The sequence below is a fragment of the Talpa europaea genome, assembly GCF_964194135.1.
Source record: "Talpa europaea genome assembly, chromosome: 10".
Classification (NCBI taxonomy): domain Eukaryota; kingdom Metazoa; phylum Chordata; class Mammalia; order Eulipotyphla; family Talpidae; genus Talpa; species Talpa europaea.
In genome coordinates, this window is record NC_140077.1 from 79,149,753 (window position 1) to 79,402,091 (window position 252,339).

General features: G+C 34.7%; 1 protein-coding gene across 1 annotated transcript; it reads left to right on the forward strand.

The window, feature by feature from the left end:
* Positions 1–65,547: 65,547 nt before the first annotated feature.
* Positions 65,548–242,695, forward strand: DENND1B (DENN domain containing 1B; the record flags this gene model as incomplete). The annotated part of the gene is made up of 16 exons (XM_084246072.1): positions 65,548–65,564; positions 67,675–67,739; positions 115,160–115,203; positions 141,905–141,954; positions 143,942–144,061; positions 152,379–152,448; positions 159,448–159,528; positions 162,947–163,006; positions 164,226–164,279; positions 166,267–166,377; positions 188,912–189,012; positions 195,642–195,687; positions 200,594–200,695; positions 216,114–216,239; positions 226,209–226,310; positions 242,594–242,695. The coding sequence occupies 16 exons, from the start codon at positions 65,548–65,550 to the stop codon at positions 242,693–242,695; spliced, it is 1,251 nt and encodes a 416-aa protein (XP_084102198.1).
* Positions 242,696–252,339: the final 9,644 nt, after the last annotated feature.

Sequence of the window (252,339 nt, forward strand, 5' to 3'; positions counted from 1 at the left end):
TAAAAGGCAAGTCCGAAGTTGGTAGAAAATATCTGTGCTATGCATGACTGAAAAAAAAATGTTGCTCAGAAAATATAATGAAATTGTACAAATCAGTAAAAACAACAGAAAAGAGTAAAAAATGTCAGGAAAAGGAAACAAATGGCTGCTAAAAATATGAAAAATTGCCCAACTTAAATTCCATTGAACAATAACATAATTAGATATTTTATAATCAATACATTATTTTAAAAAATGAAAAGTCAGCTAAGTACAGATTATCGTATAGGAGCAAGAACAAAGGAGATGGTTATACTCTCAGGGCAGGACTGCAAGTTGGTACAACTGCTTTGGAATACAATTTGTCACTCGATAAAGTGGGAGATGTGTGCATTTATACAATCAATAATTCCATTTTTGGCAATGTCTCTGATATGTGTCTGCAGACTTGCAGAAGAGTATTTCTAACAGCATAGTTTGAAAAAGCAAAAACCTGGAACCAATACAAATATCTCTTGATAAAAGGAAAAAAGTAAGTGATATGATTCAGCAATGGGATACAGCAGAATAGTGAAAAAGATAAATTGCCACTATACAAATCAACAGAGAAGGATCTCACAAACACGATAATGATGAAAAAAGTTGAATATATACATGTTAAACCATTTAAATAAATTTCAAATGCATGCAGACATCAATAATATATTATATAGGTATAAACAACTATATTTCAAAAACTACAAAGAAAACCACTGACATTCATGGTATGAGAATGTTGAATTGAAAATCAGCATACCCCCCAATCACTTGTGTTTAAAGAACTGATGAAATTCAACACACACAGCATCATTCTACAATTGTCTTTTTAAGTATTTTAAAAGCCAGTTTCTCTAACTTTTTTTTAAAGATTTTATTTATTTATGCAAGAACTGGGGTACAGGTCAGAGGTGCAGCAGGGTGAGAGAATTCACCAGAGACAGAACGGGGAACAGAACAGGCAGACAGACTGAAGACACTGCTGAGGGGAGCAGCCGGCAAGGCAGGAGAGGTCTGCACGCCATGTGGGTTTCTCCCTGGCTGGCTGGGAATTGAACCCACACTGCGGAGGCTGCGGATAGCTCACAGAGCAGCGCTCAACCCACTGTGCCACTGGGGAGGCCCCAGTTTCTCTAACTTTTAAAAAGATTTTTTACTTAAAAATTCTGGTTTATTTTGACCAATTATTTCTGCTTGCTGATTTTATTTTGAAACGTAGGGACAGAACCCAAGTATGTTACAATAGAGAACAAAATGGAATCCAACAATTAGTAGATTATTTAAGCTATAGCAGATTTTTTAAACAGTATATATAATACGATCCCCTTTTTAAGTAAAATAACCACAGACATATATGCATACACACTGGTATACACACACACACACACACACACACACACATAGAAAAAGGACAAGACATTAACTGAGTTTCTTAGGGTGGATGGAATTATGTGAATGCGTTGTGGTACTTGCTTGATTATCTATAGTCTCTCATATTGTCTTTGTAATAATAAAAAGTCAAGGAAATCAGAAGTGAATCTTATAGCTGGATATTAGGTAGTTCCAACTAAGTATGTATGTTTTGCTGATTCAGCACTTACCTATTACCATTTATGGAATAGTTTTTCCTCAACCATCTCCTAGTTGGACATTTGAGTTTATTTTCCTTTCCAGTTAGAAATACTTTGGTGGAATAACTTGAAAAGCAATGATTTATGATGTGCCTTCAGATTGCCAAATATTAATGCACATAATGTTAAAACTCATTAGCTAAATTCACCTGTACTTGCATGTGTAAGAGACCTTAGCAGTTTATTTTCACTATTCTTTCATTTTAACAGATGAAGGCACTTTTTTTTAAAAAAGATTTATTTATTTATTTATTTATTTATTTATTTATTTATTTATTTGTACAAGCACTGGGTACAGTCAGAAGCGCGGGAGGGTGAGAGAATTCACCAGAGTCAGAAAGAGGAGCAGAACAGGAAGACTGACAAAGTACACTGCTGAGGGGAGCAGAGGGTGGCAGGAGAGGTTTGCACACCATGTGGGACCCTCTCCCTGTGACTGGGGATTGAACCGGTGGCGCTGCAGAGGGTGCGGGCAGCTTCGCAACCCAGAGCTCAAATGCTGCGCCACCGGGGAGGCCCAGATGAAGGCACTTTTAAGTAATCTCATTAGTTTCATACTTTTTAAATTTGAAGCTTCAATAATTTTGAATCTATTTCTCCCGAACATTTGGTCAGTAAATCCTTAGTCCCTTGATGTAAACTGACACTTAGAGGGGACTATCATGAGATGCAAGAATTATTAACAAGATGCAAGAATTATTAACAAGTGAATATTCCTGGGACTGGATTTTCATGGCCAGAAAGCAAAACTGGATAACTAAAACTTCTTTGACTTTAAGGATCTTCTTTGTTATTTGATACCCTGTGTAGGACCCTTATATGTAGGAAATTCATGTCTAGATTGGCTTCTAGAAGCCTGAAAACAAAAAAAAAAAAGTGAAGAACAACATTGAATGAAGTAGATAAGCCTGGGATGAGGGAGAGGAAGAGGTAAATATGGTTTGGGAAATGAATGTACTGCGTGAAGATAAATTTTGTGAGGCCAGAAAACGCAACAGAAGAATATGTTGAATGGCATGACCCGGAGGATACAATACTCACAAAGGCCATTAGGCATGAAAAGTGAGGAGGTTAAAAACATCACTGAGGCTCTCCATTATAATTCAGCAAGAAGGAGGCACAGTCACAGAACTGAGCTTGCTGAAATCCACAGAGATGAGGCAGCTTTGGCAAGGTGATGATGCACCAAGAGCCAGAAGGTCATACCATAATGTCTGGCTAGATTCGAGGGGCAGCCAAGAAAGAAGATTTTGAATCTCAGGAAACTGTAGAGAGTTAAGAGAGCATAGCATCCCAAGGAGCAGCAGCCAACAACACTGCCACTTAATGTGTACAAACAAACAACAATAAATGGCTGGAGTAACAGGATGATAACCTTAAAAAAGTGTGCAATTTCTTGCTGAGTTCCTGTACTTGAGCCAGTGTTTTAGATCTGAAACCTATTAACTGAAGTGGTTGTCAGTTTCCTGAGAAGCAGAACTGTGAACCCCCTGACAAATATACAAAGTCCTGATTCCCTCTGTCCTTCCCCAATAGGACCATTTCCTTATGTGAAAGTTCACTGAGAGAGGTGAATATCTAGACATCTTGAGTCTAGTGGATGCAGAGTCTGAGCTAACTAATGTTTAGGTCTGAAGCATAAGTATAGTTTCCATGACTGGAGAAACAACTTGGCTAACAGTCACAGATGCTGAGCTCTCAAATCCATCACTGCATTCATGCCAAGCTCATTCTTTCCCCAGGCCGTCCCTAGCCGATGACTAAGCATGGCAGGGATACAAAGAAAGGCCCAGTCATGGGAGGTGTGGGGCTCCCCTAACAAGCAAATTTTGGATTGCAGGTGCTCAACAGCCTTGCTGAGCATTCCATAGAGCTACAATCCGACACTTCTACCCAAACTGCCTGCCCTTTTTCCTTCACTTGGAATGAGAAGGCATTGTGGTGTGATGGCTCTTCCGGGCTCTCCTCGCTCCCTCTACATTTTCTCCTAAAAACTTTTCTTCATAAGTAAATGCTTGCATGTTTAATACTACCTTGGTTTTTTGCCTCCAAAAAATCTAGACCCACAGAATCATCAGATTCCTATGAGGGTGGGGAATTATAGGAGCTAGGTAATAAATTGTGTTCTAAGTCTGACTCACAGTGGATCTGAGCCACTCTGAAGACAATTGTTACAGATCCATCCATGACTGTGACTGTATCCCCTCTATTGATATACCAGGCAATGATTAACTCCAACATACAGTCCTAAACCACAGGATTAAAGTTATGGTGTAATAGGCCATAATAGCCTCAGAAACTACCTCCTCTGTACCAAAATAGTTATCCAAGAATATTATCCCACCCCAGGGGTCATGGTGGAGGGTAGTGCCTCCATTAAAGGCATGAAAGATGCAGGGGTAATTTTCCATTTCATATCATACCAATGTGAGATATGAACTCTTATTTGACTACTATCAAAACACAAGAACAACAAGAATCAGGGTTGGAGAAACCTTTATGTACTGTTGGTAGGAATGTCAAATGATACAGCCATATGGAAAACAGTACATTGGTTCCTCATAAAATTAAAAATAAAATCACCATGTAATTCAGCAATTTCACTTCTAATTAGCCAAAAGAATTGAAAACAAGGTCTTGAAGAGCTGTTACTATACCCATCTTTATAGCTGCACTATTTAAATAAGTAAAGTATAGAAGCAGCTCAAGAGTTCATGAATAGGCAGATGGATAAGAAAATTTGTTAAATACATGCAGTGGAATATAGTCAGCTTTAAAAAAGAAGGAAATATCACTGTTTACAATAGCTAAGCTTTGGAAACAACCCAAATGCCCAAAAATAGATGACTGGATCAAGAAGATGTGGTACATATACACCATGGAATATTACTCAGCATTCAAAAAAGATAAACACATGCAATTTGCAGCAACATGGATGGCGCTGGAAGGGATCATGCTCAGCAAAATAAGCCAGAAAGAAAAAGAAAAATACCGGATGGTCTCATTCATAGCAGGAATCTAGAAAACTTAAATAAGGGACCAGGAAAATGAATAACTATAAGAAAGTGAAAATCAAAATCAACAAAAAGCTATGAACCAGAGACACTCTATGGGGGGTGGAGTGCGGGGAGGGGAGGGATTGGGGTCAAAATAAGGGGGTTGCAATTGTATGGGGAACATAAAAATAAAATTTATTAATAAAAAATTAAAAAAAAAGAAGGAAATATGTTGCAACATGGGTGAACCTTGAGAGCATTATGCTAAATGAAATGTCAGGCAGAAAAATAATAATGTATGATTCCAAGTATATGAGATCCCTAGAGCAGTTACCTTCATGGTGACAAAGAGTAGAATGATGGTTGCCAGGAGCTGGAGGGGAGGGCAGTAGGGAGTGACTGTTTAATGGTTGCAGAGTTTCAGTTCTGCAAGATGAAAAGGATTCTGGAGATAGGTGGTGGTGAGGGTTGCACAACAAAGTACTTAAAACTGCTAAGTGTACACTTAAAAATGGTTAGGACGGTAAGCTTTACACTATATGTATTGACAACAATTAAAAATGATTTTTTCAAAATGTGTTTTTCTGAAACAATGTTTGTTTTTTTTTTTATCCAGAGAAAGTACCTATCAGTCCAAAATGAGGTCCATGTCAACCTTGTGTGACATTCCCTATGATCTATTGTTTTTAGTGGAAAAAACATACTAGAAATATTTACTAAAACGTGACACAGACACTAAGTGAACACATGCCATTAAAATATGACTCCAGTGGACTCGCTTGATGAAGGGTTACAAACCTTCAGTTTGTAATAAATGCATTATATTTGAAGTGCAGTGAAGCAAAGCCAAAAAAAGGAGGTATGCCTTGCCAATTTTCATTATAGTAAGGTATGCATTTTGAAATAGCCACATCCACCCAATTTAAATTTTGAACACTGATTATTATAAAGTCTCCAATGTGTTAGTAACTGAATAAATTGCTTTTTTTTAATAGAGGCATGTTTTATTTATTTATTTGTTTGTTTGTTTGTTTTGTTTATACATGCACTGAGTACAGTCAGAAGTGCGGGAGGGTGAGAGAATTCACCAGAGCCAGAGCAGGGAGCAGAGCAGGCAGAAGGACTGAAGCACACTGCTGAGGGGAGCAGGGGGGAGCAGCGGGCGGCAGGAGAGGTCTGCGCGCCATGTGGGACCCTCCTCCTGTGGCCGGGGAGCAGCCGGGGATAGAACCGGAGCCGCAGAGGCTGCGTGCAGCTTCGCAACCCAGCGCTCAACCGCTGCGCCACCGGAGAGGCCCTGAATAGCTGTTAATGTATTCAATTGATAATCTAGTTCAAAGCAAACTAATAACAGTGTTATCAAGAAAGATTTGATAATTTACTGTATAGTGAACTACTTTAAAAATGTAGAACCAAACTTTATATAGATGTTATATAAAATTGTTTATAATTTGCAGAAGAAATGGAATGAAGAAAAAAAAGTCCATAATCACCTAATGAAGTCATTTCTTAATATTGTTTATTTTAATTGTTTGGATGGAGTGTTGATTGTTGTTGCATTTTGCAGGACAGCAGCACATGGTTAGGTTGGTTTCTAGAGTTTATAGATCTGATGATGTAGGCATTGTGAGGAAAGGCAGGGGCATCATTAAGAATAAAGACATTGGGCTTTTGACCTCCTGTGTGAGCTAATGATTTGCAAAATAAAAGAGCAATAATGTTAATATGACTTGTATTTCAAGATAACTACTTTTTATCTTTCTGAAAATGCAAAAGACTGAGAAAAAGTCAGGAAAAAAATCCTCTGATGCAAAAGATTATAAGTAAAAAGTACAACCTAAAGTCAAGGTGTTCTATCCATTAAAGAAGTGTGGTTAGGAAAGAAAGACCTATTATTACTATGTCCTTGCTCACCCTTTTACTGATATACCAGGTAACAGTCACAAGCGTGTTTTACTTGCATTTTGCTGTTTGATTTTGTTTGTTTTCTCTTTGAATTTTCATTGAATCCATTCTCTTGTGATAAATGTGGATATGTTGGGTTATTTTAATGAATATTAATTTTATTATTGTACCTTCCATTATCTTTGAATTCCTATAACTGGTGCATTATTAAGGCTGTCTCTTGTGAGCACCATATGTTCATTTGTCTTTGTTTTTCTAAAAAGACCTAATCCTTGAGTATGTTCTTTCGGAGTCCTTTTAGAGAATATATTTTGCCAATAGATTTGACTAGGACTTTGAAAATAAAATGGTGGAGCTTCCCTGGTGGTGCAAGGGGTTAAGTCTCAGCACTATGAAGCTATGGAGCACAAGTTTGACATCCTCGGGGAGCTACCCACATGGTGCAGCAGACCTCTCCTCTCTCACCAGCTGCTCCCCTCAGCAGTGTATTTTAGTCAATCTGCCTGTTCTGCTCCCCACTCTGTCTCTGGTAATTCCTCTTATCCCCCTCCCTGCACCTCTGGCTTATACCTCAGCTCTTGTATGCATAAACAAATAAAATAGATCTTTTATAAAAAAAGAAAGACAATATAATGGTATTATATTAAATCTTTCCTGTTAAAGTTTTGTGTTTTAATGCTGTGTTTTGATACTTTGTCCTTCCTCTGGGGATTTTTAGTCCTAATTTCCTAGAAAGACTCAGAGTTGACTTGGGTTTGATAATAAATAAGAGATAGGGTCCCTTCTGCTTTCTTATTCTTGCAGTTGTGTGAGTTGTATAAGCTACTCTTTCTTAGGCTTCATTAAACACACTCTGATTTCTGGAAGTAAAGACTAATAGAGAACCTCCTTGCTACTTTCAAAAATTTGTTGTATTTTCATATGTACAAGATTTTAGGAGAATTCATGGAAATAAGAGGAGTAGAAATAATATCAGTGAAGCAAAGCTACAGGAAGAAATGTCTAGGTGTGTAACAAGGAGAAAAGATTGGCATTCACACTTTTATAAATCTGCCTCTGGGAGGCAGTAGGGTGCAAAGGTTGTGATTGGCTTTCCATTGACTACATATCAACTATAGCCATTTGCTGTGTGATTCATGCCTTGGTCTAGTCTGTGAAATAGGTATAATAGTAATGCATCCCCCAGAGGGTTTTTGTAAAGATTAAATGAGATGCTTCCTGCTGGGCATTTTCAATTGTCTGGTACAGAATTAATGTTCAATAAGAGTTAGCTTTATCATTATGGAGTAGGCTGTATGCTCTTATAGGTTTCCAATCATTAGTGGAATTTAACCAGAGCCACCTAAACTGATAAAGATTTTTATAGATAAGATTTAATAAGCATTGGATAGTCCTTTCTACCCCTGATATTTTCCCATCCTTTATCTTGAATATCAAGGTATCTTTCATATTTGACAATGGTAGTATTAACCTGTGTATCATGCTTTTCCCCCTGGTAATACAGTTCCGGTGACACAATCTGCTGTATGCAATCTGTGACTACAGAGTAATAGAAACCAAAGCTTAAGTCCAGTTTACATGCTGACCTTATGGAGCTGATCAGTTGTAGATGCCAGAGTCCTGAACAGAGGCTAAGAGTTAAATTCATGGAAAACAAAAGGAATGTTTCATATGATAATTTAGAATCTTTCTTATATGGTTACAAAAAATGTAAAGGCACATAGCATTCATTGTTGGTAAAATATATAGGGGGAAACAGATGCTGTAATATATTGTAAGTGGGAGTATAAATTGTAAATATTTTGAAAAGAAATATGGCAATGTTGAATACAATTTAAAATACATATTCTTTTTGACCTACAACTCCACTTTTGTACAGGGTTTCTGTAAACATATAAACATCTTTTTTTTCCTTTTATTGAAGTAATATTGGTTTACAACACTGTATGTCATTCATAAGCATAGGATCATATCTCTTCAGATGTATGTACCCACACCACACCCACCACCAAGACACCCATAGTCCTCCACTGTAGTCCACCTGCTTCTGGTCTATACCAACTACAGTTCCAGCTTTGGCCACCACTCCAGATGCTGGTACAAGGCCCTGGCCCTCCAAAAGTTCTTTGGATTCCTCAATTAAAGAAAAGCACGGATACTTGCCCAAGGGTATCTGTCTTTCAAGGCAAGTAAACAAGAAGATAAACCATGAAAAGGATTTGTCTTTCTACTCTCCCGCCCCCCCCATACTTTTAAAAGGGTCAACCCAGGGTGGGGCTGAAAGCTTCAGCTATCAATTTCTGTCCAATGCCAGCAAATTATATAATAATACCTATAAATAAGGCTTGAACTTTTTCCCTCCTGGTCAATTAATAAGAAAAAACTCCCCTTTGAGATAAAAATGGAGATTGAAGAAGGGACAGCTGAATAAATTGAGAATGACTATCAGTTGGTAGTGCAATTTACTTTCAGAGGCTGCTCTGTCTGGATCCATATATTTCATTTCCACTTGAATAATGGCATGCCAGTGGCTATGCCGAGTTCCACAAGTAGGGAGTCAGATAACCCCCTGGTTTGTGATAGCAATGAGGTCATGTTGTTACCTGTTGTTCCAAAATTAGACTTTCATTCTCTTTCAGGGACAGACCAAGGCAAGAGTTGTTTCTCTAATGAGGTGTGTTATTGCTAAAAATTTGTGGCCTTGCACTATGACCTTGGGAACCAACCTTAAATTTTTTTGCCCCTGTGTTTGAAAAAAGCGTCACAACTAATCATAGATATGAAACAATTAAAGATTCTGGACCATAGGATCCCTGACATTATGTTCTTGTTAAGTTTTTATTTGCTCTGGGATACATTAAAAACATTCAGCATTTGGGTAAATCTGATGAATGGATGAAAGTAGTTTTTTTTCTTTTTTTAAAAAAGATTTATTTATGCATACAAGAACTGGGGTACAGGCCAAAGGTGCAGGGGGGTTGGTGAGAGGATTCACCAGAGACAGAGGTGGGTACAGAACGGGCACTGAAATACACTGCTGAGGGGAGCAGCAGGCAAGACAGTACTGTGCGATGTGGTTTGCTCCCTGGCCATCTGGGGATCAATCTTATGCTGCAGAAACTTCAGATAGCTTCACAATGCTGTGTTTAACCCCTTGTGCCACCAGGGAGGCCTGGAAATAATATTTTTAAGCATGGTATGTGTTGCTTCCAAAATCAAAAGGTCTTCACCAAACATTATCTTTTCTTTAAGGTAGTTAGTGTTAGAGAAACAAAACACACACATTTATTCAAGGCTTTATTCAAAGAGGACTCCATTCTTCCTTGGGCCTGGGTTGCTCTTTTTTATTTTTTTTCTATTTTTAACAATTCTCTCCGTCTTGATCATGCCTTTAGTCTGTGTTTTGATCAAAATTTAAGCGTCAGCACCAGAAACTATGGCTTCTCAGTTTTCACCCATTTCCTGTGTGATGTTCACAGGTCATTTAGATAGTGACTTCAGGTTTACATTCTTTAAGCCAGTCCTCCTCACTCTGAGTTTCAGTCTCAGGGAAAAGTCTTCAGTCTTTGTGGTCAGTAACTGCTAACATGCATTTACAGCTTCTGAGAAATTCAGTGTACCAGGGGCACCTTTAAAACTGTAAACAGGATAATTCCCATGCTTGAAGTCTGCTTCAGAGTTAGGATCTCCAGGACCCAAAACCGGTCAAAGAAAGATCCTGCTAAAGGATCCCTTTTACCCAACTGGCTTACTCCATGATCTTATATACTGAGTTTCAACTTCCAGAATTGTTAATGCAGGTACAGCACACAGAGTAATTTATAAAACAGACACCTCCTTGCTCGACTAAAGGACAATCGACGTCTATAACAAGTTTGGCCAGAGAGTCTAAGGACTTTTGTTGGATAGCTATTGCCTTAACAGTAGATTCTGTAACACTCCAAGAGTTAGGGAGTGTAAAATTTACACTGGCGCCTGTAAAATTTAAGGGTCTGAGGCTTACACAGGTATTTACTCTGTTTTCCCCTGCCTTGTAGCCCTTTCTTTGTATAGCACTGAGATGGAAATTTCTCTGAGACAGGCAAATGGACCCTCAGGGTGTGGGCGTCTACTCAATAGAGATGGATTGAGTTTGTTCCAGAGAAACTGAAATATTGGGAATCAGAAAGTTGTGAAAGACAAAACTACAGAATTAGTTTCCTGGAAAATCCAACAGACTGAGAGTTTAGCAATGGTTTAAGGATACAGATGAGGGCTTTCTCTTGCCAGGCCAATGCATAAGGAAAGAAAGAGGAACGGGAAGAGTGAAATCTTTATCCAGTGTCTTAGGCAAAAGCTGTCTATATGAACAACTACTTTTTTTCCTCATCAGTTTGGTTTGCAGGTGTCAGTATCTGTACAGAATCATGCCTTTTTTTAGTCATGAGATATACCCAGACTTTGGAGTCTCTGAAGCTTGGCTGCTTTGTGGGTCAAGAGAAGGACCAGTCTTACTCCCTGTCAAGGAACTTCCAAGAGACACAGGATAGTAGTCATTTTATTCTCAGTGATTCAACTCAGGAGTGCTGGAGCATTGAAAGTGCTAGCTTGGAGAGTTGTAGGCAGATATTTGAGGAAAGTGGAAGAATTCAGGATTCAGTTCCATTTACAGGATTATATAACAAAACCACAGAATTAGAACCTAATATAATTTATCAAACTGCTGTCATGCTTAAGAGACAAGCTGTTCTTAAATCCAGTTCAGTTTTATGATCTTAGAAATATTCATTAGAAAACTCCTTGTCAAAGTGCTTTCTGTGAATCTCCTTGAGGGTGAAGTATCCTTGTAGGAATAGCTTTACAAAATAATAACTGTTTGCAAACAACAATGGGCTTAAAAATGGTGGAGGTTAAGGATCTCATGAAAGTTTCTGATAATGCAATTGACTAGAGAATTTGGTTGTTTCTATGACATACAACATTTCAAGATTAGAATTACTGCAATAGCATTATACCAGGATCTATCAGACTTCTAGGAAATTCATACAATTTCTGGAATACATGTGCATTTAAATATACCATATAAAGAAGACAATAATGTTTCTTATTTTATCAAATGTTTCCCGTGTAATTTAACATATCAAATAAGCCTAATTATTTTAACCATTACTTTTTTATAAGGAGAGAGAACTTACCTTCTGAGGAGTTTCAGAGTCTTTGGAAATTCTGTTAGTTTAACATCAAAAGGATTTCATTTAGAATTTGATTTTGGCAAGTTTCTCAAAAATATTAAAAGGTTTTAGATACTTGACCAAAAGATTCATAGATCATTATGAAACAATACTTACTGTTCTATTTAATCAATGTAACAATGAAAGCTTTTCAGAAACAAATAAATATAGAAGCTTACATGGTTGCAAACAAACTGAACTTTTTTTTTTTTTAAAGATTTCTTTATTTATACAAGCACTGGGTAGAGTCAGAAGCGCGGGAGGGTGAGAGAATTCACCAGAGACAGAGCAGGGAACAGAACAGGCAGACTGATGAAATACACTGCTGAGGGGAGCAGCAGGCACGGCAGGAGAGGTCGGTCGCGCCATGTGGGACCCTCTCCCAGGGCCGGGGATCGAACCGATGCTGCAGAAGCTGCGGGCAGCTCTGCAGCCCAGCGCTCAACTGCTGCGCCACCAGGGGAGACCCCAAACTGAACTTTTTAAATGACACAAAACACATGAAATTATTTTGATAACACACTACATTCTTTCTTTATAAACTGGGTACTTAACAGGTAAGAAAAAACTTAGCTTCCACAATTTCTTACCCAGCGCAGACAAGTTTGCCCATTTAATAGATGAAAAAAAATTGAGGGCTTTCATTTTATGTAAGTACAATAGTGGCATTAAAACTTATTTTTAGAAATCTTAAAACAAATTTATTAAGTCTTATCTGTCTTTGTCACACACAGTTTCTTTCCTGAGATTTTCTTCCACAAAGCTTCTCTAATTTCCCTTGTCACATTTGGATTTTCTCCTGGCCTTTAAATAACCAATATCACTTTAGAAGAAAATTTCTTTCTTTTCCCTTATTGTCTCTAGTAGCTTTAATTACATGTATTAATTAAAATTCTTACTTCTTAGAAACCTCAATCCCCAGTGAAAACTGAGAAGTAAGAAACAGTAAATTATCTGTTTCAACAGTATTCTTTAGATTGGCATAACACCCAAATATTTTTAGTTCCTCTGTAATAAGAAGCCAGAAGTAAATTAAACTATGTTTAGTAATCAAAGTTTTAATATTTTGTCTTATTTGGAAATGAACTGGATGCTCAGTGAATTTTCATCATTCAGCTTGACTTAGAAAAAACCCTAAGGGTATCAATTGCAAACAAAACAAAACAAAACAAAACAATCCCAACTATTTTTAAAAATTATTTTAAAGATTAAAAGCATAATTATTCTGGAGAATTTATCTAAAAAATCTTTGTCCCTTCTACACCTATTTAAATCTTAGTTGATTTTCTTGTGTACCGATTTTGTAATAGTAGGGATAAGATGAGCTCATTTGATTAATAAACCCAGGTAAAATAATGTTGCATCTCTGTCAATTCTGAAAATATGCCTACTTTATCAAACCAACACATTTTAAATTTCATTTGCTAGTAATTTTACTAACTTAGAAAAAACCTAAAATCATTTGACTTACTTTTGATAAAAATTTGTAGGCTTTAGGAAAATTTAATTTATGTTAGGTGCTTGCACCTTATGCCAATCAAGAATACATTTTCTAATATATCACTTGGAGACAAAAATTAAATATATATATATAAACATCAGGGTAATGCATACAACTCATAAATCAGTGAAAACAGATCTCTTTTTTTTCAATGGTGAAAAAATTAGAATTAGCCAGCTGGATTCAGATTAATGCCAATTTTGTTGGCAACATCCAAAGCATCACAGTCAGGAGACAGTCAAACATATGCCTTCTTTTTCCATCAGGTCTGAGGGTGTTGACCTTGACTGCATCAATGTCATAGCGCTTCTTCACAGCCTGTGTATCTGATGCTAGTTGGCTTGACCTCCACTATGAGCGCAAGTGTGTTGTCCTCTGTCTTCCTCATGGCTGACTCAGTGATCAGGAGGAACTTGATGATGGCAGAGTGGTCAAGCTTGTTTTTCCTGGGGGTGCTTTTCTGAGGACATGTGGGGTGACTTCAGAGTTTCCGTGCCTTAAACCCCTGGAAGGTGCAGATCTTCTTTTTCTCGTGGTTGTGAGCACCATGGGGTAAGTAGCAGGGAAAAGCTTCAGGCTTTTCCACCCTCCCACCACACATGCGCACTCGGCCAAACGACGTGGCGTGCCATGGCGCAGTGTGGCGCGGCGCCGAGGATGGAGGAGTGCAGTGGAGTGGACGGACGTGTGCGGTGCAGAGTGCGATGGAGTGCGGCTACAAACAGCTGAGAGCATGAAATCCCTAACGCGGCTGCTAGAATGGGTAATGGACCTACCCAGGATGAGTTGGTTGCGCTACTTTTGGCGTAGAGGGCAGGACGGTTCAAAGCAGGGTGGCTTGAGGCAGACGGGTATGGAACCCCGCGGCGGGATTGAGGGGTGGCCGGCCACCAGCAGATGGTACTCGGTGGCCAGCCTCCTCTGCCAGTGGGCACTTCCCCAGGAATGGCCAGCGGTGGATGGGTCCCTGGTGCAGGTGGAACAGGCCCTACACAATATAGAAGAGATCCTGGATAGATACAGTGCCCGCAAGATGGCAGGGGCTATGGGATGGGTGTTTCTCACTGCTCTGCAGGAGTCTGGGCAGAAAGAGCAAACCAGAATCCAGCAAGCACAGGATGAGATGTGGGATGGGATGTGGAAACTGCAGCAACGTTTGAGGATTCTGGAGGAAGAAGTTTGGAGAAACCAGCCCACCATTCCGAAGACACCACACTCCTTCTCAGGAGAGGTGGAGAGGGAGGCTGGCCCTTTGCCGGAGTCGCAGCCGGTGGTGGCAAACCAACTTACGACTCCGGAAATTCTGGACCCCTCTAGAGAGGAGGAGGAGGCTGGTCCCATGCTCGGGGCCCTCCCGGTGATGACTCAGAAAATGAAGCCACAGCGGCCCATGGCCCCAGGGGGTGAGGCTGCAGGGCCACCACAACTGACAGAATTTACTAGGTACCAACTTTACACCCAGGCGCAACTGGTGGACTTGGGCAAACAGTTCCGCCAGAAACCAGGGGAACCCTTGGCAGCCTGGCTGCTGCGTTTGTGGGACCTGGGGGTGGATGGGATTATTTGTACAGCACAAGAGATGGAGAGACTGGCCTCAGTGACTTTACACCCATCCTTGAGACAGAGGCTGCAGAACAGCCAGTGGTATGGCCAGGGAGATCACACCCTGCTGGAATGGATAATGGCTGCCATACAAACAGTGTGGGCTGATGCAGGAGACATGCCAGAGACAGTGAGCAGATGGCAGACATATGCCGAGCTGGTACAGGTACTTCGGGAATTGGGGATGAGGCAGATGATGTTCAATGTGAATGCTCGTGGTCCTGACAAGCATTTCACAGCAGGGGTGAGAGACTTGATATTAAAGAGTGCCCCCTCATTCTCATTTGGATCCTTCATGGCAGCTCTTGCACCCCATGTGGGACAGCAAATCCACGACATCACAGCAATGATAGCTAGCTTGGGTGAAGTTGAGAGCCGTTGCTCTCGAACTCAGAAAGGCATAAGGGTAATTGTTGAGCAATCAAAAGGAATGCTGAGGAGGGCAAAGAAGCCTCTTGGCATGACAGAACCTGTTAAAGTTACCCGTAACCAAATGTGGACAGATTTAGTGAGAGCAAGTGTAGATCGCACTGAAATACATGCAAATCCCAGTGCATACTTGTTAAACTTATGGAAGCAACTGCAAGAGGACCAGAGGTTCATGCACGTGAGAAGGGCTGCTGCTAAGGGGAAGCCTGGAATCTTCCAGCCTCAGGAATACGCTCTGAGCCTGGAAGACAACTTGCTGCCAACCATGTCCTGGAGCGATGGCATGATCACTTTCAAACAGGGTGAGGGCCAAGGAACCCGTCCACAGGGGACGGGCAGGGACCAGAGGCCACATGTGGAACTTGCCATCCACTGGCCCCTGACTAATGTGCAAAGAGTTTTGGCTTTGGTAGACATAGGAGCAGAATATACTCTGCTCAATGGAAATACAGAATAATTTCAAGGGTCTGCTTGTTACATTGATGGCTATGGAGGCCAGAGTGGCAAGGTGACAGCTGTGAGACTATCCCTGGGGACTGGGCTATTATCCCCGAAGGAGTATAAAGTATATGTATCACCCATTCCGGAGTACATCCTGGGGGTGCATGTACTACGTGGCTTATGGCTAGAGATCACAGCCAGAGAGTTTCACCTTAGAGTGTGTGTGGTGAAGGCCGTGGTGCGAAGACACGCTAAGCATCTGCCCTTACAACTGCCAGTCTCTAGGCGAGTGACTAATAGCAAGCAATATTGCTTGCCCAGAGGCCACAAGGAAATTATGGACTCAATATCAGAATTGGAGAAAGTGGGCATAGTGCGTACTGCCCACAGCCCCTACAATTTGCTGGTGTGGCCGGTGAAGAGGCCCGATGTCTCTGCGCATGACAGTAGATTATGGTGAATTAAATAAAGTAGTTCGCCCCTTCCATGCCGCAGTGACTTCAGACTTGATGGATCCTCTGAGCCATGAGCTAGGCATGTATCATTTTGTAGCCGATCTGGCAAAAGCTTTTTTTCAATAAGTGTAGCTCCAGAGAGTCAAGACCAGTTTGCCTTCACATGGGAAGGCCGACAATGGACATTTACTGTGCTCCTGCAGGGATACCTGCACAGCCCTGCTCTGTGCCACGGGCTGGTGGCAGCAGATCTGGCCCGGTGGGAGAGGCCATCTTCAGTGCATTTGTATCATTACATTGATGATATTTTATTGACTAGTAACTCTCTTGCAGATTTGGAAAAGGCAGTACCTCTCCTGTTGACACACCTGAAAACATGTGGCTGGGCAATCAATGAAAGCAAACTGTAGGGGTCTGGACTGTCAGTTAAGTTCTGGGGGGTTGTTTGGTTAGGTAAGACAAAGGTTATCCCTGATGCCATAAATAGATAAAGTACGAGCTTACCCCACCCCATCAACAATCAAGCAGCTGCCGGCCTTTCTGGGCCTGCTGGGTTACTGGAGTGCATTTATTCCTCACATGGCCCAGATCCTACGACCCTTGTATATATGTTGATATGTAAGGGGGCCAGGTGGGATTGGTCAGCTGAGGCAGACACAGCATTTGCCATGGCCAAACGAACTATAAAGACTGCTCAGGGCTTGCAGGCTTTTGACCCAGCCCGCCCCTGTGAGCTAGATGTGCATGTTATTCAGGAAGGGTTCGGGTGGGGACACTGGCAGAAATTAGCAAGGGTACGACAGCCTATTGGGTTCTGGCCCCAACTCTGGAAGGGGACTGAGGTTAGGTATTCCTGAATTGAGGAAACAGCTAGCTGCAGTATATGCAGCCTTACTAGCTACTGAAAGTATAATTGCAACAGCTCCTGTCTTAGTGAGATCCACTTACCCAATAACTGGATGGGTACGGGACTGGACGACAAAGCCCCATAGTGGTACTGCGCAAGCGCCCACCTTGGTGAAGTGGGGGGCATACCTAGAACAGTGCTGCACCCTGTCAACTAGCCCCTTAAGGGTGGAGTTGCAGGAGGTTCTTGGTCCGGGGGCGTACGTCAGTATGGAACCAACTTCAGAAGTCTGTGTAGAAGCCGAACCTGAAGCTAGTCCCTACAAGGAGGGACGAGAACTGATTCCAGCGGAGGCCTGGTATACGGACAGCCCCAGCCAGGGCCAACCAGCATCTTGGACAGCTGTGGCTATACACCCAGAAATGGACACCATTTGGTTTGAAACTGGGACAGGACAGAGCAGCCAATGGGCTGAACTGCGAGCAGTATGGATGGTGGTGGCCCATGAGCCTTCCCCTCTTGTCATTTGTACTGATCGTTGGGCTCTGGGCATGGGCCTGACACTGTGGATTTCCACGTGGAATCTAAATGACTTGACAGTCATGCATCTGCCAGTGTGGAGCCAGGCCCTATGGAAAGATCTATGGGATCTAGGTCATTAGAAGCAGGTGACTATTTATCATGTCACAGGACATGCCCCATTGGCCTCACCGGGCAACGATTAAGCAGATACCCTAGCCCAGGTTCGATGGCTTGAAACTGCCCCAGGGCAGGATGTTTCTCAGTGGCTGCACAGACGCTTGCTCCACACAGGGCAAAAGACAATGTGGGCCACTGTGCGTGCCTGGGTCTACCTGTAACTTTAGAGGAGGTTCAGACTGTTTGTGAACAATGTGTAGTGTGTTCCAGGACTTACCCCCGGAGACCTTTTGCCTCCACAGACCAGGTGTTGCGGGGGCAGGTACCCCTGACAAGCTGGCAGATTGACATCATTGGACCACTACCTCACTCTGATGGACAACAGTCTGCGGTCACCCGTGTGGACACGCTACCGGGTTATTGGCAGCTTACCTGCTCCACATGTGCCAAGAGTTTTGGCAGCACTGGCACACCTATGTGCTGCATATGGACGTCCACTGGTAGTGGAGAGCGACCAAGGGACCCATTTTACAGGAGCCGGGTGCAGCAGTGGGTCAAAGACATGGGCATTGAATGGAAATTTCACATTCCCTATAATCCCAAAGCTGCAAGGATCATAGAGTGGTATAAGGGCCTGCTAAAGCAAGGAGTGAGAGCTACTGCCCCCATTCTGATGCTGGCCGGCTGGAGCCAACAACTGTGGGACGTGCTGTGAACATTAAATGAAAGGAGCGGGAAGGGCAGCCTGGCTCCAGTGGAGACGTTGCTGCATCGTGCCAATGCTCCAATCCAACTGCAGATACAAACTTCAGATATTTTGTTAAAACCTGGATTTGGACAGCAGGGCAACATTTTATTGCCAGCCCTGACTGGAGTGGACCCAGGGCAGACTGTGGACTGCGAATGGCCCTGGACTGTGAAGGCTCCCCACATGCACTGGGTGGCTCTGATAGCCCCTTGGGGTCATGGCCTGGAGGCCAAATTACAAATAACACCATGGGTGACTGCACAGTGGCCGCCCACAGGTGCGTGTTACCCACCCTGGGTTAACAGCTTACAAGGCAATCCTAAAGGGGACATTTGTGATGACTTTGTGGCCTATTATGTGCTCGCCACTCTTGCTGTACGTACAGCCCTCTGATGCCTCTTCACTGTCAAAGTGAGTGTGGTACTCGCGACCTGGAAGGCCACTGATGCCAGCTACAATATTATCTTTGGACACAAAATTGGCATGTGTATTGCCAGATGGGAGGGATCTCCCAATGCTGGTACCAATAACTTCTTTATCTTTCCGGCCCTAGGAGAATTGAACTTAGTTATACTGTGATGTATACTGTTTGCTTTTGTGGGTCATGGCCGCAGTGTTTATGTTTGTTAAAGGAAACTTGTATATACTTGTAGATAGACTGTATGGTGGAAAACCCTGAGGGGATGGATTGTGGGAGAAGTAGGGGAAAAAGCTTCAGGCTTTTCCGCCCTCCCACCGCTCATGCACACTCAGCCAAACGGCGCGGCGTGGCGTGGCACAGGGTGGTGCAGTGCCTGGGACAGAGGAGTGCAGTGGAGTGGATGGAGGTGTGCAGCAGAGAGTGGCAGAGTGCGACGGAGTGCGGATACAAACCGCGGAGAGCATGTAGACACTAACACAGCTGCTAGAACCGGTAATGAACCTACCCAGTATGGGTTGATTGCGCTACAGCACCTTTCAGCACTGCTTTCTGGGTCTTTAACACTTTGCTTTGGCTTATACTTGGGATAGGCAGAGGTTCCCTTCTTTACTTTGGATACTATCTTCATGAAAATTGGGGAAAAAAAATCTCTAAAGACGAACCATTGGAGAGGACACTTAAGAATTTTCATTAGTTCAATTTTCAAATGATTTCCCTTTTAGCTGGAACAATGAGTGTGTCTAATGGTATTAAATGGCTCCTTGAACTCTAGAGGCATTTCCCAATAAGGGTATGAAAGATATCATTTACTGAAGATCTAAAATCTTGAAATCGCCCCAAGGTAGGACTTACGTGATTCTGGTCAGCTGGCAATGGAACCTAACTGCGAATGGAGACCTACTCACATTTCTGTCATGCCATATTTTGAAGCACCCAAACTGACAGTTACCAAACCAAACTCTCTGGACACAAAACAAGAAAAGCAGGCCTCTCTCTACTGAGTGTTAAAGGCAGAGATCTGAGAGGGCTGACTCTGGAAACGTCAAAGAGCTGCTTCTACCAGTTTTTCCAGGATCCCATTACAAGCTCAGAGTAAGATTTAAAGAGGAGAGGGTGGCTCTGTTGATACCCACTGGAATTTGGAAAGGTTATCTGTTAATTTTCAATTTAGTTTTCCCCTGGCTGTTAAAGGGAATTCCTTATAGCAGGTTACTAGAGAATCCTTGAGTTCTGGGTGGGGCCCATATGAGACTGTCTGTAAAGCTACTGACCTTACCGGCTTTGGTTTATGTCATGAAGTCTCCACAAAATGGAAAGACAATTCAGACAATTAAGAAAATGAGTAAAACCTGAGGGTACAGGGGAAAGAAAGGAACATAGAAAGACATCAGGAGTCACTTTAGTCATGTGGTCTTTTTTTTTTCCCCAAATACCTCTTATATTTTTAATTTCAAGGAATATTTCAATAATATGGGAAGTCTTTGTTTCAAGTGCACTTAATAGATAAACAACCTTGCCTCATTGGCATGTTCCCTGTAACAGCTAATGTCATTCTAAGTTATTTTCAACCAGGTATTGCCATTTTTCTTGATAGCTGAGCTTCCTGGGCTATGGTTCTTAAATTTAAGGTGTTCCACTCTTCAGCCATACAGGAGCCCATTTCTTTTAGTTGGTATTTTTATTTTTCTTGGAGCCACATTAATTCCTAAACTCTTTGCCTTTATCTCATGTGTGCATAACCAACAGTAGCCAAAGAATGGAACTCTGGACTCCAACAGTAACCAACTAGGGAACTGGAGAGGACTGAATGGTAGACCTCAAAGAATGGGATCTGCATAGTGATTGCAAGCAAACTGAGAATTTCAGCTTCCCTCACAGTTCCTGAAATGGAATCTGTGGAAGGATTCCAAACAATGGACATTGCAGCTCTCACCCATAGTTCTAACACAGAATCTAGGACAAAAACAAGCATCGGGATTCACCTTTTACTGCTAACAAAAACAGACCCAGTCTGACCCCAAATATTGGCTACCTTGGAATAGTACAGTCTACTTTAATCTCTGTCCAACCTGATCAGCTAAACCCTAGACCTCAGTCCAGTTTTAAAGATGGATCCAGTCCAATTCCAGCTGGAACCCCTAACAATTCCCCATTGTGGACTAAACCAGCAGATCCCAGTAAAAAGAGACCTCTATAGAAGAGAAATGAGGAAGGGAAGGATTCTCACAGTTTTCATACACAGTTCTTACTTAGGTTCTTACACAGAACCTGAGAAATGGAGGAGACCTACAATTTGGAATTGTGTGGAATTGTTGACTAAATTCAAGGGCTAAGAATCTACTCACTACAACCTAGTCTGAAAAGCAAATTATTGGGAATTTGAGGCAAAGAGATGAGATTGAACTGAGAGGAACTTACCCATGCCTTCAGAAATGACAAAAAAGACAAGAGAACTCAACAAGGTTCAGGGGTGTCATTCCTGCCTGTGTTTCTCCCTGTTCTCGATTGCCCCTGGAAGTTCATTTCAAATCTGGCTACTGCCACCAGACTGTTAAAAAAAAAAACAAAACACAAAATTCAAGATCTAATTGCCTTTTTTAAAATAAATCATGAATGAATCAGGCAGCATTCCATTATGTGAAGCAAGGACTAACATAAAATGGCAGGTATTTATAGATAGAAAAAGGAGAGACAAGTTATTAGCTAAAGAAAGGATTGCTTCAGGTAAAGTCAGTTTCCCTCAGAGGAACTCAGGGGTCTTATAGTGCAGACTACCTCACTGCTTCTGATAAGGAAACTTTAGATAGATTGTGTGTGTGTGTGTGGTTTTTCTGTTTTGAAATGATAACTACATGTGTGTAAACAATGTATTTCCTACAATATAAGTTAAATTCTCTTTCTTGCTTCTATTAACTTTCTGATTTATTTTTAATTTGTAATTAAAGAGTTAAAAGTGATATCAAACTTTCACAGAACTTTATCCATTTTAAAAATAACTATAGCTTTAGGACAGTAGTCATTAGTTCAAGTGTTCAATAATAAAATATCTGGTTGTTATTTATCTAGACTTTTAACAATGCAATTCCTTGAAATATACTGGTTTTCTCTCCTGTAAAAGATGAAGTAGTTTGCCTGTACTACTTTAATTCACTAATGTTTTATCATCTAATATTCTGGTTGCTTTTAAATATTCTTTCATTTAAACAATAAATAATCTTCATTTTCCATGTATGCAATTCCCTTGTTTTCAGTTACAACTCCTGGTCATAAAAATGCAAATTTAGTATGCAAATTATATTAATTTAAAAATATATTCACAGCAGCTTTAGGTGAAAACACCACTGTCTTTCAGCTAATGCCAAAATGTAAATCATGCCACTTCATAAAAGGAGTACACACATTTCTTTTTTTCGATAAAGCATATATGCACAATTTGATCTAGCTTGAGATTTTGACATTTATGAAAAGGGTATCGGCTGAGAATTTCAATGTCTCAAACACAAGTGGGTAGATACTCGTAGCTTTAGTGAATCTTTGGACAGACTCTATATTGAGCTTATAGTACTATTGGAAGGATATAAACAATGACTAGACAAACAGGATAAAATACCTAGTACATAAAACTTCTTTAATGTAAGTATGTAAGATCTGAAGAAATGTCTATAATATCAGTCATGGCTATACTAACAAACATGTTTGCTAGAAGCTGGGGATTCAAAGATGAGAAGTCATAAACTCTTCCTGGCTAGCTTTCTTATCTGCTTAACAAATACTTAGAGTTCAACCTAAGGTAATAGAGACATTAAAATGTTTATGGCTATTAGAGGGAGAGATTGATCGATCTATATGGCGAAGTGGATAAAGGCTCCATAGAGGATGTGGATTTTGAACACTAATATATAAAAACATGGTAAATACACTACATGTAGGCATTCAGAAAGTTGTTGACATAAGATATTAGAGGTGATTTAACATTATCTATTGCTATAAACAAGTCATTCAGGTCAGTGCCTTAAAACAACATCGTTTATTATTAGAGGTAATGTGCCCATAAAGACTGAATTTCCATAGAAAAGTAATTTTTCTCTATGTCAGTGTCACAACCTTATACAATACTTATTTCTTTTTTAGAAGATTTCAGCACTATAACCCACAGGAAAAATCTGGTATATTGCCTATTTTCCTTTTTATTTTCTACTTCTGTGAATAACGTTTTATTGGGACAGAGCCATGTCCATTTATTTGCTTATTGTCATGGCCATTTTTTTTAAAGATTTATTTATTTATTTATACAAGCACTGGGTACAGTCAGAAGTGCAGGAGGGTGAGAGAATTTCCCAGAGCCAGAGTGGGGAGCAGAGCAGGCAGAAGGACCGAAGTACACTGCTGATGGGAGCAGCGGGCAGCAGGAAAGGTCTGCGCGCCATGTGGGACCCTCCTCTTGTGGCCGGGGAGCAGCCGGGGATCAAACCAGTGCTTCAAAGGCTGCAGGCAGCTTCGCAACCCAGCGCTCAACCGCTGCACCACCATGTCATGGCCATTTTTTTTTTTTAATTTTTTTTTTAATAGAGGCATGTTTTATTTATTTATTTGTTTGTTTGTTTGTTTATTTATACATGCACTGGGTACATGTCATGGCCATTTTTAAGCTACTACTGTGGTTTTGAATATTGCAGCTGAAACTGCTGAGAAGCACTGCCAACTGCTACTCTGTACTGGTGCCATTTAATAGAACTTTTGGTGATGGTGGAAGTGTGACTTAAGAGCACCTGAAATGTGGTTGTTGTGATTGAACTACTGCATCTTAAATTTTACTTCTTTGTAATTAAGCGGATACACATGGCTAATTGTTACATCTCAGACCAGCCAGTTCTGGATAGTAAGTTCTCTGAGGCCAAGGACCAATTTTTGTCTGTCTTTTTTTTACCCAATTATATCCCTGATTTGCAATTTGCAGACTCAATCACTATCTTATATTTATTGAATTCATTTTGTCATGGTGGTTTTCCCTTATTTTAGTCAAACTTTATGAAAGTGTAAAGCTAAAATATTCTTTTTCAGAATCACTAATGGTGGGCTCAGCTCAAATGCTCAGTGATTTTTAAAAAATGTCTCCCAGTATCCTAGCCTATAGATATGTTTCTCTATAATAGGGTCATCTTTGAAGGTCTAGCCCACAGCATGGAGAATCCAAGCAAGGTTTTTTGTTTGCTTATTTTTCACTTAATTGATTGATTGCTTTCCTCACAAATTTTGTAGACTTTGAATCTCAGGAAGAAGAATTTGGTATACCGGTCATTTCTTCTATTGAGGTAACAGTGGTTTACACTGTTATGTGATTAAGGGGAGTAGGTGCTCATCTCCTCAGACATATTAACACACCACCCCCAACATCAAAGCACTCAGTCCTTTACCTTAGATCATTGGGGCCCTTACCCCTCCAGCAGCCCCAAGCAAGGCTTTGACCAACTGGCAGATGCCGGAGCAAGGCCCTGTCTCTCTAGAGTAGCCCTGAGAGGTAAAGTGATCCCTAAGAAAAGAACAGCTTGCCTGGGATCACAAGGCCTGGTTCTTAGTGACACACTATGTTTCTACCCAAAATTATCTCCCCCAGGACTAAAGTCAAGCCACAGCAATTCCAGAACCAGTTATCTTTCTTAAACTCAGATCCAGCTCAGTACTAGAGCTGTTTTAATCTGTGCTCCTTCTTTGCTCCCTCAGGTGAATTTATGTCAAGGACTTTACCACACTGTTCCACACTGGGTCTTGGGAGGAACCCAACTATTTTCCTCACAAATTTTGTAGACTTTGAATCTCAGGGAGAATGTGGTGTACAGATCATTTCTTCCTGGAAATGTTAAATGCAAATTGGTTTTCTATATAACAAAGGGATGGGCAGCCTTGCCTAGTAAAACAAAAGATCCAGTTATACCTTTCCTAAGGTAGGGGCTTCTTACCTCACATTTGCATAACTAAATGATATGTCTCCTCAAAGGAAATCAGTAGTGGGATCATTATCTATCTCCATATATAACAGATGCTTTAATGAGTGAAACTTAGCTATGCCTTCCATTCTAGAAAAACGATGGACTGATGGAAAGGAAAAATAAAAAATTAAATGCTTGCTCAACATGTTTTGTGTATTTTCCACCATTTTGTGGGTGTATCCAATTTGTTGGCTCAACCCCTTATTGAGGTCCCTTTTTCTCCTCCCCCATACTTTCACTACTATAGATAACTGCAATTTTGCATATATTGTATGTACTTGATAGGTTTTCTGATGGTTATGTTAGGGAGAAAAGGATTTATATTGAGGCTGCTCCATAACAGTTTGGCGCCCAACATGGTTTCCAAGCTACACCCGTGGTTGACCAGCCCAAAGTAACTTTCCTTGCGTTGGTCACCATAAAGCGCACTAGGTCTGCAGAACTCGCAGTGAAAATCTTTGTTTCACGTCTTGAAAAGTTTTTTGTTTTTTTTTTTGGCTTGGACTGATAACCTGTTTTTCCAGGAATGGAGGACTTTGCTTTCCATAATGCACAATACCTGGAGGGACTGGTTTTCTTTCACACTGGAACCTGGTAAAATTTTCATCTAAGACTGCATCCCAACATCCATATATTTGATCTTCATCACCATGGAAATGGTGGCAAAAAGTGAAAGGGGGGAATTGTTAGGGGGAAAAGGCTGTCCTAAAGCTAATTCCATACAGACTTTGTGGACTCCACCCCAACTCCAGACCAAAGCCATCAGGACATTGGGAAAGACAAATCCCACCACCACCAAAGGGAAGGTTGCTGGAACCTGAGGGTGGGGTTAAGCAGCCAGGTTTGGTATAAAACCAGACATGTGGGCTTTGGGGGATTCCCTTTTTTTGGCTCTCCACCAGCTCACAGCGTTCGGCCAGCTCTTGGAGTGACTTTGGGTTTCCAGGTCGGCAGATCGGGTAGGACACATTAAAGACTTTATTTCCCTATTTTCTCCCTGAGTTGTACATTTCCTCATTTCCCTTTCCCTTGTAAATAAACCTTTTATTAACCTTTTGTGTGTGCCTGTAGTGGAGTATTAACAAGTCCCTTTTAAGCATGCAGGTGAGGACCCACAGCCAGGCAACCCATTTTTATATTGGGGCTGCTCTGTAACAGTTACATTAAAAATATGCACATTTTGTAATTTGATAGATTGCCAAATTGCCTTCCTATTGCCTCATAAAAATTCTATATTTTTGTTTCTTTTTTGAAAATTCTAAGTTGGCCACTCTGGGTCTACATTCCTACCAGATAACAATGAAGTGCAGTTGTGTAAGAGAAGCAACCTTTAGACTATGCCTGCATGTTCTGTCACATGCCCATGTCCCCCTGTCTTCTTCTTTAATTTGCAATATTTACCCAGACTTCATGAGCCTCTGAGTTTGCAGCCCTTACCTCAGCAAATGAATTCAAATGAAGACTATTTTCAGAATAACTAGAAAAAGTAGGATATTGTATTCCTCTCCTAGCTGTAGTTTTTAAAGCTAGGAGAAAATAGGTACATCTATAGGAGATTTTGAAAATACAACTTGATTTTAAAAGCCAGACTGTTAATCAATAGTAGGCTATGGAAACCTTGATTCAGGCACCTTGAGATAATTTACCCTGCTATCAATTTACTACCATATAAAGGCTGATGTGAGCATTTCTTCTCTGATATGGTCTGAGGAATGGAGAGAGCAAAGTCTAACTGACTCACATAAGAAGTAAAACACTATTTATTTGTTCAGGTCAGTATTCAGCTTACAAAAATAGAAAGCTATCAATTCATTTGAAAATACAGAGTTATTTTGGTGCAGATACACATAAATATATGTGAAAAAAAAAAGAGATAATGCAGGAAACAAAAAGTTCTCTATCCAGGGTTGCAAGTGGGTGTGGTGGAAATGGGTGTAAATTGTTTGCTACTTGTAAGGAACATGATCTTTATCTTTACCTGAAGAGCCTTGTTAGACCATCTGGAAAAGGTCTTTTAAGCCATAAGTGGCTGACTGTAGTACTGCTTCTAATTCTTGAGGGCCTCTCTAGAGCTTCAGTCCTTCTCGCTGTGTGTAAACGAATGAGTGTGGGTGTGGGAGGCTCAGAGCACTGAAAGTGGGATCTCTTTAGCTGACATTAGCAATGGCAACATTTGTGGAGGGCTGTGGTGACAGAATATTTGGTGGGTCTGGAAAGGACATGCATGAAAAGGAGAGGCAAGAGACCAAGTGTAGTGGGGAGAAAAACCATAAAAATCTGATATGTGAAGGAGCCACGTGCTACCCGGGATTGGCCTTTGGAAAGAAAAGATGATTCAGCCAGAAGGAACACTGTTCTCTGCCAGCCTCAGGTTGCAGGGCCTTTAGGATACACCTCTGTGGTTGGGCCATGCTCTTCCTAGGCAGCCTCCAGCTAGTAGCTGAGCACCAACATGTTGCTTCTCTAACATGGCAATATTTTCTCCCAGCTCTCTGATGGCTTGGCCAAGACTTTGTCAGATCTGCCTCCTCTTTTGAGGTTCTCCATGTCTAATTTTCTTTCCTTTCATCTGTATCAGTTCTGAAGACTTTCAGCATCATGTTCTGAAGACTTTCCTGCCCAAATCCATAGTCTCCTCCTTTTCTTTTTCTTTTCTTTTCTTTAAAGATTTGTTTATTTATGCACACAAGAGCTGGCGTATAGGCCAGAGGTGCAGGGGTGTGAGAGTAGGGAGCAGAACAGGTGGATTGACTGAAATACACTGCTGAGGGGAGCAGTGGGCAAGACAGGAGAGGTCTGCTGTGCCATGTGGGTATCTCCCTTACCGGTCTTGGGATATTGAATCGAACTTGTGCTGCAGAGGCTGCGGATAGCTTCATAGTGCTGTGCTTAACCCCTTGCGCCACCAGGGAGGCACTCCTCCTTTTATTTTTCTGCACATAATTCCCTGAATCTGGTTCCTGGAGGACCCACCAGAATGTATCAGTAGTTTGTAAAATCAGTGTTGCTAAGAAAGGGTATAAATGTATATACCTAAACATTCACCAAGTAAATCTGATGCAAATGCTATGAAGTGTGAGGTTAAATTAATTGTGTGCCAATGTTATGAGAATTTTTCAAGCGTTTACTGTATATTTTTAGTCTGCTTAACATTGCTTAATTTCTTTTAGTAGGAGAAACCAAAAAAGCCCCTTGCTTTTTAAATTTTTCGTCATCATTGCAGAGGGATCATTTGCATGTTGTTTTCTTCATATCATTTTTTAAAAGCAGAATATGCTCAGTACGTTAAATACCTGATGTCTTAAATTGCACAGGGATTTATATGCCTCTGTTTTGACCTGAGATTGCAATATTTACTAAAAAGGAGGTTGTGAAGATATAAGATTTATAGTCTGCTGCTCTCTAGAATGCCTGAACCCAGTATCTCCATGCCCATAATTGGGTTCAAATCACTAAGACACTTGTTTTTTAAAGATTTATTTATTTATTTATTTATTTATTTATTTATTTATTTATTTATTTATTTATACAAGAACTGGGGTGCAGGCCAGAGGCATGGGAGGGTGAGAGAATTCACCAGAAAAAGAGCAGGGAGCAGAAAAGGCAGAGTGACTGAAATACACTGCTGAGGGGAGCAGCATGCGAGACAAGAGAGGTCTGCTTCACCATGTGGGTTGATCCCTGTCTGGCTGAGGGTCGAACTCGTGCTGCAGAAGCTGTGGATTGCTTCACAGTGCAGTGCTTAACCCCTTGTGCCACCAGGGAGGCCCTTTATTTATATTTTAAACTTTTTTAAAACAAGGGTATTTAAAGTCTATTTATTTTAGTTAGTTATTTTATGGAGGTAACATTGGATGACACTGTATATACTTTAGGGGCATAGATTCATGTCTCTTCAAATACATATACCACACCACACCCACCATCAGAGCGCCAGTCCTCCACCAGAGTCCATTGGGCTCTCTCCTTTCTGTTTCTTTGCTGTGCAGAAGCTTTTTAGTTGGCTAGAGTTCCATTTATTTATTTTTTGCTTTTGTTACCCTTGCTGTTGTAGTCAAGTTAAAGCCTCTGTTTCAAAAGTCACCTCCAAGTAATTGCGTCTTTTCTGTCAGCAGGTTTTGTTATTTATTTATCTATTTATTTTTTAAAAGATGTGGTTGGTGATTATCAGCATATTTTATTTATTTGATAAATGATGCATGTTTATTATTTTAAATGCCAAATCATTCATCTGTCATTTGTTAAGTCTTAGAGTACAATTTTTATGTATGTGTATGGCTCTATGTGCTTTAAACTATTTTGACCAACTTCAGTGAAAACACCTGAAAGTATTGTGTTAAAGAGGAGTATGCTCAGTACAGAAATGTTTCTATAAAGATAATGAGCATGTATTGATATTAATTAACCTATATATGTATATTACTTCTAAAACAAGACTCTAACAAATTGTCATAAACAGAAGAAAAATGTGCTATCATATGTAGTTCTGAAGGTTAGACATCCAGAGCATAGGTTTTGGCAGGGTTGGTTACTTCTGAAGGTTCTGAAGGAGCACATTCTGTGACTCCCAGTTCCTGGTGGTTCCCTGAAATCTTTGGTGTTCTTTGGTTGTGGCACATCCCTCCCCAATTTTTCTTTCTTTGTCATCATTTGGTGTTGTTCTGTGTCTCTCTTTATGTTTCCTTTTCTTATAAGGGCATTAATCATTTTGGGTTAAGTCCCACCCCAATTCAGCATGACCTCATCTACTTCCCAATGAGAACACATTCACAGGTATTGGATATTTGGGAAGACACAGTTCAACCCATAGCAATATGCAAAACAACATTTTTGTTATCCTTTTGAATTTCATTGGTTTTAACAACTATTTTCTCATTTGATTTCAAATATATTACTTCTTTCACTGTATATCTTCCTTCCTATGATATTTTGAAAGTAATTGTTATGATTCATAATTGTTTCATATTTAATCTTGGACCATTAATATTAATTAGAATGTGAAATGCCACTTATAAATTAATTAAGTCAATTAAATGCAAAGTAGTTTAAATATTCTGAAGGTTTATATCAAAATGTTAATAATCTGATGCTCCAACCTAACTCTCTTCTAAGTCTTTTTTAATTTCTGATTGGAATTTCTTAATATAGAAATTAGACAATTATATCATCTTCAATTCTCATATTCTAAAATATCCTAAAGTCTAAATCTAACATATAGGTGTTAGATTAAATTTCATGTCCTGTCATAAACATAGCTTTTTTTTAATTAATGTTTAGTATGTATTCACAAACACATGAAAGATGTAGACTTTAGATAGAACCTAAATTTAATTCCTTGTTCTGGTATTATTAAGCTTTCAATTTCAAAGAAGTTATTTAACCTCATCTGCACACTTTTGCTAGTTGTTTGGAGGATTAAATGACAACTAATGTGTATGCAACACTGAGTGTATAAGCTAGACATTGTTTTAGGTGCTTTACATATATTAACCTGTCATTTTTATGCAATATACCTATAAAACAACTACTATTTCTATTCTCATTTTAAAGGAGGGAAACTGAGATTCAAGAAGTTTTAGTAGTTTTCCGAAGTTCAGTTAGCTAATGATGATGCAGCCGGCATTTGAACATGAACATTTTGGTCTCGAAGTCCACACTCTTAATAACATCATATTGCCTTTCCAGTAAATGATTTATCCCAGAGCCTGACCCAGTGGTCTGTGTGCCTTTTGACCATCAGAGGAGATACATTCAGTTACCTCTATATATCTTTGGGTTAATATTTTACATTAAAAAAAAGCACAATGTTTTGGGGAACTATAAATACTGTTCTTTGCCTCTGACCAGTAATGTCTTATTTCAATTAGTTTAATCTTAACGATACCTAACTTCACCATGCCCTTTATGAGTGGTCACCAGGAGAGTATCTTAGAATTTTTAATTAATAAGTACCAATGAGTGGTGTGTATGTGTGTGCATGCATATATATGAGGACACAGGGGGAGACCCAGCAATTTGTATGGGGAATATTTAAAGCACTCTCAAATTTTGAAACTTCTCAATACTTAAGTGGCCTGATAACACATAAACACTATAAAACATGAAAAAAACCTTCTTCAAACACACCAGCAAGGCATGCTGTACTCTAGACACTGTCTTCAATACAGTGATTTTATAACTTCAACCTTAACCAGGGAGCAAAGTGTAAATAGTAGGAAAGGAAATTTAACTACAAGTGATTATCTAGTGACTTATGCCATGTGTAACACTATAACTAAGGCTTGTTTGTTTAAGTGGACATCAAGAGTTAAGTTCTGGTTCATGGCACTAGATAGTGGTGGTCCACTATCTGAGGAGGGACCCAGGGAATCTGGTAGGAGGGTAAATCAAGAGTGTCTGGCGTGTTTGAGCAGCAGGCTGTGGGAAGCCCCAGTCCTACTGCTGATAACTTATCTCTCTCTTTGCATTGAAGCTGGATCATGGTATTTAAAATACAGTCAGAGTATTTTTTTTTTTACTGATTGTGATACTAAAGAGACATTTATATAAATTTAAATCTTTAAAAAATTTAAATTGTCATGTTTCAAACTTGCCAAAATATACAGAAAACAAAATGACACCCAATTACATATAATAGATATTAAACCACTTAGTTGTCAGAATTTTTTCTTGTGTGCTTCCAGTTTTTTCTTCCTTCTCTAAGAAACCTTAAGTATTATTTCAAACACATGAAAAGCTTATATACTTTAATTACTTCTCCCATCTTCCCAGGTTATTTGGAGGCAAGTTCTAAGCCATTTTATCACTTCATCAATACATTTTTTAGCATCAATATTTGAAAGTTTAGGGCTATTTAAATATATTCCCAATGTAACTATCCTACTGAAATAATTGTAATTCCTCAATATCCTTGAGTAGCCATTCAATATTCTTTTCTGTTTCTTTCATAGGTTTTAATAGTTTATTGTTTGAATCAGAACCAAAGTAATGTCCATATGTTACATTTAATTGATAAGTCTCTTTTTTTAAAAATTTATTTATTTATTTCTGCAAGCACTGGGTACAGTCAGAAGCACTGGAGGGTGAGAGAATTCACCAGAGCCAGAGCGGGGAGCAGAGCAGGCAGAAGGACTGAAGTACACTGCTGAGGGGAGCAGCGGGAGGCAGGAGAGGTCTGCGAGCCACGTGGGACCCTCCTCTTGTGGCCTGGGAGCAGCTGGGGATCGAACCAGCACTGCGGGACCCTCCTCTTGTGGCCTGGGAGCAGCCGGGGATCGAACCAGCACTGCAGAGGCTGCAGGCAGCTTCGCAACCCAGCGCTCAACCGCTGCGCCACCAGGGAGGCCCTAATTGATAAGTCTCTTAACTCTCTATTGATCTGTGGATTCCTTAACTCTCTATGTTCTTCCTTACAGTTGATTTGTTGAAGAAATCCACAGTCCAGATTTAACTGATTGCATCCCAGCAACTCCATTTAATATTTTTCTCTTCTCCTGTGTTTCCATAAATTAAGAATTGAATCTAGAAGTCAAGCAGAGGTAATTTTTCTTAGTTACGGTTATCTTGAGTACTTCTGTCAGGGCCACATAACATAGGATTATTTCTCTTTAATAATTATATAGCTCAGAACATCATCATCTCTCCAAAGAAACAAAATATTGAGACAATTAAAGTCCTGTAACATTCTTCAGTCTTTCCCAGAGGGAACTCTAACCTGAATTTTGTGTTTCATTTTCATACATATTTTCACACTTTAATTACATATACATAATTTTATAAATGAGATTTAAAATGTGTTTGCATGTTTTATATTTTTACACAGTATTACACCGCATGAATTGTCTGTTTCCTTTGGGGATTGATCTATGTCGATATATAAGGAACTAATTCTTTTATTTTTAGCTATAATTTAATAGTGTATTATATGAATGACTTTCAGTTTGTTAATCAATTTTTCTACTTATTAACATAGACATTTTTATTCTCCAGAATTATAAACAGCACAGCAATGGATTTTATTGTACCTGAATCCTTGTGCGCATGGACTTACATTTCTCCAAGGTAGGTAATTTAAATTTCTGCTTTGTAGTGGTATGGAGCTGGCTTGTGCTGGTTCATGAGTCTACTGCCAAATTTTCAAAAGTTTTGTAAAGCAATTTTTAAATGCAGATACAAACATTAAATTGTATGAATTTGTAACTAAACAAATTTTATTAAGAACAAAGATAACAAATACCCAAGTTCATCACTTACTAATTGTTTTTTCCATAGTTTACTAATTTCCTATTGTACAATTATCTGTGCTCTTTGAGTTATTTATACTTATTTTATCTGCATGGAGGAAATGCCATATAATGATGTGATATTGCTTATCTCTTCCCAACTCTGTGCCAAGTGGCACCACATTAACTTGAGATCAGCCATGGTGGGAATATTTACATCACAGAAATTGGATACTATTGCAAATCAGCCCTTAATTTATTGTTTTATTGATGTGTTAACCTTAAGAAAATAAGGCAAAACTGTTAATAATGCAAATTAATTTAAAAAGTTCATCATAGCTACAGTTCTTAACATCGTGAGTAGCACCCAAAGGAGGAAATACTCTTCCAATATTCAAAAACTATTATACAATAGCATATCTAATGTCACATTAAATGGTAATATTAAAATTGTTTGTAATCAATGAACTATTTAGTGAATGATGGAACAATTGAGAAGCTTAAGTCACACCATACAAAAAATAAATAGCTCATGGATTAAAAAACTTTAAAAAAAATTATTTTTATTTATGTATGCATACAAAAAGTGAGGTATAGGTCAGAGGTGTGGGAGGTGAGAGGATTCACCAGAGACAATGTGGGGAGCAGAATAGGGGGATCTGCTGAAATACACTTCTGAGGGGAGTAACAGGCGGGCAAGATAGTAGGGGTCTGCTGCATCATGTAGGTTAGCTCCCTGGCTGAGGATCAAACTCATGCCACAGTGACTGACAATAGCTTGATAGTGCTGAGATTTTAACCCCTACGTACTAAGGGGCTCCTGGATTAAAGAACTTAATACACAAAACATTTTTCTGTCGAAAGAAAACATAACAGGTACCACCCAGATCCATTTTCAAGAAAACTACAAGCTGTATGGATAGTTTTCAAGGAAAACTACAAGCTCCAGCTCTTAGCTTTGTTCAGCTTTCAATCCAAGTTCACACTGTTCTTGGAAGAGTATCAACCAGTGACTAAGCAGCAGGGTGTAATTCAAAATTCTAACCACTTTCATCCAACATGACTCTGGATGCACAATCTTTGCTTTAGATCTCCAAGTGGACAAGTGGAGACTTGTCAAATCTTCACCATGGTCTGATACCCTAACCAATTTTGCTTCTTCTTTTTAAAAAATTTCTTGGTGTCAACTATCCCCATAAAACCTTTGTGTGTTTGGCTTCATCTCAGTGCCTGCTTCTTCAAGGAGAACCCACTGTAACACTTTTTATGAGTTAGAGTTAGAAAAGGATGTTTTCTCCTCTAGTTTAAAAGTTATACAATGTGAGTCTGTTGTATTTTTGTTGGAATTATTGATTATATTATGGCATAGCTTGTATAAACCCCACTAACTTTAGAAGCTTGTATAAACCCCACTAACTTTACAGACTAGGTTTTAAAAGTTGAAATATAAAAGTGATTATCTTCCCACCAGCAGTGAACAAGTCTTCTTTTTGTTTACATCCTGTCCAACATTTCTTGTTTTGCAATTCCACTCCGAGGTATCTACCTAAAAAATACAAAATAATTAATTTGAAGGGCGTATGTATTCCTATGTTCATTGTAGTCCTATTAATAGTAGTTAAAATGGAGACTGCCTAAGTGCCCAAGGACAGAGGAGTGTGGCAGAAAAATGTAGCAAACACACACACACACACACACACTCACAGTGGACTACTACTCAGCTATAAAAACAGGAACAACTCTTGCCATTTGTGACAATATGGATTAAACTAGACAGGATTATGCTAAATGAAGTAAGTGTGAAGGAAAAAGACAAACACTGGATGATTTCACTCCTCTGTGGACTATAGAGAATATAAGGAAATAGAAATACAACACAGGGGCAGTCAAAACCAAACAAATAATAAATTCTTAATATCTGACTGCAAAACTTATGCAACCAGAGAGAGTGGGAAGAGGGAGGGCACTCAGTGGGACATGATAGAGGGTTGTTGGAGCACTGGTGGAGACCTTGGTGAGAAAACACACATTTAAAGAGGTTTGAACCTATTACCTCCAAAGCAGATACAGCAATGTAAACCAGCTTTATTCAATAAACATAATTTGGGGGAAAAAAGATTCTTAACTGTCTAATAATTTTTAAAATGTGTCTTTGGGTGGTGGGATATTGGTTAAAAGTTTCTTATTTATTCTTTATATTCTTTAATTTTTTTTAATTTCTAAGAGTTAAGTAAAAAATTATATTTCTTTATTGTGGTGCTTGTAACAGTGACTGGGAGCTTGTTTATTAATTCTTCTCAATTCAATAAATATTTGAGAACCTACTGGTTTCCAAACATTGTTCTAAAATGGCAGGAGAATCAAATGCAACTAAGATTGTCCTTGCTCTATGGATCATACAAATGAGAACAAGGCAGGAGACACTTAGTAAGGGTGTTTGGTCAATTGATTGTATTCTAGTTTAATTTGTTTTGGTCAAATTAGCTTTGATAGAAAGAGGTAGAAATCACCCTCTACATTTACTTGAGGAAAGAATTCATCCTTTTTTTGGTGACATAGGTCTTCCTCACCTTATGTCTAAAAGGCACTAGGAACTAACTGCTGTGTGAGAAGGAGAACATTTCTTTCAGCACTTAGCTGGTTAGTTGGCATTCTCCTATGTACACCACCAGGTCCCTATTAGCTGAGGGCAACACACAGGCGATACAATTATAAAAAGACTGTGCAAATAGGAGTATACTTCTACCACATACGATTCTGTTCTGAGATCCTCCTCTTAATCTCTGATAGTAACCCTCCCCTCCCTAGAGTTGCAAGATGAGCACCATATGTTTTGAAATAGGAGTATGAATGAAAGTTACTTGACAATAAAATAAGATACAACTTTTTTTTAAAAGCTACTTCGATTAATATTGAATGAAGAATGTGTAGGAATGAAAAGGAAACAGTTGTGTTCTAAGACTTTGAAATAAGTTAGCCCCAAATCTCTTATGACAGAGAGAAATATGTGTCTGATGAGGCCAGGGGCATGAGGCTATACTCTATGATAGTGATGATTTAGAATCTTGCATTGCAAAGTTTTCGGTACTGTGTATAAATTGTAACACCCCCACATCCATTGGATATGAATGAGAAAAGATACTCTAACTCATCTTAGTCAACCTTCAAAGGAAAGCTAATCAGAAGAGAAGTTGAGGGAGAGGAGAGAGGACAAATTTTATGTGTAACCTGTCAGAGCAGTAGTCTCTGAATTTAGTCTTTCCAAACAGAAAAAGATTGCTTATTGTTTTCTTTGTAGATCTATCACAATCTGGCAATGTCCCCAAAACTAAATTTATTCCCTAGGGTCTTAGAGCCAGAAAAAGACAAAGGAGAGAATTTTCTCATGGACCATCCAGGAAATGGAGTGAATATTTGGTGCAGTTGAAGTTAAAAAGGAAAAACCTTGATGACTAGAAAACTTCTGTGCAATTTCTGTGTTTGGTTTATTTTTAATTTAAAATGAAGAAGCCTGAGAAACAACAATCATAAAAATATTTCATAGACAGTTTCCTTAAGTTTAATTGCACTTTGTTGAAACTCTTATGGCCAGATATTTAGGGAAGAAAGAGGAAACTTAGTTCCTAGTGACTTTCTGTAGCGGTTATGAAGATTAGGATGATGTACTCTACATGCCTAGACTAGAAATCCAGGAATTCAGGGACTGAAACTCCTGACAAGTCAAAAGGCTTCCCTTTAAGCCCCTCTTCACATGAAACACCTCCCAAACCATGAGACTCACAGGGGATCAGCTATGTTGTGATCCTTCACTAAACAAAACTAATGTTTTTCTTCTATTTATGGCACTTTTCCCCACATCTTTATTATCTGAGAATAAAATATAGCTTATGTTGATGGTCCATCATTATGTAATTGACTGCATTTCTTTCTTTCTTGATGATAGGTAAGATAATGGCCCATTTTATAATAGATTAAGTGATATATCACAATAATCATGAAAATAATCATAATAATTTCAGCTCCATTTTGGGGACCTTCTTTGTACTAGTCACTGTGCTGAGTGCTTTACAATAGTATTTAATCAGGGCCTCCCTGGTGGCACAAGGGGTTAAGAACCACACTATGAAGCTATCTGCAGCCTCTGCAGCACGAGTTCGATACCCGGCCGTCCAGGGAGCAATCCACATGGTGCAGCAGACCTCTCCTGACTCGCCCGCTGCTCCCCTCAGCAGTGTATTTCAGTCAGTCCACCTGTTCTGTTCCCCACTCTGTCTCTGGTGAATCCTCTCACCACCGCTCCCATCTCTGGCCTGTCCTCTAGCTCTTGTATGCATAAATAAATACATCTTTAAAAATTAGTATTTAATCAAATGCATTTCTCACAAAAAGGTAAGAGAATTTTCTTCATCTTATGGGTGACCTTACCTTGTAAGAAGTAAGGACTTCTAGAAGGCAGGTCTATCTGAATCTGAACTCTATTTTCTTTGTACTGTGTTACATTGCCTCTCAAGATAATAACTGTTTCTTGTTACCAAGACCTAGTGATAGTAACAACAATGATATAATGATAATATCAGCAATACTGACAAGGCATTTATATACTGTGTATGTAATCATTTAATAAACCATACCTATAACATAGGTATATTTACCATTATCCTTATTTCACAGAAGAGGAAACCGAAGCACAGAGAGTGTGCCGAGGACACACAGCTAGTCAGTGACTGAGCCACACTGAGCAAAGGGGCAGTGTGACTGTTCTGTCTTGTTTCCCCATGCAGGTTAACATTCAGCCTCAGGAAGCTCTTCTCCCAATAACAGCACTTAGCCCAGAGTCCACAGGCTTTGAGCACCTTTCATTCATTTGTTTTTCTGGAAACAGGTCAATGTAGCTTCTGTTTTTTAATTTTTCCCTCCTCCCTACATGTTTCAATAGAGAACAGCTTTTTTAAGGTTGCAAAAGAAATGTAAATAATGCTCCTCCCTTAGAGGATTTACCAGGAATTAACCACATAAAAAATTAAGTACAAATTTTTGTACTTAATGTGAGCTAAACAATTGCTTATGTTATACAAATAATCTTCATAACAACCTATTACTGTATTCTTTTTATAGATAAAGATGTCAACTGAAGGTGACAATAATGTGCACAAAGACACATCAATAATGACAGAACAGGTACTCTAAGCTCAGTCTGTCTTGTGTCAAAGTCAATACATAATTAGTGGCCCAAGCATAAGCTGTCAATAGAAGGAAGGACAGGAAGAGAGAGGGATCTGAAACTGAATCGAATATAGACCCCATTTGCAACATTTGAGTTCATCTAGAAGATAGAGAAAATGCTAGGAAGCTGTAGAAACAATATGAGGCAAAGTGTGAGAGACAGAATAACTTTTATGTTGGGAACAGTGGCACTGAAAGGAACACATTTTGCAGCAGTGGGGGTAAGCTAAGCTAACATTTAATATCATAATGCTGACCTTAAAGATCATGTGAAAAGTGTGAACCTCAATAGGAGCCCATGTGTGACCATTAAGTCCCAAAGTAGTGTCTGAAGGATGATATCATAACTAATTAAATAAAATGATCACTTAAACAAGAGAGGGCTTATCCACTGAACTACAACTGAGATTAATGGAAATTCTACAGTTGAAATCTAAATTCTGGCAAATGATGTAGAAAATCTGGCCAAGCTTTTACCACAAATCTGCTGCTTTTATAAGAAATAGCCAAAGATCTTCACAATAATGCCCAACTGAAAAAACCCAGCATGCGTGATTTACAATATGCCACTGAATTTGAAGAACATTGGAAGGAGGTTTACTTAAACCTCATGAAGACAATGATTTAGGGCATGGAATGGAGCCACCAGTGTGGGCAGAAGCTTGAAAAGTTATTGCAAAAACAGCCTGTCTTCTCTTACATGGAAAAAAACCAGAAGCAGGGAGGATTTGTAGTCAATCAGCATGTCTAAATGACGGTATCACCCTAAAAAATGTAGGTCAACATTGGACTTTTCAAAGTTAAGATGAATTTCACTTCCCATCGCCTCCCTCTCCACCCCTTGAAGATCCTGCACCATCATCCTTTGTGATCTACAGAATAGAATCAGCAAGGAGTTGGGGCTGAGATTTGGAACAGAGTACTGTGAAATCAATACACCAGCTGGAGCAGAAGGTGCAAGAAACATAAATTTCTTGGAAAATGACCCTGTATTTTGGCAATCATTACTGTGAATATGAATTACTCCAGAATCTCAACCCAGAATAAAGCAGCAGGAATTCCCCACCCCCTACACCCCCTACACCCAAACTCTTCTATGAGTGTGGTTAATTCTCATGCTTTCCCCTGACTCACAATTGCAGGAAAGTTTTAATAATGTTTATTCCCAAATGACTTTGAAGGATTCTGTGCTATATAAAACGGTATCAGACTTAATTCTATACTTTTATTGAAACTTTAAGCTCCTTTTCTCATTATGAAAACTTTTCCTTTGAAGAAAGGTTATTGTGCATGTATTTCTATGCAATGTTTTAAAGATGGAAAGCACAATAAACTTAAAATGTACTATTTGCAATTCAAATATTTTTATTTTCAACTGTAGAATCAGTATAGCAAGTCAACCTAACCTAGAACTTCCTGTAATTAAGACCATTCTGTAGAAAAGAGAGGAAAAGATAAATAAATACTTCTGCCATTTAGTCAACTTATTCTTTTGAGCAGTGCATAGTAGGGAACCTGAATGAGTCTTTCTTATTCTATAGTAAATAGACCATGCAAGTCAAAAAGTTTTCCTTCTGCAGGAACTGGTGTTTTTCATTCAATGTCTAGACCTGATTTGATTATGGCCTGAAGTTTGTATAATCAGGCTCACTTCACATTTTCATATGTAAGTATTTCACTTTTTAAACTCCATGTATTCTTGTGCTCTCTCAATATATCTCTGAAAAGAAAGTAGTTAATGTGTAAATGTGTAATGTGTAAATAACTTGAGAACAGAAACTCCTTTTGGAACTTAAAAGATTTGAGTTCTAGTCACAGCTCTGCCATGTAGCTGTCTGGTCTTGTACCACTTTAACCTCTGGGCCTCTGATTTGTTGGTGGTTATTGTCCACTTACTATCCAAGCTATATTAACTGTGTGTCTATTACTTACTAGGTCCTGGATTAGTCACTGGAGTTACAAAAATGAACAGGGTACACACAAACTCAGCCCCTTGAAGCTTATAGCCCATGGAGGGCAATAGACATTAAACATGTCATCGCATTAATAATTATTTTGTTACAGTTTTGATGAGTACAAGAAAGGAATAATAGAATGTAGATTGACACTTCATAATGAAGTTTCCTAATCTTGCTTTTGTGGGTCTTATTTTAAAAACAGATGCAGTAGGCTCAATATGATGTTATTTATGCTAAGACCCATATCGCCAAACTGGACTTAACACCTCACCTACTTACAATTCCAGCTTGTCCCAGGATTGGGATCTTTAACTTATCAATATGGAATTACATCATCAGCATTAGTGAGGTAATATGCCTGACAGGTCCCTGCCATCCTCCAAAGGAAGATGACCCTATCTGAAACAATCTACTCTGCTACAAACTTCCTTTCCCCATCCCCTTCTGTCTATAAAAACTTAACTTTATGCTTTCTAGTTGATGAATCTTTGAATAAAACCAGTATCTTTAAAATTTGCTTAGTTGAGTTTTGTTTTTTTTAAAAGATTATTTATGCATACAAGAGCTGGGTTACAGGCCAGAGGTACAGGGGGTGAGAGGACTCACCAGAGACAGAGTGGGGAACAGAACAGGCAGACCAACCAAAATTCACTGCTGAGGGGAGCAGCAGGCTAGACAGGAGAGGTCAGCTGCGCCATGTGGGTAGCTCCCTGGCCGGCCAGGGATCAAACTCATGCTGCAGAGGCTGTGGATTGCTTCATATTGTGGTGTGTAATGCCTCACACCACCAGGGAGGCCCTGAATTTTGTTTTTTAAACAGCCCTAAATGTTAAAATGCGACTGGCTCATGAAAGGCTTAGTAAATGGTAGCTGAATCTAAAAATCTGGCAAATACCAGGAATGAAGTTCTTTGATTTCTATTTCAGTCCTCTTGACCATCAAACAACTGGTAAATTTTATCAGAGGACTGACAAAGAGAAAAAGAAGAATTTCTTGCAGCATATGCTTTACCTTGAGGAGAAAGAAAAAAATATTTTAAGGACTCAAATTTAGCAGGAGTGTAAAACCTGAAAGAAATCATGCATTTCTTTTCTTTTTGTATACTACTTTGGGATCTTATTCAAAACTTAAAATTCTTTGACAAGTGATTTTTTTTTTTGAAAGAGGCTTAGAATATGAAGCAATGATTCAAGTGCCATTGGGGTAAGGGATTAGACTGAACTGAGTTTAATTCAATTTTGGGTTACTCACCACATTTTGATGCGGAATAACTAAAAGGCCTTCGGCCTGATAACTGAATGAAACCTTGTGTTAATTGCATTCATCATATTCAGTGACTATCCTGCTCCAAGTCAAACTAAAAATGAAATATCATAGAACCCAGAGGTATGCCAGGAAGCTTTATAATCGCTCACCTAGTGAACTCTAGGAGGAAAATCAGAGCTTTGTAGGCAGTGACTGTTTTGTATATCATCATTTGAGATACTTGTGTACATGTGGTCATCTTTAAGAGGAAGAAAACAAGCAAAATGAAGGGGGAAGTTACTTCCTAATGGAATGTTATTAGTCAGAGGTAAAGCCAGAAATACAGTTGTCTGACTCACGAATGTGGCTACAGGGAACAGTTGCCCCTTGAGGGGAAGCAGCAAATGAAGAGGGTGGAGGGGAAGAAAAAAGACACCCATGTAGAAGGAGGAGAGGGCAAAGGAGTTGAAAGAGAAAAAAATTTAAAGGAGTACTTCTTTCATATTAATTTACTGTGACTGACAAAACTTTTGTAGAAATTTCAGTGAAAATATAATCTTTGGGAAAGTCTTCCTTTGATTACTTTTGACTGAAAAATTCCAAAAAAAAAAAAAAAAAAAAGGCCTGGTAAAATCAAAGGAACAGAAGTTTAAAACCAGGGTTGGAGGTGGGAGGATAACTTTATAGGATAGAAAATAGGATAAAGATTTAACGAAATGCCAAGACTAACAAACTGGGTCAAAACAAAGAATATATCAAGATGATAAATTAAAATGCATATGTAAAGTTGATACATTAAGGTTGACTTTTAGATTCTCAAGATAATGACAGATCCTGCCTGATTTAGCTTCCTTCAAGACCATGATGAAGGCAGCTATAAGCTCTGTTTACTCTATGCTCCACATCCGGGAACTAATGAAAGCTGGTCTGTCAGTATATTAGTAAGTCCCTCCTTACTACCTGAATACCTGAAGTTCATACAGGTCAAGTATGCTGGAAGAGGTGCCATACTGTAATAACTAAGAGTATAGGTTTCATCTTTGAGTTGAGATGTTAAGAAAATTACCCACCCTATCTAAGTTTCAGTTCTCTCACAGAAAATGTGAATATTGATAAAACCTAATTTAGAGGGTTGTTGGAAAGACTCAATGAGGTAACATGTAGCTATATAGTAAAAACAAAACAAAACAAAACAAAAAAACCCAACAACAACAACAAAAAAAAACACTTTGGAGCCAAATTGCCTGAGTTCAAATTCTAGTTCTGACTCCTAATTGTTATTCATTTAATTTTAGGTAAGTTGTTTAACTTCTTTGTGTCTCAAATTCCTCATAGGCTGTATTGGGGTGATGTACAGTATCTACCTCATAGATTTTGAGATAAATGAAGATAAGAAAATACTTAGAACAGTGCCTGGATATAGAAAGCATCCAGTAAGTGATAGCTGTTATGACTATGTAATTGAAGAGTAAATGTTAGTATCATGTGTTTTCATCTTTAATATTTTTATTACCACAACACACATTACCTTAGTAAGCTTTATTGGGAGCAGTGAGCCAAAGCTTCTTTATCTAGTATCTATATGTTAAATTTCAATAACTCCCTGACTTATTTCTGATTTCAATTCAGATCTCTTCTGGTCCAGGATCCTAGCTCTGAACCGCAATTCCTACTCTCTCCATTTAGCCAGCACCTTCCTTACCCTCATCATGTTCTAGATGTTAATTTCAGGATCCTCCACTTAGAGATTGGCCCCTTTACCATCAAAGAACGATTTTCATGGGATGATGACTCTGAAACTCACTCAACAATAAAATTCTTTTCTTCCTTAGAAAGTCACTTGTCTTATTCTGTGCAGGGTGTTATAATTCCATAATCTGCTTGGCTTATCAGCAACATAAGTTTATTTCTTAGTATCCTAGGAATGTCTAAGGTATCTAAGGTGGAGGCACTGGTCAATGGAATAAGTGGTGATTGTGGGAATCTGGGAGGGCTGTCTTTTTGCTGTCACTTCACGTGGCAGAAGTGGCACTGGTCCCATTCATGAAGACAGAGCTCATGTCCTAATTACTGCCCAATGGCCTACCTCCTAAAACTGCCTAGGTCAGATTTCAAAATAGGAATTTCAAGGAGAAATAAACATTTAGATTCTTGTACCACCTATACTCCTTGATTTAGAATTCTAGACCTCCCTCAGGACCTGGCTGGAAAGGCATAGGGTAGCTACCTAAGGCGGAGTTCCTTCATCCCTCAGGAAAACCTGGAAATGAGGGTCACCAACCTCAACTTTTGACAGTCGTATCTAATATCCAGGTAATTTATACTGACCTACAGAAAGGTATGGGGGTAGAGCTAAGGGATCAATACATGAATTTTCAGTTTTAAAATATTAAACATCAGTTTGATTGACAGGAATGATTAAGACTATATCTAGTTCATTTTTATATAAAATTTGCATAACTATATGCAAGTCTTAAGTATCAGAGAAGTCATTTTATTGTGTATTTTTTCTTTTTGCTGAAACGTTTTTGTGTTTTCCTGCCTTAATATTGTCACTTTGGGGGCCTCTCTAGTGGCATAGGGGTTACTCTCAGTGTTATCACCACTGTGGTCTGAGTTTGAACCCCAGTCAGGGAGTTGACCCACATGGCAAGCAGACCTTTTCTATCTTGCCTGATGCCCCCCCTTAGCAGTGCATTTCAGCAAATCCACCTGCTTTGCTCCCCACTCTGTCTCTTGTGAATCTTCTCACCCCCCATACCTCTGGCCTACACACCAGTTCTTCTATAAATAGATAAATAAATCTTTCTTAAAAATTACACTTTGGGTGTTTCATAACCAACATATGCACACGCTGCTTCCATGTCTCCATATTCAATAGTAACTAGAAATCCACTGCCTGACCATACTTTTACGTACACCTATTTTGATACTAACCTTAAACATTTAAAATACTTATAAATTTATAAATGCTTATAAACCTGAAAAAGAAAAGTCTTCAAAAGCAGCTTTTTAAATAATTCAGGCAACTTTTAGTTTGGGCAGTAATAGATTGTTGGGCAAGATCAATGTCACAGAGTTAAGTAACCTAAAGTAGAATTGTTAAGGATGCAATATCTCAGGTTGCAGGTTTAAATTTGGTATAGGTTTTTTTTTTTTTTTTAAAACTGAGCCTCTCCTACTTAATTAAATTTGAAATAAAAAAAAAGAAGTTTGGTATAGGTGTTCAATGATAATACAAAGAGTTCCCATGTGATCTACACCTAATTTCCCCATTATTAACATTGTAAACTATTTTGAATATATACGTAAGAATAGAAAGGTTGGATCATAAAGCGTGTGTAATGCTATTACATAGTCTTTTAAAAACAATGTCAGGATTTTGCTGATTGTCTTAGAAAGCTAGAGTTGAATGTTTTATTATTCAGGGTGTTTAGTAAAATCATATTGTTCTGCTGTTTATTTAAGCATATGAACACACTTGTTCCTGTAATCACAGTTTCTCCCCTTTCCAAAGATTCCACATTCTAAAGCTGAAATATGTCAAACAGGGCTCTGCAGAAGTGATTAAAGGTTTTGAGGTAGGGAGATTGTCTTGGATTATCCAGATGTGTCCAGTATATTCACAAGGATCCTTCTAAGAGGACTTAGGAGGTCAGAATCAGAGAGATGTAATGACAAGGAAGAGGACAGAGAGCTGGAGGGGGCAGGTTCAAGATTCCATACTACTAACTTTGAGTCATGAGCCAAGAAGTGGGAAAAGAAAGCCATACGTTCTCCCCAGCAGAGTCTTCAGTCAAGGAACAGATTTTCCCTCTGGACACTCCAGAGGGAACACAAATTTATCAACAGTGATGTTAGTCTTGTACAACAAGTTCAGATGAATGACTAGAAGTGTAAGATAATAAAAGTATGTTGCCTTAAGCCACTTGAGTTTGTAATTTATTATAGTGGCAATAGGAAAGTAATACATTATCAAACACAGTTGTGTAAAAAATGAGCTGTTTTAAACTCTACTTAAAAGTTTGCTTTTTAATAAAACCTTTTATCTGGACCTCCCTGGTAGCACAAGGGGTTAAGTCACTGCACTATGAAGCTATCTGCAGCCACTGCAGTAGGATATCTGCCAGAGAGCTAACCCACATGGTGCAGCAGACCTCCCCTGTCTCACCCACTGCTTCGCTCCACAGTGTATTTCAGTCAATCCACCTGTTATGCACCCCCCACCCCGTCCCTGGTGAATCCTCTCACCCCCTGCACCTCTGGCCTGTACCCTAGTTCTTGTGTGCCTAAATAAATAAATCCAAAAAACTCTTTTATCTTAGTAGAGTTTCATTTTTATACTAAAGTTGACTCTAGTATGTTAAGTTCTGCTTCATAAGAATTAATAAACATGGGTTGATTTTAGCTAATAAGTACTTCTGAGGGCTACTTTTTAAATAACACATTGTTTTAGTGATACCAGATTTCATTTTTAGCTTGTCCTTCTTCCACAACTTTTTTTCCATTTTTGTTTTTTTTCTTTTTTGTCCATCATTTTTAAAGTTTTCTTTAGTTCTCTCCACTTTCTAAGGTTATGTTTTCTTTTTCTTTCTTGGAGATTGGCAAAAGTTTTGCCACTCAATATCAAGAGTGGCTTTTGTGCTGAAATTCAGGAAACTAGTAATCCCTGCGTCTTTTATATATGTATTTCCAAAATATGGTGTAGTAAATAAATTAGTGGCCATAGAACACATAGATAATTGTAGATGGTAAAATGGATATTTCCTCAAACTCCTTCATTTTCACTAAGCATGTTTGTTTCTGATCTAAATTTAGAAAGATTCATTTCCTCAACCAAGTAGATGTAGAAAAAAGTACAAGAATAAATAAATACAAGAGCTATGAATGTTCTTTGGAGTCCAACTTTGCCAGATTTCTCTAGTTATTTCCATTTATATTCTGTGACCTTTCTTTTTCACTAGCACACAAACCCTCTTTAACCCAACAAAGAAACATTTAAACACATGGATTAGGACCCAAAATAAAGAAAAGCATAGGAATTAACTGAAAGGCTAGGAAAATTTTGATTGGTAACAAATATCTCCTTAAATAAGAATATGGCCACAGCCGCTGTGGCTGAATCCCAAACCCCAGAGTAGCAGCGTGGGAGCATCTGGGTGGGGATTATTATTTGATCCTGGGGTTTGTGTTGAAAACTGCTTCAGGGAAACCAGATCCTCTTCAGGGATTCTGAGGCCATGTACAAACTGTAACAAAGACATGACCAGCAAGATTTGAAAAATTATAAATGTATGTTTTTTGTACAGGTTAGAGATGAAGAATTTAAATCCTGTCTTAAAGTGGAAGGTATGCTAGTACTTTGGCCCTTAAAGTATTGTCAGTATTAAGATATAACATATCAATTATAAAGATCAATCATGAAATTGGAAAACATTAAAAATTCATAAAGGAGATAAATAGGGGGTAATTATTTATGTGCTTATATGTCTTTAGAAATGTGTATGTATATATCTTTGTTTTGCAGAAAGATCTATAGAAAATAATTGATCCATTTAAAATGCACAACTGGTGAACAACATTTTAAAATCCCCTTTCCTGTTTCCCTCCCTCCTGGGTTTACAGTCTTCTCTCTCATTAAGGACTGCTTAGGGGTGACTGTGCAATCCAGTGTTGAACACATGAGCCTGAAGTTCCTAGCCCTGAGATCTCAGCCTGCTGCAGATTACTTTTATTGAATAGGTAGTCTTGGTCAGAGGGAGAAGTAACAGGGGAGTAGAGTGTATCAGGGTTAATTACTAGAAAGAGAATGTGTGAATTCAAAGGAATATAAATGGGTTATACCAAGTTAGGGGAGAAACAGACAAAATCAGCAGGAGAAATTCTAGCATGTTTATTTTCTCTGAACCACAGAGATAAGATGAGGCAGTGTCCAAGTAGGTTAAAGTTTTAGTAAAGGCTGAAAAAAAATCCTTTACTCCCAGTTGCCAGGGAGGCTTTGTCCCCAGGTGAATGACATTAAAATGACAAAAGATGCTATTACAGCTCTAGTCACAATTGCCAAGTTATGAAACCACCTAAGTGTCTGTTAACCAATGACTGGATGAGTGTCACACACACACACTGGATTATTATTTTGCCATTTTCAATACCATAGATGAATCTTGAGGATATTATGTTAAATGAGACACGTCAGACAGAGAAAGACAAATACTGTATGCTATTACTTATATATGAAATCTAAAAAAGCTGAACTCACAGAAACAGAATATAGCAGTTACCAGGGGCTGAAAGGTGGGGAAGATGGGGAGGTGTTGGTCAAAGTGCACAAAGTTAAAAGTATTTCCCATTTGAATTCTTGAATTTGCTTGATAGCTGGTGAATGATAAAGTTTTTTTTTTTATTTTTTTAAAGATTTATTTATTTATTGCATATAAGAGTTGGGGTACAGGCCAGAGGTGTGACGTGGGTGAGAGGATTCACCAGAGACAGAGTGGGGAGCAGAACAGGCAGACTGACTGAGGTACACTGCTGAGGGATGCAGTAGGTGAGTCAGAAGAGGTCTGCTGTGCCATCATGTGGGTTGCTCCCTGGCCGGTGAGGGCTGGAACTCAAACTTGTGCTGTAGAGGCTGAGAACATCTTCATAGGTTGTGTCTTAACCCCTTGCGCCACCAGGGAGGCCCCAAATGATAAAGTTTTAAGGCCCTGACTTCTTACTGAGAAAGGTCTATTTGATGAACATTCTGCTTGATATGATTAAAGCTCTCTTGGGGAATTAGAAATGCAGCCCAAAGCTTCGAAGTTCTTGGGCATCTATTTATGACATACTTTTGCATGACATCTGGTTTTGGTACCTCTGTTGTCAGCACTCCCTAGTTTAGGGCACTTGATTTTTACTTTGATTTTGATTTTTGCTCTCTTAGTTTTGGTTGTAGGATCCTCCAGGGCAAATGAACACTGGAAACCCTGAGGTAATAAAGAAGACCTTGAATATCCTTTGGTAACTTTTTTTTTTTAAAGATTTATTTATTTATTTTACACAAGAACCGGGGTACAGGCCAGATGCGCGGGAGGGTGAGAGAATTCACCAGAGACATTGCAAGGAACAGAACAGGCAGACTGACGAAATACACTGCTGAGGGGAGCAGCGGGCAAGACAGGAGAGGTCTGCCATGCCATGTGGGACCCTCGCTTGCTGGCTGGGATCAAACCAGCGCTGCAGGGGCTGCGGACAGCCTCACGGGAGCGCTGCGCTCAACTGCCTGCGTCACCAGGGGAGGCCCTCCTTTGGTAATTGCTCTCAATAAACTTTTTTTTTTTCTTTTTCCAAAGTCTAAGGTATGAAGGATGACATCTGGACGCTTGGGGCCTTACCCTCCAAGTTGTTTACATGACCAACCTGTCCACGTCCATATGAGTAGAACTGCCTTTCTAGCAGGCAGTGATAAAGGGTTTTTTTTTTTGCATGGAAGCAAAGACATACCTCTGTCTTTGTAAATGTGAGCAAAACTATAATTGTAGAAGATATTCCACATGGCTTAAATGAAAAATAAGGGAGGTTTGTGTCTATATGTTATATATCTATATGATTTTTCTTTTTATGTCTAATTATTTTGGCCTCTAAGAATAAAGATTTTATTATTTTACTGTCAACTAATAGGATTGAAAACAATATGGTATTGGCACAAAGACAGATACATGGACCAATGGAATGGAAAAGAACTAAAAGTCCAGAAATAAATCCACTCGTATTATCTATGATAAAACAGCCATGACCATAAAATATGGAAAAGACAGTCTCTTTAATCACAGGTGCTGGGGAAATTGGAAATCCACACATAAAAGAAAGAAGTTGGGTTATTTTCTAACACCATACACAAAAGTAAATTGCATGTGGATTAAAGATTTAGATATAAAACCTGCAACAATTAATACATAGATGTAAACTTTGGTGATACACATTATCAGCAATATATTTTTGGTGACCCCTATAACAAAGGAGTTAAAAATAAAAATAAACAATTGGGATTACCTCATTTAAAAGCTTCTAAACAGCAAAAGAAAATGCAAGACAATTCAGCTCTTGTGCCATCTGGCTTTTTATTGGATTCAACCCAAGGAAAGTTGCAACAGTAGATTTAAGGAAGGAAGGCTATTGAGCTTGGGTTATTTCTTCCCTTGACTCCCTCCTTGCAATATTTTTTTCACCTTTACCACCAAAGGTCACTGCTCTTCTCAAGGCTACCAACTGTACATGACTCTCCCTACTGCCTGCTCCCCTCTTCTGTTATCATATGAGCAAATGTAAGCTCATGTTGCTTTATAATTTTGACAAGGAATACAGCTATGACTACACATGAAATTTCAAACAGGATGCATAATGCTGAAGTTCTGCTTAATTTTAAATAACTGAAACTGTATACCTTTGGGACTGAAGCATTATGGGATGGGAAGGGGAGTGGTTTTGTTTCCCTGGGCTTTTTGTTGCTTTTGAGTACCTGACCAGTGGATCCAAGTTGCCCATATCCATTTTAGTGTCTTAATGACTCTTCTTACACACCCTTGTAATGAAAAACTAGACAGATATTCTTCCAGTTTGAGGGCACTGAGTGAGTACTTATTAATTTGCAGAGTGTTACACTGAGCGATGTCTCTACTGTATGTATAGAATTCCACTGAGGAAATCTTTGCACCGTCCTCTTAGATGTGTGCAGGGAGACTGAGTCCACATTTATCCTCATTAATTATGTTGCATAGCCTGAGATTTTTAACATGATGATAACAAAGCAAATACATCTGTGAGCTGGTCTTTAGGTAAAGGCTTGGTGGTAATGTGAAATAATAGCATAGCATTGTGGAAAGTTAAATTTCAAGGTAGTTAAATGAGATCAGTGGTAAAGTTTTTATGGCATCACATATTACTTAAAACTATTTCCCAAGTCAGACTGCCTTAAAATGATTTTGTATTCTATTTACAGGCTATTTATTTGTTCATTTTTAATTATGATGTTATTGTTAGTTTATAACACTATATAGTAGGGGGTCTAAGTTCACACCTCCAGTAATGTATGTTTCATAGCTGTTTTTTTAAGGTATTAATTTTGTAAAATATTTCCACACATTTGGTAATCATTAAATTATAGCAACAAACAAATCCTCTAAGAGGAAAAGTTATTATTAAAATTGGTAATTTTCAATCTGAAAATTTTGAGTTCAGTAACTGATAGAAATACTTGGGTTTTATTGGTATATAACTTGGATTGTTTGCCTATATATAATGGTATGCATTATTATAAACTAACCCCTCTCTAGATACTATATTATGTTCACTATTAAAAGTCTAATTCCATCCTTCCCTATACTATTGAGTAGAAGTGGTTTTTTTTCTTCTTCTAAGAAACACTGACAGGAATACACCAGGTGTCTGATATATTGCTTTTTATGGTTAACTTGCCTGGTGTTGAGACAAGAGACTGTATTTACTCTGTCAATGTGTGAATATAAAACTCTATGACCAGTTATATAGAAGCTGTCCAATGGATGAGGGCTTTGAATATAGATATCATGCACTGTAGGTAACAGGTGTGCTGGAAATGTGTTAATTGATGGACCTGCTAGTGTAAATGCATGGTGAGAGATGGTGATTACTGTGCCCTTCACATTGTACTGTGGAGGGAATAAAGGCTTAAATGTAACTGCAAAGGGAGGTGAAGGGCCTACTGAAATACTGAAGAGAGAAATACTGAAGAGAAAGTAGTTTTTGCGAGCACTGATTAGCAAGGAGAAGGGTAGGCTGTTTTGTGCCTTAAGAACAAAGCACTATGTATGTCAAGGAAAAACCTGCTCTTGGGCATATTGGTCAGTTCTGTTGAGGAATGTGTCAATTCACTGAAGTCTTAAACGTCAGAGCTTAGCTGTGCTATCCATAAATTCATGATTATCCTCAAGAAGCCATGAGGGAGTATCTGCTGCAAGTTCAGAAGACCATGTGACAGGAGACTCAATTTCATTAACAACACCCTGAGAGGAGCTAGCCAGCCAAAGGGAACAGCAGGGGGAATCCCCACCACTTAACACAGAAAATGCTCATAACAGCTCCACCTCTACATTTGCCACATCTGCTGCAAAATAATTCATCAGGCTGAAAGCCGTAGGTGTGAGTGAAGGGCAGTACCGAGCTGATACACAATTGTGAGAGGCTTACAACTCATTCATTGCCTCTCTGAAAATGCAAAAAGCACATTTTTGAGACTAAATTTAAGTGTTCTTTAAGAACAAATACCAAGCCTATGCAATTCAGTCATAATAGTCTTTAAAATACCCAGAAGCAGGGAATATAAGCACTCAGAAATATTTGTTGAACACATAAATGAGCGAAACAGTAAATCAGTGTGGAAAAATTTGGGGGAGAGAAGAGGTGTCTGGAAGGTAAAGAACCTTCTATAAGATAAGCTTAGTTAATGTGCTGTACTTCTGGGGGGATCTATTACTTGCTGGGGGAAGCTCCTCCCCATACTGCCCCTACCCGAAATTATTAGAGTAATAAAATTATTTATGAAGGATTCTTATTTTAATTATTGAACTTTCACAGAAAAATTCTTACTCAGCTAATGTTAATGTTAGAAATATTTTTCATTCTTCCAGGCACAATTTCATCTATTGAGCCAAATATCTTTTGTCTATCAAAATTTAATGGAAATAATAAGATTGTACGGATGAACCCATGCTGAAAATAGGAAAATCTAGAATTCTAAAGTAATGTCTCAAGACTTCTAAAATAACAATAGTTTATTATTCTCCCTTTTTTTTTAAACCTAGTGGTCATTCTGTCATTAATCGGTAAATATTGACTGCATTACAGAGGGGAGCATAGGGTAAGGTAAAAAGTATCAGACTTTTCTGCCCTCCCGCCATTAGGATAGATGAGGGAACCCTGTGGTCCTGAATGCATGCCTGATGGCGGGCACCTGGAGGGGGTACACCTGGGCTGAGAGACTGAGTTTATAAGGGCGGCGTCACGGGGACGCCAGCAGAAGCCAAAATGAACAGAAGCCAAGATAGAAGCAGAGAAGCAGAGAGAAGGCCGGAGAGTCCAGAAAGAGTGAAGACTTGCTGGGGGCTGGGAGGACTGCCATTCTCCCGGCCCCCCAGCACCCCTGCCTGCCATATGCCTGGTAAATCTAAATAAAAGACCTGCAGAAAGCCACTGAGGACTCTGACTCCTCCTTTACCTGGTCTGCTGGATCATAGAAAACCTGCACTGTGCCCTGTCCAGCCCCTACAGGAGATACACACATACACCCCAGAAATCATAGTTCCTGCCCTTAAGATATTTATACTTGGAAGTCTTAAATTATTACATGTAAAAAATAAAATAAAAACACAGATTAGTTAGCTAGCAACCACTGGAAATTGACTAAAAGCACCAAGGGAACATAAAGGAGAGACATTAATGTGCTCTAAAATCAGCAGAAGGAGTTATTGTGAAGAAGGCAGAACCTGAACTGGGCCTTGAAGCACAGACAGGATGGAATGAATAAGCAGGAAAACAGGCATAAAGGCAGAAGAAAAATGATGCTAATGCTTCTCGCACCCCGTGGTAGAGGCCAAAGAAGGTATGACTCGCGCAGTTATTACAGACCGTAAGGACCAGGCTAATATTACTTGAGAAGAAACACTGCCTCAAGATAGTGACAGGTGGTCCTATTGTTTGGGAATTAATTTGAGTCTTAATGTTGTGTGCCTGCAACAGGTGTGCTGAGGATACTTTAATTGAGTGATTAAAAAAGCTCATGGGGAGAAGCTGAGCTGCTGGGTGATCTGGTTAAAAAAATGACTAAGAAGTTTAAGGCGCTACTTAGGTTTTAGGAGTTTGGGGAATTCGTTTTGGAATGTTTTGCTACTATTTGACTTATTTATTTAGTCTGATTATGCTCCACCTTGTAAAATCCTGTGCTTTGAAGACTTAGACTTTAGAAAATGTTGGGTGTGGAGCCCGTTTGTGTCTCGTTGAATGTTTCTGAGTCCAATCTGTAAGAGAGGAAAAAAAGTTGCTCTCAGTGATTGTGAGGATGAAATGAAAAATATATTCAAAATATACAGTGGGCATCCCTGGTGGTGCACGGGGTTAAGTCTCAACACTATGAAGCTATCCACAACTACTATAGCATAAGTTCAATTCCCGGCCAGGGAGGTGACCCACATGGTGCAGCAGACCTCTCCTGACTTGCCTGCTGCAGTGTATTTCAGTCAATCTGCCTGTTCCCCTCAGCAGTGTATTTCAGTCAATCTGTCTGTTCTGCTGTTCTGTTCTCCTCTCTGTCTCTGGTGAATCCTGTCATCCCTCCCTCCCGGCGCCTCTGGCCTATACCCCAGTTCTTGTATGAATAAATAAATAAATCTTTTTTTAAAAAAGACAAGGGCCTCCCTGGTGGCACAAGGGGTTAAGCACTGCACTATGAAGCAATCCGCATCCTCTGCAGCATGAGTTCGATCCCTGGCTGGCCAGGGAGCAACTACATGGCTCAGCATACCTCTCCTGACTTGCCCACTGCTCCCCTCAGCAGTGTACTTTGGCCAATCTGCGTGTTCTGTTCCTCACTCTGTCTCTGGTAAATCCTCTCACCACCCCCCCACATCTTTGGCCTGTACCCCAGCTCTCGTATGCATAAATAAATAAATCTTTAAAAAAACTAAAAAAGACAACAAAATATACAGTAAGTCTCCAGGCATTTGTTGTCCTCTTCACTTCTCTCCCTATTGGCATATATATTCCTGATAGACAATATATATTGCCATATATATTTCAAGAAGACCAAATATCTTATCCTTCAATCTTGGAAACTTGTTTGGAGTAAAAAGGGATCATTTCTGAAAGTTACACTGGGCACAACTGTCAATTGAGACTGACTCATGTATTTCTTTATGAAAAGAGAAAATGGAAATGAGAATAAATTAATGATAATCTAAAGGAAATAAGCAGCTTGGATGACAAGAGGTGCTCTGTGAGTTTCTCTACATATATCTAGAAGTCAAGAAGTCACAATCTCATTACAGTTTGCCTGACAATTGTCACTAAAAGTTCAATGCACACCATATTAAATGGCACTTGTCACTCCTGTTCCCTCATATATTCATTCTTCTCAGTCTGCTTGGCTGATTCAGTCTGACTAATCATGGGAATTAGGGAACCAGTAATTGGGGCCTAAAAGGGCCAGGCTGGTGTTTATCTAGATTTCAGAGTGATCACATTTGGGGAATACTAATTTTTTTTAAAGATTTATTTTTTTATACAAGAATTGGGGTATAGGCCAGATGTGTGGGAGGGTGAGAGGAATCACCAAGACAGAGTGGGGAGCAGAACAAGCAGAAGACTAAATACACTGCTGATGGGAGCAATAGAGTAAACAGGAGAGGTCTGAGGAGCCATGTGGGATTCTTGCCGGCCGGCCAGAATCGAACCCACGCTGCAGTGGCTGCGACAGCTTCACAGTGGGGCACTCAATCGCCTGTGCCACCAGGGAGGCCCATTGGGGAACATTATTGAAGAAAGCTCATGTGATTGCCTTTGCTGAGAGAGGTTTTCCAGGGGCCACTGTAGCACAGTGTAGTATAGTGACCAGTAGCAGTTTGACATGTCACTAGAGACTTTTTGATAGTTCATCACTATTTTATTTTAATTTTGTTCTTTGAATTTCTTCACAGAGATATAGTGAAGTTGACATTGGAATGTTGCTGTTCTCTTTTATAGATGACCTGAGTCTCTCTCTGCATGCCTTAATATTTGGTAGCATCTAATACTGTGTTTATAAAGTTACCACATGAACTGATTCTATACTTGGCAAACTAAATGGAGATTCTCAGTCTAAGATACTTCAGTCCTGACACATTAATTAACACATGGCTGAGTCTGACTGGACAGCCTAGGGCTGTGAGTCAACAAAGGCTGAGATCTCCTCTAATCTTGTCTTCCTGTAGGAATTGTTTGTAACAGGGCTTCCCCTACAGTGGGTGGACTTCTATTTGTATGTTCCTAGGACTTAAGGTCTGATCTCAGTGATGCTGGGGATCTCTTTCACTTTGGTGATTCTATAGATCCTGTCATGGCTTCGTTAAGCTGACAGTCTCCTAAAGTGTTTCTGAATATTTATCACAGAATGTGACATAGTGGAGAGTATCTTAATATTTTCATGGTGAATGTAAGGCTATTGCTCTCTTCTCTTGATTGAATTTATGCATGTTTTTTCTGCTATGTGTTTTAGGTATTTTGGTATATATTACCAAAATAATAGGATTCTATTTTTCACTTTTGCATAGGGTCGCTCTGGAGCAGCACGTCATTTAAAAAGTCCAAGGAAGTTGTGGAAGCTGATCACCTAAGTCTGAGAGTTTACCAATCACTGATCTCCCAGAATGCCAGTCACCTGTATTTATAAGTGGGCTGAAAGCATGCCCCTAAAACATAGTTGGTCTGCCTACAATACCTGGATATTATGTTGGTGATATCTAAACTTCATGGGATCTGTTTGCAAATTGATACCCTTCACTTGGGTGTCTAACAGCTATCCTAACCTTTTAAAATTTAAAATAGAACTCACTCCATACCCACAACTTTGTCCTCCTTCTGTTCCTCACCAAATGGTCAAAACCCCAATAATTTTATGTATTTGAAATCTGGCAACATAAATTTTCACTGCAACTGTAGTTCAGAGCTTCATTTTTTTTCTGGATTATACCAATAGCCTTATGATCTTCCTTACCCTCCTACTTTGTATCTACACTTATTTTTCCATAGTAAGTAGGAATAAGCTATGTGGTCTTAATTATGGATTTCAAAAACCCTTTGCAATCTGGCCCCTATTGATCTCTCTGATTTTATCTCCTGCTACTCTTACCAACTACCCTGGCTTTCCTTACATGTGATAAACTTGGTCCAGTCTCAGGGACTTTGCATTATCTGTTCCTTGGCTAGGAAGCCTCAGGCTTCCAGACAGTTCAAATGTCTCTAGCTTAGACAGGCCTGCCTTTACTGTTCTTGCTAACCTCTGCCCATCATTATCTTTATTTTCTTCTTAATAGCCAATTAGTCAATAATCAATATGCTATTGATATAGTCATATGTTTACTGATGATCTCTATTAACACGATTATAAGCTCAATAGGGACAGGGCTATGCTGTCTCTAGTGCTAAAAATGATAGGCAATGAAGTTGAACACCAAAGTAGCCTTTAAAACCAGTTATAGAGTGAGTATCAGGTACTCTGACTGTTTTGGCTTGGAAGTCAAGACACAGAATCCTCTAGGAAAGGTGAAAGCATTCAGGAGATGAAATGATAGCTTAAAACAAAAGGAGAACCTTTTTGGAGGCTTCATTCATTTAAAGGAAGAGGCAAGATCTGTCAGGTTGGCAATTGCATCTCAGAAAATAACAGCCTGGAGTCAGAGGAGGCAACTTGGAGAAGGAAAAAGCACAATAATGTCAACAGAAGAAGAGATCTGAACATTGGTTCAAAGGGCAAGAGATTGAACCTATTATGAAATAATTGTCAATTTACATTTCCCCAGGCAACAAATTCTCAAATTTCTTGTAATATATACCATGACTGTGTAGGCAGCTTACCTTGGTTGACTTCTTTTATTTTCCTTTAGCCACCCACTTTGCATTAAAAAATTCCTGTCACATAATTTTTCCCCAACATGCAATTTTAATATAATATTGAGTGGAGACTCATACCACAAAAAAATAATGAAAACAATATAAAATAAAGAATCATAAGGTCTATTTTCAGTTTTTATGAATGTTCACAGAGAATTATGGTTTAGTTTTGCTTTCCCATCTCTTAGATCTAGGAAACCCAGCTTCCAGACTAAGCTTTTCCCTCCAGATGCTTGTCTATATGGATTAATTACATTAAGAAAGTTTCTTTCAACTTTAACTTTCATTACCTGTAAAGTGAGGGAGTAATAACAGAATACTTCTTTCAGTTTGTCATATGAATGTGTTTAATTACCTTATAACTTATACAGAGCACATTTAAAGAAAGGGATGACTACAAAAATATTTAATACTACTTGTAATTTCCAGTCGTTAAAGTTCACATTGATGGAGATACTGTGCGTGTTTGAATTGAAATACAGACTCACTTGAGTGTGGCGCACATTTGTTGAGTGACTGAGAGAGAGGGGGAGAGAGAGAGAGAGAGAGAGAGAGAGAGAGAGAGAGAGAGAGAGAGAGAGAGAGAGAGAAGAGAATATGCATTACAAAAATATGTGTGTTTTATGATGAAAAGAGCTTTTAAAAATGACTTAGTAGTATTCTGCAGGCTGACTTCCATTTCCTGGTGCCTCTGGCAAATAGGGGAAAGTGCATTCTTCTACTCAAACATTCTTGGAATAAAATGTCCCTAGAGATCTAGCTTCCTGCTTCATCATGTACAGAACCTGTTTTACCTACTAATCTCTACCTCACAGAACTGTTGAGAGACCTAGCTAATAAAAAATGATCATAAAGCACTTGGCAATATCACAACAACTATAAAAAGGATACATGTAAATGTGGCAAGTCTTGTCTTACTGGTATGCAGATGTAGTCTTTGTGCATGAAATGTATAGTGACTCAAATGTTAAGAATTCATCCCCCATCCCTTTCACAAACTAGAAGTAGTTTTGCCAACTGGCTTGCCACAGTAAGTTGTTTCTCACCCAATATTTGGGCACTTAATTTATAACCTTCCTTATAATTCAGTTATAGATCTCCTCTTGAATTCATGCATCTATTTCTTAGGAATAGGACCTGCTTATTTAAAGGGGAAGTACAAGATGTTTGTGTTGAAAAATCAAAGAAGAAAATAAATGGGTTGTGTGGTGATCAATGGCCTTATTTAGGTCATCACAGAATAGGAATGAGTAGCACCTATTTGATGCTTTCTTAAGTCTCCACAGTGAGAACACTGTAGAATTTCTGTACAACTATGTACAGAACTATGTTCTGCACATGCTAATGTCATATGTGATCAATTTCTTGATCATTCTAAGGATATTCTGCAAGGAATTACACCTTTTGACTTAGCATTTGAACGAGTTCTTTTTGCTGGCATGTAGAATTTTTATTTTTCTTCCTCAAGTCAATTAGATATAAGCAAGTAATCTTTGCCCAGCTATTTTCTTGTATTTTTTGGAAAATAGAACTTGGTACATAGCAATTTGTTTTAATCATTTCAGAGTTGCTTATAGGGGTTATTGATGTTACTACTTTAATAACATCACATTTAGATGCTCTTATGTGTTTCCTTATAGTAAATTTTAATGTCATTGCTCATTGGATATGATTACTCATTGTCCTGAGAGTATTTAATGGGTGTGAGCAGAGTTGTCAAACAATGAATATGTTTTTTACTTATGTGGAGTATCTGGTGGGTGGGGCTAAGAGATTCTTTCCCATGAAGTTCCACAGGGTTACACAAACACTGCTCTGTTTCTTGCAACCCAAGTAAGGTGTCTCAAAGAGTGTGAAGAGCGAATTTGTCTTTTCTGATTACTGTTTATTGGGGACACTGTGTTTCAAGTATTCTTTTTCCTCTTTCCAAAGATTGTTTTAAGTTTTTCAATGTCTGGCAGATTGAGAAACAAAGATAAAGGTGAGCTAGCAGAAGCTGTTCAGAGGTAAGAGAATTTGATTTTATGGTTTGGGGCAAATTATCTAAAATGGGGGGAAAGAGAATATATTTGATGTATTTTTTTGAGATTTTTACTATCTTTTTATTAAAAGTTTACAGCAAAACCCCCACAAATTTTATTCCCTGCTTGAGTTTCAAAAAAATGTAGATTCGTTAATAAAGATTTGATAATAAAGATGTTAAGAATGACCTGATTCCTTTGTCTCCAAAGTGAAAAACAGCAGGTTTTTTTTTTTTGTAGCTGATTTTCAGATTAACATAGAATACAATTTTATTGATTATGATATGTGTGAAAGCAATTCAAGGAAGCATACTTTAAGGAAAGACATGGCTCGTAAACCTTCTCTGTTTTCCTTAAATTAAAAGTGCTTCGTAGGATTTAAATAGCCTATGGTAAATAGGAGTTTTACCTTTAAATTCATGATATTGCTGTAAGTATAAAAATAATTATATACTTTGGAAATTTTCTTTTAAAATACACTTTTAATTGATATTAAAAGACATATTCTTTCTAAGGAGGCAGGATCCTGTGTCTCTGAATCACAGTATTGTAAATAAATGTTACCTCAATATAAATGAATGAATAGACTTGTCCTGCTAAAATATTTATGAAATGGTTTTCTAAGAATTTCAAGAAATTTGAAATATTAAATAATTTTTATGAAGAATTTTTCTTCTAAAAGAAACAAAGATAGTGATATTATCAATAAATTTTACCTATCAACAATAATAGGAGTTAATGCAGAATTAGATTCTAGGGAATGACTTAGATACTTGCAAACTATAATTTATAAGAGGGTTGAGTTTCAAAGCTCACTTCTAAGTTAATTGCATGGACTCAACAGCTGGTATAAATTGGTGAAACTCATAGTTATACTGAAGCATTATTAATGGCATTATTTCAAAAATACCACTCTAAAGTTTACATTGTTTCTCTTTCCACACTCCAAAGAGAGGGAGCTGACAGGATAGGTACTTGTGGATATCAGTAACTCCTTCCTTTTGTTAAGGAGTATTTCCACATGGATACATTGTACTAATGGATAAAGAGGATCAAGAGTAACTTTATGGTTATCACCATACATTGGGGAATAGGGCAGTAGTCTCACTGCAGGCCATGAACTTGGATTTCCCCACATCATAAATATGTAAAGCTATATAAAACGGACAATTTGGGTGTGGCTTGAAAAAAACAAAAATTATTAGTTTAATGAAAAGTTATTAGTCCATTTTAATTGGTAGTATAGTTAAAACAAGGCAATCGTGATGTCTAGTCAAAATTTCTAATGAGGGGCCTCCCGGTGGCGCAGCAGTTGAGCACAGCCTCTGCAGCCCTGGTTCGATTCCCGGACAGCCAGGGAGAACCCCACATGGCACAGCAGACCTCTCCTGCCTTACCCACTGCGCCCCTCAGCAGTGTATTCTGTCCATCTGCCTGTTCTGCTCCCTGCTCTGGCTCTGAAGTCTCTCACCCTCCCACACTTCTGACCTGTACCCCAGTTCTTGTATAAACAAACAAACAAATAAATAAATAAATCTTTTAAAAATTCTAATGAAATTAAAAATAAAATATTATAAAATCAATTAAATATTTAAAAAAACATTTAACACACTCAAGAGTAGTCAAGGAAGAAGATAATATGTGGTGGTAGCATTGGCAAACAAGTAAAAGTAGCTTCCAGAATCACCTATAATTTTAAGGATATTTGTTGATTTTGATGGACCTCAGCATCTTTTATCACCATCTTAGGGCTTGAGGCTCTTCCTAGTGTAGGAAGTTCAATAGGATACCACTGATAACTTTGAACTCCAAAGGGATTCAAGGAAAATTGATTGTCTCAAACACTGGTGCAGGATTAAGAGTGGGGGAGTCTTCCAAGAAGATTCATAATTACAAGTCAAATCTCACATGGGTAATGTAAAATTTTTCAAGCTGAGAATGCAGCATGAAAGGCCCTGAACTACTAGTGTATGGCCACTGCCCCCCCAAGCTTATCTTTGGTTCAGATCTCACTAAATTCCCATACATAAAGCTGCCAGGATCAGGAAACATAGGAAGAAATCACCAAACATAGACAAAAACAAGGAACCATGAGTAAGAGCCAGCAGGAAAAAGTCAGGTGGTCAAATCAGACCCATAAATGTTTCAGACATTATAATTATCAGAAATACAACTTTAAAAATGTATGTTGAATATTTTCAAGATATTAATAAGCTTAAAATATGAACTAAGAGAAAGCAGACTTAAAACAACCAAATAACTTTAGAATAAAAAATAATATAAAATAAAAATTAAATAAGCAACTTTAACAGATGTGATAAATTCAAAGAATGAGTTAATGAATATGAAGATATTTGCCAAATTATGCAGAATTTAGTCTAGGAAGATCAAGAAACAAAACTATGAAGGAGATTTAAAGAGACACAGAGTGTAAAATGAGATTATGTGTATAATCAGAGTCCCAGAAGAAAAGGGGAGAGGAAATAATGGAGTTTAGATTTTTCCAGAATTGATGAGTCACCAATACACAGTCAAGAAAACCACAGAAACCAAGGATGGATAAAAAAAAATATACCCACTATACCTAGAATACTTCATAGTGTAACCATGGAAACCAAAGACAAATGGAAAATCTTAAAAAGCTTTCAGAAAGGAAAGACAAATTACATTTTAAAAGTTTTTTTATATTAATTTTTAAAAAAAAATTTACATCATTGTTTATTTTTAAACAATATTTGCTTCTCCTCATCCCCTCAGGAAAAAGAAAAATATCCGATGGTTTCACTTGTAGCAGGAATATAGGGGAAGCAAATAAGACATCAGTGTAAAAAAATAATAACAGGACAAATTACATTTTAAGATTACTTTCAACATTTAAAGTGTAACTAGGGAAGCTATAAGACAGTGTTATTATATTTACAACATACAGAAATAATTATCAATTTACAATTCTTTACCGTGACAATATTTTTCAAGAATAAATACAACCCCACTCAGACAAAAAGTGAGAGAACATGTCAGTGCCTACAGCATGTTTTAGGCTAGGAAAGGAATCAGCGATGGGAGATCTAAGAGTAAAATAAGAAAGAGAACAAACTAAGTGGTGAACTTCTGGGTAAATCTAAACAAAGTGTAAAGAAAGCAATCTTCATAATATTTTGAAGGGAAGTTTGACAATGTCTGTGTCATTTGGGAAAAGGCTGAAAAAACTATGGATTTAATCAGTTAGAATTTGCCCATTATTATATCTAATATAAACACTAAATGAACAGAAATACAGCACATAACTTCCAAACTCTTATAGAATGGGGGATAAATGGAAGCATAAATATCATCAAATCAATCAAGCCTAAAGAAGGCAAAGGTGGAAAAAAAAAACCTTTGGACAAAAAATTAGAAGCACAGCATTAGCAGAAATAAATTAAAATGTATCAGCAATTATAAATATATGCAAATGGTCTAAATGCTTGCTCTAAAGCAAGAGATTATCAGACTAGACTAAAAATAAAAATTAATGTTTATTAGATAAATCAGAAATGAAATAATTGAGAAAGTTTTAACATAGAATGAAAGAAATGTACAAATATGAGGCAATACTAGTGAGAAGAAAGCTGTTTAGATGCTAAGGCAAAAGTGTTATTAGAGTTAAAAAAGTCACAACTTAACAACACATTTATCAGGCAGATATAACAAGTATAAACTGGTGTGCATGTCTTAATGCAGCCACATGTTATATAAAGAGAAATGAACAGAATTGTACATTGAGATAGAAAAATCTATCATCATATTAGATTCATTGATGTCTGTGGTCCTGAGAAATGTTTATGTCAATTGTCAAGTAAGAAGTATTAAGTATGATCTTGGGAACATCTAATACCAGTCTGAAGGCTTGTCCCTTGTAGACATTTTTCAATGATGTCAGAAGTTCTACTGAAATGATGGGTGTTTTTACAATTATACTACGGGTTTCATTAAACATATCAACAAGATAAGCATATACATAATTCCTTTTCCAGTAATTTTTCACAAATTATGCAAATTGTCTGTGTTTCTATCCCTTTTACCTCAGTAATATCAGAATAGATAACTCTATTATGGTCAGCTTAAAGTCTGGTTTAAAAAGTTTGCTCTGTGTTGTACATAAATAGTATTTCCCCTCCACTACTAAACATAAATTGGCAAAAAAAAAAAAATTACTCTTACACAGGGGTATGACTGTCACTTAAAAAAAAATTCCAACAAATAGATGGGGGAAACATTTCTATTGGTATTTCCTCACTAAAACTTAAAAACTTCTGAGTTCAGGTAGGGTTATTTTCTTGGGGGAAGAATTAATTATAACGAAAGGAGAAGTTTGAGAAATGGAATAACACTCAGAGCAGAAGTGGTTTTTGAGTTCACAGAATTTTTTTTTAGGACTTTGCTGTATGGTAACTTCTTAGGTAGAAAAAAAGTTTTATTTGGGAAAAAGTCATGTGGTGTTGTTTGCCTAATTGTGAAACTGAAATCCACAAAATAATTTCTCAAAAGATCACATACATATGTAGCACTTTTAAACTTGAATTTCACATTGTTCATGTGATAGACAAGTAACCATTCCCATTTTGCAAATGTAGGAAGCGAGAAACTGAGCTATCTCAGCCCAAGTCAAGCTATGACAACACTTTGTGCTAAAATATAATAATTTTTGTTTCTCCATTTTGTCCTGTTCTGATTTTTGACTATTAGTTCTGTGGCTATGTAATAATATCACTTGGTATGTCAACCAAGTAACACCCATGTTTGGCAAGAAAGTCTAAGATCCATGTAATTCAGTTTATTTTTAGGTTCTTTGATTCTAAATTCTTTGTTTAATTCCTAAAGACTCTTAGTTTAACTTTTATGTCTCATGCTTCACACTCTACCCATACCACATTTGGTTTCCGCTCATCATCTTACCTTTTGCATGAATAAAGTCTGAAGCAACCCCTATTTGATGAAAAACTCAGTGACCTTGGTGCAGGGGGGTACCATTGGTGGGGGAAGGCCTTCTCCAGAAGGGGAAGACAGTCGTTTGAATTGTCCTCATAAGACTTTTTGCACATCTCAGCTCAGTAGGTCCTAGAAATGAGGCAGCAGAACATGGAGAGAGGTAGAATAATCAATATCAGGCAGACCTGCTCTGAGTCCCAGCTTTGCCATTATGCATTGTGTTAGCCTGGCCTGTTTCTTTATTTGGAAATAATGACGAAAGTTTGTATTACATAGAGTGATGTACTGAGACAATATTTATAACCTGCTGAACTACTTGCGTGCTCTGTAAATTTTAGCAATTTATATTAGTCGTTCTTAACCCTCAAACTCAGTAATGCCCTCTGAGCTCCCTCAACTGGCTGCCTTTTTACGAGGCCACTATGTGAATGTGTCCAAAAGTTAGTCTTTGCTTACTACCCCGCCGTCCGTGCACAGGAATGTGCAGGCAGTGCAGCCCTATCATTTTGCGACTTGACGGGGCTATTTAGCAGGTGCTCATGTCTGAACATTCCTGAATCAGGAGGTGGCAGCTCTGGATTTCAGAGCAGTAATCAGGCCACAGTGGAGTAAGCCAGGAACCTCAACTTTAGTTCTAAATTTGCAATCTGAAATTAAACGAAACGCCCTAAAACGACACAAGCTCTAGCAAAAAATACCATTAATTATCGGTGCAATTCCGAGTGCCTGTGGTATAAAAAAAAACCCTGCAAGTGGAGGCACTTTTTTCCAGTACTTGGCTTTAGGTGCCTGGTGGGGGGAATGCTGCAGCCCTGGAGCCGGGACAGGACGCAGAACGCTGTCGGCGCGTCCCCTGGCCGGCGCACAGGGGCACCTGGCGGCTCCGGTGGGGGGGGGAGCAAAACGGTCCGTGGGCCAAACCGTCCGGCACTTTCGCTCCCCCCCCCCTCGACCCTGCGGCCACTCTGGGCCCGGGGACCCTCGCCCCGTCCGCCCTCAGGCGCTGCCCGCGGGCCGCGCGGCCCAGGTGAGGCCGCCGGGCGCGCCCCCGCGCGCCCCTTCCCCCTCCCGGCGACTTCCTGGTTTGCAGAAGGTGCCGGAGCCGCGGCGGGCGGCCGGTCGCAGGAACTGAGAGGCCCCAGCGCGGGCGGCGGCGGGGGCGGCGGCCGGCAGAGACGGGGGCGGCGGCCGGCTCGCGGAGGCTGCTGCTGCTGCTGTCACAAAAAGGCGCTGGGGGTGGGGTGGAGGCGGGGAAGCGCCGGGGGCGCCGCCGACATGGGCCCGCCGCCGCCGCCGCCGCTGTGAGCAGCTCCCGGCCGGCCCGGCGGCCAGCGTGGGCGGGGGCGGCGCGACCCTCCACCGCGGGGCGGGGGGCTTCGAGGCGGCGCGGGGCGGACGGACGGCCCCACCGCGACATGTAACCATGGACTGCCGCACCAAGTGAGTGGGGTCGGTCGGGGCGGCCGGCGGCGGGCGAACCGCGGCGGCTCCTCCGCGGCCCTCACCGCGGGCCGGCTCCGCGCTCCCGCGCCGGGCCGACGCCCCCGGGCGACCGACGTGGGCCCGGCGGGCTGAGGAGGGGGGCGGCCCGGCCCCCCTCGGCCCCAGCTCGTTCGGCTGGCGGCTCGGCGCTAGGCCGCAAAGCCTGCGGGCCCCGGCCCGGCGGGGCGGCCGGGGCGCCGCGTCGACACCCGCACCTCGAGGGTGGGAGGGGAGGAGGCCGCGCGGCCGCGACACCCCCCCGCTGTGGGTTTGTCCCTCTCTCCGGAGTGTGTCAGACGTGACTGGCGGCTGTCTGTGTCTCGGCGGGTCCGCGAGGGAGTCGGCGGGGTGGGCTAGCGGTGATTTAAAGTGTTCTCCAGGCATGGAGACGACCCTGTCATTCTTCAGTCTATTTATCCGGTGGTCTCAAATTGGCTACTCATTTTTCGGCTCGAATTCAATTCGGCCCCCCCGCCCCCCACCCCCAAGCGTGTTGGTGTTGATGGAGGCACCGGGTATTCACGGGGCTTGTAAAGTGGGCTTTAATCAGGTCGTATTGTAGGTCTCTGCTAAAGTCGACAGCAGTGAATATTTTTCTTTTGGAGATTTATCAGCTAGAGCCTCGGAATAAGTGTGGTGGTTTTGTTTCGACTGTCTTAAGAGGCACGAGCCTTATATTTTTTTCTCCTGAAACTAACTTTGGAAAGAATGCCTTACTTCTTCCCTGACCCCTTCTTCTCCCCTCCCCCCTCCCAGAGTTTAAAAGAATATGTGGATTTGAATACAGTGTGAAAGGCCTATTTAAATTTCACAGTATAACTGAATATTTTTATGCCAGAATCTAGAGAATAGTAAGACAATTATGTGATTTAGAATTATTTAGCATTTGACATCATGAAGAGGCCAGGTAAGTGATTTAAAAGAGATGCTTTTTGACAGTAATTGGATTATGAGAGAGGAGGTCACCTGGGTCCAGATTATTCCCCTTGAAACACTTCAGTAGTGGGAGGCCTGAAGAAATGTATATGAATAAATTATGTGGCTTGTCACTTCCTTTGTTTCTAGATTCTTGTCTTGTAGTACGTTTTTGTTTTTTAAATCACTATTTAGAAGCCAAAGTTTTCTTGAAGGGAGTTCATATTAAACACAGTGTACAGACACTGAGGTCTCCTCTTGGTAGGAATAACTGAAATATATTAACATTTTGGTCACGTGGACATTGTGGTATCAAACTTCCCTTAATCTTTCATCTTGTGGAGGAAAGAGGTGAAGACAACTGTTCTGAAAAAAAAAAAAAAAGTCTCAATAGATTTCAGTTTGCTTTTTGAAATTAAACCAATGAATAGGTTGAATGTAGAGAAGTTAGTAAAAAAAAGTTGAAAACTTCTGAATGATGCAAAACGACCTTATTGTTCCTGGAAAAGAAAATCTGTTATTGACGCACATGTCCAATTTCTCCAAAGATCACTGACATAAAATACAGCTTTTTTTTTCAGTTTGTTTCATTAATGAAGTCTGTGTATATATTTTGCTACTTTAAACAAATTAAGTGCAGTGATTACATCTTTTAAAAAGTATTCGCAAATTGTAACATTTAAAGAACACTGTAAATGTTTTTTGGTGACCTAGAACTTGGCAGGTGGAATCAGGTATTCAGCATTTACATTGCCTAGGAACATAGTGGTTTTCCAATTCTGATTTGATAAGATGCAGGCAGTGTTTCACATTTCTGTAACACTTTGTACTTTATAAAGCAATTCTACATAATATCATTTGATTTATAATCCTCACATTCTGTGAAATGAACAAAGCATTTTACAGGTGTACAGATAGACCTAAGGTTGAATGTTTTTCCCCAAATCTCAGAACTCCCAAGCCTTAGTTCTCTTAAGTTCTGGAACTGGGAAAAACATTTTGTTATTTCTGCTACATAGAGGTCATATAGTTACATAGACCTTGTTGAAAAAAGAATAAGATGTGTTTTTTAGAGGAAGAGAACACAAGTTTTATAGAGATGCTTGTTTACTTTTCTTAAGGAATAAATACAGCAAAGTTCTTTTTCTTTTAGGGAAAATCCAGAACGAACGTTTGACTTGGTAGTGAGAGTAAAATGTCATGCCTCTGAAAATGAAGGTATGTGTGTTTCTTTAATTGTAAAATATTTGATTGAGACTGTCAGAATAACTGGTAATATTGTGGACTACAGGGACCTTGATAGTATCAGGACACTAAATGTTCTGAATGTGTATTCTGCACCTACTTTCTCAAGTTGCTGGTAATAAAATAGATGTTTGGTTTTTGTCATGAGATTGTAGGAATCACAAATGTTATCTGGGCTCCTTAAATTTAGGGTATATATTAATGTCATATAATTACAACTCAGCTTTACCATTTATTGACAACGTTATTGTTAGTTTTGGTGGAAGGGCGTGCCTTTTCATTTTCTTGTCTTTAAAAGTTTAGCTCCTTTATTCAACATTTGTAAAAATTCTACCAGTGCAGGTGGAAGCTACACCAATTCCCTTCTAATGTTTCTGGAATGTAGGAAGCAGACTGAGTAGCCCCTTCTGTTGGATTTGCTTTAGTAGCATAACACTTTCAGAGGGAGATAAAATAGGGTGACACTAGTTGAAAGGCTTTCAGCTATCAGTTCTGTATACTTCCTGAAAACATGGAAATACTTTAGTACTGCAATTTTTATCAGTTCTCTCCACTTTTGTCAAGAGTGAGTTTGTGGGTGGGGGAGGAGTGTGGGAAAGAATGCAGGGTATCTTTTCTTGTGTGTATCCTTTTTAATATGTCCTTGTGTGATATGTTTTCGTGGACATCGCCAGTGTAGATTTCACTTGTTGTGTACTTAGACCCCAGATAGCATGATGATTAAGTGTGGCATTTGGTGGCATCTAGCTCGCTATTCTAAAACCTCAGTGGAAAGTCTGTTGACACTCTTAGCTCCAGAAACTGGTCAGCAATTATATGCTATTAAGCAATTTGGACCTGCACACCTTAAAATAGAGGAGCCCAACCCTGCTGTGGTGCAATGGGCATGGCTAATTTTAGGTAGGAAGTCACACATATTCCTGGCTTCTGTGGTCAAGTTTGTCCCGGGCAAGGGTGATTCCAAGCTCTAAGGAGATTTTCCTGATTTAAAAGGTTATCTTTTCTTATACTATGTGCATTAAAGTTTGTCCATTTACATTCTTTCCAGGCCCAACCGAGATTCAAATGGTTACATTATTTGTTTTCAACTTTCTGTAGCTTATGGTATGAATACCTACCATAACATTAGCTGAGGTACACAAAGTGTGCTCACCTGATGAATTTGTAAAACAAGCTAACTTCATTTGGAAAGCATGATTCTTTATAACTTTAAATTTCTGCTAAAATTATTTTGATAAAGAAATTCATCTTCCTGTATAAAACCCAATCTGTGAATGTGTCAGATTGTGATTCTCCTAGAGAGACTTTTGATTTACTTCTCCCGCCTTCTCTCTCTCCCTCCCTCCTTCCCCCTTCTCCATTTTTCAGGAACTAGTTATTTCAGTGTATATCTTTTTTGTCCTCCTTTTATTATCTTCTTACATTTTTGTTGCTGTTATTGCTTAAATCACTACTTATTAGAAACATCTTCATTTGATATTAACAACTTATCCAGTATGGCGAGGTTGTATATGTAATAAATAAAACATTTACGAAAGATATAGGTCAAAACAAAATCTTTGACCTCGCTATAGGTTGCAGATCATTCTACTCATACATTCCATTATGCATTCCATAATGAGTACCTGGCAGCAAATTCTAAAGATTTTTAAAATGCTAAACTTATACATATGAAAAGCACTAACAACTTTTCTCTTTTGATTGTGACTTAAATAATATGAGTATTACTAATATTGGGGTCTGACAAGTTGTTCTGTTTTATTTTCTAAAAAGTAATGCTACTAGATAGATAACTAAAGTTTTATGTCAAATTGAGAGTGATATATCTTAATATTTTGTTAATTTTCTATTTTACTGATTAATATATTAATAGCAGTCATGGGCATCAGCTTGTTTAAAATTGGATAAATTATTTATCTAACATTCAAATGAACATGGATACCTTTCATAGAATTAATACACGTGGAAAAAATGTAAACTAGTATGCTTTAGAGAATAAATAACAAAACTTTTAAAACAAAACTGGTTTAAGTTGGGGAAACTCGATAGTTCACTTAAGAGGAAGTCCAGGAGTAGGTCATCAAAAATCTTGATTCTTTCTGCATTTCATCTCTGCCCCCCCCCAGTAAAGGCATCATTGGAAGGCTCAGAGTCCTGTGGTCATAGGATAGTTGTCAGAGAAATTCAAACTTTGCTTTCTTTGTTTATGACTAAAGGCTGGCAGATACTGTTCTTTTTAGGACTCTTTAGAGCCAGAAAGTTTTTTTCACAGAATCCTCTAGAACACTGGGTCTTAAAGATTAAGTTTATCCTGGGCTTGAGCATTCCTGAAGTCATTGGTGGAGCAGAGGCAGAGGGATGAGTGGTTACATTATCATAATTGACTTTCTAAACAACTGGCAAGGAATGGATGTGGGAAATTAACTAAAATGCTTTTTGCATTTTTCAGAATATAAGCTAATTTTCTTGAGCAATTTGGTTATCTCTCATAATACTGGTTTTTGATAATGATGTTTAATCCACAGAAAATATAATGCTTAGGGTGAGCTTGATTGACAATATTACACCAAGCTATTTGGCATGTTCCTTTTGTTTATATTAGAGGAGTTTTAAATTATTTTATTTACCTGAATTACTTATCCCATAAATCTCTTCAGAGACAAATCATTAACTAAGTTTTATTGATTTGGATTGGCGTTAGTTGTTGAAATGTAACTTGATTTAGCTAGCTCTGATAAGGTGATGATCTTGATCTGATGTGTTGTTGTTCGTACTTTTTTCAAGGCATTACAATGCATTTTTAAAAAGAAAACATTTTAGAATAGCAGGGAATAGTTTCATACAGAGAGTCCTACAAATAGAAAAATTACCATGAGCAGGGTTTATAGAGTTTCCTATATTGTCTTTATTGTGTTAGTAAAATTGGTTCTGGTGGTGTCTGACTGGTTGATTGGGGCATCTTTTCATTGATGGGTATGGCAAATTCTCCAGTTACTTATGTTCTATCTAACTCTTTGAGTGAAGTGCTGAAATTTCGATCTTACTGCTCATCCTGGTCAACTGTTTCCCAGCAGTCAGGGAAGTACAGCCAGCAGTGATGGTCTCTCCTCAACTTCTAACAACAGAAGTTATTGTTTCCACTCTGTCTCCACCATCCTCAAAGTGATTCAGGACTTCAGGGAAATGTAAAGTAATCCTTCCTCAGTAAAAGATTGGCAATGCCTCCTCTTCGTTTTGCTTCCAGGCAATGGCCTTGTTTCTCTAGCTTTCTCTTTTATAATTTGTTGACCGCCAACCCCCAGCTGAAGTAGTAATAATAAGTCATAGTAGCACTAGCAGTAGTAGCAGCCTCAGCAACAGCTAATAATTATGCAACACTTTATCTGTGCCAGGCACACTTCTGGGCAGTTTACATGTACTGAATATTTAAGCCACACAAAAATCCTATGAAACAGGAAATGTTTCTCTCCATTTACGCATGAAGAAACAGAATCTCAGAGAAGTGAAATAACTTTCTCAAAGTAGTCGGTTCCAGAATCTGAATTTTAATTTATTACTTTTTAAAAAATTTAATCTGTTTTTTTTAAAAGCTGCTCTGTTGCCTTTCATTGTATACTAACCTTTCATTAGCTGCTTATTATCATATGAGGAAATATTATATTATAAGCTATGTTTGGTACAAGTATTTAAAATTTATTTTTAAATACTATTATAACAAATGCTAAACACTATGTGTTAGCAATCATGGTAAGTGCTAGTGAATTAAGCCAGATGAGGACCTGTCCTCATGGTACTTCTCTCTGGGACCTGTCCTCATGGTGCTTCTCTTTGGGATGAGAGAAGATCTAACTCCATAAATTATTATACTGGTTTTTGATAATGATGTTTAATCCACAGAAAACACAGAAAATGTTTAATCCACAGAAAATCCACAAATCTGATTATGTGCAATGATGGAAAATATACAAAACTACACAAATGTGAATAACTGGTTTGACTCAAATTTGAGACATCTTTAAAACTGCCAACGGAGATGTCAAGTAACTGTTGTTTCGATGTGTTCAAAATTCAGGGGAAACATGAATTTGACTGTCACCCAGCCATAAACGGCAGTGGAAACCTTATGTACTATGAGATGACTAAGTACAAATTTATGAGAGCACATGGCTTATGGTACCAACTCCCAAAACATCAGGAATGCTGCTATTTCGTGCCAGGTGTAGGAGGATTAGGCTAAAACTGATTCTGGAGATAGGGAGGACAGAGAGGCAGGAGTAAAACCCAAGGTTGTGATTTCATGATACCCTAGGAAGATAGGAGACTCACAGTGAGAAATCAAGTAAGGAGAAGAGTTAAATAATCCTCTGGATTCAGCACTGTGACCCTTAGTGAGCTTATTGAGAATTAAAAAGTAATGGGAGGCTTATGGAAGTTAGTTGCAGAGACACTGTCTGGTCAGCACAGACAACCACTTGAGAAGATGGTTGTGAAGAGGAGAAACAAGTGGTCACTTGTAGCTTTGGGTCAAAGAGAAAGTTAGCTTGTTTGTCTTGTCTCAAAGTATTTCTATGCCAGTTGGAAAGAGTAGCGTTTAGGGTGTTACTGAAGCCGGCCAGTTATTCCTATATTAAGCAGGAATACAGTGCCTTCCCCAAAATCTGTTTGTTAGTTCTAGTTTCATATAAAATAGTGTTTATTTTTCCTTGTGATCATTTATGCTACCTCAGGAGACCTCTTTCCTCACCACTGCTGCCTCTCTCTCTCCCTCGTTTTTATGATTATAGCTCTGTATTTAGTGAATCTTTGGTCTAATAGCTTTAGCTATTTATTAGTAGCTTCAAAACATCTTTAGCAAATCTTATTTTCTTTCTTTCTCTTTACCTAGGGTAATTTCTCTTTGGAACATTCTCTCTTTGCCATTGACTTTCCACTTTCTTCAGTTTTTTCCACATGGTATCAAAATATCCATCTACCTGATCTCTAGTTTATGTTAACAGTTTAATTGCCTCTTAGTCTCTTCTTATATCAGAACCTTAGGCCAAAGACTCCTAACATTGTCTCCCATACCCTGCACACTTTACATTTGATATCTTTTCATCTATAGTGCTACTAGTTACACTAGAATCCACAGCATTTTGCTTTTGCCTGTATTTCTGTACTTGATGTGTTCTTATTGATATGTCTAATAAGTAATATAGAGACATAGACATCACTAAATGCCTAGTCGACTTGCTTAAAGTAAGTTCTTCAAGAACGGACCATAACTTATTAATTTGTATTCTTAAGGAGAACTTAGCATCATATCTGACATGTTTAGTGAATATTTATAGAATGAATAAAATAAGTTGGACCTAGCATTAAGTGAGCTGTGAGTTTTTGCACTAGCTCTGTGTTCATTAAAGAACTGTTATTGAACCCCTTTTAATTCAAGATGTGCTCAGATAAATTAGAAAGCATTATCTCGGTTGAAGGAAACGAAATTTTTATTTTCTTATATTCACAAGACAGGACAAATTTAATGTGCTTCTTTAGAATCATATCTTTGACATGCGCCATTTTTGTTTCATGTAAGAAATAGTTAAGAATCCCTGTATTTTCATATTTGACCAGAGCATTACATCCTCCTCCACGTAGCTGCCTGAAAGTGTAAAAAACAAATCATATTTCACCCTTTAATATTTGTTGATTCTTCTATGGGAGTGCTGCAGAGCTTATATTTAGTAGTTTGCTTGTAACTTGAATCATTAGGTACTTGTATTTGTTCACATATTCTTTATTTTTATTACTTTAATCCCAGGTGAAGTCTTGATATTTTTAATGCTCGATTCCCACTCGTTACGCGTGGGAGGCAGTGCCTTGCTACTGTTTTCTTCATGGTGGTTTGTTCTTCAACTGTTGTTGATTGTTTTTTGGCCACTGCTGTGTTGCCACAGTACTGCAAGTTTGTTCAGATTTTTTTCTCAGAAATTTCTTGTTTTCTTGACTTTCAAGGAAATAAATTCGTGATATATTCTTGATAATATTTTCTCATGTGGAGGATTTCCTTATCCTCAAATTATAGCCTCTTGCTCTCCAAATTTTTATTTTTATTTGCAAGTTAGGGGACAGTAATGTACCTTTTAAAATACATATTTTAAAGTGTATATTCAAATATTTGCAATAGGCATTTCTGCAATACTTAAAGGCAGAAAGCCATGGTATTATTTTAGATAACAATGGAAACCAAAGAGATTAAGATTGAAATATGTTCTCTCAATCAGTTCCAAAAGAATCTTTCTTTCCTGGAAATGAATTTTAACATTTAGCATTCAGGAACTTTCCCTTCTAAAACTCTTAGTCTTGTGCCAAAGGAATATTATGGAAATTAGGACAGTTAAAAAAAAAAGTTTTTATTTGGGCTTGATAAAATTAAAGATAGCTTTGAGAAACTCTTGAAATAATTGTGGTGTTAATTGTTAGATTGAATTGTTTTCCCATTTGATTTATTTGGGGCATCGTTAGACTCACTTTATATAAATTGAATGTAAGTTGATTTATTTCAAAGAGCCATTTAATTTTATAGCAAAGAGTGTCTGGTTTCACATTTCTCTGGCAGGTCAATTATTGATCTTTATGTGGGAATTTGCTCAGAATTAAATTTTTAGTGACAATTAGGAGGTTAGTGTATGTGGGGTCTCTAGTTCACATTGCAGATAAGAACAGTAGAAAAACAGAACCTTAAGTTTTCTAGAAAAGCACCTGGTACAACACATTAGAGGGGAAACTGCTTTGATACCTCCTGTAGTTCCTGGAGCCCCTCTGCACAACCTGCCAGAACTGTCATCATCTTGCTGCCCAGTGCTGGTGAGAAGGCTCATGTGAGCTTCATGAGGCCTGCACGGCCACACACACTTGTTTCAGAGTCACCTCTCTTCTCTACTCCTCAAATAACAATTTAAGTAGGTGGTGTTAATGCATTTATCTGATTAAAGTAATTCATAGTGAGGTGTGAACCACTGACAGCCCTTAAGGGAACATTTTAATTTTAAAGAAAGCCTTGTAAACTTGAATTAATTAAAAAGAATACCGTTTGTATAGCCTAAAGATCTTTGAATTAAGGATCAAATGTATCTTTGTCAATTTCTAGTTGGGTTTTGTCATTTCCTCCATCTATGTTGATACTCTGTCATTTGTAGTTAACAGTCTTAAGCGTGTAAGTATACTTATAGTGTGTGTGTGTGTATATATATATATATATATCCATAGTTGTGATATTAAATTTGAACAGACATTAATAGAGATAGTCAAAAGAAGAACATAATATTATAGGAATTATTTTGCCCTCATTTATTCATTGTTTCTAGTGCCATTTGTGTGTCAGACACAAGTGATAAACAGTTAAGAAGATGACATGCCAAGAGAGGGAGTGTTGGTTTCAAACCACTGATTGGAATAGTGTAGTAAGGACTGTGAGAAAGGCTGCACAGTATTTAGCACTGGACTGTGAATAGGGCACCTAACTCAGCTTTTGGGGCTAGGGGGAGAAGACGGGGCTCTGTAGAGAGAAATGGAAAGTCCGAGTCCTGAGGTAGTGATCTTGTCATGTCCAGTCAGGTACCAGGTGGTTATCTTTCTAAAGTTAGTAGGGGTTTTATTTCATATTTCAAGCCTTGTGTGAATAATTAGAGTATATTGTTTTTGATATAAATACTTATATGTGATGAAGATGATCAAGAAACACTCTCTGTGATAGTGCATTTTGCCTTCAGAGGGGGTTGTAAGATTTAGTTTGGTTTACTCAGAGCCTAAAACCAGTGTCTGCCTCACAGTACGTACTCAGTGAATGTTTGTTAAATTGTTGAAAACTATTTTTATGGTATTCAGATGACTTTTTAAGAAGAGATATGGAAATTGCAAGTTCTTCTTTAAAAGTATAGTAATTGAAGAGGTGAAGTTTATGAAAGTGAAGCCACAGAAGTTAAAGATATAAAAGAGAGTAGCTGAATAATAGTCCTTTTGGTATCTGTCTTTTGATAGTTATAAGCTATCTTTAACTTGGTGTTTATTGCCTTAACTTTATCCATGGATTTTTGGTTTTTGAGTACAATCACTTCTTTGGATCTCTTTGTAGATTTTTGAAAGGTGTCTTCCTTATGAATGATGTCTAGTAATTATTTTAGGTTATATTGTTTTTAAAGTGAAATTAGTAAAAGATTGTCTTGTATTTCTATTACCTATTTTAGATTTCTTCAATCTTTTAAAATGCAATATAAAGGACAAGTTCTTTAATGTAGAGGTTGTAGATTTCTATCATCATAAGCAATAGGTGGTTTATTAATTTTTTTTTTTTAAAGTAGAACTGTTGATAAGCCACAAACTCTGTAACTTAGTAGGCAGGACTGGTAAAGATCAGATAGAGCCTTTTCCTCTTTCAGTTCCTTCTTGTTTATCATTTGAATCTGAAAATAAAGCACAGAACTATCATTTAGTACATCTGATGGTCTTCTGCAAATGTGTAAGCATCTAGAAATTAGTCATTTCAAAAATAACTTTATCTTGGTTTGGTAGTAGAAAATGCACTAGTATAATGACATATTTAGTACTCAAATTTATCATCAAGTAAAATTAAGCAGCTCTATAAAATTTTGTGACCTGGGTAGTTGTAAGATTTAGACTTACTAATTTTGATAACAGATGATTTGAAGTAACTTATGAACTAGTACAGAAGACATTAGTTGAAGTAAAACGCACAGAAGTTCAAATGTGTTTTCCAAAACTGGAACACCATATATCCTCATTGTCTATTTATTAAAAATATAATTATTCTTAAATAAATTTATGTGAAAATGGTTCATAAGGAATTTTTAAATGATTGTGTGTCGTTTTTGTTTTAAGTGATTGTGTGTGTTTTTTTTTTGAGATTCCAGTGTAACATGTTTATGTTTGAAGAAGAATTTGTGCAATATTTAGGAAATATTTTTTCAAATCTTTGTCATTGCTCTTATGCAAATTAAATATTATTTTTGATTTACTAATTATGAGCACCTAATGTGGTTAATATACTTGATTTTGAGACAATAATGTTTAGTCTCTTTTTATTTTGTTCTTATGACTACAAGAGGACATGAAATCTAAGTTTTGGAGTAGTTTTGCTCTGAAATGTGTGCCTTTGGCAATGATTATCTTTATAGTACCACTGACAATAAGGAGTAATACAATTTCATCAAAATTTATGTATCAGTTGTATTCACTGTGTACAGGTTAAGCCATGTCATGGAAGAAATAGTAAGCTGAGAATCGTATATAAAAATGCTAATTTCCAAGTTTTTAATGGTTATGATTGTGTTTGTTAGTGACATTTACTTTAAAATGTAGAACTATTAAATGGAATAGTAGTTGAAAGCTTGAATTTTTTAATTTTGAAATATTTATTTTCAGATCAATAGTTAGAGACATAAATGAATTTACAATATCATACTTGATGTCATTGTCTTAGATTTGGCCTGTGAGGCTGTTGTAGCTGTACGAAATTCTTTATAAAGCCATCGTGAAATCATTTATTTATAGTTCACTTGATTTGGTAATTTATAAAATCTTTTGATAATTATCTTGACTCATTTTCCTCAGGTAAAGATTGGCAATGACCATTTTGCTTATGAAAGGATGTGAGAGGAGAGAAGAGAAGGTCCTTTTACCAAATTTTCTGTCTTAAACCTGTGTCATTTACTGTTATTTTCTTGCTTGTGATGTGTTCCAAATGGTGGTCAAAGTATTAAAAATAAAGTCACTGAACTCTTTTGAATTGCCTTTTGAACCATAACAACAAGACTAAATTACATTTAGCTTAGCTTATAGTGTTAATTATATGGTGTTTTAATTCTTTGGAAATGTATGATTTGCATTTAATATATATGATAGATTAACATATATAAGTTGTCTTTACTTTGAAATGTAATTTTAAATATGACTGAAATTTCCCTTTTTAAAATATGGCTGAATTTCATTTGGGCATAACAAAAACTATTTGTGTACTGTTATTAAGGACTTTTAAATACTTGTTCTGAGTTAAAAGTCTTATTTAGATAACTCCTTAGGTTTGAGTAGAGGGTGGGAGTTTTTTCTTGATTTATGAGTTGGAGGAGATGACTAAGCTAGAGCTTACTTCTCCCCACGAGATGACTTCCTCCCACACTGGTATTTTTGACCTTGAAGGACAGAAATGTTGAATCTTCTGCGACTAAGGAAAAGACCAAAGACTCTGTTTTCTAGTTCTGGAATTTATAACCAGCAACTTTGAGGACTGCTAACTATTTGCACCACTTCATTCCCATTTCTATAGGGGTCTTATAGTTGGGAATTTGCATTTTTGCCTTGTTTCACTTTTACTTTTTGTCATTTGATGTTTCTTTCATTCACCAGATAGTCGATATTTTTATATTACTTTGAGCTATTTCAGCTTATTTTTAGCTTCTACTTTTAAATGTAAGTTTCTTTTTTTCTTTGTTTATGTTAATTTATTTGGCTTTAAAGTTTTTAATTTCATTTTGTGTGTAAAAGATCACTTAATGAAATACCTTTTGTTTGAAAATGTACTTTCTTGATTTGATACAACATGCCCTTAGAATATTTTTTCCTTTTCTTTTTGTTGAGATGTATGATTTCTTTTTTTTTTTTAAATTTATTTATTTATGCATACAAGAACTGGGGTACAGGCCAGAGGTGTGGGGGGTGAGAGGATTCATCAGAGACACAGGCGGATTGACCGAAGTACACTGTTAAGGGGAACAGTGGGCAAGTCAGGAGAGGTCTGCTGCGCCATGTGGCTTGCTCCCTGGCCAGCCGGGGATTGAACTTATGCTACAGTGGCTGCTGACAGCTTCATACGTTGCATCTTAACCCCTTGCGCCACCAGGGAGGCTGAGATGTATGATTTCTTTGTAGACCTTAGACATTAGTTCCTTGTGAGATATACAATGTGCAAATGTTTTCCTTCATTCGATAGTGTGTCTCTTCATTTTAATGATAATATTTTTGCTGTGCAGAATGTTTTAGTTTGATTTAGTCCCATTTGCTTGTTTTTGCTTTTGTTTTCCTTGCCATTGGAATTGAATTTCCAAAGACATTCTTAAGCCAATGTCCTGGAGTGTTTTACCTATATTTTCTATTATATATTTTATGATTTCAGCTCTTTACTGCATTTTGAGTTAATTTTTGGTATAGTGTGAGAATGGTATAGTTTCATTTTCTTGCATATGGTTGTTGGGTTTCCTCCATGCAATTTGTTGACAAGACTTCCCTTCCTCCATGGTATACTCTTGGCACTTTTGTCATAGATTTGTTGTCTTTATAAGCATGGACTTATTTCTGGGCTTTTAATTCTATTCCATTGGTCTGTGTAACTTATATGTCAAATCATACTGTTTTGATTACTATAGCTTTGTAGTATAGTTTGGGAGTATGAGGCCTCTGTTTTTCTTTACTGTCAGAATTGCTTTGGCTATTTGGGGTCCCTGTCATTCTATATAAATTTTATTAGTGCTCACTGTATTTCTTTGAAGATACCTTTGAAACTTTAATTGGGATTTCTTTGAATATGTATATTTTGCATAAGATGACAAATTTGACACTTTTAATTCTTCTAATGCATGAGCAAAGTGTATCTTTCCATTTTGTGTTCTTTATATTTTATGGCTTTTGTTGTACAGATCTCTCACTCCCTTTGTTAAGCTAATTCCTAGGTCTTTATTTCTTTTTGTTGCAGTTGTTTCCTTGATTTCTTTTTCTTTTAGTTTGTTTTTTTGGATAGAGGAATGCAATACTTTTTTGCATAATGGTTTTTAAATGTTCTACTTTAGTCTTGACGTGGGTTTGTTATTGCTATATAATTCCCTTGGTACAGTTTTTGTTGCACCACTTAGGTTCTGTTAGCTCATGTCTTCATTTTTTATTTGGACGTCTGGGAAAATGAACTTTATGCAATAGTTTGGAGGTAACTGGTCTTGGAGCTCCCAGGATTGAGGGAATCATAATATTTTATTCTTCCTAACCATTAGATGAAGTTGAGCTGGGATGTTCTTTTAATCTCTATGTTCATGTTCTCTCGATGGTTCTTTTAATGAGAAGAGAATCTGCTCTTATATTCACTGCTTTGGTTCACTGTTCCTTATTGATATCTTGGATGGCAGAACTATAAAGTTAGATTGGTTTTGAAGAACTTGACTTGAGCTCTAACTTGGTAGTATGACTATTAACCTCACTGTGTCTCAGTTTCTTTGTTTTGAAAATGGGACCAGGGGCCTCCCTAGTGTTACAGAGGTTAAAGACACAGCGCTGTTAAGCTATTGCCAGCCACTGCAGCATGAGTTCTATCTCTGGCGGCCAGGGAGCTAACCCACAAAGCAGCAGACCTCCTCTGTCTTGCTTACTGCTCCCCTCAGCAGTGTATTTCACTAGATCTGCCTGTTCTGCTCCCCACTCTGTCTCTGGTGAATCCTCTTATTCCCCACACCTTTGGCCTACACCCCAGCTCTTGTATGCATAAATAAATGAATATTTTTTTAAAAAGTGGGAACAAAACACATAAGATTTAATAAAGACACAATAATAGCATAACTTTCTCTTTCTACCATGAAGTGATGATCACAGGATAATGAAATATATTGTGAATATGCTTTTAGATAATGGCTATTTATACTATAATTTAAGCAAACTGCAGGTGTATGCCTTTCACAACTGAGGATATGTATGTATATAGTATATAGTTTTTTGGATATGTATATAATTTATGTATTTATACTTAATATATAATGATATAGTGTCACATCAGTCAGGGTCTTTGGTTCCAAAGCTAGGTAGGTGAATTGCAGACTTACGCAAGTTATAAATTAAGGATTAATGAGGATACAGTAAATTTGTACTAGTAGTTGTTGTCTTTTCAGGCTATGGTCTAGCATATTATTTTAATAATAATTCTGATTGTGGTTTCTGATAAATATGACTATTTCATTTTCATTTATCTTAATATTTAAGACAAAAAGTATAATGAATAAAATTCAGTATTAGTAACCTATACTTACTAAAAGTCTGGATATTTATATTGTTTTCCCCTAAATAAAAAAAATAAATGTTTAATGGCAATATATTCTAATTGCTGGAAAAACACCTTGGAGTAAACTGTCTCTGACCATGTAGACTAAAACCACAAGATGGCAGGTGAATATGTTAATTATGTCCATTACCATTGTTGAGCAAAACACTTTCCTCAGTCTTGTTAGTATATATGTCTAGGATAATTTCTAGTACTTTCATTGAAGAATTTGTCTGATACCATTGATGCAAATGAAGTTTTGGTTTATTATACATTTGTAATGTTCCTGAGTTTCATAAAAGTGGTGTCAATGGGTGTAGATAAATACCTGTAAATGCTGCTAGTTGCATTATAGGAGAGGAGGATTGAATTTAGGGAATCCCTATAATATATACTGTAAGGTAAGCATGCCTGTTCTTTGCTCCTGGAGCAAGATACCCTATCTTCCAACACTATAAGCCAATTTGCCCTTTGTTCTAATTATAGACAGGTTCTGTCTCCCAAGCTTGATTGTTTTAATCACTTTAGTATCATAATGACTGTTTGCCTTATCAATCAAATATCATGAGAAAGATAGTCTAGAACAAAACCTAGTGAGTCCCTATGCTCATGAGAAGTGAAGAAAGATGACAGACTCCTGGAATTATCTCTCAATAGTGTCACTTCTCTTAGGTAGTCACAAGAAAATTCCTGTGTGTTCAGTGTGGTTTTAACTATATGTTATTGTTTTCAGTACTAGGTGGTCTCCTTTCAGCTGTTCACTGCTAGGTTTTATAGAATGTCACCCTGAACATGTGCAGCTTAGTGTTTGGCTAAGGATTCAGTATGATCGTTTGCATATTTCTGGAGCTCCTTACATTTGGCATACCACTCCTCAAATTTTATTGCATCCCCCAACTTCTTCCTTTGCTCAGGCTGCTATTCACATTGTGTGCTATAGTCTTGAAGTTGCTTCCAGGCAGGAAGTCAGGGAGATTGTACTGTTCATTTCATGTATTTTCTTTTATGAGGGGTCACAGTCATGCTAAAAAAAAACTTTCCTCAAATATTTTGTGCAGTTTTATTTTACTTTGTCTATGGTGGACTGGCTAGTGTATATCTCTTATTGTCTATGGACAAAACAAGAAGTCTCTTTAATAGAATTATTTTAGATATATGTAATGTTATGTTATTTAGACTATTAGATTGTTAACCAGGGATTGTATCTCTTCATTCTTCCAATTATTATATAAGCAGGTACTCAACAAATGCATCATGTTCCATAAAAGCTCACAGTAGAAATATGAGACTGAAGTATAAAATTTATACTGAAGTACAAAAATTCTTTCCCTTGATAGTATTGCTAGGATAATGATAAGGAGGATGTTATATTTCAGATTGGTTTTGTACTTGGTTACCTCTGCATAAACATATGCTTACAATTGAGTTAATAACATAAAGCTTTTTAAGAATTGTTGCTGAGTTTTCCTGAAAGAAAAAGAAATACTAGAGAAATTGGTAAAAATTAGTTTGCTGTATTTAGCCTTCTTTTTTACTGAGACTTGAAATAATGCTATTTTATCATCCATTATTTATGTTAATTTATATAATAATTTACAGGTCAAATTGAATTTTATAGACCTTATTTTAAGTTACTTCTGAGTTTCTCAACAATTCTAAGTTGCAACAGCAACACCCATTGTACTGATGAGAAAATTAAAGCTTAGTGAAATTTTTTTATACCTGAAGTTCTAACTGAAGTCGAAGATCTGTGACAGAAAATTGGGTCTCTACCAGAAGTTTAGTTCCTTTTCTGTATACCATATTTATACATTTATATTTATATTCGTTTTATACACTTTGATTTCCATATGAAATCTGGAACTGAACATTTTAATTCTTCATCTGGTGAAATTGTGTAGGCACTAATCTTGTAGACTTTCTCTGTGTAATCACCAAATATTTGAACTACTCTTAAAGATTTTTGTTTTTTTTAAGCTCTTTAGTAAAGGCATAAAAGTATGTTTTAATTTTGTCTATAATTGTTTCATATTGTTAGTTTTATAATTAGGTTCAACCTATTTTATGAAGACTTGTTCGGGATTATTATTGATACATTTTCATATTAGGCTTGTTCTACTGTAAGTATGTTAATATGAGAATCTACTTTGAATCAAGTTAATAGTTTAAAATACTTTAATCATTATTCACTAATATGCATAGGTAAGAACAATAGCATTGTTCACTCTATAAACTGCTCTGCATAATATATTCTTATTGTTGTGTTGGAAGTGTTGACTGTTTGAAATGTATGCTTCAATTATCTTGTTTACTCTAGCTTGGGGAAGGTCAGTAGTACTACTACTTCAGTGAGAGGACTTTTTGTCACATGATGTTATTTTCTCTTAGCCATTAGTGTTTGTACTTGATTTGAGAGAGACTAGCTCTATCAGCACATAGGATAATGATTTACTTGTCTTATACCTTTTCTGCGTAGACTTGAGAAATTTCAGAAAAAAGAGTTTCTTTGTTTGGGAGAAAATACAGCCTTTATATGAAAAGCTTTGGATGCTTGTCTTATCAAAATAGAGAAGTCTCTATCTTTTGAGCCATTGAATTTAATCATCAACATAGGTATCAACTTCGCTTTTCATTCTTTCCTTGAAATTATAGAACAAAACGTTGGGACAGGTTGAGTTGCTGGTTTCTTTGAAAATCGTAACAGCAGGTGATTGTGACAATGTTTATTTTTTACCAAAATGCTTGAGAAATGTAGTGTTTTCTTCAGCTCATTCTACATATCATTGCAGTGTTTTTTGCTTGAACCAGTAACTTGCATTACAACTTTGGATAAATCATTTCCCCTTTCTTGCCTTTGGTTAAACTACAGTTATGAACTAACTGTCCCTAAGCTCCATGCAATTTAAATATTCTATTATTTTAATATGTATTTGTGATTTATTTCAACTTGTCATCTTACTAAAAACAAGGATTTTATCTTGTAGTAGTTCTCATAATATATACAATGGTATATTAGATATGATGATAGGAATTTGTTTATAATTTTCAACACACCCATACAGGGGTGTCCCGCTTATAGTTCTCTTTTTTTCCCATTCTTTTGCCTTTTCAAATCACCGAAATAAAAACTAATGACCTTCCTGGAACCTACCATGCCCCAACATTATCTGGTCCAAATCCCCTCTTTTTACATTTCTAATCTCATCTTCTATCACTCTCTCAACTTTAGCCAGACTTTTTTTGCTATGTCATGACCATATCAAAAATGCTCCTTTAAGATTTCATTTAATGCTCTTCTCTCAGATAGTGCCTGACTAATTCTTTTCATTCTTCAACTTTTTGCTTATTCTCAATGAGATTTGCTTTAAATCTTATTGATGAAAATTTCACACTACTTCCTCAGGTACTCATGATTGTTATTTGCCCATTCAGGGGTATAAAGATTGGCTATATAGTGATATTAAAAGAAAGTCTAAAATTCCCCTAAATGAACTGCATGGGACTCTACCTTTTTTTTTTTTTTTTAAGATTTATTTATTCATTCATACAAGAACCAGTGTACAGGCCAGATGCGCGGGAGGGTAAGAGGATTCACCAGAGACGGAGCGGGCAACGGAACAGACAGACTGAAATACACTGCTGAGGGGAGCAGTGGGGTGAGGCAGGAGAGGTCTGCCGAGCCATGTGGAATTCTTGCCAGCCGGCGGGGATGAAACCAGTGCTGCAGAGGCTGTGGACAGCGTCACAGCACTGTGCTCAACCGCTTGTGCCACCAGGGGAGGCCCAGGAACTCTTAACAATATCTTAGCACATTGCACATTCTAATTTAAAAGTAAAGGCCTGATTTTCTAGAAATTGGTAGAAACATTTGTAGATTCAATTACATCTTATTGAAATACACTCCATTTCTAGAGTTGGTAGTGATTTTAATTTCCTTTGGATTGCATGGTTCCAAATAATTAGGGACATTTGGGAAGGGTGTTATAGGTGATGGTAAAGAAACTTTATATATCCACAATATATACATCATAATTAAGATATGTTCTTTCAGTCGTGAAGTTGGTATTAAGTTTGAAATGCTATTTATCTCTAAGTGCTGTGTTAGTGTGTGTGTATATAAAAACAAATATATATATACATATATTAATTTTCCTTGAGTTATTCATATACAATGAAAGTTGATAAGATAAAATATTATTTAGAGTAATTGATGGAATTATTAACAATTTTTTGGAACATTACATATTGTTACAAGTAGGTATCTGAATTTTTAGAAGTTGGGGGAAGTATTTGGATATTCAGTTATGTTCTATTAGAATGAATGCATGTGTTTATTTTTTAAATTTTTTTTTAATTTTTTACATCATTGTTCATTTAAAAAAAAAAATTTGCTTCTCCCCCTCAAGTGTAATCCCAATAGTTTCCTTCAGCAATGCCCATGCACCATCACCTCAGTCCCTTGTGCCCCGCCCTCCTGCCCTCTGATCTCTCTCCCTCCTCCTCCCCTACAGTATAATTCATTTATACAGTATAATTGATTTTTACAGTATAATCTGATTTATAATTGCCCATTTTTGCTTTGTTGTGTTTTGTACTGTTGTTATTTTTTTACACTGATGTCTTATTTGGTTTCCCTATATTCCTACTATAAGTGAAACCATACAATATTTTTCTTTTTCCTTCTGGCTTTTTTTCACTGAGCACAATTCCTTCTAGCTCCATCCACATTGCTGTGAATGGCATGAGTTTATCTTTTTTGATTGCTGAATAATATTCCATTGTGTATATATGCCACATCTTCTTGATCCAGTCATCTATTTTTGGGCATTTGGGTTGTTTCCAGGTTTTACCTATTGTAAATAGTGCTGCAATAAACATAGGGGTACAGGTGTTCTTTTGAATCAATGTTTTTGTGTCTTTTGGGTAGATCCCTAGGGAGTGGAATTGCTGGGTCATATGGTAGCTCCATTTTTAGTAGACTGAGGAACCTCCAGACAGCTTTCCATAGTGGTTGTACCAGTTTGCACTCCCACCAGCAATATAGAAGAGTTCCTTTTTCACCACATCCTTGCCAACATTTGTTGTTCCTAGTTGTTCCTAGTTTTTTTGATATGTGCCATTCTTACTGGTGTAAGGTGGTATCTCAATGTGGTTTTAATTTGCATTTCCCTGATGATAAGGGATAGTGAACATTTTTTCATATACCTGTTGGCCATTTGCATTTCCTCTTTGGAGAAATGTCTTTTAAGTTCTTCTGCCCGTTTGTTGACTGGATTGTTTATTTGTTTTTGTTGAGTCCTGTGAGTTCTTTGTATATCTTTGTGATCAGTCTCTTATCAATTGACTGGAGTACAAAGATTTTTTCTCAGTCAGTGGGGTGTCTCTCTGTTTTGGTTAATGTCTCTTTTGCTGTGCAGAAGATTTTCAGTTCAATATAATTCCAGGTGTTTATCTTTTCCTTGTCTTTCTTTGCTTTGGGTGATGAGTCTTTAAAGATGTTATTGCAGTGTATGTCTTGTAGTGTTTTACCTATATTTTCTTCTATATATTTTATGGTTTCAGGTCTTATGTCCAATATCCATTTTGAGTTGATTTCTGTGCACGGTGAAAGGTAGTGGTCTACTTTCATTTTTTGCATGTGGTGGTGCAGTTTTCCCAGCACCTTTTATTGAATAAACTGTCCATAGTCCATTGCATATTCTTTGCTCCTTTGTCAAAGAACAGTTGTCCATACAAGTGTGGCTTTACTTCTGGGTTCTCTATTCTGTTCCATTGGTCTGTGTGTCTGTTTTTGTTCCAATACCAAATTGTTTTAATTATTATGGCTTTGTAGTATAGCTTGAAGTTTGGAAGTGTGATACCTCCTTTTTCCTTTGTTGTCATCAGTAGGACTTTGGCTATTTGTGGTTTTTTTGTGGTTCTATATGAATTTGATCAGTATTTGTTCTATTTCTTTGAAGAATGTCATTGAGATTTTTATTGGAATAACATTGAATCTGTATATTGCTTTTGGTAGGATGGCCATTTTAATAATGTTAATTCTTCCAATCCATGAGCAGGAGATGTCGTTCCATTTCTTTGTGTCTTTTTCTATTTCTTTTAACAGTGTTTTATAATTTTGTTTGTATAAGTCTTTCACCTCTTTTGTTAGGTTTATTTCCAAGTATTTGATTTTTTTTGTTTCAGTTATAAAAAGGATGTTTTTCTTGATTTCTTCTTCTTCAGATTGATTGTGTATAGGAAAGCTACTGATTTTTGCACATTGATTTTGTATCCTGCTACTTTACTGAACTGGTTGATTATTTTGAGTGGTTTTTCTGTGGCGTTTTTCTATGTGTATTATCATATTATCTGCAAATAGTGATAGTTTTACTTCTTCTTTCCCTATCTGGATTCCTTGTATGTCTTCCTCTTGTCTTATTGCCCTGGCTAGGACCTCCAGTATTATATTGAAGAGCAGTGGTGAGAGAAGACATCCTTGTCCTGTTCCTGATCTTAAAGGAAAGGCCTTCAGCTTTTTGCCATTGAGAATAATGTTGGCAGTGGGTTTGTCGTCTATGGCTTTTTATCATGTTAAGGTATGTTCCTTCTATCCTAAGAATTTCAAGGGCTTCATCATAAATGGATGTTGGACTTTATTGTATGCTTTCTCAGAATCTGTTGATATGATCATATGGTTTTTATTTTTCTTCTTGTTGATGTGTTGGGTTACACATCGATTTTACTGATCGATTTTCATATGTTGAATCATCCTTGTGCCCCTGGGATGAATCCCACTTGATCGTGGTGTATTATCCCTTTGATGCAATGTTAGATTCTGTTGGTAAGGATTTTGTTGAGGATTTTTGCATCACTGTAGGTCTTTCCACGGAGTCCTTATCTTCCCCCAGTGGCGCCGGCAGCCATTTGCTCACCTCCGTGGCAATTGCCACACGGTTTTCCACAGTTCCCGTTCGCGGAGTACGGTGCCTGCAATAGTTCCTTTACACTCACAGTCCTGCTTGATATGTTGTTTTATTTCTGTTGGTTGGAGTGTACCGGCTTTGTGGGTGGGGGAGGGTAGCAGTGTTCTGAGCTTTCTTCTCTTTTCATCCTCTTTGCTGGCCACTTTCCTCTTCAAGCAGTTTTCCAGGGTCGCCCGTTTATCTTCCATGTTCTGGTTTTCGCAGGGACCTGCTGCTTTTCCTCCCTATTAACTTTTTTTTTATGGGAGGACTTACTTGCAGTGCAGCATTTCCACGCAGCCATGTTGATCTCTCTCTCATGTGGATCTCTCTCTCATGTGTTTATTTTTCTTCTGTATGTCGACTTTGGTAAAATGATTCAAGTCTTGTTCTCACAGGGGTTTTTTTTTTTTTTGCATTTATATTTTCATATCTAAAAATGAGTTTTAGGAGTTTTAAAAAACATATCCAGAATATAAATTTTATTGATTTTGCAGTTTTTCCCCTATCTTATTCTTTCCATTCTCTTAACAATATCTCTCAGAGTTCTTAATTTTGATCAAGTTCAGTTCATCAGTTTTTGTTTAGTTCAATATATTTCTTCTTTGCTTTGTTTTTTGTTGTTGATTCATTGGTTATTTGCCTCACTATTGAAGTTCTACCTTCTGAATACTGTGCCCTTTTTATTATGGAATTTTCCACTTTGGATGGTATGAACACCAATTATTCCTGGTAATGGAATTTTTCCTTCTGCTTTTTTGGGTGGTCCTTCCCCAATCCTTGATTATTCAGTGATAGGCATTCCACTGAAGACTTAGGCAGGATTGGTAAGTTGGGGAGTGATGAACCCTCTGCAGATATCCAGAGTTCTGTTTTTGTGCAGCTTTCTTTTCTTCTCTAGTATTCTTTTCTGTCTGTTCTAGCTACATTTACTTCCCAACCTCCAAAATCCATATGCTTATCTTTGGGAGACTAGTAGATTTTGGTTAGATTCTTCCTCCTCATACTACATGATGCAAACTCCTCTAATAGTTATCTAGAGGCAGTTGTAAGGCTTACCTTACAATTTAGTGTTCTCTCTGTAAGGGGTCTCTGTACTGCACTGACTGATGTCTGAAAATTTTTTCATTTTCTACCCCCAGACTTTGTTAAAAAGGGAGGGCAAATTCAGTCCTTGTTACTTTCTCTTGGCTAGAATCAGATGTCCTGTTTATAGACTGTAACAGTTCTCCTTTAATACACCATGCTTTTGATTTGAGGAAAAGATATGGTGACTACATATGTGGGTTAAATAATTTTTGGAAATAGAGTTACCACTGGTCGTTCTGAGGATATTCTGCCAAAAAGAAGTGCGAAAAAAGAAGCTTCTCCTATTTTGTGTTCTCAGTTTATAATTCAAATTCTTCTGTGAGAGAGAAAGTAGTGTAGATTAGTTTACATATTTCAGTTTGTTCAACTCTGATCTGGGGTTAGATTTACCAAGTATGAATGTAGCTGCTGGGACCCCACCCTGAGAATAAGCAGCAACCCCCAGGAAAAAGGGAATTGTGACCTTGACTGTCACTCCCTTTGTGGACTTAATGTTTATTTTTAATTTTGAAAGGAAAATATTTTTAAGTCCAAATGGGAAAAATACCAACTTAATTTCAAAATTCATCATTATTTAAAAATGATTTGTTGCCATGAAAACTCCTTCTTCAATTGTAATTATATTAGGTTATGTCTTTGTCTTATTACGGAACAGTGAGTACTTAATTTATGCTGATTCAAACTGGATCAGAAAAGAGAGGGCTTGTAGTCTCAAACAGGCATCAGAGAAATTAGTGTAAAATCAAACAGGCACCATAAAATTAGTGTAAATGGCAGTGGACGAGAGAATGTAAGTAGAGAAAGTAAATTATGGGCAGTTTAGAGAAGATACTGCTGGAAGAGAATGATCTGGATTAGCTGCTTTCCAGGTAGGTATCTATACATCATCTTTCCTTCTGATGCTATTTCAGGATAACTCTGGCAATTTTTCCTTTAGACTAAATAATGTCTGATTTTTTCAAAGACCAGTTGATTAGAAAACATTGCTCTACCTATACTAAAAGGGAGACATATAACTGGATGGAGGAGGAAAGCTAGAGCTTTCTAATTTTCCTTGGAGCTGAATTCTAAATACTTATTTTTAAATTTCCAGCTTTTATATAGTTAGAATCTTGAGGCTTCCCAATCTTTAGTAGACTAGATTTGTATTATCTCTGAAAAGGCCTCTCTTGTCCAAGTAAGTCCCCAAAACTAATAAGGATCATGGTAGCACTCTCACTGTAGAGTCTTTTATAATACTTGGTAGTAGATAGAGGGGAAAAAAAGAAAGTAACAAAAGAATACAAGCATCTTATTTTGAGGGTCTTCTGGAGTTCTGTCATGCCTTCCGGGTAGAGTGTTGCTAGGTCGATGTGCACAGGATTTTGAGAAGAGCTGTTATTTGGTGTTTATATATTTTGGAGTTATTGATTGATTGGTAAATTAGGTTCTTGGGGGTACACTTAAGATTATTTCCCAAGAGATTATTGTGCATTTGGAAGTTTGAAGTCATTATATAAAGGAATAGGGTTATGGTAGGTAGTACATTGATCCAGTCACTTGGAGACAGGGCAGATGACTGAATCCTGCTATGCTATGGGAGAGGTTTCAGGTGTATTGATATGCTACCTATAACTGGTTGCAAGAGAAGTCATGTCTCTTATTGCTCCCTCTTGGAACAACTGGAATGTGTTTGGGGATGTAGTTGGGAATGGAATGTGGTTGGGGATGGACAAGGACCAAGAGCAGCGGATTATTCCCTGTTACAAAAAAAAAAAAAAAAAAAAAAAAAGACAGTAATTTGAGTGGCAGCAGGCTTTTGAATGTGAAATTAGGCAATCTTGGGTGATTCTCAAAAGAGGTGGCAACAGATTTTGATGTCTTACATGAATGCTAGTATTGAGTAACTAATTTTGAAATAACCCTCAAAGAGATATTCAAAGGAATGGAGACTTGGGTGTGTTTCACAGTAGTTACAAAAGAGAGGAAGCTATTTTCAGAATGAGTTCTACAGTAGTCAGTAGAGTAAAATATTGAGAATCAGTAGAGCCTTATAACTAATGGACAGCCCTTCCAGTATAACAGGAAGGAAATAGAGGCATTTGGAGAGAAAAAATAAAGTAACAAACATCTCTAATCATTTCAGAGATAATTTATGACATATATAGAATTTATCATTTCAATTGAAAATATAAGAATATGACAAGTTATTTAATCATTTTAAGTCTCAAAATGAGTAGATTAGATTAGGTGGTACTTTTGGTTCTCTCTAATTCAGAAATTTTGCAATTCACACTCATTATAAATTTTAATTTGTAACTCATGAACTCTAGAGAGGGTTGTTTTACAGTTATGCATTTGTGTGGTTCTTATTTCATGTCTCATATTCTTTTGTGAGAGAATTCTTTAAAATTTTTCTTCTTTCAAATTAAAAAAAATTATTGAAGTAACATTGCTTTACAACAATTTAGGGGAATAAGTACTTATATCCTCAGATACATGTCATCACACCACACCATACCCCTCATCAAAGCAACTATAGTCCTTTACCATAAACCATTGTGCCTCTTCTACCTTTTGTAATTCACCTCTACCCTCCATGCCATTCTAATAGCTTCAATTCTGCAGTCATATTTTTAAGGGTTTGTTTTGTATTTGTTTTATCAGTTCCTTTGATTAGTTTCTCTACATCCTTCATCTGACATCATCCCCCTTAGTTCCAGCCATATTGTCACAATGGCAAGAGTTCATTTTTTTTTATAGCTGAGTAGTATTCCATCCAAGAAGACATGTTACCATGTCTTCTTAATCCACTGCTTTATCATTAGGCATATAGATTGTTTCCATACTTGGCTGTTATTCATAGTGCTGCAATGAAAATAGGATTGCACGTATCCTCTCAAATTAGTGATTTTGTATTACTTGGATAGATGTCTAGGAGTAGAATTGCTGGATCCTATATATATTGTTAATATCTTAAAAAACCTCCATACTGTTTTCCATAGGGCCTGAAACAGTCTACATGCCCACCAATAGAGTACAAGGCTTCCTTTTTTTCCAAACCCTGGCCAACATTTGTTGTTTTGTTGTTTTGATGTGGGTCATTCTCATGGGAGTGAGGTGGTCTGCATTGTTTCTTGATTTGCTTTTCCCCAATGATAAGTGTTGAACATTTTTTTCATGTGTCTGTTGGCCATCTCTATTTGTTCTTTGGAGACATGTCTATTTAGGTCTTCTGTACATTATTTGATTAGGTTATTTGTTTTCTTTTTGCTGAGTTGTTTGAGTTCTTTGTAGATTGTGGATATTAGCCCCTTGTTAGATATATGATGTACAAATATTTTCTTCCATTCAGTAGACTTTTGTTTTAGTGACATTTTCTTTCACTAATCAGAAGCCTTTTAGCCTGATGTAGTCCCATGATTTATTTTTGTTTTTGTTTCCATTGGAGTCAAATCTTCAAAGAAACCCCCGAAACCTTGGACTATTTTACTTATGTTTTTCTTCCATGGATTTTATGGTTTTTGGCTTGTGGTAAAGTCTTTAATTCATTTTGAGTTAACTCCATTGCTCCACTATTTTTTGGTAAATATTGCTTTGACAACTCAGAATTTTTTGTGTTTCCATATAAATTTCATTAATGTTGGCTCTTTTTCTTTGAAGAATTCCATTGAAACTTTGATGGGGTTGCATTGAATCTATATATTACTTTGGGTAAGATGGACATTTAAACATTGTTAATTCTTCCAATCCATGGGTATGGAATATCTTTCCATTTTATTGGTGTTCTTCTGTTTCTTTTAACAATTGTCATATAATTTGCAGTTTAAAAATGTCATATAGTTTTCATTGAATAGGTCTTTCACTTCCTATGTTGGTTTATTCCTAGGTATTTAATACTTTTTTGATGGTATGGAAAATGAGGTTGTTTCTTTGATTTCTTTCTCTTCTATTTCATTATTTGTATATAGTGGTGCAATAGACATGCAATTTCATTTTATAGTCTGCAGCTTTACTATACTTATTTATTGTTTTTAATTTTTTTTTTAGTTGACTCTTTTGGGTTTTCTGTGTATATTATCCTGTCATCTGTATGTAATGATAGGTTTACTTCTTTTTAAAATTGGATTACTTTTTTATCATTCTCTTGCCTAATTGCTCTAGCTAGTATTTTCAGTACTATGTAGAACAGTAGTGGAGAGAGTGGACATCTTGTGGTGTACCTGATCTTAGAGAAAAAACTTTCTGTTTCTCAACATTGAGTATGATGCTAGCCATAGGTTTGGCATATATGGCCTTTATTATGTTGAGGTATGTTCCTTCTTGTTCCGTTTTTGTGGGGTTTTTATCATAAATACATGTTGGACCTTATGAATACTTTTTCTACATCTATTGATATGGTCATATGATTTTTGTCTTTTCTTTTGTTAGTATGGTCAATTATTATACATTTTACTTATTTTGTGACCTAACATGTAATCTATACTAATAAATGTTCCATGTGCTCTTGAGAAGAATGTGTACTCAGCTTTTTGAAGTATAGTGCCTTATGCCTGTCTCGTGGACTCATCTGGTCTAGTTCTCATTTAAGGCTATTGTTTTCTTGTGGATTTTCTGTCTGGCTGGTCTGTTCATTGATATAAGTGGAGTGCTAATGTCCTCTGCCATTGTGGTGTTGTGATGAATATGTTTTTAGGTTTATTAATAGTTGTCTTACATATTTTGGTGCTCCTTCACTTAGTGCATATATATTGATGAGTGTTATAACTTCTTGATGTTTTGATCCTTTAATCATTATTTAATTGCCATCCCATTTTAAACTGGAAGTTTATTTTTTCTTATGCTTTCTTTTGGTCCTATTTGCTTTTAGGGTTGTTTTTCAACCATTTATGTTTAACATATGTTTGTCTTTGGAGCTCAGATGGGTCTCCTGGAGACAACAGAAAGTTGTGTTTTGTTTTCTGATCCACCATTTATACTATGCTTTTTGGCTGGCAAGTCAGTCCATTTCATTTAGAGTGATTATATGGATATATGGGTATTTTCTCTACCATTTTGTGTTTAGTTTTTCCAGTTCTACTTGGATTTCTTTGTTTTGATTTAGATAGGAGTAATCCTTTTAACATTTCTTGTATGGAAGGTCTAGTGTTTACTGACTCCTTCAGCCTTTGTCTGGGAAGGGCTTTATTCTTCCTCGCATCTGAAAGAGGCTTGCAGGATATAGTTTTCTTAGTTGTCAGTTTCTGTCTTTGAGTATTTTGAATACATCATTCCAATCTCAAGTAGCAATTGGCCAACACTGTCTAAACTGAATTCTATCTTTTATGATTTTATGAGCTCATTTCAGTCTAAGGAGCTTGTTAGGAATTAAAAAAAATATATTATAGGTCTAAATTTGTTTTTTATCTTGTTTGTGTTTTCAACTCCAGTGTAAACACTGTTTTTCTTCATCTAATTTTATAAAAATAAGCTGCTGTGCATATCAGTGGGTTTAAGAAATACTAGGCACAATGTGGTAGAAATGTAGCCACTCTTTTTACTAACTACTTGGATTTTAGCTCACCTGGCCAAAAATGACCAGTTATATTAATAGTGGAAGAACACATTTAAAACTATGAAGAAGCATTATACAAGTGCCAAATGTTAGCTATAATATATGTTTTATTCTTCCTTACAATAAAGAATTTTGTCACCATTGTGTCATTGTATTTTTTTCTGTGACCTTCCTTCACCTTTCATATTTCTTCCGTTTTTCTTCTCCCTTTCTTCTTCATTTATTCACAGAATGATTTCTTTTTTGGCATTAAGTTTTTTAATCTTTGAAAAGCTGGATTATTGATATATTTTATCCTAACTCCTGGCCAACATTAAATTCTTTTTTTTTTAAAAAGATTTATTTATTTATGCAAACAAGAGCTGGGGTACAGGCCAGAGGTGTGGGGGGTGAGAGGATCCACCAGAGACAGAGTGGGGAACAGAATAGGCAGATCGACTAAAGTACACTGCTGAGGGGAGCAGTGGGCGAGTTAGGAGAGGTCTGCTGCACCATGTGTGTTGCTCCCTGGCTGGCCATGAATTGAACTTGTGCTGCAGTGGCTGCAGAAGAAAGTTAAAGAAAGTGACTATGATAGAAATGCTTTGAAATGAGTATATTTTATTTTAAAGTATTATTTTCAAAGTTAAGATACTCTATAATGTCTCTTTTATGCTAATTTTAATAATCTAATTTTGAATATAAGTGTACGTATTATATATGTATCTTTATATCATATCTGTGTCGTATATTTACACACTTATTGATGGAAATTTGGAAGATAAGAAAACACAAATGTCAGTTATTATAAATCACTCAAAATGCCATATTCTAGAAAATGTTATTGTGTTAACATTTTTAGGTGTTTATGTTATATCTTTAATATACATGTGATACAGATTTTTAAGAATTTTGGTCAATTGGTTATTCATTTGCTGTGACATAATTTATAAATAAAAAAGATATGTAATGGAAGACATATTACAACCACTCAATCTTGAGTTTGTACTAGTCTATTAATTTTTAAATTATGACATATTTTATATAGTCAAAATTCACTTTCTTAGAATTGTACTTTTTCTGTTTATCGATGCTGTTCTTTTTAATTTTGTTACCTTTTTGCTCACTTTTTTTCTACAGAAGTTGTAATGAAGTTTCTTATATCCTGCCTGTCATTATCTGTGTACTCTGAGTCTTCAATTGAAATGTTTTCCTTTGCCAATGTTATATTTCCACATGACTTTGAAAAAAGTCAGCATATACTTCTAGAAGCTAGAAATCTGCAATATGTAAGAATTGATTCCTACTACCACCCACCCTGAAATAAATTTATTTCTTTTGTTAAGTTTCTATTAAGTTGGTTGCTAATAATAATTTACTGAAGTTGTTAGACTAATCATCGTTATAATCATTTTGAAAAGCACATTTATATTTCTCCTGAAGTTTGGGAAATCAATTTATTTTGCTCAGTAGGCTATCTAATAGTAATAGTTTATTCTTTATATGGATGCTTCTCATCAGTTAAGATTGCACCCCATCTTTCATTAATTGTTGTCATTTGTAGTCTTTGAATGCTTCCAATAATTCTACAACTTCTTCTCTTAAAGTTATTAATGCAGTACTTTAAGAAAATTTTGAAAAGTTATATATATTTTTATTACCAACGACACAAAGATATCCATTTCTGTTTTTTTTTTTAGACTTCAGTATGAGCTTAATTTAAATGTGGTTGTACTTATATATAGCACAATTTTTAATAATTTTCAGTTTTGTTTGCTGCTATGTATGAGAGATGTACGGTTATATATATATTAAAAATCAGAGTCCTCACATTGTTAGTATTCATGAACTCTTTCATAACTTCAGATGCTTAGGATAGTTCTTTTTTTATTACTATGATGTGATAAAATATAAATTTGCTTAATAGTTTTTTAATTATGCTTTGGGTCATGTGCCATTATTCCATTTATAAATTTTAATCAGGTGTATATGCTTTGTAGTTTATTATTCTTACTTTGTTCAACATTAAAAGGCTTGTAGAGTAAATAAATACAAAATGTGAAAAGTTATGAATTTTCTTCTGACTTCTGCATTTTGAATAGTTCCTTCAGTGATAAATACAGTAGTAAAATTTCTGATCTGAAACATCTGATATAAAAATTGCAAATAAAAAACTCTATTGTAATTTTTTCAATGTGTCCTTTAGTTAGGCAGATTTTTAAATTCAGGAGGTTAGAATGTCATAAATAAGCCTGTGTATTATTTTAAGAGAGTGTATAGAGGAAGGGGTTGTATGTTGGTAAAATACATTTACTGACCCATGTGTGAATTGGTGACCAAGATTGTTAAAGCATTGGGTTCTAAAAGTTTTTCTCTTATCTTTATGTTTAACAATGGAAAGTTTTACCGTATGGTCAAAAAACATCTTCATCAGGTTCTCAACGGGATACCTTAGTTAATTTTCAGCTGAGTGCTTGACAGGATTTTCTCTTCTGCTAACTGGTTGGATGTGAGTCTAGACACTGAGAGGCCAGGCTTTCGTGGGGCTTCACAATATTGTTATTGTGCATGTTGAGTAGGAGCAGTTTCCTCTGATGTAGGAGCTCTGTGCCCAAACCTTGAAGACAAAGACATAGCTTTTGTTCTCAAGTAAAGGGGCTAATCCGACTGCTACACACTGTGAAAAACCTTTTATGAGAGAGGAAAAAAACTTTCCTGGAAGGTGAAGGGTTAGCAGTTTAACCTCTGACCCTAAAATAAAAAGCCAGTAAGGGGGAAAAGTGTTGGGTGGGGTGTAATAGAAGAATTAGAGGAGAAACATTCATACAGATCTATATACTGTGTTTGTAAAAAAAAAAAAAGGCAAGCAGACTGTCAGAGATGGATAATTTAGTTCTAATAACACATAATATTTCCAATGTGTCTTTTGACTATTATTTCTTAAACACAGCTGTGTAGCTTCTTTGTTTGAAGGTTGAATCTTGTGGTCCATTTATGTGGACCATAAATGCAGGAAGTAAGAGAAGTATGCTTTTTTCCCCCTGAGTTAAGAAGCTCCATTACAGATTCTACCAAGTTCTGAATATTTGTTTCCTCTTGCTTTAAGACCCCCCCCCAACTTTCGTATTTAATATGAGTATGTATCTTTACAGAAATAGAGAAAATGTTTATCTCTAACACATTTTAAGACTTCCTTCCATTTGATTTGTGGCATTTTTGGTACCTATTGTGTATATACACATATCTTTGGATGGTCAGTGTTATACAACTGTAGGGCAGAGATGTAATTTTAATGTAAAAAATTCTGAGACTTCTGTCTCCCAGCATTAATAATACTGGGAATGTAGTTACAATCCGTTTAAAACTGATAGAAGTTAACTTGTTAACTAATCATTGTTACCTTCCATCTGAATTTGTCCCAAATTCAGATATCATAAGATATAGTAAGGTCTTGTATATTTGCGCTCTTGTTTGTTTTTCCTAATGCATGTAAATTATTCCTGAAAATAACCATATGTGAGTATAGGTAAACAGCTGCTTATATTATTTGGGATAATTCTAAAACATAGACTGACATGGTGTTACCTTTGAACTAAGTTAAAACTCTTCTGTTCTTCCTGAAGCTATCCTGAAACATTTCACTTTTATACCAACAGAAAATGAAAAGAATTGTGTGTTGGGTGGGGGTGAGGAAAAGAGAGGAAGAGAGTGTGCTGTGCTGACTAGACAGTGATAATGAAATACAGGAGAAGAGAGAAAGATCGAAAGTAGAATTTTTGAGTCAGTGGAGGGAAATAAAAGATAAACATAAAATGGAAGTTAGGTAATAATGGGTGGCAGACTATAGTGTGGTGCTCTAAATTTTGAACTTACAAATATCAATAGTTGAAGACCATAAATATAAAAACTTGATAGGAATTACTGTTGTTTAAGACAAAAGTATAGATGTTAAAAACAAGGTAACTAGACTTGTTAAGACCCTGGATGAGGGAAGGTATATTTATGTAAAAAGGAAGAAATAATTAATATCATTTTGGCTAATGAATTATCTTAATTCACCATGGCCCCATTTCTTCATTTTTCTCTCTTACCTTGCAATAATGAATACTAATGATATTTAGTACTGTTATAAGGCTTCTTGTGTATTAGGCACTCTTCTAAGCTATGAGTATATCTCCAGTGGTCCTAACAACATCACACAAGTTGGGTAGTATTGTCACTGCTTTCCCAAGGCATAGAGTGTTAGTATCTTGAGGGAAAAAAAAATGGCTTTACAGAAGGATTGGAGCAGTAGTTCTCAGCCCAAGCTGCACTTCATAATTACCTGGGGAGTCCGAAAAAATTGCAGGCATCTATCATAGTCTGAGATTGTGTTTAGGGGTTACATTCTTAAAAAAGATATTGCTCAGGTAATTATAATTGGTTGAAAGGATTGAGAACCATTACATGTATATAGACTAAATAATTTGTAATTTCAGGAAACAGTTTTTGATTTTAAATTTTAAGGTATATATGGGATGACCCATTTTCCTTTCGGCATTTCAACGAGAGAGAAGAGTTAAATTCATTTATGAGAGATTTTGTTAGACATTGGCAAAAACTTTCAATCATTAGATTTATGGGACACTTTAGGAAGGAAGTTGGGAGATTGAAGCAGTCCCTGTGTACATGTAAAATACAAGTAGATATACTTATTTTAGTGGAATATAAAGGAGCCTGATGTTCAGGCAGAGGAGACAAGGCCTCTTGAGAGCCCTAAAGCCTTTAATCTACAATTTGTGGTTATTTTCACCTGTAATAAATAACCACATCTTCCTTACACATTGCCTGACAAGTTATCCTTGTCAGGTTGTGTTTCTTTAGTCTACTTAGAAGTAGAATTCAGTACAATTGGCCCTGAAACTAGACCATTGTTTCCTATTTGAAATATACAGCAAAACATTTTTAATATAATTCCCAATAACTTGATAATTGTGTTTTAAGGAAAATGAGTGAAAATTACTGTAGGACTTAATTATTTGCAAGCAAGTTCAGACTAATAGCTTTCTGCCCTTTCCAGGAAATGTTTTACATTGCCAATACCAGTGTTGCGTTTACCAATCATAATATTGACCTCAGAGGTTAATTATATATATCAATTACTAATTCAAGGAAATTCTGGTTACCTTCAGGGAAGACTTTAGAACTAAAATAATGAAATTCAGTTAGAAACAATGAAGTAGCTACTCAAATCTTTCTTTCATTTGTTCTTTCCTAGTAGATCAAGAAAGACCGATAAACTTACCTGTTATTCTTAAGAACTAAAATGGAATATTTTGTTTATGTCTATTTTGCTTATCATTGTCAAACCTTTTCATTAATAGTTTTATTATTTTTTTCTGTGCACTTTTTAAAGGTGTTATCCAGAAGTCCTCTGACTTATCTATCTTGGAGTTACACATGACATAACAAATACTCAGACTCAGTGTTGTCAGCCTGATAAACTGTATCTGAATATCTTACAGGTCTTTTTTCTTTTTTTGGACTATTTACAGTGTCTTCTATTTCTATGGATTCCCCAGAGGTACCTTATAGGAGTTGAGGAGTTCCTTATCATCTTCATCTACTTTGCTTCCTGCCTTCATTCTCTAGATCTTTTTTCAAATGCTCCACCTGATCATGACACAAATTGTTGCCAGCAATGAAACTTCATGTCACCTAAGTCCATTGTGGAAAGTGCACTTTGGACTGCTGATTTCACTATTCCTGCTCTTGATTCTTGTACTGCCATTCCTGTTCTGCTTGTTCCCCCTTACCTGTCTGATCACATCTTGCTTCTGTGTTTTTATTTAATTCATATGAACATATAATTTTTCAGGTTTTAGTCATTTTCAAAGATATATTGTATTTCAAAGCAATGTAATGATGTATCAATTTTTACATTTCACACTTTCCTTTTGGGGAATTATCCTTTTTTCCTGATGTACTACTGTTAGACATTCCTTTAACAGAGGTCTGTTTTTGGTAAATATCTTGGTTTATTCTTTTTAGAAATACCTTTATTTTGCCCACATCATGTACAAATGATTCTCAAACACATTCTTTTCCAAAAGTGGAATATATTACACCACTTTCTTGCTTCTATTACTGCTAGGGAGAAGTCTGCTATATGTGTGCAATCACATATGTACACTCATATGGCACTGCCTTTAAAAAAAGTCAGTTTATATTTTGAATCCTTATTCTTTAACAGTTTTAAATATCTTCATTATATATGTTGCTTCAGATAACTTTAATACCTTAAATCTCTTGTGGTGGGGGTTTGGGGGGATTCTAATTCATTTGGTTCTCTCTGATAGCTTTTAGATTTTCAGTAGTAATTTTGAATTGCAAACTCATGTTTGGCAATTCCTGGGTTGAGTGTTTCTCCTTCTAAAGGGCAAATGTCTTTGCCTTTGTCAAGTGCCTGAAGATGTCCTCTCTCTGGGATCACAGAATTCCTTCCTAGACTCTGGAGAGACAAACGTAAATAAGATGATAAGTCATTGGATTTGCAGTAACTCTCATAGTGAATTTGAGTCTTAAGTTACATTTCTTTTTTATTTAATTTCATTCTAACTTGAAAACAAAAAAGATGTATGGTTTAAGTTGATTTTTTAATATTTTGTAGTTGTGTTTTTCATTTTAAAATTAGTTTTTAAACATTTTTAGTAGTATTCTTAATATAGGTCACCAGATTTTCATTTTACTGACTTGAGTCATTTTTATTGTTAGTACATTCTATTCATCAACTTTGCCTTATTCCCATACTATTAAACTGTGTCTGCTATATCCCAAAGTGCTGGAGTCTACTGTACTTTAAACTATGTATCAAAAAAAGAGAAGCTTGATCCAGTTTACCCTTCTGCTTGCTATTATTTTTGGTGTAAATGAAAATTATTTTAAATGTTGTAAATAAAATGAAACTACTTAATGAGTTTAAATTTATTTTTCATCCTGATGTTTCATATTAATGTATTTCTAGAAAATCTGTTCAGTTCAGAGCTAAATATATTGAGTACTGTAAATATAAATATGTCTTTTTATTGAATCACATACTTGTAGGAAGAATATAGAAAAAAACAAGTCTCAAATGCTAGCCTGAAAGCTGACTTAAAGCATGGTGTCGTGGCCATGCTCTTCTCTTTAAGGGAATCATAATACAAGCTATTGCTTTATGAGATGATGAACATCTCAGCTGACTAAAACGTATTCAAGTTTTGTATGAAAGATCATCTTTCTATAAGCAACCTATTAACTTTTTCCCCCTGTGTCTTATGAAAACTTTTGTGTTGGCTTTTAATGATTGGTATCTGAAAAACGTCAAAACATTGATTCTCAGTTGTAAGTTCCTTGTCATAGATTAATCAAGATTGAACATCTGTGGTACAGCATTTCTTTCCCTTTTTTTTTTTTTTTTTGGTTGGTTTTTTTAAAACTCTCATGAAGGGCCCTTGGGACAGATGGCCCCTCACTGTTGATGGTTCGATTACCATGATCACCCACAGCTTCAGAGGAGTGCGAAGAAAAGAAATTGCTTTCTTTGTCAAGGTGTTTTCATTTCAATTCTCACCCATTAGCCCTGTTTGGTTAAGTTTGGAATTACTCTATCAGGTGATTGATGAAGGTTTTCATTTTATTATTATAGGTCTTGTTTAAAAGAGATGGAAGAAACAAAACGATAGAGCTGACCTGGAATAGATTATATTTTAAACTTCTTTAAAGTTCCATTTTCATTATGTTAGCTAGAATTGGCTTACGTATGAGCAAAAAGAGCTTCATCATTTGAAATGTGATATAAATTGTAGATTTTTCTGGAAAGAGCTACTGAGAAAGGCTAGTGTTGCCCATTAAATTGCTCCTATGGCTTGAGTTTCAATAGCACCAAAGATTTTTACGGTTGTAATTGTTTGATTTAGCCAGATAATTCTTCAGAGTGAAGATAATCATAAAGGAATCATTATATGGTTTTGCACTACTGCTTATATACATTTTTAAGAGGGTGAATTGTCAAATTTCCAAAATTTTATGCTTTTAATTTTAAATATGTAGCAATAAGTAGAAGCATGATCTACCATTTTTGCAACTAGTTATAAAATAAAACATCTTGAAATAATATTTTCATTTCCTTATGTAAATCAAACTAAAATGATTAAGTGAATAATTATTTTAATTCTAGAAAGAGAGGGTATTGATTTTTGTCTACTAGTAATTAATCTTTTTCTAAGTTTCTTCTCATCTGCATTTCCAAATATTTTTCAGGGCAACTCTGTAGGGTATAGGCTATTATCTTATTTAAAAAAAATAAGTTTTGTTTGCCAAAAATATCTACTTGTACATAATAAGGAAAATTTCTAAACTTGTGAATATACCTTCAAGTACTATCTACAGTAAAGTCAAAGATAAAGTCAAGCCAAACGGAGCCTATTTGCAGTATGTCTTTATACATAGCAGCATATTTAAGAAATGATGTCAGACTTGAAGTCAAGATTACCTGGACTGTGGTCTTGGCTTTAGTAGTTATTAGCTCCTGATACAGGATGCAATGTAACTTACTGAGCATGGGTAGTGAAAAGAATCTTTAAGGTCTTCTGTTCAGAAAAATATGGTTGTATCCATACAAAGAGCCTTTTTTTTAAATTGCAAAATAAAAAATAATCAGACCTTAAATTAGTTAATTATATTCATAGGTATTGGCATTTAACCTCTCTGTTGCTCAAATTACATTAACTTTCAATTCTATTAAAGATAACATTGTAAAAAAGCATAACAAAAAATATTTCCCCACAGATAACTTGGATGGACAGATACAAAAGGCCTCTATCTAAGTTGGATAGGGACTACCATTGTGTATCTATATGACATGTAGAGATAGAGGGGTTTATAGAGAACATGTTTTTTTTAATGTATAGATCGCTCTAGTTCCCTAACACTGCTCCTTAAATCCTATAGTTCCACACACTTAATTTTGAAATAAAAGGATTTTCATTGGGACATAGAGGCAGACTTATAGTAGTAATAGTAGTTATTAGCACAGAAAAGGTTTTAAAAACATTTTGGTAACATTTTTCTTAAAGTTACCTCTTACTGTAATTATTATGATTGATATTTTTTCCTAGCCCTAGATGAGATATATCTGTTGTCAAATAAAATATGTATGAAATAAAGGGAATTCTGCCATATTTTAAAGACTAAATTTAGTCAACAAATATTAAATTCTTTAGCTTGCTAATCATTGTGAGAAAAACAAGGTCTGTGTTACTAGTTGTCTCAGAGTGTGGTCCTTAGGTGCCTCGTATCAGTTTCCCATGTGAACTTGTTAGAAATGCAGTTTCTCAGATACTTTTGACCTTTTGACACAGAAGTTCTGTGAATGGGACCCAGTGATCTTTGTTTTAACAATCTCTGTAGGAAGTTTTGTTGTCCACTGAAGTTTGAGAATCATTGAACTAGACCTTTAAGATGCTGCTAATGTTCTGTATTATCACCTATGTTTTAACTTTGGAATAATTTTGCAAATAGCTGATAATGTCTTATTAAGATTAACTGTAGTCTGAACTTAATACTTTCTGACAGTGAATTTGCTTTTACTTTCAGTGTTGCTAGTCATCTTGAAGTTTGTATTGGTATCCAGTCTGTGACATCTTTTTTTTTTTTGGTATATCAGTAGATTTTTGTAATTCCCTTGCCATAATGAGTATCTTTCCACCAGTATTTTGATGGGATGAATGCCAGGGAAAAATGGCAGGACATATGTTTTCTGGATCTCTGACTTCACCAAGATCATCTGTGACCCTAAATGAGGGAATGATTTGTTTCCTTACATTCTATTTTTGCTGTTAGTCTAAATACAAAATTACAATAATTAATGGATGCAAAGTATTTTGGCAGATGTAGTGAAAATTATAACTTTAGGGTTGTGATATAACATATAGCAGATAAGATACACCAGCTTCCAATTCACCCTCAAAGATATACAATTAGATTGTTATCCACAAACAAAAACATTTCTAGGAGAGCACTGGAGTCTACTTAAGAAACTTGAGCAACTTGTTGTAACAAAAACCAAAAGAATACCTGCACTGGAAAGGAAGAGCAGCTTCATTTTCCTTCATTATCCTATTCCCCAAGCTGGCATTGCTTAATGCCAAGAATTTCTCTTCACTGGAGAGTTACCCTCACAGGGAAAGGAAGAGTGGTGAGAGAGTAGCTTCACTTTGCCTTTTGGAGTTGCTGCTTCAGTTTCACCCCATCCAGAGATTAAAAAAAAAGAAAAAAGCTGAGACCTACAAGGAAGAAAAGTGGATCACCAGCATTAGCCACCAGCAGAAGCAACTGCTTCTCTGCCATCTCAGACCTGTGGATATCACTGGCTTTCAATCCATGGATAATTCCTGTATGCTGATGCCACCTGCCCAAGACCCTCTCGCTCTTGCAGTGTCCTCCTCCTTCCTCTCTTCCTCCACCTCCCCTCATCCCCCCAAGCTTGGGAATTTGCACTGGCAGCCAGTCTAGGCCTCTGTAGCCAAATGAATGTAAGACTCCAGCCTAGACCACCCCAAGGTTGACTGCAAACTGCTGTGGAAGTGCTTGAGACTAGTTCCTTCAACTGTGCACTTGTCTGACCCCAGCCAAATTCCATCACTATACATTATACGCACTTGGGAGGACAGCCATGAGAGAGTATGCTGAAAATCAGGGTCCTCACAGCTGCTTGTGGACCTGGAATTTACCGTTATGCTCACATGCACTTAGCACCCTGTATGCCCCTGGCCCAGTTCCCATCCCCATCTATGAGCTCACGGTAAAGTATAACAACCATGGTCATCATGCTGACAGCCTGCCATTATCAGTGACCGCTACTGCTGCTTGTCCTGGTTCACAGCTGCTGGACCTGGAGGCACTGTTAAGGATCCTCACAGCTCTTGCAGCCTTAGTGAACCACACATAATACTTGCCAAGGTCCAAGCAGTTGTAAAGATGGTGGACCCCAATGACCTGAGCCGGTGAAACATCATATTCCTTTCAGATTTAGCACTGCCATTTGTTCATGTACTCGCTGTCCCGAACCATTAGACCTAGGGTTACAGCATGCCCCATCATGCCCTTACTTGCAGATGAAAATCTTCCCTTACTGAAGTTAGTTTATAACACCTGGAGGAAGAGAACTACTGCAACTGTGCAAATACCTATGCAAGGCTTAGGGATCTTGACAAATTAAGGAAATATGACTGCAGTGAAAAAACAGAATAAACATCTAGTAAACTGGCCCTAAAGAAGTGGAGATGCAGGACTTGCCTGACAAATAATTCAAATTAATCAAATTATTGAAAGAGCTATCAGAAAGGACAGATACCATAAATACAGTTTTCTGAAGTCCACATGAAATGTTCTCCAGGATAGACTATATGTTGTTATGTCTAAAATTAAATCAAGGAACGTAAAAGGATTGAAGTTATACCAAGTATCTTTTGTAATCACAGTGACATGAAACTAGAAATCAATAACAGGAGGAAAACCAGAAAATTCATGAATTTGTCCAAATTAGACATTAGACAATTTAACAGTCAATGGGTAAAAAATTAAGTCAGAAGGGAGATAAAAAATATATTGAAATAAATAAGTGGAAATAAAATACGTACTTATGGAATACAGCAAAAGCAGTGCTAAAGGGTACATTTTTAGTGATAAATAACTACATTAAGAAAAAACAACCTAAAATCTGTCTCTCAAGGAACTAAATGAACAAATTAAACCCAGAATTAGCAGAAGGAAGGAGATAACAAAGATCATAGCATAAATAAATGAAATCTATAAGCACCAGAAAAGTACAAAAGAAAACCAAGAGCTTTTATTTTTTTTATTTGAGCAGGTAAACAAAATTGGCAGACCTTTCATCAGACTTACTAAGGAAAAAAAAAAGAGACAATTCAAGTTATAAATGAAAAGGGGACAACCAGAAAAACACAAAGAATCAAATGAATACTGTGAATAATTATAGACCAACAAATTGTTTAACCTAGAAGAAATGGATAAATTTTTAGAAGCATACAAGTTGCTGTGTATATAACATGAAAAAATGGAAAATCTGAGCAGACAAATAATAAATAAGGACATGGAATTAGGAATAAAAACTTGCCATTGAATCAGGAATCAAAAGCCTGTCAACAAAGAAAAACCTAGAACTAGATGGTACCCTGGGTGAATTCTACCAAACATTTGAGTAATCAAGGTGACTTCATGCTATCCTTTTCAAAAAAATGAAAAGGAGGGAACACTTCCAAACTCATATTACAAGGCTAGAATTATCCTGATACCAGTCAGATAGGATATTGAAAGAACATCCTATGCTGTCTGTAGCTATAGAAATTCTTAACAAAATACTAAAAAATGGAGTTTAGCAGCACATTAAAAGGGTCATATACCATGATCAAGTAGGATTTATCTCTGTGATAAAAGAATGGTTCAGCATATGCAAATCAGTACATGTGCTACAGCACATGAATACAATGAAAGGCAAAAGTCATATTATCCCAATATATCAGAAAAAGTATTTGATTACGTTCAATATCTTTTCATGATTAAAGCTCTAAACAAATTACATATAGAAAAATACACCGCAACACAATATAAAGGCTAAATATTACATTAATGTAGCTAATATTGTACTCAATGGTGAAAGTTTGAGAGGTTTCCCTCTAAGATTGGGAATAAGACAAGGTTGCCCACTTTCACCACTCTTATTCAGTATAGCATTAGAAGTCCTAGCCAGAACAATTAGGTAAGAAAAATAAATAGGAAAGAAGGGAAATCATCTGTTTGCTGATAACATAATCTTGTATATAGAAAATCATGAAGATCGTACCAAAATAAAAACTTAGTACTAATAAATATAAAATTTCGGGATTAACATACCAAAGTCTTTGCATTTTTATACACTATGTGAATAACAAAACAATCCATTTATAATAACATCAAAAAATACCTTGGAATAAATTTAACCAAGAAAGTAAAAGATATTCTCTGAAAACTGTAAGAATGAAGAAGACACAAGTAAATGGAAAGATATTCTATGTGCATCAACAACTCAATGCCATCTATAGATTCAATAGAATATCAGAATTCCAATGGCATTTTCACAGAAACATTAAAAAAAATCCTAAAATTCATATGGAATCACAATGACCCTGAAAAACCAAAGCAATATGGGGAGGGGGGAATGAATCTGGAGGGATTATATGGCCAGATTTCAAGGTATATTACAAATTCTGGTAATCAAAATGGTACAGTACTCCAATAAAAACAGAAAAAGAGAAGAATGGAACAGAATCTAGAAACTAGAAATATTTGACAAAGGAATCAAGTATATAACAATAGGGAAAGGACAATTTCTTCAATAAATGTTGCTGGAAATACTGGATATCCACATGCAAATGAATGAAATTGGACCCCTGTTTTACAAAAATGAATAGTTAACTCACAAAATTAACTTTGAAATGGGTTAAATACTTAAATATAAAACTAGAAACCATAGAACCTGTGTGCAAAAACATTTGGAAAAGCTCCTTGACATCAGTTTTGACCGTGATTTTTTTCGTACAACAACAAAACTCTATAACAAAGGCAAAAATCAACAACAAAAAATCAAAGAAGCAACTGAGCAACAAAAGAATGAAAAGAAAACAAATGCAATGAGGATGTGGAGAAAATGAACCCTGGTTCACTGTTGATGACAATTGAAATTGGCACAGCTACTATGGTAAATAGTATGTAAGTTTCTATCTAAAGAGAATGAAATTGCTATCTCAAAGAGATAACTCCATTCCATTGTTCATTGCAGTATTTTTCACAGTAGTTCAAATATGGAAACAATTAAAATATCCACTTACGGATAAAAGAAAATGTGGTGTATCTTTGCCTTGAAATATTATTTAGCTATAGTAAAGGATAACTTACCATTTGCAGTAACATGGATGGACCTTTAGGGCAGTATGCTATGTGAAATAAGTCAGACAAAGACAAATACTCTCTCATCTGACTCAGAGGTTGAATCCTAAAACATTGAACTCAAAGAAACGGGGTAAAATGGTGGTTGCCAGATGCTGAGAGGTGGGGATGGGGAAGGGAAGTGAAGATATGTTTGTTAGGGGTACTATCTTTCAGTTACAAAATAAATAAGTTCCAGGTATCTACTTTACTTCTTGCTGGCTGTAGGGAACAATACTATATTGTATACTTGAAAGTTGCTTTCAGAGTAGGACTTCAATGTCCCCACCATGACAACAGCAACAACAAATTAATAATTATATGAGGTAAAGGATGGGTTAGCTAACATCATTGTGGTAAACACTTCATAATACATGTTTATCAAATCACCACATTATAACTTTAAACTTATATAATGATATATGTAAATTTTATCAGTAAAGGAGGAAAATTATATTTTCAACTGTAGTTATCTAATTTTTTGCTTTTCAGTCATTTTCTCATAATGATTTTCTCATAGTAGCACTGTAGAAACTGTTATTTATATAATTTATATGGTACCTGTAAGTAAATAGGTCAGATTATTCCAGTTCATCTTAAGAGAGAAGGAGAGGAGGAGCAAGAACAGAAGATAGGGAGGATGAAGGGAAATTGATTTTCTATTTTTTAATTCCTGCCTCTGATCACAGGCTGAAAGCATAACTATAAGTCATGAACTTCAACGTTCTAACTTCATAACTGCAAATGTTTCCATTTATTTTACCTTATTTCTGAATCTGTTTTCAGATACATGTAGTAAATTTTCTACTGAAAACATACTGTTTTAAAATGCATTTGTATGCTTTAGTATAATATTTAATAGATTATACAGAAAAAAACTACTTTCCTTTTTATTACTTTTAAATTAGCAGTTTCTATCTATAACCACTCTTTTGTTTAAATTCTCTTTCCGTCATACATGATTGACAGAAACCTCAACCTTGACTGAATCTACCAATTATCTTTTGCTCCCAGGCTGTAGAATGATGATGGGGAAATACCACATTGTTGCCATTAAACACTTGGTTGAATACCTACCAAACTGAGTACTCAATGGTGCCTGAAATAGTTATTTCACACCTCCTCTTTAAGCCTCCAGCGACCCTTCTCTTAGTGAAGTGCTTCGCACCTACTACACAGAAAATAATTAGCAAGTTTTACACAAAATTCATGTCTTTGCCCCACGATTTCTACAATTTACTTGGATTTATACCTTTTCTTCTGTTTTCTTTTTTTCTGTGACATTGGGAAGATATGTTCCAGTCTTTGTCCAAGGCTCACCTCACTAGATAAGGATTCATCTTCCTGCCTTCTCAAGAATGTTATATCCCTTCTTTTCTGTCTCTCTGCTGGCTCTTTATATATGCTCAAGTCTGCATCAGTCTGAAAGAATAAAACAGAGTTTAATCACTTTTTCCTCCTACCTTTACTTTCTTCTTCCTGTACAGTCTGCTTTAAATAAGTGCCTTCATAAAAAATACATACTACCTTTTTCTTCATACTCACTCCATAATCTTAAATCTGCCGCCTTTTTCTCATTCTGTGGAAGCTCATTTTACTGTGGCTTGACTATGCTTAACATAGTAGACACTCCTTAGTCATTACCTTGCTTAATGTTTTGAAGCATTTGTTTGAGAATTAGATATACTCTCCTCTCTTGACTGTCATAATAGGATATACATTCTAAAATGCAGTTTTTCTACATTTCTGATCTTTCTCATTTGTTTTATGTCAACATCTTCTTTAATGGATTTCCTCAGATATCTAGGATACATTTTAAACTCGGTAGTCTGGCCCCTATCTCTCCACTTTTACCCCTTGACATTCTCTACCCTACTCTATAATCTAAATACATTAGTTTTTTTTTGTTTGTTTGTTTTTGTTTTTAAAGCATATTTTGCTTTCTTTTAACCTCAAAGACTTCATACATATCTAGAATATAATCTAGAATATTACCCCCTACCTACTTTATAGTACAAGACATCCTTTGCTTGTCTAACTTAACTGTTGGGTTACTTGTAGTTTTCTTCCAAAGTGTTTCAGCAACTGTCTAAATTAAATTAGATTTCGTTATGTTGTCCTATAGTATCTTATCTTTTTAGCATGACACTCATAGACTATTGCACAATATTTGTAGAGACCTTGTTTTGCTTAGTTCATCATTATATTTTTATAAGTGAAAGGATAAAAATTATACATTTTCTTTAATGATTCTTGCTCATTTATATTCAAGAGATATTACCATTCCTTCATTAGCAATATGTTTTAAAGTTGTCAGACCAATGAATTTTCAAGTTGAGTTCAAGTGTTGCTACAGCATTCCTTGTTTAAAACAATACTTTGTGTATAAACTATATAACTCTTTCACATTTTTCTCCATTCCTGCTTTAGAACATTGTAGATAGAGACTTTTCCAGTTTCTTTAGCACTGCATAGATTTTTTTTAAAGATTTATTTTATTTTATTTTATTTTATTTATACAAGCACTGGGCGCAGCCAGAAGTGCGGGAGGGTGAGAGAATTCACCAGAGCCAGAGCGGGGAGCAGAAGCACTGCATAGATTTTTGATTGAAATTAGTTGAACTTAATTAAATGAGAGAAATTAATTGTTAATAGAAATTTAAAATAGCTAATTCTTTAAATCTCAATTTAGAAAGTTCTACATTAACTATCTCTATGACTAAGTCAAACTCTTAGTTTGAACTGATTCCTCACTTACAAAATTCTGATTCCAGAACATGTGGAATCAAGCATTGAAAGCTGTAATAAAGAAAAATATTTTCTAATATTATATATTCTACCTTTTGAAAAGTATGTGATTTGTACTATTTTACATCTCTAACAAAAGATGTTTGTGAATTCCATCGAATTAAGTAAATATTACTTTTTTTTAAATAATAAATTTTATTTTTATATTCCCCCATACAACTGCACATGCCCCATTCTGACCCCAACCCCTCCCCTCCCGGCCCCCACCCCCCAAAAAGTGTCTCTGGTTCATAGTTTTTTGTTGATTTTGATTTTCACTTTCTTATAGTTATTCATTTTCCTGATCCCTTATTTAAGTTTTCTAGATTCCTGCTATGAGTGAGACCATCCGGTGTTTTTCTTTTTCTTTTTGGCTTATTTCGCTTCATTCTTCAAAGAAATAGAATAATTATTGATGAAATTCATATGGAATCACAAAAAACCCTGAATAGCCAAAGCTCTACTGAAAAAAAAAGAAGGAAATGGAGGCATCACACTCCCAGACTTCAAACTATACTACAAAGCCATAATCATCAAAACTGCATGGTATTGGAACAAGAACAGACATACAGAACAATGGAATCGAATAGAAAATCCAGAAATAAACCCACAGATTTATGGTCAACTAATCTTTGACAAAGGAGCAAAGACTATGCATTGGAGTAAAGAAAGTTTGTTCAATAAATGGTGCTGGGAAAACTGGGTTGCTACATGCAAAAGAATGAAGCTTGACTACTACCTCACACCATACACAAAAATCAACTCAAAATGGATTAAAGAACTAGACATAAGACCTGAAACCATAAAACACATAGAAGGAAATATAGGTGAAACACTACGTGATTTGCATATCAAAGTAAATATTACTTTTTGAAAATTAGAACAGTTCCCTGGATATTTTTTATGGTCTAGCTAAATTACGCTTGTATCTTGGGTTATTTTCATTTTTGTTTAAAGTTAAGGGTCAGAAAATGTGAAAGTTCTGATTGCAAAAAAAATAAAATATTACTAAATTTATTTCCCCCATTTTTTTTAAAAAAGGTTTAATCATGAATTTGGAATACTTGTGATGGTGATGTACAAATAACACTTTAAAATATTTACCTTCCAGATTTACTGATTGAATAAAAACAAGCATATATTTCTTACACTGTAAATTCTCTAATAGAAATAAGAGATTAATTATATGTAAAAATTGACTTATGTATTCTTTTTTCATATGTTTATTTTGTTTTAGATTATTGGTAGTAAAGGTTGTTTTTAAATTATGATATGGTGTCTTCTTGGAATTACTAGTAGACTTTGGATAGAAGAGAAACACAGTATATGCCCTCAGTATATAAACGCAGTGTTAATGAGTCCTGAATACCCATATAATCTGCATAAAATGACTTAACATTTCCAGATCAGATTTGATATTTGGAAAGTAACTAATCCTTAGGGGACAGGAAATTCAGTCTTTATAGAAATAGGTTATTTTTTTTTCCAGAGTCCTTTTCTTTTTTTCCTTTTCAGTATTTGTAGAAAGTTGCTACAAAAATGTGTCAGATGTGGTATAAATCTAACAAGATAGGCAGTAACTAAGTTAATCCATTTCAAAATATGGATGCACATATTATATTAAAGTTTTGGATGTTGAAGTGTAAAATTCATTTAATGAAAAGAAAAGAAATAGAATATTTTCCATGAGGTGATTAAACCATGTTAGTTTGTCTATTTGTTCATCCTCTGTGTAAGATCAGATAGTACTGGGAGAGAGGGGGAAGGCACAGTGGAGTGTGGGATGAGGACAAATGATGTAGCAAAACATACTTAGGTAAATCCTTCAAGCAACTTGGGCAAACCCTTAGGTCTGTACTACAAGATAAGTGTCTTTGTTTTAAGATATAGGTGTAAGAATTTTGTCACAAATAATTTCTCAAATAGTAACTATAAAATTGAGGTTTTTAAAAGGAGTATTTTGAAATTCACATTGAAATTATTTAATTCCATTATTTAAAAGAAAAAATTACATTTCTGCTTGATAATTTTTTTAAATGGCCATTAATTACTGTAAAAGTTTATCAAGATAAACTGTTGTTTAGTATTTCATGAAGATTTCATCAGACATTTCTGCTCTATAATATTCACATTTTAATAGCTGCCCTTTTGGTAAAACTGTTGCATAAACACACATGCTTCTCTAAATATTTTCCACAGAAAATTAATATCTGAGTATTTTGCATGTCACATTCATTTTAGAAATGTGTGCATTTTGTTTTACATGAGGATACATTTATTTTAAAATGTATACATTTCATTTTATATGAGGGCATAATTAAATTTTACTTTCATAAATTTGTAATGCATAGTTATATATGATATTTTAAATGATTTCTTATTTCTTATTTGTATTTATACAGAATTTTTCAATAAAGTGTAGAAAGCATGTTTTCTTTTAAAGTTAAAATAGTTAACAAAATTATTTTGAACTTAATAAGTAATGTAGTAGGGACCTCCCTGGTGTTGCAAGGGGTTAAGCACAGCATTATGAAGCTATCAGCAGCCTCTTCAGCATGAGTTTGATCCCCAGCCAGCGAGGTGACCCACATGGTACAGCAGACCTCTCCTGATTTGCCTGCTGCTTCCCTCAGCAGTGTGTTTCTGTCAGTCTGCCTGTTCTGTTCCCCACTCTACCTCTGATGAATCCTCTTACCACCCCTGCACCTCTGGCCTGTACCCAAGTTCTTGTATGCACAAATAAATAAAATCTTAAAAAAAAAGTAAGACAGCAGTAGGGACCAGCTCATGCTAAAAATATTGCTAGGATTTTTGAATTCTGGTATCAGAAACTTGAAATTATGCATCCTTGAACTTATTCATTAAAAATAATATGGAATATTGGAAATAACAGACTGGAACTATAGTTTTTCACTAGTATTAAGTGATAATATTTGACTCACCAAGCCCTTTCATTTGAAGTATAATTCACATTCTGCCATGTTGTGCTATATGTTACTGATACTATCTTGGGGTTTCAAAGACTTTATCAGAAGTATGTTTCTCATTGTACATTATTATTTTAAAGTATCTTTGCAGTATTAGGAAGTTTGTTTTCACAGAAATGAAAAATAAGTGCATGACCAATATATTAGTGCTTATTGAAAGAACTTTTTAATATTATACTAAGTGGAAGAGAAATAGTGTGAGAAATGATGAAAATGAAAATCCATTATGAATAATTATAAAACAGCATTGATTTTTATATGTGAATAACTGTATGTAACATGTTAGAAATTTCTTTAAAATTTCCTGAAAACATAAGTTGTAATTAAGTAAACTTACTACCTTATATCTAGCAGTTTATCAGTTATTTTAAAAAGTGCTTTATTGAGTTGCAAATGTAGAATTTCAAACTGAACTCTGAGATAAAGCAATCTTAATTACTTTATTAATAAATTTTTAATTGGGATTTTAATTAAAAATTTAAGGTGATTTATTTTGGTCTAGTTCTTGAGGGCTATAATATATTTGATTATATATTTTCCACATTTATATTTTTCTTTCCAAATTAAAATATGTTAAATATAGCTAAATCTGAAAATTCATGTATTTCAGAGTCTCAAAAACTAAAGTATATAAATAAAACACAATTGTTAAGAGTACTGATTTTTAATAACCTGATCAAGTTATTCATTTTAGTTATTCCAGCTCTTAAAGTCATTAAAACTCTTAAAAGATGAGAACATTTAATTTCATCAACTATAAATATTTTTTTAATTTTATATTTATATTCCCCATACAATTGCAACCCCCTTATTTTGACCCCAGTCCCTCCTTTCCCCACCCCCCCCCATAGTGTGTCTCTGGTTCATCAACTATAAATATTTAAAGAAAAAATTAAATTATAAAATAAAAGTAGCTTTGATAGTATTGAGTATTTTAATCAGTCTGTTGCTTTATGTTTATTTGTTTTTGACACTGTTTAATGCTGAATGTCGATTATTTACAGATCCAGAGGTACTGTGGAAATTTCCAGAGGACTTTGGAGACCAGGTTGGATTCACATAATTTTAAAAGCATTTAAAAATTGGAATCTTCTGATTATTACTATTACTTCCGCTGCTATTACTACACATGAATTACTGTAGCTATTTTTTCTTGAACAACTGAAAAAAAAAAAGTGTGCTTTAAATGTTACCAAGTAAATATGTTTCATCATATTTTTATACCTTTTTATCTATGCAATATGTGTTTGGAAACATTTAAAAATTTTCCTGTCCAAAAGTACTTGATAATGCTAAACCTTCTACTATTTCTGTGTTCTTAAAAGTAAGTTGTAATTGTTTTAAATAAGTTATCAGTTCTTTCTTTGTTACAATAGCATTTGAATTACATAAATTAATTGTATTGATTTTATTTAAGATATTCTATAGCTTTATTTTTATTTATTTTTAAAGATTTATTTTATTTATTTATACACAGAAGGACTGGGGTACAGGCCAGAGGTGCGAGAGGTGAGAGGATTCACCAGAGACAGAGTGGGGAGCTGATCTACTGAACAGGCAGATCTACTGAAATACATTGCTGAGGGCAGCTGTGGGTGAAACAGGAGAGGTCTGCTGGGCCATATGTGGGTTAACTCCTGGCAGGGCATTGAAATCATGTTACAGTGGCTGGACATAGTTTGATAATATTGAGACTTTAACTCCTGCACCACAAGGGAGGCCCTATAGCTTTGTTTTTAAAAGAGGATATGAAATGAGAAGTTTTGGAATGAATTTACTCCATTTATTTATTAAACTGTATATAATTTTTTACAGTTAGGTAGATCCACTATAGTAAATATTCTGTATTTACTTATGTAAATATTTACTGTGATCAAAATGATGAATTATTTTGACATGCCATTTATTGGAAAAATCTTTAAAATTTATATTTTTATCAATTTGTGTGAATTATACATGATTAGCAGTATATTTTGAATTTTGATAGAAAAAGTACTCTTTCTGGAAACTTAATATGTAGACTTCTTTTTTTTTGTTGTTTGCAAAGAAATAGGAGAAAACCATTTTGTTTCCTCAATATGAAATTACTAAGGCTTAACCAGAATTTGAACTCACAGATATAATTCTCATATTTTACAAAATTGAAAGGTGATAAAAGTATTCCTTTAAAGCAGTGAATTCATATTTAAGTATACAGAAGTGATTTTTGACTTATATGGTAGAACAATTTTCTATAAATGCAAATCAGCACTTAGACTGAGAAATTACGCTCAGTGAAATGGCCATGTTAAATTTAATCAGATCTAGAATAGTTCCTGACTGTTTCACATAAAGAAAGGGTATGCACTCAATTTATTTTTAACTCTTTATAGACAGAATATTTTTAAGTTTCTTAAGTATATAAAAGAATTCCCTAATGAAGACATGATTTAGAAATTGGGTTTGTTTCCAGGTAATGAGTATTAAGTTCTAGCCTCACTGACTCATTTTATTATTGAGTATTGTTCTTCTCAATCTTTGTTTTCTACTGATTTAAGAACAAACCTACTCCCCCCCTTTTTTTTTTAAGAAAATAAATCATATCTACCTCTTAACATTGCCCTTGAGCATTCCTAGCAGATCTGTAGATTGCTAACTTTGGGTTTACATAAGGGCAATAGTGTGCTTATTGAGTTCAGCTGCAGTAAATTTTTCAGTGAAATTGACTATTGGTATTCCTTTTTGTTACTGATGAACTGGTGATTGGGATTTTTTAGTTGGGGCTGAATTGTTCCTGTGTTTCCCAATTGTGAGGTCAGTAGAACATTTATAGGCCCTTTAGTGATATACAAAAGCAATTAACTGTATATGATGATGAGCTTTCATAACCTTCAGGATTCCCGTTCACAAAAAGTTCTTAGAGACCTTTGGAAGGTTAGAACACACAGGACCTATAGATACCATTTTCTTCTAACCACTTCACTTTTTGTTTAAAGAAATCAAACTTTATATGAGAACGGAATCCATATCAAGTTCCCGATGGCCTTGAAGGATGGTTTTGCTATGTGCTTTTTGGTGAAAATTCTGAACAGTAAAGTTGACACAAGTACTCTATTTCATATTCTTTTTACCTTTTTGCAATTTAAGGAAATGCAAAGGTGTGAATGAATTTGAGGCGTGCCAAATGGTTTAGTTTTGTCCAATTTATCTTTTGCAAATATATTGAGGGCTGTGACTGAAAAGGTAAAAACAGAACAGACTACCTACCTTTCTTGCCACTGATATTTGCAGGACCTCCTTTTACACTTGTGAGCACAAGTCCATAAATTGAGTAGTTCTGTTTCTTTTTTGTGATTGTTGTCAATCTCTCCATTTCTCTTTTTCCCCTATTGTTCACATGTGTGCCTCATGGCTTGAGACCGTTTTTCAAAATGCTTAATTTTTCCTCCATATTCACTGCTTGTCATTTTCATGGTTTTCTTTTCTGTTGCTTTGCTTATCACATATATCATTGGTCTCAGGGTGATGGTTAGTTAGTCTGTGTTTCTTAACTGAGAAGTATTTGTGTGAAAAATATGCTTGGAATAATTCTTTTGTGTTGTGCTTCAATGAGTATTCCCACTCACCTTCTTTCCCAAGTCAGGGTATTATATATTTATTTTTGCGTTTTATTTCCCTTACTCAACTGATGCTACCAGTGTGTTATTAAATCCTATTGTGTGTCCTCTTCTATGTTTTTTAAATCTATCCATTTCTCTCCATTTTTAGAGTTTCGACAAAACCAGCCATTAATATTACATCTATCATTGGATTCTTACAAAATTTTAGACAATTTTCTAAATCTTCTTTGCCTGCATTAGGCCATTTAATCCTCATAATCCTCCTATGACTTAAGAGATTTCTGTAATTTCCATTGTACAGATAAAGATGCAGAACTTGATTACTTTAGTTTACATGCTAGAAGTCACACATCTAGTAAGTAACATAGCTATTATTCCAACCCAGACAGTGTGACTCTTGAGTCCTCAGTCCTAAAAGCATAATTGCACTCAATAGTCCCCATCGACACCTTCCAGATAGAATTCAACCTAACATAATCAAGTCCCTTCATTCAAGTACTTTGCTTATATCTTTAGCCACATTTTTCTCTCTCCTTTAACAATTAAAAGAATGGTCTGTATTTCATAGTGAACATTAGTTTCTCTTACTACTATTTATTTCTGTTCTCTCTTTGAATATATGAATCTTTTTGTCTGACATGTTAATCTCCTACATCCACTCCCCTTTGCCTATCTTTTTAGTCTTGGCTCAGAGGTCATATCTTCCAACAAACCTTTTTTATTTTTATAGGTCTGGATTGAGTGTACCTCCTGGGAGTTCTCTCAGCATTTTATGTTTTCCACATTTAGGCACTTATTAGATATATCTATCATCTTTTCACTTTCTTTTTAGCCCACTAGAGTGCATGTCTCAGAGACAAGTAGTAAAGAATAACTTTTAAAAGAACATATAGTTTTGACTCTAATACAAATATAAGATTTTATTTTTGTTGATTTAAAAATTTATTAATTGAATATAGTGAATTCAGTTAATCATTAGTGAAGGTACTATTAAAACTATTCAAAGGAGAGTTAAAAACTATTACAATTATATTGATACATTAGATGTAAAAGAGTCTATTTTATAGGTGGTATGAGGGAAGAGGGAAATCAGTTTCTATTAGACCTATCTCTGGACAGATATTATTTACAGTGCTATCATTTTAGCTATAATTTACAGAGTTGTCAAATAGTTTATAAATAATGAATACCAAAGAGTCTTTAGAAGAAGGTGTCCAGCTTGTTTTCTTTTGAAGAGAGCCTCTAATATTTTTCCATTTCAGTCTTTGATAATTGTTCCCTATAGTCTTCCTCTCTCTCTGGAAGCATGTATTATCGGAACTAGATTATTCCAGATAACAACACAAATTCTAGAATGTTTGGCCTGGTTAATTACATAGATGCAGCAAGAGTGTAAGACTCCATGAATTTTCTTTACATAACTAAGCTATGCAGTAAAAACAATTACTATGTCTACAAAATTAACTTCTTACTGTTAAGTTTTCATAAGGAGTTTTAGGTTGGACTTTAAATATCCCTTTAGTTTCTTATCCCAAAGCTAGGAAACCAATTCAAGAAACTAGTTTTCTTAGATTTCATATGTACTACCTTATAATTTTGGTAAATTTATTCCTTTCAAGGTGCACAAAATTTGTTAAGATTCCTGGTTTATGAGGAATGTACTTTTTTTTTTAACATCTCTAAGACTGGAGTCTATCAGCAAGCATCAGCTGGTGTTCCTGGGAGGATACCTAAGTGTTTAAAAAGTGCCTTTTCATGGCCAAACAATCATCTTTCTCAAATATGACATTTTAAGTAAGGCCTTGACTATGTAATTAGTTTGCCCATTTATATCTTGATAAGGACAGATTTTTATTGAATTTATGCTAATATTGCCATGAAGAGTAAAGGAACTTAGTAAGAGTTTCTCAAATTGGGGAAGAAGGGAGTCAGTGAAAATCAGATACAATTTAAAAATTACATTTTAGTTTATAGAAGAAGAAACTACAGGCTAATTTTGCATTATACACAGCTCAGGAGGGGAAAAAAGGGCTCCCTTATATGTCCAGAAATTACTGTAACTATATTAACCATAGTTCAAACAAAATTTCCCTCATTAGTTTATTTTATAGAACACAATTCATTATTGTTCTTCTGGATATTGACTTAACAGTCTCATGAAACCTGTGCTTCTTGACTAAAATGAGACTTGGGACTCCTAACTCAGTCCAGAGGAATGACTGAAAGTTGTCTAAGCAATGTCAGTTTAAAGGCCTCTACCCAAGAGTCTATTCTTTGATGTGTCTATAGCTTGTTTTTTTTTTAAATAAATTTTATTTTTATATTCCCCATACAATTGCAACGCCCTTATTTTGACCCCAATCCCTCCCCTCCCTGCCCCCCACTCCCCATTGAGTGTCTTTGGTTCATAGTTTTTTGTTGATTTTGATTTTCACTTTCTTATAGTTATTCATTTTCCTGGTCCCTTATTTAAATTTTCTAGATTCCTGCTATGAGTGAGATCATCCGGTATTTTTCTTTTTCTTTCTGGCTTATTTCGCTGAGCATGATCCCTTCCAGCGCCATCCATGTTGCTGCAAATTGCATGTGTTTATCTTTTTTGAATGCTGAGTAAAATATTCCCATGGTGTATATGGACCAAATCTTCTTGATCCAGTCATGTATTTTTGGGCATTTGGGTTGTTTCCAAAGCTTAGCTATTGTAAACAGTGCTGCTATAAACATAGGGGTGCAGGTGCTCTTTGAAATTGATGTTTCTGTGTCCTTTGGGTAAATACCTAGGAGTGGAATTGCTGGATCATATGGAAGCTCTATGTTTAGTAGGTCCAGAAATCTCCACACAGCTCTCCATAGTGGTTGGACTAGTTTACACTCCCACCAACAGTGCAGAAGAGTTCCTTTTTCTCCACACCCTCGCCAACATTTGTTGTTGCTAGTTTTTTTAATATGTGCCATTCTCACTGGTGTGAGATGGTATCTCATGGTAGTTTTGATTTGCATTTCCCTGATTACAAGTGATGTTGAACATTTTTTTCATATGCTTGTTGGCCATTTGCATTTCCTCTTCAGAGAAGTTTCTTTTTAGCTCTTCTGCCCATTTTTTGACAGGGTTATTTTCTTTGTTGTTGTTGAGTCTCATGAGCTCTTTGCAGATTTTTGTGATTAGTCCTTTATCATTAGTGTTGTGTGCAAAAATGTTCTCCCAGTTGGTGGGGTTTCTCTTTGTTTTTGTTATTGTCTCTTTTGCTGTGCAGAAGCTCTTTAATTTGATGTAGTCCCAAATGCTGATCTTTGCCTTCACTATCACTGCTTTGGGTGATGTGTCTGTAAAGATGTCTTTGATGTGCATATCCCATAGTGTTTCACCTATATTTCCTTCTATGTATTTTATGGTTTCATGTCTTATGTCTAGTTCTTTAATCATTTTGAGTTGGTTTTTGTGTATGGTGTGAGGTAGTAGTCAAGCTTCATTCTTTTGCATGTAGTGACCCAGTTTTCCCAGCACCATTTATTGAGCAAACTTTCTTTGCTCCAATGCATATTCTTTGCTCCTTTGTCAAAGATTAGTGGACCATAAATCTTTGGGTTTATTTCTGGATTTTCTATTCGATTCCATTGGTCTGTGTGTCTGTTCTTGTTCCAATGCCATGCGGTTTTGATGATTATGGCTTTGTAGTATAGTTTGAAGTCTGGGAGTATGATGCTTCCATTCCCTTCTTTTTTTTTTTTTCAGGAGCGCTTTGGCTATTCAGGGTTTTTTGTGATTCCATATGAATTTCATCAGTAATTGTTCTATTTCTTTGAAGAATGACATTGAAATTTTTATTGGAATAGCATTGAGTCTGTAGTTTGCTTTTGGTAGGATGGCCATTTTAATAATGTTTATTCTTCCAATCCATGAGCAGGGGATGTCTTTCCATTTCTTTGTGTCTGCTTCTATTTCTTTTAACAGTGTTTTATAGTTTTCTTTGTACAGGTCCTTTACCTCTTTTGTTAGATTTATTACCAAGTATTTGATTTTTTTGTTTCGATAATAAAAGGGATGTTTTTTTTTATTTCTTCTTCAGATTTATTGTTTGTGTATAGGAAGGCTACTGACTTTTGCGTGTTGATTTTGTATCCTGCCACTTTACTGAACTGATTGATGAGTTGAATTAGTTTTTCTGTGGAGTTTTTGGGGTTCTCTATGTATATTATCATATCGTCTGCAAATAGTGATAGTTTGACTTCTTCTTTCCTATTTGGATTCCTTGTATGTCTTTCTCTTGTCTTATTGCTCTGGCTAGGACTTCCAGTATTATATTGAAAAGCAGTGGTGAGAGTGGACATCCTTGTCTTGTTCCAGATCTTAATGGGAATGCTTTCAGCTTTTCACCATTGAGAATGATACTGGCTGTTGGCTTGTCATATATGGCCTTTATGATGTTGAGGTATGTTCCTTGTATCCCAAGAATTTCAAGGGCTTTTATCATGAATGGGTGTTGTACTTTGTCGAAAGCTATCTCAGCATCTATTGATATTATCATATGGTTTTTATATTTCTTTTTGTTGATGTGTTGGATAACGTTGATTGATTTTTGGATGTTAAACCATCCTTGTGTCCCTGAAATGAATCCTACTTGGTTGTGGTGAATTATCTTATGGATACATTGTTGGATTCTGATAGCTAAAATTTTGTTGAGGATTTTTGCATCAGTGTTCATTAGGGAGATTGGCCTGTAGTTTTCCTTTTTTGTGTTGTCCTTATTCGGTTTTGGTATTAGTGTAATGTTGGCTTCATAGAACGTGTTTGGTATTGTCCCTTCCTTCTCAATTTTTGGAAGAGTTTGTGAAGGATAGGCACTAATTCATCTCTGAATGTTTGGTAGAACTCATTTGTAAATCCATCAGGTCCTGGGCTTTTGTTTTTGGGGAGGTTTTTGATTGCCATTTCAATTTCGCTGCTTGTAATTGGTCTGTTAAGGTGTTCTATTTCTTCTTTATCTAGCTTTGGGTGATTGTAGAATTGTCGGAATTTGTCCATCCCCTCTAGATTGTTGAACTTGTTTCCTGATGTGTCTATAGCTTGAAGTATCTGATACAACCCCTTTCTACAGGGCTCTGAGACTGACCTACCTTGTTGAAAACACCAACTCTGGCCTGTAGTATATAGCAGATTCTGTAGGCACGTATCAGAAACAAAAATAAACTATCTGTAGGTGAAAAAAACTTAGTGGCTATGATTAATTTATTACTGATCATTTTCAAATGAGAAAAATCTGCTGAGGATTTATAATAAAAATAAAATATGGAAAAAGAAATTTTGATTGTTTCTATTTTATGAAATATAAAGTCATTCAGAAAAAGCTTTAAGCAAAACATCTTTAAAAATCATGAAGAAACCTCTTTTTAAAGGAGTTAGGTATTTTTGATTTATGAAAATGGGTGAACAAAATTTGTATAGAGGGAAAATCTTGATAAATAATATACAATTATAGCATACAGTATAGCAAGAATATATGAAAAATACCAAGTAAAAGATTTAGTGTGTCTTATGTAGGGCCCAGAAAATACACATTTATAAAACTTCATGTGTCTCTTATATGTATTCCCAGTTGAAAAACCACTGGCCTTGAATATGTCAGAAATTTAAAGAAGTAAGGTTATAACAAAATAAATATTTAAAATAGTATGTGAAGGTAGAACTGGCAATATTATTGTTGCTTAATATGCAAAATGTTGCCACAACTCTATTATGTGAGAAAATTGGTATTTTTTTAATTTCCTTAATTAATAAAAAACATAATAAAGTCAGTATTGAGCACAGAACATTATTTTATTAAGACAGAATTTTGGTTATGTAGGCGGCATAGAGAGGTAAGAATGAACTTTCATATGTTAGGCAAAGGCATTAATCAATAAACCAAGGAAGTAAGCCTGTCAAACTAAGTGAATTTAGCAATTTTCATTCTTCACTGAGTCAGATGTTACCAAAAAAGTCACATTTTAAGTTATATTTTGTAGCGATATATCTAAAAACAAAATGACACTCTTGATGTCTCTGAGATCTGCAAAGTCAAACTAATTTCATCACCACCACCACCACTATATTTATATTACTTGTATTAATAAGCAATACATCCATGATTGCTATCAAGTGAATCTATATTTTAAAATTTATCAATTTTTAATATAGTAACTTTCAATAATTATTACATAAAAGTAGTTCTTTGTGTTTCTCAATACACCTCAAGAATATAGAGTTTTTTTTTAAAGCCCAAGATTTGCTGTTTTAGGATAAAACTGTCCTTTGCAAACAAAAGCATTTAATAGTTGAATTTATTTGACACTATTCATCATATTAATTATAACTAGTAAGCTAATAACTAACTTCTCTTTAATAGGGAAAAGAAAAAAAAACAAAAGTTTTGAGCATAAACAGATTATCAGGACTCATGAATATCCATAATACAACTAAAGCCACACACATATCCCATTTACATCTTTGTAAAGCGCCAGAAAGTATACGTGTTCCAAAGGCAGTCATGTGCCACATACTCACTTTTGGTCAATGATAGAGCACATGTATGATGGTGGTTCTAATGTGTAGAATGTAATAGACTGTGGCATCTAGGTTTATGTAATTGTACTCTATGATGTTCTCAGCATCTAGGTTTATGTAATTGTACTCTATGATGTTCTCGCAGTGAAGAATTTGCTTAATGAAACATTTCTCACAATATAGCCCCCCTCACTGTGCAAATCATGACTGTATAGCTTCTTTATAGCACACAAAAATAGGTATACATTCAATTATGCTCACTAAATCAATGTTTTAATATTTGATCTTAGAAATCACCTAAACATACAATGACTATACATAAATTTAATATAAAATATTTTGGTTACCTAAGGTTTTGGAAACTGTGTCTAAGTGGTTATATTAGCAAATGTAGCTGTTGAAATAAAATTTACCACAACAATGATTCAATTTAGTTGAGTGGAAGTGTGCATTTTTAAAATAACCTTATCCATTATATCATGTTAGTTTATTTAGTAAACCTATATAAGTTTTAGGAAAAATGAGGCCAAGTAGAATAAATATATGTTGGTATTATACTAACTTGTGAAGATGCAGCTATACTTATTAAAACAAACGATAAAACTAATTTTCTTGTTAAAGTTTTACCTTTGTTATGTGAATTTAAATGTACTGAGGTTTTTTGGAAGTCTAACACATTTGAAGTATTAGAAGTTTGATTTCCTTATTTTATAGTACTTTTAGGAATATTAAGTTTATGCGTATTTCTCTCTATAAGCCAATGAGAAGAGACTTAGTTTTGAACAGCAATGGTGAAATGTGATTCCCTCTTTAAAATAGGAAGAAATTATAAAGAATAGATGACCAGGACTTAACTGATAAAAGACAATATTCTGGGGTGACTCAGTTTCAGGGATGTTGAAAAGTACCTTTTTTCCTTCCATCTTCTTAATTGTCATTCTTACACTCACATGACTTGAGAAATGATATATAAGAGAGGAAAGTTTGTCCTAGTAATTCTCTATAGTTATTTTCTATATCATTGTCCCTTGCTTTCCCAAGCAATTATTGTCAGTTGGTACATGTGAAACAATGACAGTTGAGCTGGTGTACTGGAATGTGAATCTTCATTAATTATAACTGGAACTGAGAGTTATCAGAGACCAGTGTTGAGTGTACCAATGAAGAGAAAGTGGTTTATAGTTTTCTAAATTAGCATTGAAGAACATTTACTCATTTATTCATTTTTTAAATTTGTTTTTATAATTTATTTTTATAATTTATTTATTTTCTTACATCATTATTATCCCTTCAGGTGTGGTCCCTGTAACACCCACCACCATAACACCTGTGAACTATCACCATAGTCCCTTGTGCTCTTCCTCCCCTCCCCTTTCCTACCCCCTAGAAGAACATTCAGAAGAGAAGAGAATGGAGGTGTAGCATTGATTGCATGTTTTGATTGCATTCTGAAATTCCTGTGGAACAGCTGGTGGTTAGGATGAGTGCATCAAATGTGATGTTTTAAGCCTTGTTCCTTGGCCACTTATTTCCTTAAGTTGATCCTCTGTGAGGGCAAGAGTGGAGGACATTGCCATATGTAGTTAACTGAATATGCCATTCAGTTACTGTAGTAACTGAATATGCCATGCCATTATTTTGAAAAGACAGAATGCTGAAATTATTTCATGATTTGAAATGGAAATAGATTGATAGCTTTAGAATTTTATTTTTATTTTATTTTGCCTTAAATAGGGGACCTAGCTTTGTTTGTTATTGATTGTATAGATTTGGGTTTGAATTCTGTTAATTAAATAGAATTCTACCAATTGGCCTTGAATGACATAGTTACTTCACAGGATTCACTGTAGTAGTTCAGGTCTGTATGAAGCACTGTGGTAGGCATTCAACAAATGGGGACATGATCAAATTGCCTTCATACCCTCTCCCTATTTTTGCCATTCTATTTTGTGATATTCAATTTTTACGGCCTGTTTCCATTGTGGGATTTTATTTTATTTTATTTTATTTTTTTTGTGGTCCAGTTCTTTTTATTCTCTTAAACCTTATCTTGAAAATTAATCCTTTGAAGGTTTTCCTGAACCTCCAGGGCAATGTGTCTATACTTTTATAGCCTTTTATAGCCCTGTATTCTATAGCTATATCCCCTTTCTTTGTGAATGTCTCTTTCTCCCCTACTCAGTATGTGTGTTTTCTGAAGGAAAAGAGAATCTTCTCGTTTTTCAATTCCCTTATCTACACAGTGGCTCTGACTGTTTTTTGAATGACTGGGTGAATGAGTAAGAGGTTTAAGGAAGTTGAATAAACTCATGATAGGTTATCTTAATATTCCTAGAAAAATAGGAGGAAGATAATCTACTTAAATGGAATAGATGTAAAAGTGGTATGGAATATCAAACTTGAAAGACTAAGTTAATATTATAACAGATATATTAGAGATTAACCAAAATGTGATTGAAAAGATGTGCCTTAGCCATACTTTGACTTGTGTGTTCCTTCTTTCTTTCTCAAATTTCTCTAGAATGTTTAAAAATGAAAATTAAATATATATTAGCAACTTAATATGCCTTCCTATGCCATGTGATTGAAAATGCATTTAGAAATGCATTTAGAAGTATACTTGTTATATATTTATTTTTTAATTACAATAACAAAATTTCCATTAATTAAGCAAATGTTGGTAGAAGATATGGAAACAGTTGGGATTACAGTTCTAAAAGTGAAATAGTTATAAGAAACTCAATACAATAATAGGGCAGTATTTAAATTCTTACTCTATATTTTCATAGGTCATTCATGACTGTAGGTAGTAAGCCAATTACAAATATGCTCAACATTGTGTGCAATTTTTGCTTTATTTTTAATGATGTCTAATGGTCTGCATTTTTTAAATATTCATAGGTTCAAAAAATACATCCTCTTTTATTTATTTTAAAGGAATATGGCCCGAATGATCAAAGTCTTTATGATCTAAAATTCGGGTTTTTGACATTTGGACATTTTGCAATTTTGCTTCTTATGTCAATCCTAAAGAAGATCTAATTTATTTGTAAATTGTCTGTAAACTGAAATTTTATACTTTCAAAATATTCAAATAATTTTGGATATTTTTATAAAACAGATTATTTTTACCTATTTATACTTGATTCTGTTATTTTAAACTACCAGTTGATCATATCAGACACAGGAAGAAAGGCAACTTAATTTTATTTTTTATAATAATGTTTTTCCAAATAGTAAGACTGAAATGTCTTTAGCCAATTTTTAATGTCTGACAGTTAATTTTTATTTTGCTTCCTCTATGAATATACATATAATATAAACACATATTTCTTAGATAAATTCTTTTTTTTAATAAAATATAAAGAGATGGCAGTTAATATGGGAGAATTATATCACAACCGTACAATTTCTTTCATCATATTATAAACATTTTATTGGTGGTCTATCTTATTGACCCTAAAATATCAATTATTTTTTATCTGTATGCCTTATAACTGCACACAGTGTTATCTTTCATACATACTCATTTCTAAACAAGAAGACTCAGACTAAAACAATGGTGTCAAGTTTGTGGAGAACTGCTTAATGTTAAATCTATAATTATAATATCTTTATATAGATCTTTAGACAAAACTTGTTATTTTTGTGGATAAAATGTAGGCTCAGGGCAAATATGATAACATGCTTATTTTATCTGCATACTTGTCTGATATTTTCTACTCTTAAAATTAAAAAAAACTGTAGATAGGGAAACAGATTTGGAGAAACAGTGATATTTTAGAAATTTTGTTTCATAGCTGAGGTATTAATTGGAAAATAGAATTATGAAATCTAGCAAACTGCTATTATAAGGAACATTTTCATACATTCTAGAAAATAAAATATAAAAAACCTTATTTTCTACTTAAGAGTGAATAGGTGTTAACCTTAGTGAGATCTTTGAGTTGTTTATGTTTTTAAAAAAATGAAATTATTATATCCTAACTGTGCAAATGTTTCAGGCCAATCATAAAAATATCTGGCATTACTCAGCAAACTATAAAAATTAAATAATAGAAGATGATGCTGATTAAAGGAGAGAATGTGGTTTCACAAAACCTTACTTTTTATTGAGCTGTAAGCATTTGACAAGAGCAAATTTGTGACTTAGTTTATAGAGTTCTAAATATTTCAGAGATACAGAGTAAGGAAATTTCAAATCAGATAACATAGGCTGATGAATCAAACAATTTTCCCAGTCAGGATGAAAAAATGTCTTAAATATAATAGAGGTATGAAACACTCTGCCATTTAAAAATTTTACATTTTGTTTTTTTAAATTTTTAGATTTAAAATAAGTTAAAATGAAAAATCTAAATAAATTTTAGATTTATTTTAAGATTTTAAATAAATTTTAAATAAATTTTTAGATTTAAAATAAGTTAGCTAATAAAGTGGAAAACAAGAGTAACATGTTTATATATGTTAATGGGTAGAAAAATTATAATCTTTCAAAATTAACATAAATTAATTCACATTGAATGTGTTACTTTGGCATAATCTTGTTTAATATAACTGCATGCTGTTTTTAAAATGCCTTTTAGGGAAATTTCTCTATTAGGAATAGGTGTAAGTTGAATAAAGCTTGTGAGTAACAGGAATCAGTAACTAACCATAAATTACCAACTTACCTTTTTCTTTGGTGGTGTCCATTTTCCCTCCTCTTTCAGTACATTATTAATAGATAATCTTTTTCAAAGTAGTATTCCTAGGTTGTTTATTAATGTTAAAAATTTCAGCCTGAAATACAATTGTGTTAAATACATAGATATGAAGGCACTTCACTATTAGATTTTTTGAAGTTTAAAAAATATTCTCTATTAGCTGAAAATGTTGAACTTGATCAACATATGGTACCAGCTAGCCTCATCCCCACCTGTTCTTTTGTTATCTTGTTATTGTTATAAGACTTAATGACAGTTGTAAGCCATAGTTCTGCATGTGGGGGTTAGTCCACCCTGGGGAGAAGAGGAGGAAACAGCAGTGTGGATTATGGAAATATGGACTGATCTAAAAAGAGACCTCTTGTAAAAGAATTGGATTCAAAGAAGAACTAGACAAAACTGATGAAAAGATGATGGAATATGATGTGAAAATGATCATTTGAAATCTTTCTTTTCATTCCCAGCTGCTATGTTTTGAAGAAAAAGAATGCATTTGTATGTTAAGGGAAAACTAAAAGAGACCAGATGAATAGTATTATTTATTAGATATGTTTTCATTTTGAGTGAGATAAATTATGTGCATTTTAATGGATTTCATATGTTAAGCTTTTTAAATCTTAAGACAATGTTAGGTAAAACATTTCATAGAAATGTTTTAAGTACTTTGCATTTAAATGTACTTACATTTAAATATCTCTGATTGATGCTTGGGTTTTAAAGAGACCTAATTTCAAAAATTAACTTCATGGTTGTTATGTATTATTTTAACTATTTGTGATGGTGAGTATTATATTAAAATACAAATTATTTTCTGCTACTTTTATAACTTATACATAGTTACATGTTTATTCTTAGGTATTTTTTTAAACAACTGGATAATATTACATCTTGTCTTGGTAAGCTAGTACTAAGTGGTGACAGGTATCTGTACCTTTAGCCTATTTGACCAGAAGAGACAACAATGTAGTGTAATAGTCATCTTTGCAAATGGGGACACAGAGTCCATGAAGTCCATCTAGTTTCTGATGTGCTGTGTACAATGACAGAAAAGTTATTGTTGATTCTAAAGTTTGGAAAAAGTTTGGGAGAAAGTTAACATGAAAGCATATAAATAAGATATTTGGGAGGAGGACCGTATTTTGTGGGAGGTTTTCAATTTTGGATATGCCAGGGATTATGGTATGGATCATCTACGTTAGGATACTTCTGACTGGAGTTCAGGAGAGGATCATGATGTGGTATCAAACAGCTTTAAGCAACTGAAAATTATTTAAAAAGTCACTTATTTTAATAGTCACTGAGCAGGGTTCTGAACTTAGCATTGTGACTGGAGAGCCCAGACTTTTACCCATTGTGTATCGCTGTGAGATTCCTCATGGAGAAGTGGGGGTTGAAAAAAAGAACCTTTGGGAACACCAATGGAGAGGACTTGAGGATTCAAAAAAGAGCCTGAAAATACATGATAAACATATGAGCTAGATGAATAGATACAGGGAAACAGGATAGTTACTTGTAACTAGCCGGCAATTGGAAACTGGCTTCCTGGATGAAGGGACAGATCACTTTCATCACTGAATCCCAGGTGTTTCATCCATTACAGATTCTGAATTAACATATATTAAATGAGTGAGTGATGTATTACACATTGTAGAACATCAAATATGATAAAGACTGGAAAAAGAGTAGAAGTTAGAGATCACTGGTAAAAGTTAGAGACACTGGTAACAAAGCTGAGGAAACGCAACATCAAGAAATAATAGAGACATGCTAAATGTTTAATGTACAATGTATTATACTTTCAAGAAAATTTTCAGTGGAAGAAGAACTATTTTGGTTTATTTTAGCTGCTCAAAGTTTGACTCTAACTTTGTGGAATTTCCCTTAGACTGCTTTTACAAAGAAGTGACTCCTAATTTTATAAGGATTTTACCTCTTTTCACATATTTTAATACAGTAATATATTGTAAATAATTATCATTAATATATTATAAAGAAGGTATATGATAATTTATTCAAAAGAATTATTTTTCTTTTAGTTTATTTTAATAAACTGAAATGTTTATTAAATATGTGTATGGGTGTGTATGTATGTGTGTGTATTCATTCTGATTTATTGAGTAAAATCCTTTACAAGAGACTCAGGAAATTATGTTTTCTCTTTAAGGTCACTTGTGCCAAAGTGGACCAGTTTACAAGTGATCAAAACTCATTGCTATTTGGTGAGGCCTGTTTGGTGACTTTGTTTGAAAAGAACCAGTGTTCACAGTTCATTTTCTTATAGAAAGTTCTGCACTACAGAACTAAGACCAAAATTGGCACCTTTACTTATAATTTCAGTAAGAAGCCAAAGATTACATCACCAGGGAGTGTAAATTAAAATTTTATTCCAAAGAAGTGGATATTCTGTAGTGGGTGGGATAGAATAAATTTGCAAAATAATAGCTCACAATATTTCTATTTAGAATCTTAAAAAATGTTCATTAAAAAACTCACTGAAAACTTCAAATTTAGTTATTATTTGACATATTAAAAGCATGGGTATGTATATTTCTTTAAAAGAAAACTTACATAATTTAAGATAACTTAAAAATACAAAACAAAAAATCAGAACTTCTAGATTCTTGATTTTTAGTATTGCTCACTGACTCTACTTGAATAAGGTTTTATTTTAATTACTAAGTACTTAGTTTCTTCTTTAAATTGAAGGCAATTGAAAACATGTAGCAAACTTCACTGAATAGAATTGCTGAAGATCATCACTGATCCCAAATATTTACCCGCTGAGCTAGTTTTCTCTCTGTGTGATCACCCTATACATACAGCTTTATATATCTATACATGTGTATCTGTGTGTATACACACACACACACACACACACAGTGGACTATCTACAGATTTCCACTCTTGAACCCAAGATAATGTAATACTTGTTCAATCCTAAGTCACTCTATTATTGTTAACCTTGTTAAACCGTATCCTGCCTATGTTACTCTGGTACTATTTACTTACTCTAGTATGTTCTTGTTCTAATACAGGACTCATCATTTTGTTTTAGATTTTAAGTAATATGCTTGAAATTTAATATATTATTATTTTGTTAATCTGTGAGAAAGTATCACCTTTAGTTGTATAATAATTTATAAGTATCACCTTATTTATAAATCTGTTGTTGAAGAAGTTACATTTTTATTGTAAATCTGATATTCTCAGTAGTAATAAATGAACATAGACACTACGTTATTAGTGCATTTTGGTATTAGTGCATGTATTTATTCAAATTTGTATTTGCATTCTTTGGGTGGACATCTAGAAGTGGAATTTCTGGATTATATGGTAGATTTATTGTTAATATTCTGAGAAATCTCCATCCTGTTTTGTGTCAGGACCGGACTAGTCTTATGTTCTTACCAAACAGTATATGAGGATTTCTTTTTCTCTACATCCTCACCAACATGTTATCTCTGTTCTTCTGCTGTGAGTCCTCACAGGTGTGCAATGGTATGTCATTGTGGTTTTGATTCATATTTTTATCATTGTATGAGAAAATTTAGTGATTTCATAGTTAGGAATATTATAATAAAGTTGATTCTTGTTGGACATATAAAATATGAAGTATAGGTGATGATAAGTGATGAGTATTTTTTTCATGTGGCTGTTGGCCAGCTTTATCTTTTCTTTGGAGAAATGTCTATTTAGTTCTTCTGCCCATTTTTTGATTAGGTTATTTGTTTTCTTTTTGTTGAGATCTATAAATTCTTTATATATTTTGGATATCAGCCTTTGGTCAGTTGCATGATGTGCAAATATTTTCTCCCATTCAGTTGACTGTCTTTTTGTTTTATTGATAGTTTATTTTGTGGAGCACCTGAAATATTATCCAGCTGTCTCTCAGACATCTCAGTTTTTATACCTATAAATGTCTCAACATACACCTTTTTCTGCATTCCTGCTGTACTGTGTTACTTCAGGCTACTCCCATTCACCTCAATTATTGCAAAATCCTTCTTTCTGATTTTATAGCCTTCATTCAGTCTTGTCCTTTAAAAACCCACAGCATAATCTTTCTAAAATTCCAGAAAGTCCTTGCTTTAAACTCTTCAAAGCTTCCCTATTTCTCTTAGGTAACATGAACATGATTTATTGTCCAAACAGTATTTATGAATTTATTTTTGATTGATAATTTATGTTTCGTGAAATGCAGATCTGAAGTGTACAATTACTTTCTGTAGAAACATAGACCTGTGTAACATACATTCCTGTAAAGATATAGACTATTTCTGTCACTCTAGAAAATTTCCTTTGTCCCATTTCTGTGCCCTCTGTTTCCCATAACCATCTTGTGGCTCCAGGCTACTGCTATTCTGATTTTTTTTAAAGATTTATTTATTCGTTTACATAAGAATAAATAAATCATTTACATAAGAACCGGGGTACAGGCCAGATGCATGGAAGGGTGAGAGGATTCACCAGAGACAGAGCGGGAAACAGAACAGGCAGACTGATGAAATACACTGCTGAGGGGAGCAGCGGGCCCGACAGGAGAGGTCTGTGCACCATGTGGGACCCTCGCTGGTCAGCCGGGATTGGACCTGTGTGCAGAGGCTGCAGATAGCTTCACAGCACGGCGCTCAACTGTCTGCGCCACCAGGGGAGGCCCTATTCTGATTTCTGTTACAATAAATTATAACTTGGATATGTCTGAGTAAAAGGGAATGCTGTTGATAATTATGCTGATAAGATATATGTAAAGAGTTTGGGGAAAACTAGGAAGAAACTTTTTTTATTTCTTTGTGTCAAGTCTAAACTTCTTAATTGACCTGAAGGTCTTTTCACTCCCCTACTTATCTCTTAAACCAATATTACCTTACATTCTTTTAAACTTTGTAGTTGCTTTTTCTCATCTTCAGACCTTACCTTGTATATGTTCTTTCCTGTGACGGGAAAGCAATCCTTACCTCCTCTCTGTTACTTTTCACCCTATAGATTGGCCAACTTCTCATTTTCTCTTTCCAAGTTTGGTTTACAGATCTGTTTTCTAGGTTCCTTAATATTTTTTGCTTTTAACATCAATACTCTTGTTCCCTTATATTGTCATTTTCTGTGATTGATACTCACAAAAATTGAATATTTGCTAAATGAACACAAATATATTATTTATATAAGTATATTTGCATGGGCTTATAAATACACAATTTGGTACTTGTTAGACTTTATACCTTTTTAAAGTAAGTAGTATTTATTAGAACAGTCTTATTTTATAATTGAGTAATTGTAATTTATTTTTTCCAGACAAAGTCTCCAAATGACTAAATTGGCAATCCATTATGATTTTTCTAATTATTAAAATATAATATGATTCTCATTTCTAATAGGTGATCTGGTAAAACCTAATGGCCTTCAAGGAATAGAGAATTAATTAACAAATATACCATTGCTTCCAGAATATAATAACCAGCTAGATCTATATATATATATTTTCAAAGTATAGGATCCCTTATTTATGATCTAGAAGTTTTATTTTCTTAAGGTGTCAGCATCACCACAAACTTCCCATCTGGTTTATCACAGTCTCATTACCTAAGAAAAAGAAGGTAGTTCAGACATTGTTCTGAACTAGGTTCTAGCAGAACCAGAAAAAAAGGAATAATGACCTACGTTTGAAGAATTAGGAGAAATAATGTGAATCAGCAAGTATGTAAGACTGAGAAAAATATAAAGAATAACAAAGAACAGGGCCTCCCAGGTGGCGCAGCGGTTGAGCGAAGCTTCCCGCGGCCTCTGCGGCGCCGGTTCGATCCCCGGCTGCTCCCCGGCCACCACAGGAGGGTCCCACATGGCGTGCAGACCTCTCCTGCCGCCCGCTGCTCCCCTCAGCAGTGTACTTCGGTCCTTCTGCCTGCTCTGCTCCCCGCTCTGGCTCTGGTGAATTCTCTCACCCTCCCGGCTTCTGACTGTACCCAGTGCATGTATAAACCAAACAAACAAATAGATAAATAAATAAGACATGCCTCTAGAAAATTAAAAAAAAAAAAAAAGAATAACAAAGAACAAAGAAAGATTGCTTCAGAATTAAAGAAAGTGGAAAAGATCTTTAATAAAGGGCAATGATAGAAAGAGGATATGTTTTCTAAGAGTACATTTAACAATATCTTTAACTAGAACATTTGAAGGAAAGGCAGAATCTGAGGTTATGGAGGAGATCAGGAGTACTTCAATTACTCAAATTTTCCAGTGCATTACATAAAGTTGGCAATTAAGCTTTATTAAATGGGTTGATAAATAAGTACATTGGAAAGGAATTTTATCAATAATCATTCCTTACATGAAAAATATCTATTGGTATGATTTTCAAGATATTTTCAATCCAAGAACAGCAGCCAATATGGTAGCCCACAGTAAACTTTCATAGATACTTAAATGATCAGATATGCACATGCTGTGACTTTTCAGTGTTATATGAGTTGCTTTGTAGTGTTGAGGTGCTTTGTGACTAAATGCAAGAAATTTGACATATTCAAAGCTCTATCTGTACATAGATCTATATCCATATGTAACTAGGTAAAATGTATTAAGCATCATCAAAAGAAACATACAGTATACTATTCTACATCCTTTAAGTATCTCAGTATTTTAATGTTTGGGCTTAGATCATTAGATGTAGACTTCAGTAAATACTTATTTAACAGAGATCTTCATTTGAATTCATATGACATTTAGGAGTTCTTAATGGCACATAGCTAATTAATCAAAGAGGTAACATTTGTGAGGGTGGTTTACATACGTTGCATTGTCTAGTCATTTTACATGGATTTTTATTTAATTCTCAGTTATCATAACCTCCACAAATAAATCTTCACTTAATTCTATGAGATTTATAATTTTTGCCCATTTTCTGGGTGAGGTAAGGGAAGTACATAACCAATAGCTTACAGAACCAGTCTTTGAATGTTCACTGCTTGACTCCAGACTCTTGTTTGCCACCTAACATATGTGTGCATGTGCCTGTTTTCTAAGGATCTAGTCTTAAGTTTTCCTAGTTCTGAAAATCAGAAATTCAGTTTCCTTTGCTGTATAACATCTTGTTGTGTGTTGGAGTCTTGATAGCTCATCAATTAACTGAAGTAAGTTTTGTTTAAAATGGAAGCATTTTCCTGCTTATATTAATTCTCTTTTCTTGATTTAAATGATATTTTGTTTTTTTATGTCTAGAAAATTGTATTAAATTTATTTCTAATTTTTTTAGTCAGTACTCATTTTGAAATGTGTTAGTGTCTATAAGTGAAAATAAATTTTATAGGCAACTTTCTTTTTTATTACTTTTTTCTGTTCTAGAAAATGTTGCTAGTTAAAATAGGGGTGAAAGAGGCAAAGTAGGTACATACTAGCCTAAAAGGGGTGAAGGCTTATATGATTATTAGGGGGGAAAAAGGAATCTTCCTAACTGGCTTTTTTTCTTAGATTCAGTTGGATACTTGTTATGCAGATCCTTGAATAAGAAATAATGTCAATGTAGGGATAAAAATTCTGAAAGGAATTTGCAATAGAATTTTTGACAAAAAAACTTTGGAAACTCATTTGCATATATATACTTTCATGCCTTTAAAAAATGTTTCTTTTTATCTTAATGAAGGAAATGTATTATGCATTTTACTTATCAAACACACCATCTATTTAATTGTAAACATGCACATTTTTTGTAATATCACCCTGCCTTTCTTTGACTCTCATCTTTTTTGACATTAGATTAATCTAAAGTAATTGTTGACTACCGCTCTCATCACCTAAGATACACATAGAACCAAACTCCTTGAGTTTTATATTTCGATGACACAGTTCTTTTTTATAGTAAGACATATTTGTTTTGTGGCAATTACTAATTCTTCCAACAATAAAAATTTGTTTTTAATATTGATAGGGATAAATAACTTGATCAGAGTTAATGATTTAAACAGTTTTAATGTCTGAATTAGATTTACTCTTCTTTACCTAAATTAAAGAGGAAGAATGAGAGAGAATTTGTATATAATTGAAACAGCCCATAGACATAAAAGTCAAGAGAAAAATCTTGTAGTAGGTGGTTATTGTGACAGTTATTAACTCTAAATTTAGTATAGATCTCTAAGTTTAAAAATGAGAATATGATGTTTAAAGAAGGTGTATGTATAATTCACCATATCAATGTAATTCTAGCTTTTAATAAAATGCATTCTGACTTAATCACCCTTTCAGTATACCAGTATTTCCCTTAAAAATTTAAGACATCCGGGGGCTTCCCTGGTGGTACAGCGGTTGAGTGCTGGGTTGTGAAGCTGCCCGCAGCCTCTGCAACACCGGTACGATCCCCAGCCACCGGGTGAGGGTCCCATAGGGCGCACAGACCTCTCCTGCTGCCCGCTGCTCCCCTCAGCAGTGTGTTTTGTCAGTCTGTCCTGCTCCAGCTCTGTTGAATTCTCTCACCCTCCCGTGTTCCTGACTGTATGCAGTGCTTGTATAAATAAAGAAATAAAGAAATAAATCTTAAAAAAAAAAAATTAAGACATCCTTACAGCACCAACCCAGTGAGTTGGCTGTTTTGGCCTGGAACATCTCAGTGTAGAGTTTGGGTTCTAAGTACTGCATTATGCACCCTGCTTGGGACTAAGTAGCTCAGTGCAGGTTTACTTTGAGAGAAAGTAAAGTGTTTTATTTCTTCCTGTGAAGTACAAATAGATTGAATGAGATAGTAACAGTCAATCCTTATTTACTTTTTGAGATAACATTCAAAGTTAAGTAATTTTTAAAGAAATGTATGATCTTTGTGAAAAATTAGAATTGACAAGTGACTCTGAAAGTATTATTGAAATGATTAAAATCATGGATACTTAAATTTACTTTCTATAATATTATTCATGAGAACCTTAGGATAAATTTGATACTTATCTGATAAAAATACTTGTGAGGGAGTTGTAAAAAAAAGAAAATGATATTCATTCAAGCTTCTTTGTACTTATATATGTCGTGGTTAATGGATATATAAATGTGTTTGCATTTTGACTTTAAGTGGTTGTAGGCTTAGCTAAGCACAGACAGCCATTTCCCTTGCCAGTAATTAGGAGTGATTGTGATCTTCTGGCTAATTAGATATGATGAGAAAGTAAGTCAGCAAGGTTTCTGGAAAAGATTTCCAAGAAAGGAGATGCAGAAAGAAAGGAATGCTTCTTTCACTGAACATTTCTGTCTTCATATGATGTGCTGGACCCTGGCAGCTCATTTTATCATTGTAAGTAGAAGTAGTTATGGACGAAACTAAATGCACTCAAGAAAGGAGGACAAAAAACTGAGTCCTTCTGGGAGAAGATGAATTAATGAGTCCAGAACAAGTTTACCTTGTCTCTTCTTGCAATGAGAAAAGCACCCTTAATTGATACAGTTGTCCTTATTCCTTAATTATAGATGCTATTCAAACTAAGTTAAAGAATCAAAACCTTATGGATCTATAGTATAGTTAATAAAATGTTTTTGAAAGTCCTTCCCAAGTGATTCTTGTATCTTCTTGTCTTCATTCTAATCCTTTCTGCCCTCACACTAAGAACGTCTGGAGCAAGATAGTTAAAAAATTAAATTAACTGCACTTGGGATAAATGATTGATTAATATAAGGGGGTCAGGGAAAAGGAGGAGTGTGAATAATGTTTTTGATTTGGGTAACTGAACAGATGGTACTGCCATTCTAGGTTAAGTACTGTAAGAATGGCTTCAGTTTTGTACATTCCAAAATTGATCCTGAATGTAATTTTGATGTATAATCCTGGAGTCCACAGAAAATATCTAAACTATTTCTCTGAACCCCAAGGTTAGTAGTTGTAACTGCAACCATGAATGTAAATGAGATTGCCTAGGTAGATATGCAAAATACTGAATATGCAAAATAAAAAGTCCTGGAACCTCAGAGAATATCAGTATTTCATTGTAGGATAGGGAAAAAGCAATGAGAAGGGAGAAAATGATTACTGATATTAAAAAAAAGACAGGTTTTTCTCATAAATTCAAAAACCTTTGTAGTTATTCATGTTTAATTAGGAGGTAAACTTTACATATTACAACTTTTTTTAAAAAAGTAAATCCTTAAATGCTTGTTTTTCCTTTTATTTGATGAATTTATGATGTTAAAGGGTAACCTCATTCACTAAAGAGTTAGTATTCCATTCTAGTACTAACACTTTACTCTCTTCTCACTTACTAATCAATTTGATTATAGTGTCTACTACAGAGAAGGGATGTAAAATATAAAAAAATGTGTAAATTTTCATCAGTATTTCTTTCTAGTCACTTATATTGATGGTAGCTATATTGTTTTTAGCCCAATATATACATATGACATACATATGACACTGTCCCTTGCATTTTGCTATTTATAATTTTATATTCTATTTCATCCTTTTTGTTATTTCTATTATTAATATTTGACAGGTGCTAGTCAATGTGTACTTTGTATAAAAATAAAATATTTTAGAGAATTAAGAGGATTTTGAAAACTCAACTAATTTTTCTTGATTTGGTAAATTAGCTATTTCTTAAATTCAGAAGTCTATAGGAAAAGGGGAAACAACTTCTGACAAGCATTATCTTAAACCTTTCACACAATCTGTGGGCACTAACCTAGAATTGTGTGTGTGTGTGTCTGTGTCTCTGTGTGTGTGTAGTATGAGAAACAGCATATGGCAAAAAAAAACAATTTTATTCAACACTGACAATAAATATAAAAGTACAATTTTAAATTAGCATTACTGCTGAAAGGATCCCAAAACCTGATTTGCCTGTGTCTTATTTCTTCCTCCAACTCTATTTTTTAACTTCAGTTTGAATAGCACCTGTAATTAAGGAAGAAAACCGAGCCCTTGGAGCTAGGTAGGACTTCCAGCTATTGATCTGTGTAAACCCAGCTTATACTGTCAGGGGAGAAACAGTCAACTGCTGAGCTGCTTTGTCACTGACATAAGCTGAGAGAGGATTTTTTTGTCTATACTGTTTATACACTAGTCTATAGACCTGCTGGCTGGTTGAATTTTAAAGAGTGCGGAGGTTTAAAGACTTGTCCCCTGAGGGATGCTTCTGCCAGTTGGGAAGCGAGCTGAGGCTGTTTTGCAGAAGTGTGTGCATGTGTGTTGCTTTTGGAAGAAGGGAGGGGGAGGGTGTGAAAGATTGAACAACTAACTGGGAAGCATTCTTCTTAATTTGAGTTTTAAAATTGATGTGAACTATGTTACTAACCAGTAAATTAAAAGGCAAACAATGAAATTTGAATGGTATCTTTATTGTGACAGAAATCATATGAAAATTTTGTAGGGAGATGTCTAAGTAGTCTTCATATGTGTAGTAAGTGTGGTTACTGGCTTCACTTTATGCCATACAAGATGAGGATTAGCAGTGGTGAAGTGAATTTCTCATTGTAATGAACTGCTTTAAGTTTAAGTCACTTATATTGTTTCAAATTCAGTGGCTCTTTTTAATTATGTAAGGGAAATTTTGCTAGTGGTGAAACATTTAGCTTTTTCTAAATATGGAGTCTATGTCATATTTTCAAGGTACATGTTCACAAGCAAACCTGATACTTTGCCCTAGAGACAGAAGATTGCTTTTTTTACATGGGTATTTTTCTTTTTGCATTAGTGATTTAAGGCTTGTAAAGCTTCTATAGATACCAACATTGGGATTTTACAATGCTTTATTTTTAATGGACATCTTATTATAGGCTACATTTTAAAAGAACATGAGGAATTCTGTCTTAAGATACTCAATATTGTATGTGTAAGTTTTAAGTATTCAGATATTGATGGGCTCTTTGGATATGTTTTATTGGTAAATGGAAATAGGTAAGGCATTTTTGGGGGGGTTATTAATACAATAAGATATTCATTCTTTTTTAGTAGAAAATATTCTCAAAAATCTCTTTTTTGTCTTATAAAATTTTCTGACTTTGAACTTGTATCTTTAGTTCTAAACTTTAGCTTCAGGATCAGAGTTAATGTTTTTCATATATAACAAAATAATTATTTTCTAGGTTTCTTTTTGGCCAGTGACCAATTATTTGCATTTTGTTATGATCACTAATGTTATAATCAAATTTGTATATAATATTAAAAAGGTTTTAAATTATTTTATAAAAATAAATAAACTTATTTTATAATGATTATAAAATCAGTGCAACTTTGAAAATCACTAATATTATTTTCTGTGCTTAGTTAAAAAACTGATTTTCATATTAGGCAATTTTTAAATGAACAGTGCACAATAGGTGGTTTGTTGTTTTAAAATTTAAAGATTTGTTTTTTAGATACACATTTCTTTGAGTGTTATTTGAAGGAAAACGAGTACTATTGTAGAATTTACCAAGAATTGAAACATAAATGTGTTTATTTAGCTGCAGAAAGTTTTTTTTTTAAACTGTCTTACTATGGGATATGTAGAGTTGTTATACCTCTCAGTAATTCATTCTGCTGCCAACTTCATTCCCTTTTCTCTGCCTGCATTTTAATTGAAACAACATTTATATTTTTGAGCCAGGATCTGTCAGAAGTCCCTGTGGCTAGTCTGTGGTACAAGTAGCAGCAGACGTAGCTTACCCATATGGTGCGGTACTTCTTGTAAAATCCATATGGCCTTGTTGAAGGGAATCCCAGCGGGGATGTGAAGGGTGTTAATACCCTTCAGGCCAGGCCTTTCCCTCCTGGGGCTTCCGTGGCATTGTCAGTGCAATCTGCCAAAGCACAAACTTAATTCCTTTTTAATAATCAATTATTTTAGTTGAGGAACCTGTGCTATTTTTCTTAAGAAAAAAACTTTTTTCCCCTAGAAAATGTCTCCAAAAAGTTTTAACTGCATATTAAAAATATTCTAAAGTGTTTTATTTTATTTGCAATTTCAGGAAGTACTGCAGAGTGTGCCAAAGTTCTGTTTTCCCTTTGATGTTGAAAGGTACAGTATAAGTTGTCATTTAAAATAACTTTAACCCATCTTAATGGGCAACTTCAAAATTATTACATTTATTTTTTTTAAATAAAATGAAATCTTTTGCAACAATCTCTAATGAAAAACACTAGAGGTTGAATAATTTTTAGAATGAATAAATATTTTAAATCATTATATCTTTTGTTTTCTATAGTCATTTAGATGTCTTAAGATTCTTTTTGTTCTTCAGGTACATATTATAAACACTAGCAAATATTAATGTATCTTCAAGAATCTTAGAATTGTGTCTTTTAAGAGTATATATGTATACACACGTATGTGTATATATATATATACACACACACACAAATATGTGTACATATATACATGTCTGTCTATCTTCTCTCTCTCTCTCTCTCTCTCTCTCTCTCTCTCTCTCTCTCTCTCTCTCTCTCTCTCTCTCTCTCGGTTTCTATTTCACTTCACCCTAATTGAAAAGACCATCTGTATAATATTGTAAAATTTCATAGCTAGTTGTCTCTCAAGAATGGCTTAATAGAAATAGTACAATATTATGGAAGGCTACAGGGAAGCCCTCCTAGCAGTTTTGAAAATCTCATTATGTTTGTATTTTACTGAACAAATACTGCATGAATAGAGCATTACCTGTGTGTGGTTGGAATTTCACAGAATATATAGCTCTTTGAGTATAATAATAGATCATTTCTTGCTTTTCATGTGATTTTTACACCACATTATCAGTTTTTTAAAGGCTATGATATGATGGGGAGTTTAAAAGATAATTTATTTGAGGAAAATATTTTTCCTAAGTGAAAATCTAAAGTTTTATATTAAAAATAAATCTTTTGAATGATGGAATAATTGATAACTTATGTTACTGATGAATTATACCCCTTGTTTTACCTCTTCTCTGGGAAATCAGCTGTAGCTACTAAAGATGCAATTTTCAAATTGATAGCAAGAATAAAATATAGCTCTAAAAGGAAGAAAAGCTACGAAAGTATATTGTGAACACTGGGCACTAGAGGTCACATTAGGGACTGGAGGTTGCTTGAAGATTGTAAATTTTTCTTTTAAACTGTCCCCTGAAAAAAATTTGTTAAATTTTCAGTATTGAAAATGTAGTATTTGTGGCAATTGAAAATAATTTGTACTTTTTTTTTTGTGCACTACACTAAGGTAATTTATTTCCTATTACTTAAACCTGTGCCTATTTCAAAACCAGGATGTAGGTGTTATGGATATTTTGTTGTGGGATAATAATACGGATGTTCAGTTATGGTTGTCTAATGGCAATATTATAGCCAGTTACATGAAACATATTTACATATTTTCAATAAAATATTTAAATTAATGATGTATAACATACTGCAGTGTGATACGTACCTAATATGTAGATGAAAATTTGTGCTGTTTACTTTGTAGAGATTGTATTCTTATTTTGTACTTGTAAATTTATTCTCAGTATGTGGTTAGTCCTAGAAGAGAATGCTTAAAAAATGCTAATATATTCTCTATGGTACTTTATTAGGTAAGATAACAGAAGAAGCAATTAAACAGAGTTGATGGTGGCTATCTTTAGATTCTAAAGCAACATGGTTTGCTATCCTAGCAGTCTTGTGATTGGAGGGAAAGAGAAGTTAGAGTTAGCAGATCAGGCATCATGCTTCTCACATTCGCACTGTCAGTAATTGTATTTTTAAAATTTATGATATATCTTACAAATACTTTTAGGCATATGAAAATGTGTGCTATAATACTTTATGATTTCTATTAAGATATTAGTATACACTGAATTACTTGGTATTTAGGTATTATAATTTATTTTGAGCTTATACATTTTACACTCATTTTGGTTTTGGAATATAGTTCTGCATTTGAGAACTAACTTACTGGAAAGGTGAAACCAATGTTCCATATAAACATGTTTCTGTTTCTTTAAAAAGAAAATTGTCACACAAGGCTAATGTTTCACAATATTACTGTATTTTAGAGTGTCTCAAAATCAAGTTGGACAGCACTTTACCTTTGTACTGACAGACATTGAAAGTAAACAGAGATTTGGATTTTGTAGACTCACATCAGGAGGCAAAATTTGCTTATGCATCCTTAGGTGAGTATTTTTATTTAAAATTTTGGATGTGCAGTAGATTAGTCATGTTTCCTTTACTGTACTTTGTAATGCTTGGGATATTTAAACAATGCTTATAATTTTTTTCTTGTCTCTAAATCTAAGTCAAAAATAATTTTATTTGCTTTCTGTATGTAGCATCAATTGGGTTTAAAGATTTGTTTAGTAGCAGAATTTTTCTTGAAATAATTGACTCTTAGATTAGTTTTTTTATAGGTTTATCTTTTAAAAATCAAATGCTAGGATAGGAGTTAATACATGTTTTACACATTAAACATTCAAATAATTAATATGTGCTATTTTCAATTGCTGAACCAGAATTTGGATTTTGAAAGTGAATTGCTGCTTTAAGGCAAAGATTGTAACCTGGTGATTCTGGGTAGAAGAAGTTAGAGGTATTTTGTTTAGCTACATGGTGTCTGAAAAAAAAAAGATGTTTCTAACTTATAAAATTTTTGCATAAAATTCATGTTTCTAATACCTTTTGATAAGTGGGAATATTTGTTAACACTGGTCCTGCACTCCCCAATAGCCACAGTGAGCAGCAGATTTTCTGCGTCATGCGTTTTCTAGTTTTGCCAGAAATCCCATTTGTGCTACTTCAATTCCTTACATTATCTGCTTTGACTCAATGTAAGAGTGTGTCTCTTCTGTTAACTTGAGATTTGAATTGATGTTTGTTGAGAAAGGAAGGTTGTAAAGTTTAGTGCCCATCTAATATGTCATGATGAATTAGAAATAATTCATCACATTCTATATTCCATGTAGCATCCTTCATGTTATAATATGGATATTGGTCAAACTAGAGTCTATAGATATGTTTGTAGGAAAAGAACCAACATTTAATTTAATTAGAATATTGCAAAGAAAGTGTTAGTATCAAATTTTTGTCTACTCTGTTGATTTGCTGTTTAGCTACATTCATATCATTTTTTGAGTTATCAATTAACTCAGAACATTAGTTACAGTTGGATTTTTTTTCAATCTTTTTTTAAAATAAGATTTATTTTTTATTTATGTGTTTAAGACCTGGAGTATAGGCCAGAGGTGCAGGGAGTAAGAGCATTCACTAAAAACAGAGTGGGAAATAGAACAGGTGGCTCTACTGAAATATACTGCTGAGGGGAGCCTGGGCAAGATAGGAGAGGTCTGCTGCACCAAGTAGCTTATCTCCCTGGTCTGGGATGAACTCATGCTGCAGTGGTTGGCAATTGCTTGATAGCCCTGAGACTTTAACCTCTGCATCACCAGGAAGGCCCCCTTTTTTTTTTTCAATTTTTATTCAAAATAAATGCTTTAAAAGTAATAGAATATAGATGTTTCTTCATTCTTTTAACAGAATTTTAAAATGTTTTATTTAATTCTGATATCTTTTTTAATTTTTACATAGTATTTGATTTCTCCCCTGTGATATACTTCTGTAGTTATCCCCCCCCCCCCCACCATAACACCCATGCTCTGTCACCACAGTTCTTGTGAGCACACTTTTTATCTGGATAAGAATTGTATTTAAAACTTTTGCCCAGAAGAGTTTTATGCTTCACACTATACATTTATTCTTCTCGCTTGAAGCCATTTGGTTTAGAGTAGGCTGGAGTGTGACCGTGGGTGGGTAGAACTCCTTTTATCATTTTGTTTCATACTAAAAGTTGAAAAACTACAGCTTTAAAAGGGGTATAATGGCATATACTCTTCTCAAGAAGGGTTTCCCTAATGGAAAGGCTGGAATGGAATGTGAATTTTTCCTAGTGAATTTTCACATCTTTTCATTAACAATATCAAATTTATGGAAAAGTTTCAGGAATAGTAGAATGAACTCTTGTATACATATCACCTAGATTCACAATTGTTAACATGCTTGTCTTTGTTTTCTCCCCAACCTCCATGCATGCAAATTCTCTTTCTCTGTTTCTTATATTGTTGGCTTTTGCTGACACATTTGAGAGTAATTTATAATCATTTTTTCTGTAATATTTGATTCTATATTTTATAGCTCTCCTCCACTGCCTTCCTGTAGTATGAACTTCCCTCTTTTGAGGTTTTAAAATATTTTGGATGCATTGGAACCTATTAAAATTTAGCAAATAGTCATTAAATGTCCAGAATAATCCCTATGAAAAACATGCTTGTAGAATAAAAATTCTTAGAAATTTTTGTTTAAATTAGGAATGCACATAAAATGAGGCCAGCATTACTCTGATACCAAAAGCAGACAAGAACATCACAAAAGAAGAAAACCGTACACCAGTACTGTGATAAACACAGAAATCCTCAGCAAAATCAAATCAGCAATACATTAAAAGGATCATACATGTGACCAAGTATGATTTTTTCCAGGTATTCAAGGATGGTTCAGCATCTCCAGAGCAATCATTGTCATTTGTCACATCAACAAAAGCAAAGAATATTGTGTTAGTAGATGCAGTGAAAATATTACAAGATTGAACATCCATTTATGATAAAAACTCTCAGTAGTGGGAGCAGAAGAAACATACTTCAACATAATAATGATGATATATGACAGATCTAAGCTAACATCATATTTCATAGTGTAAAATAGGAAGCTTTTCCTCTTAGATTGGGTACAAGACAAGGATGTCCACTTTCTTTTTTTTTTTAAAGATTTATTTATGCATACAAGAACTGGGGTACAGGACAGAGGTGCGGGGGGTAAGAAGATTCACCAGAGACAGAGAGGGGAACAGAACAGGCAAATTGAAATACACTGCTGAGAGGAGCAGTGGGCTAGTCAGAAGTCTCTTGCGCCATGTGGGCAGCTCCCTGGCCAGGAATCAAACTCATGCTGCAGTGGCTACAGATAGCTTGGTAGGTTGCATTTTAACCCCTTGCGCCAACAGGGAGGCCCTGGATGTCCACTTTCAACACTGCTATTCAAAATAGTGTTGGAAGTCCTAGCTAGAGCCATTTGGCAAGAGAAATAAAAGAAATACTGCTTGGGAAGAAAGTAGTAATATCAGACAACATGATAATATATATAGAAAAACCTAAAGATTCCACTAAAAACTATTAGAAAAAATATATCAGTACAGTGAAGTGACAGTCTACAAAATCAATATAGAAAAATCATTTAAATTCCTATATGCAAACATTGAACAAGAATAGAAAGCAAGAGCACAGATCCACTTACCCATTTACAGTCCATCAAAAAGAAATACTTAGGAATAAACTTAAAGGAATTGAAAGAAATAAAGAGAGGAGCAGACAAAAGTAAACCAAAATAAGTCCCAGAATTGGAGTGCAGAACTGAGTCTAGTAGAAGGAGAGAGTGGAGTATAGAGAACAAAGTGGAGAAGGGATCCAATATACTGTGGAAGTTTATGGGATTTCTGGAGGTGGGTATGGTGTGATAACATACATCTGAAGAGGTGTGAACCTATACTCCTGAATCATATACAGTGTTATAAACCCAAGTTACTTCAATAGAAAGTAATACAGTTACAAAATAATTTTATTATATTCTTAAGAGGTAGAGAAAGGTTGTTTAATATTAATATAAAAGCAAGGAATAGAATTTATGTAGTAATATTTGGGGGTACTGGGAAAAAGTTAGGTAGAATTTCCTAATAAAGTTGGTTTGTTTTTTTAATTACTGTCTGTGCTGCTTTCAGGACTTAGATGAGAGGGAAAAAAAATCAACCTGTGCTAGTATTCTGAATATGTGTTGGTTACTGATTAAAACTTTGGATTAATGTTTGCATTCAATTTTGTTGGAATGCCCTGGTTTTAGAATTCTAAGTTAATTCTAAGGCCTAAATTATGATTTCTTAGAATCTGGCCTTAATAAAACTAAAATTTATTAAGAAAAATGCCATAATACTTGTTTTAAAAAACAAGACATAAAAAGTACCAATTTTTCTAGTAACAATAGTAATATATCTAATGTCTTCTCTGATTAGAGAAGTCAAAATAAAAAGCCTCTTACATTTGCAACACATAACCATTACTTAAATTTTGGTATTTCATTTTAGTCATGAAACATGTTAATTTAAACATTTTTTATTGAATAACAAGCTGAATAGTTATAGTCTTCATTCACATTTTAAAATGAATGAATGAATGTATATAGCAGTTTATAAATTAAAATTGAAGCTGCTGTGGTTTTCATGTTGTCCTTGATAAGTGTTGAGGAGTTTTGCACAAGTTTAATCTGGCAGTCCTTTCTTTTTACTCTTTTCTTTCCATGAAAGTGCAAAGATGATTTCCATTGGGATTATATTTTTTATCAGTCACTTTATCTCTACCTAAAATATATTAAGACTATTGAATTTTAAAAATACTCTCCAAGTTGTCATTTGTGGAAAATAGTGCATTTATATGGAAACCTGCTACATGTTTTTTGTGAGATGATACTGGATTGATTATTCCAGTGTTCAGTCTCAATTTCAAATGATTTAAAATATCCTAAACAGTTCTATTGTTTAAATTTGTGTTTTAATCCAAATCTTAAAAGAAAATACTATTCATAAAGTTTTTGTTGATATTAAAATTTTATAATGTTTTATGTCTTTAAAGAGTAGTCATAATGAAATTGGAATACATTTACGTATGTTTAAGATATTTTGATAGAAAATAAAAATTAAGTACAAATTGGTAGTAAATTTTTGAGGAAAGTTGAAAATAACTGCTATTTGTGAAATAGTGAGTCTTTTAGTTTACAGCTGCTAAGTGACTTATATACAATATTAATAAAAACTACTTTTTTCCTTAGAATTCTAAACTAAAAATTTTGCACCTAATGCTTTAAAGCTACTTTTTTCTATTCCTGGCTGATGCTAGTAGAAGGTTGGAAATAATTTGTTTACCTCAAAGTGCTAAGCTGGAAAATTTGAATGTAATGCTCTAAAAACCAGGCATTATTTCCTCCTGGATTTATGCTATTATATGATTTGAAAGTATATTTTTTGATTTCTATTTATTTTGTTAATTTTTAGAAGAAATATTAGAATTCATTTATTTTAATAAAGGTTGATATTTAGTTTTTCAGTTTCCAGCCATTATTAAATGCTTTAGTTCTTTATATGCCATTCTATCCTTGTTTCACAAAATTTAAAAAATACCCTGAGTTATTACTGATTTCAGTATCACCATTGTTTGTATATAGAATTGGTCTCATATGCTAGCAGAAATCCTTTTTCCACCTAATTTGATTAGCATAATTTTACAACTATAAAATTGTCGCCAAGGGTTCAAAATGAAATACTCTAATAAGGAAGACAGATTGATGTTTAGAACCTTTGTAGTCCTTCCCCACTCCTCACCCCCTTTAACTCATGCCAAACTTGAAGCTTTCACACTCTTCATTTGGTCAAATCCTTCAGAAGCAGAATGTTTCAATTTTACACATTTTGTGTCAATTTCCCAGACAGAAAAACAGCCTCTAGACATTAGACGTTTTTCTACGGAAAGGCAGTTTCCTTAGTTTTATTTGATTACTATAAGTTAGGTTCCTGCTGATCACTTAGACTGTTAGTGGTTACCTGACCATTTGACAAAAAGCATTTCCTTTCCTTTATTTAACCTTTGACTTTTGAATGTAAAAGTTTTATCAGCTCTATAGTGGAAGCACAAGTGTGAGAGAAGCCTTCTCACTGCCACAAAATGGACTAAGGCTATATACATGTGTATCTTTTGCCTTATGTCTGTGTAAAAAATTAAGGAAATAACCTTATATCTAGTCTTTGAAGAATTTTCTGCTTTTTGTTTTAAAATAATTGATCCTAATTTGTTTGTTTTATATTTATAAATGTTTACAAAACAATGAAGTATTCTTTTTCTTTGTTAAAAAAACTGATGTTCAGTTTTATAAATTTCAAGTAAAATATCTTATTCAGCCATTTTAAGATGTTGAATACTTTTTTTAATTTTCTAGTATTTTTGTGGTTAGTTGTAAGAAAACAGATTTTTGACTATTTTGGGAATTGTAAATTTAATGAAAAAATATTTTAACAGTGGTAATTAACTAGTTTAAATCCTAAAACATTAGTTAAAAATTGCTTTGACAGATATTGTTTGAAAATTATATGTAGAAATCACAGAAATAAAAACATGAGAATAATATTTCTTAATTCGGCAAGGTAAGCCTCTGTAATTTATAATTATTTTGCATATTTGACATGGACTTTGTCTTTAAAGTTTGCAATTAAATCTTTTTAAAAAATTTGAATTCAAATTATTAACTACTCTGTGTACTCTGGCCCGTTTTCTTGTCATATAAAAAAAGTAAGCAGGACATCCTGTTGAGCTGTTGCTCTGTATCAGGAATCATAAATTCGATTATCTACCAATCCTGGGTAGAACACTCAAATGAGGTAATAGGTTAGGTGTCTGAAAATAGGAAATTGCCGGTGGGTATGTTGATCCAAAAAGCACATGCCATTTCCATTACACATCTCTTTGTGTTTGTGGCATTGTGAAAAATGTGTGACCAATATTGCTAGTTCTTCTAATTTATAAAGGCATAAGAAATTCTGGTTTTTAAGTGAATTATTACAGATTTAGAATTAACTTATTCAATAAAACTACAACAGTGGTGTGTTGAACAGAATATGCTCATAGATTAGATGTTGTCTGCAAGTAGCCAGTTTGTACTTTTTACTTTATTTATTTTTAAGATTTCTTTATTTATACAAGCACTGGGTACAGTCAGAAGCATGGGAGGGTGAGAGAATTCACCAGAGCCAGAGCAGGGAACAGAACAGGCAGACTGATGAAATACATTGCTGAGGGGAGCAGCGGGCGCTGCAGGAGAGGTCTGTCGCAACATGTGGGACCCTCTCCATGGGCCAGGGATTGAACAGGCGCTGCAGAGGCTGCAGCACTCAACCACTGCGCCACCAGGGGAGGCCCTGTACTTTTTACTTTAGATGCTACTCTTTATTTGAACGAAAATGCTCTGATTTCCTTGAGAGTTCTAGCTCCACTTTGAAATATGATATTTTTACTAAAAAGCATGAATGATATGCATTTTTAGAAAATAGGTTTCATCAAGAACTAGTATGGCTTGTATTAAATAATTCTTCAGGTTATAGTACTTATTGGTGTGTAAGACAGTGCTGTAGAAATGAGTCTGTCCCATTGTCTTTCATGAACAAATTATGATAGCGAATAATGTTGGTTGGACAATAGGTAATACAATTATGAGTCATCTTATGATTAAAATATAATATGGTGCTGAGTAAAGATACTATAATTTACCCAGTAGCTTTTCTATTATGATTTTAGGGTACTCCTGTTTCAAAGAGCATCATTCATAGTCACTATTAAATCAGACAGTTAAGAGAAAATACAGACAGAATGCTATTTTTCTAATCTGTGTTGATTTTTTAATGTATTACAAAATTCATTTTATGTGGATGTACCTTTGTCAGCATACAGTTGTGTAGTAAGAATATCACATTATTTTCTCTTTAAAATTTATCTGTTTTAATGCATTGAAAACAAAATAATAAGATTTGTAATTGATACTACTACACTGGTTTGTTGTGATTTATCTTCTGTATGAACACATATATATGAATGAACAATAAAAACGTGAATACATTTTAATTATACTAAGATCCTTAGTTTCAAAATAAATAGTGTAGATTTTATTTTGTATACTTGATTTTTAGATTTACTATTTTGCTTTCAACAATGAATTAAATATTTATCAATCAAAATGAATTTTAAATTTTGTTTTTGACACCTAACAGCTATTTTAGCTGTCTTTTAAATGTAAGCTTTCTCTTCTTTTGATAATTTACTTTGAAAGTTACCATCTTACATGAACATCACTTTTGAAGACTTCAGCACATAATTCTATTGTATAATGTATTCTTTTCAGTAATATTTTAAAAGAAATAATTGTAGTTTTGTTTTTGAAGATTTTTAATATTAGCTTTTGTTTAATATCTTATTGTACAATGATAATTTTTATGTTATGAATGATTTTGTTGCTCACCATGCAAAAGTGATTTTAGATACTGCTGACCTAAATGTGCATAATCAATAATCTTCATATTAGAACTTTGCATTGTGGTTATCTTATGAAAACTAACAATAATATATATATATATATATAATTTCACTGTCACTTTAAAGAGAACATGGGTATATTTCTCTTCTGTCTTCTGGCAAAAAACTGTAATAATATAAATTTAGTGTTTGTCTTCTTGTTTCTTGATTCCAAATGTGATACATACATATATATATATATATATATATATATATACATGGCACACACACATAACACACACACACACATATATATAGCTTACGTTATCATTTTTTTTTTTTACAGTTACCTGCCATGGTTTGAAGTATATTACAAGCTTCTTAATACTCTGGCAGATTACTTGGCTAAGGAACTGGTAAGCTATGTTGCCTCTACCCACTCATTTTTTATTATTGTAAAATATACATAAAATTTATTAGTTTTTAAAAGATTTATTTATTTTTGCATACAAGAACTGGGGTACAGGACAGAGGTGTGGGGAGGGGGTGAGAAGATTCACCAGAGACAGAATGGGGAACAGAACAGGCAGATTGACTGAAATACATTGCTGAGGGGAGCAGCAGGCGACTCAGAAGAGTCTGCTATAGGTAGCTCCTATGGCCATGTAGGTAGCTCTCTGCCCGGGGATCGAACACACATTGCAGTGGCTGCCAATAGCTTCATAGGTTGTGTCTTAATCTCTTGCACCATCAGGGAACCCTAAAATTTATAATTTTAACCATCCTTAATTATAATTGGTATGTCATTATGTGTATTTACATTGTGTACAACCATCACAGCATAATCTCTAGAACTTTTTTATCTTTCCAATTGAAACTGTGTATGCATATGATTTATATACTTCATTTTCCCTCCCACAAGTCCCTGGCAAGAGCCAATTTACTTTTTGTCTGTATGAAATTGATGTAGCTCAACTAAGTGAAAACATACAATATTTCTCTTTCTCTGTGTCCCTTATTTCACTGAGCATATTTTCATGGTAAATCAGTGTTGTGGCATTTCTCAGAACTTCCTTTCTTAGACTTAAAAATTCCATCACATCTCATACTACATTTGTCTATCCATTTATTTGTAGATGATCACTTGGGTTGCTTCCATCCTTTGGCTATTGTGAACATTGCTACTGTGAACATGGGTGTACAACTATCTGCTTGAGTTTTTGCATTCATTTCTTTTGAATGTATACCTACAAGCAGAATTGATGAATAATATGGTAATTCTCTAATTATTTGAGAAACTGCCATACATGTCCCCCAGTGGCAGTACCTATTTTACATTTCTTCTAGCAATGCATAGGACTGCAATTTTCCAACATCCTTTCCAACACTTGTTATTTTCTGTTTTTTGTTCGTTTGTTTGTTTTATTTTGTAATAATTGTCCAGATAGGTGTGATGTGGTATATGGTTGTGGTATTTTTCGATTTACCTTTCCCTAATGATTAATGATATGGAGCATCTTAATGTGCTTATGGGCTATTTGTATGTCTTTTTTGGAGAAATATTTATTCATGTCCTTTATCTTTCATTAATATCAATTTGTTACTTAGTAGGAATTCTTTATATATTCAGATATTAATACTGTATCAGATGTATAATTTGCAAATATTTTCTGCCATCCCATTGGTTGCCTTTTTATTCTCTTGGTAGTGTCCTTTGATCTACAGACAGTTTTAATTTTGAAATTCAACTTTTTTTTCTATTTATACAAGCTCTGGGTACAGTCAGAAGTGCGGGAGGGTGAGAGAATTCACCAGAGCCAGAGCAGGGAGCAGAACGGGCAGAAGGACCAAAGTACACTGCTGAGGGGAGCAACGGGTGGCAGGAGAGGTCTGCGCACCATGTGGGACCCTCGCCAGGTGGCCAGGGATCAAACCAGCGCTGCAGAGGCTGTGGGCAGCTTTGCAACCCAGCGCTCAACCACTGCGCCACCGGGGAGGCCCTCAACTTTTTTTTCTTTTGTTAACTTTTACTTTTGGTCTCATGTCAAGAAATATTTTCTAAATCCAGTTTTATGAAGCTTATCCATGTTCCATGTTTTCTTCTGAGAATCTTAAAAGTTTAGCTCTTACATCTAGGTCTGTATCCGTCTTTATTATAAGTAAAAACAAAACAAAACTCAAAATTTTCTTTTGAATTAATAAACTTCTGGGATGATAGTTTATAAAATTTTCATTTTAATGATTTCTTGATTCTTTGAACAAATACTAATTAACCTAAGATATTAACTGTGCTGTTTGATACAATTTAATTCAAGTAAATAAAATATTTTGATGTCTGACTATTGTTGCTTTCTAGTTGTCAAATACAGAGTATATTTTCCATTTTCTGGTTATCTTTAAATTCTCATTTGAAACTGCTTCTGTCTTTGTATTGCAATTTTCTTGGTTGTCCTGACTTTGTTTTTTTCTTTTTTAAGCTGTCTTTTGAATTTCCCATTCATCTATACCTAAAATTTTGATGTTCCTAAGTGGTATAATTAGTTTTCTTGTCTCTCTGGAAATTTTTTTGGGCTTTTCGTTTATGTACTTAGTGGTAAATGCCATAAGATTCTGATCTTCTCGAATTATCTTTCTGAAACCTGATTATTCCGTGCCACCCTCTATATCTCCTATTTTCTTGGGATGCAATGTAAACTTGAGAGTGGTCTTGTGTATAAGAACCTTCTTGCTCTGGCTTCTGATATTCTGACTAATCTGCTCCTACTTTCCTACACATAATTTACTATTCATTTTGTCAAGCCACTTGAATTTCCCAGAACATAATTCCATATAATTGTCTTTCAGAGTATAGGTTGCTCACTCATTATTGATAAATCTCTCAGCTTTTATGATTACATGCAGATATTTTCAAGAGCAAACCTAAATTCAGCACAAATGTTATCCTACCATTTTTTTGACTCCATAATTTGAGTTAGTGATACTTCTGGGTTTCCAAAATATTTACACTGAATTATAAATACGTTTATATAACTAAAGTAAAAATTAAGAGTTGAAACACTTGTTTTTGTGTCACTAATAACCAATAGGCAATGATTAAAAACATTGTTGAATAAGTTAAACTATGTTTAATAGATTCTAATATTTACATTTTAGACTTCTCTGTCATATTTGAAGACTAATGTTTAGATAATGTGACTTATTTAGAAAATTTTGTAAGATAATGTTTTACAGAAAATCAAAGACAAAATTGTAGATGAAATATTTTCATTTTTTAGATAGGAATATGGTAAAACAGAAGGTTGCTGTTTGTACCCTAAATTTTCATGTAGATAAGGCTTTGTTTAAGCATTTCAATATATTGTGATTTATTTTCTTTACTATATTTTACAAAGTTTTAACGTTCTAAAGAAATTCAACTGAAAACACATAGTATTTTGAATTTTTATTACAAATTTTACACTTGACCTCTTGACCATTTTTACACTTTACCCTTGACCAATTTTATGTTGAAGTTTTACAGTCTTTCATTTTCCTAAGAAAATAAGGACATAAAATTATTTAATTTTTAGTAAAAACTCAAAATCTGAATTTTATTTCATGATAATTTCTTCATTGTTTTTGTGAATATATATGTGGAACCAACATTAAATGTATTAGTTGCCCAAAACTTGAATAATTTATCTTTAGAAAACTCATTGATAAATTAATACTTAGGTACCTACTATATGTCATATTCTCTTTGGAACTATCAGCAATGTTGGAATACATGAAAGAAAATCATACAAACAAGGCATTATAGTTTTTACTTTCTACGAATAAGGCAAACTGTATTTGTGTTCTTAATTAGAGGAGAGATAAGTTCACAGTTTAACTAAGTTCGAGTAAATCTATAATTGTGACTTTTTCTTTTAGATATTTAGATTTTATGTTCAAAAACTCTTCCAAAATATTGAGAAGGAAGGGAGAATACCAAACACGTTCTATGAAGCCAACATTACACTAATACCAAAACTGAGCAAGGACAACACAAAAAGGAAAACTACAGGCCAATCTCCCTAATGAACAGTGATGCAGCAATCCTCAATAAAATTTTAGCTACCAGAATCCAACAATGTATCCATAAGATAATTTACCACGACCAAGTAGGATTCATTCCAGGGACATAAGGATGGTTCAACATCCGAAAATCAATCAACGTTATCCAACACATCAACAAAAAGAAATATAAAAACCATATGATAATATCAATAGATGCTGAGAAAGCTTTCGACAAAGTGCAACACCCATTCATGATAAAAGCCCTTGAAATTCTTGGGATACAAGGAACATACCTCAACATCATAAAGGCCATAAATGAGAAGCCAACAGCCAGTATCATTCTCAATGGTGAAAAGCTGAAAGCATTCCCATTAAGATCTGGAACAAGACAAGGATGTCCACTCTCACCACTGCTTTTCAATATAATACTGGAAGTCCTAGCCAGAGCAATAAGACAAGAGAAAGACATACAAGGAATCCAAATAGGAAAAGAAGAAGTCAAACTATCACTATTTGCAGATGATATGATAATATACATAGAGAACCCCAAAAACTCCACAGAAAAACTAATTCAACTCATCAATCAGTTCAGTAAAGTGGCAGGACACAAAATCAACACGCAAAAGTCAGTAGCCTTCCTATACACAAGCAATAAATCTGAAGAAGAAGAAATCAAAAAAACCCATCCCTTTTATTATCGAAACAAAAAAAAAATCAAATACTTGGGAATAAATCTAACAAAAGAGGTAAAGGACCTGTACAAAGAAAACTATAAAACACTGTTAAAAGAAATAGAAGAAGACACAAAGAAATGGAAAGACATCCCCTGCTCATGGATTGGAAGAATAAACATTATTAAAATGGCCATCCTACCAATAGCAATATACAGATTCAATGCTATTCCAATCAAAATTTCAATGTCATTCTTCAAAGAAATAGAACAATTATTGATGAAATTCATATGGAATCACCAAAAACCCTGAATAGCCAAAGCGCTCCTGAAAAAAAAAAAAAAAAAAAGGGAATGGAGGCATCACACTCCCAGACTTCAAACTATGCTACAAAGCCATAATCATCAAAACCGCATGGTATTGGAACAAGAACAGACACACAGACCAATGGAATCGAATAGAAAATCCAGAAATAAACCCACAGATTTATGGTAAACTAATCTTTGACAAAGGAGCAAAGAATATGCATTGGAGCAAAGAAAGTTTGCTCAATAAATGGTGCTGGGAAAACTGGGTCACTACATGCAAAAGAATGAAGCTTGACTACTACCTCACACCATACACAAAAACCAACTCAAAATGGATTAAAGAACTAGACATAAGACCTGAAACCATAAAATACATAGAAGGAAATATAGGTGAAACACTATGGGATATGCACATCAAAGACATCTTTACAGACACATCACCCAAAGCAGTGATAGTGAAGGCAAAGATCAGCATTTGGGACCACATCAAATTAAAGAGCTTCTGCACAGCAAAAGAGACAATAACAAAAACAAAGAGAAACCCCACCAACTGGGAGAACATTTTTGCACACAACACTAATGATAATGGACTGATCACAAAAATCTGCAAAGAGCTCATGAGACTCAACAAAAAGAAAATAATCCAGTCAAAAAATGGGCAGAAGAGCTAAACAGAAACTTCTCTTGAAGAGGAAATACAAATGGACAACAGGCATATGAAAAAATGTTCACCATCATTCATAATCAGGGAAATGCAAATCAAAACTACCATGAGATACCATCTCACACCAGTGAGAATGGCACATACTAAAAAAACTAGCAACAACAAATGTTGGCGAGGTTGTGGAGAAAAAGGAACTCTCCTGCACTGTTGGTGGGAGTGCAAACTGGTCCAACCACTATGGAGAGCTGTGTGGAGTTTTCTTGACCTACTAAAGATAGAGCTTCCATATGATCCAGCAATTCCACTCCTAGGTATTTACCCAAAGGACACAGAAACATCAACTCCAAAGAGCACCTGCACCCTTATGTTTATAGCTGCACTGTTTACAATAGCTAAGCTTTGGAATCAACCCAGATGCCCAAAAATAGATGACTGGATCAAGAAGATGTGGTACATATACACCATGGGATATTACTCAGCATTCAAAAAAGATAAACACATGCAATTTGCAGCAACGTGGATGGTGCTGGAAGGTATCATGCTCAGCGAAATAAGCCAGAAAGAAAAAGAAAAATATCGGATGGTCTCACTCATAGCAGGAATCTAGAAAATTTAAATAAGGGACCAGGAAAATGAAAAACTATAAGAAAGTCAAAATCATAATAAACAAACAACTATGAACCAGAGACATTCTATGACGGGTGGGGGCTGGGGGGGAGGGTTTGGGTCAAAATAAGGGGGTTGCAATTGTATGGGGAATATAAAAATAAAATTTAAAAAAGTAGTTATTACTTCCTTTAACAACTGCCTTTTCCTCATTTTCCCAACATAACATATCAAGAGAGAATAAAAGAAACCATATAAAAATCTACCTTTATATAGTTGTTACTGGATTTGAGGTATAATTTAGCAGAAGTTAGTGTGCACATCAAGGTACATTATTATTGTAGAAATTCTATAATATGAATGTGTTATATATTTTATTTTGATGCATTTATTTTTAGTAAGTAGTGACCAGTAGCTATTTAAGAAGTATGTGGAATAACTGAAACATTGCATCTTGCTTCTAGAAGCGCGGGAGGGTGAGCAGATTCACCAGAGCCAGAGCGGGGAACAGAACAGGCAGACTGATGAAACACACTGCTGAGGGGAGCAGCAGGAGAGGCGTGCCAGGAGAGGTCTTTGCACCATGTGGGACCCTCGCTGGCGGCCAGTGGTCGAACTGGCACTGCAGAGGCTGCGGGCAGCTTTGCAGCCCAGCGTTCAGCCGCTGCGTCACCAGGGGAGGCCCCTTAGTGTAGTAATGTTACTTAAATTGTATGTTTTCCTTAGAAAGTAGGTTTCAAACCTAAAATGAAACATGAAGGCATTCTATCTTCTGATAAAAAGTTGTGCTGCAATTTTACTCGATCCTATTGTTTTTCTTGGATTTAATTATTTAAATGATATCCTTCTATAAATAGCATCAGCGTATTTTAGGTAATTTTTGCCAAATACATGTTCATCCTAAATAGAAATATTGTTTTCTTTCTAGATAAAGAGATTTTAATATCTTTTCCACATTTGTTGTATTTGAATATTTTCTTATCAGTAACCTGGAACATTCTTGTTGAAAGCAGTTATATAAACCTTGTTTCATATGAGAAGGCACTGTGACGTAATTTTACTAAATTTTAATTGCACTTGCTGGTATATATATTTTATTTTAAAAATGTACTTTTCTTTAAACTCTAGGAGAATGATTTGAATGAAACTCTCAAATCACTCTATAACCACCAAGTACCAAAAGCAAACACACCTGTCAATTTGAATGTGGTAAGTAATCAGTAATTGAATTTTTATTCATAGTAGTTTCTCCTTTGGGAAGATATGTACCTTCCAGAAATTCTGCCAAGTCACTTCTGCTCTCAGTAAAAGTTCAGTGCTGTTGCTAACATGAGGAGATGATGTTATTGAGCCTTTTTGACACGTGTTAACTATCATAACATGATATGTTGGATATGTATTTTAGTAGTTGTTAAATCATAATTTTTTTTTTTAAATTATACACAAAAAGTAACCAAATTTGTGAGAATATTTTCATTGTGAGGAACATTGATTTTTGGGTGAAATCTATCAATAAGAAAGATGTCAACATGCATATATAGATCTTCCACACATATACAAAATACCCTTTATAAAGTATACACAATATACATTAAGAACTGAAAATATGGCATGTAGTATATAATTAATTTTGTGATAAAAATTCTGGGTGGAAAACTCTTTTCCCTATGCTTTACTGTATCATCTAGCATAATTATTAAACACTAGAAATATGACTAAAATTTGTCAAGACAGCAAGCTTGTGATAATCTAGAATATCTGCTATTGAAACTTTAAATGGATTGTCCATTCTATATCACACCACAATGGTATTTGAGGGAATTTGTAAATGTTCAAGTTAATGTTCACAGAGTATGAATGTTTCATTAATAATCTTCATTATTTTGGCATGCTGAAAATAATGTGTAAATTTATACTGATTTAGTTCTTCTAAAATAATAATTAACCTCTGTACAAATAAGGAAGAAAATATGTAATGATGCAAGAAAAATTGAAAGAAAAACGAAATATATAATAGTACTAATAGCTCTTTTGCTGTCTTAGCAAGATAAGGGAATTGTTTTCCTTCTTACATTCTTTCTTTAGTAATAACTTTCTTCTTGCCCATATTGTCATCTGTAATTTCATGTAATAATATTTTCTTCCCTTATTCTATTCTTTATGTTCCTATTGTTAGCTCCCTAATTTTAGATGACTGGCACTTCATGTAGTCCTTAATCTTGTCTCTCTTCTTTCAGCTCTTTTTACAAATAACTGTCAGAATAAACTTCCTCAAACTTGATAAATTTTTCTACTAAAAGTATTTTTTTAGCTCCCCATTTTCTATCAAATTCATCTAATACTCTTGGCCAGAATTTCAGGACCACCTTCTTCTTTGCCCCAATCTAATGTTTCACTTTGGTCTCAGTTTTTCCTAAATTGATTCTCTAGTAACATATTGTTCGGTTCACCTTTCTTTTTGTAATTGAGAAATAATTGATGTATAACACTATATTAATTTAGGTATACAAAATAATGATTTGATTTTGTATATATTTTAAAGCTCACCACAATAAATCTAGTTAACATTCATCATATTACATACTTAATTTTTTTTCTCATTCATCTACTTCAGTGCATGCCTTCCCTTTTTTAGTAAATTCTCTTTGTAGACTATTCATCTTTATTCTAGAACTAACTCAATTCCCAACTTTGTGAAACATCTTGTCATAGTTGTTGAAAGTATTATTTTTCCCCTATGATCTCTGTGCCAAATGTCTTCATCTTGTGAATCTAGTACTGCTGAAGAGTTAAAGAAATGTGGGTGCAATGAAAATAGAGGAAACCAGCATAGAGTATAATAGAGAAATACATGTTTTCTTTAAATTAGAATATCATATTTTTATAGGAATAAATAAATATCTTACAAAGTATGTTTCAACAGTACTGACTATTTCAACACTTAAGCCTTTATTTAAGAATCTTGAAGATTCCTAGACTTCCTAGACTTCTTTTTTTTTAAAGATTTATTTATTTATACAAACACTGGGTACAGTCAGAAGCACAGGAGGGTGAGAGAATTCACCAGAGCTAGAGTGGGGAACAGAACAGGCATACTGACGAAGAAATACACTGCTGAAGGGAGCAGCGGGCGCAGCAGGAGAGGTCTCTGCAGCATGTGGGACACTTGCTGGTGGCTGGGGGTGAAACTGGCAAGTGCCTGCAGAGGCGGGGGGGGGGGGGGGGGGGAGGCCCAGATTCCTACACTTCTTTTTTTTTTTTTTTTTTTTTTTTTTTTTTTAGTGCGGTGCTTAACCCCTTGCACCACCAGGGAGGACCCAATGTGTTTACATTTAATGACAGTTTCCTTCACTCTGCAGGTGTACTGCCAATGAAGGAACATTGATGTTATTACTAAACTCTTAATGCCTATAGTTACAAAACTTTGATTTAAGTCGCAGTCACCAAATGAGTGATGCTAAGCAAAAAAAGTCAATCTTTTGATGATCTTTTCTCCATATGAGAAATCAAATGAGTTGATTTTTGAGAGAGCTATTTGGATAACTAGAAATATCTAGATATACCATGAAAAGCAATTCAAATGTTAGTGAATTGAAGTTTTGTTTCATATGGGGTTTTTTTTTTTTTTTTTGTAGCTGAAATAATCTTGTTAAAAAGGTTTGAATCAATAGTTTGTAATAACTTTCATAGCTGTTCTCAAACTGAGAATTAAATGTACTGGTTGGTAAAAACATTGCCTTATCTTTTTTTTAAAATAAAGATTTATTTTATTCATGCAGATGTGTGGGAGGTACAGGCCAGATGTGTGGGAGGGTGAGAGGACTCACCAGAGACAGAGCGGGGAACAGAACAGGCTTACTGACTGAAATACACTGCTGAGGGGAGCAGCGGGTGAGACAGGAGAGGTCTGCTGCATCATGCGGGTATCTCACCGGCCAGCCAGGATTGAACCTGTGCTGCAGAGGCTGCGGACAGCTTCACAGCACTGAGCTCATCTGCCTGTGCCACCAGGGCAGGCCTTACATTGCCTTATCTTTGAGTAGAGTGTGTTTCATTTGATTTCAACAGACTACTAAAGCAATTTGTCCAGTGCTGTGTTGTCATATGAGTAGCAAAGTTTATCTTCAACTACTAGTAGAAATTCTAGTTTTATGATGTCTGATTAAAACTGATGATCATGGGGATTTTTGTTTCTCCGCAAGTAGGAAGAAAATTTTTGTTTTCAGAATTTCCATTGGAAAATTTGATAAGTCTTGAGATACTTTTAGGCTTTTCTTACAATTTAATATTTTCCTAAATGCTCTCACACATGAATATTTCAATATTTGACATTATAACTATTAGAATATCTCAAATATTTTATGAAAATTTTTATTTAATATAAATGCTTATTTTAAAATCCTTAAATATGCACAGCATTCTCTACTCTCACTTTATGGAAATTCTTTTAATAATTCTAACAAAATTAGCAAATCAGCATTTCAAAATAACATGTTTAATGTTATTCAAATATTTATAATGGATGATATGCTATGCGACATGGGTTTCTTACAGATACACAGCAAATTGTTGTGTAAATTTATCCCATGACAGTAAAATATTAATTTTTTCTCTCATATATTATAAGAACCAAGAGATATTTATTGCCAGTGAGCAAGCCCTGAAAGATCAGCCCTCCCTAGTACCGGTGAGTTAAAAGAGGACATTGGCTTCTAAAAATCACTGTGAAATTGGGAAGATAACTATCTATTTCTCTGTCTTTAAGATTCACTCCAATCCTTTTAGAAATGGCAAAAATTTTAGAAAATCAATCATTTGAAGTCTATTTTCTGTTTATACTATCCTTTTAAGTATTGTTTTTTTTTTAAACCCTCCAAATTAAAGTAGCCAATAAAGACCAAATCTACGCATAGTCTCCATTATCAATAGTAATGTGAAGTGCATTCACAACTTGAGATTTCTTCTACATTTTTTGTCACAATGTCTCAGGAGACCTCATGATTTATCTCATTGTTTCTGTACCCTGGAAAATTATACATTATGACTGTGTTGACTAGCCTTTTCTTGACTAGTTGATCGATGCTCTATATTGAGTAGGATATAAATTTTCTAAAATACTATTTTCCAATCTTTAATTACAATAAAGTATTAAATATGTCCTGATGTGATTAAGATGTTAAAATAATTTTGAGATTAATATGAACAGAAAATAAAACAATTTTGATGATTTAATTGTATTCTGATACTGGGTGATACAATTTGGAAACATGAACAACATGAAGGATGCACAATATGCTTTTTATATAAATATATTTGTCATTTGTTGTATTATGGAAGCTGTGTGATACTTGATTATTGAGTATACATGAAGGTCGTGTTTTGGAAAAGCAATTACATTTTTATGATGATTTGAACATTTAAAAATCACATTTTAATGTAGCTTTCTAAGTAATGTGTTGACTGTGTTGTGTGTGTGTGAGAGAGAGAGAGCGAGTAAGAGGAGGGAGGGAGGGAAGGAGGGAGGGAGGGGGTTGGGCATTAGGTGATGTCCATGTTTTGTCTTAATGAAGTTTTTTTCAGGATTCTCATTTCTATTCTGTTCAATTTTAAGATGAAATATTTTTATCTTACTCTTAACTGGGAGTTAATAGTAGATGCTATAATAGATGCTTTGGGAGTAGATGCTATAATAGTTTCTCATATTTGTATGAGAAAGATTTTGTTAAAGCTCATATAAACCTGCTGTATCATATGAAAATCTTTCAGATTTAATAAATCCAAAGCATCGGTGTTTGGCATTTATTGATTTAGCTGACACACACCTTTTTTATCTTTATCTCCATCTTTATGTAATGCTACCAAATTATCAATCTCCTTTTCTTATGTGATTTATTTCTGTTGATTAGCATTCCTACTTCATTGCCCCTGATGTAACTGGACTCCCAACAATACCTGAAAGTGTAAGTTTTCATTTTCTGTATTTTCAACTGAATTCATGTTTTAACTTTTTTTTTGCCTTATTGTTTAAAAAATCTTATATTAATTGAATATATTTTAACTGCCCTTCTTTATGAGAAATAAAGAAAAAATTAGGAATGATGGTGCTATCATTTTCTTCATTGATTTGCTGCTTACCACATTTTTCATATCTGGTTGTAGATATGTTAAATTACTTGACAAAAACTATTTTTCCATTTGAACTCCTTCAGTAGGATCATGTATTCAATTAAGTCCTGAGTTCCCCTGTATCAGGTACAGTAGCTCTCCCAAGAGATGACTTTTGTGGGTAGAAAATGAACATAAATAAAGGGAAGTACTTTCATATAAATAATTACTTTTTTATTTTTTAATTTTTATATTCCCCATAATACTTTAATGAACTGACTATATTATTTTTATACAAAATCGAGTGTTTTTTTTTAAATCTTAGATTTCTTCTACTTGATTTTAAGTGATCCATACTTTGTACAATTTCAGGAATATTACAATAAATTATACAAATTACTAAATTTTGCATCCTACTTAGGTCTTATTGTAGTTGTATTAGAGATAGTTTCTGTGTTTTACTAGTTATTACAAATTAACATCCTATAGAGAAGTTTACATGGGTAAGTAGAAGTGACAAATATGATTTTGCATACTGTGTGAAAATGAAATTATATAATTTTTTTCAGCTTTCCTGAATCAGTAAGAATACTTAATCAAAAGTGAAAGAATCATCAAAAGGAAAAATTATCTCCAGGAATGCTTATTATTTTCTTCAGAAATCTATAATTCTTCCAAAAGTGTTTTTAAACAGACTGTTTGCTTTCTTAAAGTGCATGAGTTATGAGTGAATCAAGTCCAAGGAGACATGTGTAAATTTTCTAATTAAAACCAAGACTGTCAATGGTGTTTTAGTACAGATAAATTGTTTTAATACAGATGAATATGAAAAGACTGCATTAAGCTGCTCTTAATTACTGTTGCTCTCTGATGTGCTTAAACAGAAAATTATATATAACTAATAAGAGAATCTAAATGTTAAGGGTAGGGCCTCCCCTGGTGGCGCAGTGGTTGAGCGCTGGGCTGCGAAGCTGCCTGCAGCCTCTGCAGTGCTGGTTCAATCCCCGGTTGCCAGGCAAGGGTCCCACATGATGCACAGACCTCTCCTGCCGCCCACTGCTCCCCTCAGCAGTGTACTTCGTCTGCCTGTTCTGCTCCCTGCTCTGGCTCTGGTGAATTCTCTCACCCTCCCGTGCTTCTGACTTTAGCCAGTGCTTGTATAAATAAAATAAATAAATCTTTAAAAAAAATAAATAAATGTTAAGGGTAATGCAATGCATCCCGATTTTTTTGTATGTGGTAGAAATAATTTAAGAAATCAAATTAGATTAACACAATAAAGCAGGCCTAACATGGGCCATTATCAAGGAAGTATTCCTTAAGAGAGAACCAAATACCTACCTAAAAAGCTATCTCTTCCTTTGCCTGCATTGCACACAAGAAAATGATATTACCTGCTGAGTATTTGTCTAACATGAAAGGACTCAAATGTATGTTCTGGAGCAGCACTTCTTAAAGTTTAAGGTATACAGAATCACCAAGAGTATTTGTTTACAGAAAAGATTCTCAAGGCTATACTCTTGAAGGTGACTGTTTAGCAAGCCTAGGATGGGGCCTTGAAATCTGGCTTCTTTTACTAGTTGTTGGGGAGGGAGGGTAGGAAATATGGATCCATTGATTAACCTCTTAAAGACATTTTCCTAGAATAACATTATATTTCAAATAACAGTAGAATGTTACCTGCTACATGTGGCAATATAGTATTATTAGACTTAATTATTTTAATGAATATAATTTTTAATGACAGCCTTTGAATTTTAAGATTCTTTGGTAATGTGTCAAATGTTTTACTTTGTAATCACCATACACTATAACCTACACAATTATTTTTCACTTGTACAGAGAAATCTTACCGAATATTTTGTTGCCGTGGATGTGAACAATATGCTGCAACTGTATGCCAGTATGCTGCACGAGAGGCGCATCATTATTACCTCCAGCAAATTAAGCACTGTGAGTACTTCACACTTCTCCTTTTAAGTAGAATGTATTGAGCATTTCACAAAAAGACCTACAAACCTCTGCAGATTTAGACATGTTCTATGTGTGCTCTTAAGACAATATCTACATACTTTTTTGATGTATGGTTTTAATCTGACTCTTGAAGTACAAAAGTATGATTTATAGAAGGCCTTCTCAGATGCATTAAGTCAGGTTAATTATTTTTTCTTATCAGAGATGAGGTTTTTTTTCCTTTTTAACTCTCCAGAGTTCATTTTAGTGCCTTCTATCGTATAAAGAATTCTTAAGAGCTATTATGAGATCTTTGTTATTCACTTGTGACTTTTTCCATTGGAGCTATTTGAAAGAAATCAAGGGGCCATGATAATAGCTGCTATCCTAACCTGGTAATAGGTAGATTCATCTTTGTTGCCAAGTAGTGGTTTGGGAGTAGATGCTATAATAGTTCTGATTTGGAGGAGCTCTTCAGACTGATAATAACTTAAAAGTCAAAGTAGCATTTTTAAAAAATCACAGGTTTTATGCCGCTCACTAAAATGTTCTTTTGGATGGTCGTCATTATTGTGATAAAGGCAATGAGAATGAAAAGATTTTTCTTGGGTCAAAGAAAAGTATTCAAAAGTATTTTGCTAGATTTCCTAATCTTTTTCTGCTTTAAACATTAAAAATTTAATAGTTTTGACATAGAAAATTTAAATTTAGTTTTAAGTAATATAGAAAATATTTATTAAGAATCATTATTTAATGTTGCATGGACTTGTGTCCTTTTAGATATGGCTAATTGATAAAAATAAGGTAATATTTTTGGTTCTCCTACAGTAAAAATATATAAATCAGTTCATGAAGTTTTAGTACTTTAGAGAAGAAAGAGTCTTATGATTTCCCTAGAATATCTATTTTCCTAGGCTGTCTATATAGTATTGAACAATGAGAAAGTTATTTTCAGGGAGGTAAGTGGCCACCAAGAAGACAAATAGCTAATTGGAGATGGTTAATATGAAACTGCATTTCCTGATTCTGAGTTTGGTTACTTCTGTTACTCCACAGTTGAAAAAAATGACTGTTTTAAGAATTAGAATTAATGGTCCGATATGCCCACTGTTCCCCGCTAAAATTGAAAATATATTATTTTACATATTGAAAACCACATTATAAGCATTTATAGGCATATGTATAGGGAAGTGATATAGTCCCATTAGAGACTAAGTGCTGATCAGTGATATAATTATTTGCCTTTTTAATGTTATATTGAGAGATTAAATCTGAAGCATTTTATATTTTTATATATTTGAGCATGCTATTTTTAACTTATCATTGAAGTAAACCTGTTCTCCTTTCTCCACTCTCTTACTCCTCATGATTTTTCAGACATGATTTTTATTACGATTATAAAGACTATTTCTATATGGGTATTATTCTGAAGATTGAAAAGATTTTACAAACTCCTAGGAAGCCTAGGAAGTAAATTCTTATCAAGATTAATTCTTGGAACAGGCATTTATTACGTACCTACAAGATACTAGACTCTAGGATTCAGTAATAAGCGAAGTAAAAATTTAAACGATGTAGAGCTACATCCAACTGATGAAACAAATAAATGAATGAAAAAAAAATAGTTTCTCTGTCATATAGTAGTGAGCACCAAGGGATAAAAGATAAAATGAGTGTGTAACAAAGGTAGTGTGTTAGCAGAAATCTGAAGAGAATGAGCTAAGTGAATTAATACGTAAGTTGCTCTGTTTAGGAAAACATTAGAAATAAATCAGTAAAGTATTGGTGTTTCTTTTTTGTTGTAATTTATAAACATCTCAACAGTTTGAAGAATGGGGATAATAGTTTTCATCATCTCATCTGTAAAGATAAAGGATAAAGAACTGTGTGTGTATGTATGTGTATATACAGACATATGAAATCACATAATATACCTATATTTGAAATACTTATTATTAGCCATATTTTTATAATAGACCAGGTTTGCATTTTAAAGTAAAATTAAGAGGCTTACTTTTTAATATTATTTGAATTAATAAACTATTTTTTAAAGAGTTTAGTGAAATTTCTGAGACATCCAATGAAGGAAGAATTAAAATATTGATGCTTGTAAGCTTTCACATCCTTATTTTATATACCATAAAAGCTGTAATGTACTTAATACAAGAAATAGAATTTTACCCATCCTTCATTTTTCAGTTTATAGACAGTTTTAATTATTGAAAGAACACATAAATTATGGTGTTTTATATTCACAGGCTCACTATTATTTTAGGAATTTTGTTTGGACTTATACTTTGGCATTCATAATTATATTAAAATCATTTGTCATTTATTATTTATTATTGGACAACTGTGTAGCTTTCTGAGGGTTTTAGTGGTGATACACTGGTAGAGAATCAATTTGATTCATCAGCTCTCATCATTTCTTTAGGTGCTATTCGTAGTTTAAATGATAATTTACAATTCTCTGTATAGAGATAAATCTTTAAAAATTAATTTTGTAATGTTAGAAGAAATATCAAGAATATTGTTGTTTTTAAGATTAATGGTTTCCCCCATATATTAAAGTGTATTATTTCGTTAGAAATCATCAATGCAATATACACACAAACACACACACACACACACACATATATATATGTATACACACAACATATGTTTAAGTTTAATGAATTGGGACATCATCAATTTTGTGGTTATTATTTTGTTATGTACCTTATCAAGTAGCAATTAAAGGGTTTCTGATAATCCTAAACAAGAACACTGATTTTATACATGCTGTAGGCAGGCCCTAGATGTTTAGCCCCAAGTGAATCTTGGGTAGACTAGCAGAACATCATATCAGAGTCTCATGAATTCAAAGCAAAGGAATAAATCATGATATTACAAGAGTATATCAGTTGACTTATTGCTGTTTTGTGACCAGAGGTAGGGAAGATTGCTGTTTAAAGTCATGTCATCAGTTCTCAAATCAGTCAGGCATGAAGTCTTGTCATATGCCTCTATAATTGTACCTCACCAGACTTTCTCTAACTAGTCAGCTGGGGCTGTGCATTTTGTCTCAAACACCCGGCAGGCCAGCGTCTGACAGGAGCATTCTCATCATCCTGTCAGTAATATGTTAACTAGAGTGTATCTTTGTGGCCTGTAGAAGCAGGTGGAAGAGAAGCTTCTCTTTAAAGCAGATGTCTAAATGTTAGCTCCTGTTTTGACCAATATTTAGTTGGTAAATATCACCCTCTTTAAGTCTATAAGCACATTAGTTACAGGGATTTGATTGTGTAGTCAGTGTACTTTCTGGAATATTTAGAACAAGCAATGTGCTGTGAGTGCTGGAATTGTGTTAATAAACTGTAATTTCTCCCATTGATATAGTTGCCCCCAGGCAGTTAAGCATATGTTTTTCTCTCCTTCTCTCATTAATTCCAACAAGGGCATATGCAAAAAGAAATCTGTGATCCCTGGAAAATCAGCTATTAAAATGTAGATTTTATAGGTTTAGTTAACTGAAGGAGAATCCAGAAGATTTTAACCTCTCCATCTGGATTTTATATATTCTTGATTTATCTCTTAATGGTGCCACCTGTACCAGCATTTAATCTGAAACCTGAAGCACAGGGAATCTTTCTGGAGATTAGAATTGTACAGTTGGTAGGAGAGCAAAGATTATCCAGGTCTAGTTTCTTGTTCATATTATTGAAGTTTTTAAAATATTTTATTTTTAATGTTTTGTTGTTGTTGTTGTTTTTGCTGATAATGGTTCACAACACTGTATATGATTCAGAGACGAAGGATCGTACCTCTTCAGATGTATGCTACTACACTATACCCATCACCAGGACACCCAGAGTCCTCCACCATAGTCCATTGTGCCCACTTCCAAATTTTTGCCCTCTGTCCTCCCTCTTCTCTGGTAGTGTCAGTTTTATGGGTGAATTGCTAGAATTTGTTTTTGATGTGGTTTATCTGACCATTTGTTTCTCTATATTCCACATGTGATTGAAATAATCCAGTATTTTTCTTTGTCCTTCTGGTTTATTTCACTTAGCATAATCCCCTCCCATTCCACCCACATTGAAGAAAATGGCAAGAATTCATCTTTTTTGCACTCGAGTAGTATTTCATTGTGTGTGTGTGTGTGTGTGTTTGTGTGTGAAATCACATCTTCTTAATCCACTCTTCTGTCCTTGAGCACTTAAGATGTTTCCATGACATGGCTATTGTGATTAGCACTGCAGTGAACATAGGAGTGCATATATCCCTTTGAATTAGTGTTTTTGCAATCTTTGGGGAGATCCCTGGGAGGAGAATCGCCAGATAATATGGCAAATATACTTTTAATATATTAAGAAACCTCTATAATGTTTTTCATAGGGGTTGGACCAGTATACATTCCCACCTACAGTGTACAAGTGTTCCTCTTTTCCACATCCTCTCCAATACTTGTTGATCTCGTCTTTTTGATAATGTGCCACACTCACAGGTATGAGAGGATAATTCATTGTGACCTGATAATAGGTAGTAATGAGCATTTTTTCATGTGCCTGTTGGCCATCTATATGTCTTTTTTAAAATTTTATTTATTTTTGCATAGAAGAACTGGGGTGTACGCCAGAGGTGCAGGGATTGGGGATTGGTGTGAGAGGATTCACCAGAGACAGAGTAGGGAGTTAGAACAGGTTGATTTACTGAAATACGTTGCTAAGGAAAGCAGTGGACAAAACAAGAGTGTCTACTGCACCAGGGACTGAACTCAGGCCACAGACGTGATAGAGCTGAGACTTAACCCCTAGGCCATTAAGGAGGTCCATCTGTATGTCTTTGGAGGAGGGTCTGTTTAGCTCTTCTTCCCATTTTTGGATTGGATTACTTGTTTTCTTTTGTTGAGTTGTATGAGTTTTTATTGAACTTGGATATTATCTCCTTATCAGTGTGATGTTCAATTACCTTTTCCATTTGGTAGAGTGCCTTTTGTTTTACAGTTTCTTTCACTGTGCCGAAGCATTTTTGCTTATCTGTTTCCATTTGTTTATTTTTGCTTTTGTTTCCTTTGCCGTTGGAGTTATGTCCCCAAATACATCACTGAAGCCAATGTTTTGTGGAGTGTTTTGCCTATTTTATCTGTATTTTATAGTTCAAATCTTACATCCAAATCTTTAATACATTTTGATAAAATTTTTGTATATGGTGTGAGATTATGGTCTGCCTTTTCCATACTATTTTGAAGATATTACTTTGAAGAAGCAATTGAAATTTTGACAGGGATTTCATTGAATCTGTATATTGCATTTGTGTAAAATGGTCACTTTAACAATGATTCATGAGCAGGAATATCTTTCCATTCTTAGTGACTTCTGTTTCTTTAAACAATACTTTTTTGTACAGTTAGTTCCTTTACTATCTTTCCTCAGTTCACTCCTTTATATTTAATACTTTTTGATGTTATAGTATAAGGGATTGATTACTTGATTTCTTGCTCCTCTAGTTCATTGTTTGCATATAGGAACACAACTAATTTTTATAGATTGATTTTGTAACCAGCCACTTTACTGATTGTTTCTAATTTTTTTTTTTTAAAGTGGAGTCTTTAGGGTTTTCTATGGATGTTACCATGTCATGTGTAAAAAGAGATAGTTTTACCTCTTCTTTCCCAGTTTGGATTCGTTTTATGTCTTTCACCATTGAGTATGATGTTTAGCTGTTGGGTGGTCATGTGTGGCTTCTGTTGAAGTTTATTTTTGTCATGTATGTTTTTAAGCCTGTAGCAGAGTAGAACAGTTAAAATTTGTTTTCAAGGAATATCAGAGAGATTTTAGGAACAAATTTTATTTATTTATTTATTTTTTATTTTAAAGATTTTTTTTTATTTATTTATACAAAAACCTTGGGGTACAGGCCAGATGTGTGGGAAGGGTGAGAGGATTCACCAGAGACAGAGTGGGGAATAGAACAGGCAGATCCACTAAAGTACACTGCTGAGGGAAGCAGCAGGTGAGGCAGGAGAGGTCTGCTTGCGATGGGATATCTCCATAGCCGGCAGGGATCGAACCAGCACTACAGAGGCTGCGGACAGTTTCGCAGTGCTGCCTTAACAGCCTGTGCCACCAGGGAGGTCATAGGAACAAATTTTGTATTTGTAATTCTTCACATTACCTATAACAACCAATATGTCAGCTGAAACTGTAGATAACAATTCGACTTACCATTGTATTATTGGACCTGTGTCTGCTATTATGAACATTGTATTTTCAGTGGTGCTAAGAGAGTATGACTTGAGGGTGGGAATAGGACTGTTGAGGTTGTCATGTAGCTGTATGGAAGAGATGTATGGAGGTTAGCTAGAGGAAAGTTCTAAGACAGGAACGCTGTAAATGTTTTTATTTTCCAGTTCTTGTGATAATAGCTGTTTTTCTTATGGAGCTATGCATATATTTCTGCTTTATGGTTTAGTACACTTATCTTCTAAAAATAAACAATTGGGTTTTAATGTAAAAACTAAAGTTTTTAATATAGCACTTGTAGAATTATCTAAGGATATATTAAATTATCATTCACTAGGTTTTATAAACTTTTTTCCTGCAACTACTCAGGTTTCTAGTAAAACAACCTCAGAAATTTGTTTGTCGTAATATTTTCTATATAATACAATAACTTAATTTTGCACTTTGGTGATCATTTTTATTGTTTTAGTTTCTTTAGTAAAGATACTATTATGTTTCTACTCTTTCTTTCTTTCTTTCTTTCTTTCTTTCTTTCTTTCTTTCTTTCTTTCTTTCTTTCTTTCTTTCTTTCTTTCTTTCTTTTTCTTTCTTTCTTTTCTTTTCTTTCTCTCTTTTCTTTTCTCTCTCTCTCTCTCTTTCTTTCCCTTCCTTCCTTCCTTCCTTCCTTCCTTCCTTCCTTCCTTCCTTCCTTCCTTCCTTCCTTCCTTCCTCCCTCCCTCCCTCCCTCCCTCCCTCCCTCCCTCCCTCCCTCCCTCCTTCCTTCCTTCCTTCCAGCACTGGGTACAGTCAGAAGCACAGGAGGGTGAGAGAATTCACCAAGGCCAGAGCAGGGAGCAGAGCAGGCAGAAGGACCAAAGTACACTGCTAAGGGGAGCAGCAGCCGGCAGGAGAGGTCTGTGCGCCATGTGGGACCCTCCTCTTGTGGCCGGGGAGCAGCTGGGGATCGAACCGGCGCTGCAGAGGCTGCGGGCAGCTTCGCAACCCAGCACTCAACCGCTGCACCACTGGGGAGGCCCTGTTTATTTCTTGAATACCACAATTTTTAAAAATTTATTTTGCAGTTCAAAAAGTTTTCTAGTGAATGTTGAGTTTATATGCTTATATTTTAACTTTGAAGTTATCTCACTTAGCATTTCTGGAATGGAACTCATCTTTTTTCCCCTATAGTCTCCTCCTCTACTATCAGGCTAATTTGGTGATTGATCCCTCTCTCTCATCTATCCCATCTAAACTTTATAGATCCTACCTCCTTTTTTAAAATTTTATAAATTTTTTTACATCATTTTTCATTTTTGAACAGTGTATGCATTTTCATCTTGGCTATAGTAATCCTACTTCCTTAATTCTTTCTTCTCTACCTCTGTTCTCCACGGCAACTGCCCACTGTTTTAGTTCAAGCAACTTTTACTTTCCATAAATATTATGTTCAGATAATATATTCTGAGCCCTCGTTTTATCTCCACTTACATAAAATGATCATAGCAGGAGTAATTATAATCAAGAAATACCTAGTATAGTCTATGAACTAGTGTCTCTTCTGGCGAGATTAAGTAAATTTAATCATCATTTACTATGCTGTTAGTATAGTTTTTTAATTACAAAGGACAGATAAAGAAGAGAATTTTGAGACATAGAGTATTTGCCTAAGGCCATACAGCTAGTAAGTGGCTTAATGAGGTTCATAGTACTCCAAAGTACATGCTTTCCATTTTTCTGCAATTTTGCTCTTTATAATGACCATCTTATTAAACCAAATGCATTTTTATGCCCTGCCTAATATAGTACCCCTCCTGTTACAGAGTTTCTATAGTGGAAGACTTTCTGTGCTTTGATGGTAGGTGTGGTGTGGTCACATACACCTGAAAGGTGTGATCCTAAACTTCTAAATCAAATACAGTATTGTAAACCAGTGTTACCTTAGTTAAAAAAAAAAAAAAAGGGAGGGGGGAGAAGGAAGTGAAGAATAAAGATTTTGTGAAAAAAGCTTCTAATCAATCATGCTGAAGTGATTTTTTTCCTCTTCTGTAAGTCTAGTCAGTTATCCCTCAGAATCTCTCATTTTTCCCTTCATCCCATTTTTATTTTTTATTTATTTTTTAAAATATTTATATATACAAGAATTGGGGCACAGGCCAGAGGTGCAGGGGGTGAGAGGATTCACCAGAGACAGAGCGGGGAACAGAACAGACAGACTGACGAAATACACTGCTGAGGGGAGCAGTGGGTGAGACAGTTGAGGTCTGCCCCGCCATGTGGGACTCTTGCCGGCTGGCCAGGATTGAACACTCACTGCAAAGACAGCTTCACAGTGCGGCTCTCAACTGCCTGCACCACCGAGGAGGCCCCATCCCATTTTTAAACTACATTTAATATAAATATCTTCCACTTAAATTTCTTATTTTTTCCTTTCTATTCATTCTGTATACTATTATCAAATCCTTCATAAGCAAAAGATAATATTACTCATTGCCCATAAAATACCTTATTCTGACATTACAGGATGTCCATTACCTGGTCCCAAAATTTTCTTCACAACTTATTCCACTTGTCAACTCATGGATAATAAAATCTTTAGTGCAGGGATCTTATTTGATCAGTCACTACAGTAAACCTGTACTTAGGACAGTACTGATATGTAGTAGGATTGTAGCAATAATTTATTGAATCAGTGCATTAAATTGCACCTTTTTCTTTACTTCAAGTATGTTTTGAATGTTCCCATTTCCATGACTCTGAATGTTTATCAAAAATCTCGTTTATTTTTCAGAGGCCTGGTTCCTGTCAGTAACACCAATTGTATTTTTTATCCTTGAACCACTTTAGTACTTATTACATACCCTTTCTCTAATTATAAAATTACTAAATTTGTTAATGAGATTAGATATTAATCTCTGTAAAGGTTAAAACCATGGAAAGAGAGAGAGAGATTATATGAATTAAAGGTAAAATTAGGGCCTCCCCGGTCACGCTGTGGATTGAGCTCAGTGCTGTGAAACTGTCTGCAGCCTCTGCAGTGCGGGTTCGATCCTGGCCAGCCTGTGAGAATCTCACATGGTGCACTGACCTTTCCTGTTGTGCCCACTGCTTCCCTCAGCAGTGTGTTTCAGTGGTCTGCTTGTTCTGCTCCCCACTCTGTCTCTGGTAAATATTCTTACCCTCTGTGCCTCTGGCCTGTACCCCAGCTCTTGTATAAAAATAAATAATTTTTTTAAAAAAGTAAAATTAATCTTTAAACTGTGGCCATAGAGAATAGTTTTTAATATAAAATTTTTATTCTGGTATAAAATAGAAAGTGTTCATCTGATACTAGAAATGCCAGAGGGGAAACGTCTCTAGACTAAAATATCTCTTTCGTTCCTTTAGTGCTTATCTATTTAAACAACAACAACAATTCTGAAGATTATAAATTAGCTAATTTCCATGTAGGTTTTGACTTTTAAAAAGATCATATTCTGCCATTTTTACTAGAGAATTTTAATTTAAAACTTATTTTAAAAAGTCTGTGCCAAAATTGTAATCCCATGGGGAAAAAAGTTATTGATACATCTTGAACTCTTTTCAACTCTGTTTCTTTTTTTAATGATTATTTATATATTTTTTACATCATGGTTCATTTTTGAACAATGTTTGCTTTCCTTCCCACCCCCAGGTGTAGTCCCCATAGAATTATCTTCACCAATGCACTCGTGCACCATCACCTCAGTCCCCTATGCGCCTCCCCCCATCCTTCTGATGCCTGTCCCTGATCCTCCCCTGCAGGATGTCTCTGATTTATAATTGTCTGCTTTTGCTTTGTTGTGTTTTGTACTGTTATTATTTTTTTACACTGATGTCTTATTTAGTTCTCCTATGTTCCTCAATCCGATATTTTTCTTTTCTATTGCTTTATTGGCTCTTGTTCAGCCTGTACAGGAAGTTGAGCTGATATCTTTTGGGCTTTCTACAGTCCTTAATAGAAAGTGTACTGATTTCTCCTATGAAATGTGTACATTTCTTCATTTATTGAGTCATTTCTCATTTATGGAGTCCCCTAACTCATGCTAGGCAATATTTTATGGGTAAGACGATGTCACAGATTTTATATCAGTCTGGGTCCAATCAGGAGAGAGAAACTGCACAGTAATTTGAATAAGGAAAGTTCAATATAAAAAATTTAAAACTATTCTTGGAGTTGAAATAACAAATCTAAAGACTATAAACATATCACATATAAGGCAGCAACTAACCATAGGACTGAGATAGATCACCTAAGAAAGAATCCCTATAAGACTCCAAGTTCAGGACCTTATTGGCAAATGTATAGCCTTTGACTCACACTAGGTGGTAGAGAAGTTGCTGTGGTGCCACACTGGCAGAGTTTGGTAGAAAACAACCCTTGGGTTGCCTGGGAACACTGCTCACAGAGAGACACCATTCCATTGTATTTCCCTGAAAACACCATAGGGTGCTTGATACACCATAGGGAATCTTAGGGGTACCTCACTGGATGCTGCCCTGCTGTGAAGCTGCCTCAGAGGAAGCTGATCATTGAAGTTTTATCACTGGAGGCAATCCCCAGAGAAACCAAATGAGGGAAGGGTGGCAAGCAGTTGATTACCTGGTACTGCTAACAGTTGTACAGTATGGTAATTAGGTCTAAGAGAAGACTCCTGTGTTGCAGAAGTCATGCACTCAGAGAAATTGCAAGGCTGTGAGTCACAGACACTCTGATTTAAAAGTACCCATGGTTGGGGTCCTGGAAGAAACCTATTGCCACTATAATTTGCAGGATCTAGGTGTTGTAGAAGCTGTGCATTACACCGGAATCTGGTGACCCTCTGTATACCAGGAAGTGAGCTCTGGGGAAGCCAGGCCTTGGACAAGCCACGGCTTTTGCAGGTGCCTACTAAGTGAGTGCAGGGCAAACAGAAAGCAAAAGCCTTATTTCCTGAAATGTATATTCACTGCTCTCTCCTGATAAAGTTTAACACTATGCCAATTATTAAAAGGGAAAAAATATCTAATGGACACAAATCCATCTTCACAGATCAGAAAGTAAGGTGTAAATTTGGAGCTAAAAGACAGTAAGTTAATAACTGGTATATTCCACACCTTTGTAAACCTCAGCTTCCAACAGCACTCCATCTACACCCAGATCCTCCTGTGCACATTTGCACTCCTGTTAAACAACACAAATGTACGTGTTTACCTAATAAGATGTAGCTGTCCTTTCTTCAAATGTATTTCTCAACCTTTCCCCCAAAACACGGTAAAGCATGTAATTGAGTCAATGTATCTATACCATCAACTTCAATTAATTATATTTCATTTTTGTTAATTACTAACACACAATAAAAATAAGAAGTAGAAAATTGTTAGCACATAAAAACACAGATATGAAAGGAAAATAAAGAAGGAAAAGTCTTTGTTTCTATAACTGATTATGAGATAATATCCATTTCATATTTCAAGAACTGCAGCAGGTTGGGTTGTTTAATGACACCAACTTTCATTCCCAAAGAGCCTGAATCTTTAATAATTATGCTTTTTTAAATTTAGTTTTTTAATTGAAGTAACAATTTATTCTACCATTATATGAGTTCAGGTGTTTATCATTGAGAATGGTTGACTATAGTAGGTTACCGCTATGAGTCCAAATTGTTGGGCTTCTCCATGTCATTGTTCCCTTTTTCTCAGTTTATAAACTCCCACTCCCACCTTGCATGTTCATGTCTGAAAAACACTAATTGGTCTTAGAGTGAAAACTTTGTTTTATTTAATTCATCTGTTTGCTTTCCTTATATACTAAATATGAATGAAAGCATGATATTTGGCTTTTTCTGTTTTATTGCACTAATCATAATTCCCTCTAAGTCCATTGATGTGGGTACTAATAATAGTATTTCATCTTTTTTTTTAAATAGCTGATTTAGGCATGGAATTATTAAGGGGCATCCCAGAGAATTGCTTGATTTTAGACACAGTCTTCCTTGCATCTATTTTGTAGAAGGAAAACATTTTTTCTTTGGGTATTAAAATCTATAACTCTAGCCAACAGATTAATTCAATTTTTTTAGTCTGTTGGCTCAGTGACATAATGTACTAAAGGTGACCAGGTGTTATTTTTATCTTCCAATTCAAGTGGAAATATATCCCTGTCATGTGCTAATTTCTCCAAACCCAAAGAGCTCTAAACTGCTGAGACAGGAAATAGAACTAATTAATATAAGTGGGTTATTAAGTGTAATAAAGGAGACAATCACTCCTATTTCCACCCCTTGATTTGTGGTCCAATGTATTTTGGCTATGGGAGAAACATCACCATAAAATGTCTGATTCAAAACTCACACTGTATTATGTAACACAGAACCCCACCTACTAATAGTGTTATTTCCCCAGTGGTATTGTAAATGAGTCTTCAGTAAACGATTTCATCTTTCAATTAGGCAGGTTCCTCTAAGTTATACATTTGTATAGGTTATATACTTACCTAATCTTATGAGCATGAACTCATTACTGTGCTATGAAATGAATACCTTGATCAGATTCAGTGCTACATGTATACCATCCTGATGGGTATTTTGCTCTAGCTAATGATGGTGATACTGGCAGAAAAATTATAGACAAAAAACCAAATCCATATCCAGAATATTATTCCAGTGAGGGTGAATCTGTCTTCTTGATGGGAGTCCAAAGTAATTAACCTGTTAGCAGGTAGCAAGCAGAGATACCTTACCAGAAGAAGCATTCAAAACCATCTTAATAAGGTACCAGCTTACTGCTGAGTGTTACTCGCTTCTTTTATTGAAGGAGCTGAGTCCTGGAGAAGCATTGACCCTGCAGAATCCTGCCTTGGAATACTATGGAACTAGGAAGCAAAAAGTCATTCTTCCTGCATGGTATCTTCAGTGTCCTCTAAGCTCTCCATTGCCCTTTTACTGACATTAGGCCATTTGGTAAAAGAAAAATATTTCAAGGGTCCATATCCATTATCATAGATGGGTAGTAAAATATGAATTTGAAACTGAGATACATAAATTAAAGTATAGCCTCCATTAAAATCTCGTATTTTATTGTGATTTACTGCAGTGATATAATACTATTCTGGAAGGAGTTTAAAAAATAGTTAACCACCTGAGAACAAACGAGAAACTTGTGTTATGAAGGAAATACTTGGCATAGGTAGAGTTTTCTAAATACAATAAGAGGGCATTCATTCATTTGTTGTGCATTGTTAAATATAATTATTTGCCAAGCATTGTTAAATATAATTATTTGCCAAGCATTATTTGCCAAGCATTATATACCAGAAATTTCAAAATGATTAATCTGTGGTCCTATAAAATTTAAATATTAAATCATATAGTGTCAATGAATCAACGCCAGTCAATGTGATAATTATTCTAATATGGGAAATGTAGGAAGGAGATTGATAGATTCAAGATGACTTCAGTATGACACTTGGTTCTTGAAAGGAATTTCTGTCATGTCTAGGAAATATTTACTTGTTTACTCTCTCTCTCTCTCTCTCCCCACTTTCACTCCCCCCCATCTCTCTCTCTCTCTGTGTGTTTGTGTGTGTATGTAATAGAGAGAGAAGAGAGAGAATCTCTTTGGAGGTTCTAGTTGGAGAAAAGCACAGTGACAAGATTGTCAAAAATCATGTTTGCTGAATTAAGGTGTTTGGATCTGATCCAACAGATTGTGTGTAGAAAATGAGGTACAGAATATGACCAGTTTTGTTTAGAAACAATAACACTGATGGCATTACGAAAGAAAAAAAATGGAATAGGGAAATTCTGACAGAATCTAGTTGAAAGGTTTTGCAATTATATAAGCAAGAAGTGACTTGTTCCTGAACTAGCACAGTGACCACAAAAGGTAGATGAAATTGGCTTTTAGAAACATTTCTAAGGAAATGTCTGTGGAATGTGGAATTTGCTTGAAAGTAGTTACAGATGAGTGAAAAAATGTAGATTAATACACAGAGGACAGGACCTCCCCAGTGGCACAGCAGTTAAGCGCTGGGTTGCGAAGCTGCCCGTAGCCTCTGCAGCGCCGGTTCCTGCTGAATTCTCTCACCCTTCCCCGCTTCAGACTGTACCCAGTGCTTGTATAAATAAATAAAAATAAATCTTAAAAAAAAATACACAGAGGACAGTGTTCATCAAGTGTTCATTCAGTATCTGCCTTATAATGGGACAGAGCTAAATGGTAATTTTATAAGTATACATGCACATACTGTGGATTCTGCTGATATATATGTTTGTGCATAGATGCATATATTTATATATATTTGATATGCATGCCAGATATATGTATTTTAAGCACAGTTAAGGTCATGTTACAGTTTTAATATTATATATGTATAATTATTCTCCTTCATTTAATTATATAGAATTTACAAATTATTAGACTTATTTAGGTCCACTTACAAAGGTTGAGGTTACTCTGTGAATATTTTGCAACTGTGATTTTTTTCTTATTGCAGTCAGTTTTATTTTGTTCCCCTTCAGAGAGAGTGTAAATTATTTTTCTAAGATGCCCAATAATTAAAAGGTAGCTTCAGTTAGTTGGACTTTATCATTTGAAAAGCTGTCCCCAAATATGATAGTGTGATTATATCAATAATAGCTTCTAAAATTAGAGATTTGCATTTTAGTTCTGTTTAACCAAAAAAAAAATGGGTGACCTCAGGCCTCCCCTGGTGGCTCAGTGGTTGAGTGCTGGGCTGCAAAGCTGCCCGCAGCCTCTGCAGCGCCCGTTTGATCCCTGGCCGCCGGTGAGGGTCCCACATGGTGGGACAGGCCTCTCCTGCCGCGCCTGCTGCTCCCCTCTGCAGTGTATTTCCTCACTCTGCCTGTTCTGTTTCCCGCTCTGGCTCTGGTGAATTCTCTCACCCTCCCATGCTTCTGACTGTACCCAGTGCTTGTATAAATAAATAAATCTTTTTTTTTTAAAAAAAAAAGGTGACCTCATGTAAGCCATTTAATTTCTTTTACTCCAAGGTTTCTTGTTAAAAAAGGAAAGAATTGGGGCCTCCCTGGTGGCACAAGGGGTTAGGTACCACACTATGAAGCAGTCTGCAGCCTCTGTAGCACGAGTTTGATCCCCAGCCAGGGAGCAACCCACATGGCGCAGCAGACCTCTCCTGCCTTGCCTGCTGCTCCCCTCAGCAGTATATTTCAGTCAGTCTACCTGTTTTGCTCCCCACTCTGTCTCTGATGAATCCTCTCACCCCCCACATTGCTGGCCTGTACCCCAGCTCTTGTATGCATAAGTAAATAATCTTAAAAAAAGGGAAAGAATTAAACAAGGATATGTTTCTTTTTCATTGTTAAATGCAATAATTCTTTAATTATGCTTTATATTTCTTAACTGTCTAAATTTTATTATTACATAACTTGAAAGACCTTTCTAACACACAGCCCTCTAGAGTCCAGAATCTAGAAGTTTGTGAGGAGAGATGATAGAATATTGTGGTGATTAGACACATTAGTTTTGGTGGGAAGGTAGATGGACCAGGAAATACAAAATTGTAGTTTTATTGACTTTGAAAGTGAGAAGTAGAAAGTAGTGAATTTAGTAACAGGAAAATGTTGTGTAGGGAAGGAACTATGTCTGACAGCACTGACATTTATGTGTAAGGTGAGAGCTGCAGAAATTCAAGTAGTTGAAGAGATGTTATGATGACAGTGGTGTTGACATTGAGAGAGTAACTAGAATGTAAGCTACTTGATGGCAGAGATTTTGGGTTTTTTGTTCATTGTGATATTCCCAGTACCAATAATAATGCCTGACACACATTTGATGCCACACTTACCAACTGGTAAATAGGCAATTGGTTTAACTTTGCCACAGATTTTGCACTTGTAAAATGAATGAAGGAATGAATATATGAAAGAAGCAAGTGAGCAAGAAAAATTCAGAATCATTTGGTAAGGAAAAACTAATAAACCATTGACCAACTATCTAAAAGAGCTGAAAATCATTGAAGCAGGTTTGTATGAATTTTTAGCAATGAAGTAATAGTTTACCATCCTGACAAGATGAGTAAGAGGATGAAATAGAAAATAGTATTTTAGTGTTAAAAAGCATTAAAATGCAGAACCAAATACTGTTCCCAATTCTTTTCTTTTTTTAAAGATTTATTTATTAATGCATACAAGAACTGGGGTGCAGGCCAGAGGTGCGGGGTGCGGGGTAAGGGGATTCACCAGAGACAGAATGGGGAGCAGAACAGGCAGATCCACTGAAATCCACTGCAGAGGGGAGCAGCGGGCAAGACAGGAGAGCTCTGCTGCGTCATGTGGGTTAATTCCCTGGCCAGGGATTGAACTCATGCTACAGTGGCTAGCAATAGCTTAACAGTGCTTTGTCTTTAACCCCTTTGCCATCAGGGAGGCCCCAATTATTTTCTTACACTTGTAATTTAATATGAAAATTAGAATTTTGCTCAAGTAAGAATATTTTATAGTTGGGATAACTTTGTAGTTTTCAAATACTCTGCTGCTACCTTTTGGCCTAAATTTTTAAATGTGAATATAAATGAAATGTATTTAAACAGATGGTTCTTAATGCTTTCCACCAAAATGTTTTTCATTCCATGAGGAATTTGTCATATTCCCATCTGCAGCAGTTTTTCCTGTATACCTACAGTTATTTATACTGCTTTCATTTCTGAATTAAATATTGATTTATTTAAAAATCAAATGAAGTCTTTAATCTTTATTTCTTAGATTTATGCTTAAATACTTTCTTGGGTACATGATTCTGTCCCTCAGTAATTCATATGGAACTCTAGTTGAAGTGAGTAGGACTTCTACAAAAGAATGAGGTACAGTCTGGCTAAAAGTTATAGTTTCGAGTAATGGGAGTAACTGTGTGAGTATGAGATCTTGTAAAATGTATGAGGTAGAGTTGTGCTGTTTTTCAATGTGGCTGTAATACTAGATGGATCATGTTTTCTGCTATCTCCTATGCCTCTTCTCCCCCTAAAAAATATATGTTTGTTTAATTGGTTAAAATATTGCTTGTCTTTCTTGGTAAGCTGATTTCCTCTAATAAATATAGTTTAAAATATGAAATAAATGATATTTCATACCATAAAGTTAAACTTTGGTTTGACTTCTAATGTAAGTATACTTGCAGATAGAGGTTGAAATAACTTTTAGAATTTTTATCGGTTGTCTTATATTTTTAACATTTTCTGAGTGACTCTCTCTATTTGTTTCCTGATGAACTTGTAGACTGCCATGCTTGAGGAAAGTTTTATACATTGGTTCTCTATCATATACCATAAATTTTTCATATAAATGTCAACTCTTCTTGCTATTCAGTCCAAACTCTCATCTCCATTATGTAACAGGATAAAATGTTTTCAACTCGTAGATATTATTAAAAACCTTATGATGATGGGAATTTTGATCTGTTCCATAATCCAGAGGTGATATAAAATTGTGATTCTTGTATCCTGGAGCCTCTTTATGTTGGTATTCTGGCTTTGCCACTTATTAGCTGTGTGATCTTGGTCAGTTGGTTTAGTTTAGCCGTAGTCATCTGAGTTGTAAAATGAGAATAATGATAATAGAACCTAGGTCATAAGGTGATTGTGAGGATTAAATTTAGTATACCAGATACACAGAATAGAGTATGGCATATAGTAAGCATTATATAAATATAAATATTATTATTGTCAATGACGGTATCTACATTAGACATAATGGCCTGAGACTTAAAGTTCCAAGTGCCTTTAATAAATAAATTCACTATTGTCAACCTTTATTATCAAGGTCCTTCCTTTGATGTCACAGGCCCCAGTTTTAATCTCTTCATATGGTTGCCATATTTTGTAATTGTAGTGTATAAGAAATAAATATTCCCAATTATTTCTTTTGTATTAGTCAGCACTCTGGGACTGTATCAGTTCAATACATTGAGTATGCTTTGTGAAATAATATGCGCATTGAAAGATTCATGTGCTATTTAACAAAGATGTTAACACTTTTTTCTTAAGCCTTTTATTTGGTAAATTTGTTTCTCTGAAATGTATGACAGTTCCTTTAGTTTCCAAGACACAGTGTCAGGGATATATTCTGACTTAAACACTGAAACTCCTTCTGCTACCCTCTTAGCTTTCATGAAGAATAGCTCTGCTATTGAGAAGCAGTTGCCATGTCCCATTAGAAAAGCAATGTAAAGTGCTAGCCCTATCATGGACTAGACATAGAATCTGGGATAATTCTAATCCAGATATATGACTGCCTTTTCTCTTTATGCTTAAAGATTCTATACCATAAATAAAAAGTAAGAAGATTCTTTACATCTGGCTTATAAATAAACCTCTACCTAGGTGCACTAAGAGGAAGGAAAATATAATAGAAACCAGAAATCAAAGAGAAGTTACAAAAGGTATTTCAGAAATATAGAGGGTTGTAAAAGACTACTATGGACATATTTATACCAAATAAATTGGATAGCCTTGAAGAAGTGGACAAATTTCTAGAAATATAACTTTCCAAGACATATCAGGAAGAAATAGAAAACCTGAATAGACCAATTTCCAGCAAGAAAATTGCAATTAACATAAAGTTTCCCCCATAACAAAATCCTAAGACTAAATGATAGTGTGTTCTACTAAACCTTCAATTGAAGTAATACCTATCCTTCTTACTCTTCCAATAAACTGAGGAAGAGAGAGTGCTCTCAAACACATTTTGAGGCTAACATTACCTTGATACTAGAAGCACATCACAAAGAAAGAGAAGTGTAGATGAACATAGATGTAAAAATCTTCAACAAAATCTTAGAAAATAAATTCAACAAAATAAAACCAGTGGATCATATATCAAGACCAATAGGGATGCAAAGATGATTCAGCAACCATGAATCAATCAATTTAATTCATTCATCATATCAACAAAAGACATTTAAAAATCATAGGAGTATATCAATAGATACAAAAGAAGAATCTGGTAAGATTCAATATTCATTTATGATAAAAATTCTCAAAAAGATGGGGATAGAAGGAACATACCTCAACAGACTCACAACTAATGTCATACTCAGTGGTGAAAAATAGAAAGTTTTTATTTAAAGATCAGATATAAGACAAGGGTGTCTACTTTCATCATTTATATTCAACATAGGTAGTCTTAGGTAAAGCAGTTAGGTAAATTGATCTCATTTCTTTATAGTACTTCATTCTACAATCAGACTTCAAAGATAAGTAGTTTATTTTCATATTTCTAGGTAAATAATTTGTTGTGACATTGTTTTCTTCACAGGTATGAACATATATCCTCCAGATAAAATCGAGAGTGTTTGCCATGTCCCATAGGGTCTTCAGTCCTAACCCTGCTTGTATAACATCTTTTGCTATTCTCCACTTAACCCAGATTATCACACTCATGAGGTAGAGTTGTGCTGTTTTTACTACTCTGTGAAGATGTCAAGAGCTTTCTCACCTTAGACCTTTTGAAGGCAATTGCTGCGTCTACCTGGAATGATCTTCTCCCTAAATCCATAATAGTTGACTGCCTTATTTCAACTGAGTCTCAGTTCAAATGTTACTATATCAGAGCTTGTGCTTAATCCTCCTGTCTAAAATAGTCTCCCTGTCCTGCTTTCCTGCTTTAGATTTCTTCATATAACTTACCTCTAACTGAAATAGATTTTATGTTAATATATAAACTCCATGAAAATAGGATCTCTGCTCTGTTTAGTACTATATTTTGTGGCCTCACTGAATTTATAATAGCACATTACAGGCATTCAAAAATTAAGTAAATTATTATATTTCCATTTGCATAGTTACCTAATGTGCTTTAAAGGATTTAGAGTTGATATTTAGATGCATTTTCAGGTGAATATACACTATAGTCTAGGTAAAATGTTCTATTAACCACCTAGAAGTAAACATTTTTATTATAAGAAAAAACCCTATTACCAAGAATGTAAAATGTTAGAATTCATTGATATATACTATAATATATGCTATAATAGTATTTTCTCTCTCTTCTTTAAAATCACATTTACATGCTACTAGGTGGTATGGGGGTATGTTCTTTGGTATGTTTCTGCCTTATTTAGAAATATCCACATGGATTTCTCACAGTTAATATTTGCAAAGGCAAATTTCTTAGTTTCATCTAATCTGACACTATTGCTATGTTACTTTTAATCACTCATTCTAGTTGCCAGAAACTGGTTGGGGAGGAGTACCACTTTCATACCTCCTGTTACCTGTCCTATATATCCAAAAAGTTAACCAAATCCTAAGTGTTTCTTCCTTTTCTGGTAGATTTGACTTAGCAGAGGTAACCCTCTGCCAAATGCTGACCTTTGTAGAAATATGTACTGCTTATCATAAATTTCATCCTATGAGAAACTAAATTTATCAGATAATGGTGTTTCTTACTAATGAATAATTTCTAGCTCCTTTTATTGATGAATATTACGGAGATAGGGATAGCCTTTAATGGAGACCTTCAGACTCTATTTGTGTCCAGTAAAATAACTTACCTTTTTTATCATTCCTCATTTTGAGAATGTATTTCTCTCCTTGTTACACTATTAATTTTATTTTCAATAATAAGAAGAACACTTTCCTTTTTTCAGGGTTTTAAATAAGCTGTATTAAAAGTCATCTCTGGGCAGATGGAAAGATTGAGTAAATTAACTGGCTTTCAATGCTGCATAAGCTCTTTTAGTGCATCACATTACACCAAAAGATTGGAAAGAGTTAAAACAGTTTAAAGATGCCTAATTTACAACCAGGCAGTATCTGAAAGCTCTGGTAGAATTTAACATGAATCACATCAACCCCATTTTCATTTCCCTCTAGTTCAAATATGTAAGAAAAATAAATTTGTGATCTGTAATTGTGAAGTAGAGGTATCTGAATGCCTCCTAGTGGTAAATGTGTGCTCTAATTATGGAATTTAAAAATTATTTATGGATGGTATTGTAGATAAACTATTAAAACTTTTAAGTACCAACTACTAAAACCCTTTAATGATAAAAATTCTAAATAGAATAAAAATGCATCTCTTTTTGCAATATGTAAGATAGATGAAATATCTAACTGAAAAATACATAATACATTAACAAGCGTGAGAATACTTTAATCAATTTTTGGTTTGGGTCCAGATTAATTGGTTTTTTAATTTAGTGAAACTATTTTGTACTTAAATGTAGATAAATGTTTCATTCAAGATTGAGTAGTGCACATTTATTCTTAAAAAATAATTTGATCACTGTATAACTTTAAATATCTTGTATAATAAAATAGGAATAATGGCTTAGAAAAAGTATGTGGTTCACTTTCATATGATTATATTTAGAAGTTCTGATTTTCAAGATGAATAAAATTTAATTAGTAACCTCAAAATGTAGACTATAGCAAAAACTCTAAAATGATGATGACTGCCGATTTAATTAATACTTTAAACAGTTAAAGTAACTACACTTACAGAAATATAATTTAAAATGTACAGAAAATCATATGGGAAGAATTCTGATAAGGGTCAGTAGGAGGGAGGGAAAAAAAAGTGTCATCCCTTTGTTAAGCATTAAAAAAAATTTAATTAACTGCTTGCCAAAACAAAACAATTAAAATGGCAATTACCTTAAAATAGCAACAATGTAATTGCAGCTGTTGTGATATAAAGCTAGGAAACAAAATGTTAATCTGAAATGAACAGTTTAAATATGAAATTATGATATACTTGGCTTCCTGTAGTACAGCTGTCAAGCTTGGGCAGTTCGCTGGTCAATAGTGACATTCTATGTGTCAGTGAACAGAGTCTCTTGATACCATAACCCGCAGTTCACACATTACTGAAGCTCCAACTGTCGAACATTCAAGTCCCCTGGTATTATTGCAGCTTCCAGACTCTCCTGACTGGCTCATGTTTCATTCTTTGGCAATTTGCCCTAATGATATCCCTCAGGAGCTTTCAGCCTCTCTCCCTTTCGATATTTAACCATGGTATATTAATATGAGTGATGTGCAAACTGTACTGCACAAATTGTAATTTCCTACAATTTCTTCTAAGATGCTCAGCTAATTTTTCAGTTTTGCCTCTATTTATTTTTTAAGCTGTGACCATAACTATTTATATAAGACTCCTAAGAAGCTACTTTGCTCTTTATGTTTTTCAGAAAGGCCTCTGAAACATGACTTTTTATTTGTAAAATTGAACAAGATAATGTGATTTATATCATTAAATTGTCTTATGATTGTTGTTAATCTTGTGATAATTTGAGCATGCCTTTTTATTTGGATGGTTAGTGGGTACTTACTGTTGTTATCCTTCTACAAATTTTAGTTAACTGCCTGTCTCCATGGATCAGTTGCTCTGTTGTACCCCATGTACTGGCAACACATATATATCCCAGTGCTTCCTCCACACCTGCTGGATTACTGCTGGTAAGCTGACTTTTGCCAGAATCTTTTAAATACAGGTTTCATGATGAGAAAAAAGATCTGTTTGTTTGTAGATTAGGTAAACTTTGTCTTTGTGTATGAATGAAATTTCTGAAAATTGGATTTAGAAATTACTAATAAGTATTAATAAGGTAAGAGTATTTCCAAAGTCAGAAAAATTTTGTACTTGGCAAACACAAAGTTCTTTAGGTTTTGTCAGTTTCATCTGCAATAATTTAGATAATTAAATGCATAACTACAAATACTAAGTTGTGGTTAGGAACCTTGTATGGAACTGAGCATCCCAGGTGTCAGAATTTGTCTGTACTTCTGTCAGAAACCAAATTGTCTGTCAGAGCACACTTTCCTTTACTCCTCTTCCCTCAGTCATACACTAAACAGCAAATACCAGTGAGTGTTTTCTGTAATACAGTGATTCCCTGGATGTCTGCTTTAATTCAAAGTCTTAGCATTAAGCCACTATCAAAAATGATGTTGAAAAAGTGTTGGGAGTAATTCTGAACAGCTTCCTGATATTAGAAGCAATTCTTAATAATCTCACCCAATTTGAATTCAAAACCCCATTAGAGCTTACCTGTTCTCCCCAGGAAGAATGTGTATTTTTATAGTCAGCCTAAACAATGATTAGATTACCAAACATTAGCTTAAGGATTTTTTGTGGACTTTAAGGTAAATGTTATTTTCACTACATAATCATTTTCTAAGTAGTTCTGTGCTAAATTTATGTAATTGTCTGTCTGCAGGGTTACCTTAATTTTTAATAAATTTGATGAGTTTTCTTCTCTATAAGCCATGTATATGTACATGCACATTGAAGAAAATTAATGTTTATGTCACAACTACTATTATTTTTAAAAAGGCTTTTAGAAGAAAAGTATTTATTTGACTTTTTTATTTCATGAAAAGCAGATTATAATGTATTTAAGGATTAAAATGACTTAAGTGCATACACAGATTTCTTCTATTAAGTTTTATGATTTGTCTTCTTCAGAATAGAAGTGATTGATTATAATGACAGCACATTTGTTTGGCTATGTGTTCATTAAACCAATATATTGTTTTCACAGCATGGTAATATAATTAGTATTGATAACTCTGAGAAGTAGTTTCCCAGTGCTCCACCATGACTCATTTGCCTTTTGTGTGCTAGAATGGAGAAACAGTTTGGTAGGAGACCACAGGTATACAGTTCAGTTTTATTGTGAAGTGTCATACCAGAAGTATAACAGGAAAGCTAAATATACAAATAAGCTCACTTCTTATTCTTTAGAGTTTTTTTCTCTGCCTTCAAGGCAGAGAACTGCTATGTATTCACAGTGACACATGTAATGTTTGTATATAGTGTTCAGTAATTAAAATTATTTTAAAATATCTTTAACAAAAGTATTTGAAGATATATTAATATAGTTTAAAATATATGTTGTTAGCGATTCAGACTAACATTTCTAATTATGAAGTTTATAACTAGTTTTATCATTTACAATGTCAGTATCATTTTAATTTTTATATTAAAATATTCTGACTTCTTAGATTACATTCCTTTAAGTTCAGTTCTCTATAATGATTACACATTTAAGACTTTCTACAATATGAAGTTAGATAGTATTCTGTGATATAGGTAGTTCTGTGCTAATTCTTTTCAGAGATGTCTTCCTGATACCTTCTGATCCTGCCAGCAAGTCCTTCCATTTCTTGCTTCCACTATAATGAAGAAAGCTAATGTCATATTTCAGTCTCTGGGATTTTCTTAACTTGTCTCTAAGACTCTGAAGTAGTCTTTAGGACAAGTTCTAATAGCTTTTATGACAGACACTTCCCTGGTCCAGAGAGTTCAGCAGCGATCAAACAAGAGGTTATCTGAAACTTCCTGAATCTTAAGGTCTCAATAATAGGCTCAGCTTTTATCACAGGAACTTCTATCATAGTATAATGTTTATCTATCTATCATATGTTTACTTAAGACATCATACAAGACAGCTCTCTTCCATTGTCAGAAAAGTCTACAAATTAAAACACTTCCTAGAGAAAATGTTTGGCTTTTTTTTTTTTTGGCCCCTTTGCATCTTGCAAATGATCCCATATGCATACTGATTTGATTGCAAAAGGAAGAAAAATAATAGCATTTCTCTATAATATCATTGCTTTTCAATAGAATGATTTTTATATTCCACTTCAAAAATAACACCATGAAAATTTGAATAGGGAAAAATGTATATTTACCAAATCCTGAGATAATCCTAGCTCCTTGAAGTATTTTTGCTTTCATACCTGGTATCTCTGGTGTGGTGTAGACTGTGGAGAGCCATGATGCCATCTTGTGACCATAGAAGAATATCACATCTGGGTCTACTGATAAAAACTTTGCTAATTTCTTGGCTCATTCATCCATCCAGCCATTTGTATTCAAGCATTTATTGAACACCTATTTTCCAACCCATGAATATGTAATATAATGAGTAAGATTTAGTTTGTGTCCTCCCAGGAGTCACAGATGAGAAGAAATTCACATGTACGTACACATGGGCATGCATAGAATGCACACACTTAAGCACATGCACACACAAAGGGTACAAGTAATCCTGAAATACTGTAAGGTCTATACTTGAGGCATATAAAAATAAGCATGGGTAGTGACATTGCTGAAGTTAAATGGTTGCCACTCCCTGGTAGGCAAGAGAAGGGAAGGCTATCACCACTGGATGGAAGCCATACCATCTACATTTCCTTCTTCATCTATAGCATACAGGGAAAATAGAGAATTTAAAAAAAAAATTATTTTTGAAACAAAAACATGTATCTACACAAAAACTTGTACGTGAAGGTTTATCATGGCAATGTCCATTAGCCAGAAAGTAGAAGAACTTCAGTGTCCATCACTGATGAATGGATAAACAAAATGTGGTAATTACATATACAGAATATATTACCAAAAATAAATAAATAAATGTTTTTTTGGGAATGATTTTTTTTAAAAGATTTATTTATTTATACAAGCACTGGGTACAGTCAGAAGCGTGGAGGGTGAGAGGATTCACCAGGGCCAGAGCAGGGAACAGAACAGGCAGACTGACAAAATACACTGCTGAGGGGAGCAGCAGGCATCAGGAGAGGTCTGTGCGCCATGTGGGACCCTCTCCGGGGGCTGGGGATCAAACCGGTGCTGCAGAGGCTGCGGGCAGCTTTGCAGCCCAGCGCTCAACCGCTGTGCCACCAGGGGAGGCCCGAAAATAGAGAATTTCTATTTAACAAGTATAAAGTCTAGCTATATGAGATAATTCAGTTTCAGTGATTTGTTTTTTGTACATTTGTGCCTAAAGTTAGCACTACTGTGTTTTAGACTTACCAGTTTGTTAAGAGGGAAGATTTCATGTTAGCTATTCATACAAGAAAGAGAGAGAGAGGGAGAGAGAGGGAGAAAGAGAGAGAGAACTTTAATGTGGCAAATCTATGATGTTTCCAGAAACTCTTAACCTTTCTGGTTCCTTAAACACTTGGGAGATAGTATGACTCTAGTACCAGTAAAATCATAGTTCATTATTTGTTCATGAATGGTGAGTCACTTTTTAATTTAGACTGTTTATCTGACTCTACTTTTATTTTTAGGAGCAGATTTATCTTCTAAAAGAATAGGTTTTTAAAACTAAATGGAATATTAGTTGTTTATTGGATGGTTTCACTTATGGCAGGAATATAGGGGAACCAAATGAGACATCAGTGTAAAAAAATAATAACAGTACAAAACACAACAAAGCAAAAACAGACAATTATAAATCAGAGACATACTGCAGGGGAGGAGGAGGGAGAGGGATCAGAGGGAGGGAGGGAGAAGCATGGGACTGAGGTGATGGTGTACAGGTGCATTGGTGAAGGAAACTCTATGGGGACTACACCTGAGGGGGTGGGGGAAGAAAATATTGTTTAAAAATGAACAATGATGAAAAACAATAAAAATATTAATAATAATAAAAAACAAGATGACCAATTAAAAAAATAGTTGTTTAGATTTCCTTAACTTAATAGCTTAATAGAGTGCTTTACAGCCTGCTCACTCCATGGGTGGTCTCTGTAAGAAAACCTAAAAAGAAATAAAAAAGGCCATTACATAGTAATTATATAGGAGTAAAGATTAATTGCTGCCAAAAAGAAGAAGCAGTCATAATAGAGCCTTCGGTACCCTATCTTTGTAAAATAACTTCATTGACAGAAAGATGTAGGACAGTTTTGCTCATGGATGATAAAACATCTGTGTTGCCAAGGATTTCTTCCTGACTTGGTAATGCCCTAATTTAATTAGGAGATTTCAGCTAGGGTTGCAAAATTACTTTTCATGAGATTTGGCTGATTTAATGTTAGGATGTGCACAATCCAGTTTTCATGAGAAAAAAAATCTCAAATCTATATTCTGCAAAACAATTATTTTAGGAAATTATGCTTTAATAATGTTTGTAGTTCTAATATCTGTATGTATCAGATTTTGTTAGAAAATAGTAGGTTAAAACTCATAAAGGTACTCAGTAATCCCATAGAAAAAGTTTCAAGTTACTTTGTTATTATAAGTTCTGCTCAGGAATTCTATTGATTTTTTTTTCTAGTTTACCACTTTCTCTAAATTTATTGTTTATATCTCAAGAGATAACTAGCTTTTAGGAAGTTTTAAAAGTGTTGTCTTAGATGTATTTTGTAGGACTTCAATGGGTTAGTTAATACTTTTGGCTGTTTTTTTTTTGAAATCAGATTTACCAAGTGTTCCCCCAACATCTGTAAAATGGACATAATTGTATTTTGAGGTCTTAAATGTTTTGACTAATACTTATTTTATTAATGTGCTTTAAAAGTTGTGATTACAAGACTTTATATATAACAACTCATGTGTGTGAAATAATGTATCAATGTTGAACTGAAAGTTTGCACAATGAATTTAATAACTTTAATCTATTTTGGATATAGGGAAAACTTGACACATTAGGAGTTGTCTTCCCTATTTTGTGAAGGATACCTAAAACTGGTTGTGGGAGCCCAGAAGAATTAGTGATTTTGTGTTTTCTCTAGCGTTCAGAAGCATTCTAGGGATGAGAACTTAACCAAGGAAGTAACCACCCTTCCCTCATTTAAGCAGGAGTGGAACAGTCTACATTTATTCCTACTGTTTGCTTCTGTATACAGAAAATCTGTTAGGTCTGAAGGCTAATAAGACCTATAAATAGATGCCACTTTCAGCCAAATAAAGGATCCATAATATCAATTCATGTGATCTGTTGCATAAAAATTAAAAATAAATAGGGAGGGACAAAGGTAGAGTAGATAAAGACAACTGAGAATTGGAATTTAGTACAATAAGAAGTAACAGTCTAATGAGGAGTAAAATAAGAACTTTAACAGGTCTTAATTTTTATGAAGTTAGTTAGCTAACCTTAAGTAAATTTGGAAGTGTTTGAGGTTACTTTTTTTTTAAATTTATTACTGGTTCTAAGTAGCAAAGTGGACACACAGGAGTTTGGACAGCTCCGTCCTAATAGTGGCAGTTACGTATGAAAAATTATGCAAATCCTTTGAGAAAGAAGATTATCTGTTTTCATTAACAGAAAAGGTTAGCATTAAACATAGCACAAATATGTTTTTGAAAGAATTGTAAAAACTGTTTTTTAAAATAGCTATTTACTTGCATGCCTTATATTACTTTGCAGACATCTGTCCATTCTCATTCTTTTTAAATAGTATGTAATTTTGTGCAAGTTGAAAAATTTCCTTCTTGTATTTAATGAGAAATATTTTTGAAGTTACTAGTAAGTCTGTATTTATATATCACAAAAATCATTTAATATATGTATTCTTTGCTAGAGATTAAGATCTACAAGGGAATATATACTGTCTGTATAGTTTATTAATATTAATAACCCTGTACCCACATCTTGGCACCTGGCGTTCTCCAGGTATTATGCTTAAATAAATTAATCCAAGTATCACTCATAAACTTACTTAATATTTTAAATCTATTAAAATTAATAAAAATGAATGTGGGATAAATATGAATGTATAAAATTTAAATATAAGTTGGAAATGTAGAATAGAAATTGAACAATAACAGTAGATAAGGAACTTGTTTATCTCTGGACCTCTACTTCCCAAATAATGCCTGGCAGACCAGTAGGCTTCCATAAATATTTGGTGACTGACTGAATCAAAAAATTTTGGCATCATAGTAGGTATAAAACAATGACTATAAGTTCAGAAAATCATGGAAATAAGAATCTAATTGAATAAAAATGTGTAAATGTGGATAAATTTGATAATTAGGATATCTTTTATCTGAAGTATATGGAAAATATTCAACTCAGACTATGGCCTGGACCCTAATATTTATCCTAAATTAAAGACAGTTTTTTAGGCATTATAATTCTGAATTACTATAATGATTTTTTGACTTATATATAAATTGAAATTAATATGAATATATTAATAATTTCTAAGTTTGAGACTGTATATTGAGTAATGTAAAATATAAAGTATATTTAGAACTATGCATTTAAGTAAAATTTTTAAGTTATTTTGAATTGTCTATGTTTTAGTTTTAATAAATTATATGAATATATACATATATATTTTTAATTTAGTGCCCCAATGCCATACCTGATTGGAATACACTCCAGCCTTATAGAGGTGAGTACTTTCAAACCTGAGATAGTGATAAATTAATTCATAATAGCAATAGTTAAAACAGTTGTGTTTTGAGAGAATATTAATAGAATAATATAAAGGAGTCATTAGGTTATATTTGGAGTATACTTACATTACTATTGTTTAAAAAGGTAATGTTAAATAACTTTATTTTAGCATGCTAAATAACTTTCTTCAATGGCACAAAATCCATGAAAATCAGTTATATTTGGTAGAAATCAAAATGGTAAGTTTTAAATACTTAAAAAGTTTAGACTTTAAAGAGCTACTTTCTTCCATATAATATTTGGGATATTTTACATGTATTCAATTTCAAATCTATATTTTGAAAATTAGAATTTATGTTGTTAAGAGTCATAAAGGGAAAATGTTTTGCAAACTTCACTATGATCTACTTTATCATGGTGCTTTTTCAAAATGTGATTTCAATACACTAATCATGAACTTTTAATTAGACTATACCTTTAAAAACTTTAAAAATGGTCAGTCCTGATGGGATTTTAACATGTATTATTTTAAAAAAATAAAATATGTTAGGATTTTTACACTATTATCTCATGTCAAATTGACATTTGTCACTTGAGTCTTCACTATAGCAAGAAGCCTTGAAATTCTGATACTTTCAACTTGAAATCAGTGAGATTTCCAGAGCAGACTTCATATGAGGTTAACATCTAAAACAATAAGTAAAAGACTTAGATCATTTGCATAGAAATTAGACTGATTTCAGTTGTATTCAAATACATTTCTTTCTTTCTTTTTTTTTTTGCTTGTTGTACATACTGTACTTTAATCCACTTTCTAATGTTCAGTCTACATGAGTTAGATTTGGTTTTCCTATCATTTGTTGTCACTGTATCCAACATCAGTCTTCACTTTGCTGATCAGGGAAATGCTGTTTTTTATTTTAAAACTCCTGAGAATCTTGTGAGAGAATCATATCCCTATAGGAGTTCTGAATTACATAAACATGTGTTCTCAGTTTGGTCATTTTTTCCTTTTTGCAGAATCCTTGTTTATTTGTTTAGCCATTAATTAGAAATACATTTTAATGAATTTCTTTAATGTTTATTTTGTTTTTATTAATGTTAAAATCTGGTTTGGACAATATTTTGAATTTATATTTTGTTAATTTTTTAGAAAATTTATTCTTACATGTCATGGTTCCTGTAGTGAAAGGACAAATTGTATAAAATAAAATGTGAATGAATAATTGATCTGTTGTTAGAGATAGAATATATGACTGGCATTTATTCATCAGCAGGTTAACTTTTAAATAAAATCTAACCATAGTTGGTTGTTACAGTTTCCAAAAAGCCATCAAGTTGGATGTTGATATTAGTGTACATGTTTCTTCTTATTTAGGGTATCTGATAGAATATGTAATTTTTCCAATGCATTCATTTATACAGATGAAAAATATTTAAAGTTGATAATTATACCAATTGATGCTACTTTTTAACATAATATTCTACATCAGCTTTTAAAAGAAAACACTCAGCTTTTCCAAGATACTATTGACACGGTTAATTTTTAAATATTCAGTTAAGTTTATCAAATGTGTATTGGATACCTCTGGTGAAAATCAGTACGTCTCTAAGGGCCAAATTTAATACTTGCTCCTTAAGTATTGTCTCAGAGAAACAGTACCTTCTAACTTTAAATTGGCTCCTATCATTAAAAATGATAGTGATCAAAATTATGGTTAGTTTCACTAAAATCTCTGTACCTTTTATACTCTGGGCTATTCAAACTGAATTAATAGTCAACTTTATTTATTTGGCCTGGTAGAGAATGAGAAAGTATTATAGAAACCTTAGGCATGTCTTTAAACCAGTTGAGTATCATTTAGTAACTTCCTCAATATATTTCAAGATGCCATACATCCTGTAATTCTGTTCTTATTATGTCATTATTAGATTTTTTTCACTAAAATTTCAATCTTTTGTGCTTTCATATTTTATATTAATGTAATTATGTAATAAGTAAAATACATATCTATTTACATATTTTATATGTGAGACTGATCTAACTAACTTTGTACATTTTATTTGACTGCAGTTACCACTAACTTTTTTTTCTGGAAAGTACCAAAATACTCTCTTACTTTACTTTCTTGGTCAAGACAGTTTCAGCACATTTTATGAGTTTTACTAAGACTTCTAAATATAATTGTTCAAAGATATGCAATTAATGTCCTTTTTAATCTTTTAAAAATTGCTTGAGTAAAAGATGGCTAGAAATCTCTTCTAGTATATAGGATAAGGACATTTTGTTCTTTTTGAAAACTGGACCTTAGTTAGGGTCTAGGTCTTAGGGATGAACTCAAAAGACGAAGGTTTATAAGTGATTAGGCAGAGGCTATAAATGTGAGGGTTATATTTGTTTCAATATACAAAGGTCTCTGGATTATCTGACAAAGTTTCACAAGATCATGTGATTGTTGCCACTGTTGTTTCCTTGTGTTAATGTGTATGCTGTACATTTTATTTTTGATTGTTTTAGCATTTTTTAAAATTATTTTATTTTATATAATTCTTACATCATTTTTCATTTTTGCACAATGTATGTGTTTTCATTTTGGTTATATTCCTCATACAATTCCCACCCCCTCATCCTGACCTCCCCTCTTCCCTCCTCTCTTCCCTCCCCCGCCCCCAGTGTGTCTCTGGTTACAGTTGCTTGTTGATTTTGATTTTTTCTTTATTATAATTAGTTTTTTTCCTGGTCCCTTATTTAGGTTTTATAGCCATTCTGCATGCAAGGGTTATATATAGAGAGGATGTGAAAAATTTACCAATACCATACTGTCTTTTTTTTTTTCATGCTGTCTTTCTTAATGACTTCCGGCTAATACACTAGTATTATTTTCTTAACTTTGAAGAAAATGTCAGGTTCTCTTTTCACATTTTGTTACTCTTTCCCTATCCAAGCAAATTTATGAATTTATGGGATACAAAAATATGAGATACAGAAAGTGATACTATTTTATGCTATATAACTTCTTATTCCTGTTTGGGGGAAAAAATCTGAAACATGATTTGGAAGGAAAAGTGGGTAAAATTTACATTGATCAAAAAAAAATTTTAAAGAAATTTAAATGACATACTTTTTTTCCTTATGTAACATCATCATTCTCATTTTAGGTCTCAAGTTTATTGATTTATTGAAATGAATACATTGTTTAGTGGCCCCTTGAACAAAATTTAATATTTAGTTATTAGACTTTTTAAAAATAAGGGCGACTTTAAAAAAAAAACATACATTTCATATTCTGATTTCCCTTTTTTCTAAGTTTACATTCATTTCATCTTTGAAATTTATGATAAATCACATTTATGGATTATCTTTGCAGTTTCTATTAAAAAGACAACTAAAATTTAACATGGAAATAAAAATCATAGCAAACTTTTTCCACACAAATGCCATTAATACAAATATATTTTTGCTTTATCAAATAGGTTATTCTTATAGTTATGCTTTTTCCCATTTTGTTACTGTCACTGCTTACAGATAACCAATTATTTGTGTTTATAAACCATTTCTTACAAAAATGTATGCACATATAAAGAAAAAGGAAATGGGTTTATTTATAAATGTTTTTGCAATGTCACTATTTTAAGTGGATTTTGGTAATTTCTTAGAAATGACCATCTTCTGAGTGATACTTCAGACTATTTATAATAGCTTTTACAAGGTAGATTTCTAGAATCATGTGTCCCACTAGAATCCATATTCTACATGTAGACTACAGTTTTTTTAACATAAAAATTAACTAATCTGGACTACCATTTCCCTAACAAATTGAACATTCTGTCTTACATAAAGAGATTTGAAATGCTAAATGGATCAGAGAAATTTCAATCTTGACCAACTTAAGACAAACTTATAGACCAACTTTGACTAATTTAAAATGTCAGATTTAATATTTAATAATTCTCAAGATGGTTGTCTAGAATGTAACTTTTAAAAATACTGTACTGTAATTGACCTATTGCTTTTTAACCTATGTATTTATGAAATTCTGAGTTGATGGATAGATTTCATTAATAAGTTCTTTATTTTCATGAAGTAATAATGCTGTATGTTTCACTTAAATAAGAATACTAGAATTATGAAGTTTATTTATACACTATATACTCTAGTTTAAATAGTAAAAGAACAAACTAAATATTTCTTTTAGGAAGAAAATGTGATGAAATTCTTACTGTCATTTTTTTCTACGTAGTGAGAAAACTTTGACTAAGCTGTCAAATAAGTCAGATAATCTGACAGACAAGTTCTATATTTTATATTATAGCTCATATCATAAATATTACCAAAAATGAACTACATATTACTGTCTTGTCATCTTCTTCAATGTTCCTCATCATCGACTTAAATTGAATTGATAAGGAAATATAGTCATCTATGTCATTATTTCTTAACTTCAGTGTTAACTTACTACCCTACTATTAACTGCTTTATAGTAATCCTGCAATATGCTTCAAATAGTACAAAACTAGCTGCAAGTTCCTATATCATAGGATTGAAATTAATTTGATAAAATTTAAAAGATAAAATTTTTACAGTTTAATCTTAGCTGTGTCTATTTTTTAAACTGTTGTTGCAATAGCTATTTGGTAGTTAAATTATATTCAATCTCCAAACTATTTAAGTATGTTTAGATGAGCAAACATTCTATTTTAAATATTTTTACCAAATAAATCGAATGGCTGCAGATAAACTTTCTCAAAAAACAAAGTTGTTTATATTCTTTATATAGTCTAGGATTTTTTCTTTCCCTGAGGCCAATGCATTAAGATAATTTTCTCTGTGTCCTTCACATCGTTATAGTTTTGTAGGAAAATGTGCAAAGCTGTTTATTTATAATTTCTTTTTTAAACAGAGAGTGAAAAATAAATCTTTGGATGATGTGGTCATGTTAAATGTTGACACAAACACTTTAGAGTCACCATTTAATGACTTGAACAACGTGCCGAGTGATGTGGTAAGTCTAAAGGATATTTTGTGATATAAATATGTTTTCTCTCGAACCCTTGAATTAACAGGAGTAATTTTCCCCACCATTTTTATTTTATCTGAAATGAAAGTGTATGGGGTGTGAGAGGAATTGATGTAAATTCTATATTTAATGTTTTCACCTTTTGGCAGTTGAGGAGATGTTGAATGGAACATCATATCCTTATTGTAAAAGTAGGATCATAATTAAAAAGCTAGATGCATTCATTAGGCAGAGTTTCTTTAAACGTAAGTCTCTTCATCTTATCTTAATCATTATATTACAAAGTATGCATTTCTGTCTGCCTAGTGGCATGTCTTGCAAAAGAATGAGAGAGTTTTTGAAGGCAAGAAGAAGAAGGGGGCCAATTATCGGCTTTTGCTTCCCTGCCACCTGCCAGCGCTTTTCCTTTTAATTAATGATCTGATGGCACTGGTCAATATAATAAGAAATGCTTGTACAGTTGGGGTCAGAAAATTTTAGCTTTGATCTCCCTCAACTTTCTGAAACATTTATTTGTTTTCTCTAAATTATTTCAGTTTTATTTTAATCTTTTCTATCCTGCTGAGGGCCGCAAGAATGAAAACCTACACTGTTTGTCATTTGCTTTGGCAGAGCAAAGACTGCTTACTTAGAATTCTATTTGTAAATTAAACTGCAAGCCCAGTTTGTCATAAAAGACATCTGATCCTTTTGAAATGACGAAAACTGTCTTTTGTCTGTAAAGGCTGATAAATTAAGTGCCAGTTCTCTGCTGGTCTTTGATCTTGCAGAGTGTGTGTGTGTGTGTGTGTGTGTGTGTGTGTGTGCGCGCGCGCATCTGTAACTTATAATAGAATATATTTTGTATTTCATATTAAATACTCTCCAAAAGCACCAATTTTGGTCTTCATGTTGCTCAGAACAGGACAAAAATGCAGAAAAAAATGCAGACTAGTATTGTTTCTGTGTATATTTTAATGGTTGTTTTGAAATATTTTTATAATATAGTTCTAAGTAAACATAACTCCCTTTAAAAATCCTGTTCTTTAAGGATATTAAGATTTGGGAATAAAAAACCTCAGAATATATTTTCTGTAATATATTCTGAAATCATTATCAGGGGATTAAAAAACTTAAACTCAAAAAATATATGAGCCTTGATAATTTTTATACCTGGTGATAGGAAAATGTGATTTTTAAGTAAAAAATCAGATTATTTATGCTTATAAATAAGCTAAAATATTTGATGACCTTGAAGAAAATTTAATTGAACTACTTTATCTTACTGTGATAAAATTTATGCTATGTATGGACAAATCCAAATCCAGGCCAGTGAAGAATTATATTATCTTTTTAGCTTATTATAAGTAGATTGCCTCATTATAAAATTTTTTCAAAAGCTGCTAGAAGTGATTAGATTTATTCATTTAGAAGTCATCAAAGTATTCTTCGTCGGATAGAGAATTATAAAGATAAAATTCCCCTTTTTTGGAATGTTTTCCTTACATGTATGTATTTCCTACTGTTGATGTGTTAAGAGGAACAGATTGTTTGTTTAAAAAAGAAAAGAAAAATTAAGAGAAAGAAAAAAGGGGGGAAAGGCCACTTTCCTGTGTCATATTGAAATTTTTACAGTCAGCTTCAATGATTGTTGATCTTTTCTTTGAGGAAAACAGTCTCTATTAGTAATCTTTTTGGATGGGTGATTCTTTTTTAATTTGGAATTACTATCTTCCTGTTAGAATTATTTCAATATTAAAACGCATATTTTTATATGTGAAGAAGTTAAGCCATATCTTAAAATGTAAGAACCTAGAAATATATAAAAATATAGGAGGGACCAATTTATAGTTTACCTATAAGGGTCAATTAACGAAACCTAACTGGAATATTGAAAAATACAGATATAAAGGAACACTGCAAGGTGGTATACATATAAATCTATGTATACCAGAAAATTAAGGGTCACAGATTAACAGACAAATATGAAGAATGAATAAGTTGATAGAGCTTTGAGGTGGAGCTAGAACTATTTCTAAAGGTATGAAATGTTTTAGTTATAGTCATTTTCTAAAAATATTTTAGGTGATTGTTACCTGATATCTTATAAATTTATTCATCAGTCATTTCATAAACACTTTCTCATCATTTTTCTGAAAACTATCTCATATAATTCTGTAGTAAATACAATAAATTATCCCACCATATTTTCTATGATTATAAATGTTTTAAATGAGAAATGTTAAAATCATAAATGGCTTTACTGATTTGTTTGGGTGTGGTTTTAATGAATAAAATATACTTTAAACCTGAAAAATATTACTGTTGCTATTGTTTGATTATTTGATGAATATACTGATTTTTAAATGGGGGCCTTTTAAAATCATTCACCAAAGCATCTAAATTATACTCACAGGTTAGATGACTTTCTATGCATGTGCACTCTATTATTGTGTCGGCTTGACCAGTGGTCTTGGCTATTCAAAGGTCAGTGGTCACAGTTGTCCTGAATTACTAGTTCTTTTTTCCTGTGGACCCTCTGCTGTGTTGCATGCTGTAATCTTCTTAATGGCTTCATTCCAATATTCACACTTAATATTTTAGATTTATTGACTGTTAGAAATACTACCATGCCAGTAGCAGTTCCGCTACTCTTAAGGTATTTGAAATTGGAAAAATAAATCAGGGCAAGGCTTTCAGGAATCCTTTGTTTTCCTTAAGGGAAGGGAAAAAACTCTCTTCCTGTCTTCTGACAAGAACACTTGTTTTTCAATTTCATCATTTCACTATAGATTTGGATCATTAAAAGAAAAAAACCCAAATTTTACTAGGAGTGATTTTAATGATATTGATTATTACATGGAATAACTTTTAAAAGCATTAATAGATCTGTTAAAATATACTTTTGTAGTTTTTGTCTGTGAATACATTGTGGTTTTATTTTTTAGTGTCTGTGCCAAATAGATACTCTCAAACTTAAAGTGTTTGAAATAAAAAAGTAAATTTTAGAGCGATATAACAATGTCAGTCGAAGTTAGTATTATTGTGTGTTTTTATGGGGTAAAGCCACTTGGACTATATATAACATTTGAAATAGCAAAACATTTAAGAAAATAAACTTTAAATCCCCCTCATTTCAAATGTATACATAAATAAAGTTTTAATATATCATCATTTAATATGTTGTATTTCTGAGATATTACTGCTCATGTTTAGTTTTATTATGAACATTTTCAAAAGTAATTTGGAGAATTGCTACTCTTTCAAAAATAATGAATAAGGCAATCTACTTGTTGGAGAATTAATTAAATTTATAATGAAATTTAGGAAATTATCTTCATATAAATATTAAGATGAAATGATTTCAAACTCTTACAGATGAAAGGTTAGAATTGACATCTGAAAAAGTTACATCTATGAGAATGTTCATTTCTAAAAAAAATCAATTTTGACCTGTATTCCTATATTATATTTAAATAATTTTAACAGACTGTAAAAAAAAATTATATACTCTGAGATAGGTTAATATCCTTATCCCCAGTTTAGATAAGAAGATGAAGACACAAAAAGTATATTGTTAATGGTGTTTCTAGAGCTTTAGTTCATCTAGTGTGATATCAGACTTACGCTGCAAATACTAGATCATGGTCCCCCTCATATAAATGTGACATACAAGGTAAGGAGTATATATTTTTTAATTCATATAGTTGTTTTTCAAACTCTTTTCTAATCCAGTTTTAAAAATGTCAGTATGACCTATATGATTTAAATTAGGTTCACCAGCTCTGTTTTAAAAACTCATTTTCTTCTTACGTACAATATTATTGGAAAATGGATTTTCTCTTTTCTGCTATGAAGGTGTGTAGCAAATATAGTACAGTTGAGAGTTAATGCACAATTTACTTTAGCTACCTTGGTATGTATAGGATAGCTTCATTTGGTATAAAACATACTTAATTACTAAACATTGAAACGACCTTCTTGTGAAATGTCATCTAAAATATCGTATATCTTATTGTGAGGCTTTCAAGTGTCACATGAAGGAATAGTTTGTTAGTATCATTGTGATAAGAAAAGGAAAGACAAATTGCTTCTGATGACCCCAAAAAAAATCATTAAAAGTCTAAAGAACTAGGAAAAGGCCCCAAAACTGTGACTTCTTTTTTTAAATCGAGGTAACAGTTTACAATACTGTATATGTTCCAAAATTTCATTTTCTTACTATGTCCACAACCAAACTCTAAACTCTTGACTTTAAGTAAAATTTTACATCTCTGCATTCAAGTGATTTAACGGATTTGGGAATAAGTTGGAAAAGAATTGGCCTTTTCAGAGAATTTATAAAATTAGCTTTGAAATAAACATTAAAGTATATGAACAAATGTAATTCTTACAATCACATAAATGGTCAATAGGCACACTTAATTCCTTGAATATTTTCTCTAATCTAACATGAAGGGTTAATATGTTAAATTGTCATAATATATGGTTTAAAGAGAGGAAAAAGGCCCTAGAGAATATTATATTAGTTCCAGATTTGCCACAGATTTGCTATAGTCCTTATCATGTTAACAATAGAAGAATTCCTTGTCAAATTTATAGATGTGAAGGTTAGAAAGATAACACAATTTCATTTAGATTTTGGAGCAAATTAGAGAAAATATTTTTTAGTTGATAGGAAACAAAAACTGCTTTCATTTTGCTCCTGGAGAAATGTGGTTATGCTCTCAACCTTCAGCTGTTAAAATGTAGGCAACTACATGTGCATTGCTCCTGCCACACTGCCTTGTTGCAGTGCTTTGTAAATAGTAGGTATTAAGTAAATATTGTAGGCAAGAAAATAATTGATTGCATTTCTTTTATTTTTTGTAATAGAAGTTGCTTTTTTTTTATTTTATTTTATTTTATTTTTTTTTATAAATTTTATTGTTATATTCCCCATACAATTGCAGCCCCCCATTCTGACCCCAATCCCTCCCCTCCCGCCCCCGCCCCCCTAAAAGTGTCTCTGGTTCATAGTTTTTTGTTGATTTTGATTTTCACTTTCTTATAGTTATTCATTTTCCTGGTCCCTTATTTAAGTTTTCTAGATTCCTGCTATGAGTGAGACCATCCGGTATTTTTCTTTTTCTTTTTGGCTTATTTCGCTGAGCATGATCCCTTCCAGCGCCATCCATGTTGCAGCAAATTGCATGTGTTTATCTTTTTTGAATGCTGAGTAATATTCCATGGTATATATGGACCACATCTTCTTGATCCAGTCATCTATTTTTGGGCATTTGGGTTGTTTCCAAAGCTTAGCTATTGTAAACAGTGCTGCTATAAACATAGGGGTGCAGGTGTTCTTTGGAATTGATGTTTCTGTGTCCTTTGGGTAAATACCTAGGAGTGGAATTGCTGGGTCATATGGAAGCTCTATGTTTAGTAGGTCCAGAAATCTCCACACAGCTTTCCACAGTGGTTGGACCAGTTTGCACTCCCACCAACAGTGCAGAAGAGTTCCTTTTTCTCCACACCCTCGCCAACATTTGTTGTTGCTAGTTTTTTTAATATGTGCCATTCTCACTGGTGTAAGATGGTATCTCATGGTAGTTTTGATTTGCATTTCCCTGATGACAAGTGATGTTGAACATTTTTTCATATGCCTGTTGGCCATTTGCATTTCCTCTTCAGAGAAGTTTCTTTTAAGCTCTTCTGCCCATTTTTTGACTGGATTATTTTCTTTGTTGTTGTTGAGTCTCATCAGCTCTTTGCAGATTTTTGTGATCAGTCCTTTATCATTAGTGTTGGGTGCAAAAATGTTCTCCCAGTTGGTGGGGTTTCTCTTTGTTTTTGTTATTGTCTCTTTTGCTGTGCAAAAGCTCTTTAATTTGATGTAGTCCCAGCTGTTTATCTTTGCCTTCACTATCACTGCTTTGGGTGATGTGTCTGTAAAGATGTCTTTGATGTGCAAATCACGTAGTGTTTCGCCTATATTTCCTTCTATATATTTTATGGTTTCAGGTCTTATGTCTAGTTCTTTAATCCATTTTGAGTTGATTTTTGTGTATGGTGTGAGGTGGTGGTCAAGCTTCATTCTTTTGCATGTAGCGACCCAGTTTTCCCAGCACCATTTATTGAACAAACTTTCTTTGCTCCAATGCATATTTGCTCCTTTGTCAAAGATTAGTTGACCATAAATCTCTGGGTTTATTTCTGGATTTTCTATTCGATTCCATTGGTCTGTATGTCTGTTCTTGTTCCAATACCATGCAGTTTTGATGATTATGGCTTTGTAGTATAGTTTGAAGTCTGGGAGTCTGATGCCTCCATTCCCTTCTTTTTTTTTCAGGAGAGCTTTGGCTATTCGGGGTTTTTTGTGATTCCATATGAATTTCATCAATAATTGTTCTATTTCTTTGAAGAATGACATTGAAATTTTGATTGGAATAGCATTGAATCTGTATATTGCTTTTGGAAGGATGGCCATTTTAATAATGTTTATTCTTCCAATCCATGAGCAGGGGATGTCTCTCCATTTCTTTGTGTCTTCTTCTATTTCTTTTAACAGTGTTTTATAGTTTTCTTTGTATAGGTCCTTTACCTCTTTTGTTAGATTTATTCCCAAATATTTGATTTTTTTTGTTTCAATAACAAAAGGGATGGTCTTTTTGATTTCTTCTTCTTCAGATTTATTGTTTGTGTATAGGAAGGCTACTGACTTTTGCGTGTTGATTTTGTATCCTGCCACTTTACTGAACTGATTGATGAGTTGAATTAGCTTTTCTGTGGAGTTTTTGGGGTTCTCTATGTATAATATCATATCGTCTGCAAATAGTGATAGTTTGACTTCTTCTTTTCCTATTTGGATTCCTTGGATGTCTTTCTCTTGTCTTATTGCCCTGGCTAGGACTTCCAGTATTATATTGAAAAGCAATGGTGAGAGTGGACATCCTTGTCTTGTTCCAGATCTTAATGGAATTGCTTTCAGCTTTTCACCATTGAGAATGATACTGGCTGTTGGCTTGTCATAGATGGCCTTTATGATGTTGAGGTATGTTCCTTGTATCCCAAGAATTTCAAGGGCTTTTATCATGAATGGGTGTTGCACTTTGTCGAAAGCTTTCTCAGCATCTATTGATATTATCATATGGTTTTTATATTTCTTTTTGTTGATGTGTTGGATAACGTTGATTGATTTTTGGATGTTAAACCATCCTTGTGCCCCTGGAATGAATCCAACTTGGTCGTGGTGAATTATCTTATGGATACATTGTTGGATTCTGATAGCTAAAATTTTATTGAGGATTTTTGCATCAGTGTTCATTAGGGAGATTGGCCTGTAGTTTTCCTTTTTTGTGTTGTCCTTGTTCGGTTTTGGTATTAGTGTAATGTTGGCTTCATAGAACGTGTTTGGCATTGTCCCTTCCTTCTCAATTAATAGAAGTTGCTTTTAATGTCCCTGTTTTAGTTAATGCCTAGAACATTTTTATAAGGACACTGTCATCTGACTTTCATAAAATGAAAGGAAAGACCATGGAAGCATGATTAGTATATACTATTGAGGCTATTAATGCAACATTTTATTTCTTCTCTCAGGGAGGGAAATCACGTTATGAGTAATCATCATGCTTCTGAATAGTTATCTTCAGAGATATGATTGTTTAGAAATTGTTTGGAAGTAAAATATTATAGCTTTGCTGTTTTTTTTTCTATTTTTCTTGGTGTATATTCTAAATATAAACTTTAAATATAAAATAAAATAAAACCCAAAACTTTAATTACAATCATGCAAATATTTAAGTGATCTTTGTGATTTTCTCTCCAGTGACTAAGAGACTATCCCTCTGACGCAATGATCCAGGCTTTAGTGATTCTTCTCTTTATGTCTCTGCACTTGTATCATTTTTATTTTATTTTTTAATTTTTTTTATTTTTTTAAGATTTATTTATTTATATAAGAACTGGGGTACAGGCCAGATGTGTGGGAGGGTGAGAGGATTCATCAGAGACAGAGCAGGGAACACACCAGGCAGACTGACAAATACACTGAGGGGAGCAGCGGGCGAGACAGGAGAGGTCTGCTGCATCATGTGGTTTTCTCGCCTGCCGGCTGAGATCTAACCCACACTGAAGAAGCTGCAGACAGCTTCACATTGTGGCGCTCAACCACCTGCACCAACAGGGATGCCCACTTGTACCATTTTAAAGGGGATTTATTTTTGTTACTTTTAGTGATTGTGTTTGTGAAGTTCCCTGGCTTGCTTACGACTTTTTATTTCCAACTAAATTACCTAGTCTTTCTCTTAACGCCTTTCCCCCCTCTATCATCTTAATAGCTTGCTTCTCTCTTTTCTTTTGCTAATATGTAGGGGTGTTTGTGTGTGTAGAGCTACGTATGTATGCATTTAAAATTATTTAGGGGTCTTTCTGGTGGCACAAGGGGTTAAGTCTCAGCACTATTAAGCTATCAGCAGCTACTGCAACATGAGTTCCATGCTAACCCACATTGCACAGCAGACCTCTCCTGTATGGCCTGCTGTTCCCCTAAGCAGTATATTTCAATAGATCTACCTGCTCTGCTCCCCACTCTGTCTCATGTGAATCTTCTCACCACCTGCACCTCTGGCCTATGCCCCAGTTCTTATAAGCATAAATAAATAAAAATAAATCTTAAAAAAAATTTACAGTTTGTTCCTAATCTTTTAAGTTCATGACTTTTCCATATTCAAGTGTTTTTGTGTGTGTGTGTGAATTGTGAACAATCACAACAGTTGTTCCAAAATATTGCTTGATGTCATAATGACATGGTGAACTTTTATTTTATTATTTTATTATTTTTTAAAGATTTATTTATACAAGCACTGGGTACAGTTAGAAACATGGGAGGGTGAGAGAATTCACCAGAGCCAGAACAGGGAGCAGAACAGGCAGGAGGACCGAAGTACACTGCAGAGGGGAGCAGCGGGCTGTAGGAGAGGTCTGCACGCCATGTCGGACCCTTGCCTGGCAGCCTGTGATCGAACCGGCGCTGCAGAGGCTGCAGGCAGCTTTGCAACCCAGCGCTCAACCGCTGCGTCACCAGGGAGGCCCGACATGGTGAACTTTTAAATGAATTTTGTTCCTAGACCCCATCACAAATATTCTGATGCAATTAACTGGAGAAATTACTGTAGATGTGTGCCAGGGGTAGGTTGCTACTTTGCTCATTCATTCATTTAACAAATATTTATTGAGCACTTGCTATGTGACTATATTATGCCAGGAGTTGGGTATAGAGTGATGAACAGAAAGATATATGTTACTCTCCTGGAATTTATAATGTGTTAACACCTTATGTCACAAGTTTGAGAGGAAAAGAACCAAGTTCAGTGGAAGGAATAATAGAGGGGTCCTAAAATACATTAAGGATAAGATCAATAGGCTGGACCTGTTCAAGGCTCAGTGATACAGGAAGAAAAATATGGGGAGCAGCAAGGAATTGCTTTTCATGGTAATACAGAAAATCTTGAGAGCTCAAGTAGTTCTCCTTCCCAGCGTAATAGTAAAGGTAGCAAGCCTGAGGTTATAATTTTTTTATGGTCTGGGAGGAAATGAATGCTGTTCCAGTTCCATTAAGGATTATATTTTAAGTGCCCCAATAGGAGAGACAGTGCAGGCAGTCAGGAACTCTTCTTATTTCAAACTGTTATAACATATTATAGGCCTAAAAACTCAATTTATAAAATCAAGAATAGAAATTTGTTTCTCTCCTATATAACAATTAAGAGGTAAGTTGTCTGGACCTGTTGGGGCATTTCTGCCATTTTCAGCATACAGCATCTATCTCCAGTTTTAAGTTACCTGCCTTTGTGCTATTCTTTATCTGCCTTGCCCAGAAGAACGGATCCAGGTAAGGCCAGTCATATTTTATTTAGGGACATCATCTTAGTTTGTCACATCTCCCCTAAGCTCACCTTCCATTCTTACGAACCTAGTAGCATGGCTGTACCAAGTCATAAGGATTGTTGAGAGATAGGTAGTTTAACCCTGCTAGGGTTTAACCCAATTTAACCCAGCTAGGGTAACTAAGTTACCACAGAAAGGAAGAGTGGATATTGGTAGACTGACATCCATCTCTGCCATAAAGTAAATTGAAGTCAAAATAATTTTAGCCAGACTGACATATGATTCTTACCAGTCTACAAACTTAGACCAGTCTTGGGGATATGGCCAAGCTCAATATGTCAAACATCTTTCTGCAGAATAAGCCTGAATGTTGAATATGAGGAAGCCAAGCAAAGTAAAAAGAAGAGAATGGCATATATGAAAAGATTGCTATGAAGAGGTTAGCAAATTTAAGAAATGGAAAGAAGTCCTGTATAGCAGTCGTGAGATAAACAAAAAAGCTCAACCAGGCTGTAGAAATTGACAGGAGATCATTAAAAACCTTTAGTTCTTATTAAGGATCTTTGGAATTTAGTGGAAATTTACTGGAGATTTTTAGCAGAGGATTGGTGTGATCCAGTTTGACTTCTAAAAATATCATCTTGGGTCTGGATCCTGAAGATTACTGGGTACAAGAAATAAAGTAGGCTGTTCAGCTACCATTTACATAATCATATACCATTTGCCAGTAGTCAAGGTGAAAGATAGGATACTTATTGAACTTGATAATAGCAGGGATTTAGAAAAGTAGAGAGATTTAAATCAGTCTTTGAACGTGATGATAGGGGAGATGAGAGAGGGTGAGATGTTAAAGAGAACCTACAAAATTCCTGCTTGAGCAACTGTATGAGTAGAAGTAACATTGATATTAGTAGATACTTACATGACATCAGGCTTGAGGGAGGATAAGACCATTTTGGTTGACTTGATTTTAAGATGCCTTTGAAAGGAAAACAGTTGTACATGACACCGCATTAGTTAGGTTTAATAGATAATTTAAACATCCGAAGAAATAATGTAATAATATCCTCTAAGAATATATCATATGCTTTTCATTTTAATAAATGTTAAAGGTTACTCTTTTTATCCTTAAATAGAAGCTTGTTAGAAAATTATGTTAAGAGGGAAGGGTTAATTTGGGTCTTAAAACAATGAACTAATTTAGAAGGATTAAGGAAGTATAGGGAAGTAGTATCTAATTCATATGCTAACCATAATATAGCTCATGGTAGAATAAAAATTTTTAATTTTGTGACTTTTCTAAAGCAGATGATATTTAAAGCATTAACTTTTCTAAATGTGTGTCGTTTCTAGACAATAGTTGTATTATATAAAAGGATATTTGAAAAATCATAGGTTTTTTTTTTAGGTTGTATATTTACCCAAATGTTACTTATTTTTTACGTTCTGTTCTTTACCTGAAGTTTCTCTTTGTGATCCTTAAATGTAGAATTAAAATTTCTACATATAATGGTTAATTTATTTTTGTTTCAAAAGTTTACCAGAAAGTCAGTAAGAAAAAGATCTGTCACTGCTCTCAAAACTCAGCTCCTTTATATACTCTTCTTCGTAACTCAAAGTTGGAATAATTGCTTCATTACTCAGACTGTGGAGGCATTACTTACATTCTTTTAATGTATACTATTTGCTATGCTTACTCACTTAACTCCCTCCTTTAATTCATAGTTACTTTAGTGCTACAAGGGTAAAAGTGGAGAATTAGTGGTAATATTATTCATTTTGCAATGAACACCTACTGTGATAAATCGCAGGTTATAATTCATCCTATGGATGACTGTGGAGAAGCCTGAATTCTCACTGTAGAAGGAATTTTAAAATTTGATTACAGCAATGAATAATGATCATTTCCAAAATTCTTTTTACTGTTTAACTTTTTGGGGGTTTAATATAATACTTAGACTAAAATATTATTTACAGACTCAAAAATATCACCATAAAATCAAATGTCAGTTTTGAAGTAATCTTTAGCCATTGGAGTTTGAGGCTAGTTTTGTTAAAGATGAAAAGAGAAAGCAATTTATTCTTTTTCAGTATAAACTGAAACATTTTAAGTGCCACATAATAGGATTGTGTCATAAGGTTTCAAATGGTTTTTTCTGAATTTAGACCTAGATATTCATGTAAGCTTTAGGATTTCATGGGAATATGTACATTTATTTAATAACTAAACTTAGAAGCTGGGAAATTAAAGCAAAAATGATATTTTCAAGAGAAAATATTGAAAAATGTAGGAGATACATCACTGTTTTTATAGATAAATACTGTTAAAAGCTAATTAGCACTGCCAGGGCCATGGTGACTGATGATAATTTACTCCAGTGATCTAAAGGACCGGAAAGCAGCAAAGTTGATCCAGTCATTTTATATTAGAGTAATACCCTTATATCTCAAATGGACTTTAAAAGACAGTTTCCTTTTTTACAGGTTATTTTTGAGCATTTATTTGTGCAAATCAGAACACTTAATTAACTAAGCTGTTTGTTCTTCAGGTCTCTGAAAAACAGTGACAGTTTCTGAAATGATACTAGCCCACCTTTTTACCTGAGTCAAGGAAAAACTCTTGACTTTTCCTTGTGAAATGATGTAGAAAGAGCCAAAGGAAAATATCATATTTCTTGATAGGCAGTTATTTAGATTCCTATATCTGTGTGGAATTAGGTATTACACTCTTACGGAATAGCACTATCCAATAGGAATATAATATGAGCCACATATGAAATATAAATATTTTTAGTAGCCACATTAAAAAAGCGAAAGAAATAAATTAATTTTAATTATGTATTTATTTAACCCAATATATTAAAATATTTTGTTATGTAATCAGTATAAAAATTGTTCAGATATTTTACATTTTAGGGACAATAAACCTTAAAAATTCAGTGTTTATTTTACACTTAAGGGAAATTTCAGTTTGTTCTAGCCACATTTTGTGGTTTCTGGATTGGAACAACACAGTATTATAGAACAAGTATTACACTTTTATTTCCTTATTTTCTTCGGAACTCCTGAGGGAGCTTGGAAACTATCATGGACTGACAGATTTTGCAAATGCAGGCCACATAATTATGATTTGGCTAGGAAGAGCTTGTGGCAATATTTTTAATATCCCAGATAATTTAAGTAACAATTAAGCAATCAAGGATTTGGGGTAACACACAGCAAGGAGTGGTTTGACCTGCTTTCACTCTTTATGAACTTTAGTATCCTAAAATGCTTGTTTTGTGGATAACTGAATTGTCAATTTCATATTTCCTTTTATTTTATTAAAAATAATTTATTCTTTTAATTGTGTTAACATTAGGATTCTCCCCTTCAGGTATTGCCACTGTAGGGTACCCTCCTCCATATCATTCGTAGTCCACTACCAAAGTCCATTGTGCTTCGTTCCCTATTTGTTCTTGTTTCATGTTTTATTGACTACATGTTCAAGAAATTTCTTTTGCAAAGATATAACATGACTTTTTTTTTTTACTTTCTAAACTAAAAATTTAAAAAAAAAATCCAGCCATTTACTTTTTATAATTTGGAAGGCTGGAATAATATTCCTTCTGTCAAGAGCCTTTTTTCTTGGGGGCAATAATTAATTACAAGCATTCACTCCCATTGGATTCTCTTGAAAGTTATTTGAGACTTATTTAACAAATAAGATTATTACAAACTTCAGAATAAAGGGCTTTAAGTTAGAAGATTTGATTTCATATCCTTCAGGTATATTTATTGTTTGAATCTGAGGTTACCTAAAAATGTACATTTATTGAGGTTATATTTTAATAATAAAAGCTTCCTCTTAAATGAATCCAGGTTTATGCACTTTGTGGGCTAAGTGAATTAGGCTCTAAACTTTTATCTGAATCTATAGAGCTTGGATATAAATTGAAAAGATCACAGCTATCGGGAGAAGACCTATACTGCAAAGGCTTTTCTGCATAGATTATGAATATCATAACTCAATAATTTTTTCAAAACTATGGTTATAATTGGACCCAATGGGGGTCTTTTTCTTTGATCAGATCACAGTAACTGTGACTTTACATTGGAAAATGTCACTTCTGTGAAGGTTTATCACCTGTAGAGCTGGTCTTTCCTCTGATGCTGTGTTCATATCTCATTATTATTATTCAAAGTTTAGTTGTTAATTAGGCTGACACTTCAATTACAATCATCATCTACAAGAGTAGTCAGGACTGTTTGCATGAAGAAATAAAAATATTCCTCTTATGGTAGCATATGTAAAGGAGAAAGGGTATTTATTATCTGGCAATTGTGTAAAGATAAGAACATTTTCTGTTCTGTTAAGGGAGCAATCCAACCAGAGTTTATCCCATCATCTTTTTTTTCTTAAGAAAATAATTTTATATTCTTCATGTTTACATGTAAAGCATTAATATAGAGTATATATACCATTGATATTTTAAGTATACATAGTGTAGTTACCTATTATGTGTGTAAGAAATTGGTCAAGTCAATTCCATTCATGGGAACATACCACATCACTCCCTCCATTAAAAAATAAGAGTATGTTTCCTTCAGTAGTATGGTCTCAAAAAGTGTTCATCTAAGCTAAGTTTGTTCATAAGTAATAGACATTCCTTAAAATATACATAACTTGAAATTACAGGATAAAAGTGTATAATAAATTATAGCAAATGTAAGTGCTGTTTAAAAGTAACGCACATTTCTAGATTATAAATTTTTCTTGGCTTTAAATACTATTTTAATCTGATTGTTGGTTCATAAGGCAAGAATATTGAACTCAAGCACAGCATATAGTAATGGAAAAGACTAGACAGCTCTGGATTTATGTCATAGTTTTGCCACTTATTAGATATATAGTAAGGGCAAAGTGAGTCACATCTTTGAGACCCAATATTTTCTGTCACAAATGATAATATGAATGTCTTTTTCAGAAGATTGTTGTGAGATTAAATGAGACAGTGTATAACATTTATATAACAATTTTCCATTCATTGTAAGATCTCGGTAACTTTAATTTCTCTCCTCCTTTTTAAAATCTAATGATAGTGAAAATACAAAACAAATGACTGGAAAATTACATATGCAGTGAGGTTTCCAAAAATATTAAATGGTAAATGATCCTAGAGGACCTGTAACAAAATAACCTTACTTAGTAAGTGAATGATACCCAACTGACTTCATCTCAAAACAAGTAAACAGCATGTTGTAATTGCTAAAATTCTCCAGAAAAGTGGCTCACAGGCAGTTTACTGTAAAATAATTAAAGCTTATTTATGTCAAGAGGCCTTGGGAAAAAAAGAGAGCATAAACCAATTTGCATTAGCACGTTACTATAGGCTCCTGCTTTCGTTTCAATTAACAGACCAGCAGGTGCTCTCTGCAGTTAAAAAGATAAGCTATCAGGGAGGAGGATGAGTTTTTGGCTGACCTGCAGACACTGTGGTTTGCCTGCTGATTGGGTTCGTACCTCGCTGTACCAATTTCTGAGGTGTTAATTTAACTGTTCCTCTCTGTCATGCAGGTCTCGGCCCTGAAAAATAAACTGAAGAAGCAGTCTACAGCTACGGGGGATGGCGTAGCCAGGGCCTTTCTTAGGGCACAGGCTGCTTTGTTTGGATCCTACAGAGATGCTCTGAGATACAAACCTGTAAGCATTTTTTCCATTACTATTTTAATTTGGTTTTGTGTGGTTCTTTGGAATGGGGCAGAAAAAAGAAACATCACTTTATTATCACACTTCAAAAAGTACCATAACATTGTTTTAAAATCCAAAAACGTGATTTAAAACAGGTTCTATTTGCAGTTTAACTAGTACTAGTTCTTTTAGTAAGCTTCAGTCACATTTCCTTCATTGTTTTGCCTATCACCTTACTCATCGTTCTACAATTGGAATACTGGCCTCTTTACTAATTAATGACATGGATTAATGCATTTTAGAATACCTACCTGATTTTAATGTTAAGGTCATTAAGCTATTAATCAGAAAGTTAAATTTTCTAGATTAATTAGTTTAGAAATTACAACTACAAAGTGAAAGTTTAAAAATGTTAGAACTTGAAAATTTTATAATATTTGGAAATTATTATCTTACTAATTAATAATAAATTTCCTATTAAGTTTATCTATTTAACATAGCCTAGCTAATTTTGTTGTAATACCCTAAGATTATCATTATGTATAGTTGTAGCCAAGTTTTAGGTGGTTCAAAAAGTATAAACCAAATCAAAAAGTATAAATTCTCTCTGAATTATTGGTTAAATCTCTTACTCTGACCTTTCTATGAAAAGATAAATAAGTTCTAGTGGGTAAAAAGCGTTGACTTAGTCATAAAAAGGCCTACTATCTAATAGGAATTCCACCAGTATTAAGCTGTGTATCTTTCACCCATTTCCTTAGTCTCTCTAGACTTCTATCACAATTGTAGAATGAAAATTCTTTCTCCTTCACCGTCTACCTTTCAGGATTGATGTGTAAACCCTGTCGTACTGTGAGGAACTAAACAAATATGATTGAGTTAGACCCTTTCTAAACTGACTTCCCAATTAGTCGGTCCCATCTACTGGCCCTTATACTTCTGAAGAGTTATTGGAAAGAGTCTTTAAATGTATGTATGTGCAGATCAGCTGCTGTCTTTAGATAATTACCTATATCTACTTTACATGCTAATCTTCTTGAAATATGCATTTTTAAAAACATTATATACCGTGCATAGTTTGCATATCTAATATGTCCATCACAAGGGGGAGTTTTCAAAATTGATTTACAGTATGAGACTGTAGTCACCCATCCTATGTTATGCATATTCCTATTCAAATTATTGAACATTAGCTAGAATATAAAAATGATATTGAAAGACAAAATTAGTGTTTAATTACAGTTGTCATTTTTTTTAAGAGGGATGATTTCAGGTTTACAATACAGAAGGAAGAAAAAGCTATCACTCTTTGAATTTTACAACACTTAAGCACTTGATAGTCTGTAAACTACATTTCCCATTTTAACTTTGTGAAAGATTTCAGATTTAAAAAATGGAAAAAATTGAAATTTTTGTGCATGTTTAAATGATCAGTGGTTGAAATTATAAAAAAATATTCCATCTTTAAAATTAATTATTGTTTAATTTTTCTCCTCTGCACATAATTAACAGATAGGGCTAAAATTTTCAATGACTTGATTTTTTTTAACATCTCAAAAGCAGATTCTAGTATCTGCTGGAAAATACATAATTTCATCATATTTGATATTTTCTTTTTCTACTGCTAGTTCTTTCTGGAAGTTGGAGTTAGTATTTTCATTTCAGTATGTATTTCTTCTGACTTAATCTTTGAACAAAAGCTTAACATTAAAAGTATACTCAATTTATTTAGACATTTTTTCTATTTATTTTTAAAAGACCGTTTTTAAGAAAAATGATTTATTTTTGGTTTTTTAAGCATTATATTTACAAATAAGCCTGATTTCTGGTTTATTAAAAAAGTATATTTTTATTCTATGAACTCATTTTTTTAATTTATATGATAGGTGTATTATCTCTGATATATAAAATATGATTGATTTTAAAGAAAGGACCACACTATCAAAGTTACAATTATTTCATGGTTCTGTCTCTTTTCTTTTCTTTTTTAAAAAGATTTATTTATTTATTTATGCAAGCACTGGGTACAGTCAGAAGTGCGGGAGGGTGAGAGAATTCACCAGAGCCAGAGCAGGGAGCAGAGCAGGCAGAAGGACTGAAGTACACTGCTGAGGGGAGCAGCGGACAGCAGGAGAGGTCTGCGCGCCATGCAGGACCCTCCTTCGGTGACTGGGGAGCAGCCGGGGATCAAACCAGCGCCGCAGAGGCTTCGGGCAGCGTTGCAACTCAGTGCTCAACCGCTGCGCCACTGGGGAGGCCCGGTCCTGTCTCTTTTTATCAATGCATTTTAGTAGTATACTCTAGCTATTAGAGTACAACTAAAATAACTTTAAATGGATATGAATTCTTTAAGTAGTATTACTTTCAAACTATTGTGTGTTTATACACATATAAAAATAAACCATTTTTTCTTTACATTTGACAAAATCAAGCTTTCACACTTGACCTATGAGTCTCAGGAACAATTCTGTCACCTGGCATTCAAGGCCAGATTAACAAACCATCTGTGTCTTCCTTTATTTTTTTTCCTAAATTTTAAGCTCAGTTCAGAGAGTTTTGCTTGAGACTCCAAATGTGCTAAGATTTTTAGGTTCCCTAACCCTTATTTATTTATAATGTATTTCCTTCCTGGCAGTGTTTTTTATCTTTTTGCTTTTAGTGGCCACTTATTTCCTTCCTGATTCTTCCTATGAATTCATTATTAACACATTTTTCTCCCTTTCTCATATATGACTTACATTGTAATTCTTACATTATTACTTTCACTGATATTCATAATTATTAATTGCTGTGAAAACAATAACTGACCATTAAGCACCTATTGGGTACTAAACATTGATAGGCCCTTTAGATAAACTCATTTAATCATAACAAGCCTTCAAAATAGTACCCTTTTCATTTTAAAGATAAGGAAAATAATGTGCATAGAGCTTCAATAGCCTAATTAAGACTCCCCAGCTAATAAATGTAAGGCCTGCATTTTAACATTTTCCACAGTCCCACTCTCACTCCACTGTGGCATGTTTCTATCCTCTCTGATCTCCATTATCCTACAAGAGTTGGGGTACAGGCCAGAGGTATGGGGGGTGTGAGGATTCACTACAGACAGAGTAGGGAGCAGAACAGGCAGATTGACTGAAATACACTGCTGAGGGGAGCAGCAGGCAAGTCAGGAGCTGTCTGCTCCACCATGTGGGTAGGCCTTGGATAACTTCATAGGTTGCATCTTAATCCCTTGTGCCACCAGGGAGGCCCCGTAATATACATTTCAATTTATGTTATCTACCTTGGATAATTGTCAGTTATCAAACTGATTGACCATTTTCCCTCCAGTCTTCTACAGTAGTACTGGAGAACCAGTTTTCTATGAATTATGAGACAAAGCCTCCTTGATTATTTGATATTTTCAAATGCAAATGCAAAATATATATGATAAATTGTGCCCAAGAGTAACTTATTTTATATATTAAGCACTTGGAATGTCTGAATGACAACACTAAATATGTTGATACTTTTCGCATAGTGCCTAATTTACACTCTCAAAAGGACACATTGGCATGATTGACAAACAGATTGTATTTGCTCTTAATTACAGAGAAAAATAAAAAAATCCCTTAAAGTTGTTGGGGAGTGATTTAAATAAAATAATAACAGAATATTTTTCTTCTTTCAGAAGATTTAGCCAGCAGCAAGTTAACTGTTTTGTTTTGTTTTTTATTTTTACAGGTATATCTCTTATTTCTAATATACATTTTGTTTTAGAATACTTTAGACTTTCACAAAAATTGTTATGATAGTACAGAGTTCCCATACACCTCATAACCAATTTCCCAGATTATTTATGTCTTACATTTATATGGCATATTTGTCATGAATAGTGAATCAACATTGGTAAATTATTAACTAACACCCATAGTTTTACCTTAAGTTTTTCCTTAAGTCCTTATTGCTATCCCAGGATCTTCCCAGGTTACTACATTACATTTAATTAGTTATCCTGTTTCCTTGTGTCCCTCTTAGCTGTGATAGTCTCTCACACTTTTCTTATACTGGTCAGTAATTTTTATTTTTTTTTACTGGCCAGTACTTTTATAGAATGTTATTAAGTTAGGGGTTGTCCAATGTTTTTTCTTTTTTCCTTTTCCAAGTTATGTTTATTGAGATAAGATAGGTTGCCTTTTTAAGAACCAAAAAATGTAAGTTCAAATTAATGTGCTAATAAATAAGTTGAAGAAATACACTGAGCACAGACTCTTGAACCAGACTTCCTGGGTTAGATTCCTCACTTTGTGACTAGTTGTATTACTATGAGCAGTACAATCTCCTCATGTATTAATACTAGATAATGCTAATTGGGTTGTTAGAGGGTAAAGTGAGTTTATATATTTAAGAACAGTCCCTAACATATAGTCAATACTTTATATGTAGCTGCTATTATTAAAAATGAAATTTAAAAAAACAGTACATTTGGTAAGGAAAATCCTTTTTTTTTGTTTAAAAAATAACTTATGATCCTAAAAAAAAGTTATTGTTAAATATGAGAATACTTTTAAATGATTGCAGTAAATTACTAATAAAGGGTCTTCAGTTGAACCTATTTGGATGATTTGTCTCACAGCTATGAAAGTCTAGTTTTGACCAACAGCTAATGCTAAAGAAATATTTGCCTGAGCTAAAATATTGTTAGTTAGCATTGAAGTTAACTCTCAAATTCACTCCTTTCAATAGTTAGGATGGTGTCATTTCTATCAATCAGGCAAGCTTTTCAGTGCTGCCATAAACCTTGCTAATAGATAAAAAGTAAGTACCTTTTAAAATTAAGTTTGGTTAGTAATCTGGAACTCTACTTGGCAAATCCAAAGAGTTGTCCTTCAGACATTTTTTGGATTATATTCCTTTAAAACATTATCAATAAGTAATGTATTTAGTGATTAAACTCAAGCAGTTTAAGCTCAGGTTGGCATCCAGAATTTAAGTGGCCATTCACTGAATCTTGACCATAAAGCTTCCACTTAACATTTTGTAACTGTCAACTTATTAGAGACTTAAAAATCCATGTTGAAAATTACCATTTATAGCTTTTGCACAGCAAAAGAGACAATAACAAAAACAAAGAGAAACCCCACCAACTGGGAGAACATTTTTGCACCCAACACTAATGATAAAGGACTGATCACAAAAATCTGCAAAGAGCTGATGAGACTCAACAACAACAAAGAAAATAATCCAGTCAAAAAATGGGCAGAAGAGCTTAAAAGAAACTTCTCTGAAGAGGAAATGCAAATGGCCAACAGGCATATGAAAAAATGTTCAACATCACTTGTCATCAGGGAAATGCAAATCAAAACTACCATGAGATACCATCTTACACCAGTGAGAATGGCACATATTAAAAAAACTAGCAACAACAAATGTTGGCGAGGGTGTGGAGAAAAAGGAACTCTTCTGCACTGTTGGTGGGAGTGCAAACTGGTCCAACCACTGTGGAAAGCTGTGTGGAGATTTCTGGACCTACTAAACATAGAGCTTCCATATGATCCAGCAATTCCACTCTTAGGTATTTACCCAAAGGACACAGAAACATCAATTCCAAAGAACACCTGCACCCCTATGTTTATAGCAGCACTGTTTACAATAGCTAAGCTTTGGAAACAACCCAAATGCCCAAAAATAGATGACTGGATCAAGAAGATGTGGTCCATATATACCATGGAATATTACTCAGCATTCAAAAAAGATAAACACATGCAATTTGCAGCAACATGGATGGCGCTGGAAGGGATCATGCTCAGCGAAATAAGCCAAAAAGAAAAAGAAAAATACCGGATGGTCTCACTCATAGCAGGAATCTAGAAAACTTAAATAAGGGACCAGGAAAATGAATAACTATAAGAAAGTGAAAATCAAAATCAACAAAAAACTATGAACCAGAGACACTTTTAGGGGGGCGGGGGCGGGAGGGGAGGGATTGGGGTCAGAATGGGGGGCTGCAATTGTATGGGGAATATAACAATAAAATTTATAAAAAAAAAAAAAGAATAAAGCACAAACCCTAAAAAAAAAAAAAAAGAAAATTACCATTTATTCACCCCTCCAAATTTAATGGTTACTAAAAACATTTGAGGCATCCACTTATCTCATTACCTAAAGTTTGAGTATGGATCTTTTGACTTTACAGGTGGTTGCTATCAAGAAATATTTGGTGTATAGTTTTCTGATGAAATTTGACTGTTTTCATGGCACATTTTTTTCTTTAATTGTCAGGGAATTTTTGTTTAATTACAGAAGTCATTTTCTGCCACTACATTATCATATCTTATTAAAATACCTTAGGTAATAGTGTCATGTGATTCGTAGGACATCAGCTCTAAGAGAAGCTTTTCCCTTCTATTATTAGTCATATGACAAATAACTGAATGTGACAGAATTCTATGGATGATCTTGAATATTCTCTTACTTGTTTTAAAAAGTAGATGAAGTATGAGCTTTGGTATTTTAACTGTTGTTAATAACAAATTTCTTAACAAGTCTGATCATAAAGTATCGAATATGTTGTTGATTTTTTTTCTTAGTATTTATTTGTTGACTGACATGATACTTAAATTTCATGGCAAGTAATGTCAGTGCTTCCTTTCTGGAAAGTTTGGTTTCTATGATAAAGAATTCATTCCTGGGCCTCCCCGGTGGCGCAGCAGTTGAGCGCTGGGTTGCGAAGCTGCCTGCAGTCTCTGCAGCGCGGTTTTGATCCCCCGGCTGCTCCCCGGCCACTGGAGGAGGGTCTCACATGGCGTGCAGACCTCTCCTGCCGCCAGCCGTTCCTCTCAGCAGTGTACTTCAGTCCTTCTGCCTGCTCTGCTCCCCGCTCTGGCTCTGGTGAATTCTCTCACCCACCTGCGCTTCTGACTGTACCCAATGCTTGTATAAATAAAGAAATCTTAAAAAAAAAAAGACTTTATAAAAAAAAAACAGAATTCATTCCTACTCTAGTACAAATTATATTTATCTTCCTTCCATGGTCTTTTGCGTAAAACTGCATCTAAATGGTTTTTATTCTGATACATTTCTGTTGTTTCATCACTCATTCCATGGAGCAAAAGATTCAGTTGCTCTTCCACAACACCTGCATTTCTTTTTTTTTTTTTTTGTGAAGGTGCTTTTCTTTTTTTTTAAATAAATTTTATTTTTATATTCCCCATACAATTGCAATCCCCTTATTTTGACCACAATCCCTCCCCTCCCCTTTCCCCACCACCCATAGAGTGTCTCTGGTTCATAGTTTTTTGTTGATTTTGATTTTCACTTTCTTAAAGTTATTAATTTTCCTGGTCCCTTATTTAAGTTTTCTAGATTCCTGCTATGAGTGAGACTATCCAGTATTTTTCTTTCTGGCTTATTTCGCTGAGCATGATCCCTTCCAGCGCCATCTATGTTGCTGCAAATTGCATGTGTTTATCTTTTTTGAATGCTGAGTAATATTCCATGGTGTATATGTACCACATCTTCTTGATCCAATCATGTATTTTTGGGCATTTGGGTTGTTTCCAAAGCTTAGCTATTGTAAACAGTGCTGCTATAAATATAGGGGTGCAGGTGCTCTTTGGAATTGATGTTTCTATGTCCTTTGGGTAAATACCTAGGAGTGGAATTGCTGGATCATATGGAAGCTCTATGTTTAGTAGGTCAAGAAATCTCCACACAGCTCTCCATAGTGGTTGGACCAGTTTGCACTCCCACCAACAGTGCAACACCTGCATTTCTTATGAAGTATTTTTGTTTACTACCTTTTTATTTTCTGCCTGATTATTTTATGTGTGTGTGTATGTGTATATATACACATACCTTTACCTTTTCTGTCAGTATACATTATAATTTAAAAAAACAGTTTATACATAAGTATTTCTCAGATGCATAAATATTTTTCCCTAATTGGAGTGATGGACTTATCTTGAATACTTAGCTCTATGCAGACAGTTCCTAAATATATGTTAAATGACAAATTTTTCACACTCAAGTTTCTAACTTTGTGCTACTGCTACATATCTCATATTCTCATTCATTTCCCTTGCTTTGAGACTTTCTGTGCCCATGCTCTCCATTCCCTCCAATTAAAAGAATTGCTTGCCTATAATATAGAAAGTTCTAACATAGAAAGTTGACTCTTTTCAGTTGGAAATAGAACTTTAGGACTGAAAAGCATTTTCCAGCAATGTTAATCACAACTTTTAGATTACTGATGGTAATAAAATACATTTCATATGTCTGGGGTCTTGGGGCACAGGGTAAAATCCCCCACCCCTCTGGGTTCTTTTCAAGCTATGCAAGTAATCAGAACAGCATCAAATGGGTTAGCAAAGGAAAATCATTTTCACAGTATACAAGTAGAGATTTACATGGTTGTAAACTGTAGAGAAAAATGGAGCAGATCAGGAAGAGTTATCTTGTGTTGAAGGACCTAGGGCATCAAGGAGATGGGTGGGTGGGAGATTTCATATGACAAGGTGAGGATGACCTCTTTCTTATAGTAAAAGATTAGTCATAGTAAAGGATTAGCTTTTCAGAAAGGGTGGACATATTCATTAATAAACCTACACCTAGATGATATCCCCAAATTACATAAATTAAAAAAGAAGAAGCAGTGATTGCTTCTTCTCTTAAGAAATGGACAAACAACTCAAAAAAGAACAGAATTCTTAGGCTCTGGGACCTACTGAATTTAACATAAAAACATCTGAATTCTTCAGGTAACAGGATAGACTTCTGAGGATCACTGGGTCTTAAGTGGTCTTTAGTTTCCCATACCAAGGAGACACTCACTGGAAGAAGCCTATGGTAACTGACAATATTGAGAAAAACCTATTTGACCTTTTTTGAGGAGACTGACCCGACAGGGGGGGAAAAATCTGTCAACTATAGCTAAAATTATCAGTAGTAATGATCAATTAGTAATATCAATTAAGTAGTTTGAGCTCCCACTAAAGGCAAACTGGGAAAGAAGTAGTAAACCATCATTATTTTCAGAGGACATGATAATATGCATACAAAATCCTAAATATTCCACTGATAAACTATTAGAAACAAAGAATCAGTACAGTGAAGTGGCAAGCCTTAAAATTCAGTACACAGAAGTCTGTGTGTTCCTGTATGCAGACAATGAACTAGTAAAGAAAGAAACCAAGAAACGATTTACAGTTACATCAAAAAAGAATTAAGTACCTAGGAATTAACAAAGGTGAAGAATGGCTTCTACAATCAAAATTATAGAGACCACTTTTTTAATAAAGACAATTTTTTAAACACACAACAAAATGGAATGTTATTCCATGCTCATGGATTGGAGGAATCAACATTATTAAAATGGCCATTTGACCCAAAGTAATACACGTGTTTAATGCAAGTCCTCTCATAATTCTAATAGCTTTCTTCAAGGAAACAGAGCAAACATTACTGAAATTTGTGTGGAACCACAAAAGACCCCCAATAACCAAAGAAATTCTGGCAAAAATAGAATAATGGAGGTATTACTCTATACAACAAAGGTATTACCTATACAACAAAGTTATAGTACACAGGAGTACATTTTATTGAAGAATTCAATCAGGATGAAAATAGAAATTATTGGAATTTTTTATGTATACATGCTATTTTAATACCCATAATTTAATTACATTGTCTTTGTTTTTAGAGGATTTATTCTAAAGGATTACATTAGCAGATTCTGAGGGAATGAAACTGAGCAATTTTCAGAATCTAAAAGAACCTCAAATAACAACTTACAGTAGAGCTTGTCAGTCGAGAAATATTTGTACTAGCTTGAACTCCAACTATTATGTTAAAATGGTCTGACTCCTTTTAGACTTTAAGCACCTGGAAATTGATTCTGTCTAATATTTCCTCAAAGACTTTACATGTGCCTCTTTAGAAAAATTGGTGCTTTCTAACTGACTTTTTACTGACATCTAGAAATTCTTTATTTCTGTGTAGGGGGAGCCCATCACTTTCTGTGAGGAAAGTTTTGTAAAGCATCGCTCAAGTCTGATGAAACAGTTCTTGGAAACTGCAGTTAACCTCCAACTTTTTAAGCAGGTAAGAGTGGACCTCATCATTTTCTTCTTTAACAGATATTACAAAAATGTGTTGCATGTTTTTCTTACTATAAAATTATGTCTGAATCCTATGTAATATCTTTTCTAGAGTTTCAAAGTTTTTTTCCTTTTTGTAACCTTATGGCATGTCACTCCAAAATATGTAATAATAAATTTGCTATTAAAAAAATCCCTAATCAAGGGCATCCCTGGTGGCACAAGGGGTTAACGCAGCCTACAAGGCTGTCTGCAGCCACTGCAGCATGAGTTCGATCTCCAGCCAGGGAGCTACCCACATGGACAGCAGACCTCTCCTGACTCTCCCGCTGCTCCCCTCAGCAGTGTATTTCATTCAATCTGCCTTTTCTGTTCCCCATTCTGTGTCTGGTGAATCCTCTCAACCCCCACACCTCTGGCCTGTATCACAGTTTTTGTATGCATAAATAAATAAAATCTTAAAAAAAAAATCCCTAATCAAAAGTTGCTGAGCTGCTGGTGTGGAAGGATTTACATTGTGGAAGGATTTACATGCTCAATAGGAAAAGTAATATCACAGGACCTCCCTGGTGGCGCAGGCAGTTGAGTGCCGCGCTGTGAAGCTATCCACAGCCTCTGCAGTGAGGGTTTGATCCCGGGCCAGCAGGCGAGAATCCCACATGGCAAAGCAGATCTCTCCTGTCTCGCCCGCTGCTCCCCTCAGCAGCGTATTTCAGTCTGCCTGTTCTGTTTCCCACTCTGCCTTTGGTGAATCCTCTCACCCTCCCATGCATCTGGCCTGTACCACAGTTTTTGTATAAATAAATAAATTTAAAAAAAAAGAAAAAGTAATATCACTAGTTTTATGTGAAGAATCTGAGGAGTTATTTTGGCACAGTAGATTGATATGGTAAAGAAACCATATTTTTATAGTGCAGTCACAATATAGTCTAGTATATGAACATTCATAATTAGGTAACTTTTTAAGGTTTGTAAAACCTCATAAATATAAATTTAAAATTCATAAAAATTATAGTTATATGGTTTATCTTCACTTAGAAAATATAATCATCATCTCAAAAAGCAGTGGCTAAAATCAGAATCAGAACACTTATGCCCGGTTCTTTTTATCCCATAGTGTGATCATAGCAAGTCTCTTAGTTCACACTGCCTTAGTTTCTGTTTACATAATTTTAATTTATTTTAAATGAAATTTTTAAAAAATATTTTTATTGCATTAATATTGGTTTACATCATTGTTTCCATAATAGAAGTGTAAGACACCCCCTTCAGGCATAAATTAAATTTTTAACACTTGTTTCTTTATTCCACATGACAATTTTTAAGTGTAAGGTTAGCAGTGTGAATTCAACATTTAATGAAGACCTAAGTATGTTATATATAAACTGTACTGAAGTCTAGGATACAAAATGAATAAAATTTCAATTTTCCCCAAAAGACTGTTATGTCACTGATTATTCTCTATCTAGTTGATCTGTCCAACACTGAAAGTTTCCATCTGAAAATGGGGTCACCCATTACCATTAGACCTCCTAGCATACACAACTGAGTGAAAAGGAAAAAAAAAGAAAAAACAGTATAAAAATTTAGATAGTGAGACACCAAACTGACATTACTGGATAGAGACAAGTTTCTTAAGAGATAAATAACTTTGATTTTTATAATTAATAACTTGATATTCAAAACACACCCTGTATTACATATTTGCAATGCATATGAATCACAGAATGATTAGAATCTTGAATATAAAGACAAAAACTCTTGCATATTAGTAAAAAATGTGGGCCTTCCCCGTAGTGCAGTGGTTGAGCGCTGGGTTGCGAAGCTGCCCGCAGCCTCTGCAGCACCGGTTCAATCCCCAGCTGCCGGGTGAGGGTCCCACATGGCGTGCAGACCACCTGCTGCCCACTGCTCCCCTCAGCAGTGTATTTTGTCAGTCTGCCTGTTCTGTTCCCTCCTCTGGCTCTGGTGAATTCTCACACCCTCCCTGGCTTCTGACTGTACCCAGTGCTTGCATAAATAAATAAATAAATAAATAAATCCTTTAAAAAAATGTATGGAACGATTATGCAAAATACTCTAATAAACACATGCAAATAAAAACTTGAATGACAGTAAAGATAGACAATATAATTAACCTCATTTGTAATCAGAGAACAGCAAATAAAAAAACACAGTGATTTATCACCTCATAATCATCAGATTGGCTGTTTTAAAAACTTGAAAATCATGAGTTTTAGTAAAGCCATGGTGCAGAAGACCAAATTTTAACTATATGAAGGGTAAATTTACATGAGTTGTTTAGAATACACTTTGGCATGAGCACTTAATCGTGTGAATTTTTTATGACCTAATAATAACTGAATTGTTGACCAAAAATCATCTACCCAAATTGGTCATAATAGCAGAATTCTGCCAGTAATCTTAGACTACTCATCAATATTAAAATGAATAAATCACTATTTACGCAATAGAAATTATATAACAGGAAAATGAGTATAGCAAAACTGGAAATGAGTGAATTAAGTGACAGGAATGATAATGCTTTTTATGTAATGCCCAAAAACAGAAAAAATAAATAATGTATTATTTGGAGAAACATGCTAAAACCAGAAAGACAAAGAAAGGATAAACTAGAATTTCCGTCTTAAAAAGGAGACACCTTTTCAGAGGAAGGAGGGACATTCTAAGGAAGGGAATGTTCTGGTAGTTTGCTTTATCATTGTTATTTAAACTATTAGTTCTTTAAGTTATTGATATTTAAATTATGTAAGTATTATATAAAAGCATATTTTTAATGTTTCCAGATTAATCAATAATAGGCTGTGTTCTCATTGGTAGGTAATTTCTTAACCTCTTTAGGTCTCAGTGTCTGTATCTATAATATAAGTTAGACCAAAAGTTCACTAAGTTTTAGATACCTTTTGGCTCTAACATTCCTTGATATCATGAAATAAACACAGCTAAGACAGATGATAGTAGGTTCCATTTGGATAAATTCCTCTCTAGATAATGGATTTGGAAGAAATCCCAGAAACAGATTCTTAAATCCACAACTCTGACATCACCATCTTTGTTTAGCTAGCAGCTTTGCAAAGATTTTAGGCCATTATTTTTATGTCTTACCTTTATCTCACATTATACTTACACAATAATGGAAGTTATTTTCTGGTACATGTTGCTTATTATTATAGTCATCAGCTTTGAATTTTTTTCTGCATATTTTATTTTCCAGCTCCCTTGACTAAGGATCATGACTGAACTTTTGTGTCCATCCAGGAAGAGCCTAGTATAGAACTACAAATTTTGTAGGATCTTCATAAATCTAACCCCTGTTTTAGATCTTTTATTCTTCCCTCCAAAAAATAATTCATCTTGCCCATATTCTTAATTTGTCAGGGAGGAAAATGATCGGAAAGATTCAAATAGGAAAAACCTCTTCTAGAGTTCCTCCAAATCCCTTTCCTACCTTTTTTCAAAAAGTAATTTTAAGGTGCCTTTCTCAGAGTTTTCTATCCAACCAAATGCCCTCATGGTAGAAGAAAATACATGTTTATTTAAGAGGAATGGAGATGTGTCTTTTGGAGCCCACTGACTAGGATAACATTTCATGAGTCTTTGGTATTATTTGAAAACATTCATACATATTGTGCATTCCAGATCACAATAAAGCTATGATTATTTTAAACTGAAAGCATTTTAAATGAATTATTGGGTAATTTACCCTTCTCTTTACTTCATCATTAAGTAAAGTTTTTAATTACATACATCATATTCATATCATATTTGCTTTGAGTTCCTGGTCACTCCACTGTATGTCACCAGTGGTTTGCCTGCTCCCGCTGTTAGTAACATCAACTCTGGATTCCAACACTTTTGCATTGTACTCGAGGTCTACCACTTTCTTAAAATAAAACAGAAAGCAAGATGCTCAGTCATTCGCTAGACTTTAAATCCTTGCCTAGCTTTTTTTAATATAGTTTTAATATCCAAATATATTGAATATTCCTTCAAACTTTACATAAGGTAAAGTTGTGTGTATACTGTGCCATACTACTAGTATTAATTTCGTTTCCTGTCATTCTTCCATAGACTACTCAAAGATCAATCCTTATATTACCAGTCATTTTCCTTCCTCCATCTCTGTTCCCTTAGAATTGTGTTCATGTTTGACTTATAAAAGTTTTCCTATGACATGATTGTCATGCATCTGTTTTTCATATCTTCCTTCACCTAAGTTTTTCTTCTCATTACTATGTCTGCACTCTTTTCTTTGTGTCTGTATTGCTTTGAAAACATTGTTATCTACTTTTAAGAATTAAATCCACAACTGACATCACCATCTTTGTTTAGCTAGCAGCTTTGCAAAGATTTTAGGCCATTATTTTTATGTCTAGAGATTCAGAGCTATATAACCTGATTTCATGAAGTTGATATTTCTAATAAAGGGACTGGATTAGCAAACAATAAATAAATAAGGGAAAATATCAAGAAGTGATAAGTTCAGAGCATATGAGATATAGGTTGGATAATCAGGAAGGCCGCACTGAAAAGGTGATGTAAATCTAAATAAGGAAACAGTTTTGAGAATATCAAAGAAGGAACATCATTTTAGGTAAAGGGAATTGCTCTTGTAAAGATGTTTAGGAGGTAGAGAAATTTGCATGTGCTAGGAATGGAATTAAAATAGCACTGGGCAAGGAAATAAGTTGTATCAGATAAGGTTAGAGGGGCAGGAAAGGGTCAAATCACACATGGCTTTGAAGGCATTAGAGTTTATATTTCATTGTAAATGAAACAACCTGCTATTGGGAAGTTTTAGCCATGGAGTGACTGGATTTGATTTATATTTATAAAGATTGCCTAGATTACTCTGTGAAAATGTATTAGAGGAGAGACAGGTGGCAACTGTTCAGGAGAAAACTGATGGTGGCCTGGAATAGAGTGGTAATAGAAGAGATAGAGTGAAACAGAGAAGACAGAATTTATTGACATTTGGGAGGCAGAATTGCCAACTCTTGCACATAGATTAGAGAGAGTAGATAGAAATATGAAACCAAGTATATGATCATTTCTATGTTTTTATATTGGCATGTATAGTAATACTTTTAAATTTATCTGTCAGTTTTCTCTATAGATTATGAACTTTTCCAGTACTAAAATGACATGTAATTCAGTTCTGTATATCTAGTTTCTTGTATTGTCACTGCTGGGTGCTAAATAAATTTTAATAAAGTTTCTTTATAGCATATTTTTATTACTACATATAGTGATTTGAATACTAAAATATTTCCATAATACAGTGATAATAGTCATAAATTATATATAACAGTGCTGAGATTAAGGAGATAGAGTTCTGTTTCAAGAAAGTATTATGACTTTTATTATGACCAAAGAAGAGTAAATAATAGCATTATAATAATAATCCTCAAGATGATCCATCTCTAATGAAATCACCATTCCATTTTGCAAACATGTTACTGGTTCCATCAGATTTTACTTATATAAGTAACATCCTTTTGTGGTTATAATTACAAAACCTATATATCAGTTTTTTAACTTACCAGGAAATTATATTAAGATTCCTTTTAAGAGTCTCTTATGGAACTTGGACAACTAATTATTGTTATTGCAAGGAAATAAATGAAAATTTATTATTTAATCAAATGCATTCTGTAGTAGTTTTGGATGAGGTAGTTCATGCCCAACTAATCTTTGGACCTTCTTTGAAGAAATACTAACACCATGACACATAGCCATACATTTAGTAGCTATGATACATATTGATTTTTTTCCCTAAAAGCATTTGATAAAATGCCACATCATAGATTCATAAATAGATTATGGTCTTGGACTATGAGGCAAATAGGGTGATAATTAGCTAATTTGATGATATGAAAATTGTTTTCTGATACATTGAGTACTTGATTTCAGATCCTAATTTTATATGTATGTGTGTGTGTATGTGTGTGTGTTGTTATTTACACACATTGTATTTTAATTTTAAAGGCCTAATTGGAAATTTATCAGATAATAGTAAAATACTGTAGATGGTAATCTATTTATTAAACAAACATTTATTTGGCACCTACTATGTGGAAGTCTATTTGTTGGATGATGAGTAGTGTTTTTACACTTATCATAGATTTTTAAAAGGTTAAGAATATGTTTCCTCAAAATATTAGTTTTAAACACAAACTTTATAACTTTATAAGGAGAAAATCCTGTAGATACCACCTTACCCAGGTGACAAAAGTTAGCATCACCAGTAGTAGTAAGATAAATTGACATTATATACATGCTGATAAGATTCACTGAGAAAGGTCCAGTCACACCTGTGGAATTCTTGACAAAAATACATATCCTCAATATAGTCATGAGAATAAATCACACAAATTCTAATTTGCCTAAGCTAAAACATCAGCAGTAATCTTTTCTCATGCCACCACTGCCAACATTTTTTTTCATCCAGTTTCCAGTTGATTTTTATGTTCTGTTGATTTTGCCTTCTAAATTCTTTCTTTTTTAAAGATTTGTTTATTTATGCATATAAGAACTGGGGTGTAGACTAGAGGTACGGGATGTATCATCAGAGTATCATCAGAGTATCATCAGAGACAGAGTGGGGTGCAGAACAGGCAGATCTACTGAAATACACTGCTGAGGGGAGCAGCAAGTGAGACAGGAGAGGTCTGCTATGCCATGTGGGTTGCTTCTTGGCAGTTCAGGGATTGAACTCATGCTGCAGTGGCTGATGATTACTTGATAGCACTGCCTTTAACCTCTGCATCACCAGAGAGGCACTGCCTTCTAAATTTTCTAATTTTAGTAGTAATAACTTATGTTGGGTAAGTGGTTTTATATTCTTTCATTTAGTCCCCCTTTTAACCAATCTCCTATTCTGCTTTAAGAGTGTTCTTTCTGAAAAGCAGATCTTACGTCTTTCCCATTATAGTTAGGATGAAGTTCAAACCTAAACCTCGGAACACAAAGTTTTTTCCCCCACGAAGTTTTTAATTTTCCAGCTTCTTTCTCTCTAATATTTTCTTTAAAACTTCTCAGATATGCTTGCTATAGCCATGATGAACTATCTGCTATTAGTTCTCTGAAAATGGTTTCTTGTCCTTAGCATCTAAACCTGGATTTTAATAGTAGTGAGAAAATCAATGACATCAATTATAAATACATAAAAATAACATTTATTGGATACTGATGTAGCTGGGTACTGTTTGAATGCTTTTCTAATGTTCAATTTTTAGAATAATCACTTAATACTTTAAATAAACATTATAAATACATTAAATACTTTAAAATTTAAATACTTTATAAGTGTAACTTTTCATATTATAAATCTAAATTTCATATTATAAAACTAAATTATGTGCTGAAAGTTTATTTAGTAGCTATACATGGTAGCTCTCCCACGACTTGGATCCAAGGAACCATTAAGATTTCTCAAGAAAAATATGAATAAATGAATGAATAAATATAATGTGCTTTTTCCTTCTTGTCTTCTGTGGTTTCAATACTTTCTCTCCATTTTACATGACCTACCAATCATTCTTTAAGACTCAGTTCAGATACTCCTTTTCTACTTCTTTTAGCATTTTGGGTTTGTATTGTATAATAATTGCATGTTTGACTCCTTCTTGAGTAGTAAGCTTGATAAGAATGAAACACCTTTCTTAAAGTGTTTTTTATGCTAATGTCTAATATACAGTGGGAACTTAATATTATTAAGTAAAAAACTGCAGAGTGACTCCTTAACACAAGGAATAAGCATGAAAATGGTTGGACAGTTTTGGTACATGAAAAGCTTTTAAAATTGTGTATGTAGAACTCATTTAGGGATAATCTGAAAATTGTGGGAAGCAAAAGTTATTGTGATTTAAGTTGAGTGGTATCTATAATTTTAAACCTGGAGAAACAGAATGGCGTAGTATGTAGAAGTGGAAATTCTTTGAGGTCCAGAGCATTATCTGAATTTTGTGCCATGTGTGACCACTTTCTCTGTCATAATAAGATGCTGGATAAAAGGAGTGGGTCAAAAGCCAAATATTTCCTTTTTGTGTTAGGTAGAGATTTTGGAAAACTTTAGTAACTAGCTTTTAACATAACATTTTTAATATAAATTTCTACATTTTCCTATTAATGATTTTTAAAAGGAGCATGATATTTATGGTACATCATCTGTGACTAGGATCAGTACATGCATTACTAGTAATTAAGTTTCAAGAGTTTTGAAGTATTAAGAAACATTTGGCATTTGAATGGATGTAAGATGTAATTAAATCAAACACATTTCATAAAATAAAAGAAAAGAATAAAAATAAGATGTGGCATAGAGAAGATATGGAAAGATACTAGCTAAAAGAAGGAATGCACAAGGAGAGATTATAAATCAGGATAATACATTTTTAAAAAAACATTCATTTCTAATTACAAGTAATATCTTAAACAGTGTTTCTCAAGTGTTTTCTGAAACTACCCACATCAGTTACATGGAAAGCCTGTAAAGATGGATCTTTTGAGTCTCACCTTCAAAGTTTCTGATTCAGGAGTGCTGAATTAAAGCCCAAGAATCTTTGTGATTAATGAAATACCATTCAGATATACACACTAAATTTTAGAAACACCCATTTAAGTTTACTTTATTCATTTTCTCATTTAGCAGTATGATTCGAGTGTTTACTGTATACCAGACAGTATTCTGGGTGCTAGGAGATATTTAAAAAGCAAGCTAAAAAGAATTTCTGACTTTGTGAATTTTTTATTTCTAGTGGAAAGGGGAAGGACGATAGTGTAAAATGTTCAGAGATGATCGTGCTAGGGAAAAGTATATGGAACGGAAAAAGGAGACTACCAGAGGTCAGCGGGAAAGTACATTTAATATAGTATAGTTGGTGTAAGTTTCCTAGTGATATTGCCTTTGAACCACACAGCCTGTAGGATGGTCAAAGCAAAGTGAAAGAGGATTTACAAGGCTATTGCTGCAACCTAAGTGAAAAGTAATGGCAGTTTGGAACTGATTGGTGTAAAGTATGATGCAACTGGTCAGATTATGACTCTATTTTGAAGATAAAAATCAATGGTTGTTCTAAAAGATTTAATATTAAATGTGAGAGAAAGAGAAGTCATAGATGACCCATTGATTTCTGATCTGAGAAAAAGGTGGGCTATAGTTGTAATTTAATTGAAATGGGGAAGACTATGGATAGGAGAGATTTTGGTCAGAACAAAAGTGCAATTTAGAACAAAATAAGTTTCAGATGCCTACTAGATAGTCAAAAAGGGCAAAATTGGATGTGTATAGATTAGTGAGCAGAGGAGAAATTTGGGCTGGAAATATAAATTTGGACTCATCAGTACTTAAAGCTATTGTAATGGTCATCAGCTGAGATTACCAAAGGAGTGTGTGTAAATGGAAATGACATATAAATAAAAAGAATTCCAGGAACTGGAAAGTAACAGTAGGTAACAGTGAAAGAAGATAAAAAGTTAAATAGGAGAGTCTGAAGGTGACCAGTAGAGAGAAATCAAGACAGTAACCAAGTAGAGAAAAGAATACCAAAGAGGGAGGGATCAGTTCTATGGACTGTTCCTCACATGTTAATTAAAATAAGACTAGGAATTGACCACTGTATTTAGTAATGTGAAGGTACGATCACTTCAGTGTTGGAGTGGTGAGGAGAGTGCATGTAGACAAAGACACAAAATTGAAGACACAAAATAGAAATGCAATAAGTTCGATCCCCATCACCTTCAGGAGACAATCCCCAGCCAGGGAGTTAACTCACATATAGTGCAGCAGACCTCTCCTGTCTCATCTGCTGCTCCCCTTAGCAGAGTATTTCAGTAAATCCACCTGTTTTGTTCTCCACTCTGTTTCTGGTGAATCCTCACCTCCCCCATCCCACATCTCTTGCCTACACCCCATTTCTTCTACACAAAGAAATAGAAAACTGTTTTGGGGAAAAATTGTTAAAAGAGTGATTTTTGTGAGGACCCCAGAAGACAGAAAGCAGTCTGTGGGAGGAGTTGGAAAAATTAGGTAAATGTAATGTTTAGCACATGTAGAATTTCTCTTCCAGTTGCTTCATTATTATTTTTTTTGTTCCCAGCAAAATTAGGAAGCAAGGCCATCGGCTCAGAGAGAATGGGTGAGGTGGTTTGGACATTTAAGGCTAGAGGAGATGTGAAATAGATGGGAACTAATATGAATCAGAGAAAAACAGAGTTGTTTGGCATCATTTAGAGTGTATTTGAGATTGCATCTTTCGAATTTAAAGTGAAAATAAATAACCATGATCAATTGTTTTTCCATAGATATCTAGAGCTTGGTATAGACCTTCTGACTACGTACTTGTTCCTGCTTCAGTGCATTATTTATGTGGGCACATCTCTCTGCTAGAATCTTCTTCCTCCTTAAAATACATGGCTTATTTCCTCATTGCTTTTGAATCTTGGCTTGAATATTGTCTTCACCATGAGCTCTACCATGACCATGCTTTTTAAAATTGAAAGCTCCTTGCTTACACATTTCCTTTATTCTGTAACACTCATCACCCTGTAACATACTACATAATTTATTGCATTTCTTTTTTCATGTTATCTCCCCTACCCTCTACAGTAAATGTTTATGTTTAAGTATCACGAGGGCTTGAATTTTGTCTCTTTGTTTCTGTCTTCCATTTCAAGAATATGGGAAAAAAACCTGGAATAGTGACCAGTCAGATGTTCATTGAATGATGAAATTCTTTGGTCTGGTGGTCATGAAGTCCAGCAGACTCAAATCTTTGGCAGATTACCTAATGTCTAGTAGATATATCTTGAAGATACTGTTATATTCCATTCATGCTGTTTTGAGTTATTATTTCTAATAATAAATTGCTTTGAATAGACTTCATGTAATCTTCAAAGTATTTTCCTGTTCATATGACTGTGGTAGTCTAGTTTAGTATATTTATAGGCATATGTTTACCTAATCTTTGAAATGGCATAAAATTACAATTTATTTCTATTCCTTCACACATATTTAAGTCTCTTGATTTAAGTTCTAAACTAACCTACCTTATTCCCACTTGTTATAGTAGCTTGTGTTTATATATAGCTACTAATTAAATGCTTTTTATTTAGCAGGGGTCTACAAATATCTGTAGATTTAATTTATTGTAACACTGTAGTGTAGTATTTGCTAACCGGTCAAGGTTTATTTCACATTCATAAGAAGAAATATTTAAATTTGACTACTTATTTTAGCCCAAAGCATTATGTTGAAGGGAATTTTAAAAAATCCTTAAGAAATTAATATATTTTAAAAGCATTTTTAATTATATTTTTTCTTTAAATTTACAAATAAATCATTTACAAATATTTCTTCTGTAGCTCTCAAGAATTAGTTATCCATGTGCCAAAGAAGGGTTTCTAATTTGAAATAAATTTTTGAGATATGGTAATTTTTCCTCCAGGTTGATAAAGTAATTTGGGCTTGTAGATTTGTTTATTTTGTTGCTTCAGTGCTTCTGCTGCTTTATTTCAGTAACAAGGCTGTCTGTTAGCATTAAGAACAGCACTCCATCTTCCTTCTCCCCCCCTGCTCGATAAAGAATTGCTCATTCCCTGCTCATTCCTTTTTTTTTAAAGCAAGTATCTTTTTAAAATAATTAAAGAATCTTGAAATTTAATTATTGTCATCCTCAGAGTTTTGATGGATTTATTACAATTAAATGTAACATATGTCCAGACCACTAACAAGATTAGAATACTTGTTTTTGGATTTTTAAGTAAAATGTCAGAAATTCACTGACTGGTAAAGAATTAAACTGTGAAAAGCAGTTTATCTCTTAAAATAAAGATACATTCTTACTGGTCTACTAACAATACACTCCGGTTTAATCTGTGTATCTTATTAGAATATATTCTTATATTTATGTAAAGAAACTTACCATCAAGTATATTGTTCATATTTTATTGTGTTTTTAAACAACAATTTTATGTCTAATTGTGACTTTTGCAATTGAAATGGTGAATGTTAATTTTCATTTAATTGTTGCTTACTGAAATGCATTTATCACAGATAATGTCTTTAAGTTGACTCAGTTTCTATTAAAATGGTTATTTGAAGATTAAAATGCTTTGAGAAATGCTTTGAATATCAAAAAGAATAGCAGGAAAGAGTTTTGCTGCTTAAAATAAATTTGTCTTATAATAACCTGCCACACTACTTTAATACCATGTAATATGGGTTAGCAAAATTCAGTTCTTATAATCATGGGTGATTTAAAGGGATAATATAATTGATCTTGAGAAACTAATTCATTTAAATTAATCTATTTTTAATCTAAAATACAGTTATGGAATCCATATTATGGAATTATATCCATCAAATATTTTGAAACTTTAAATTTTGGTATTTATGTTTTGGTTATTTAGCATGCTTACTTTTAGTTTTTTTATTTTTAATTTTGTGATTAAAAAGCAAAATATTAAGATTTATAAAAAGGCATCATTATAAAGCAAACTCAAAATCTACCAGCAACCTAATTTCTTGTTAAATCTGTAGCATGGCCATTGATTTTAACAGTGTTCCTTGTCATTACTTTTAGTATCAAACTATTTTTCCCAAAACTCTTCCAGTTACCTAAAGATATGTGTTATTGAAGGTAATGATTATTCAGGGTATAGGTTATAACACCCAGGGAGTCATAGCTTTCCCAACAGAGAATTTTTTAGTTCACAATGATTACCTTGCAACAGTAGCTAAAAATAGCCTTATCTTTTTTTACTTGCTATGAAATGCTGCAGAATTATTAGAATGGCATAACCATGAACCAGCTCTCACTTAGGGGAAAAAATAACTGTTATTGAATCAAAAATAGAAAAAGGGAGTGTAAAGATCTGTTACCTGCAGCATTTCTCTCCTTGAGGAATTTATTTTCAATTAATTCATGATTGTTGGGCCTCCCCAGTGGCACAGTGGGTTTAGTGCGGTGCTGTGAAGCTGTCCACAGCCTCTTCAGTGTAGGTTCGATTCCCGGCAGACCAGGGAGAAACCCACATGGCAAGGCAGATCTCTCTTGCCTCTCCCGCTTCTCCCCTCTGTGGTGTCCTCAGTCTGTCTGCCTGTTTTGCTCCCCACTCTGTCTCTGGTGAATTCTCTCATGCTCCTGCATCTCTGACCTCTACCCCAGTTCTTGTATAAATAAAAATAAATCTTTAAAAAAAATTCACGATTGTTGGTATTTGTATGTGTGCTTATGTGATGTATATGTGTATGTGCATAAAATCAACCTTTTAAGTATAAGCATTTTCATTAATTGTGTATGTTGATTAAGTGGGTAATTGTCATTGACAGGATTGTTTGCAAAGTCAGTGATAACATGTGGCATTTTACCCAGTGATTAATTTCTGTTGGCCCAAATCACTAGTAACCAAAGCAGTTACTCATGCCCAAAAATGCTTCATCAGTAAATAGTTTGGGAATTTATCTCTTTTTAGAGTTGAGCTCCACTCAAACGAAAATGGAAGGATTATTTCCAGTAAACACAAAAATGAAAACCTTTTAAAAAGTCTAGTAGTCTTAATCTTTTAAAGCAAATAAGTCCTTTAAAAGGATGTGTTACTTTCTTGTATTTGTCAGTAATATATTACTTTAAATTTACCATTTTGCTTTCACCTTATTTTTTTTTCCAAAATGATACTTAGTCTATCAAATTTGATCCCTTTAGTGTGATTTAAATGCTATGTTGAAAATGTATACAAGTCAAATTTTGAAGCATTTTAGATGGCTTTATTTTCAAATTAACCATTTAGTATATGTAGTAAAGACCCCAGTATTTTGTTACTACCTTATATTTTAAGATAGAATGACATGAATAATTCTGTTTATTTTAATTATTAAAGTTCAAAACCATGTAAAATATGTGACCTTCATATTGTTTCAATATGCTTTAATCTTTCAACAAATGTTTATTATTTTTAAATTATACATCAGGTGCTTTGCCAGGTATTGAAAATGCATACATGAGAAAGACAGTGATCCTTCAATCAGAGAGCTAAGAAATTGATAGAGATGGAAAAGGTGGTGACAATGGAGAAGGTGAACTTATTGACATTTAACCTGTAGCTGCAATATTGGCACTTCATATTATTTTAATTAACTCTGACAAAATGCTGTAAGGTATTTATATTATTCCTACTTTAAAGGTGGTGAAACAAAGCCCCAGAGATGTCCAAGATCATAAAGTAGCATAGTTGAGATGCAGTTCTTTCATACTCCAAATTCCATATTCATTTCCAATTATGCTATAGGAAACATCTTATATAACAAGCAGGATGAGGATATAAAAATTAGCAATATATAGTCCCTCCCCTCAGAGTTCTAATTTTTATGAAAGCAACTCATATCCCCCCCCCCCAAAAAAAAAAAGAGAGAAAAAATCTGTGACTGTAGTGACTGTATCCGATATCGTTTTTGGTTATGTCAATTTAAGACTATCTTACTGCCATTTTGGTCAAAACCATTTCAGGGTAATAAAAAAAGTAGTTATACCACATTTTAAACAGTAATCTGTTGATTCACTTGCCATTCTTTCTTAATTTAGCCTGTGAGAGATTTCTGTATCAGAGTCTTATAATTTATGCTAAATTAGTGTTATTGATTCTCCTGAGGAATACTATATTGCCTTATACAACTCCTCTTATTTTTGTCCACTGAATATTCAAATAGAAAGGTGAGGTCGAACAAATTTTTAAAGTCAAAAAATAGTACCTAAATTTTAAACTTCCAGGGTGAAACAATTGTGGCTGGGCAGGAGTAATTCCAGGATGAAAGTGAACATTTTGTGTTAACCACCAAGTCTTAAAGTTTACCTTTCAGTGATCATTGAAATCTTTCTTATATTATTCTTTGCCTTTTATGGAAAGGAGTCTTAAAGTCACTTCACCTTCAATATTATTGGAGAAAACTTATACATAAGATTTTTCATGATCCTAAGAGATACTAATTTCAAATGCCACAGATCAACAAAAGCAAAAGTAACCTAGTACTAATAATACATAGGTATGCAAAAGACATCATTGTTTTACACCCGGGGTGGTCAGCATAATAATTACCTATAGTATCAATGCCCCTAAGATCCTGATTTTTATATATATATATAGATTCATATATATATGAATATATGAATATATATATATGAATCAGGGTAGATATGGGGCAGGACAGGTGATGGAAAATATTCTTCTCAGGTATATGCATTTTGAAGAGTATCTCCATAATTTTTGATAGTGTCTGTTTCCCACTCCAGTCTCTTAATACCCCTGAAATATAATAAAATAATTTTATACAAGTCAGTCATTATGTGTTTAAACTAAAATTATAATCATATTTCTGATCATTTAAAACAAACGGTATGCCATGAATTTAAAAAGTTGTATTTATTGGGCCTCCCCGGTGGCACAGCGGTTGAGCTCTGGGTTGCGAAGCTTCCCGCAACCTCTGAAGCACCGGTTCCATCCCCGGCTGCTCCCCGGCCACCGGAGGCGGGTCCCATATGGTGCACAGACCTCTCCTGCCGCCCACATGGCGCACAGACCTCTCCAGCCGCCCGCTGCTCCCCTCAGCAGTGTACTTCGGTCCTGCTGCCTGCTCTGCTCCCCGCTCTGGCTCTGGTGAATTCTCTCACCCTCCCGCGCTTCTGACTGTACCCAGTGCTTGTATAAATAAATAAATAAATCTTAAAAAAAAAAAGTTGTATTTATTGTGAAATGTTTTATTTTACTAGATGAAATTAATCTTAAAAATGGCAATTCCTACCATTTCTTGGATGTTTACTGTGTTAGAGACTGTGCTCAGCACATAATCTATGTTCATCTTGAAGTCTACTGTAATTCTTGAGGGAGACACTGAGAAAACCAGAGCCAATGAAGGAGGACACAGCCCCATGGGCAAAAGATGTGGCAAGGCATCAGTGCCTTGTTGTAAATCCCACTGCAGACCATGTATATTGAACCACCTTTCCAGTGCCTGTGATGTTTATTACTGCACTTTTCTCCTTTTTGTTAATGAAGTTAAAGTCTTCACTGTACTTTTGTAACTTAACTAGTTGATGTCTTTTAAGCAGTAGCCCTTTCATTTAGTTGAGAATACTATTGTCATGTATATATGTATTTGTGTATCTACATGTATATGTATAATTTATATTCATGAGAGTCTGATATTATTTTGATATAAGTAAAAATGCATGAACTAAATGGAAATTAATATTTCACATTTTCATATTTCAGTTTATCGATGGTCGACTGGCAAAACTAAATGCAGGAAAGGGTTTCTCTGATGTATTTGAGGAAGAAATAACTTCAGGTGGCTTTTGTGGAGGTAAAGACTAGTAATAGTATGATTATCCATTTTCTGAATACCAATTTGAATTTTGCAGTTGTTTGTATATAATCTACTTGATAAATAATTTTTTCCTAAACATAAAATGTTTTAGATACATTTTTTAATCTTATCATAGCTATAGTATTATCTCATTTTGCCTAATACCAGTTGTTTAAACTGCTGCAGTGGTCTCAGGAAGTAGTTGTTCCCTTGCATATCTCTTAATATAACTAGAAATAGATATCACATGATAGCAATTAGTTTAGCTTCCTGTCTTCCAACCTGACTAGTTTTCTCCATTAGAAAAATACTAGTGATGGCTACAACTGAAGAAGAAATGAAAGAAATAAGATTGATTGAAATGGTAGATTATAATATAATCCAGAAAGAAAGGTTTAAATACCACATCTGTTTTTACATTTTTAAGTAAGTGCATTATTATATAGAGATATTGCCTTCGTTTGCTTTTGAGACCACTACAGTTTTAGGGCAAGATTTTACCATCCCATTGCTTTCCCTTGTCAGTGTAAAAAGCACTTACTTAAGGCAACAGAAGGAGTCATAATTTTTGTTTCTGTGAAACATCAGCTAGGTGATATTTCATTTTTATTTACTAAAATTAACTTCTTAAGATTTAAATACCCAGTGTTATAATTATCCAAGGAGTTAATGACTTACAAACTGAAAGTTTACACATGATTGCTCCAGTAGTTAATCCGGACACTGCAGAGAATTTTGTTTGAGTCCTTGAAATGTCCTCTTGTTCAGCCAGTATTTGCTGAGTATTTACTATGTACTTGGCACTGTTTTGGATACAGGGTGAATTAAACAAGCAAAAATCTCTGGTATGTTCATTCTTTCTCAGTATAATAATTTTTTTCCATTTATCTATAGATTTAATTTAGAAAAATGTCTTTAGTCTGTGCATGAACAAATAAATGCTAAATTTGAGAAATAAAACATGAAAAGGCAAGTCTACTACTAATAGTATTACATCTACAAATATCACAAAATTTAATTCTTAAATACTTATTTTTTTACACAGTAAAAATATATGATTTGGTCCTTAAAGGAGGTATAAATGAACTAAACAGTTATGGATTGGACCTTCATGTGATGCAAGTTTGTCATTTCATTGAAAGCATTTAGCTTTGGAAAAATCTTAATTTACTTGACTCAGCAAGTAAGCTGAATATGGAATCATTCAGCTCCTTTCTTTCCTCAGCTCATGGATAAAAATTTAGCTTCAATGGAACTTTTATGTTAAAATAAGGCTTTTTTATGTTTCAAAACTGACAGGCAAAATATTGTCAGCTCATGGACAAATTGGTTGAGGCATTTATTCAGTATTTACATAACTGCTGTCTCATTATCTTTATGACCTGTGGGGCTCTACCTTATATGGAATTGAAGATGACATCCTGTGACAGTAATGGGGTAGAACTGACACTTTTGTATAGTTAAATTCTGTAGTTTTAACTGTTGGTCCAGATATCTCTGTAGATGGATTTTCTAGTGGGGTGGGAGTCCTATAATTTTTCAGTAACAGTTTTATTGTTTAAAAGAGAATAGAATATTGATCACCAATCAGCATTTGACTTAGATAATGCTACATTTTGAGTACAACTTAATGGCAACTACTTTGTTGTTCTTTCTTAAAATAAAAAAAAAGTTTTGTATTCTTTTTTTTTTTTTCATACTCATTTTCTTTTATTAAATCAAGAAAAAGAGTTTGGTAGCCAAACGTTGGAAGCAACTTTTGGTTGCTGACAAATAAACAAATGTTGTATATAAATTCAATGGAATATTATTCAGCCTTAAGAAGGGAAAAAATTCTGACACATACTACAACATGGACAAGATTGGAGGACATTATGCTAAGTAGAGTAAGTCAATTTTTTTTCCCAATTTTTTCAATTTTTTAAAATTTTATTTGTTTTTTACATCATTTTTCATTTTTGCACAATCTATGCATTTTCATCTTGGTTATAGTCCCCATACAATTCTCACCCCCCCTTTGTTTTGATCCTATTCCCTCCTCCTCTACCCCCCCCACCTCCCTCCCCCACCATAGTGTGTTTCTGGTTTATAGTTGCTTGTTGATTTTGATTTTTACTTTATTATAATTAGTCTTTTTCCTAGTCTCTTATTTAGGTTTTCTAAATTCCTGCTATGAGTGAGACTATATGTTATTTTTCTTTTTCTTTCTGGCTTATTTCACTGAGCATGATCCCTTCCAGCTCCTTCCATGTTGCTGCAAATTGCATGAGTTTATCTTTTTTGTTTGCTGAGTAATATTCTATTGTATATATATACCACATCTTCTTGATCCAGTCATCTATTTTTGGGCATTTGGGTTTTGAATTCTTAACAAACTTTGGAGGAACCTATAATGATCCAAAAAGAAAATATAGTTCAACTAGTATTAATTTCAGTTGGTCAAAGAAAGTATATTAAAAAATTATATCTTACTGGTCCAGTGTTATATTTTAATTATTAAGTTTTAGGTTAGTTTCTTTTTTTTTAAAGATTTATTTATTCATAGAAGAACTGGGGTATAGGCCAGAGGTGTGGGGGGTGAGAGGATTCACCAGAGACAGAGTGGGGAACAGAACAGGCAGATTGACTGAAATACACTGTGGAGGGGAAAGCAGGCGAGTCAGGAGAGGTCTGCTGTGCCATGTGAGTATCTTCCTGACCGAAGATCAAACTTGTGCTGCAGTGGCTGCAGATAGCTTCATAGGTTGCGTCTTAACCCCTTGTGCCACCATGGAGGCCCAGGTTAGTTTCTTAGACATACATGTTGGTTATTTTTAGTAGGATTTGAAATATGAATTATCAAACAAAAATTAGTAATATATTTACAAAGTTATATATTTATATATACACATAATATGTACATGTAGTTTCATAGAGGTATGTGTGTGTGTGTTTCAAATCTATATAGATACATATTTCCAAAAGCAGTTTCTAGAGATCAGCTTAAACTAGTTATTATACAGACTATGAGAAAGATTATTCATGATATCCATGTATTCTTCAGAGAGAACTGTTATAACTTTGTCATTTCTCTCATAGTAATGTTTATAACAATTGTTCATACTTATTTAATATTAATATTAGTATGAATTAATGTTTGTATATGGTAGAAACTTGCAAGCACTCTAAAAATATTATTTAATTATCACAGCTTTCTATAAGGTACTTTGATTATCTCATATTTATGGAGCATTCATCTTAATAATTCACTCAAGGTAACATAGAAGTGCCAGCGTCTAAACTTGACATATATCTGCCTAGCTTCAAAGCTCTTGCTTTACTAGCTATAAAACATTGTTTTCTTATGATAAGGCATTTTCTTAATTAGAAGACATTTCCATACATAAAAGAGTATTCACGTCTTCCCTGCTTTGATTGGTTAAAAGCTAAATTCCTATCTCTTAAGATATCTGTTAAAGATTTTGTACATATGAAGCACTCAGACAGATCTCTGTGGGAAAAATCAGCATTCACTAAAGTTGAAAAAAGTTATGTTCCTTTGAGCAAAAATAAATAGGAAATTTCATAGAAGCATCTCAGTTCTTTCTATATCTTTGCAGTTGCAATTTGTATACTATTTTAATTGTTAATATGCATGGGGCTTTATAAATATTGCAGTTCTGATTAAAATCATATAGTGCAGAAAAGTTAGACATAGAATATTTCAATTCACATTGCATCTAGAACTTTGCTTAAAAACTGAATTTATGTATATCTTTCAAAACTGTGTCCTTGATCTATGACTCTGTAGTCAGAACGGTAAAAGAGTCAACCATAACTTAAAAGTAAAGTAATGAGAATATCAGGAAATGTGTAAAGGGAAAGATATCTATAGAGGTTTAAAGATAATAAAATGATTCAATTTGATATGCACTAAGTGGTTCATAAGAAAGCAGGTAAGGAATATTGAATAGTTAATATATTTGTTTCCATAATTTTTAAATTTAAAATAAAACATCTTAAATCCACATACAATTATTTAAACTTTATTTTTTTTAAGATTTATTTATTTATTTATACAAGCACTGGGTACAGTCAGAAGCACGGGAGGGTGAGAAAATTCACCAGAGCCAGAGCAGGGAGCAGAACAGGCAGACTGATGAAGTACACTGCTGAGGGGCGCAGCGGGCAGCAGGAGAGGTCTGCACACCATGTGGGACCCTCGCCCAGCGGCCAGGGATTGAATCGGCACGCAGAGGCTACGGGCAGCTTCAAAACCCAACACTCAAACACTGCACCACTGGGGAGGCCCAATTGTTTAAACTTTAAAAGCGAGAAATATTTTTATTTATGTAGAAGTAGGTGGTTATTCTCCATTAATGCTATTTGTTTCTTCATTAGTTTCCTGATATAATCTGATAGAGTCTTAGATTCTATTTTTCCACTATGTTATTAAAGCAGTTTGAAGGGGCATTAAGTAATCATCAGTTTTAATGGTATTTTTTTGGCCTCAACAAATTTAAGCCAATTCACATTTTTTGGAGTAACTATTACTGGATTTTAAATAAATACATTTGACAAGAAAGTCTTTGCACAAGTAAAAAACAAAGATTTTTTGTTCTTGAGTATGAGAAAACCACTTATTGATTAACAAGAATGATGTTAAGTAATTCCTTAATAATTCTTATGATTTTCATAATCTGATTACCTTAATAGAAGGGCTCTGAGGGAATTCTTTTTATATTCATATTCATTTTTTTAAAGATTTATTTATTTATACATACAAGAGCTGGGGTACAGGCCAGAGATGCAGGGGGATTGAGAGGATTCACCGGAGACAGAGCTGGGAACAGAACAGGCAGACTGACTGAATTATACTGCTGAAGGGAGCAGTGGGCAAGACAGGAGAGGTCTGCTGCACCATGTGGGTTGCTCCCTGGCAGGCCACGGATGGAACTGCAGAGGCTGCGGATTGCTTCACAGTGGGGCGCTTAACCCCTTGCGCCACCAGGGAGGCCCCTATATTTATATTCATTTCTAAGAAGAAAATCAGTGTTCTTTTAAAACTGTATTAAAGAATAATCTGCTTGGGCCTCCCCTGGTGGCACAGTAGTTGAGTGCTGGCCTGCGAAGCTGCCTGTAGCCTCTGCAGCGCCGGTTCCATCCCCGGCCACCGGGCGAGGGTCCCACATGGCGCACAGACCTATCCTGCCACCCGCTGCTCCCCTCAGCAGTGTATTTCATCAGTCTTCCTGTTCTGTTCCCCACTCTGGTGAATTCTCTCACCCTTCTGTGCTTCTGACTGTACCCAGTGCTTGAATAGATAGATAGATAGATAGATAGATAGATAGATAGATAGATAGATAGATAGATAGATAGATAGATCTTTAAAAAAAGAATAAGCTGCTTGTTTCATTAAGTTTGTAAAAATAAGAGCCTTCAGTTTTTAAAGCACTAAAATTTAAAGAGACATTTAGCTTTTTCTTAAAACAGGAAACCACAAATTGTACCATTTGTTTTCCTGTTATCTTAGTTTACTTAGGAACTTGACCCTTATAACACATAATATTAGAGTATCATTGGTTATTCTCACTATTAGCTGTATCTTCTGAAGATATCAGCTTGCTACCTTTCTAATTTCTAACTGCTTTGAAGTGATATAGAGGAGATATCTGTATAACTTAATTTTTTAAATTTTAATTGGCAATCTTAGGAGATAGTAATCAGAGTTGAGTTCTAATGAATCAAGAATTGAAATATCTAGATTCTTATTCTCTCTCAATTTCTGTTTTTGTGAACGTGGGCAAATAATGTTTATCACTTAGAATCTCAGTTTCCCCAGTTGGCAAGTTATTCATAACAATAACTAATGTTTATGGCGTGTCTGTGGTGTCCTAGGTTCTATAGCAAATATTGTAGCAGCCTTTTAACAGTGGTTTTTTTTTTAGCATAGGGTATTTTCTTTGTTTATTTTGCATATTTAAAAATGATAGAACTTATTTCAGTTTTCCAACTAACCTAACAGTGTAAAAAAGGCATAATTTTATAAAACAATATAGACATAGGATATTAAAAAAATAGTTTATAAGATTTTGGAGGAAATCTTTGGGATTTCAAAAGAGGCTATATTTTCCTCTCTGTGATAATGATCTAGTATACTAGTTTTATCTGTAAGAAAAAGTATATGTTCTTAAAAATGAAAATGACTCTGCTCCTAAGAACTAGAGCAATGTATTAGTTTGTCACAATACCATTATTTCTTTCACACATTGAAGAAAATAAAATTTGTCTATTAAAGCCCTAGAAATACTATTTCATGATGAATTTTTACTTATGGATTTATTTTTGATCAATTGTTCCTGAATCTTATTTTCTATATTCTAGGGAACCCAAGGTCATATCAACAATGGGTACATACAGTCAAGGTAATAATAACCTTGGAAAACTTCTTCTTTCACTCTAATGTTTATGGAAAAAAAGTTCATTGAAGGTGTGCTATTTATAGGCAATATTTGAAATGTTTGTGTATTTTCTCACATTTAAAATATTTGTTATTTTATGCTTGTAGTTTATTGATATCATAATTTTAAAATGGAAAACATTTGCTCAGAGATAAATGTTTTGAAAAAGCAACATTTCACTGTCAACTTACATTTAAGAATAAGGAATCATGTGGGACATTAGTAGGGTTTGATAGGAATTTTAACATTTCTGCTAATGTGCTATTGTTAATATGATTTTATTAATATAAATATACAGATCAAGACTTTACTTCCCAACATTGAAACAGTTAATAAACAGTTAAACATTATAACAGTTTATAAACATTAAACAGTAAATAAACATTAAAACAGTTGGTAAACATTGTATTTCTTTCTCATTAAGTTTTATTTTTTTATTTTTTTACAGTTTATTTATTTATGCATACAATAACTGGGGTACAGGCCAGAGATGCCAGGGGGCGAGAGGAGCCACCAGAAACAGAGTGGGGAACAGATAGGTAGATTGACTGAAATACTGCTGAGGGGAGCAGTGGGCAAGACAGGAGAGGTCTGCTGCGCCATGTGGGTTTCTCCCTGGCTGGCCAGGGATCTAATTTCTGCTGCAGAGGCTTTGGATTGCTTCATAGTACGGTGCTTAACCCCTTGCTCCACCAGGGAGGCCCCTCATTAAGTTTTAAATACATACCTACATCTAGCTATATTCCTCAAGTGTGCCTAAAATGCAAAGATGAAGTAATTTTTATTATTTTTAAAGATTTATTTATTTATTTATACAAGCACTGGGTACAGTCAGAAGCATGGGGGGGAGGGAAGTGAGAAAATTCACCAGAGCCAGAGCAGGGAGCAGAACAGGCAGACTGACAAAATACACCCCTGAGGGGAGCAGCAGGTGCGGCAGGAGAGGTCTGCACGCCATGTAGGACCCTCGCCGGAGGCCAGGGATCGAATTGGTGCTGCAGTGGCTGCGGGCAGCTTCACAGCCCAGCGCTCAACTGCTGCGCCACCGGGGAGGCCCTGAAATAATTTTTAAATGATGTTTTTATACCAACCAAAAGATCAGATTGGAATGTTTACATTTTTTTGGAATTAATACAGTATGTAAAAACTTGAAAAAGCTTAACATGAAATAATTTTTGAAAGCTTTTGTCTTGTGAGTAAAGTTATTTTTCTATATAATATTAATAATGCTTTGTTTTCAAGCCAAAAATTTCTGGCCTCAAAGTTTTGTAACTATGTTTCTGTTTTGACTTTGCAGAAAGGAGGTGCCCTATTCAACACAGCAATGACCAAAGCAACTCCTGCTGTAAGAACAGCATATAAATATGTAAGTTTTCTTTTGATAATCAAAAGCTCTATTGATTAAATTTTTATATTTCCTATGTGATGGATATGTAATACAGAATATTTTTTCTCTTAATTAACCTTTTAAAAACATAATGTTGTTATAGTAAATTCAAATTAGATGATTGTATAGAGAGGATATTTCCTTTATATAATTTTAAAGTAATTCTTTATTTTATTTAAACTGTTAGTAAATTGCGCACACAAATTTGAAACAATCCATGATATAGAGCCATTTTGTAAGACTGATTATATCAGTTAACACTATACTTTTAATTCTCATTGTATACTTGAGCTTCAATTAGAGAAGTTTTCTTCCTTCAAAAATGCTTTGACTCGGGCCTCCCCAGTGGCGCAGCGGTTGAGCGCTGGGTTGCGAAGCTGCCCGCGGCCTCTGCGGCGCCGGTTCGATCCCCGGCTGCTCTCCGGCCACCGGAGGAGGATCCCACATGGTGCGCAGACCTCTCCTGCCACCCGCTGCTCCCCTCAGCAGTGTACTTCAGTCCTTCTGCCTGCTCTGCTCCCCACTCTGGCTCTGGTGAATTCTCTCACCCTCCCGCGCTTCTGACTGTACCCAGTGCATGTATAAACAAAACAAACAAACAAACATAATAAATAAATAAATAAATAAAAACATGCCTCTATTAAAAAAAAAAACACAACAAACAAAAATGCTTTGACTCTCCATTATTAAAATTCTTGAATGATTTTCTATGACATATTAAAATAACAGTACCAATACAGGTTCCCCCTGCTATCTAAAAGTAACACTTTCCTATTTGGTTACTTTTTGGGTCTGCAAGTGCTCAAAAGTTTTCCAGTAGGAGCTCCAGTGGCCGCAATACTTATATAAAAGTTTTCCCATATTAATTAATTGCAATAGAATTCTCAGACCCCAAAGATAACATAGTAAATCATTTCAAATAGAAACAGTCTACATTTTGAATAGTAAGGGAAACCTGTAATGACAACAATAAATAGTTAATAAAAATCTCTTGATTTTGATAACTGACACTTTTCAAGAACTTATCCCATACTATATTCTATTTCATTTCTCCCCATCCCCATGAGCCTTCCATATCTGTAGAAATACTGAGTTACTCCCCATTTCACAAATGCAAGATGTCCTCTTCTGCCACTATTTCCATGCACTAGCCATTCCTATTACTTGAAACATCCATTTACTGACCTTTATCTACCTAGTAAAATACCCATTTATTCTGTAAACTTAGTTTATACCCTAGTTTCCCTGCAAAATTTTTATCAGCTCCACCAAAGAGTATTTATATGACTTCTGTATTCTCACAAGAGCTGTATACATACATCTGTTTTGTCTGTGTACATCTGTATCTCTAATATTAAACTAGTTTTCTGAGGAAGGATCTAATGATTTGGTATTAAAATATTTGTAGAAATTCAATAGGTCATATACTTATTTATAAAAATATTGCAGGCAGTTTTGATTTTATAAGAATTTGTCTTCAGATGCTTTCTCAGGGTATGACGTGAAGTGATTTAATTAATAATTGAATAATGTATTTTAATAAGTTTAGAACTTACATTCTTTTCTTGACTTATAATTTTGGTGTATATGTAGCCATCATTTCTGTATAAACTCAACTGAAATCTCCCAAGTTCACCCACCACTTGATGCAAGAGCTGCAAAATCAGGTCTCAGACCTACAGAAGCCTGGAAAGGCCAAGCATCCAAAATCATATAAAAACTCCAGTGCCACCTGCTGAAAAGGTAGAAGTAGTTCTCATCACTAAGATCTAAAACAGCAAGATGGGCAAACAAAAAAAACACAACTTGAGACCTCAAAGGAATA